Below are 271,718 nucleotides of genomic sequence, written 5' to 3' on the forward strand. Positions count from 1 at the left end.
CAGGACCTAACTACATAAACCACCACATCAGAGGCTCATACAACTGCACACCCACCAATGTGATCTATGCCATCACGTGCCAGCAATGCCCCTCTGCCATGGATATTGGCCAAACTGAATGGTCTCTACAACAAGAGACACAAATCAGATATTCAAAATGGTAACACACAGAAACCTGTTGGGTTTTAACTTGCCCAGATACTCACTAATGGATCTAAAAGTGGCCATCCTCTTACAAAATAATTTCAGGAACCAACTAGAGGGGGAAACCGCAGAACTGGCCTTCAGATGTAAATCCGACACATTTAGCCAGGGGCTGAACAATAGCATCTCTTGGATGGGCCACTATATTCAACACCCAAATGACATCAAAAGCTCAGTATCAGGCATTTACAGCCCACTCTATTAGCCTCATTTAGTACGGACACTTTAATTATCTCCTCCCCCTTTCCAATCGTTTTCTGCTTTATATTTGACCCTCTGTGCCTCTTGCTCCATATTTGTCATCTGAAGAAGTGAGTTGTGCCCACGATAGCTCATGATACTAGCTATATTTTGTATTGGTCTCTAAGGTGCTGCAGGACCATTCGGTGTCTCACTCTGTGAAGGCTGGCTGTTAAGTGATATACACTATTGTGAGCCACTGGGGAAAGGCTGTCACCAGTGCTGAACCCAGGTCAGCCCACTAGGAAAAACACAGTGATGTGCAGACTAATAGCCTAAACCCCCACGTCTGGAGGAAGAGAGACTGGAACCTGCCTGAGAAAGGTAATGGCTGGGAAGCCTACAGCCTTTAAGAGGGTGCCCTCAAGGAAGTCCTGAGGAAGGGAAATACAACGTTAACCATGAAACAGTTTCAAGATGCTCTGGTGCTTAAAGCTGTGGACTCAAGAGATCTGGGTTCAATTACCAGCTCTGCCAAAGAAAACCCGTGCAAACTGGAACAAATCAAAGGGCCCAGTTCTCTCTGCCTTGCACCTCATGTTATTTATAGCCACACAGAGTGGGTGTAAAATATTTCCAATCCAGAACGGTAGCATTATACACCCCCTTTACCTAAGCAGAAGTGACAAACTGCAGTCTAGTGTAAAATGAGGCCTTTCATGTCTCTCTCAAATAATATTTCCTTTCTCTCATCCTTTATTTACAGTGCAAATGCAAACTGTTTCCTATGTGCAGGGGCAGTGCCTTGTAAAACAGGGTCCCAATCTGGAATGAGGCGATAGTCAAAATACCAGTAACAAATTCCCTGTAGTCCCTTCCCGTAATAAACAATCTAGATGCATTTACATTTTTCCTTTTAATGCAAAAAAAATTAAAAAAATAACCACACACATCTTCCTTCCCCTCTGGGTCTATTTCTGTTGTTACTGTTTTGCTTAATATGTTTCAGCTGAGCAGACTTCCCCCAGCCCTCCCAATTCCCCACAATTTAACAGCTGAACTAAAAATAGATTCCCTCCTTCCCTTCCTCACCCCACAAAGAAACAAAAGAGCCCTGCACTAAAGAAGAGGTGGGGGGGAAGAGGGGACCAAGACAGTCACAATGCTAAAATAATGTGCCAGTTCTAATCCTGCAAATAGATTCAGGGGAAAAAAGGAAAAACTCACACATCAACATGTAGCAACTAGCAAGTACAGTTTCCAGCGTGCGGCGTAAACAGATGAGGCTCCTGCCCCACGGAGTCCAACTCTCCCAGGAAGCAACAGCACAACACACGCTTTATACATCCAGGAGGTCAGTGCTATGGTAAAGGGAAGGTTGTGTTTTTATCGGTGGGTTGATTCTTCTTTTTTATGCATGAGGCTTAAGCGATCAGTGTCTTGTAACAGTGTCTTATGGCAAAGAAACTTACAAGGCCTGAGAGGGAGAAGGCCAGGAAGAGAAGAAGCAGAGTTTGGGTGACAGAACTAAAAACTGGGAAAAGTAGTTTAAACACTTTAGCAGCCAGTAGCTTTGGAAAGGGGAAGGGAGAGCAAAGCAAAAAAACACAGGGGAAGGGAAAGAGACTATGAGCACTACATCAGGGTTGCTGCTTCTTTGCCAAAAGCAAAATACCAGCAGAGTTGATAAGGAGGAGTTGGACAGAAATCCCTTCCCCGGAGAAAAAAAATAAAAATGAGGTACCAGTTTTCCCTAAAGCAATAACCAACCCCTTCTAACAGTAAGATCAATGCTCCAGTTACTGGCCAGGTTGTCTCTCTACATAAAATAGTCCTGGCAATGACCAAGCCTGGGCAAAAACGAGAATATGGACTGTATCATTGTGCACTCTCAGGAAGGAGAGCTGTTCTCCCCCTTCTGGTCTGCAGAATCACTCCTTCTTTCTCCCTGCAGAAATGGTTGATTTTGTCCAGCACTCCATGGAGATGGAACTTTTTCCTGGGTCTCTCCAAGTTTCTCCATTTTTTTGATGGACTGTAAAAATGAAAAAGATCCATGGAAACTAACAGGATGGCTGTAAAAAATGAAAAATGTTAACCAAAAAAATCCAACCCATCCGACCAGTGCCATTTGCCTGCCTTGCTAATCCTCCAAGACCACAATCTCTACATTGTGCACTTGGTGCTGATGGTCCTCAACATCTGTCACTACTTTCTCCTCTGTCCTCAGCTCAGTTTCCAGAATCACAGCTTTGCCCTCCGATTCCTCAGTCTCCGCTTCAGGATCAGGTGCCGGGTCTATCTCTATGATGGTCTGTCCGTCTTCTGAGGTGCCCTCCACAGCTTGGATGGCAGAAGTCAGGCCAGACTCCATGGCCACCAGTTCCACAGGGTTCACCACTGTGGCCACATTAGCCAGGCCACTGCCATCCTGCATAGCAGCTGAGCTCAGCAGGGCCAAGCTTGAGGATGGATGAAGAGTCACCGTGTCAGAGGAGCTGGACTTGGAGGATGACACCACAGTGGCATATCGGAAGAGCTGTGAGGATGGCAAGGTGTGGAGAGTCACTGGGCTAGACCCCTGGCTGATGGTTGCCATTGGAATGTTGCCCATTGAGAACTGCTGTCCCACAGGTGCAATGGCAATAGGTGAGATGACTGTGTACTGAGGCTGCTGGACAGGAGTCGAGGGACTCAAGACGGTGGCTGAGGCTGGGCGCTGCAGACGAGGTCTCTTAGGGGGTTTTGGTGCATTGACTGGCATCAGCACCACGTTCTGGATTGTCTGAGACTTCATCTTCTGATCTCTGGCATACTTTTTCTGCTCCTCCAGCTGGCGTTCCAGGTCTGCAAGAAGAATGGCAATGGAGCACATTCAGATTAAGCTACAGTCACTGAAAACAGAGGGAGATACTCAAAGGGGCTCCACGGAATCAGCAACATCTAGTGCCATCAATTATTTATTTTGCAGCGTGGCATCTCATATGTCCAATCACATGTTTCCCCTTGATCCACTTCGGACAAAACTTGTTTCAAGACCGGGGGTCGGACTGACTATGGCCCTACAGCTTCTCCCACCAGTCACATCAGTGCAGAAGTGCATGCAGAATACTACCTCTGTGATCTGGTAGCTTTTTACCCCCATGCTGCATGTGTGTAAATGGCTGCACAAGGTGCACTGCAAGGGAGAGTTAAGGACCAAAGGATTCCCCTTGTCTCCCTATTTTGGAGTGGTTATCTACCTCCACTTATCTGCTCACAGCCTTGTTTTCGCTGACTAGGAGATGATGCCATTGTGTGGCGAGAGTGTGGCAAGTCTATCTCCTGAGCTTGATTGAGTGCCATCTCGGGATGGATGGCATTCATGAGCAGTCGCAGGGAATGGGAGTCCCAAGGCCACTCCCGAAGCTGCGTCTCCAGTACAAACGTAGCTCAGATAAGGCTCTTTGGGGGATTAAACTGAAAATAAGAAGAGGAAGCATCAGCCACAGTGGAGCAGGTGAGTAGTCCAGCAAGGTCAGTATCCTAGCCTCAGCAATGGGCATACTTAAAACTGCACACTCCCTGGTGCCTGGCCAACAGCCCATTGCTACACAAGGATTTTGAGGGATTCCTACCTCGTCCCTAGAATGCATGGAGATTCAAGTGCACGAGTATCATGATACAGGACGAAAAATAATGTGCAGTGACACAGAATAACACCAGTCGCATGCTGGTGCATGGGAAAAAAAGACACATTTAGGTTTTAAATAAAGAGAACAACATAATCAAAGAAGAAAGCACGAGTCACATCAGCTCTAGAGAACTGGGAGAGGTTGCCAGGTTTCTCTAACAAAAATTTTTCCAGGCACTGATCCTACCTGAGAGAGTATAAAGAAACTGCTCTTCTCCCTGCTCCGTTTGGCTTTTCCTGTTGTCCAAAACTTTTTTGACTGTGTCCATCAGGCCAAAAGTGTGGGCCACATTATTCAGGACTGCAGCATCTGCAAGGAAACCCCCCCACAGGTGAGTGCCTAAAATTCCTTCGATGGCCTGAGCTTCCAGTTAAGGAGCCAGGGAGATAATTTTAGGCAGAGTAAATCTTCTCTAGCGCTGTCTATGAAAAGTTCGTTTTTTCCGGGTGCCATTTCAGGAGTGCTAGCTGGGAAAGGCATTCCCAACCCCGTGGACACCAATGATGGAACAAATCTGTTCGTATCACAACTAAAATAAAGATATGTCACTCAAGCAGCTCCGATTAGTTGAAAATTAAAGCATCATTTGTGTATGTAAATATGTGCTTAGATCATTACCCACAATTGTTCTGTCCACAAACTGGCAGTTGTCATTAGCGCTCCAGAAACAGTGACGTTTGCACAAGTCTTCCCCTTACATATGACTTTCTGAAACTTTCATCTATTTGCCAAAAAACGAATTTTAAAAAAAATCATGAGTGTAACTAAAAAGAGACTTTGAACCCAGGAAAGGATTTTGTGAGTAGGACAAGGCCAATTTTACCTTCACCTCTCTGACCATAGCCACTTTTCCAGTAATCATTTAATACCAACACAGAGGCTGCTGGCTTCCCACCCACCTGTGATCTGGAAGGGAGACTGGCCAAGCCTCTGCTGCACACCTTTCAGCACCTCTTCTATCTCTTTCTGGATGTTACAGACGACCTCTTCCATCAGCCCCACATCGGCTATGCCTTTCCAAAACATCAGCGTGTCCTCTGGCACAGGAAGAGGAAGAGACAGGAGGGAGAAGAATTCGACACGTACAAGCATTTGGTATTTTCCCACAAGGCTACATTAAAACCGTTCCAAGAGCAGCGCGCTGTCATGCAGCAGTGACTTTGGAAGCCGGCTTCTAATCTGGCCATCAGGGCGGACATGACATGCAAAAAACAAAAACAAAAAAAAATGGATCTGGGAAGTAAACATCACTAGTGAGGACTTTCAAACAGCTTACAACTTTAAGAGCAGTACTTCACTACCTCTGCCTGTCTGCACAAGGTACAGAGCCTATGGTCTTCACCTGCTGGCCTGGGAAACTCTGCCTAAGCTTCTGGACTGGTATCAGGAGGGCCAGTGAAGCACCTGTAACAATAGGGCAGGGAGAAAGCGACTGGCTCAGAGAACTGATAATAAGCTATGGAGGGCTTTGCTTCTAGGTCCCTAGCTTGAATCCAGCCATGGCCATTAGGAACTGAATGTGGCGCTATCTCAAGTGGTACACTGGCCCACGGAAAATGAGTGGTGGGTCTCTACCCAGATCCTGTTAGGTCAACGTCTATTTCCTAAAGAGTCAGCAAATCATAACAGGCAAGAACTGACCCTGCCTGTTCATCTCAGCAGAGATGCCAAGGACTGAAGGGGTTTTACAGACTAAACTCCCCACTCACTTGCGGTGGTGAGCACCAAGTGTGTTTGCAGAGGAGAAGGAAAACTTGCACTACTGCTGCCTATGTCATACCTGCTCTGAGGACATTAGTCTTCAAGGCTGTAAATCTGGAACAAATTTGGACAGGCAGCAGAGAATCGCCAACAGACAGCATGCACTTACCCGAAATCTCCTCCGTGTCCTTCTTGATGCCTTCCTCTGTGGCCATGGTGACAGCAGCCGTCAGAGCAGAGTTCCATTCAATCCCCTCCTCCATGCTCTCCTCGGACAACGCGATCTGAGTGATGCTCCCTGCCAAAGGACCCAGAAGAGGCGGCTTCAGCTCTCCCGGCAGCATGAGGAGTTTCACGCTCTAATCTGCAACTTAGCTTTCCACTCCCCCAGTGTTTTTCACTCTCGGTCAGGCTATTTGTAGCTATAAACCAAGCTAGCTAAAAGCAGATGTTGTTTATTTATCTATGAGATGTACTAGGGTTTCTGGATGGAAAGCTGCCCATAGTCTAAATTGTTAATCAGAGACCCATCCTGGTGTACATGTAGCACAAGGGATCAGAATAAAGGGGGGGGAGACCCAAGGAGCAAATTGGTCTGTCAGTTCCGTGCCTTGTCACATTGGGAACATAGGACTCGCCATATCCGATCAGAGCATTGCTTTATTATGACAGGCATCATACCTCACACCCTGGCTGGTACATCAGATGTAGAGGAAAGTAACCTAGCCAACTGTATGACAATGCACAACAGGGAAAAGATTGGGCTTATGCCCTGAAGTATGAGATTGGATCAGCCTTATTTCAGCATTCATAATTAAACTGCTATTGGTCATACAAAGTCTCCACCCAGACTTTTTGATTCATTGACTTTCTAAGCAACATTAAACTTGGAAGGACTTTTCTTTTTCATTTTTATTGTAACTGAGCACCAGCCTCAAATGGTAACACCAGCGCAGAAGCCATGCATCATGTCTGTAACTAGTATCAAAAGCCAAGGTGTGGGGATTACCAACTAAGATGTGGAAAACAAGACAAACTGGTAAGGTGGCAGTTGAAAATATGCTTCCAGAAGGAGGAGGCAGAGCCAGAACCAGGATGGCTACCTTTTTAAATGCAGTTTATTTTTCAGAGTAAAAAACCCATCCAATACTTGTCTGAGCCACCAGAAATCCAATATGCTCCTTTTCATATGGCCCTACAATATGCCTGCAAATATGACATGTATCAGGAAAATCACTGCAAGTGGGTCTCTCAACTCCTTTTTCATGTGCTATTTTGTGTTCCAAATCCATGTACTTTAGAACAGATTATTATCAAAAGTTCAGTTATCAGCTGTTTCCACTGGGTTCCCAAGCTGTCTACATCCACCACCACCAGTGCACTGCTAGCTGCTCCTCACCCCAAATCTTACAGCATACAATTCATTGCTAGATCCCACTGATCCCCACTCCCAGGAATGTTTGAAGCATCTTGGGTGCAGATAAAAATAATCTGAGATGTGGGACTGCAACAGGAGTGTTGCAATGCACTAGGACATTGCACACAGAAAGCAAACAGACAACTGGACAGTCTCAGTGAGCAAGCAGCAGGAAAAAGGAGAGGAGTGCTCCAGGTAACACATGGCATTTCTAGCTGTCTTTCTGTCCCCTACCATCAGCCGATGTGGGAGTCTGCACCACACTCGTCTGTTGCCCTGGCACTGGTGCTCTGGCACTGCTGATCAGGAGATCAAATTTGGTGCTTCGGCAGGTGTTGGTGCAAACCTTGTCGTGCTGGTAAAAGTCAATTTGCCCAGAGTCCATCATCTTCCTGCGTACAGAATGGGGAGAGAACCATGCAATGAACTCAGCCTGAAGAGACTGAAAGCTTAGAAGTACAGCTACGACAGCATAGGAAAGAAGAACAAGAGACCCTTTCCTTGCTACATGAGTCCCCCTGAAAGATCTTAGCTGAAAAACAGTGATCCTCATGTCTCCATTCCCCAAATTAGTATCCGTGGTTCTGGCCCTGTGGCAATGCCTTTACACCCCATCAAGTACCATGCTACACTCCTCTGTATATATCACCACCTAATTTCTGGGACATAAGGTGAAATCCTAGTGACCGTGAAGTGAATGACAAAACTCCCATTGACTTCAGTGGGGCCAGGATTTGACCCTAAAGCTCCTGCAGGCTGCCGGCCATCCACATGAAAAGCGAGCTGCTGTTCCAGCCACTTTTTCTTGGTAAGAGATTTAACTGGCACATAGTGAAGACATGGAGACAGATGAAATGCCTGCACTGAAGAAATGCTGAAGTGGTTACAATGGTGAACAATCATACCGCAACATGATCCCTCCCAGGCGAATGGCTCTCTTCCAGTCCTTCAGGGTAGACTTGCCAGCCAGGTGAACAAAGTGCTTAGGGCTGATCAACTGGTCATTAAACTGAAACAACAACGACAAAAGAAGAATTCAGCCAGGCAAAGGGACAGAGCAACAATACCAGAGGGAACACTATTTTACACTAGATTTGCTCAGCTAGATTGCTCGGGTCCTTAACTCACTTAATTTTTGTTTTATGGAAAATAAAATGAGTGTGTCCACGCTTCCTTTAAATCATTGCTCTGGGATGAGGCTGGGGATGAGTGGTTCAGTGCGCAGGCTACCCTGGGGAGAGAGGACACCTCCTAGCCCTCCTTCACCGCAGGAGCATCTCACCTGGACCCAAGCGACTGTCTATGGCCACTGCAGCTCCAGCGGGCACAGCGAAGCAGGGTCCATGTCTCCTGGCTGAGGCAGATATGTTTTCATTTTATTTTCCAAAACAAAAATTGAGTTCAAGACACGAGCAGTGCTGGGTAAATCTTCTAGTAAATTTGGTACACAGCTTCCTCTTTTTAGAACTTAAAGCAAGGGTTTGGTTGTACCAGGAAAATGGGGTGTGCCTAGAATGGTATTGCTTCCCATAAAACCATACAGAAGAGAGAAAGAGTCACCAGACAGGAGAAAGGCGATGGCTGGGGGTGCGCCCCCTCCCCCTGGGATGCTCCAAGCCCCACACCTTCCCCCCAGGCACCCTTTAGGGAAGGTGGGGGGACGGGGGCTGAAACTACGCCCCTCCCCCCCAATTCTTACAAGAACATTGCTGGCTGTTCCCTTTCATCAGGAAACAAGAGGAAAGTGCATAGTTTGCTGCATTCCCCATTCTGGCTGGGGAGTGTAGGGGGCAAATGAATCTGGACCTGACCCAGACAGAGGACATGGATCCCTCCCCAGCTGTGCTTGCTGGAGCTGCAGTAGCCATGGAGAGGCACTTCTCACCTGACCCAAAGCTCCTGCAGTGAGAAAGAGCGGGGGCAGTCTGTACATTTAGGTTTGGATTTGTCTGTAATAAAGATCCAAGCCAACCTGAATCTGGATTCAAAGTTTGGAGTCAGGGACTGGCCTCTCTTTAAAATTAAGGTCTCTGTTCAACATGCAAATTAGAACACTAAAACAGACTGTAAATAAAACCTGATTTATTTATTTATTTACTTTTAGCCCATCTTCTCACCTGCTTCCATTAATTCCTTTGTCCTCCTAGTTATAAAGTGGTATGTGCTTCAAATAAACTTGTAAAAAATTACCCTCTTGACCACCCTTAAATCATATTTATAATTCTTTAACTCCCTCAAGGATGTGGCAGTTTAAAGTGATGTATACAACTTATTTACACAGAATTAGTTCTGTGAATCAAATGACATAACACCAGCCATTTGGCAGTGTATTTTTGCTAGGAAATACCCACAACTTCACCTTCCCATTCACAAATCTCCTAAAAGTCAAGCAGTGAAACAGTCAAGCCACAACATGCACATCAGCTGCAGAAATTAAGGAGCTCTGCATTCAGTGTTTCTGGCCTGCAAGGTTTGCTTGGACATACGGAAGTGCACACTAAGGATGTTACATTTTGATCAATCGGCTAATAAAGTTTCTTCCAATCCAGGAATTTTCATCAACTACTTGATTAGTCAATAAGGGGGCACTCCCTATCCCACTGTGCCTCTCCCTTTGAAACGTACAAAGAGCAGGCGGCTCTTGTATATTTCAAAGGGAGAGAGGCAGGGGTTCCCTTTGCCTCTCACCCTCTGAAATGTACAGGAGCCGCCCATAGCGCTTGTATATTTCAAAGGGAGAGCCTGGGCAGCTCCTGTACATTTCAAAGGGAGAGAGGCAGCAGGAACCCATGCTGGGGAGCAAAGCAGTCCCCACTGGCACTGGTTCCCCTCTGTGCCTCTTCCTTTGAAATGTATGAGACACAGGTGGCTCTTGTATACTCCAAAGGCAGAGCAGCAGCAGTGGGAACCATTTCAATCCCCGCTCGTAGCACTTCCCTGCTGCCTCCTGCTTCCCCTGTGCCCCACAGAGATGGTGCTGGGGGGGGGGGGGGGGAGAGGATGGAACTGGCTTTTAAGCCAGGTCTCCCCAACACCAGCTCGTGTTCCCCCCTTTGCTGCCTCTCTCTGATAGAGGCAGCAAGTGCGGGGGGAGCGACTAGATGAGTTCCTACTTGACTTCCCAATAAGAATTTGCTTATCAGGTAGTTGACTAGTCGCTTATACCCCTAGTGCACACTACGGATTTAAGCAACTAGTTGACCACCCCAATAAGTCTAGGTTTATCGACTAATCGCATCACTACTCAACTAGTTGCTTCCCCCCCTTGCTAGATTAGCTGATTAATCGAAATTTAACATCTTTAGTGGACACTGGGTATTTACCTCAGTGGCTCTATCACATTGCCAGCTGGGGGACATGACAGCAGGATTCCCTTTCACCAGTCAGCAAGAATGGAATGCTTTAGAGGGGCATGCACTTCTTCAGAAATATTCCCCAATGACAGGTGTGACCCTATTGCCCTCTCAATGCCAAGTGGCAAAGGGTCCACTGTTCTATAAAAGCAACTCCTATCGGACCTGACAGCCCTGCTCTACCTAACACACTGCTGTCATAGTATCTATCCAAAAAGGATCATGTGAGGTCTCTAATGAAAGCTTATGGCATACTGATCCTCATAAGCATTGTGAGATGTATGTACGGATCATATTTAAGAAGTTGCATTTATGCACCTAAAATATGTTTTAGAGTCTGTATTCCAGGCAGGATTGACACACAGGTTTTGCCAGACAAAGAGACATATATTTGCTTGTCTGCCTAGGTTCATAATGTAGATTAAGCATTGTAAGCCAAAACAATGGAGTTCTGGAGCCAGCACACCAGAAAAGGAAACACGAGGGACATGCTGATTTGGAGGCAAAAAAATTAATTGGGAGGGCAGGAGAAGAAGCAAAAAGACATTTTGTCATATAGTCATTCAGGAAAACCCTTGGCAAGGAGTGATGCTTCGTAAGTACTTGGTTCCTGGTTTGTCCTAAAGTAGCCAGCTCTGCAAAAGACTGAACCTTTGGGGGAAAAGCTAGGAAAGAAAATCATCACCAAGTGTAGACAAAGACTGCATTTTATGTTTATAAGTAATTCTGTTTCCATTATCCTTACTCACAATCTCTTAACTTCCAGCCTTTGATAATATATTGACTAATTTCTCTATAAATATGTGTCTATGCTGTGATATTATATTGGACCTGACACTCGGCTGAATCAAACTGGTGAGAGCCCTGGTCCATTGCAGACAGCATACCACAGGGGTGGAGAACCTAAGGCCCAGGGGCTGGATGCGGCCCCTGGCTTGTCTGGATCAGAGCTTCCCCATCCCAGCATTTGGGAGCCCACAATGGCACTCCAGATGCTCCCCACCTCCACCATGGGCCTGGAGCACACAAAATCTACTAGCCTGGTTCCCCTGCCCCAAGGCTCTGGGATGTGAGGAGAACGTGGGGAGTGTCTTTCTGCTTCTTCATCAGGAGCCTCATCAGTGAGGATTTGGTTTTAGAACTTTTGCTTCTCACTTGAGTGTGGCTCCTGACTGATTTTTCTGTGGATCAGCGGCCCCCAACCCAAAAAAGGTTCCCCATCCCTGGCCTGTCAGGTATTTCTTGAGAGTACCCAGAGACAGAGGCTGGATGCCACAGGCACGGTTTTGGAGAGACTCAGATACATCTATTATTAACCTGCAAGGCAATGTGAGAGCTGGCAGAGCACTAAAGAGATTTTTTTGGGCAACTAACTGGCTCCTGGTGTCAGTGAGCTGACTCCCAGGTAAGCACCAGCAAGTCTTTCTTTCTCTCACTCTCTTCTCTCTCTCTCCCTTTTCTCTCTCTCTCTCTCTCTCCTCTCTTATTTTCTCTCTCTCTCTCTCTTTTCTCTCCCCTCTCTCCTTTCTCTCCCCAGTCTCCTTTCTCTTTTTTCTCTCTCCCCTCTCTCTCTTTTTTCTCTCTCTCTCTTTTCTCTCTCTCTCTCCTCTCTCTTTTATTTTCTCTCTCTCGCCTCTCTCTCTCTTTTCTCTCCCTCCTCTCTTTTATTTTCTCTCTCTCTCCTCTCTCATTTTCTCTCTCTCTCCACACACACACACACACACACACACACACACACACACACACAGTCCTGGGCATCCCAAGAAACTATCACAAAAGGGCTCCAATGGAATGTGATGGAAGAAAAGAAAGACAAAGCAGGACTTTAAACAGAGGTCAGTAGCAGCTCAGAAAGACAAGGGGGCTGATAACCTGAATCTACTCTTAGCCTTGCCTCTCACAATGACAAAACCCTCTCCCATGTTTGTGGTCCCACAACGCTGGCAAAGCAAATTTAATAAATCCCAGTGTAAAGACTCAGATGACATTGAGAGAGAAAGATACACCGGAAGAAAAATGACCTGCCACAGTCCCATCTTAAGAGGGCAGAGAGAGAATGTGGCAAAGGAAAGTAGGTTACTCTATAAAGAACAAATTACCTTGACACACTTGACGTTAATTCCTGGACAGACAAACTTCTTCCAGAGCAGGATTGCTTTGCTCTCCCCACAGGTGATGGGGTAGGCAATCTCAATATCCTCATTAGTTTCAATGGTGTTGGGATCTGCAGGAGAAGCATGGATAACGTGAGATTTTCATTACTCGGAGCTCAAGCCCCAAAGGCAACGGTGTGAGCATCCAATTTCCTAAGACCTATTTGCAGCAAGCTGAAGTAGTACACTACCCCCTTCTCCTGCAGCAGGTGACTTACTCCTAAATGGCAACACCCAAAGAAAAATATAGATATTAGCAGAATCTGCCTGAAGTGATCACCAATGGTAGCAAAATCCATCCAATGTGAGCACTAAGACAGGTCACCAACGGGTCAGTACGTAGCATCACATCCTGCCATGTGGGAAATGCAGTTTACATTTAAGACACAGGACAATGTTTTGCTCTGGTATCTAGGCAGTGAGTCTCTGGGTCTCTGCTTCGAAAGCCTGTTCCCAGCAGATGCTGATCTTCTACTGACATCAACAGATCCACACACAATATCAGAGTCAAGTTCCACTGTGTGAGTCTGAGGAGAGAACCTTCCCCCTTGGGCTGGCAAGGAGCACTGAAGAGCCAGCATGCTCAGATCGTTTAATCCAAACTCTTAACCTGTATCAATCCATACAAAGCAAGGACCGAACAGTGCGATAGGGACTGGCACAGATGCTCCAAGCAATTCCTGTAGGGATTCCCTGCTAACACAAACCCCGTACAACTGTCTTTCTGGGACATGTACACCCAAGAAAGCCTTCAAGATGAATTCCTGAATCCACTGAAGTCAATGCGAGTTTTGCCATGGACTTCACTGGAGCCAGGATTTCACCCTGTATCTAGAATCCAAGTGGCAACCACAGCACTAACGATCCAAGTGGGAACACCCCGAGACAATGCACTCCATGTCTGAGGCAATCGCAGGGGAAACAACATCCCCATCAGTGAGAAAACCCCAATGTATTAAAGGTGCAAACCCAACAGTAAATAATTCTGCAGGAGACATGTTTATGCCCACACTGGAGACACTCACCTATCCCTTCTTCTAGTTTGTGTATGGTATGTGTTTCTACAGCCACTACAGCGGCACTGGTCTCAGAACTCTCTTCGTAAATCCTGTTGTAAAAGTGTCCATCGATAAACAAACTATATAAATCACGGAAAAATTAAGATTCATAGCACAGGGTTAAAAACCTCATTTCATTATTTGCTTACCTGTCCCTTAGGGACAAGAACTTTTGTTTTCAAACTTTTTTGGGGGGGGAGGGAGGGGAGGAATAGGGAAAACACAAACAATAGTCATCAGATAGAAAACACAAACAATAGTCATCAGGGACTGAAACATGCATAGTTGTGACCAAAGCTATATTCCCCACCCCCACAGTGCTCCACCAGTAAGTCTGTAAATTCTCTGCTTTACATTTACACTGCACTTTTGTCTACAGTATCAGAGACACACATGTAGGACACTGCATCACTGTATAGCTTCCTTGTGATCACATGCTGAAAGAATCAGTTGTCAAGAATAGAGGCAAAGGGGGAGAGTTACTTGTATAAATCCACACTCTGAATGCTATGATTTTATACATGTAAAATCTCCCAGTTCATGTTGTTCAAAAGGGTTTTTTTGCAATATATTTATTGAGTAAAAGGCACGTAACTGGAGTTAGGAAAAAGCTTCCCCTATGGGCAACTTATTTCATACTTAGTCATTATGAAGATTTGTCGTACCTTCTGCTGAAATACTTAGTCCAGGTTACTGGACTAGACCTGACCCAGTTTTGCAACTTTCTATGTTCCTAATCACTGAAAAGGGGATAGATTCTCAGCTTCCCTCTGAGACACCCAGGGCTTGCTTCTAACTCAAGGTGGTCCCAAGATGTTGAACCTTAAAGCCACTACCTTATTTTGTATGTGAACTACGTTATGTCATTGTTAGAAGTTAACATTTTAATCAGTTATAATTTCTCCCTTCATTGCAGAACAAAATCAATAAACACATAACCCTTCCAGCAGTCCAATTACACCTCATCCCCTTAAAGGGCATGCCAAAAATGGACATGCCTTTGGTCACATACATGAGATTAGCCACTCTGCAAACATACCCCCTTCCCACACCTGTGCACCCACATGCACGTAAATATTCTAGAATATGCAAAGCTACATGGATCCTCACCCTTGTTGCACTGGCTGTAGCTGTAATATCACTTGGGTTTTGGTATCTTCTGGGTTCTCCCCTTCATTTCCTTCAGTTGGTACAACCACCACATCCCCCACAGGGACGCTCACTTCAGCATTTGCCATCTCTCACATGCAGTCAAAGGGCTGGGTGGCAAGCGTGCTGTAGCGGACAAGCAGAGACAGCTATTTGCCCTGATCTCATGGGAAGACCAAGAATATTCTATGGTGTCAAAATGGAAGAGCAACTGTTGCCAGCAGTCCTGCCGCAATTAACAAAATTATATAGGACTAGTGGGAGCTGAGAAGCTTACAGAAGCCTGATCCTCAATCTTGGAGTGTGTGAACAGGAGCACTAGCTACTGGTAAAACTCCTCTATGCTGCAGAAGCAAACTGAAGTGCAAAGGCTGCCATGGAAGAGAAGGGACATTGGGCTTCTGATGATGGGAATGTATAAACCAGAGAGCATACCTCTGAGCTTGCAGAGCAAGCAGTTGAGAACGCTGGACCTGGCATCAGTGGACAATCACAGAACCCCACAGTACCATATTCATAGGCATGTTAACAGCAGACAGAATGCAGAGCAAACTTACCTGTTTAGGAACCAATCATTGCAAAATCAGCACCATCCAGGTCAGTATCAATGCAAACCCATATGCTTGGTCTTGGCAGCAGCCATGAGCATGCCGGGAAACAGGTTTCTAAGATGGGGTTAATTCCCTCATTTCCTTAGCTGCAAGATTTCTAGCAGGCATTCTGATGCCATAATCATTTATTACCAGAAAAATGCACAGGCCAGATTTTTTTCCCCACTGCCTCCAAGTATAACTGTAAGATTGTGATCTGAGCATTAAAGATGGGTTGAGGAGAGAGTAAAGAGTTTGGTGTCTTACTGACAGCATGTTGGGTATTTGTTGTGCTTTGCTAGAATGCTCTCTAGAGCTCACATAAAAAAATGTATGTGTCATTTTATTACTGGAGGAGTTAATGGCTTTTTTTTAACTACCTTGCCTGAAAAGCATGGAGAGGATGACACATTATGTAATTTGTTTAAAAGTAATCAAGGCTCCAGTTCAAGATTGTTCTCCTTCATTTTAAAACCCTACACAGATTTGCACATGTCTGTCTTAGAAACCAGGTATTTCTCTACCTTGTCTTGTCTAACTGGCAACCTGTCTGTTCTTCCCCACAGTCTCATCATCTCTTCTGCACCTCCTGGCATCTGAAATAGTCTCCATGTATGCATATACAACATTAAACGTCCCTCTCCACAGAGACCCAGATTTACATCATTGGCTTGCTGGAGACAGTGTTCTCTCCGTGGCAGACCTCCAGCTGTGGCATTCCTTGCCAGATGAGATCAGGCTGAGTCTAAGCCTGATGCTATTAGATCCAAATGCAAGGCACAACTTACCAGAAAGCATCTGCTTATACTCTAACATAAAAAAGCACACATCCCTGTTTCAGAAAGATAAGACTAGTTATCATGTTTCTACAATGTGTGTTGGGACCAACGAGAACATGGCTAGGCAGAAGCAACCTGAAAGGAAGCAAGGAATGGAAACGTGGCAGATGGGCAAGCGGTTCAGTAAGGTAGTAGCTGCATCACCCAGAACGGCTTGAGGAGAAAATGGCAGGATCCAGCTCCCAAATTAGTTCTCCTTTGTTTTAAAGATTTTCTTGGTTCTGTGTCTAGGGGGAACTGGATCTGGAGTCTCTGTAGGAGGGAACTCTGGGAGCTTCATAGTATATCAAAGCCTCTAGTATGTCAGATGCTACCAAGAAGATGAGTAACTTGGGCTCTTGCAGTGAGTCTCCTGAGAGGGCTAAGTTCAGTCACTGCTGAAGCTGGTATACATACAGTTGAATAGTATCAGCAGTCCCCATTCAGTACAGTAAATGCCCTAGGAATGGCAGAGTCCTATACCTGGCATTTGGTCTCCTACAATTTGTGTGCCTGACAGAGAGTGACATTTGGTGCCATGGGAACAATACAATTGTCTGTAGTTCACTTTCTTGTCTGTAGTTCACTTTCTTCTCATCAGAGGCTGTATATTCTTGAGACCAATGTTTAGGAGTATCTAGGGTTGCATTTATGAAACTCAGCATAACATTCTCAGAACCCCCCACAGCCAAGGTCACAGTATTAGTATATTGCATCCTTCACCCATCCACATGGAAGTGAACAAGCCCTAAGATATTCACTTTTCTGAAGACAGGCTTTGGAGGGAGTGAGACGCCACGCTCATTTCATTCTTTGGTTGTTAAGATAAAATGGTGCTTAGATCTTTCACCTCTCCTGGATAAGGAGGACATACTCACATTTTCTATCCCCAGTTGGGGTCCCTGAGCACAAGACCTTTTCAGAGTCAGGACAATACAGGACTCAACCCATCCAGCCAATCATCAATTTGTAGTCAGTCATAAGTAGAGCCCTGCAAGCCATGGATATCCGCTTTATATCGGTGATATTCACCTCTGTGGATGTGAATGCAGATATCTGCAGCTCATTTTTGCGGATACAGATGTGGATTCAAATACTGTATCCACAAAGGGCTCTAGTTGTAAGAGTAACACCCATCTCTGGGATGAGAAAAGCAGTAGATTAACTCACTACACCTCTAGAAAGCACCACTTTCACTCTCTGGTGAAAACTGGTGCAAAGACGAGAGATGCAAAAGGTCCAATCCCCTCCCCACCCTAATCTAACACATAAGGAGTCTGAAGATGCTCAGCCCTCTTCACACCTGAACAGGCAGTCAAGGAAAAACTACCTTTGCACTGAAGATCAGATGAGGCAGAGCTTCACCCCTAACAACCACTTACTCCTTGGCAGTCAGCCACCCAGAGAGCATGCGACTCTCCCTCCTCCCCAGCGTCCCTGTCATCCCACAGGGCCTGGAGAAAATGAGGTGCCACCTCCACAGCCAGCTGCCCTCAGCACTAGTCAGAGTGGGGGGGGGGGCGCAGAAGGTATTGGGGGGCAGCCCATAATCCCGCCCCCCTCCGATTTCCTCTGCCTCTTGTGCAGCAAACGGGAAGCGCATTCGCACACGCGCCCGGCTCGCGGGGCGGGCCTCAGGCACCGCCCCCCCCCCCCCCCCCGAGGGTCCATCTCTGGCCTGGATCCTGGGGGGGGAGCGCGAGGCCGCACGACCCTCTCCCCCCCCAAGGGTCAGAGGTCACCAGTCCCCTTCAGCGATGAGAGCCCGGGGCAGGGGTGGGAGGGGCCGCGTCCTCCCGCCCAGAGGCCGGTGGGGGCCCTTGCCCCCGTGGAGGGGCCGGGGCGGGGCTCCCCTAGGGAAGGGGTGTGGCCTCCCCTCCTCCCGCCCCCCGCTCCAGGCGGGCGGGCGCCGAGCGGACGCAGCCACTCAGCCCCCACTTCCCCCCCCCCCGCGGCGGCGCGACGTCCCTCTCCCGGCGGCGGCACGTACAGCGGCAGCGCGCTCTGGGGCTACCCCTCCCCCTCCGGCCGGACCCCCCCCCCCGCCGCCGCACTCCGCGTCCGGGCCTGGGCCCTCTCGGCTCCCGTAGCGCGGCGCCCTCCGTCCCTTACCGTCTGCGAACGGCCGAGTCAGGGGCTGGGGGAGGGGAGGAATGAGCATGCGCAGCAGCCGCGCCCGCGACAGCGCTCGGTCGCCAGCACTTCCGGCCGCCGCCTGCCTTAAAGGGGCCGCGGACCATTTTACTGCTGTCCACTGCTCCGTCTGGCTGGGAGCTGCGGGGCTTCCCCGCTCCTGGCCTGACCCGACCCGACCCGAGGCTTAGCCGTGCCCTGTGCACCGTGAAGGGGGGGGGTCTAACCCCTTCAGGGGCCTCCCCCTGCAGTGATCACGTGGGACCCTGCCTTGGGGGCACCCCCCGGACCTGCCTCATCTCTGGGGTGATCACGTGGGACCCTGCCTTGGGGGCACCCCCTGGACCTGCCTCATCTCTGGGGTGATCACGTGGGACCCTGCCTTGGGGGCACCCCCCGGACCTGCCTCATCGCTGGGGTGATCACGTGGGACCCTGCCTTGGGGGCACCCCCCGGACCTGCCTCATCGCTGGGGTGATCACGTGGGACCCTGCCTTGGGGGCACCCCCCGGACCTGCCTCACCTTTAGAAGATCACAGAGGGACTGTGCTTGCGGGGTCCCATCCCATCCCCCCCAGGGGTCACCCCCATCTCCCGTGGGGCCACCTCCATCCCAGACCTACTTTGCCCTTAGGGTGATGGTCCAGGACCTCTACCCTTGGGGGCATCAGTGAGGTTGTGAGCAAAGATACTGCACCCTCCACCTCCTCAGCCCAGCGTCCCTCCCTTCCCTGTCTTTGCAAGGGGACCCCACACTTGTGAGTTCAAGGACTCTCATTGGGAAAGGGGAAGGGGACAAGGAGGAAGGTATCAGCGTGACTCTGACCTGTGTCCAAGTGCTCAGCCAGCCTGTCATCGACAGCAGTGCACTTTTATGGAGTTCAGACACCAGGGCAGGTACTGGCCATGGGGACATCCTCACTATGACCACTTCCCTCAGGATTTGGCTTGAGATTCTGGCTTCCCTGGGGGATTTTTCAGGGCTGCCACCCAAACTCTCAGTGCTCTTCTTGCTGAAACCATGACTCGTGACATTAGGACCCCTGCAGAAGTGTAGGTCTGGCACTCTTAAGAGCCCTTTTCAGGAGGCTATGCAAACTGCCGTTTCATGCAATCCAGGCATAGTTCCTGTCAGCATTATATAGTTGTGGTCAGGAGCACCCTATATGGTTCACTGCCTTGAGCGGGTGAGAAAAAATAAATTGTAAAACAGGGTGACATCAAATAAACCAACTGGCTGGGCAGCTGTGCAATGTGGCTCCCTCCCTGAATGTTGACATATCATCCTAACCTTGTCCCTAAGGCCAGCTCTGGGTGCAGCCCATGAAGCTTAAAGGTCACAGCATGCAATGCTCCATATAAGTACCCCTGGGTTGGCTGCATATTCCAGCCCAAAACATTTCATATTGATCCAGGTGCAATCCATTCAAACAAAGATAAATCTAAAGTCTCTGTGAGCCTCTCCCCTGCTCCTTCAATCAAGAATGACCATTGCATGTTAGAACTTTACGATTTGTGACCTGGGCCTAGACCACTGAAATCATGTCTACACTAGGAAATCAGCCCTTTCCTGTTGAATCTCAGTTAAACATTCAGGCTACGTCTACACTGTGACAGTTTTTCGGAAGAGGAAATGCAAATGCAGCACTCATTTGCAAATCTCGTGCTCTCATTTGCATATTCTCTTCCGATCCTTTTTGCGGAAGAGGTTTTTGCCATAAAAAGCCCTGTGTAGATGGGGCCATTTGTTGGAAAAAACGTGTTTTGCACAAGATCCTGTAAACCTCATTTTTTGAGGAATAAGGGATCTTGCACAAAACGGGGGTTTTCCGACAAATGACCCCATCTACACAGGGCTTTTTATCACAAAAACCTCTTCCGCAAAAAGGATCGGAAGAGAATATGCAAATGAGAGCACGAGATTTGCATTTCCTCTTCCGAAAAACTGCCACAGAGTAGACATAGCCTCAGTGACAGCACTGAAAATGGTTTAGCCCAGCCTATACTAGCAGTTCAGCTATTATCTGTTTAAGGATCGCTGCTGACCACAGTTTCTAGCCCTGGCTCCATTTCCTAACATATGCAAAACTTTTGTATGAGCTGGAGGGTTGCACGCTAGGATCTGTGTTGTTTGGTATAAACCTCTTGAACGAAGATAGGGGGCATTGTGTGCTGGGCCTCGGCTGCGTGGGCTGCTCCATTTGATGTAAATGAGGCATAGGTGTTGGCATAATGGCTGGTTGCCACTACAGACTTCACTTAAGTAATGTTTGGGTACTTCTGCTGTACAGGAGGGGCCAGATACCACCTCCTTGTATATTACAGCATTAATGAACCCTCCCAGAAGAATATGCCTGTTGGGCATACAGTTGAGCATAAGCTTAATTAAAAACAGGAACCTAACATCACTTCCCATTTCTATGACACCCATTCTCCCAAATTACTTACTGAGCCACAGCATAATTGAAATGCAGCTACCTTTGGGGTGGAGGGTAGCTGCCACCTCTCATATAGCATCTTGCACATAGCAGTGAGACAGCCTCCTGCTCTTGTGAGAAGCTCCATCGATTCTTTATTGCCTGCACTGAGCTGGAAATACTTTGGGTTGTAAGGTCTCATCTGAAAGAGCCACAATCAGCAAATGGCACAGAGCCTGATGTGTGCGAGGATAAAGGGCTGAGTCAACCTGCCTTGCATTGCCAAGAAGCATAAAGGTTTCGAAACAGGAGTCTGAGTCTTCCGGTCTCTGAGGGAGATCTGTGTAGTACTGGGGTGATGTCCCAGAAGGTCTTCTGCTCCATCAATAATGATAAGAATGGCCATACTGGGTCAGACCAAATGTCCATCTAGCCTAGCATCCTATCTGCCAACAGTGATCAATGACAGATGCCCCAGAGGGAGGGAACACAACAGGTAATCATCACGTGATCCCTCTCCTGTCATCCATTTCCAGACAAACAGTGGCTAAGGACACCATACCTACTCATGCTGGCTAATAGCCATTGATGGACCTAACCTCCATGAATCTATCTAGCCTTTTTGAACCCCGTTAAAGCCCTAGCCTTCACCACATCTTCTAGCAAGGAGTTCCAGAGGTTGATTGTGTGCTGACTAAAGAAAAACTTCCTTTTGTTTGTTTTAAACCTGCTGCCTATTAATTTCATTTGGTGACCCCTAGTTCTTATATTGTGGGAATAAGTAAATAACTTTTCCTTATTCACCTTTTCCACACCAGTCATGATTTCATAGACCTTTATCACATCCCCCAGTAGTCTCCTCTTTTCTAAGCTGAAAAGTCCAAGTCTTTTCATATGGGACCCATTCCAAACCCCTAATCATTTTTGTTGCCCTTCTCTGAACCTTTTCCAATGCAATATATCTTTTTTGAGATGTGGCGAACATATCTGTATGCAGTATTTAAGATGTGGACATACCATGGTTTTATATAGAGGCAATAAGATATTCTCTGTCTTATTCGCTATCCCTTTTTTAATGGTTCCTAACATTCTGTTTGCTTTTTTGACTGCCCTGCACACTGAGTGGATGTTTTCAGAAAACTATCCACAAGATCTCTCTCAAGTAGTTGTAGCTAAATTAGTCCCCCTTGTATTGTATGTATAGTTGGGATTACTTTTTCTGATGTGCATTACTTTACATTTATCAACATTAAACTTCATTTGCCATTTTGTTGCCCAATCACTTAGTTGGGTGAGATCTTTTTGAAGCTTTTCAGTCTGCTTTGGTCTTAACTATCTTGAGCAGTTTATCAGCTACAAATTTTGCCATCTCACTGTTTACCCCTATCTCTAGATCATGGGTTCCCAAACTGGGAGGTGTGAAGAAATTCCAGGGGGGGCGTGAGGCGCCCCAGCTCCTCCTCCCCCATTAAGTTTTGCTGCCCCAACCAGTTCATTTCTTTCTTGCTTTCTTTTTTGCTCAACAAGTTTTGCTGCTATTGGGGGGGGGGGGAGAGTGTGAGGGCTTTTTAAAAATCAAAAAGGGGGGCATGATGCTGAAAAGTTTGGGAACCACTGCTCTAGATCATTTATAAATAAGTTGAACAGGACTTGGCCCAGGACTGACCCTTGGGGGACCCCACTAGTTACCTCTCTCCACTCTGAAAACTTACCATTTATTCCTACCCTTTGTTTCCTGTCTTTTAACCAGTTACCATGAAAGGACCTTCCCTCTTATCCCATGACAACTTACTTTACTTAAGAACCTTTGGTGAGGGACCTTGTTAAAGGCTTTCTCAAAATCTAAGTACACTATATCCACTGGATCTCCCTTGTCCACATGTTTGTTGACCTCCTCAGAGAACTCTAGTAGACTAGTAAGGCATGATTTCCCTTTACAGACACCATGTTGACTTTCCCCCAACAAATGATAACTAAAAGGCTGCTTGTGTGTGAACTCAATGATGTGTGTTGTGTTGACCTGTGCAATTAGCTGACACAGCAGACCCTGAGAGAGCCCCTAAAGACCACAAATCAGATAAGGATTGAAGGTGCCAGGTTCATAAGCGAAGTACAGTCATTCAGTTCATAAGCGAAGCCAGTAGATTCTATCGAAGCACTACGCATATGTTCTCCATAACATTGGACTCAGTTCAATCAGTGGAAGACCCCACTGTCCCCCAGCTGGACAAAGACTGTCCCCTCAATACACCACTTTGTCAAGTTACCACCCTCTGATACTACTTAGATACCACCCATCTCCCTGTACCTCATGGTTTGATTAGACCATGGGTTCCCAAACAGGGAGGAATGCCCCCCTGGGGGGGGCGTGAAGAAATTTTGGGGTTAGGATTAGGGTTGGGGTTAGGGTTACGGTTAGGGTTTGGGTTGCAAACAGCGAAGGAAAAGGGTTATTTGTTTTCACCCATTGTTTCAATTGGAGCATCCGTGTGACTGTTCACAAATATCATGGGAAACATTTGCTAAGTGGTTTATGGTTTGACAAACTCTATGACTTGAGTGCAATATTCTCTTTGATTTTGTGTTGTGTCACCTCTTTTTGGGGTAGGTGCCACGCATGGTAAATGCCAATGCCATACCCATAGGCCGGGGCAGGCTCCAAAAGCCAGTACTTTTGTACCAACTATATGTCAGAGTATGATGTATCATGACCACACGATGGCGCCAATGGGTATCTGTGCCAATGTATGGCGTGCCCAGGCCAAACTTCTGCGGGACACATAAAAAGGCCTTCAGTGCTACGATAGCTAGTTAACAAGAGCAGCTGTATTTCTATAGGCCCACAGGCACTAAACATTAAATGAGGAAGAGTTTCCCTGGTACCTGACTGTCCCACTCCTGATTATTAGCATTATTTTAGAGTGCTTTGGATATTGGCTATCTATGCTGATTTATATTTTACTGTCTGTGTCCTTTGTGCTATCATGGCCCCATGGGTGGATCAGCAAACAGAGGCAGAGGTAGGTTAAAATGAGACACAGAGGAAGAAATTCACCCCCGTACAGAGGACTGGCACTTCACTGCACCCTATATGAGGGAAGGGCTGTAGGTAGATCAGTTTTGCAGGGACAGAGATGTCTGTGCTGACCCCATGTAGGACAGAGGAGATCAAGGGAGGGGCCACCCAATCCATGGTTGCATAGATTCAGAGACACCCTTGTTCCTGGCCCAGGAGTGGACCACAGGACATGTGGTGGGTTTCAGTTTTCTGTAACAGGACACACACGCTCTTCACCTGCAACAATCACTTGGGTTTATGAAGGTGATGGGCCTTTTTGCCCAGAATGCATCAGGGCAAATCTGAAAACAGAAGCCAGGAGTCCCTGATGCAGCAAATAACTGGAATCTGCTAGTTAACTGCTGAGACAAGCACGGACTGAAAGGATGCAAATCAGCAGTGAACTCATTCTTTTATCTAAGTAATCCACAAGTAATAACCACAGCTGTAGGACAGACCGGGGGCCATATTGTACCACTGACTCCCCAGCTGGAGTTCCCATAACACAAAATTGGGCTCTGTACCCCTAGCTGTGCCACAGGTTATGTGTGTGACCTCAGGCAAGTCATTTGGCCATTGATTTTGGGTGCCCCATCTGGGATTCTTTAGGCCTGTTTTTCAGAGATGCTGAGCACCCACTGTTCCCAACTACTTTAAAGTAAGTGTGGGTGTTCAGCACCTCTGGAAAGCAGGTTCAAGGTGTCCCAAACTCAGCTCCCCAAACCAGAACTATCCAGAATGAGTGGAAACTTTTTCCAATAATGCCTTAACCAAGACCTGTGAAGGCGCAGGTAAAAATAGCAGCGGCCCACCAGGGACTAACTCTGGCAAGCTGTGGTTTTTTATTGCCCCCCGACATAGTGAGTGGTAGAGACAGGATCCAATTTCAGAGCTGCCTGGCTCCCAATCCTGATACAGTCTCATCTGATGGTGGCAGTAATACTATTTCCATGACACTAATATTCTCTCTAGAGCAGGGTTTCCCAACCTATCGGTCGGGAGCCAAATATGGGTCACCATTACATTTCAAAAGGGTTGCCAAGTGTTTCCCCAGGTGACTCTGCCCTCCCCGTTTTTTAATTGTCTTGGGTCACCAAGTCTTCCTGAATTGTCGGATTGGGTCCCCAGCTGGAAAAGGTTGGGAACGGCTGCTCTAGAGGGTTATCAAGCAAAAATTTCTAATGGTAGACATTTAACAATCAGCAGGTAAATGGTAACTGTAATCAGCAAATCATCATGAGTAGGGATGTGAAAGGTTTACTGGTTCCAGTTAACTGGTGAAGGCTAGAGGACCCACCACAGTCAAAAGCCACTCCAGCTTCCCTGCCTGCTCCCCTTTAATCAGTTAATTGGGTAAACACCATGTTTAACTGGGTAACCAATTACACAGCTTTTACATTCCTATCACTGAGTGGGCGCATTTCTAGCCATAGCCCACAAGATCAGTTCTTAGCCCCTATGCATGTCCAGTACATTTTTATCAATGACCTGGAAGAAAACATAAAATGTTCCCTGATAAAGTTTGCAGATAACATGCAGACTGGGGGAATGGTAAATAACAAAGAGGTCACTAATTCAGAGCAACCTGCATTGCTTGGTCAACTTGGCTCAGGTGAACAACAGGCGTTTTAATATGGCTAAATGTAAATATAAGCATCTAGGAACAAAGAATGCAAGGTCATACGAGCTGGGGGACTCTGTCCCGGGAAGCAGTGACTCTGGAAAAGATTTGGGGGTCATGGTGGATAATCAGCTGACCAAGAACTCACAGAGCAGCTATGAGCAGTGGGGGTTGTGAGTGGTCCTCCATCTCAGGGGGCTGCAAGGTGGTGGTAACCAAGACTGTTTCCGGGGGTAGGGTAGCTTTGCTAACTGCCCCTGCATCTCTAGAATTTGCAGGATGTGCTGACCGAACCACAGCAGGCTCCTGGGATTCTGCTCCTTCCTCCAGGCCCTGATGCCTCTGGAATACCCACCTGCCATATTGCTGGAGACGCTCCCTCCGCCCACCTGGGATTTCTGTTCCCTTCGTGTTTGGGGACTTCTCCTGGGGGCAGCGGAGGGGGTGTCCCGCGCCGAAATGAGCGGTTCCAGAGGTGACCGGCCCCTGGTTTGGATTCAGAGCCTCTCGCAAAGCTGGCAGAGGGATTTGGGGAAGGGGCGCGTCTCAGTTCCAACTCCGGCGCCCACGGTTCGCAGCCCTTCCCCACCGCTGAGCCCCGCACCTGCCCCGCGCAGCCCGGGGACTCCCCCGGTGCGGAACACAGACCGAGGTGAGCTGGGGCGGGGGTGGGGCCCCCGACTGAGAACCCCCCCCCGTCTGAGGTTCCTACGGCCAAGCCTTAGACCCCCCCAGCTCGGGATCCGCGCTCCCGCCGGCCCGGCCCCGCTTCCATAACAGGGCAGCCGCCGGGGGAGCTTTGGGCCCCCACTCTCCGCGCGATGATTGGCAGCTCCGGGAGGCCAGTGGCCAGGCAGGGCCGGCGGCTGCAGCCAATGGCTGGGGACGGTGGGCGGGAAGGGGCGTGGGACTCCCGCGCCCGGCTGCCACGGCCAGGGGCCCGAGCCACTCGGGGCCGGTCGGGCTGCTGCGGGCGCCGCTGCGATGCGCTCCGGGCTGCGGGCGCCGCTGCTGCTCCAGCTGTTCCAGCTGCTGCGCCTCTCGCCGGCCAGCGCCCAGAGCGGTGAGTCCCGGCCCGGCGCCCGAGGGAAAGTTTGCGTGTGGCGGGCGGGGAAGCGACTCCCGCCACTGGCCGCTGGGTCCGGGCCCCGCGCCCCGCGCCGTGCTCAGACCCCCGGCTGCAGGGAAGTCCGGGGGGGTCCCTCCATCCGTCCCCAGTGCACGGCCGGGGGGGGGTCCCTCCGTCCGTCCCCAGTGCACGGCCGGGGGGGGGGTCCCTCCATCCGTCCCCTGTGCACGGCCGGGGGGGGGTCCCTCCATCCGTCCCCAGTGCACGGCCGCTGCCACCGTGAGCGCCCCGCACGGGGCTGTGTGCAGGCTCGCACGCCTGCATGTGGTGGCCTCGTGTAGGGATCCGGGTGTGCCCAGGCTCCACCGGCCCATGCGGGCTGCCAGGCAGGTGCTGCCAGGTGAGCGCCCTGGCGGGGATCCCGAGCCCCCAGCCTGGTTCTCCCAGGGACCCGGCACCCGCGTTTCCCATCCGAGTCCTCCCCATGTTTGCGGGGCAGGTCTCGTTGTTAGGGCACCGTTTGGAACCCGAACGAAGTGCGCTGCCCCGGGAGACAGGCAATGCCAGTCCCAGACCTGTGCGCCGGTGCAGGGGCGCACGGAGGTCGAGATCGGCAGCTCTTGCGTGGTTGTTCCTCCGAAGCTCTCCTGTTGGCTTCCCCGGAGGGGTGGCAACTCAGGCAGAAGCCCACGGTGCGGGGCTTGCTGTCCATTTCCAGGCACATGTGGGTCGAACGCTGCTTTGTCAGTCCCCGTCATGGCTTTCTAAGCTGTGGATATTTCCTCCCTATGGTGAAAGCTACATAGGACACATCACAATGAAATGTGACCCTTATTCTTACCCATATGTATACCCCATAGGGCAGGGGTGGGGAAAGTGAGGCCCCAGGGCCACTCGCCTGGATCTGGCCCCCAAGGCTCAGGGCTCCCTCTTCCCCCCAGCATTGGGGAGCTCATGCTGGTGCTCCAGCTTCCCCCCCCCCCCCCACCTCCCCACAGGGCTGGAGCACACAAAAAAATCTACTTATCTGGGCCCCCTAGGCTCTAGGGGAATGTGCAAGGGGAATGTGGGGAGTGTATTTCCCCTTCTCACCTGGAGCCGGTGGTTGAGGGTTTGTTTGGTTTTTGTTTGGTTTTGCTTCTCACTTGTGTGGGGTCCCTGACTGATTCAGCCCCAAAAAAGTTCCCAACCCCCCCTCCTGCCTGCTCAGCCCAAAAAAAGTTCCCAACCCTGCCACAGGGATTGAATTTGGGTAGATTCATGCTTGAGCTACACTTGAAACATACCAGCATAGCTATATCAGTCAGAGGTGTGAAAAAACACACCCCTTACCCAACACAGTTATGCTCAAGTGCCCAGTGCAGACACAGCTATGTTGACTGGGCACAGCAAGTGTTGCTCAGGGAGGTGGTATTCCTGTACGGGCAGAAACATTCCTTTAGCTGGTGTTCGCTTTGGTCACTTTGAGAATTAGTGCCTATGGCCCCTTCAGATGAGATCAACCTCCAAAGCCCAGCTCTCCTTGTTCAGAACTCACTTCTTCGGTGGCTGCCCCAAAGACATCAACACGCCCAATTGGAGAAACCCGCAGAGTGGGTGTAACCCACACACCTCATGTGGTTCGCTGTCCCATGCAGTGGCACCTAGACTACAGCAACAAGAGACCTCTACAGCATGGGCTGGGAGCCAGCTCAAAGGGTAAAGGCTCCTATACTAAGCTCCAGAGGTCCCAGGTCCAAATCCGCCTGGTGGCGGTTACATGGGCACTCTCCCTGGATCTCTCCACGTGGCCTGGCTCCTTAGCTAGAACATCCCTTGGAGCAGGGACCAGCACAGGTTTGGAAGCTTAGTTTGGTACTAGATGTGGCTGTGAGGGCTGCGGGTAGCAGGAGTTGTGGAGCAGAGACGCCATTGTAGCCGTCTGGAGGGCGAACAAGCGTAGCCCACTGGTGAGTGTGAGGTGTAGAGCCCCCTCTCTGCCGAGCCACTGAAGAGAGGAGTGGAGGTATGTTACAGTCGTGCCTCGGGTGCGCCGCTCAAGCTGTAGCACTGTGGGCATTCAGGGCTTCTGGTTCAATCCCTAGTTAGTGGCTGTTGCAAAAGCACCTTTATGTTCCTCTTCCTACCCAAGAACTGAGCTTGTGAGCTAGCTGTTCCTTACTTGTGGGCCTGATCCTGTGATGTACTGAGTGCTTCCCAACTTGCTCTAAGTCTTTGGGGGTTTTGAGCATCAGGATTAATCCTCATGTGTATAAGGGCTGCTGTCATGGATGGGGCTTTGCACTGGCACTGGTAGGCATGGGTACCCATCTGCTCCAGTCAGTGACTGAGGGCCTGATCCAAAGCTCATGCAAGTCAGTGGGAGGTTTTTCATGGGCATGGAGCAGGCCCTACATTCCCTTTGACTTCAGTGGAATCAGAGACAGTCACAGAGCTGCGTGGCTTCTTTTTTCCCGCAGAAGGGGAACTGATTTAGCTTAGCTAAATAATAAGAAAGTTCATGATTCTTACCATTTATATGCCCAGAGAATTAGATCATAGAACTGTACACAAGACCATGAGAACAGCCATAGTGGGCCAGGCCAAAGGTCTATCTAGCCCAGTCCCCGGTCAATAGCTGCCTGTAAATTATACATTCCCCATCTGAAATCAGGAGCTATCATGATGTTACTAAAAAAAGCCAGAGTGGAAACTAGGAACAAGCTGGCTGGAATGGTGGAAGAACACAAGTGTAAAGGAAATGTGTAAGGGGGAAATGAATGAATTAGCTAGAACATGTGTTTTCCTGCAACAATCTCTTCCCTCCTACCTCAATTTCTTACCCATCCAGGTAAGAACCTCGTCAGGATCAAACTGTGACCTCACATGCACAGTGGCCTCGCAGTGGGTGATGTTATCTCTTCTTTTAGACTGGGCATCTCACACTACAGTGATCATGTTGCACTTTAATACTCTGTAGTAAGATTGTGTCATCTCTGACCCCAGGGATCTGGGGAAGCAAGATGTGGATCTTGCAGAATTTGCTATGGAGTCATGACTGTGGACCACTAGGTAGTCTTATGAAGCCAGATTCTGAATTCAGCGCTAAGAAGATGTATACAGCTTATAGTTAACAGCTGGGCAAATCTTAAAGGTTTCAGTTTGCAGTAATTCATATAAATCCTTTTTCCCCGTTTGCATCAGTTCACGCAGGCTTTGCTGAGTGTGGGTAATACTGGGCCTGGGAGTTGGATTAGCCCAATCATACTTTCAGTGAAAATCACCTGGCAACTGCGTGATGTGAATCTATTTTATGTGGAGATTTCATTTAGCCTGGCTGAAGTTTTATACGAAATACACGAGCCAAGCAGGAGAAATACATGAGCTAAGCAGGAGATTCCACCTGTCCATGGATAGCTCTGTGCTTGAATTAAGGATAGAGATAGATGAACAATGGTTTTTGTTTGGCTGGTTGGTTGGTTTGTTCACTGGCAATCTTAAAACACCAGGGAAAATAATTTTGGATTGAACAAAAAATGACATTTTTCAAAACTTTTCTTCAGCAGAGAAGTAAAAAACAAAAATTAACTTGGAGTCAAATGACATGTTCTGTTTAGATTCAGAGCATTTAAAACAGTTTTGAGTGTTTTAAAAATAAAATTAAAGGTCATTTTTAAACAAAAACTCATTTCAAACCAAAATATGGAAAAGTTCATAAAATCTGAAAATGAAGTTTCAGTTTTGGAAGTATTTCCTCCCTCCTCCTCAAAAATGAAAAATTTGGAGAGATTGTCATAAATTTGTGAAATATTTCAGGGTCCCCAACTCTTCTTTTTACATGTTTGGCTGAAAACAGTTTGCCAGGTCTAGTTAAGGAGACTCTATAGTCTTCTGAATAAAATTAGATCAAGGAACAGGGCATTTTCCCTTGTTGATTTCCGTGAAAATTGCAGTTGGTTTGCTTTTTTTAAAGCTGTAAGCTGATTTCAGGGTTAAATATTTGTGGCACTAAGTGGTTCCTAGAAAGGAAGCCTTTGAAAGTAAATAAATTAGATATTAACCTATTGATACACATAGACTCACAGAAGCAGCAGACATCTAGCACTGGCGTTACAGAATGCAAGTGCTGTCTGGTTTTGGTGCTGTAGCTGACAGCCAAAAGGGAGTGAGATGCAGTGTTGTGTTTTGTCTTTCCCGCATCCTGTAGTAAATACCCTGGCAGGAATCTGCTGAACATGATGACAGTGTTTTCCTGCCCAGGAAGATGCAAGTGGCATGTACTGGAAAAGCAAAGGCTTCAGTCAGAGGCCTTAACGTATCCAGAAAAAATTACCCCCCCACCCGTGGGACTCGGGAGTTTGCAGAAATTGGGAATTCCCCTGGCTTCCTCCATGGCATCTGAGCTTTTGCAGTTTGGGAAGGTATGAGATGGGTTCATGGTAGGTATTGTAGGCCGGTGCAGCAGGTTGGAGGTGTACATGTGCTTTAGGGTTTGCAGGAAGGTCTGAAAGGACCTGGGAGGGTTGGTTCCCTTATCTGAATGTTTGAGTGGAAGCCCCCATGGAAGGGGGAAAGGAGGATGTTGACTGGGGGCTTTGAAAGACAATTGCTCCTTTCCTTGGTTGGGTAGCTGCTGATGGACACTTTCACTGAGCCAAGAAAATTTGCATTCCAGAGGCAACAGGTAAATGGGTGGCTAGGGCAGGTGAGACGAGCAGATAATGATTAAGCTCTGGTCACCTGTGAGGTCTGCAAGTTCCTATGGTACAAAGAGCCTTTCCCACAAACAAACCCTCTCTTTGTGCAAGTGTCATTTCTAGTGACACAGTTATAGTAGGAAGCTACGAGCTGAAGCACAATAAGGACCCCGGGATCTATCCCCCTGTTGAGGCTGCAATTCCCTAACCTAAGCCACTGATATCCAGTTATCCCTCTTGTAAAAGGGGAGTTCATTCTTCTCCGGGGCCCGTCTGACCAAAGTCTCTCTGCTCCACAAGGTGGTCAGCCAGTGGCAGGGGGTTTGTGTGATGCAGAAACTCGATCTTGGAGAATTGGGTTGAGAGACCCAGCAAAGTCGTGTCCGAGACGAGCCCATGTGAAACTTTTCACTCCTGGCTAACAGTGGTTGCAGCTGACCTGGCGTCTTACAGGGGAGTAGCGATGGCTTGTGAGCTGGCTCCTGATGTGCAGCCCTGCCCCAGAGAGCTCACGTCTGGGCAGACAAGAGAGACAAAGAGCATGAAAGAAACGGAGGTAGAGGAAGATGCAGGGACTTGCCCAAGATCACAGAGCAGGTCAATAGTAGAGCCAGGAACAGAAAGCAAGTCTGCCAGCTCCCAGGTTCTCTCCACTAGACTTCGCTGCCTCTTATTGAAAGGGAAGGGGCATGAACGTCACAGAACTAGCCAGCTGTTTGGAAGGAGAAGGAATATTCATGGTCACTGTTCAGCAGTCCCGGTTACAACAGGCCCTGAGCCCCGAGGATGGGGGAGGATAATTAAACAGCTGGGCACCTCAGGCACCAAGTGTTAAATGCCGTATTAATTTTCACTTTTCAATTGTCAGACACCTGCTATCATCTTCCCAGGCAGCAGAGACTGAAATTAAATCCATGGCCGCAAGTGTGGAGCACGGCGTAGCTCTGGCATGTGCCTTAGGGAGGGTTTGGGTGCTTTTGCTGAGTGCTTCATTTCCCAGGCTAGTCTGCTCTGGGTCCTCTCTCCCCACCTTCCTCTAAGCTGCGGTTGGATCTTTGGGGGGAGGATGGCGATGCCTTTATAGGCTCTTCTAACCGGTGCTTCTATCTCCTGTCCCACCCCTGCTCTGCCCCAAGTCACCCTGTGCCTCTTCAGCCAAGCCCAGCAAAGGAGAAACCCCTCCTCTGCTGTCTGAACGTGGGCCACAAAGTGCATGCCGGTTCTCTCGGTTAAAGCACGGGTCCCAGCAGAGGCAGGATTCCTGGGTTCCGTTCCTACCTCTGCCACCGATGTGCTCCAGGACTTGCTGCAGAGTGTCCTTGGTACCGAGGAGGGGTTGGAAAAAGAGGCGTGAAGTTGCTTCCCCTGGGCCCTGCTCTGACTTCTCAAAGCCAGTGTCCGGGCAGGCCCCACCCGGGTGGCCACAGACTGGCCGTCTTTCTTTGTTGTCTTCCTCCCCCTATTCTGTTTACCGGATTAAACCCCCCTCCAGGCATTTTGCTCAGCAACAAAACTGCTTCCTGCCGTGGGAGCTGGAAGGCAGCAGATAACACAGGCAGAGCGGTGCGCGCCCGGGAGCTGCGGCGCGCTTTGGATGTACTTGGCATCACGCTGGCCAAGCAGATTACCCTCTCCCGCTCCCTGAGCTTTGATTAAACTCTAACCCTCTGACATTACTCCCATTCATCTGCATCTTCCATCTGTGCCGCAGCGCAGCGATGCTGGAAGCTCCACTCGCCCAAGCAGGAGAAAATGACATTGATTTTTTCCCCAGTTAACTCAAAAAGAAATTGACGGGGTGACCTAACAGCTGAGGCTGGGAACAGAACAGGGAGACTTTTCCCTCAAGGGAACCAGGCCCGATTCAGCCTAGTTACAGCAAGAACTGTAACTTCTGGGTAATGTTTCCTTCCCTGAAGCAAAGGGCTGATGGAGGGGTCAGTCCCCTTTCCCAGATGGAATTGTTACCTCCATTCCCTCCCCAAATCCCTGGCTTCTCTTAGGCCCCCCCTCGGGGAGAGGGATTTCCCAAACAAATATCAGATGGATGGTGAGAAAGTCAGCACACCGCCTGCTCCCCCCCTTATCCAGAAATCTCTCAACGAGCCCCACAACTTCACCTACTGCTGAAGAGCAAATTCTGTGCTGCCGAATTGGCCGAGCGTGACCAATGGCAGATCGGCAGAGCCTGACTGGCCGGCACTGTGCACCAGGTGCTAATCCTTGGGGTCAGCGTGGGGGTAGAATGCAGGCGTGGGGGTAGAATGCAGCCGTGGGAGTGACAGCACAGTTGTCGGTGGTACCTGGGTGCAATGAGAGGGGGATCAGGCCCAGGAGTTGAGATGTGCAAGGCCTGCAAGGGGGCTCAGCCATCCCACTTGCTGGCGATTGGGAGTCATGGGGGGAAATTCTGCTGTTGGCTTTGAAAAACTCAACCCATGTTTTCCCTCGGGAAGCGTCCAAGTTCCACGCAGCTACACCCAGTTCCCCCTCTGTGGACCAGCAAGGCAAGCACTCTAGGCTCCTGGCTCCCCAGTTTCACTTCTGGGGCAGAGACCCACATCTCTCCCTCCTGACTGGTATTTTTCCAGGCTGCACAGCTTCCTGCCTGCACCATGGTATCTGCAGCAAGCTAGTCTGCTTAAAGGACCGCATCTGTGTTCTGCCTTCTCTCCAAAGGCAATGACGGGCCATTGCCCACAGCCAGGCCCACAGATGGGGGGAAAGGGGCAACTGACCCGGGGCCCAGTGGTTCAAAGGTGCCTGTGGCTCCCAGCCCTTTAAATCACAGCTGGAGTCCCAGAGAGCACATTCTGGGCAGCACTAGGGACTGACTGGGCGGGGAGGGCCTGGTGCAGGCTGGTAGCCCTAGCCCTGCCCCTTCCATCCGAGGCCCTCCCCTTCTGGGAGCACAGAGGAGTCCCCTCCCACTTTGCCGAGGGGCCCTCGATTCTGTTGGCTCCCCCTGCCCCACAGCTCTAAGTCACCTCACAGCTCTTTTCTAAGCAAGCATGACAGAGAAATCGATTAAAACAACCAAGCAACCCACATGCTTGTTAATAAGCCTACCCAAGATCATGCCAATGCTGACCTCCAACTCTGGCAGGTGTGGGCCCAGGGTCGGGGCCCGTCTGGGACAAAGATCCGTCTATCTGCTGGATCCAGAAGGCGGCCTCGTGTCAGTTTAAACTCAGATATTTCACCCACAAGCCTCTTTTGTGTGTGTGTGTGTGTGTGTGTGCATTTCACTCACAAGCCTTTGTGTGTGTGTGTGTGTGTGTGTGTGTGTGTGCGCATTTCACTCACAAGCCTTTGTGTGTGTGTGTGTGTGTGTGTGCATTTCACCCACAAGCCTTTGTGTGTGTGTGTGTGTGTGTGTGTGTGTGTGTGTGCGTGCATTTCACCCACAAGCCTGTGTGTGTGTGTGCGTGTGCATTTCACTCACAAGCCTTTGTGTGTGTGTGTGCATTTCACTCACAAGCCTTTGTGTGTGTGTGTGTGTGCATTTCACTCACAAGCCTTTGTGTGTGTGTGTGTGTGCATTTCACTCACAAGCCTTTGTGTGTGTGTGTGCATTTCACTCACAAGCCTTTGTGTGTGTGTGTGTGTGTGCATTTCACTCACAAGCCTTTGTGTGTGTGTGTGTGTGTGCATTTCACTCACAAGCCTGTGTGTGTGTGTGTGTGTGCATTTCACCCACAAGCCTGTGTGTGTGTGTGTGTGTGTGCATTTCACTCACAAGCCTTTGTGTGTGTGTGTGTGTGTGCATTTCACTCACAAGCCTTTGTGTGTGTGTGTGTGTGTGCATTTCACTCAAGCCTTTGTGTGTGTGTGTGTGCATTTCACCCACAAGCCTGTGTGTGTGTGTGTGTGTGCATTTCACCCACAAGCCTGTGTGTGTGTGTGTGTGTGCATTTCACCCACAAGCCTGTGTGTGTGTGTGTGTGTCTGTGTGTGCATTTTACCTACAAGCCTCTGTGTGTGTGTGTGTGTGTGTGTGTGTGTGTCTGTGTGTGAATTTTACCTACAAGCCTCTGTGGTGTGTGTGTGTGTGTGCGTGCATTTCACCCACAAGCCTGTGTGTGTGTGTGTGTGTGTGTGTGTGTGTGTGTGTGGAGATGCCAGTGGGAACCAGTATCTGCCAGTGTCTCCAGGTGAAAGAGGGAGCCTCCCCAGCAGTGTTCGAACCTGAGCAAATTTGCCTAAATCACCCGACACTGGTGAGCTGTGGAGAAGCTGCCCCTCCCCCCCCCCCCACCCCCCCCCCCCCCACACACACACACGGACATGGAATTCCAGGCAATGATACATCCGGGAGATCTCCCAAAGGTGTGTAAGGAAATTGCCAGATCCGTGACAGGAAGATCCCCCCACAATCCCCTGTGGTGTCTTTTCCCTTCACTGCCCAGCTGACAGGACCAGCCGTGTGATTCGCTGCGGCCCCGCTGGAGCCAGTGGAGCCGGGCTGGCTGACACTGCCGAAGGACCTGGCCTGGCAGAATGTTTGCTTTTAGAGACGCTGCCAGCAAAGCACCAGTTCTCCCTTTGCCGGCTGATGCTGCCTTGGGAGAGGCGGGGGCATTTTTAACTGGATTCCCCAATCCCTCACCCCCTTTCTCTGCACTTTGCACTCCCCAGGGCTGGCGGGGGAGAGAGCCATTTTTAGGAGCCCCTGGTGAAAGCACTGGGCAGTACCCTGGGGACCGGATGTGGCCAGCAGTTCCCAGCGAGCAGCCGTTGGCAGGCTTCTGTGAAAGGAGAGGGTGGCTTGAGCTCCACTCCTCATGGGCAGGAGTCCATCTCGCACAAACCAGCGTCACTGGCCGCCCCCTCTCAGAGGGACTGAATGAATCATGGAGGAGACTGAACATTGCCTCGTGCTTGCCAGGCCAAGCATCCGGGGGCACAAGGGGGGAGGCTCATTGACAGTCCAGACTGTCCCTGTTTGGAGGGGAAGTCAGGGGCTTTATTCCTGCTCTTTGAACCAGCTTGAAATCCACTGCAGATCTCTGCTATCTATTTTTATAAGGGAAAACACCCCCCTGTACTCCTCCTCCAGGCATGCTCTGCTTCTGCCAGCTGTGAGAATCCACTCCAGCCAGCCAAGCATGGGGCTGCCTCATAGACTCCCGTAGAAGTGATACTGGACTCCGGGGCTGCTACACAGGGAAATGCTGCGTGGATGAGGATGGAAGAGCTCAGGCAGTGTCACAGAGCTGGTTGTGGGTTGAGGCTAGACAGGTGGCATCTGGGAATTCTCTAGGCTTTTATTAAGCTCATAGTCAACCTGTGGAACTCCTTGCCAGAGGATGTGGTGAAGGCTAGACCTTTAACAGGATTCAAAAAAGAGCTAGATAGAGTCATGGAGGTTAGGTCCATCAATGGCTATTAGCTAGGATAGGTAGGAATGGTGTCCCTAGCCTCTGATTGTCTGGAAATAGATGACAGGAGAGGGATCACATGATAATTACCTGTTGTGTTCCCTCCCTCTGGGGCATCTGGTATTGGCCACTGTCGGCAGACAAGACACTGGGCTAGATGGACCTTTAGTCTGACCCAATATGGCCGTTCTTATGTTCTTATTCAGGGCTAAATCTTGGTTCCACTGAAGTCAGAAGCCAGGCTCTGAGTGGGGTGTTGCAGGGAGGGGATTGACACACAGGGGAATGAAATACGACTCAGGTCAACCCTGCCTGCATCCACCCCAGATCCCCACTGGGGCCTGCCCGCAGGAATCAGGCTGGTCGGTGGTTTACAAGCACAGAGACACTCCTGACCTCACCAGCGGCCTCCAGGCCCTAGAGAGGGTCAGAGGTGGGATCACTGGGCTATCACTGAGAGCCAACGGTCCAAGGCTGAATCTGAAGTCGGGCCTGACCCTGCTCCAAAGCACTTGACAGCAAAAGATCAGTGGGTTTCAGTGGAAGCAGGACAGGGCCCATGGCTGGGGCCTGAAGGAGGGGAAACCTGATTAGAACTGGGCATTGAGGCCCCAGTGTTGGTCGGCCAGGTGAGCCCTGCGACACGGGGAGATGCGCATTGAAAGCTACTGCTACCCTTCCCCAACAATTAACAGGTTGGGAGCCTTCCTGCGCTGGGTTCTGAGCTTGCTGGTGCTGGGTTTATACTAGGGATGTAATCGTGTAGTCGATGAAGCAATTAACTGATACACAAAAGCTTATCGGTTACTGCTACAGATGACGCACATTCTTCCTCCTGACAGCACATTTTTAGCAGGCTGGCCAGAAGCCCGTCTCGTTCCTGGCTTGCGCCAGGTCTGGGACCTACCCCCGCTGCGACTCTGCATTTAAAGTGTCTTAGGAGCCAGACGGGCAGGCAGCCCAGCTCAATTCCAGCTCACGCCAGGTCCTGGAGCCCAGACCTGTTCCCCAGACAGGGGCTGCTGCCACTTCGTGCTGCTGCCTCTGATACAGAGGCAGCAGTGTGGGGCAACAGGTAGCCAGTCTGCAAGGGGAGCTGGGTTTTTAATTGGCTCCTCTCACAGACCAGCTCCTGTCTGGCACCCTGTGCTGCTGCCTCTGATAGGTGAGGTGGCGGGGGACTCCCCAGAGCGCTCTTGCTGCCGGCCCCACCCCCAAGGACTATCGAATAGTCGACTAACCGATAAGGGAATAGTCGATTAACCTCATGAATTCTTAACTGATATTTAACATTCCTAGTTTATACCAGTGTAACTTCTCTAACGTCAGCAGCATCACTCCTGATTTATACCGTAGTTCAATGAACTAAGGGACGGGGCGGGTGTGTCACCCGAACTCCATGACACTAGAATCCAGCCCTGCGTATGCTCATGGATTCAGCACCCGCCATGACCCTGCGGGATACACAGCTGTCGGCTCCTCTCCCTCTGGCCTGCCTCCTTTGCCGCAGGATGGTATTCCCAAGGCGCCAGAGGTCCCTCAGGGCCGCGGGCGCTTCCTGCTTTGACATTCAAGAGCCTAGTGTGTGCTCATGGTTTCGGCGGGCGGGGGGAGAAGAAAAGTTTAGCCTCCCACAAGAGGCTGTTGCTGGAAAGTTTTTCTCAAGCTGTGTGTGCTCCAGCGTCATCTCCCCAAGAGAGGCAGAGACAAGCAAACGGAGGAGCAAGCAAGCAACAGGGATGCCTCCAATGTCTCCGTTTTGTCCTGCTGCCAACAGATGGGGATGGCTGCTTTTGGACTCGGCCGCTTTCCTCTGAAAGGCAGGCTGCACAATGGCTGAAAAGCGAGAGAAGGGATCTAATTGATATTTGGCCTCACAGTGGCTCCTCTGTTCAAGGCTTTCCCCCAGCCAGTGTGTGCTAAAGCAGCTACGGACCACGTGCTGCCAAGGGGGCGGCCGGCAAAAAAGGGGGCTTTATGGGCTGAAAAGCAGGTGTACTGATGGGGACAGAAGCTTGGCTCATGAGTTCACAGCAGCCTCAGAATTATCGGAAATAAATGATGGACCCATTTGCACCAGGATAAGAGTCTTTTCTTTTCCTGATCAAAAGCACTTGATTTGTACCCTCCCAAGGGACTGGCTCCATAGACCATACTCAGCCTCCATTGGCGGGGACCAGTCTGCGCTTGATGAAAAGACCCTGATGGAACATCTTGGCAGAGCCCTGGTCACCGCCCTCCTCCTCCTTTAAATTTCACTTTTAAGGGGCACTTTTAGTTTAAGCCCCAAATGGTTTATTTTCCTATTTATTTGTAAAGGGACAAGGCCTGAGCCAAAGGCCCCTGATGTCGAGTTCCAGGGACTGCCATTGGGTTTGGATCAGGCTGTGAAAGCTAATGTGAAAAGGGATTTTTCCTTTTGTGGGCTTTTAGACCTGGTTATTATTGAAACCAAATCCCCTTTTTTTCACCCTATATAGAGGCTTTTCTCTATCTGGGTGGGAACTAAGGCACAACCCTTTGCTAGCACAAGAGAATTGGAAAGTGAAATTGACCCAGAATGGGAAGTGCAAGTGACCAGTCTTGTTTCCCTGAGCTGAACTCAGTTTGCAAAGGTCAAGAGGGAACCAGCTCAGCTTTCTCTGAGGGTATGTCTACGCTGCAGAGCTTTTTCGGAAAAACAGCTGTTTTTCCGAAAAAACTTCACTTATGTCCACACTGCAATTGCATTCTTTCGGAAAAAAATCAAAAGAACAGAGGGGTTTTTCTGACATTGGTAAACCTCTTTCTATGGGGAAGAAGCCTTTTTCTGAAAGAGCTCTTTCGCAAAACAGTGTGGCTATGTCTAGACTGCAGGCTTCTTTCGAAAGAGGCTCTTTCGAAAGCATCTTTCGAAAGAGCATCTTTCGAAAGATCGCGTCTAGACTGCAGGTGGATCTTTCGAAAGAGAAATCCGCTTTTTCGAAAGAGAGCACCCAGCGAGTCTGGATGCTCTCTTTCGAAGACGGCCTCTTTACATTGAAGAACGCCTTCCTTCGAAAGAGGAACTTTCGAAAGAAGGCGTTCTTCCTCGTGAAACGAGGTTTACCGCCATCGAAAGAAAAGCCGCGTTCTTTCGAAATAATTTCGAAAGAACGCGGCTTGAGTCTGGACGCAGGGGAAGTTTTTTCGGGAAAAGGCTACTTTTCCCGAAAAAACCCCTGAGTCTGGACACGGCCTGTGTGTGGATAGGGCAGAGGGAGTTCTTTTGAAAGAAGAGGAAAGAGGAAAAAGCACAGGTGCCCTGGTGGCCACTCCATCCATAGTAATCGCACCTTAAATGTCTATTCAGTGTGGCTGCTATCTTTCGGAAAAGCAGATCGCTTCTTCAATGCGCTTTTGCTGTGTAGACTCTGTCTTTCGGAAGAAGTTTTTTCTGAAGATCTCTTCTGGAAAAGCTTCTTCCAAAAGAAGCCTGCAGTCGAGACGTAGCCTGAGTGTTAACATCCTCCTCCGCCAGCAGACGCTCCACCTACCCTGAGCACAGAAAAGCTCTTTTCTAATCCGTGGCTGCTGGCAGAGCTGTCATTTATGAAGGGTTAACAGCATGTCCATGCTGCCAGAGAGAAAACTGGAAGGGGGAGGGGAAGTTTAGGTTTAAGTTTTTCAGGCTGTTGCGAAAGCAAACAGCTGCCAGGCCAGTTTCCAGAACTCCTGAAATCAGCTTTAATGTTGTATCACGGTAGCAGCGAGAGTACTGTGCTCGGTGCTGTATGTACACATAGCGAGAGCCAGACCCTGCCCTGGAGAATGCACAGGAAATAGCAACGTGGCCTGAATTCCACTCATGTGCCTCGTGCACTAGACCACGTTTCAGGCCCAAGTAACTTCTTTTCACTATGTGTTATTTGCAGTCCAATAGGACCTTAGAGGCCCCCAATGATACTGGGGTCCCATTGCGCTGGACACTGTACAGACAGGGAACGAGAGAGCCCCTTAAGAGCTCACACTCTCCATAGACAAGAGAGACACAGGGGGCCTGGGGAAACAGGCAGGCAGCAGTGAAGAGCCCTAACAATCTGGTACTAAGTGACTTGCCCAAAGTCACACACGGAGTCTGGGTTCAAGTTTAGGGCCCTCGAGGCCCAACCCAGGCCCGCCCCAGGCCCTTAGCTGTGCAGAGCTGGCCACAATAGGGAATTGCGACATCTGGGATTTTCAGCCTGGTTGCTCCCTACACTCCAGTTCCCAAGACTTCTCTTGGCTCTATGGCCTAAAAAATTACCCAGAAAAGATGTTTAATGAGAAAAATATTTTAAGTGACCCCAGAGAATGGTGGGAGTTGAGAGTTCAGGGAGCGTTCTCTTTCTAGCTGGTCTAAACCAGACCCCGGTCTCTAGTCATCCTCTGTTATGCTCTGCGGGCTTGGTGCTTCCTCTGTTATTTGTCTTTATTGCCCATGTAACTCCATTCAATTCAAAGGCTGACAGAGTTAACGTGTGTGTGTGTGTGTGTGTGTGCGTGCACATGCGTGTGTGCGCGCGTGCATGCATGTGGTGGGGGAGGGGTGGGTGTCCACAACAGTTACAGGGCGGTTAGGCTGGTGTAGTGCGCGGGTAAATCGGTCCAAATGATACCCGTGCAGCTGCAGTACAAAGAGCTGAATTTTACCCACAAAATTCCAAGGGTCTCGCTCTCCTCTCGTTAAAACCGGTGTAAACCAGCAATAGCTCTGTTGAAATCAGTTTGGGTGACCAGTGTAAACGTAAACAAGAGGGGACTCAGATGCTGAGGCTCCAGCCAAATGCCTGAGGTTAGGCACCCCACCCCAAAGAAGGCTATTTCCATATCGACTCAAGTTTGTAGCATACTGTGGGGTGAAAGGAATGGGAGAAAGGGCAATGCAGCTTAGCAGACTGGGAGTCGGGAGATTCTGATTCTATTTTTGTCTCTGCCAGTGAAGTGCTGAGTGTCCTAGGGCAAATCACTTTGCTTCTCTGTGCCTCGGTTTCCCTTCCGTCCTTTGTCTATCATGTAAATGCCTGGGGCAGAGAGTGGCTCACTGTGTGTGTAGTGCATCAGGGCTAAGTGTGAGTTGGTGCTCCTACACACGTCTGCAATGCAAATGATCACAACAATGCAGGTGCCGCGGAAAGGAAAGGTTCTAATCCCATTGCAGATCGTGCTTTGCTTTCACTAAATGAAAAGCTGTCAGGAAAGCAGAAGATGAAATGGTCTCCTGTATGTTTTTTGGAAAAAGAAATCACATTTACAGACCAATCTGATTAGAGACACGCATCTCAATCGGTTGGCAGGAGTGAGGATCCTGGACTATTCTCTCGTCCATATGGATTCTTTTCCAACAAACTTAAAAAAAAAAGTTGATATTGAAAGCCCTGAAGTCTGTGGCTGAACACCTCTGACGAGGACAAAGGTAGACGATGCTTTCAAGAGTGAAAGTACCTTACAGTTCTTACAGGTACTGTCATATTTCAACCCCCCGGGGGACCCTCAGGGCAGGAGGTTGGGGGGAGGGGTCGTGATACAGTAGTACCAGGAAAAAATGAGGGGTGGGATGGATTGCGGAGGGCTCAAGGCAGGGGGCTGGGAAGTGTCTGGGTATGCAGGGCTGGGCGTGGGGATGTAGGGGGGATCAGGAGTCAGGGCTGGGGGTGTGAGGAAGGGCTCTGGGCAGGGGTGGGGATGTGTGTGTGGGGGGGTGCAGGAGTCGGGGTTGGGAGTGTGAGGAAGGGCTCAGGACAGGGGCAGGGGTTATGTGGGGGTGCAGGAGTCAGGGTTTGGGGTAGGGAGGGGCTCAAAGCAGGGTGTGTGTGCAGGGGGGTGCAGGAATCAGGGCTGCCCCCTGCCTTGCCCCCCCAGAGGGGGAGAGATGCAGCAAACTGCATATTCCTCTTGTTCCCGACAGTGATGGGAAGGGGAACAGCAAGCAGTGCCCTCGTGCAAACTCCAGGGAGCGGGCGTCAGCCTCCCCCCAAATGGTGCTGGGGCAGCGCTGGATGGGGGGTGCGCCCCCAGCCACCCCTTTACCTACTTGGCTGCCTGCTACTTAGCACAGCAGCCTGCGGCAGAGCCCCGGGAGCTGGGCTGGGAGTGCCTTGCCGCCTCCTGCAGCCGAGCTCCCCAGCCTCCAGAGCAGCCCACCGGGGCGCACCAACGTACTGTCACTGCTGCCTGTCTCTGCCGTGCCCAGGCTACACGGGGAAACTGTTGCAGAATAAACGAGGGTGCGAACTTCAAGCGCCGATTCCCCTCCAGGCGTTCTGGGGCCACTCAGCGAGTCACTTCGCCTTGGTCCCTTACAGTAGGTGCAAGTCACATTGTATTTGGCAGGGCCGGGGAACCTCCTGCTGACCCACAAAAACATGAGTCGGGGGCCGCACACAAGTGAGAAGCCCCTAGGGTTACCAGGTGGCTTAAAAAAAATACCGGACACACTTGATCTCAGGTGGGGGGGGGGGCACCAGAAGGGGTGTGTGTGGGGGGGAAGGGGGGGAACGGGCTGGCGGGAAGCAGGGCTGGTGGGGGGTGGGGGTCGGGGACAGCGGGGCTAGCTGAGGGAGGTCAGGGGCAGCGGGCCTGGCTGGGGCAGATTGGGGGGCGACCAGCCGGCAGGAAACAGGTCTGGCCGGGAGGAGTCGGGAGGAGCGGAGCTGGCCAGGGGAGATTGGGAGGAGGAGGGGGGGATAACCAGCCGGCGGGAAGCAGGGCTGGTCGGCTGGCCGGAGGAGATCAGGTGGGGGGGAGGGACCAGCTGATGGGAAGCGGGGCTGGCCGGGGAAGACTGAGGGGGGGTACGGGATCAGCCACTGGGAAGCAGGGCTGGCCGGGTCGGGGGAAGCGGGGCTGGTGGGGCGGGGAGCAGGGGGAAAAGAATTGGCCAGCAGGGAGCTGGACTGACCCAGGCACACGCAGATCCCGGGGTGCTTCCACGAGCGAGTCCAGCCCCAGGGATTCTCTCCCCCCTCCCTCCCTCGCATAGTCGCGTTGCCTGGCGGGTACACACACTCACGCAGCACGAGCGTGTCTACCAGCCAGGCAGTGCGCAACTACACACTGATAGTCCTACTAATAATACAACTGACCTAATTAGAAAATACTGGGCAGTTTATGTGTCCGGTGTTTTCTTAAGCTTTCCCCCAGATAGAACCCTCAAATACTGGACTGTCCGGTTCCAAACCGGACACCTGGCAACCCTAGAAGCCCCTATCCGAGAAGGAGAAAGACCCTCCCCCCATTGCCCTCGCACCCCAGAGCCTTGGGGGCCTAGGCTAGTAGATTTTGTGTGCTCCATCCCTGCGGGTGGGCGGCTGGAGCGCCAATGCTGAGCCTCAGGGGCCGGATCCAGGCAAGCCGGGGGCTGCATCCCCCTGGGACTGAGGTTCCCCACCCCGGCTCTAAGGCCATGCCTACATTAGCCCTTCTGCCTGCAAAACGTGTGTCACTCTGGGCGGTGAAATAAGCAACATACGTGTTGCCAGTGTGAGCGGTAGTGGGCAGAGCGCCAAGGCAGCGGGCGAGCCCACTCCGGGTGGCACAGAACGGCTACCGGAGCGACCGATCTCACAGCGACATGGCTGCACGTACCACTGTGCCATGCACGCTCTCTTGGAGAGATGCAGCCTCAGAACCTTCGGGTATGTCTACACTATCCCGCTAGTTCGAACTAGGAGGGTAATGTAGGCATACCGCACTTGCAAATGAAGCCCGGGATTTGAATTTCCCGGGCTTCCTTTGCATAAGTGGGGCGCCGCCATTTTTAAATCCCCGCGTGTTCGAACCCCGTGCCGCGTGGCTACATGGGGCACAAACTAGGTAGTTCGAACTAGGCTTCCTAGTTCGAATTACCGTTACTCCTCGTGGAATGAGGAGTAACGGTAGTTCGAACTAGAAAGCCTAGTTCGAACTACCTAGTTCGTGCTGCGTGTAGCCGCGCTGCACGGGGTTCGAACCAGCCGGGATTTAAAAATGGCGGCGCCCCACTTATGCAAAGGAAGCCTGGGAAATTCAAATCCCGGGCTTCATTTGCAATTGCGGTATGCCTACATTACCCTCCTAGTTCGAAATAGGAGGGTAGTGTAGACATACCCTTCCTCAGGCCCGAAGATCTGTGTGTAGTGTGAACGCTGCTCTCTCCCTCCAGCAGACGTTGGGTCATGAAATGATTCTGTCTCCTTTCCCCCCCCCCCCCCCCTTCCCTCTCTAGTATCCTGAGGCCAACACAGCTGCAACAACTCTGCATAGGAGCTACTCTAGGTTCTTTCCCCACACAGGCCAATCCTTAGAGGTTACTTGCTATTCATAGTTCTCACGCATCATACAGATTTTGACCCTCTATAGTACCTTCCATCCAGGGTACCGGAGCGCATTACAGACACTGCTGAATCGATGCTGCCAACTGTCCTGCAAGGTCGGGGATGTTCCGTAGCCCCATTTTGCAGTTGGAGAAACTGAGGCAGGGGAGAAATTAAGACCAGCACTTGTCTCTGCTTTTGGGGGCCTGACTTGAGACAGCTGGGACCTGGATTTCCCATGGCCGTTTTCAGCTTCTCTTAAAGTCATGGGGTACCCCCAGCTGGTGGTGGGGTGGTCCCAGACTTGAGTGGGCAGCACAATCCAGGATTCAGCCTAAGAATCAGCCCCCCGCTCTGGGCGCGCCGCCGTTCTGAGGGATTGGTGAGTGTCTGGCCCCTGGGGGCTGTATGTGGTTGCGCTGCATCATGGCAGAAGCGTGGGCTGCGAGAGGCAAGGGCCCCGCTGGGCTCTGGAACGAGTGCGGCCACCCATCACGCTGCCTGCTTGTGTTGCAGGGGACGGATGTGGCCACGCTGTGCTGACGCCTCACAGTGGGACGCTGACCTCCAAGAACTACCCTGGCACCTATCCCAATCACACAGCCTGCGAGTGGAGGATCCAGGCCGCGGAAGGGAGCTCTCTCGTCCTGGCCTTCGGGGACATGGACATCGAATCTTCCCGGCACTGCGCTTCGAGCTTCCTGCTGCTCTCATCCCCTTCCGACAGCACCAGCCTTGGTAAGAACTACCGGGCCCCGGGCCCAGGCAGCCCCGATGCGCGACATTGCAGGCCACGCATGGGCTGGCGGGGGGCAGGGTTTTTCCCTGCCTCCTTCAGCAGGTGGTGAAGTGGAGCCAATGCAGTGCAGGAGGGCAGGGCTTGGGTAGGCCGGGCACCCCCTTGCACAGGCGCCTGGTGCCTACTGCAGGGGTGGGGGGAGCAGGGAGGGCCACCTGGAGGAAGAGGGAGGGGGCGTGAGGGAGGGGGCGTGAGGAAGCACCCTGTTTAGCAATGAAAATGTTGGCAGCGCCTGGGGGGCAGGGCTTCCCTGAGTCGCCCATGCCCCCTTTCATGCCCAGAGCACAGCGAAGCGAGGATCCTGGCGCACAGCTGTGCAGGGCAAGTCTGGCGGGGAGCATGGCTGCAGGCTGGGCCTATGCAGTGTGGCTGCAGGCGCCCTGGGAGCCTGTGGCCCCACGGTGGAGACTCCCAGGGCTGCGTCAGGTGCTGCGCTTGCGAGTTGCTCAGCAAACGTGGCGGGAGACCCAGTCCCTGCCCCGCCAGCTCCCCACGTTCATTTCCAGGGGCTTTCTGCCTGAGCAGGCATTTGGCAAGATGCCAGATTCGAGGGGTATCCGCACACAATGCTCCGATGGGGGGTGGCAAGTCCTGGTCCCCACGGCCCAGCCCCGAGAAGCCCTTTGCTGCCGTCACCACTGACCAGCTTTGGCCAAAGGAGTCAGCCGGGATTGGACGGAGCCCATGGACTGGAATAGCGTCGCCCTCTCCTTTGACAGAGCTGTCTGGTCACCCAGTGGCTCTTCCCAGAACTCCCAGCGAGTGATGGTCTGGCCCAGGTACCCCCGGGGCCATGCTCAGTGACATTCGGGGGCATGGACCCCTCCCGGGACTGGCTGTGGCTTGACCCTGAGCCCTGCTGGCCAATGCAGTTCTGCCAGTTCTGCTGCTTTTTGGAGTTTTGGTGCCCACTGTGGAACTGAGGCCTCCAGCTTCCAAGCTAACAGGTGTGGCCCTGCAGTCTCCGGCCACGATCCAGCAAGTTCGAGGCTTGAGCTGCTAGATCGGACACCTGAAATTGGGGACAGCCCTCTCTGCCACCCAGTGGAGCTCAGATCCAATGGCAAGATTACAGAATATGAAGAAAATCTGGCGCTTTTTTGGTTGGTTGGTGTTGTTTACAGGGCAGCGCTATGGGACGGGGGATCATGACCCAAAGGAAAGGGGGCAGGGACAGATGTGTCCGCAAATTAATGAACTGAGAAGCTGTCCAAACTATTTCTAGGATTTTCAGGGGGAGATTTACTGGACTCAGAGGGATTTGACAGAGCAGGGGCAGCCTGCAGAGAAATCCTGGGCAGGGAAAGGGTGTGTGTGTGTGTGTGTGTATGTGTGTGTGGGAAGGAACAACCTTTGGAAATCTCTGCTGGGGGATGTCTTTGTGGAATCCGATCACTCACGCAACAGGCTGCCCGGCAATCGGAGGGGGAGGAGAGCAGCCCTGCGCCAAGAGGAAACAGGGCTGAACACCGAGTGGCACAGCCCGAGCAGGCCGGGAATCGCCTGACAAAGAGGCACTGAGTGACAAGCGGCAGGAAGCTCAGCCCACAGCAGAGAGGGCCCCATTGTGCTCAGCAAAGGGACACACGAGAGGGTCGCTGTGGGGAAATCAAATGTGTCACTGAATAACCATAGAAATTGGAGACGGAAAAGGCCCATTAAATCATCGAGTCCATGATGCCCCAGGCCAGGACTGATCTACGGTCTGTTCTCTAGGCCCCCCCACCCCCCCGCAGTGTCTTTCTTAGCCCTGCGGGGGAGAGTTCAGAGGAAGGGCAAATTGCCGGGAACGTATTTTATTTGGTTGCCAGTAGTTCAGGCTCCCGTGTCGGGGCTTGGGGCCCCGTCCTCCACTGGGGCAAGTCGGGGCAGCTCCATTGGCATCCTCGGAACTGCTCCAGTTTACGCCAGCAGATAATGTGACTCCACGGCTTGCTGCTCCGGATCCAACCCTCCAAGCTAGCCCCCAGCGGAGCCGTGCCATGGGGGGGGGGGGAGGCATCCCAAGGACAGAGCCGATCAGCGCAGGCTGCTGCAGCCTCCATGGGATTCACCTGTCATTTTGCAGGGGGTGGCCAGCAGGAGCCCTGCAGCAGGAGATATTCTGGCCTTGCTCTGCCTCTCCCCTCCCCTGGCCCGTGCAACACCATCTTCCACAGTGCAGTGCAGGGATGCACCCCACGGGCCTGATCCTCTGCTGCCTTGTGCGGGGCCACCGCCTGCTCTTCTGCCGGACAGAGCCGGGAGAGGCCCCAGAGCCTGTGCGTACGGGCAGCTTCCCGATTTCGCAGGGGTGATTCATGCTGAGCACCACGGTGAGCAACTCAGACGCTCGCTGAGCTGGCGCTTCTAGCTGGGACGTGCCATGACCACAGCCGCTCCTGCCCGGGGATGCAGCCAGCTGGGCAGGGGTCCCGGGGCCTGCCTGTGGAACCCCTCCAAGCCAGTGGTCCCCAACCTTTTTTACATGGGGGACCGACAAACCCATTTGCAAATGTTCAGCGGACTGGCAACATTGTATTTGCATATTCATGAAGCAAATAAGGAATATGCAAATAGAATGTGATCTGTCTTCCTGGCTCCAACCCAGCCCCTTACTCCCCAGTGCCTAACACCCTTTGATGCCCACCCCTGAGCCCTTTGACCTCACCCAACACCCCTTTGCCCCAAAGCAAGGCTGCCCCTCTAGGGAGTGTGGTTGTCATTGCCGCGTGGGCAGGGGGAGCGGCCATTGGCGGCGTGTCCCCACCCTCCCCAAGCGCGCCCCCATGGGCAGAGGCAGAGAGCACGAAGCCCCAGCTGGGCTGCCTTACCTGGGTGGGACAGAGGGAGGTGCCTCCTTCTCCGCCTCCCCCAGCCACCACTGCCAGCAAGGCCATACAAGCAGAGAAGCGGTTGCTGGAGGCCTGTGCACTCTCCTCCTGCCCCCTGCTGCTCTTCTGGCCCCAGACCTTGCGGCCTGGCAGCAGGCTGCGGCTGGGCGGTCGGGAACCGCTGCTCTAACCCGGTAGCATTTCCAAGGTAACAAGCAAACTGGTCCCCTTTTAGCCCTTTCTCCAGCTCGGAGGAACAGGGCAGGCCACAAACACAATTTCTCTCCCTTTGCAGGTCACCTCTGCCTCTCCGTGTATCTTGGCCTGGAGCATTTTGCTCCTGGGAGCTGCAGAGTAAATATTTAGGAGTTAGCACCACGTGCTGTTGCTAAGGGCCCTGCTGCTGCCGAAAAAGCCCGTTCCGCCCGGGTTCTTTCGCACTGTTAAATACCATGGACTGTGCTCAGCTGCCCTTGGTGTCCCAGGGAGCTGCAGCGCTCCCAGAATTAATGGGTATGACCCACGCAGGAGTTAAAGCTTCACATCTCCTGGCTCCGCTCCTTTGTGGTCCTTCTCCCCCACCCGCCACGCTCCCCTCCCGCACCCCAAGTAATTCTGTGATCTCCCATTACCTCCTATCTGAGCATCTTTCAGTCCTGAATGGATTTCTCTTCACTTCTGCCCTAGGGCAATGCTGTCATCCCCTTTGCGGAGATGAGGCACTGAAGCACAGAGGGGCTAAGTAACCAACCCAAGGCCACACGGAATCTGTAGCAGACTAAACCCAGACTTGAGACCCGACCATTGGGACTGTCTTGCTCTCCTAGTTGAAAGGGCAATAGTAACAGGGTGCCAGGATAGGAAGGATGGACCAGGGGTTATGGCACTGGACTATGACTTAGGGCATGTCTACACTGCAGGGCTAAAGCTGAAATAAGCTACGCAACTCGAGCTACGTCAATTGCTTAGCTTAAGTCAGAATAACTTATTTCACTTTTGGTGCTGTCTGCACAGCAGGAAGTCTGAGGATGATCCCCACCTCCCAAAATCCAATACGGACCAGATCCTCTGACCTCCCTTACTCCTTGTGAAATGAGGGTTACAGGAGCTGGAGTAAAAAGTCCTCCAGCTCAACATTATTTTGATGTTCTATTGAAATAACTGCTTGTAGTGTAGCCACGGACTATGTCATTTTGGAATAATGTCAGTTATTCCGAAATAACACTGCCGTGTAGATGTACCCTTAGAGACCTGGCTTCAAATCCTCGCTCTGCCATGGGCTTCTTGTGTGACCTGGGCAAGTCTCTCTGGGCCGGAGTTTGCCGTCTGTGCAGCGGGGCGAGTGACACTGCTCTCCCACTCAGAGGTGTTGGGAGGGCAAATCCCCTGAAAAGTGCAGGGTGCGCAGCTGCTATGGCGGCAGGCCCACGTAAGTTCCACGGACGTTGTTAGAGCACGGTGCTCCCACAGGCACTGAAATGAGGACCAGAGTTTCAGTGGAGCTCAGTGTGATGGCGCGTCCCCGTCCTCAGCCAGATGTGACTCTCGGCCAGCCAGTGGAGTAAAAACGGGTTTATTGCTTCTCCAAGATACAGCACAGCGTGGGCTTGGTGTAGGCATAGGATAGGCCAACAGCCCTAGTTCCCTTTCGGGGGACGGGGTTCACAGGCCCCTCAACCCCCTATACTGGTTTTCAGTCTGCTTCCTCCATGCTTTCCCACACTCCCAAACCCTGCCCCCCAGCCAGGTGGCTGTCTCCGCCTCCCTTCCTTTGTCTCTCCCTCTGGGAAGAGCCTTGCTAGCTGCTCAGGCTGGGACTAGGTGTCGGAGCCAATGCACATGTGGGGTGAGACAGTGGGAATCTCACAGCACAGCACAGCCAGGTGGGGTTACAAAGCAGACAGCCCCCCACTACGCACCCATCCTGCCGGAAACCTGGCCCGTAATGGATCTTGGGAGGTGGGATCATCACTTCCCAGGCCCCACATTTTTATGGAGCAGGTGGTAATAATGAAAATACACCCACCTTGCAAACAAATACTCGTCTCATGTGATGTAAGATCGGCCACAAGATCTCTCAGAGGCTAAGAATGGCGAGCACAACTGTGAAACTCCACAGCTGCATTGGAAAGATAAACCAGGTGTACAGGAATGTACCATGCTGCTTCCAGGCATAATCCACTCATCAGAGGCCTAAGAGAGCAGCAAGGGAGGTTTAGGTTGGACATCAGGAAAAACTTCCTACCTGTCAGGGTGGTTTAACACTGGAATAAATTGCCTAGGGGGGTTGTGGAATCTCCATCACTGGAGATATTTAAGAGCAGGTTAGAAAGACACCTGTCAGGGATGATCTAGAATGTGCTTGGTTCTGCCGTGAGGGCAGGGGACTGGATTTGATGACCTCTCAAGATCCCTTCCCATTCTAGTGTTCTATGATTCTAAGGCTGGGAAGTGTTTTCTGCTCTAGGTAGGCTATTTCCATTCTGGGGAAGGGGGGATTCCACCAATCCTAAGTGTGTATAAAACTGACCGGAGCAGTTGCGCTCCCATTGCCCATGTGTAATGACAACACCCAATACAACACAAGGGGCAAGTCAGACCCACAGGGGCCTGGTCTCCCTTCATAGAGCACCAAATTCCAGCCTGGGAGGGAGGCACAACTAAGCTTCTCTTCAAAGTCAATGGCTACATCTAGACTACATCCCTTTTTCGGAAAAGGGATGTAAATTAGACGTATCGCAATTGCTAAGGAAGCGGGGATTTAAATCATTAGCATAAAAATGGCTGCCGCTTTTTTTCAGCACGGAGCTTTGTTGGAGAAAAGTGCCAGTCTAGACGCTGATCTTTCGAAAAACAAAGCCTTTTTCGAAAGATGCCTTATCCCTTATTTCATGAGGGATAAGGGATCTTTCGAAAAAGGCTTTATTTTTCGAAAGATCAGCGTCTAGACTGGCGCTTTTCTCCGACAAAGATCTGTGCTTGAAAAAAAGCAGCAGCCATTTTTATGCTAATGAAGCGCGGGAGATTTAAATCCCCGCTTCCTTAGCAATTGCGATACGTCTAATTTACATCCCTTTTCTGAAAAAGGGATGTAGTCTAGACGTAGCCATAGGGTTAGATTCTTGGCCCTGGGCCTGGCTGCTTTGAGCCACAAACCGTGGGCATTCCTCTGATGAAGGGGGAATCCCCTGGTGACACGGAGCCAGCATAGCCAGCTGTAAACCACGTACCCCACTGCCACCAGCCCAGGGACATGGCAGAAGGAGAGCAGGGCTGTAGCCTGCTGTGCTCCAGCAACTCCCAGCCATTGCAAGAGCCTTGGGGGCTGTTCCAGGTGACCATGAGTCAAAGCAGCCATGAACACACACACCCTGACGTGGGGAGCAAAAAGGTGACAGTCACACTGCTGTGCCTCTGCCACCGCCATTCCTGCAGCACGCGTGGATCAGCCAGAGCTGAGGATCGGGGCTCAGTGACAACTGACTGCATGTGGCCAAGTGGGCTCTGGCTGTGAGTTCACAGCCTCAGGAGGAAGACCGAGAGATTGGGTTGTTTAAACCCCTGGAATGATCTTGCCATTTTCCTGACATTTTGTAGGCTGTTTGCAACACCCCTGCGAGCCTCCTGGGCTGCGGTGCCATCACCCCTCTGCTGCCTATCTATGGTAGCAAGTCCGGGAACCGGTCGCTGCACGTGGGTTGTGGCCAGCATATCTTGAATGCATCTGGCTACCCCACAAAGGGATTGGGCCCCAAGCGGGGCTCTCTCCAAGTGCACCTGGGGGGTCTCCCATCACTTGACATGGGTTGTTTCCTTAGCTCTGGAAATGGAATTTGGCCTCCTTTCTGCTACTATTCACAATTCCCTTTCTTTCATGCACATGCATGTTGGTTTGTTGTCGTAGGGTTGCTCGAGGATGCTTTGTTAGTCCCTAGTTTCCTTTTACTGGAGTGGAGCTAACTGACACAAACAAAGAATCTGGCTGGAATTTGGTGCCACTTTCCGGTGGCAAGAGGCTACGTTTTGCTTGGTTTCTGTGGCCGGGTAGCTCACCTTCCCGGCACTTGTTCCTGATTGGCTCAACCACTCCGAGCAGAGCTTTACTCTCTGGCGGAGGCTTTTGTGCCAAGTTTAGCCTGGAGCAAAGCTTTCCTGGCTGCCAGTGTCCAGATCTCTGGAGATGAGGGTTTCTCACTGCGGAAGCTCTGCCTGCCGGATGCCTGCTGCTGGCTCCAGTCTCCTCGGCATGGTTTGGTTGTGTTTGCTGTGGGAAACGACACCGCTGGCAAACTCCTCACAGCTGAGGCAAGCAGCGTGGAATGAGAGATTTCACACCCCCGTGCTCCGGGATTGGGGAGCAGCTTGTCTTTTCAAGTGCTGTGACCAACACAGGGCAAGCTAGGATCCAAGTTGGTCCTTCCAGGGGCTGCAGAAGATCTAGCTGGCCCATCCTTTCCCACCGCCGGTGCTGCACTGTCCTCCATTGTCATCATGATGGCAAACCCCAAAGGGAGGCAGCCTCTGATCTGAGCAGCCCTCGATGTCCAGTCTCTGGCTGGGCCCTTAAGGTGGTCAGGTTGGATGTTCAGTTTGTGGCCATCTTGTCCCACTCCCAAAGCTCTTGGCTATCAACTTCTAGAGGGAACTTCGGTGGTGAATCCGCTTTGCAATTCATTGGGCTTAATAAAACCCACTGTCCTCCATGCAGCGTGCCCCAGTGACATGATAGCCATGGAGCGTCAGCGCGTCACCTTTCAAGGCAGGGCCTCCAGCTGGAGAGGGGGGTGCTGGGAGGGGAGGCAAGCCAGGCGCAGGTGAGAGAGGGTGGGAGGGAAGCTTTACGATCCACCGGTCGATCTAGCCCACCAGCTGCAGGTAGCCACTCTCCTGAGGGCCAGATCGCTCCTTACAGCTCAGTGCCAATAATTGTGGACGGGGGCAACTCCAAGAATTTGGTCAGTGGTCGAGGGCCACTCTCTTCCAGGATATTAATGGAGGAGGTGTGGGGTCTGGCATGGAGAGTGGGTGCAGAATGGAACTCGAGGTCGGGGATTGGGGTGCAAGAGGGCATGTGGGGTCTCAGAGGGCATTTGGGTGCAGGAGGAGGATGTCGTGACCTGGGGCAGGGTATTGAGGTCTGGGAGGGGGTGCAGTCTGGGTATGGGTGCCGGAGAGGATGCTGACCTGGAGAAGGAGTGTAGGAAAGGGTGCACAGCCTGGAAGGGAGTTGTAACCTGGGGCGGGGTGCAGGAATTTGGGTTGTGACCTGGGGCAGGGGATGGGGGTGCAGGGTCTGGGAGGGGGTGTGGGTGCAGGAGTGGGATGCAGAGGGTTTGGGTTATGTGGGGCAGGAGGGTGGCAGAAGGAGCTGGAGTACCAGGTGCAGGCTCTGGCCAGGAGGTGCTTACCTAGGCGGCTCCTGGCCAGCGCCCAGACAGTCCATCAGGCAGGCTCCCTGCCTGCCCGGACCCCTGCACGCTGCTCAAAGCAGTGACCTGTGGGGTCCTAGGCTGGGGGAGGGGTTTCATGCTCTACCCCCACCCCCAGCACAATCTCCTGCCCAAGGCTCCTGCTGGGCGGCAGGCCGGATCCAGTGGCTTGGTGAGCCGGATCTGGCCCACAAGTCGTATTTTGCCTGCCCCTAGCCTAGCAGCTCTGAAGAGCTCAACCCTCAGGAGCAATGGGAGTTGTGCTGTCCAGGCTTCCTCTGAACACCTGGCTCCATGCGATGAAAACCAGACCAGAGAGCCCCTCGAATAACCCTGCCTCCGGCCCGCCAGTCTTTCGTAGCCTGCTACCCAGCATGCTCCGGATCTTAAAGTTGTCATGGCCACAGCTGCTGCCACTCCTAAAAGCTGCCTCCTTTTTCTGTTCTCAGCCCAGCCCTGGCTCTGGGGCTCTGAGCCACCGTGATCCGAGGGGCTCCGGAACGTTACACAAGAAGCAACAGGTGACGCTAGAGTCCTTGTGGGGGGGCCTGTAGGTTCCAGTCAGAGCGTTGCTGCCATGTTCCTTTCCCTTCCTAAGAACAACAGTCAAGCCCATTTCCCCTTGGCGGGAAGGGACTGGGATGAGGAAGCCGGGGGGGAGGCAACAGCCCTTGCTTGACTCCTAAGCGAAGTTTCTGGGCTGAGGGAGGATTAGCAGGAACAGCAGCTTGTCTGCCAGGCAACTGTAAGCACAGGAAACGGTTTATTTAGAATTGGTCCACGCTTGCTGCTCCGGACATTCATCCTGGAGTGTGCAAGAGACATGTGACCCCCACCCATGCACGTGCGTGCACGCACACACTCTCTTGCTCTCTCTCCCTCTCCCTCCTACCTAGCCACACACGTAGACTCCCCCAGAAGGGTCAGAGTTAGTTACAAAGAATGCAAACATGCTGTCCTGATGGGGAAATCCAGAGCAAGGGCCAAAGCCTGCAGTTCTGCCACTCGGCCTCAGGGAAGCGAGTGAACGGCACAACTGAACCCTGAGTTATTTGGCTCCCGGGGCTGGCGCTTCCATTGCAAGGCGATAGGCGCTTTGGCAAACTAGACAGAGGGGGAGGGCTCAGAAGGACCTGAGAGTATTTCTTAAACTTTTTAAGACCGAGGAACACCAAACAATAATTTTTTTTGTATGAAGATTTTTTTTGTTAAGCAAAAAAAAAAAAAAAGGTTGGGGGAAGGGTTGGGAGAAAGTTATTGAGCAAAAAAAAAAAGTTTGCCTGCCCCTTTAAGTGTGGCCATTTTGAATTTTATTGTTCTCCATGGCACACCTCTGACAGCTTCGTGCTGCGGAACACCGTTTAAGAAACACTGTCCTAAAGCGTTAGCTGTAACTCCTGGCCCCACTGCATGGAAGGAAGCTATACCACAGACATGCACAGGGCTGGTTTTTAAAGGGGCTAAGCCAGGGACTCATCACCCAAAGCTTGAACAGCCATTACTTGAACTGAGGGATTAGCTTCTGCCTAACTACCAGCAGTAGCAGGCTCTTCTCCTACATGTGTACCAGCCACTAGAGGGGGACACCATGCAGGTAGCCAGAATGCCATGTTAATACCAGTGAACTCCCATTGAGTTGTGCAGGAGCTGGCACAATTTTGGGTCCTAGTTCATGCATTTTGAGATTCTCCATCCCAGCACAGAATCCTAGAACTGGAAGGGACCTTGAACAGTCATCAAGTCCAGGACACTCATGGCAGGACTAAGTATTATCTAGACCATCCCTGACAGGCGTTTGTCTGAGCTGCTCTTAAAAAACTGCAATGATGGAGATTCTATAACCTCCCTAGGCAATTTATTCCTGTGCTTAACCACCCCGACAGGCAGGAAGTTTTTCTTAATGCCCAAACCTCCCTGACTGCCGTTTGAGTCCATTGCTTCTTGCCCAATCATCAGAAGTCCAGAAAACAATTTTTCTTCCTCTTCTTTATAGGAACCTTTTCTGTACTTGGAAGCTGCTATCGTGTCCCCTCTCCGTCTTCTCTTCTCCAGACCGAACGGACCCAGTTAGTTCAATTGTCCCTCACATCTCTCATTTTCCAGCCCTTGAATCATGTTTGTTGCTCTTCTCTGGAGCAGCCCAGGCACTCGCTGTGAAGGGTGGAGGGTTAAACTCAGCAGTCTGCTCCCTTCCTCTGCCTGCGCAGCTGGGAAGGCCCCTTGCGGCTCAGCAGGTTGGGAAGCCCGGTTCATTGGAAGTGGGAGAGGGGCCAAGCACAGGACGAGCTCAGTGTTGGGGTTGGAAGAGGGGCTTCCTTCCAGCCCCACGCTAGCTTGGGGAAATGGTTGAGCAGGATGAGGATGTGGGATTCACTGGCCCTGACTCAGCCGTCACTTCTGGCCAGCGAGCGGCACTGCTTGGGGGTGAATCAGAGCAATCTGACTCCAGAGAGCCTGACTCCCAGCCCAACTGCGACTGCTGCACCATTGCAGCTGGGAGCAGGGGTCAAGGCAGGGGGGTACCTGTGGCTGGCAGTCCTCAGGGTCTGGGAGAGACTCAGAGGCCAGGAGCAGCCTTCAGGCCACTCTGATTTATGCTGCAGTTTGCCTTCCGGAGCTGAGGGGTGCAAGGAAGGCTGAAAGCTCTGCTGTCCCCTGTCCATTGCTGGGCTTGTGTTCAGTGCAGCTTGGCTGGACTGGATGTTGCAGCCTCTTGCTTTGAGGCCTTGCAGCCTTGTGACTAGTCTGAGCCATGATCTTTGGAGTCAGATTCAAACTCCCCCAAATCTTGAAGGGCATTTGAAGAGGGGGGGGATTGGGCAAAGGCGGATGTACATTGAGTATAATTTGAGCTGGACTGTGCCCTTTGACATTCAGAGATTACAGGAGACGTTCCTGGGATCTGTTCCCAGCTCTGCCACTGACTTATTTGGGGCAAGTCCCTGTGCTGCTCCCTGCCTCAGTTTCCCCAGATGCATAACTGGGAAGATATTAACTTTTCTCCCAGGAGAGTTGTAACTACAGTGATGGGCCCCAATAGAGAGACACTTTAAGCGACACAACTCGCTGATAGATTAGTGTTGGCAGCGTGTTTGTGATCCTGCCGGATGCGTAGAACTGCAGTGCTAAGTGTTTCTGTTCTTCCATGTCACAAACCCCAATCTAGTCACTGGAGGCCTCCGTGCCCCCACTCAGCACACACAGGGCTTGGTGCTGGCTTTGTGCAGGGTTAAACTTCCTGGGTCTGATTTACTGGCCCATGGGCATGACCTTGCTGGTTGCTTGTTGCAGAAGAACGGAATGTAACGTCGGCGAGAGCAGGGTGTTTAACTTACTCTGCGGCTCTGATTGCCTGGAGCGAGCAGCCCTGCGCATTGGGGCAGCTTGGATTTTTTAGCCTGGAACGGCACATACCAGACACGTCAGTAACGCCAGAACATCTGGTACAGAATGTGCCATATGCTGCCATCTGGCTGCAATGTGGGGCAAGCCAAACGGAAGAGAGCGCAATCCTCTGGGGCCAAGACCCCACCGCCCCTCCATGCACAGGGAGCCAGACCCAGGGTTTTCCAAACACAGCTAGAGCCTCCTCTCCTCTCTCGCCTTGGGACACAAGGTTTTAATGATGCACAGTCTAAATGTGGGGTGACTCATCTGAAGCGTGGGAGAACAAGACAGGCGGGGGGAGGTTCGGGTTCATTTCTGTCCCACCCACGGGATTTTAATTCGAATGCCTTGCAAGTGTCCATGGGGAGCTAGGCATTGATCTCCTCTACCCAGGAAACTTAGCCCTGCTGAGGTTTATGCAGCCCAAAACAGGAGGGGCCAACTCCATCCCAGGTGCAAATTCATTGGGTCTGATTGACTTGTATCTAGGCTCTCCCTGATATCAATTTTTTCCCCCCTTTTCAGTCCAAGCCTGGTTTTCAGAGATGCTGAGGGCCTGCAGCCACCCTCCCCCCCCCCCCCCCCCCGTTGATTTCACAGCTGATTCTGGGGGCTTACCACTTCTGCAGGTCAGGTTTATGCTCTGGCACCATCCGCCGCACCTAAAGGGCAAGAGCATGTCTATGAAGAGCAGAGCTCTGCTGACTTCAGTGGGGAGAAGCCCAGAACAGGCCCGAGGGTGCTTACACTGGCTCATTACATCTCCACCTCGGGCATCCCTAAGGTTTGCACCCCACCCCCAGGCATCATGTCCAGTCCCCCCTCCTAGACAGGGCTGTTCCCTGCAGCTCGTTGGCTGAGGCGCGGTCCTGAGGTGGAAGTGACTCAAGCAATGACGGAGCTTGATCCTGCCTTGAGGGCGGGGGGCTGGACTCGATGACCTCTCGAGGTCCCTTCCAGTCCTATTATTCTATGATTCTATGATTCTATGACCTGCTACCCCATAAGAGCCTGTTCCACACTCTAGCAGCTCACACCCTTAGGACAGTATTCTCGCCAGCAAGTTAAGGAAGTATGGGTTGGATAAATGGACTGGAGGGTGGACAGAAAGCTGCGTAGATTGTCGGGCCCAATGGGCAGTGATCAATGGCTCAATGTCAGGTTGGCGATTGGTTTCTAGCGGAGCGCCCCCAAGGATCGGTTCTAGGGCTGGTTTTGTTCAACATCTATTAATGATCTTGATGAGGGGATGGGGATTGTACCCTCAGCAAGTTCACAGGGGGCACTAAGCTAGGGGAGAGGTAGATACGTTGTAGGGCAGGGATAGGGTCCAGCGTGACCCAGACATATTGGAGGTTTGGGCTAAAAGAAATCTGATGAGATTCAACAAGCATTTGGGACGGAAGACTCCCAAGCATTGTTACAGGCTGGGGACTGACTGGCTAAGCGGCAGTTCTGTAGAAAAAGACCTGGGGATTACAGTAGATGAGAAGCTAGATATGAGTCAACAGTGTGCCCTTGTAGCCAAGAAGGCTAATGGCATATTGGGGTGCAGTAGGAGGAGCATCTAGATAAGTGATTATTCCCCTTTATTTGGCACTGGTGAGGCCACATCTGGGCTATGTCTACAGTGCAGGCTTCTTGCACTGGAACAGTTGTTCTTCGCAAAAACTTGCAGAGCGTCCACACTACAAGCCTGGTTTTGTGCAGGAAAGTTTCAGTAGATCGTCAGAAGAGAGGGATTTTTGTGCAAGAGTTATTCCACTCCCCATGAGGAATAAGCCCTCTTGTGCAAGAGCTCTTGCACAAAAAGGCATGTGTGGAGGGGAGCCATCAGAGCTTTCTTGCACAAGAGAGCGTCCACACTGCCATGGACACACTTACGCAAGAACTTTTGCTCAAAAACTCTTGTACACAAAGTTCTTGCGCAAGAAGCCTGCAGTGTAGACATAGCCCTGAAGTGTTGCATCCAGTTCTGGGGCCCCCACTACAGAAAGGATGTGGACGCATTGGAGAAAGTCCAGTGGAGGGCAACCAAAATGATTAGGGGCTGGAGCACTTGATTTACGAGGAGAGGCTGAGGGATTTGGGCTTATTTAGTCTGCAGAAGAGAAGAGTGGGGGGGGATTTGATAGCTACCTGAAGGGGGGTTCCAAAAAGGATGGAGAGAGGCTGCTATCAAATCCCCCCTCACTTTTCTCTTCTGCAGACTAAATAAGCCCAAATCCCTCAGCCTCTCCTCGTAAATCAAGTGCTCCAGCCCCTAATCATTTTGGTGGCAGATGGCAGAACGAGCAGCTCAAGTTACAGTGGGGGAGGTCTAGATTGGATATTAGCAAAAGCTATTTCCCTAGGATGGGGGTGAGGCACTGAAATGGGGTCCCTAGAGAGAAGGTGGAATCTCCATCCCTAGAGGTTTTCAAGTCCTTGCTTGACAAAGCCCTGGCTGGAATGATTAAGTTGGGATTGGTCCTGCTTTGGGCAGGGAGTTGGACTCAACGACCTTCTGAGATCTCTTCCAGCCTTAGGAATCTATGTCTATGACACTTTTCTCCATAGGCAGCCCTAGGTTTTCCCTCCTTCCCCAGCTGCATCCCTGTCGTATCCTGCATTCTGCAGCAGGGCTACTATCCACAGTGTGTGGTTCATTCCCTTGCTCGCGCTCTTCCTTGGGGGTGAATCATGCCTGCTGTGGAGGCCTTTGTTTGGGCAGGGACCGGTGAGATGGTTCTATCTCCATGCTGCTCTGTGTGTTAGTGGAGGCAGGCTGCAGAAGCCCATGTGGACTTGGAGCGAGAGGTGTATGAATGCCCTTAGTCTCAGACTGGTCTCCTGCCTGGATGAGCTTGAGGGTGGAAAGTCCCATTGTTCCTGGGCAGCTGAGCTGTTGACCCACAATTCCCATCCCCTCTGCTGGACATGCTGGGCCTGGGCCCCAGGAAGACAGGGACTGAGACCTTCGCTTTGGTATTCAACAGGGGCCAGTGCAGAGAGCGGAGTGCTCACAGCAGCCCGTGCTGCACAGGAGAGGTACTGCAGAGTCTGCTTGGTGGAATTTCCCCAGGGTGGATGGCCACATGCCCGACTGCATTGCATTGAAGGCCTGTCTCATCCAGCAAGGTGGGCTGGAGTCTGCTAGCCAGCCAGAGGCGCCGGAAAGCATTGCTCATGGATGCTGTTAGGCGAGGACGTAGCATTGGCAAGGAATCCAGCAGCTCTTCTGGACTACGGCTTGAACCAACCAACACTGGGACTGTCCCTTGCTCACTAAAATCCCCGTGGCCTGCTCTAAATGCTTATAACCAGCTACCATAGCTAAAGACAACTGGAACTGTGCTAGTACAGTGAATCCACACACACCACACAGGGTGGCAGCAGGGACGGAGCCTGCCAGGCGATACAGGAGTGACAGGGCCAGGAGCTGCGAGCCCTTTAAATAGAAGCAATTTAAAGGGCGCATGGCTCTCAGCCCCACTGCATTACCTGGCTGTGGCAGCCACCTGGAGTTTCTGTGGCTATTTAAAAGACTCGTGGCTCCGGCCCCTGGTGGGGTAGCACCACAACCAGGAGCCATTGAAATAGGATCCTGCTGCCTGAGTCGCCACCTGGAAATTTGGTGATACAGGCAGCAGGATATAAATAGAAAGTGTCCAGATGCAGTCCACAGGCTGGATCAAAGTGTTAAGTGGGCCAGATCTGGCCCACGGGCCGCATCTTGCCCTGTCCTGGATTAACAGGTAGCAGTAATAGGCTCTTATCTTCCTGTGTGTCCGTCAGCCACTAGCTGAGTAAGAGGAACCAATGGGTTCCACGTGGTTCTCTCTGCTCGTGAGAGTGCAGACACAGGTTCTTTCTAGCGTGGCTGGTTCTGCTCGCAACACTTAGGAGCTGCACTTTCATCTCTTGTGACACCTCTGCCCCGGAATACAGTGATGGAAGCAATAACTCAACAGGACTTGCTTGCTTTCCACCCAGCGATGGTTCCAACATCTGAGTGCTGTTGCCATTGAAACACGGTGCACCTGGCAGCTTTCTGCAGGAAACTGGAGCCTGTGGGAGAGAGTCAGGCAGGAAGAGGGGGCGTTGAAATCCATTGATAAGGGAACGGTTGGCTGGCGGGGGCGGGTCTGGGCTCAGGAACTGGAGCTCTCCGGACTGCTGGAGAAGAGAAGCTGTTGGCAATATTAGTGCTTGGACCATTTGTCTCTGTGGGTGAGGGGGTCTCTGCAGGGTGACCCTCACAGAAATCGGCCTGGGAAGTGGGTCCCTTTTTTTTGCTTCTCTGCGACACATAAACCAGGCCTGGAAGATTTTCAGGGGTTGATTTCCTCCCCTGGGACACTGGCCAACAGGTGGCTCCCTCTGCTGTGTCAGCAACGCTTATCAGTGCTATTGTGACCTCTGGCTTTCGTTTAATGGTTCACGCTGGCGCTTTACAGCGCTGGAACTTGCTGTGCTCGGGGAGGGGGGTGTTTTCACACCCCTGCGCCAGACAGAGCGCCATTCCATGCCACTGTAGACTCAGCCTAACATAGCGCTGGGATAGAAATAAGCACGTTTGCCAATCCCCATTAGTAGCTGAACTGCAGTCTCTTGAAAGGGGCAGTAATACCCTCTGGGAGTGTTGCAGGAAGGAGCTGGGGGCCGTGGAGAGGCGTCTCTGGGGAATTTGAGCACACTGGAAGGCAGGGCATAGACTGGCAGTCTCAAGACGTTTGCTGGAGAGGAAGACAGGCTGGCAGGGCAGGGAGGCAACACAGACCAGTCTCCAGCAAAGCTCGCTCTTGCTGAGGCAGAGATGGGAGACGGTGGCTTAAAGTTCTGGGTGTCATGAACAGCCCGTTACCTCCACCCCCGTCTCTCCTCCCCTTGGCTTGTTGTATTCTGGTCTCGTCTGCCCTTTGAGATGCTGTAAGAATTCGTAAGGTGACAACATCACAGGAGCCAAGAGAGAGGAGGAGTTATTTGGGGGGATGATTTTTAGCCAGATTGTTTAACATTTTGGGCCCGATTCTCACCTGATGTAAAAATAATAGAACTCTGATTTCAGTGGGGCCACCTTCATTTGCACCGTCATTTGTTTGCTTTGGTTACTACTCATTTAACTCAACTACCTAATGAACACTCTGGAGCAAGGAACCCTTTGTTAAAGACCACGGCCATTGGATGTAAGATTCACAGTCTCACCATAAGCAGACCAAAAGGTCCTTCAGCGCAATCAGATCTGACACAAGCTCATCTTTTAAAAAAAAAATAAAATCCTTCCAAAGTTACCTTGGAATGAGCAGCTCCTTTGAGGTCAGGGCTGAGGCTTATAGGGAAGTGCCTGGAATAGAACCCAGGAGTCCTGACTCAATCCCCTGCTGCCCGCTTGGGCTCAGTGCTCCAAAGGTCAAGGCCTGGAACTAGCACCCTGGTATCTGAGAGGTGTGAGTCCCCTGCTGAAGGGCCCTCTGTTCATTTGAGTGCTGCCAAGGTTTGTTTAAGTGCCTGGGCGGCATGTCGCAGGGAATTCCTCCAATAGTTCCTGGAACAGTTCACAAGTGGCTCTTGAGCAGCGCATGCTGGGTTGTTCCCAGGATATTGGAGAGAAAAGGCGGGTGAGCTTTCATCGGACCAGGCGCTGTTGGTGAGAGAGCCCAGCTTTTGCGCTTACACAGAGCTCTTCTTAAACAGAGCGAGCAAGGGAGAGGGGACAGATACAACAGGAAGTGACCAACCAAACTACAGAGAGTGAGTCAAGTGCCTTGGTCTAAGCTTGTCCTGCTCCCCTGGGCTTCAGCCTTTCATCAGCAGCGGAGATATGTGAATGTGGTTAAAAATGATCTCGCCCCAGAAAACTTATCGCCAGTTATGCACGCTGTGAAGATAACCACCCTTTGCATTCCACTAGAGTCTCCAAGCACTTTCTAAACAGGAACTAAGCCATGTCCACCACTGAAGAGGGTCAACATTAATCTCCTTCTTTTATGGATGGAGAAACTGAGGCATGGAGCAGTACCGTGACTTATACAAGGTCACTGTCCACTGTAATGCATTTGACCCAGAACAGATCCTGATCTGAACAGCTTGGGTGCACCTCTCTGTGTAAGCCGGGATCACCTTTCCTGGATCTTTATTCAGCATCAGGTAGTTCTGCCTGGCTACGTCTAGACTGGCATGATTTTCCGGAAATGCTTTTAACGGAAAAGTTTTCCGTTAAAAGCATTTGTGGAAAAGAGCGTCTAGATTGGCACGGACGCTTTTCTGCAAAAGCACTTTTTGTGGAAAAGCGTCCGTGCCAATCTAGACGCACTTTTCTGCAAAAAAGCCCCAATCGCCATTTTCGCCATCGGGGCTTTTTTGCGGAAAACAAATCTGAGCTGTCTACACTGGCCCTTTTGCGCAAAAGAACTTTTGCCTGAACGGGAGCAGCATAGTATTTCCGCAAGAAGCACTGATTTCTTACAGTAGGAAGTCAGTGCTTTTGCGGAAATTCAAGCGGCCAGTGTAGACAGCTGGCAAGTTTTTCCGGAAAAGCGACTGATTTTCTGGAAAAACTGGCCAGTGAAGACACAGCCCCTGAGTCTCACCAATCTCCTGTTTAGAGCCAAACATCTCATTTTTGGGCCCTTCCCCCGCATGAGAAGCGACTGCCAGCGTTATCGTCCTCTTTCACCATGCACATATCCTCTCAGGTCACCTCAGCTTCGTCAAGGACCAGACCGGCCGGAGGACCAGGTCCCCAACTAGTATCTGCTCTGCTGAAGGCAGTGGAGCTGGGCCAACTCACGCCAGCTGTGGCTCTGACCCTTGCTATTTAAGCAGGCTCCATGGTTAGTCTTTGGAAGGTGTTTTTAGCAATACAAGAGAATTCAGGGATTTAAAATGCAAGGGACGGGTTTTGGGCCCCTTCTTTGCATCAGTCCAGCAGCATAAAGGGGATTTAAAGCAACACCCGATCGCCATAGGAACCTGCAGCTGGTGCAGAGATTGCTTTGGTGTCTTGGTGTTGTCTGTGTCACAGGTTGTTGGGACCAGGCAGGGGATATTCGAGGGGTGGGGCCAGAGTCTGATGTGCTCTGAGTCCTGGCCAGTGACTCGTTTCTCTACCAGTGAGACTGCTGCTTGGCCCCCACCAGCCTCCAGGATCAGGGAGGAAGCTGGAAACGTGGCAGAAAGCTGCCCATGTTCTCCTCCCCGCTCACTGCAAAACACCTGGCTGCTTTAGCCAGTCTCAGCAGCTGGCCCTGAGACTTTTATCAAGGCATTGTCACTTTAAATTCCGGGTGCGTGTCGGCATGCTGAAGGCTTTTGCAAGGACGCAAGTCCAGCAGGCAGAATGGGAGTGCAGCATGAGATACGGCCACAGAGGGCTTCCATCCTGTGTGCGTGTGGGCAGGACGGCGGCAGAAAGGCAGCGTTTACGCAAACCGGCCCTAGAATGCAACTGATTTTGCTCTCTTCTTGCGTGGCAGCCCGTCAGGAGCCAGCCACGGAAATAAACAGAGGGAGTAAAGGCTGCGTGAGGGCAGAGTCAGGCCCAGGGACCTCCCCAGAGCTACTCCCACCTGGGGTCTGGGAGAGGAGACCCAGGCCCTGCCACTGTGGTGGGCGCTCCACAAATACAGGGCTGGGGCAGTCAGGGGCGTGACATTCTCCACCCGTGGCCCATGCCCCAGAACGTCCTCTATCCTGCCCTGCCCACCTTCAAGAGACCACCCCTGGAGGCCAGAGGGAGTCCGTGGACCACGGCACGCTGCTAGTCCTGGGGCTCCATGCAGTTCTCGACAGCGCCCAGATATCACAGTGCCGGGTGGTACATGATCCTGGACAGAGTAGAGCAGAAGGGCCCATCCAGCCCTGAGACCAAAAGGGGTCCAGGGGAGAACAGAGACAATGGTTTGAGGATGTAGGAACCCACCCAGCTAGGGATCCAAGGGGCACAACGGGTTCTTCCCGGAGTCTGCCTGAGCAGTGCAATCGGCTGGTTATGCCGCCGTTTTAATCAGGGAGACGGCCTTGGCAAATTCACGGGGAGGAAATGGTTCGAGGCCTGGAGGTTTTATTTGCTGAATCTGGTTTGTGCAAAGAGGAAGGTGGGGGAGAGGGAGCTAAGCAGCCACCCCTTTAGTCTGGTCCCCATGCTCCAGGGCCAGCGGACGAATGAATAGCCACCAGCTGCGTTTGCATTTGTGCGGTGGACTTTCCTTCCAGGGAAGGGGAGCAGCTTCCACCGGGGCAGCCCAGCCGGTACGGGTGTCCATCCAGTGTGTGCAGCGAGCGATTCCGGCTGCATGATAAAAGCTGAGCGTGAGGGTCGCCTGTCTCCTGATCCCCAGACATGATGTAATTAAGAGGCTCTCATTAGAAGTTATTCTGGGAACCCTGTGGGAGTTTCATTGTCTTGCCGCTGCCTTGCATACCAGACGCCGAAGAAGCGCAGCTATTTTCCTGGCTCTGGGGGCGAGCAGGCACCAAGCTGCTTTGGCGAGATATCTTGCAATCTGGTTAGCTGGGCTGGGGGCTGGCCTGATTCAGCATGCACAATGAAGAGATCCCCCACGGATGCAGAATTCAGTGGCACCCACCTCACAGCTCAGGATGGGGAGGCTCCAGAGAGGTCAGAAGCAAAATGAGTTTGGTGTTTCAGCTCAGGACAGACCAGGCAGACTCCAGTTCTGCTGAAACAGCCACTTGCAGCGTCGATCCACTCTTGCCCCCCAGATTCAAATCATGCCCAGTGTACGGCTTCAGCCTTAAAAAAGAGATAAGGCCGGATCTTCAGCAGACGTCAGTCGGTCTCGTTTCTCTGATGTCAAAACAACTACACTGATTTACATGAGGTCAGGGTTGGGCTCTAACTTCCCACCCCATGGTGGCGAAGGAAGCTTTCCAGGGAAAGCCTTAGCCAAGCATTGTCTACACCAGTGGTTCTCAAACTTGTATGCGGAGCCCCAGTGGTCCACTGATTGTTTGTGTTGTACCTATTGATGTTTCCAGTCTGGGTACGTCTAGACTACATGCCTCTGTCACCACAGGCATGTAGATTAGGCTACCAGGCATAGGAAAATGAAGCGGCGATTTAAATAATCGCCGCTTCATTTAAATTTACAAGGCTGCCATGCTGAGCCGTTTGTCAGCTCAGCGCGGTAGTCTGGACGCGCAGGTGTCGACATCAAAGGCATTTGTCGACCATCCAGGTAAACCTCATCCCAGGAGGCATACCTGGGTGGTCGACAAATGCCTTTGATGTCGACACCTGGCGACAGAGGCATGTAGTCTAGACGTACCCTTAGTTAACCTCGCAGAGCCCCTGGAGATGTCTTGCAGAGCACAGTTTGAGAAACACTGGTCTATACTAATGGCTGCCGTTGATCCACTTTAGCTATGCAAATAGCGTAGCTAAAGTCAACATACTTGCCACGGTGTCTTGTGTGTGGTAAGGTCGGTGGGGGCTGCTCTTTTGTTGATGCCGGCGCAACTTGATGGAGTACCAGCATCGGGAGCATACTCGGAGATTGGTTTGTCGCATTTAAGAAGATGCAATAAATTGACCACCAACGGATCGATTGCTTGTCTCATAGTGTAGACAAGGCCTAAGGCAGCGGTTCTCAACCAGAGGTATGTGTACCCCGACACTGCGCAGAGGTCTCCCTGAGGTACATCAGCTCATCTAGCCATTTGCCTGGTTTTACAATAGGCTACATAAAAAGCATTAGAAGAGTCAGTACGAAGTAAAATTTCAAACAGACCACGGTTTGTTGTTATGTGCGCTAGCTAAATTAAAGCAACATGGCTACACCTAACCCCCGCTACAAATGCACCTTCATTTGGGGGGTAGGTGGTATATACTATATATAGTGTAGTACACTCTGACTCGCAAGGGAAGTATTTCTATTCCCGTTAATTTATGGTACAAAGGCGAGAGTCAGCCATTTCTCAGTCCCACTGCGCCGTGACGCTTTTGTATTTTTATGTCTGAATTTGTAAGTAAGTCAATTGTAAACAAGATGAAACTGAGGGTCTGCAAGACAAATCCAACTCCTGACAGGGGTACAGAAGTCTGGAAAGGCTGAGAGACACTGGCCTAAAGGACCACCTACCCCCACGTGAAGGTGCATTTGTAGCAGGGGTTAGGCGTAGCTAGCACACACAACAGCAAAGAAGATGCAATGGCACGGACCAAGCCTGGGCCAGCACCCAGTTCCCATGCGGGCTTATCATAGAGCACTAGAACTGGAAGGGACCTTGAGAGGCCATAAAGTCCAGTCCCCTGCCCTCATGGCAGGACCAAGCACCATCTAGATCCACAGTTTTATAGCAAACTAGCCACACTCAATCGGCCAAATAGCCACATTGTTCAAGCCCACAACTGGCCAAATAGCCACCTGTGGCTAGTGTGTTGGATGCCATGGAGCTAGATCATCCCTGACAGCTGGCTTGGTTGTCGTAGGGCAGCTAGTCCCCATTGCTGCCACATCTTCTCAGCTCTTGTTATCTGCTGTAGCTAGACTGAAGCTCACGCAGGGGTGCCTGCCAGCAGCGCCCCTCCGTATGTGACCTTGGACCCTGGGCCTGAAACAAGAGTTTGGCAAGAGGTGTAAGCTCCCTTGTCATCTCAGTGGGGCATGAGGTCATTTCTGCACTTAATTTTCAAACAACACAGGCCACAGCTTGGACTCTCCAGAGCCTGGACTGTCCTTCTCCATAGGACGTGTGCTCCCATCCTGGCCAGGCCCTGTCCCGGCACCCCATTTATGCGGAGCTGCATGAGCAATGGGCAGCATTGGGCTACTTAGATCTTTCTTACTGTGCACCTCCCCTGACCCTCTGCAGTTCATTTCCTCTGCCAGGGGCAGCCCAAACCCCAGCTTATCAGTTCCCATCCTAAACAGCTGTTAACCAGCGGCCATCTCCCACCTCAGAGGTGGCTGCATTTCAATGGTGTGCCACGTGATTCCTGGACCTACGCACGGTATAAAGCCTGCTGGGCAGTTACAGGAGGAGGGGTCCTGTGGCTATCGATGCTGTTATTGCTGTGGACTGGCAGGAAGGAACCTTCAGTTCTGACACATGCTGACAGCTGCCGCAGGGTCCCCCGGGTGGGGCAGGGAGAAGCCACACGGCGTGTGACTCACAGCACCCACCGCGGTCTAGGAAGTGATGCAGAAGGGCTCTAAAATGAGACATTGGGTCCGATCAAATCTGGCAGTTCCATTTTGTCTGGCATCCGGGGTCTGACAGTCGCCAGCACCAGCTGCTGCACAGAAAGGGGTCAGAGCTGTTCAGTCGCCCAGTGAAAGCGGCCTGAGGATGAAGTGGAGGCCGGGGAGGGAGGAGGAGCAGGGGGGGCCCATTAGGGGTGCATAGGGCACCCTGCAATGATCCGTCGCAGAGATGGTTCTGCCTGGTCCTTGCTCATTTCCCTGCTGCGTCAGCAGCCAACCCTTTGGAAGCAGACAGCGCTGCAGCGAGCGTCTGGCCATCTGGGCCAGCCCGTATTGCTCAGCAGTGACGCTGCAGCCTCCCACCCACGCGGAGTGTGAGCCAGCAGGTCCCCGCTGAGCTTGGGCCGAGGCCTGCAGGGGAGACGAGCTTCTGGACTGTGTCTTGGCTGAAATCAGCTTGTCTGCCTCTGTTCGGGGCTCAAACCTGCTAGTACAGAGAACAGGGCCCAGTTCGGCAGGGCCTTTGGGGAGATGCCCCGGGGTTTGGGAGCCCTTTGCAGGAACGCAGCCTCCGCTCTCTCATGCCGGTGACACCAGGTGGGAGCTGCAATGCCAGGATTCCTGCTGCTTCCGAACGTCTCTGAATCCCTCCCTCTCCTACGCTTCATCACCCCCTGGTGGTAGCACAGACACACTTTTCTCCCCACCCCCCAGCTGTCAAAAGTATCTCCTGTTCCTGCCACCTGGACCAGGACATTCCATTGTCTGATCCCTCCTGTGCCTTCCGCATCACCTGTCCAGCTCCCTTTCCTTCTGCATCCCTGTCCCCACCTCCTGTGGCCTGCCTTGCCCAAGGGCTGTTCTCTATGGGTACGTCTAGACTACAGGGTTTTGTCGACAGAAGTTTTGTCGACAGATACTGTTGACAAAGCTTCTGTCAACAAAGAGCGTCTAGACTACATCCAGTTCTGTCGACAAAGCAAGCCGCTTTGTCGACATAACAGTGTGGACGCAAAGGACAGTGTAGATGCAATAATACCTTCTATCGACAGAGCTCTGTCAACATAAGGCGTTATTCCTCATAGAATGAGGTTTACATACGTGGACAAAACTGCTGAGTTTTGTCGACATTACGTCGACATAACTCAAAGGCAGTGTGGACGCAGGTATAGTTTGTCAACAAAAGTCCACTTTTGTCGACAAAACCCCTGTAGTCTAGACACACCCTATGCCTTCCACTCCTCTGCATGGAGCAGCTTCCTCTCTGCTTGCACAGCTGTGGCTAGGTCTGATCGGGGCCCCGTTCTATCCCCCTGCCCCAAAGGCCAGACCACTGAGTGCAGGCTGGTGACACGGGTTTGGCTTGTGGATGGTGGGGAAGAGGAGGGGAGGCCAACACGCAAAGGATCATGGTCAGGATCAGAAGCTGCTAAGGAGCCCAGGGACTGTGGCTTGAAACGGGAGGCCCAGGGAGGTGCCCCCTCTCCACCTATCCGTTCCCATTGTCGGTAGATGCCATCGCCCCATGTTTTTGTGTCGGTCACTCAGGCCGCTTCTCCCCTGGCAGGTCCGTACTGCGGGAATTCAAACCCCACCTCCAAGGTTCTGGCGATGAACTCCAGTGCGGTGACCATCCAGTTCAACAGCACCACTCACCGCTCAGGGCGCGGCTTCCTGCTCTCCTATGCCACCAGCCAGCACCCAGGTACGGGACACCCTGCAGCCACACAGCGGGTGACAAGCCGGGGTGGGGAGAGACAAATGGCATAACCCAGATCCAGCCCCCTCGCCATGGGGGCAGAAGGCCCCCAGACAGCTGGCTCCCCCCCAGCACACTGCCAAGCCCAGCTCTGTGTAGCTGCTCCAGGCACAGCTGGGGTGGGTAGGCCAAGAGGATCCCTCCCTACAGCTAAGCTCTAGTCCTGAGCTGGATGGTCCGGGAGCAGGGCCTCAGAGCACTGCAGATGGTGCCGGCTCCCTATCCCCAGGGCATCTGTGCTGCTGGTACAGCCCTAGGTGGGCTGACAGCATGGACTGGCTCAGAAGCACCCACCCCCCCATTGTTTGGAATTGCCAGCGAACCTTCCTGTTATTTGCACAGCTCTCTCCAGACCGTCCATGCGGAGCCTGTGGCTGAGCTGTGCAAGCTGCTCCAGGCCTGCGCCCATTGGCCTTTCTGCCGTCATGAGTTCTGCATCCGCCACCCACGCTACAGATCAGTATTCCAAGGGGGTCGTTTAAAGAGCTTTGCAGAATTATTCTGGACTCCAGGTCACCTTCCACTCGCCCTGGCCGCTGTCTTAGATCCCATCCACTAGCCAGTGCAGGGTGCAGAGGGAGAGACTGTCTAGAAGAGACTTCTAAAACCAGCGTGCATTCACTCCTCCGGGCACAATAACGTGACACAAATTTAGGAACGTGATGCTTCGGGGCCTCCCAGGGCTAGACCGGAGCTCCAGACACCCAGCAGTCTCCCCTTCGGAATCCTTTCCAATAGTACAAAACTCCCAGTCCTGGCCAAAAACCTGGCTCAGGACGGCATCTCGCCCAGCCTGGGCCTTGGCAGGTCTAATTTGGAAGGGGAGGGGTGGAGAAAGGGGCAGGATTCCACATTTGGGAGAGGAGGAAACACGGCGGCCGTGGATGGATTTAAACTCCAGTTGAGATCTGTTCACTGCTCCGTGGTTTGGCAGGGGCTGGCTCAGAGGGCAGGCCAAGGAGCAGAAGTGCTAAATGCATGGATGCCACCGGACAAAGTGCCCCTGGGGAAGAGGGACTCACCCTGGCATGGCTGCTCCTACTGTAGCTGGCTGTCCCCTCCTGGCGCCCCAGCGGACAGTCACTCCAGCCCTGCAGCGATCGGCTTCGTATAGCTCGGTCCTCTGGCCAGGTCCCTTTTTGTGCCCTTCCCCTGCTTCCAGCGGGACAGACGGTCCCATAAGTGAAGTGGGTTTTGTCCAGGAAAGCTCATGATACTAAATGTACTTTTGTATTATTCTCTAAGGTGCCACAGAACTATAGGTTGGACCTCCTCGGTCTGGCCCCCTCGGAACCTGACTGGTCCTGGATGAGGGATTTCTCCAGACCAGGGGAGGTCATTTTAGGCCCTCTGCTGCTGCCCCCCACAGGCTTTCTGAGTCCCCCCCACAGCCCATCTGAGCCCTGCACCGGCTCCCTGCCCCGTCCCCTCACAGCCCACCTGAGTCGCACACACTGAGCTCCTTGCCCCCTTCCCTCACAGCCCAGCTCAGTCACACACCGGCTCCCTGCCCCCTCCCCTCACAGCCCAGCTCAGTCACACACCGGCTCCCTGCTCCCTCCCCGCACAGCCCAGCTGAGTCACACACCGGCTCCCTGCTCCCTCCCCTCACAGCCCACTTGAGTTGCATACCGCCTCCCTGCCCCCTCCCCTTTCAACCCTCTCAGTCCACATCATCAGATGTGCCAGCTGCTTCCAGGCAAATCCTGAACTCTATGTCTCCCAATGACATTTAGCCCCTGGAAGTGAAGATGCCAGTGCCATGCAACCAGGGAATGCCCACAGTCCACCAGCAGCCTATGGAATGCCCCTCTCTCCCACTAGAACCTTTGCTGCAACCTAGGAGCAAAGTTTTCACTAATCTTTTTCCATCTATGTGTGGAATAATTTTATGTGCACTGAGGTATGTGCACCACCAATAGAAACAAAACCTACCCATGGCCACTTTGCAGATCCCTTGGGAAGCATTTGAATGTCTCCTGAGCAGCTGCACAAGCAGCCTGTTTACAGGGAACTCTGCCTACGAGGCATGTGCAGAGCACAGCAGGCGGGATATGGTGACAAGGTTTGATCAGCTGTCATTTGGGGTGCTGGCATGAATCATGCCTCCTTTGTCACTTGTGAATAACGCAGCCATCCCAAAGTCAGGCTGGTGAATAATTTCTACCCTGACACACGTGGCTGTGTAGGTGCGTATGTGGTACATACCCCCCGCGTCCCTCCAGTGCTTGATTCTTATGTACACAAAAGCCCATACGCTCAATGGTGTCAGAATAAAGGGGCATCAACTGGGCACCGAGTGATGCAAAGGGGCCTTTGTACAAAGGCGATTCAGGGCTCTAAATTCTTACCCTTCACTTCAGGACAGCAGCATCAGCAGCTGGCATCTGACCCTGAGTGCTTGCACATCAGCGCTGGGTGTACGCCACAAACATCCATGAGTCACCTTCTCTTTCCCTCCAACCTCTGTGGCTTCTGGAGCAATCGTGAGAGTGGGTGGGTTGGGCTGGGCTGGGCTACCGGGAACCCACAAACATTGGATTGTGGTGTGTAATTTCCGTTAGAAGAGCCAAAGAATAACAGCTTTGGTCTCCCCGTGGCTTCTCTAGGGAATACGCCACCATTCCTTGCACTATTAGGCATGGTCACATTAGTGAGCTAGCAGTTTGGCTTCTAAACATTGCCCATGTCCCTGAGGAAGGCAGCGTCTGTTGCCAGTTAGACCAGGACCTGTGAGTAAGGACATCTCCCTTCTATCTCTAGCTCTGCCACAGATTAGCTGTGTAACTTTTGGTCAGTCACCAGTTTGGGCCTCAGTTGGACTAACAATACTAACCTGACTCACTAGAGAGACTATGAGGCTCGATCCATTTTCCATTTGAGGAAACTATATTGATGGGAGTTAAGGGCATAAGGACTTTGGAGGACTGGGGTCTGAGTGATCACAGACTGGCACGTGCAGAGCCCTTGTTGTGGGCCCTGCCCCCATGCGCTAGGTGCTGTACAAATATAGAACTAAATTGCTGCCTCAGAGAGCTGACAATCTGAGGAGCCTAGAGGGACCCAAGCTGAGACCAGTTTGAAGTCAATAGGGAATTAGAAGATGGCACTGATAAAGATGGGGGCTGTGTCTAGACTGGAAAGTTTTTCCGCAAAATCAGCTGCTTTTGCGGAAAAACTTGCCAGCTGTCTACACTGGCAGCTTGAATTTCCACAAGAACACTGACGATCTCATGTAAGATTGTCAGTGTTCTTGTGGAAATACTATGCTGCTCCCATTCGGGCAAAAGCCCTCTTGCGCAAATCATTTTCACAAGAGGGCCAGTGTAGACAGCATAGTACTGTTTTGCGCAAAAAAGCCCTGATGGCTAAAATGGCGATCGGGGCTTTTTTGCAGGAAAAGCGCATCTAGACTGGCACGGACGCTTTTCCGCAAAAAGTGCTTTTGCAGAAAAACGTCCGTGCCAATCTAGATGCTCTTTTCCTAAAATGCTTTTAACGGAAAACTTTTCCATTAAAAGCATTTCCGGAAAATCATGCCAGTCTAGACGTAGCCGGGGTAAAATGGCACTACCATGTGGGTATAACATGGCAGGATGCGGCACAGGTCACTGGGAGACCATGCTGAGCCGGAGGGATATATGGTGCCAGCCAGGGTTTTATTGATGTCACTCATCAGGCGGGTGTAAATCGGGAGTGACTCACTGCGCTCACTGGAATTGCATCAGTGTCAAGCCAGGGTCTCAGAAACAAACTGCAAAGCCATCTGCCTCTGGGTACAGAGATCAGTGAGGCCACTAGATTCTCTGTCTTTTAGATCTGATTTCCTGTTTGGATAAAGGGACCCATTATCACCAGGAACAAATCAGGTGAGTGATTTCTGTCGGGGGAGTCTATTATCTGAGAATGAGCCAAACCCATATGACGTAACTCCATAGACATTTGGAGAGCGTGTGACCATTTGCACTGATGTAATTGCATTGATGTGCCTACACAGATGCAAATTTCTGTACTCTAGATAGGCATTACAAAGGCAGATTCTTGGGGTCCTCTGCCCCCGATTCACTGACTAGCCTTGGGCAAGTCGCTTCCCTGGTTTGAGTTTGGGTAATATCTGCTCCCAGGGGGATTGTCCGGCTTTGTAATCACTAGTCACAAAGCACTGGGAGATTATCCCAGGAAAGGTGCCATTTGTGTCAGTTATTCATGGTTATTAGCCACCCACCTGTGGATTCACTGCACAGGCGAAGAATTTGTGGTCATTTAGCAGACAAATGTCACAAACTATTTCCTCCAGTTACTGGTTAGTGGAGATGCTCTGTCAAGTAACAGCTGCAAACAATCCTCCATCTGCTACTCTTCTGTGAGTGGTTCAGTGTGATTAGATATTCAGAGCCTAAACTTTTGATTGGATACCTGGGTCCCCTGCTGTTTCTGAGCCCAGCTGGAGGAGCGTAACTCGCAGAGTTAGGGTTCTGGTAGAAATACTCCTGGCCCATTCATGCTGGGGAACTCCATCATTAGAGTATTTGCAGGGACTGAACACAAAATCCCAGGACCAGATTAAGGGCCCATTGGCCTCGAATGGAATTTGATGGGAGATGGTTTGCAGGTTTGGCCCAGCTCTTTCCTGGACCATGGGATGCCACTTATGGGTTGGATCTGATGGCCTGATTTGAATTCCCATGTGCATCACACAATCCACCACCCATGCTATTCCGTGGGGAGGGCAAGAATGCTGGGCTGAGGAAACCGAGTGTCTCGGAGACTGGGTTGGACAAGCTTGCACTGCTCTGTTCTGAGGCTGGAGAGGGCTCCGGTTCCCTGGACTGTCGGTCCAACACCTTCTATCAAATCCGACTTTGCTAAATGCAGATAACCTGGGGGTGGGGGAAAGTAAATCCCCAAGCTCCAGGATCATCAGTGAACCCAGTTGTGCTGGAGATGAGCTGAGAGAGCAGAACCTCATTCAGGGCTCTTTGTCCGGTGTTTCAGCGTTTTCTGCCCAGCAGGCTGCAAGGGAGTCGTGGGTGACATCTGGGGAAACCTGAAGCAGGGCTACCGAGACGTGAGTACAGCATGAGTGCGCCTTGCAGAGACCAGCCCAGAGCAGCGGCTGGAGGGGCAGCAGGTCTGCGAGTCCCTTTCCCAACAGAGAGGGGCCATGTCACAGGGGCACCCAAGGGCCCAGTTGCCCCGATCTGTATCTTTCTGGCACTCTCAGCAGGGAGGTCAAGAATTGAACAGGCCTCTGGAGGGTGAATTCTCCAATCCTCAGGCCCATTGGCAGGGCAATGTGGGATGCCATGTACCTGCTGGGTCCCCCTCAGCAGAGTCCGGGGCTGCTGTTCCACTACACTTGGCACCAGAGGGAAATTCACTTGAAAAAACCAGGGCCTGGTCCTGGTCTCACTCCAGTGTGGTTCCTCCCCATTGCACAGGCGTGAAGTCCGAATAGAAAGCAGAGAGCCTAGTCTGTGTGACGAGGTCAGACTCTGGTCTTGGTTACACTGGTGTAAATCTGGACTGGCTCCACTGAAATCCATCGGGTCTCTTTGGGTTCACACCGCTGAGTGAGGCCAGAATCTCTCTGTGCCGTGGAAGCTCAGGCTGGGCCCTCTTCCTGGGATTTTCTCTCCACCTCCCCTTCATTCACTGCTTCCATGCCCTCTCCAGACCTCAGTTCTCTGCAAGGCAGCCATCCACGCGGGAGTGATCTCGGATGAGATGGGAGGGCAGGTGACTCTGTCTCGGGAGAAGGGGATCACTCTGTATGAATCAGCCTTCGCCAATGGACTCCTCTCAAAAAGGTGAGCAACCAGCACCCTTGTTTACTGAGCTAGTAGATCCATTTGGGCTGGCCTTCTATGTCCCCTCCTTGGGACAACTGGCCCAGATCCTCAGACCACAGTGGAATGAGGTTGATTGTTACCATCCCGAGACCTGGCCTGCTGGTTTTAGAGGGACAATGTGTCGCTCAAAACCAGAGAGGACCAAATCTTGCGAGATTCACTCAAGCAAAAGTCCACGGAAGTTTTACTTGAGTGATGGCTGCAGAATTTGGCCTGTATTTTCTTTTAAAGAGCCGATGAAAGGAGCATTAGAGAGGCTTGGGGCGACCTGGGTCCTGTTTCCAGCTCTGACTCTGACTTGCAAGTCGTTTAGGGCCAGATTTGCAATGGTCGATCGGAGTAACTGCGTTCAGTGTGGCAACATCTAACAGATTTAGGAACTCACCTCACAATGGGATCGAGGCAACCAACTCAAATCAGGCACAGGTTGTGTTTTGCGGCAATGTATAAAACCCTTTAGCACCCAGGGCCCTAATCTCTCCGGGCTGCTGTTCCCCAAAGCTGTAATGAGACTTGTCCAATTCGTGGGGTGGGTGAGGCTCAATTTGTTCGTGAATGTGTGTGAAGCCCTTTGAGCTCCTTAGATGAAAAGGGCCATAGAAATGCAGATCATTAGTAACCAGGGAATCGGAGCCAATTCTGATTTAATTCCAGCAGTACAATCTAGCTGCTTCTTTACAGAGAGAGCGACTTGCGTCAGCAGCGTTGTAGCAATCTGATCTTGCCAGCAGCCCTGCCTGACCAGTCTGGCAACTGGTGTGTACGGGGCCATTTGCTGATGCAGAGCATATGGTTGGCCCTGGCGGACCAAGGAGCCAGTTGTACTTTCTGTGGAGTTACAGCTGGTGCTGTCCAAACTGGGACCAACAGTGGCTGAGGTTGAGGGGATGGGAGAGAAGCATGGGGGTCATAGTCAGGGAGCAGGCAACCTCATTGAACTGGGGAGCTGCTCCCATTTACGCTTGCTCAGATGTGAGCCAAGGGTCTCAAATGTGATTTAGATTCCACCAGATTAAGTGGGTCCCCCAGAGGTGTCACAGCAGGGAACACGTGGTGCTCTGTGATGGTTGTTGCGTCCTGCATGTGGCCAGGTTCTCCTCTCGCTCACCCTGGTGTGAATCAGGAGTGACTCCATGGAAATCAGCGCACTTACAGCCGGGAAGGAGAGTGAAGCCTGACAATTGAATTTTGCTCTGAGTTACACTGGGGCAAACTTAGAGCAACTGTGCTGACTTTGGGGCAGTTATTCCCCCAACTCACGCTGGTGGGACGTACCTCGCTGTGACTTCGGTGGAGCCACCTCTGTGCTCCACCAGCATGAGCTAGGGTCGCCAGGTGTTCGGTATTGACCTGGACAGTCCAGTATTTTCGCCTCCTGTCCGGTAAAAAAATTCAGAAAATACCGGACACCTACAATGTCTGGTATTTTCTGATTTTTTTCCCAGCCAGGAAGCGAAAATCTTGGGTGCTTACCTGGGATTGGTCCTGCCTAGAGCAGGGGGCTGGACTTGATGACTCCTGAGGTCTCTTCCAGTTCTATGATTCTAGGATTCTGTGGTTCTGCAGGGGAGCTGTCGGGTCCGGAGCAGAAAGACAAGAAGCCTCAAAAGCACAAAAGCATTTCTTAAAGAGGCAATACTGGGGGGCTTTCTGGGAGTTTTTTGTTGTTGTTTTTTGCTTGACAAATCTCAGGGTCTTTTTTTTTTTTTTTTTTGGTTCAACAACTTTGGTCTCCCCCTTTTTTCTCTCAACAGAATTTTTTCCCCAGTGTTTTTTTTTGGGGGGTGGTGTTCAGTATTTTTGGTTAAACCATCTGGCAACCCTAGCATGAGCTCAGAATCAGGCCGTTCCTGTCTCCCAGTGTATAATGCTCTCCACCCATTTTCTTTCCAACAGTGGGTCCCTGTCTGAAAAGCGCCTCGTTTTTCACAAAGGTACGTCACTTTCCATTTGTCCTTGAACAAGTCGTGCAGGCAAAATCGATAGCAAAGCTTCCGGCAGCTTCACTGGGAGTAGGGGGAGGTTCCCCGGGGCAGCGTAGATCAGGAATGACACCAGTGAAGTCAGTGAGCCAGCTCCTCGGAGGGCACATGGCCGCTCCATTGCACCTGTACCAATTTACTCCCGCTGGGCCCCTGGCTGGGCACCCGCGGAGGTTAGAGAGGGGGGCGAGCGCAGAGGCAGGCTGTCCGGCAGGTGTGAGGTCCGCATGTCTTGCCATGACCCTGCCCTGCGAGGACCTTTGGCTGCAGGCGATGAGCCAGCAGCTTGACAGAGAATCCCAGCGGGGAAGATCAAGGGGCTGGGCTCTGCTGGGTTCCAGGCCTGCCACGTAGAAATGAAGCCCCCTGCCCCCTCTATTTACCAGGGTCAGCTAGTCACAGGGGGGGAGCATCAGTGGAGAAGGTGCCAAAAGAAAGGGGCTAAGGCTGAGTCAGATGGTGCCGCCGGCGGCTTGCTGGGGCTGCACTGTGCATGGGGCCGGGCCAGAGAGGAATTTTTCATTAAGACCCATCCGACTCCCCCAGCACACTCCCTGTGTGGCTAAAGGCCTCCCCTCCACTGTGCCCACCCCCTACCACCCAGCCGCCAGTTCTCCCACTTGCCTTCAGTTGTGCACCTCCTTTTCCAGCCTGTGACGATCCCCTGGACGCAGCCGGCTTCAACGCCTCCTCCTCCTGGCACGAGGTCAATGCCATGGGGCAGTATAAGCCCTGGACAGCTGAGCGGGCGGCGTTCAGCATCCACGGACACTCATGGGCAGCTGATTCCAGCTCGGAGACTGAATGGCTGGAGCTAGACCTGGGTGGAAGGAAGAACATCACAGGTCAGTAAGTATCCGGCGCTGTTCTCTTCCTCCGGGACTGGACCACGGCACGGGAGAGCAGCTCCTCCGGGTGTAAAACAGCACCACCCCAATCACACCTGGATAGCTACGCCTGGTTAAGGGCCAGATCCACAGCTGTATGTAAACTGGCATAGCTCCATTGTGCCAATGGAGGGGTTACAGCCTCAGCTGGGGTAAATCACCAGAGCCTCATTGCTTCCCTTTCCTGGGACAGTTTACAGACTAGTTGACTCGGTCTTTGTCCCAGTGAAGTCACTCCAGAATCTCTCCCACAGTCGTTCCATGGGCCTCATCCTGAGCTCACTAACCTTGGAGTAAATCAGGAGTAACTCCATGCTGCAGGGGCTGCTGGAAGAGAGGAATAATGTGAGAGGAGAATCAACTTCCACCTGCCTTTGTTGGAATATACAGAGCTAGAGCCTCAGATGTGTAAATGGGTGTCCACTTCGGTGGAGCTAAGCCAGTTGACAACAGTGGAGGACTTGGCCCATTGTGCTTCTGGCCTTCGGCCTCATCAAATAGTCCCTTAGCCTCAGACCCCTCTTGCGTCCTGCGTTGCCCCCTGGAGCAGCGGTGACAGTCACTCATCGGGTGTAGGACGCATCGTGGCCCACAGAAGCAGCAGGGGGTCTGCATGGAGGTCAGGGCATTGGCGCACGCAGGTGTGAGTGGTGTTCCGTGGGCCTGTGCACAATGAGCCATCTGGATGGGGGTGGAGGTGACCCAGGCAGGTCCGGGGAGGAGCAGATCTGCTGTGATCTAACCCCTCTTGGCGGGGAGCCCGCCGCTCGCCTCGCACCGGCTTTGTGCCACTGACGTCAGTGGGGTTACATGGGCTCAGCGAGAGCAGGATCAGAGTCAGACCCAGCTCCTGGGCTGCTCCCGTGGCATGTAAGTTACACTCGTGTTGCCCACCCGCTGGATGCCAGATCTCACACTCCGCATGCGTGCCGGGCCCTGCTGCGTAACCTCCCCACAGCTGGGGCAGGGAAACTGTTCTGGGTTGGGGGCTGCTGAACCATAGAAAAATCAGTTGGAGGCCTCAAAAATGAGAAGCAAAAACACCTCACTGAGGTGACCTCCGACTCTGCCCACGTTCCCCTTGCATGCCAGAGCCCAGGTGAGGCCAAAAGGGATTCAGTGTGTGGGAGGGGACTGCTAGGAACCCAGCTGGGTGAGTCTGGGACCCTGGGAGGGTGCAGGAGCAGGCGGGGGGTGGGAGGGCTGGACAGGAGGTAGGGTGCAGCAGCGGAGAGGGGCATCAGTGGGCTGGGGGAGAGGGATGCTGAAGCACCAGAGCCAGCTCCTCGATGTTGGGGGGAGAGCCCTGAGTTGGGGGCTGGAGCCAGGTAAGCAGGCAGCTGGATCCGGCCCCTAGGCCATAGGTTCCCCACCCCTGCTCTAGAGCATCGCTACCTGGGAAACATTGGCTCCTCCTCCTCATGTTGCCCCTTCCGTCAGGAGGAGATACCACTGAAGATAGATCTGGGGTGCCTCTGGCAAGTGGCAGCCCCAAGCCTGGGCATACCCACATTTCCAGGATGCAGGCACTTTCCACCTAAGCACCCCCCAGTTTAAAGGAAAAGAGAGGGGCAGCGTTACAACTAATGAAGTTGGGGGGTGAGCTGGCACTGGATTCTGATCTCATGCTGGTATCAGTCAGGTGAAGCAACGGAAACATCACTGAAGTCCCTCCAGATTTGCTCCAGCGTAACTGGGAACAGAATTCAGATCCAATTGTCCGTTTTTAAAGGGGCAGTCCCGTATTTAAGCCCATGTGTGGGTGTCCTGACTTTTTCTTAAAAATGGGCAAGTTGTCCCATATTTTTTGTCTCCCTCCCCATATGTCCTGGGGAGTCCTGCTGCTGGCCAGGTCCCTGCCCGCCAGGGGTGAGCGGGGGTGGGGCTGTCCGGTGTCTGTGATGGGGCTGGGTGTGCAAGAGCGGTGGTGGGGCAAAGATGCAGCGAGCAGGGCGGGCTGCTCCCCCGCTGGTCTCTCAGCCCCCATCCCCTTTCTAGCCGGCACTGGCTGCAGTGGTTGGGGAGTGTGGGCAGGTGCCAGGCTGTTGCTGGTTGTGTCACCGGTGCTACCCACCCATCAGCCCCCCCCCTCACACGGACCTCTCCCTGCTTTGTCCCATCAACCCCCCCCGCCCGCCTCACTGCTCCTCCGTGCCCCCCCGGCAGGGCACTTCCCACTCCCAGCACTGCCTGGAGAACCAGCCCCTGACCCGAGCACTCAGCCCCAACAGCCTGGCTGGGCCAGCTCCTGGGAAAGCCCCAGACCCTCTGGCCAAGGGCGCTGGTCAGGAAGAGCTGAGCCCTGCGTGTGCCAAAGCCCTGCCCAGCGCTGGCACGGGGGAGCCTCCCTGCCCCTCGACTGATCTCTGGCAGTGGGGGGAGAGCGATTTCCAGCCCGTTCACACCCCGAACCTGCAGGCTGCACAGCAGCCCCCGGGGCAGGGACTTAGCATCCTCTTCCCCCACACCCTGCCCTGGGCCCTGCTCCCAGGGACCATGGGGCTGCTCCATCCCCCAGGCAGCCGCCTCTGCTGAGCCGCCTCTCTGGCTGGGCTTGCTGAAGCTCCTGCAGCCAGGTTCCCTGGGCCCTGGTGCACAATGCACCCTCAGGGCTTAACCCCTTCCTGCCCACGCTGTAGCCAGGGGACAGGAGGCAACTAGGTTATGTTGGTGGCCAGCAGCCTGGAAGTGTCGGCTGCCTTTTGGCAGTGTGGACAGGAAGGGAACAAGCTGCTTCCTGCCACATGGGATCAGTGGAGGGGAGAGAGAGACTCTGCCAGATCATCCCTCCCCCACCATCCTCATCTGCAGCTGGAAGCAGCCCCCTTCCCTTCCCCCCTGCACAGCGCCGAAAGGCTGCTACTGGCCACATTCGGGTGTGAACCCTGGCAGAAATCTGGGGAGGGGGCATGTGACCCTGCATTCTCCCCACATGTTGCCCCAGGAAGATGCTGTGCCGGGTACCCGGAGAGGTGGTGTGTGTATGTCACCCTTCCCTGTTTGAACCTCAAACCTTACTTGACATTAATTTGATGTTTGTAGGATTGATTGCTATTGGACTTGCTTGACTATGAGCAATATGTTTTCAGCATAGGGAATTATGGTCACTCTACTTCCAGACCTCCCCCGCCCCCCGATGTTTTCCATTCACTGGAGCGCTTAGCCTAGCACGTCCAATTCCTCTCTTTAGTCTCATTCACTCTTGTCTTTTCTCCTTTTTCACTGTCTCCCTTTTCTCTCTCTTGAGTTTGGCCTCCTTTCTCTCTCTCGTCTCTCCATCGCTCCCTCTGTAGCTCAGGGATGAGGCTGGCCTCACGGGGCTGAACAAGTTAATGTTCTGCTCGTGGGCCAGCGGCCAGCAAATGCCCTTTGTTTTGAGAGTCCTGACCAAAATTGGGGCTTTTGTGTGGCAGGCCCAGAATGCGCTTGTTAATTGGACGGAGGAAAATGGAGGCATTGTGTGGCGGGCGGCTGGAGGCTGAGTGGAATGCAGGCCGCAGTGCAGTTTGGGGGTTATCTGTTCATCTCAGGCAGGGTGAGGGAAGCTGGCTTCCACAGAGGTTCGACATTCAAACCTGGCAGCCTGAAAGCTTTCCAAGGACGGTGGAGGGCAGGTGGGGAGAATGGAAAGGAGGGATTCAGGCAAGAAACGAAAAGGAGCTGAGATGGGAAGGTGGGGGGTGGCAGGCTCTTATGTCAGTCGGTGGGGATGACTGAAGAGCGAGAACCTAATAATCGCTAGGCCCACTCGGAGCCCTCTCTTTGGGGGCTTGGCAGGGATCCATTAATCCTCCCCACACCCTTCAGGCAGAATCATCGCCCCCAGTTAGCATTTGGGGAAACTGAGGCTCAGATGGGAACGTCACACAGAGAGTCACTAGCTAGAGCTCCTGAAGTATATACCCTTGCTCTTCTCTGGAGGAAGGAACCCAGGAGTCTCAGTTCTTGCCTGTTCCAACCGCTACATAGCAACTGCCGCAGTACCAAAGACCAAGGGGTATTATGCCATTAAAACAAGAGAGCTCTTTATTGCCTGGTTTCAAGGGCCAAAGGCCAACAGTTGTTTAGGGTAGTGGGAATTTGTCCATTGATGTCAATGGGAGTTGGATCAGATCCACCCTCTGGCGGGATCTCTGCCCTCATAAGTCTGTGTCTCGATTAGACAATAGCTTCAAGACCATTTCACAACCGATTCCTACCTGCTGTTCGGGGTTATCATTTTCTGATATCATTGTGCCATTCTAGGAATTACAACCAAGGGATCCTCCGACAAATATAACTACTACGTGAAATCCTACCAGGTTTTCTCCAGCAAAGATGGGAAGAATTGGAAAGCCTACAGAGCCAGTAGCGGGCACGAGGATACGGTGAGAGGGTGTGACCTGACAAAAGGCGTTCGGGCGGTGATGAGACCAGAGAGCATGGTGGGAATTCTACAAAGGGAGTCTTTCAAAATCTGGCCCCTTGGCTGTGTCTGGTTGCAGACCCTGCAATGGGAGTTGGGATATTTCTCTCAAAGGAGTCTGGATACAGAAGCTTAGAGACAAATTCTGGTCTCTGTGACCCCACTGTAAAACTGGAGCTCCCCCACAGAAGTAAATCAGTGGCGTTTTTTGGGTGTAACATAGGTCAGATGCTTTCCATTGCTATAGTTCCCAAACATTACTTAAGCCTCTCTACACCTCCTGGTAGCAAGCTCAGGCTTGTAAGCAATTGCAGCCATTAGGCCTTTCGGGCGGTCCTTATACTGTGGAATTTAACAATGACAGCAAGGACAGAACTAGAGTTTCCTGCTGCAAAAAGCACATCCCCCTACCACGTGAGCGGAAGGAGAATCCATTTTGGTTGTTGGCAGTGTGGGAACTATGACATAGGGTTTCAATTCAGCAGCGGAAGGCAGTGGAGCACATACACACTAGCCCATTCATTACCGTATTAGCCCCATTTTACAGATACAGCGGTACAAAGAGATGAATTGTTTTGTCCAGCGTCCCTCGAGAGATCAGTAGCAAAGCTGAGCCTAGAATCCAGGCATCCTGCCCAACACTGCCGGGTTCATTCAGACCCACTGCGATGTTACATTTGCATGAAATGAAAATGGAACCAAAATAGAGAAGAAACATGGACGGTACAAACATACAAAGTGCTGAGAGTGCTAAAAAGAGAACATGGCTTTGAAATAAAGTGGGAAGAGTTTTCTGTTCTCCCCAGCTTCTCCCTGGAATCTCTGTATCCGCTGTGTTCCTTTCTCGAGCTGACTAGGAAATGAATGTTTCCCCCCTCTGAAAAATGTAGACAACACCAAGGCTGTGTCCAGACTCAGGGTTTTTTTCGAAAAAAGTAGCCTTTTTTCAAAAAAACTTCCCCTGCGTCCAGACTCAAGCCGCGTTCTTTCAAAATTAAATCGAAAGAACGCGGCTTTTCTTTCGATGGCGGTAAACCTCATTTCACGAGGAAGAACGCCTTCTTTCGAAAGTTCCTCTTTCGAAAGAAGGCGTTCTTCAATGTAAATAGGGCTTCTTCGAAAGAGAGCATCCAGACTCACTGGATGCTTTCTTTCGAAAAAGCAAGCCGCTTTTTCAAAAGTTCAACGTGCAGTCTAGACGCTCTCTTTCGAAAGAGGCTTGCAGTCTAGACATAGCCCAAAGGTTTTTCTCTATTCCTCAACATTTTTCTTGGAAAATGTTTTCCCCCTTAAAAATAAAAAGAAATCCAGAAGTAAAATATTCCTAGGAAAACTTGAAGAGAAGCCAAAAAACATTTAAAAGGGGAATTTGCCACCAGCTCCATTCCCTTCCTGTCACTTGCCTGCCTGCCGATTTCTATCTATGTAGGCCCCCCCAAGCCCTCACACATCTAGGTCTAAATCCCTAGCAAAGTCCATGCCCCACCAGCATATAAGGGGACATACCCAGAGTCTCTTTGGGGGAGGGCACTCCCCTCCCCCATTCTGTGAGCATATGTAGAAGTAAATGGGTCCTTTCCCCTCCTCCCTCTGCCCTGTATGTGTCCAAATAGATACTAGATACCAGTGGGGATGAAGTGAGAGGGGAAGGCAAGAGAGAAAAGGGGCCTTGCCAGCTGAGAGCTGGGATGGTATGGGGGGTGGTTGCATAGGCAAGCTGCTCCTGGTGGCCAGAGCTGCACAGGAGAAGGCTCCTGCACCAAGGATGGTGAGAGGGAGAAGCGGGAGGCCGGTCGCGGACGTGATGAGGAAGTGGCAGGAGAACAGGCCAGAACCTGGGTTGAATTCTGCTCTCGCCACCCCAGTGTAACTCTGTTGTGACGCCACTAACTTCAGTGTAGCCAATGTAGATTGACACCAATGTGACAGCCCAGACAGGTGCTTTTAAGCTGGTTTCTGTTGCCCGGGGAGAGCCAGCAGCATTGCTTGGGACTGGGATGACAGGCTCAGAGGGCGGAGCTGTGACACTCTGGTGCCCCCGCCCTGCTTGGCTGACCCCCCCCTTCTCTTCCTCTCGGTGCCCAGGTCTTGGAGGGAAATGCCGACAGTCTCCAGGAGGTCTCCAACACGTTCCTCCCCCCCATCCTGGCCCGCTACCTGCGCATCGTGCCGCAGAGCTGGAACCAACGGATCGCCTTGAAGGTGGCACTGCGGGGCTGCCAGGTGGCTCGTCTCAGGGCGCCCCGGCCCTATGGTGAGAGGCTCTGCAGGGGCTGGCACAGGAGCCCCCTGTCACACAGAAGTGAGGTTTTCACTAGCCAGCTGCAATACGCTCCAGCATGGAGCTGCATTGGCCTCATCGCTGCATGGCTCTAGCGTGCAGGGGGCCACCCTCCTCTCCAGTGGCTCCCTGGGGCCAGAGGGTGAATCCCAAGACATCGCTGCACCAGCTAGCTAAGGATTACAGCTTTGCAGCAGGGACTGGGACAGAGGGAGATGAATTCCATCCAAGGGCCGGAGCCAGGCGGCAGCTGCCTCTGCTGGGCTGGGCTTAGGTCTTGTAAGCCAAGCAGGGTTGGGCTGTGTCATGCCTCCATTGGGAGGCTCACCCTGGGTACGCAGGTAGGTTGGAAGGGAGCCAATCCCCAGGGAAGGGCTGGGGTCCTTTCCCTTAAAGATCCTAGGGCAGGTTAGCCTGGCCTAGATCCTCAGCTAGTGCATCCTGCTCCTCTACATTCCCCCTGCAGTTGGGTTTTCTCTCTTCCTGTCCTCACCTGGGGCTGTGTCTAGACTGGCAAGTTTTTCCGCAAAATCATCTGCTTTTCCGGAAAAACTTGCCAGCTGTCTACACTGGCCGCTTGAATTTCTGCAAGAACACTGACGATCTCATGTAAGAAATCAGTGCTTCTTGTGGAAATACTATGCTGCTCCTGTTCGGGCAAAAGTCCCTTTTGCGCAAAATTTTTGCGCACTAGGGCCAGTGTAGACAGCTCAGATTTGTTTTGCGCAAAAAAGCCGCAATCGCGAAAATGGCGATCGGGGCTTTTTTGCGCAAAAGCGTATCTAGATTGGCCACGGACGCTTTTCCGCAAAAAGTGCTTTTGTGGAAAAGCGTCCGTGCCAATCTAGACGCTCTTTTCCGAAAATTCTTTTAACTTAAAACTTTTCCGTTAAAAGCATTTCTGGAAAATCATGCCAGTCTAGATGTAGCCCTGTTGTGTAGCATTACAGCACAGTGTCAGACTAGCTGCCTTCCACCCCAGAAGTGGCTGCATTGCAGCAGGAGGATGAAAAGCACTCGATACAAGAGTGCTGCCTGGTGTTAGCATCACCATAAGCTTGGACCCACCAGGCTTCCACTGGAAAACAGCTGCTTCTGGCCCCTCTGTCATGCCCCCTGCTGCTATATAGGGAGCAGGGAAGGCTCAGATTGGCACAGGTTGGATTCTTTACTGGAGAGGAGTAGCTGACTGTTCTTTACTTTCAGCATGTTAATTGTGTTTATTAAACTGTATGGTTTGCAGTACCCAGTGGCCCAAAGGAGGTTCCCGTCCTGACCAGCATCCCCACCAATCACACCCTGATCCCTGGAGTCGCCATAAATCCGGAGAGAGCAGGTAGGTGCAGCTCAGAGCAGAGGGGTAGCATGGCCTAGCGGTCTAAGCTGGGGTGGGGAATACTTCTGTCTTCAGCTCTGCCACAGACTCACTGTGCAACTCTGAGGAATTCAGTAATTTGGGGCCCAATTTTTAAACAGTGCTCCATGCTCTAGTAAATGGGCAAACATGGGATGAATCTGGGCATGCAAATCCTGGATATGCGTACCTAAGTAGCCAGTTTAATGTGTAGTTGGCTACTGGCTTGTCCAGACACTTGATCTGTGCACACTACAGGGAAAGTTGTACATGCAAATTAGGTTCCAATTGTACATACAGCTTAGTTTATGCGATTGAACACTTATTAAAAAAGAAACCAGGATATTAGCCTTTGTGCCTCAGTTTCCACAGAACATGGGGATAATAATGCTCTCTTGACACTGCGGCTGCAGTTTCAAAGGGCAGCTCAACATCCAATTCTCGGTGTGGAAGTCAGGCAGAACTGGTACCTAGTTCCCCTTTGTGCCTTTTAAAAAAACCCTCGCTAAGTAGTGTGTATAGAGCACGTTGAGCATACAGGGTCATCCCCCAACTTCTGTGGAATTGCTCCTGCTGTACGCCAGTGAAGGTGCCTCTACACAGCAAAGTTAGTTTGGAGTAACGGCCGTTATTCTGAAATAACAATGCGAGCGTCTACACAGCAATTCCGTTATTTCGAAATAATTTTGAAATAACGGATGGCTTATTCTGACTTCTGTAAACCTCATTCTACGAAGAATAACGCCTATCCATGTGTAGACGCTCCACTTCTGCTATTTCAGAATAGCCCCCCACCAGGGCCATTCTAAGTTATTCCTCCTGGGGGTGTAAATTGAGATAACGCATCTGCATTAGGGAAGCTGCCTCGGACTCATTTTGAGGCTTCCCTGCAGTGTAGACGTGCTATTTTGAAATAAGCTATTTCGGAATAACTGCAGTGTAGACGTAGCCCGAGAGAGCAGGATCCGTCCCCTTTGGCGCTAACAGCATCCAGTATTGGATCTTAGTTCAGACTGACGTGTCTTCTCCCCTCTACCCTGAGCTCCTGCAGAGTTGGTCAGGGCAGTGGTCAGGAGCCTGTTGCAGGTGCTTGGCTCACACAGGTAGGGGCTGAAATGAGTTTGTAGCCAATGCCTGAGCCCTGCGTCCTTGTGCTGGACCACTCCAGCTTCATCCCACACAAGCCATCCTCCTCCTGGTGCCGACACCAGAGCAAACAGACAGTGACACCGCAGGGAATCAGGCTCTTTAAGTAAAGGCAGATCTGCCCAAACTCCGCTTGCACTAATAGTGGTGTCAGTCTGGAGTTTACATTTACACAGGTGCAGATGAGGTCCTTGTTTAAAGCAAGATGGGGAGGGATGAAAGCTCAGCTCCTCTTCCTCTGCTAAAAGCAGCAAAGTTTTCTCCTCCCCCTCCTCCTCTGCGGATGCAGGAGGAACTACACCTCCCCTTTCAATCTCCTTTAACCAGCATTTGGCCCTTGGAATTTAGTTTTCAGGCTTCCACCTGCCCATTGATTGCAACACGGAGGGGAACAAGTCATGAAGCCTGTTTCATGCGGTCTGTATTGTCATCAAAAGGAGCAGGATTAAATAACAGGTTTTTAACAGCCCTGCCCTTAGGAAAAGTTTTCTGGAATTTTTCCCTATGGTTTTGGGTCAAGCTGCATTTCTAGAAACACTGTCCTGACTATGATCCTAGAGTGGCCTAATCAAGAGTCAACCTCTGAAGCCAGTAGAGTCACAGTGGGGTAAATCAGGAGTCACTCCCCTGCACCCAGTGGAGTGACAAGGGCATAGAACAGGTGTCAAAGCAAAAACAGATTCTTTAGCCCAGGGATCCATTTCACAAAGTTTCCACCCTTCACCTTAAGCCATGGCTGCAGATGGCTCCTGTTGGGGTCAGGGCTGCTTCCTCTATGGCAAGGACTGAGCTTGGACCCTCTGCAACAGGGGCTGGGAGCAGTGCATCCCCACGAGGGGGGGGGCAGAAGGAGTGACTGGTGCCCCCTCACAGCAGCAGAGACAGAGGAGCCCTTTGCTGAGTCCTGGCTTCTTTCCCCAGGCTCCATGGTACTTGTGATGCTGCTGATCGGGGGCTTTGTGCTGCTCTCATCTGGCCTCCTGCTGCTGGCTTTCTTCTGCCGTAAGAAGAGGTGGGTGAGCCTCCCCCTCCCTCCTGCATGCCCGGTTCCCTCCATCATCTCCTCACATGCCTTGCAAGGAGTCCCAAAGCAGGACGTTCTCCCCCAGGAGCTCACTTGTCCCTCACCCAGGACAGCAGGGGCAGAGTTTCTCCTGAAACAGAAGCTGCTGCTGATAGAAGTCAGAGCTGGGCTCTTAGGACCATGGGGTCAGCACTCCCCTCCCCAGCCTGGGCTGGCCACAGGCAGTCCCTGCTGAACATGCCTCTGCAGGGTCCGTCCCTACCTGGATGTGGCCCACCCTGTGCGAAGCTCAGTGCCAAACTTCTGGAGTTCTGAGGGCGGCACCTAAGATGAAGGCCCTCCCCCAGAACAGTTGCTGGGTCTCATGCTCCTGAGCCTTGGTAGCCAGTGCCCGAGATGCACAAGCCATTCACCAGCACCCCCTGCAGGCCTCAGTGACTTACACCCCCAGCCTCTCAATGGGGGACCCTCGTGGCTCCACCGCTCTGGGCCTGCTGTGCGGCCCCTCTTTCGTGGATGGAGAAACTGATGCTACGTGAGGCAAAGCGAGCTACCTGCACCATACAAGAATAGAACCCAGGAGTCCTGGCTCCCACTGCCCCATGCTAACCACTGAGCCCTGCTGTTGCATTCATGCCCCTGCCTTTGGATTTTCCCATTTCTCCCCCCTTCATGCTGGCAGCCACAGTAGGTATGTGGTTGTCCAAAGCCCGGTTGCCTATGCAGCCTGACCTGCTCATGGCACCACAAGGCACAGGCAATCGGACCCACAGCTGGAGAATTCCCTGGGGTTTGAGTGGCGAGTTCAGAGGAACCCTGACTCCTTGGGCTCCGGCGCTTCTTTCCCAGGAGCCTGCAGGAGCTGAAGCTCTGCAGGAACCGATCCGGAGCTTGGTGCTCTGCTGAGCCTAGGAGCTCTGGACCCCTGAAGCTCCCTGTAAACCGAATCAGGGATCTTGCGCAAAAGGGTTTTTTCCGACAAATGGCCCCGTCTACACTGCGGTTTTTTTCGCAAAAACCTCTTCCGCAAAAAGGATCAGAAGAGAATATGCAAATGAGAGCACGAGATTTGCTAATGAGCGCTTCATTTGTATTTCCTCTTCCGCAAAAAACAAACAGTGTAGACGGAGCCTGACTCAGTTCAGCTCTGAGAGGGCTCAGCTATATGGGCTCAGCACCCAGGAAACCAGCCCTCAAAAGGGACCAAACCCCAGATGAATCCATCTTACCTTGTGTAAAAGTATGGCCCAGAGAAAGCTCACGGGTCTACCCACCTATCAGTGGAAGGGAGGTACGCAGCCTGGTTGCTCCCCACAGGTAACAGTTATTTACACTGGGCTTGATAATAAACACTAGAGCTGTGTCTAGACTGGCCACTTTTTCCGGAAAAGCAGCCGCTTTTCTGGAAAAACTTGCCAGCTGTCTACACTGGCCACTTGAATTTCCGCAAAAGCACTGACGATCTCATGTAAGATTGTCAGTGTTTTTGCGGAAATACTATGCTGCTCCCGTTCAGGCAAAAGTCTTTTCCCAAAAAACTTTTGCGCAAAAGGGCCAGTGTAGACAGCTCAGATTTGTTTTCCACAAAAAAGCCCCGATCGCGAAAATGGCAATCGGGGCTTTTTTGCGGAAAAGCGTGTCTAGATTGGTCACAGACGCTTTTCCGCAAAAAGTGCTTTTGCGGAAAAGCGTCCTGCCAATCTAGATGCGCTTTTCCGAAAATGCTTTTAACGGAAAACTTTTTCGTTAAAAATATTTCCGGAAAATCATGCCAGTATAGACGTAGCCTAGTGGTTTTATTAAATATAAATAGCAGGATTTAAGTGGTTGTGAGTGAAAACAGTCAAATCAAAGTTACTAGATTAAAATGAACAAAAATCCTCTAGCTAGTTCTAATCCACCAAGGGTACGCCTACACAGCAGTGTTAGTTCAGAATAACTGACGTTACTTCAAAATAACAGAATCCGCATGCGTCTACACTACAAGCAGTTATTTCAGCATAATTCGAAATACTATCGAGCTGGAAGACTCCTTACTCTGACTCTCGTATCCCACATTGTACAAGGAGTAAGGGAGGTCGGAGGAAGAGTGCTCTCCCTCGGACTTCCTGCTGTATAGACAGCACCAAAAGGCAAATTAAGCTATGTCGAGGGAAGCTATGCAATTGATGTAGCTGAAGTTGTGTTGCTTATCTCGGCTTTCGCCCTGATTTGTAGACGGGCCCAAGAAACTTGTCACATACGAATTCTTACCCTAAACAGCTGGTCTTATCTCAGGTAAAAAGCCTCAAATCAGAGTTGGTCTTTACTCTGGTCTGGGTCTACAGCTTCTTCAAAGTCCTATGTATCCTCTTAGGGTGGGCCAGGCAGTTTCAGAGGCCAGCTGAAGACAAAGGACTGATGGCTTCCCACTACTTAAACAGACTTTCCCCCTTTGTTCCACACCCCCCATCTCCATGGAAAAACACCGGGTTCAAGACAGATTCCAACCCAAAGTGGCCCAGTCACATGTCTTTCTAGAGCCAACCGCAGTTTGGGTTTATAGGACAAACATAACCATCTATAGTCCTTGGTTTGAGTAGCAGTCATTGTTTCCGGAGCATCAGTAATAGCCCTTATTAGCACATTTACTATTATAAACAGATCCCTTGACATAGCAAGACTGGTCCATGCACAAAACTAGGACATGCGGACTCAGCAGATTGTAACTGTAAAACTGATATGTTACATGACCTGTTCTGCATAAAGCATCTTTGAGTTATGCAGATTCATGTCCATAAGCCAATACAGGCAGTCCCCAGGTTACACGGATCCGACTTACATCGGATCCCTACTTACAAACGGGGTGAGGCAACCCCGCACTAGCTGCTTCCCCCCAGCAGATCAGGGAGACGCGAAGCTAGTGCCCCCCCAGCAGACCAGGGAGACGTGGAGCGGCTTTTCTCAGCAGACACCTCAGCTTGAGAATAAAGGACTGAGGGAAGTGAGGTGTGGGAGAATAAAACTGAGCTCTGGAGAAATGTTTGGCTAGAGTTTCCCCTACAATATGTACCAGTTCCGACTTACATACAAATTCAACTTAAGAACAAACCTTGTACATAACCCGGGGACTGCCTGTATTCATAAATGCTGGAGGGGGGGCTGACACAGATTTTACCCTGTGCTAGTTTGGAGCAAATGGGCTATGCGCTATCCCCTGGCCATGTGCTGGCTTCTTGGGTGCTTGGACAGTGCGGCGCTGCTGTGGACTTGCCTTATTTTCCCCCTTTCTTTTGGCAGGAAGACAGCGGCTGATCTGAACTGCAGCCTCATGAAAGGTAAGTGCCCCCTGACGCCCAGGATTGGAGCAGCTGGGTGGGCTGGAAGCCAGCTGGCAAACAGTCAGCCCATGGCTTTCCTGGACTCCGGGAGTGGGTGATTTCCACCTTAGCAGTGAAACGAGTTGCTCTGGGTTAGCATTTCCTAGTGAGCCTGCTCACACGCTCCTCAGCTACAGCAAAGCAGCACTTCCCAAGCCCCTCGGAGCTCAGCCGGGCTGTTCCTTGCTTAGGAGGCATTTTACTCCCCCACAAATACATGAAGGCCACAATGTTCAACTGCAGCCTCTCATTCTGGAAGCCGCTTTTGCATCCCCAGTAGTATTTAAGTACCTACCTCCCCTTGAAATCAATGGGAGAGAGGCACCTACATACCTTGAGCCTGATTTTCAGCACCATTGAGCAGCCACATCTCCTGAGTTCAGCTGGAGTCATGAGTTCGATCTCTCCATCTTACAATGGCCCCAGCTCAGCATCTCCCACTCCTTAGTTATCCTTGGAGACCTCTGGAGGGCAGGGCAGTCCTAGTATCCCCGTGAGGCAGATGAGGAACTGAGGCACAGAGCACAGCTAAGGGACTTGCCCAAGGTCATGTAGGCAGTCTGTGGCAGAGCAAGTATGCAAACTCAGGTCTTGCACAGTCTAGACAGGCCTGCTCATCACTTGGCCAGCCTCTTCCTTAATTCTGCAGCAAATCAGGCCCAAGGTGTCTCACATTGGGCACCCTGAAGCAGCAACCACAATGACAAATGTTGGCCTAAATCTTTAATTACAGCCTTGCAATGGAACTCCCATCAATCCCTCCTCCCACCCAGGTGTCACACAAACCCACTTCTCTGCCAGCACTGATATTTCAGGGGATTATCTGGGCAGGTGCCTTTCCTGGCCCATGGCTCTTTGTGACACACAATGAGCTCTACACAAATTCAGTGGCCTCCACGGGGCCCAATTCTTCACTGCCCCTGACCTCAAGGTGCAGGGCAGGGGAGAAGCAGCCCAAAGCCTGAAGTGTCTGCACTTAGCTGCTCTTCCCATCACCAGTCTCTTACTAGCCCCACCTGGGAGTTGTCTCTATTAGAAAAGCGGCTCTGATATAAGCAGCTCTGTTTTAAAATCCACTTGGTAACACTGCAGCTAGGGCTCCTGTGCACAGCCAGCTAGTGTGGGGCCAGCTGGACTGAAACTCTGCAGGTGCTAGAGCAACCCTGGCACCAGCTGGCGGAGGGTGTAAAGGGTGCATGGGGCATTGTGTGCTTTGACAGGCTGCTATTTGCAAACAGCAGGCCAGAGCCCTGAACACCCCTCGGTTGTTGCACACCAAGGCTGCGTCTAGACTGGCAAATGCAAAATCTTACCGCCTGTCTACACTGGCCGCGAGTATTTGCACAAGAACACTGACCTTATACTGTACAAAATCAGTGCTTCTTGTGCAAATACTCTGACGCTCCCACTCAGGGATAAGCCCTCTTGTGTAAGTATCCTTGCACAAGAGGCCAGTGTAGACAGCAAGTTAATTTCTTGCGCAAGGAAGCCCGATGGCTAAAATGGCCATCGGAGCTTTCTTGCGCAAGAGAGCGTCTACGCTGGCACGGATGCTTTTGCGCAAAAGATGTGCTTTGCACAAAAGCATCCATGCCAGTGTAGACGCTCTCTTGCGCAAATACTTTTAACGGAAAAACGTTTCCGTTAAAAGTATTTGCGCAAAATCATGCCAGTCTAGACGCAGCCCACGTCCCCCTGTAGACAAGCCCAGAGACGCTGCCTGAGCGTGAGGTAGCATTTCTTAGTGGATAGTGCCAACAGGCCTGGTGGGTGACCTTGGGGAACCCTTTCCCCTCTCTCTGCCTCGGTTTTTCCATCTGTGAAATGGCATTAGTGACACAGGGCCTGGCCCTTTGATTGCTGCTGCTGCTGGAAAAGGGCTTGGTATTGTTATTAAACCAAGTTAACGTTATTGGTAGTTATAGAACCCAAGAATCCAGATGCCCAGGCCTGCCTGTTAGCCACAGGGCTGTTTTTCCCAGCACTTTGCTGACCCACTGTTGCTCTTCTCTGGCCTGGTTTGAGAAATGGCCTGTAATTTTGCACCCACTATTTTTCTGTGCCACCCGTCTCTCCTCTGCTTGGCAGCCCTAATGCTGCAGCTGCGCCATGGGCCTCCTGCTCAGCCTTGGGGAGGAGAAGAAAAGCCTCGTGACTCATGGAGGTTGGGGGTTCTGCCTCTCTCCTTAGGGTACCCGAAGCTGGACTCCGGCCAGGTGTGCTCCAGTGGAAGTCTGCAACAGTCCAGCTCTGAACTGACCTCGTTCCCACTGGCTGGGACCCCAGGAGAACTCAGTGGGGCTCATTCACCAGGTAATGGGGAGTTGGGTGTTTAATTAGAGCAGGGATGGGCAGCCACAAATGGTGGGTGGGCCACGAGTGGCCCTCCTTCACCTAGGTGGGCCTCAGCAGCACCCCCATGGTGCTCAGCCCCCGTCTGCCTCCCTCCCTCACGGACCTCGTGCACGGGGCGCTGGAGCCCCACACTTATGGAGCTCCTTCCCCTTTCTCCTGGCGCTTCTGAAGTGTGCAAATGGCCTGATTAAATCTCCGGTCCTGCTCTTCCCCCTCCCCCACAGAGTAAACAGCTGATTCGTGGGATTCCAGCTCTGGGAGGGAGAGGGAGAAGCAGGTACAGAGTGTGAATTACGGGATTCACGGTTCCTCCAAAAGTGCTAGGAGGGAGAGGGAGACGTAGGAAGTGCGGGGCTCCAGTGCCCCATGGAACTTGTGATCTAGTGACTTCGCAGCCGAGTGCCCCTGCCAGCAGACGGTACTGGTACCACTACACCAGCCAGCCCAGCTCAGCCATAGGGCTCAGAAAAGACCCACAGAGCAAGCAGAGACAGCAATGCGCTGGCTAACTGAGAGGCTACGTCTACACTGGCATGATTTTCCGGAAATGCTTTTAACGGAAAAGTTTTCCGTTAAAAGCATTTTCGGAAAAGCGCGTCTAGATTGGCAGGATGCTTTTCCGCAAAAGCACTTTTTGTGGAAAAGCGTCTGTGGCCAATCTAGACGCGCTTTTCCGCAAAAAAACCCTGATCGCCATTTTCGCAATCGGGGCTTTTTGGTGGAAAACAAATCTCTGCTGTCTACACTGGCCCTTTTGCGCAAAAGTTTTTTGGAAAAAGACTTTTGCCCAAACGGGAGCAGCATAGTATTTCCGGAAAAGCGCTGACAACCTTACATGAGATCGTCGGTGCTTTTGCAGAAATTCAAGCGGCCAGTGTAGACAGCTGGCAAGTTTGCGGAAAAACTTGCCAGTCTAGACACAGCCAGAGGGTATAAGGGGGGAGGTGAGCCTCCCATGCCAGTGAAGAGCTGCCTTAGTAGTGCATCTCCCAGAGGATTCCAGCCCCCAAACCACTGCCTGGGATGGAGATCCTTCTCCTGGTGTGGGCTGAGGATGGACAGCCAGAGGGACCGAGAACTGAAACAGATGACTCTGCCATGCAGGGCTTCTGGGGCTGTACATACTCCCTGGTGGGGAAAGAGTGTGGCTTGACAGCCCTGGAGATCAGAGATCTTGTTTATCCCACATCAAGCATCCCCCATGATCTTCCTGCTAGAAGAGCTAGCTGTGCAGGAAAGGATGGAGTTCAGTCTCCCGAGCCAGTTGGCCCTGCCCTCCCCAGCCACCAAGAGCAAGGGGGGCACTGTGGGTGGTGGATTATCTGACGTGAACTGCTGCTCACTGCATGAAACCCACTCACCTGCCATGGTCACTGGTGCTCCAGGCAGATTCCATCCAGCCTAGCGATAAAAAGACTCAGCTCCCATTGTCATTGCCAGCGCAGCTGCAAAGAACAGCTCCTGTGTCTCCCCCATGGAAACCGTGGCCTGGCTTCCTCTCAGTCCTTGGCACAAACAGATCCAGGAGGACACGTTTGCTGCCCAGCGCCTGGTCAGGACACTCTGCCCTTATGCCCACCTGCCTGAGTGTTCGCAGAGAGATCTGCCTGGCTCTCTCTGCATCCGTTTTTGCATATGCCAGGCCTTGTCTGCCCTGTGGTTTTGCCCCACCTTCTGCTGGCAGTGGAGTCACTGCACAGGCATGTGCCCCTCCTGCAGACAGACCCTGCCGGCAAGAAGAGCCCGATCCAACCAGAGGGTTTTCTTCTCTACACAAGGGGATCACACCAGTGCTGCTACCCTGGTGCCTGTACCAAACCCCAGTCACAGGCAATGCTGGGCCCAGCTCCTCCAAGGCATATAGGCACCTAGCTCCCATTCATTTCTGCAGGATTTTGGCACTAATTACAACTGGGCCTCACACTGCAGTGATGGGATGGAGTAAGGTCTCTGATCTCTCTCTGAGATAGGTTCCTCCCTGCCCCTGAGCTCAGCTTGGTGTATGGCTGGGGAGAGAGGCAGCTTTATACCACCATGCTGGGTCAGCTCAGCCTGCAGTGCAGGGCCCAGGAGCCCTAATTCATGCCAGCTGCCGGGATGCCAGCAGCTGGGTGTAGACAGGATCATCTCTGCAACAGCTCCCTCCCTCGTGTGCCACGGGCTGCCCTGCCAGAGGTGTGCCACTCTGCATCTGCTGGGGGCCTTCTCGTCAGGGTATCCTGGGGTATCCATTGATGGCTGCCTGACATACATCACCATACGTGCTATAAAGGCTCTGCAGGTCAACCTGGAATCCAGGGAGGTAGGTGGCAGTGGGATGGTGTCCAAGCAAACTCACCAGCCTGTCAACCCCCTCACAACAATCACCCACTTCCAGCAACTCTGCCTCAGTCCCCCCTTCCGCCCCCCCCCCCCCCCCCCGTACACATTCAGGCTACGTCTAGATTGGCATGATTTTCCAGAAATGCTTTTTGGAACAGAGCGTCTAGATTGGCACGGACACTTTTCCGCAAAAGCATTTTTTGCGGAAAAGCGTCCGTGGCCAATCTAGACGCGCTTTTCTGCAAAAAAGCCCCTATCGCCATTTTCGCGATCAGGGCTTTTTTGTGGAAAACAAATCTGGGCTGTCTACAAAAGGACTTTTGCCCGAACGGGAGCAGCACAGTATTTCCGCAAGAACACTGACAATCTTACATGAGATCGTCAGTGCTTTTGTGGAAATTCAAGTGGCCAGTGTAGACAGCTGGCAAGTTTTTCCGCAAAAGCGGCTACGGAAAAGCCATACAGACACACTCAGCTGTTTGGCACAGCAACAGTGGGTCTCATCTCACAACTCTGGGCAAGTCCCTCGCAATCTCTCCCCTTCTGGGGCAGTAAAGAATCTTGCAGGCTGGAAGGCCCTTATCCAGGATCGGATTAACGGCCCCAGCCCCAGCCTGGGCTCAGTGGTCCTTGCCCCTTTATCTGTGCTAGGGAGGACTGGGGGCCTCAGGCCCATCCTCCCTTCTGGGATCCAGGTCCAAGCCCCAGAGGAAGTAGCTGGAATCTCCCGGCCCATTACTGCTTCCCTGCCCAGCTTCCTGCCGCCGGCCATTGCTGAGACTCAGCTGCGAGGATCTGGCTTCTCAGGCATCTTCTGCCCAGACTGCTGCTGAAGGATTTGCCATGCACCCTGCTGTCTTCAAGGCCAGTCCCAAGCTATACGGCAGTTCTCCTCTCTCATCCTACTGCCTCCCATTGGCCCTGCCGTCCTTCCTGGGCACAACACAGCCACCCTGGTTCTCCCCCGCTGGATCTAACCCTTAACGACCTGCCGGTCTCCCCTCCGGGTGTCACGATGGGCACTTTGGCCTCTCCAGCGCCCTTTACCACTCTCACTGCTGGCGAGGGGTTTGGACACCCAGTCATGGGGTCTCTACCAGGCTGTGTCTTTCTCTCCTCTGAAGGTTTGGGCGGGGGTTATCCCTGGTTTATCCCAGCTTACCTCCGCCCCGAATGGTTCATTTGGTCTCCCAGTCGGGACCCTCGGAGGCTGAGTCCCAGTGGTTGGGTTTGTTTAACCATAGATTGTTCAGGGCAGGGCTACCCATTGTCCAGACACAAAGTTAAACCATGAGGGAAGGGGCCTTTTACTGACCATCCTGGGTAAGGGAGCTGCTGCTCTCCGCACAGGTGGACTGAGACAACTGGCCCACTGACTTCTAGGGATGTGAACAGGTAACCGGTTACCCCATCAGCATCACCCTTATCAGTTAACTGGTGCCCAGAAGCAACAGGCTGCAGGCGGAGGGTTGCCCCAGCATGGGCCCGGAACCGCCGGCAGCCTCAGTCCCAGTGTGCAGTGGGGGCAGGGAGTGGGAGTCCCATGGGCTCGGGCTGGTCCAGCCAGGCTGGACCACGTAGTCAGTTAACCGGTTAAACATTAGGTTAACCTGATGTTTAACTGGTTAACTGATTGATTGGGATTTTACCTCCCTACTGACTTCCCATCCCCAAAGGTGACAGGGGAACAAGTGTTGCTGGCCTGGAGGGGGGTGGGAAATGGGCTTCAGTCCAGCAGCAAACATCTGGATGCTTGAGCAGGTAGCAGTGCCATCTGTACAAAGGGACTTGTCAGCTGGAAACGACAGGGATGCGGGTTGGTGATCTCTGGGCATCATCTGCCCCAGCTAAGCCCACTCATGTCCTGGGGAATGCCTGGCAGAGAGAGAAGTCATCTGCTTTGCTGCATGTGGGTCTGCTACAGGGAGCTGCAATGATCCATAATCTGAGTAGGAGCTTGGCCAGGGCTGGCAGAAAGGTCCCTAGTCCTTTGGGTGGGGGGGGTGGGAAGAGGGAGGCCAGAAGGAACAGGTCCCGCCCTTCTCCTCCCCCAGCTCTGGCAGCTGGATTCCCCAGCAGCAGATGATGGGATCCTTTACAGGCTCAGGCTGGCAAATCTGTGCCCGTTGAATAGGGCCCGCTGGCTCAGGGGCTCAGTTGTCTTTCTAAGGGCTGTGCTGCTTTTTTCTTTGCAGAATATGCTGAGCCTGACGTGGTTCAGGTGAGTCCCAACAGCCAGACAGCCCCATCCACCTTCAAACCCTCCCCGGACGAAGGCTATACGCTCCCGCTGGTACTGAACCACTATGACGTGCCGGGCAAGTACCATGAGTACGCAGAACCCCTGCCACCCGAGCCTGAATACGCCACCCCCTTCACGGAGCAGGCCCTGGAAAGCGTGGGCACCGCTGCCAAGAAGAACGTCTGTATCATCAAAGTAGTCCCCACTCCCCAAGGCTGGGCAGGGTTGCTGGCGTCCCCAACGTCCCCAGGGATGCAGCCGCAATATGACTTCCCAGCTCAGCGGCCTGGCGAGACACTGAATGGCACAAGAGGGGAGGGGTCCCACCAACCCAGCGTCATGTACACTGAGACCCAGGCTGAGCGGACTCCCAGCCTATGGGTTGACATCCCAGTGGGGCCCACCACCTCCCCTCTCAGCCACATCTACCATGAACCTTTGTGAGGCTATGGAAAGGGAACTCACATCACACGCTGGGCAGCTGGAGAAGGGGTCTGGCTACACTGGGGGATTCCGCTCTGGGCCTGCAGAGCAAGAAGAAGCTGCCCTGTCTATCACCAGCAATGGGAAACGAAATAGCCATCGGGTTTATAGCACTAAACTGTGTGGAAGAGGCTGATCCGTCCAACTATGTGATTGTTTTGTTTGGGTTGGTTTTGTCCCTTGAACTGAATAGATACTCCAGATCTTTACCTCCCTTTAGGAGTCAAAAGAACAGTGTCAGGATCTAAGATCATATATATCCTTTACCTGCATCACCTGCTATTTTCTTAATATCCATGATTTATACCATGGGCTTTATATAAAGTGAAAGAGCGCCCTCTGCTGCCCTATGAGCTCTCTAATGCCTCCCTCTGGTATTAAAACTTGAATGGAATTTTAAAAACCTCATCAGCACAAGGGCAGTTGGTTTGTTTGCTCTTCTGCCTTTCATGGTGAAAGCAGGCAAGTCAGTTTCATGTTTTGTTTTGAGTTGGTTTATGTTCCTGTGTTTGTTCCTGTCACTGGCAGGGAGATACCTTTCCAGCACAAGCAGGTGTGGGGTGTTTAAATCCTAAAACAAAGGCTGCTCTTCCTTGAAGTATGAAATAAAAAGGGCAGGAAAATATTTTCAGATAAATTAGGGCTTGTAAAATGCTTTTTTTTAACCCACAAATTATGTGTTCTGCATCTGCATGTCACTGACCAGCGGCTCAGTTCAGAAAACAGTGATGTGATGCAGACAAGTCCTGTCAGTTTTAAGGACTGAAATTACTTACGTGTGTCTGCAGAAAGCTATTTAAACTTTGCACCTAGTACCTGTGAAGATCCTGGCTGACCCCTTTTTGAAATCAGCTGTGCAGCAACCGATATATTCAGTACGTACTGGTAAGAGAGATCCAGGGAAACTATAATCAAGAGGAGAGGAATTGCAGTTTTATGCTCTCTCTCTATGAGCTTCTTCGTTGATCAAGTAGGCAATATTTGTAATGTGACAGGCGGACAATGGTTGTAATGCTGAGCGCAATGTTAATTCATTAATTCACCTGGTCCCTGCAATCTTCCAGCCTCTGCTGCTATCCCTGCAATAAGACCCTTGGAAAGGACAAAGCTGCATAGCAACACTGGATGTTAACTGCAGAACTGGGACAGCTCTGAGGACAGGGACCTTGTTGCTCTTCTTAAAGGAATACCAGCACTGGCCAAGCTCAGTGGTGCTGCTTGGGGATAATAGTGTTTGCCAAGGAAAATGTGATCTATAACTGTGTTTCTCTGCTCACTCCTGGCTGACCCCATCTTTCCAACAGCACTGGCTGCCAATTCTTCCAGCTGATGGGGAAGGGAGCCTCAAATCAGTGTTGTGCTTGACACTCTGCTGACAGGGAGAAAAGAATGAACAATAATAATCACACCTAGCTCTTCTAGTATTGCTTTTCATTAGGAGAGCTCAAAGCCCTTTACAACTGAGGGCAATATCCTTATCCCCATTTTATAAATGGGGAGACTGAGGTACAGAGCAGGCATTGACTTGCCCAGGGTCACCCAGCAAAGCCATGGCAGAGCCAGGTATAACATTCAGGTCCCCTGAGTCCCAGTTCAGTGTTCTATCCACTAGGCCATATTGCCATACCCATTGTCTGCCTTCACCCGGTACAGAACCACACGTGTACGTTCCTCCAGAAATGCACACACCCTGATATACAGTTTGCTGTGCAGCTTTCCTCCATGCAAACCCCTTTCATTCTGAAACACTCCCATAGGCGCACACAGCTCTGGCAGCACTCCACAGCATGGAAAAGCCCTGTCGCTTTGGCAGCAGCCTTAGGACTGGTAGGGGGGGTTTGTTAATATTCAGCAGAAGGATTCCAAGTATCTCAGGGCACATGCGTCTCATTGGCTTTGATGCAGATCTAGCCGGCACAGTAACTCCTCACGCACATGCACAGAATGATGCAGCAAAGTCGAGGGCAGGATCTGCAAGGCTATGTCTACACTGGCAGGTTCTTGCTCAAGAATGGTCGTTCTTGCGCAAGAACCTGCAGAGCGTCCACACTGCCCGTCCGCTCTTGTGCAAGAAGGTTTACAGTACGGTGTCGGAAGACAGGGCTTCTTGCGCAAGAGCTATGCTCTTTTCTAACAAGTGTAAGCCCTCTTGCGCAAGAGGGCAGTGTGGACGCGCAGCAGGAGCGTCTTGCACAAGAAAGCCCTATGGCTAAAACGGCCCTCAGAGCTTTTTCACGCAAGAGAGCATCCACACTGCCATGGATGCTCTTGCGCAAAAGCACATGGCAGTGTGGACATGTTCTTGCACAAGAATCCTTGTGCAAGATGTTCTTGCGCAAGAACCTGCCAGTGTAGACATAGCCCAAGTGACTTCGTGTGTGAGCAACTCTTTTCAAGTTCAGTACCAAGGCCCCTTTGTGGTGTTTGAAAACCCATCCCAATCCCAAGTCTACCTACCTTGTTTGTTTTCACTGAAACAGTCACCTTCCCTGCAGCATTGTGATCGTGTTAAACCTTTCACCCTCTTGGGCTGTGTCTACACTGGCCGCGAGTATTTGCACAAGAACACTGACTTTGTAATGTACAAAATCAGTGCTTCTTGTGCAAATAGTCCAACGCTCCCGCTCAGGGATAAGCCCACTTGCACAAGTATTCTTGCGCAAGAGGGCCAGTGTAGACAGCCACGTTAATTTCTTGCGCAAGAAAGCCCGATGGCTAAAATGGCCATCGGAGCTTTCTTGCACAAGAGAGCGTCTACACTGGCACAGATGCTTTTGCGCAAAAGCAAATCTTTTGTGCAATGGCACATGCCAGTACAGACGCTCTCTTGCGCAAATACTTTTAACAGAAAAACTTTTCCGTTAAAAGTATTTGTGCAAAATCATGCCAGTCTAGATGCGGCCTTGGCGTCAGAAAGCAGACCACTGGGGATGTGCAGTAAGGCCCTGATTTATCTTCCATTGAAATCAACAAAAGACACCCACTGACTACAGTGCTTCAGTTTTGCAGCTCCCCAGGTTTTGGGGATGCTGTTCCAGAGGCCTCATGGTGCATCAGCTTCACTGGGGGGTCACAGTACCTGAGGAACTGGGGGTCACTGGGGTCACAGTAGCTGGATCTCCCCAGATAGCAATTGACTGATTCCAAATAAAAACCCCACTCATCTAACTGCCCAGCTCCAGTCCTTCTGGAAGACGAATGGGCCATATCCTTGGCTGATGGAAATCAGCATTGCTCAGTGGAGCTTCACACCAGTGGAGTATCTGCTGTGAATGGCCTACGAGGAGAGGCTGAGGGATTTGGGCTTATTTAGTAGCAGAAGAGAAGAGTGAGGGGGGATTTGATAGCAGCCTTCAACTCCCTGAAGGGAGTTTCTAAAGAGGCTGGAGAGTGTTCTCAGTGGTGACAGAACAAGGAGCAATGGTCTCAAGTTACAGTGAGGGAGGTCTAGGTTAGATATTAGGAGAAACCTAGGAGCATGGTGAAGTACCGGAATGGGTTCCCTAGGGAGGGGGTGGAATCTCCATCCCTAGAGGTTTTTAAGTCCCGGCTTGACAAAGCCCTGGCTGGGATGATTTAGTTGGGGTTGGTCCTGCTTTGGGCAGGGAGCTTTGGGCAGAGGGCTGGTCTCTTCCAGTCCTAGGATTCTATGATTAATTAAGCGTTAGGTTTTTTTCTATCTTCTCCTCCCCTGTGACGGGTTGCATCCAGTTCTGTTTTCCAGTGAGTTTTTGCCTTTTACCCTACTATGCTATTTGTCACAGACACAAATGGCTTCCTGTGGGCAAGCCATGAAGTTCTGATGGGATTAATCTATGGGCTTTTCATTGTATGGTACATGGCTGTTCATTCATTAATCTTTTCAATACTCCTGGGAGGAAGCTAGGAATCATTATTCCCATTTTACGTGTGGGGAAAACGAGTCACGAGGAGGCAAAGTGAATTTCCCACAGTCACTCACAGGTAGCAATGGGTTTAGAACTCAGCTGCTCCTCTCTTCTGTCTTCATTCCTCTGGCCTAACATTGCCTCTCAAAGAAATCACAAACCTCCCAATGCCTAGACCTTTACTTGGCCTCTTAACCAGCTGAGCCTCCGTTACTTCCCCCAAGGAAGACAGAAAGGCGAGAGGCAGCAGCCAGCTTACAGCTCCTCCCTCTTGGCTACAAAATGTGCTGGGCTTCAGGATCCATGCGCTTGGTTACAATGACTTTCTTCCTAGCGCTCCTGCTCAAAGCCTGTGGACGTGGGTTACTGTAGGCAGTGTAATCATTTTCCCCTAACATCTGTGCAATAAAAATTATTTGCACCAGCAGGGAAAATACTGTCTATGGCTACGTCTAGACTGGCATGATTTTCCACAAATGCTTTTAACAGAAAAGTTTTCCATTAAAAGCATTTGCGGAAAAGAGCATCTAGATTGGCACGAACACTTTTCAGCAAAAGCACTTTTCGCGATCGGGGCTTTTTTGTGCAAAACAAATCTCAACTGTCTACACTGGCCCTTTTGCACAAAGCTTTTGCGCAAAAGGACTTTTGCCCGAATGGGAGCAACATAGTATTTCCGCAAGAAACACTGATTTCTTACATGATTGTCAGTATTCTTGCGGAAATTCAAGCGGCCAGTGTAGACAGCTGGCAAGTTTGCAGAAAAGCTTGCCAATCTAGACACAGCCTATGAGTATTTTAAAAGGAAAAAAAAAACAGTTTTTGTCCAAAATTAAAGTTTTTGTTTCAGCCACATTTTTTCAGGTTTTTATCAAAAACCTGAACATTTTTTGTATTTTTCAGTTTCGGGGAGTTCTTCCTTTCTTTTTTTCTTAGTGAAAAAGGGGAGAATTAAGGGAAAGACAGAGAGGAAATAACAAAAAACAGAACAATGAACGTTTTTGAAGACTGAAAAACTATTCAGTTTTTTCAGTCCTCTCTCCCTCCCTTCACTCCCCCCAAAAAATAAACAAATTGAAAATTGCAAGGATATAATGCTGTCTCCACTGAAGTCAATGGCAAAAATCCCATTGACAATCATGGCAAAAATTTGTAAACAATGTCAAAGAACCAAGTACCCAGAGAATTTCACAATGTGAATGTTTTGCAAGCAGAGCAAATCTAGTATTTCCTGGGAAATGTTTATGCATTTCTAACACAAACTTCCCTTTTCCAAACAATGCATTGACAGGAGCCTTCAGCATCATTATCCGGAGTGCACAGTTGCTCATAGCAGGATGTTTCTACTGGGTTACTTTTCTGAGTGCAGTCCCTCAGCACACAAGATTAGCGCTTGTCCTGTCATTTGAAAGTTCTGCCGTTTAAACTATGTAGACTTTAACATTTTTAAGATTCATATTTAAAAGATAAAAATCTTCATAGAATCTATCCATCCATCCCTGTACACCCCCTTAGCTATCTGTCCCCATAACAATCTTTATCTATCTAATCCTCATATTTATATACCTTTTATTTATCAAATAATGACACAAACAGTGCATGTGGCTACATAGTGGCTGTGTCTACACTGGCCACTTATTCCGGAAAAGTGGCTGCTTTTCCGGAATAACTTGCCAGCTGTCTACACTGGCCCCTTGCTTTTCCGGAAAAGCACTGATGATCTACTGTAAAATCATCAGTGCTTTTCCGGAAAAACTATGCTGCTCCCGTTCGGGCAAAAGTCCTTTTCCGGAAAACTGTTCTGCGAAAATGACGATCGGGGCTTTTTTGTGGAAAAGCGCATCTACATTGGCACGGACGCTTTTCCGGAAAAAGTGCTTTTCCGGAAAAGCATCCTGCCAATGTAGACGCGCTTTTTCCGGAAATACTTATAACGGAAAACTTCCGTTTTAAGCATTTCCGGAAAAGGATGCCGGTGTAGACGTAGCCACACAGTATGGAAACAGTGAACAAATGCATTAAACATAGTACTGTGCCCAGCAAGAGATCTGCATTTAATCTGCACTGGGAGGCAAGCTGAACCCCTGATCAGCCCTAATCAAGGAAGACAAGAATAATCCAAGCCCCCAGAGGAATTATTTCAGCAGCATCTTTGGATAACCCATTAGACCCCCTCTCTTTGATTCAGATGCTGTGCCAGTCAAAAGATCATTTCCTGGGAGTGTTTTGCAGATGGCAGCAAAATTATGGGAGTGGGACAGCTGTTTTTTACCCTTGATAGGGGAAAATCTGAAAGGGACTAAACTCAGACAGGGAAACCAACTTTAATTTCACTCTGCTAAATGGCCCTCTGTTAAAATAACTGCATGTATCTAATAACAAATCCTCCTCCCCCCTCCCCAAGTAATGCTTCAATAAAATTGAATTGCAGGAATGGATAAATAATGCCTCCGTCAGCATTTAGCAAACAGCAATGCCACGCACAAAAAAAACAGAGCAGGGAAGGAAACATACAGACATTCTGATCTAGGTAGTTAATTATCTAAAGCAAAGAAATGCCATAGGATGAATGTACTTCCTGTCTGGAAAATCACAACAGGTTTTAAAGCAAAGGGGACAACTATATTTTTATTTGAAGTAAAAATAGTTTCTGAACTAGGAACGTAGTCACTACCTTTTACTAAGTATTTCAAATATGTGTCTCCCACGCACGCGCGAAAGTTCGTGGAAAGGGCAAAAATGAAAAGCGGGTATAGCCGAGCGAGAATTTAAAGAGGCTTTTGTGAAATACAGGGTTCCCGACAATACCTTCCCTTACAAACTACTCACATATATTAGCGAGCAGACCCCAAAGAAATAGCAAAAGCAGAAAAGATCGCTCCCGCAGTACGCACAACAGACAAACTAACTCTAATTTTAACAGACAACTTCGGGGCGCCGGAACCAACGATTACCAGCAGCCCCAGGAACAAAAATTGTGCTTCCGAAATCTCTTGATGTCGATTCCGCACGAAGTAAGGAAAGCCGCAGCCACCCCACTCCATGTGTCATACATGACAGAAGCCCTTTTTAACGAGTCGCTGGCGGCTCCGCCTCCCCAGTCTGTGTGTCAGACTTGAAAGTTACAGGGAGATGCTGGTTCGGCTCCCCTGAGGGACCGTGACATTATATCGCACAAGCACCCCGTTTAGGCCCGCCACGTCTCTTGCATGTATGTTACTGTGCGTCACTCATTAATCCTTAAAATACGCGCACCACAGCAGGCATGAGATGCAAATAAGCCGCATGGCATGTTGGGATTTCACCATAGATGACGCAGAGAGGAGCCGGAGGAGGGGCGGGGCCGGAGTGAGGGGGAGGAGGAGTCTTGCTGCAGCTCAAGACAAGGTAAAAAGCTTCCGCCAAACCCCAGGTGAGGGGCATGAAGGAGAAACTGGAGGGCTGGAAAAGGGAACACTTTAAAGGGGGCACCTGGATTTGAACCAGGGACCACTTGATCTGCAGTCAAATGCTCTCCCACTGAGCTATACTCCCCCACCCTGAGAAAGCCTGCTCACCCAGATGTAAGGGTGTGGAGCTGGGGAACAGCCTGCTGCGTGGCTCTATCTGTAGCACTTTTCTTTGGCTGCCCTCAGCCTCTCCCTTGCTCTGGGTCTTTTCCCCATTGCTCTATTCACTGGCTCTATTCACTGGCTCGCTCCTTTTTCCTTCCCTCCACTCCCTCTCTGGCGCCCTTCTTCACAGTCAGTGCCCTAGTTGGGGAGGGGGGGGGGACCACACGGCCCTGCACGGCTCTCCCCGCCCCCCCCCCCACCTTTCTGCCAACCGTCTCCCAGCGCCGACCCCCTCCCCATCCGAACTGAAACCGAATTGAGACCAGGTCTGACCGTACCTCGGGCCCCTCCCTTCACACCTCAGGCGGGGCAGCCGCAGACTAGGACCCCCGGGGCCAGGCGCTCCACATGGATCATGTCCCGGCTCCCTGCGGGGCCCACTGGCTGCTACCGGCCCCGCCCGGCCGTGGGGACCGCGCTGAATCGCGGTGGGGGAGCCTCGCTGTTTGGGGGAGGGGGCTGCCCGAGGTCACATGGGGAGGCTGAAGGGTTGCCATAGGAACACGCCAGCGGCTGTGGGGCATGCGCAGTCTATGACGGGAAACTGGCGCCGGTGCCCTCTCGGGATGTCGGAGGTCACGCACGCGCCTTCTGGGCTGGATTTGCTCGGAGTGCGCATGTGTCGTTTCCTGTCCCGCTGTGCCGGGGAGGCGCTGGTTGGCCGCGGCGGTGAGTGTTTCCGGGCGGCACCGGAAGGACGCTCCCGCAGGCGGCGAGTGGCGCAGAGCCGGCAGCAGCGCTGTAGCAGCGGCGGTTGAGGCGGGGGGGGTCCGCCCGCGGAACATGGGGCGATAGCAGGGGGGCACCGGTGAGTGCGGGCCCGTCCCTCGGCGGGGGACGAGGCTGCTCGCGGGGTTAAGGGCTCCCCCCCGCCCCGCGCCGGGGCAGGAGGCTCAGGGCTGCCCGCGCTCCCGGAGGCAGGGGTAGCGGTTGGGCCGTCACCAGATAGGCCTCTGTAGAAGAGGCAGCGGCGGGGGTGGGCAGGTGGGAGCCGTGGTGCCCCGCGTGTAACTGCGGAAATGTTTTCAGCCGCTACAGTTACTTACACGCATTTTAACATCCCTAGAGTCAGCCAATCCTGCCACCACACTTCATGTACACGAACCTGCAAGGTACCTCTCCTGGGAGATCCACCACTTCCAAAGAGGTCCTCTGACAAAACAAGGGATGTTCAAACGTCTGAGATTTTTCTAAATTAAAAAGCTGTAAAGAAAACTTTCAGTCTGTCTTTTTACGTGATTAAAGAAGCCAAAACAAATACTTTAAAAGATCCTTTGCAGATTACTTTTAAATTCTGTGTAGAGATTTCTTTGCTAAATATCTTTTCTTCCTGGAATTAGAAGCTGCAAGCACTCTGATGAACGATTCCTCAAGTTGTCTTGTTGCTGTAGATAAGTAATGTTGCATTTAGCATATTGGTGTGATAATGCTATTTAGTCAGTTGCAGTACCTATTAGTCAGGGACCAGTGGCATTAGTACATGCCATGGGGCCTAGTCCTGATGTGAAGGAAGGCTACTGTTTCAAAAATCTGTACTCAGCTGCTCTCTACTCCAATACCCACTAGCCCTGTATCTAAAAATGAAGATTTGACATAAGTATAAGCTTCTCCCTTGAGGATCCTGAGAATAACTTGCCATTTGAGAAGACAAGAAATATTAGGTTCACGATTGCTGTTTAAAGTAAAGCTTTGTATTCAATGCCCAGAAAATTGCATTTGATCATTTTAATAAGGACAAAAGATGCTTGTGTTGTGGTGAGTACTGTTTGCTGAAATTTGTTTCATTTTGATTTGCATTTGATAAGGTAGGTGACATGCAAAATAGCTGGTGTCATGAGAATGAGAAGTATGTAGAACAGGAGGAGGGAAGTCAAGGTTAACACTGGCTATTTGCTTACAGGGAGCTTTTGGAAAATGGCCTCTCCATTCGCTGGGCCCACAGCAGTTGCTGATGTAATTAAAGAACTAGATACTCAGATAGCTGTAAGTAAATTGCTTGAGCTTGCCATGAATTGGCATGTAGAACTTGAGGTTAAAACCTGTGCATCCACATTTGCTTTGTTTTCTGATGCCTTGATTATACCCAAAGGTTAAAATTAGAAGTGAGAGTAAACATTACTCTGCATTAATATAGTGCTTTTTGCCCAAGGATTTCAAAGCATTTCACGCATCATCTTCTGATGCCTCCATGGTAGGTAAGATTTCCTACTTTGTGGTTTTGTAAACTGAAGTGCACAGGGTTAAGTGACTGGCCCAAGATCATCAGCAAGCTAGTGGCAAAAGTAAGAATAGTACACTGGAGTCCTCTCTTCTGCTTCTTGAGCTATGCTCCAGAAAACAGGACCTCGCTCCAGAGTTGCCAACTAAGAGCTTACAGGGCTCTGTATGACTGAAGAACATCCCAAGGCATGAATGTAGAGACTTTTCATCATTTTCAGATCTGTTCACATTGGGCTAAAATTGCTATCAGAGCTACGTGAAGTTACTTGCATTTATATTTCTTTTTAAAAAGAAAAATGTATGTAATATGTTTGCAGCAGTGCATGACTTTGAGCATTGGAATGAAACACTAAATATCCACTGTCTTAAGCATTCTTGTGTGATTATTTTTCAAGAGTGACTTTTCTGTGTGAATTATTACAAACTAACAAAAAATCAAATGCTGTTATAGGGGAAAATCACGTTTTCTACAAAAAAGTAGAAAATATTATTTCCCTTGGTTTTTATGTAAATGTTCTGTGTGTTTTTTTTTTTCCTGGTACCTGTAGCTAGTTTTCAGCTTGCATCATTTGTGTCACTGTGAACAAAGAAATTTCCAAAGAGTGCTGTTTTGTAGAAAAGTTTAAGGAAAACTGCAGTAAAGAGTATTTGAGACCCCAAAATCTAATTATGGAAAATAAATTGCTTAAAACAAAAGTCAGAAATACAAAAATTGTCATAACATCCATTTTATGTTCCAAAACAGAAAATGCAGTTGTCTCAATTATGTAGGCAATAAGATTTTTCAGAGTTAATACAGACTGTTATTAAAGTTTCCACTTAAATCATTTCACAGCTTAATGTATGTGATTTAAAATAGTGAGATGCATTTTCTATGTAACAACCTACTTTTTGGTTTGAAGTAGTAGCAAAATTTCAGCTACCATTGACAACTCCATTCATTGAACTGAGATAGAATGATGAAAGACTTGTAAAAGCATGTGAAACCTCTTAATTCAAGCAATTTAATAAATATTTGTATATTCTAATCACTGCAGTTTTCCTTGACCATTTTGGGTGATAATTGAAGAACACAGGTTTGAAGAGAGCAGTGCTAAAGGTTGAACCTCTGTAGGCTGGCACTCTGGTACAACAACATCCATGGTCTAACATGATTTTAGTTAGCCGAATGTCCACTTATGGGTGTGGACAAGTTTCCCACAATTCATACTTTTTTTTTTTTTTTACAGCCACCAGTCCTGGCTGTCAGTGTTCTATGCTGTTGTTTAGCTCTAATTTACCCCCAAATATCTTCTAAGAGCCCAGTAACCAGTGGAAGTGTTGGTAATGCTGCTAGACAATATTGATCTCCCATGGTTTGGCAAATTCTCTGGTTTGGCACTGGTCAGGTCCAGAGGGTGCTGGACTAGAGAGGTTCAACATGTATTATGGAGTTGTGGGCCACAGATTTGACTACAAGAAAGTCCAAAGTGGTGGGTTAAGGGTAAGTAGTATGCTAGTAGTCTGAGCCTAATTACTAATCTAGGTTGCCAGTTCTAATTCAGTCCAAAAGTAATCAAAGTGTCTAGTGGCCTATGACATGAGTTAGTCCAAGAACCTTATTGCTAATCTGGAAAGAGCAGGCTGTTAGGTATATGAAATTAGTAAATCCAGGCCTTTGCTTGACAGTCTACCAAATTCCATATTGTGCAGCTGAAAACCTGAATTGAAATGAGGAATCAGATATATAAATCAAAGGAATTTGAGGCAGAGGTGGATTTTCTACTGTCCTGTCACTTTTGGAGGCCTGACTTAATGCTGACAAGGTCTATAGGTGAAATTGAATTTCAGGGCTTAGGCCAATCTTCAATATATTCTCATTACAAACTGTCATACTACTGGAAATATCTTGGTTTGGGAATAATTACTGGTGAGACTTGAAATGCCTTGTTGGTGTTGTGTGGCAAATGCTAGAACAGTGCCTTCCTGTTCTGTACCTGGCTGTAGACAGTGCAGCTACATGAGGAATTGTACTCCGCTTTTCCCTCTTCCCAAGATGTCTGAAATGTAAAAATGCAGTCTTTGTATTATTAGGACCTACATACTCCAGTTCTAGACCAGGTCCCTTTGTGCTAGGCACTGTACAAACACAGAACAAAAAGACCGTTCCTAAGCTAGACCTCAGGAGGTGATGTCATTGATCTGCCAGTTAGAAGTAAGTGTGGAGGCCTAACGCTGCCACCAAAGAGGCACAAGTAAGAGAAGAGGGAAAAAACCTTTTTCTTGTCTGTAGGATTCAGTCACTGATGGAATTTTGGTGTCGGACTGGAAAAAGGAATGCAATGTTCTTAGGATGTTATCCGGCTGGCTCAGACTTTATATTCCTCATCAGTTCTCTATTCAGTGAACTCTGTGCAACCGTAATGCCTTCCATTAAAGTTTTGTTTTTAATATGTTTTTTAAATCTTTTCTTTTTTTCACCCTTGTCCTTCCTCCCCTCTATGGTGAGAAATATCAGATTAAGTTGCAAACCTCTCTTGATGCTGCCTTTTAGGGAGTGGGATCCAATTGCTAAATATACATCTTTACCCCACTTTTAACTTTGACATTCCTTTCCTTCTTCAGCTGATTGGTCTTGGTCCTCACAACCCCAAAAAGAAGCAGGACCTTGATAAACTGTATGATTTGAAGACAAAAGCCCAGCAGATTATGAACCAGTTTGGCCCATCTACCTTGATCAACCTATCCAGTTTCTCCTCAATAAAGCCAGAACCAGCCAGCACGCCACCACAAAGCTCCATGGCAAACAGCACCACCGTGGTAAAAATGCCAGGGACTCCTAGTGGAGGGGGACGCCTCAGTCCTGAAAGCAACCAGGTAATATCACTTGCAATCTTGGACTAGCAAGGAGTTGTTCTGACCCTCTCATCGTTTGATGTCTCTCCTTTAAATGGCCTAGAAACATTTTACATTAATTAATCTGATCAGCAGAGTACCCAAAGTTCACTCAACACTACACGGTTATCCAGTTCCTGCCCCTTTTGAGCTTACAATGTGAATTAGTCACAGATGCTACAGATCAGCTGCAGATTGCTTCCAGTCTCCTAGTGATATATATTAGGGAGAGATCAGAAAATCCTATTCAATCTGTGGCTTGTATGAAAAACAAAATATTAATTACAATGAAAATCTGCCTTCTGATGCTATAGGTCATCACAACAAGTGTAGGGTAATGTGCTGGATTCCCTTCCCTGAAATAGGTGTGAACAGGTTTAAACTGACCTTTCGACTAGTCTGATTGCTGGTTCCATCCTTAACCAATTAACCATTTAATCGATAAGCTGGTGCTTATTGGTTAATGGTATCAGTTAAACTTGGCTGGTAGCGAAGCCTCCTCCCCAGTAGCTTGGAGGACAAGCGCTGCAGGTTCTGCTACTGAGCAGGCAGGAGCTGGCAGCCTGGCTCCTGGGGAGGCTTCGCGTCCACAGCGCGTGTAACCACTAAGATTTTTAGCAGATACGTGGTTACCATATTAAATGACTTGTAACCTCCCTACTGTGTATGTAGGTAACTTATACCCCCTAGGACAATGAGGAAGCTGCACCACAAAAAGCTGCTATTTTATGCATATATTGCAACATTTGTTTTCAGTTTTTAACACATGTAAAATGAATGTAATATTTTGATGCCAGTAGGCATCCGTGTTCTGAATAAAGGAAGATCTCTTATTTCAGTCTTCTCCAGCACCTTGCCTTCTCCTGCAGAAATACCCCCACCCCATGCAGTTCCACTCTTGTAGCAATGCTGGGGTGTCTTTTGCTCAGCTTCTGAAGAACCAGAAAGAGAAGTGGAGATGGAGAGAAGGCCATGCTCCCCTGGAAGGGAGGTGGGATTGGGAAAAGAGGGCTTACCAGCACAATCATGTCTGAACTCTATAGCTTTCCTGGAATCACGGGTTCAGATCCCAGTTGCTTTGAGTTAGCCTGTCATTGTACCCTGGGAAACCAACCGAATGCTCCATAGTTGTGTGTAGATTTTCTGATACTTTTTACACTGAGGCTTTGTGCACATTCAGCTTCTTGGCACTTCTAAAAAGAGAAAGGGTTTGCCTCAATGTCACTGAACTTAATGTGTCGAAACAACGAGAAGTCCTGTGGCACCTTATAGACTAACAGATTTATTGGAGCATAAGCTTTCATGGGCAAAGACCCACTTCGTCAGATGCGTCAAGTTTCTCTTGTAAGATTTTGGGAATGGGTAATACCTTGCCTATATATCCTTCAACTGTCAACCTGCTGCTGGTGCTCAGTAACTAATAAAATCTCCACTCCATCCCTAACATGTTCTATGCTAATTGACTGCTGTCCTTTGCCCAGAAGTGTTTGCAATTCAGTGATATTCTGTGTATCTTATTTGAAGCACTTCTGAATGACAGCCATAGAAATGTAAAATACTGTTTTGCCCATAATATAACCCTGCAGTTACTGAACTTTTTGCACATGCAATACACCTTTAAAAGTTCTCATTATGCAGTTGGTTTCTCTTGCCAGCACACTGTTGCTTTATTAAACATTATTTTGGTATGAAAGAGTTAGTAGCAAATGTTGACTCATGAAAAGACAGCCTGTTTTATTATTTTCTCCCATTGGTCATTGCTTTGTTTGCAGCTGCCAAATAGGTTTGAGTTTCTACATATTGCCCACTGCTTATCTGTGCAGTTATTGGGATTATGCTTTGTTAATACAGTGTATAGCCTGGACCTTTGATTACAGTTGTGGGGGGAAGGTTGCTGCTGGCTGTGTATTGCCAGATTGCCAATGCAGTGTGGAAAAGCCTTCCCTTTTTCCCTCAGGTTTTAACCAAGAAGAAGTTGCAGGATCTGGTGAGAGAGGTGGATCCCAATGAGCAGTTGGATGAGGATGTGGAGGAGGTAGGCCATGATTGACAACCTGTGCTAGTAAAATGACAGACATGGAGACCTAATCCAGAGCTGTCATATGCACCTGTAGCCCTTCACTCGATACAGGAGGGTTGGTTCATATTATTGTGCTGTTGCATAAGCTCGGATCCGCATCAGACATGGTACTGATGCTCTGTGATCTCTTGCTGGTGACTCTCACAGACGCCTGTGGGGATTTTCTGTGCAGTATGGTCACACTGAGTTCAGCAAGCAGTGGCTTCTGTGGGCTGAATATCATAGTGGTCGCTGCGTTGTTTGTAACAGTCATGGAAAAAGGATATTCATGGGTTTGAGATGCTCATATCTTCATCCCCTCCCCCAGATGCTGTTGCAGATTGCCGATGATTTCATTGAGAGCGTGGTGACAGCAGCATGCCAGCTAGCCCGGCATCGCAAGTCAAACACTCTGGAAGTGAAGGATGTCCAGCTGCATCTCGGTAAAAGATTCATAGGTTGTCAGCATGAGATCTGTATCTCCTCAGTGAGGAGACAGACTGAGGGGTAGAAGTACCTGAAAACGGATAATCCCCATTAGACCCTGGGGTAGTGGATTGAGTACATGTTACACAAGCCAGGACATTGAGGGAAATAGTCTAACCAAAATGTGTGGAAGCAGAGACATAGAGCCTGTGAATGAACTTGAGCCTACCCTGGCTGTCTAAGCACCATTTCTTAATAGATCTGCTGGGCATCCAGTTAAATGTTGTTAGATTTTTCTTCCTCCAAATTCTCCTATTCCTGAGCATTGGCATGTCATTTTGTACCCATTCTGTAACTTGGATCGTGAGGTCTCTAGTGTGGGGCAGTTTATAATAGGTGTATATTTGGTGTTAGCACAGTACAAATAATAAATAACCTTTAAGAGCCCTAGTCACAGGAGTCCAGATTTCCGAGCACCCCTACTTCTCTCTATATATCCACTGCTTTGACCCGGGAGGGATCCTGTGAACAGTTCTTATTGTCCTGGCACATCAAGGGCTTCCCTGGGTAGAGCATTCTGCAGTGATTCGTGCTTTCTGTTCCAGAGCGCCAGTGGAACATGTGGATCCCAGGGTTTGGTTCTGAAGAAATCCGGCCATACAAAAAAGCCTGCACTACAGAAGCTCACAAACAGGTGAGGAGCCCTTCGTGAATTCAGTAATAGCCAAATGCAGAGGAGTCAATACTAGCAGAGTGCTTGTCCGACTCCCAGCACACACACTGGTGCTGCTCTTGTTCATCTCCACTCTTGCATTCTTTTCCAAGGAAGAATGGAACCCTGATGAGACTGTGGCACTTGTATGTTCCCAGTGCTGCAGCAATCTAAGCCAGGAACGTTCCTGACTTCCAGCAGAGTCTCGCTTCAAATGCCGTTATTGGGAATCACAGTATGAGAGACTGCTAGTTTGTAATGCTGGCTCCATGCACAGCGGAACTTGTGCAGAGCAATTCTTACCTCACCTCTGATGCTCCAAGGGGGAGCCCAAAACAACCCTTTGCCCACAGGCAATTAAGTGGTCACCCGATTCAGGAGCCAAAACACAACACTGGTCATGGTTGTGTTTTTACAGTCAGTTATGCATGGAGCCAGCAAATGTCGATAGCTGGAAAGCTCTCACTCCAGAATAGTTTAAAAATCCATGTTAAGTGAAGGGAATCCCTGTCTGCAGAACCGCAGGAGTACAGGGATGCTGTTTGATATTGCGATTAGGGCTGTAAGTCTTGCTTTTTGTTAAACGCTGCATTAAAATGTGTGATGGCTGGCTCTGTCGGCTATTGGCAGCAGCCCTGCATGTGTACATCAGTGACACAAGTCTTACTGAGCTACTGCAGGCAGCTGCAGGGTCCCTCCCACTGGAAATACAATTACTGCACAACATGACCGCAAATGACTTGGCATTGTATATGGGACAGCTGAACATTGTTCCCTCATCTACCTTAAATTTCTCATTAGGGTTCCTCTTGAAGAGCACTTGTGCTTGTCCTGGAATTTCAGCTGCTGGTTACTGTACTGTAGTGGTTTCTGTCTTGCTCCTAGTTTGGCAGTTGCTGAGGTTTTTAAGTCAAAGTTCAAAGTTGGGAATAAAAATCTCCTCCCATGAAACACTCCAGCATGGTAATATGACAGCTCCATTCCTGAGGATAAAATGGTGTGTGGGTGCAGACACAGGGCCTTAAAATAGATTTTGATTCAGTGCACAGTGCAAGTAAAATATTAAACTGTGCTAGTTGACTGAGTGAAATTCGTATTAAGGTAGAATCACCAAACCAAAATGGCTACTCAAGACAGAATTCCTCCCAAGGAGAGAAGCACAAACTCCGACATTTTCTTTCTTTCTGGCTATGGATCTAATCATGCTAATGTTAAAATAGAAATCATGTTTAAACACAGATCTAGCTAAGTCATGGTAGAACACTGACTACAGACATGTGAAAACCTTAGTAGGCTCTAGACTAAAACACATCTCAGCATGGCTTATGGTGTGGCCCTTCCCACAAGTTAGATAAACCAAGTTACAAATGGATTTAGCTAGAACCCAGCCTAACTGTTGAAATATGGTTCCCAAACTGCTTAAAGGCCAATGTGTGTGTCTGTAGTTCTTGATATATCACCGCTGTTCAGCATATGGTACTGCACAAGCAACCTTTTGTGGGCCCTATTTCTTTAGTCTCATTGGCCTCATATGGCCACATTCCAGGCTTGATTTGCAAATAATTATTTCACAGATTCAGTTCTCTGTATTTTCATTTTTGTTTCAGAGGATGGCACTGATCCGCAAAACAACCAAGAAATAACCCCTAGGAATAGCAAGGAGAGAATGGTGCATTTTGGGATATCTGCCTCTAAGCTGAAGCTTCCATGATACCATCGATGGGATATTTTTTTTAATGCTTTACAGAGAAGCATATATTTTTTATTAACAGTGCAGCAATATCTATGACTTTGAGGAGATCGGCCAAAAACCATTATATGCTCACCTTCCCCAGCCCCCCAACAGAGTGCATTGTATCTTGAAACAAAGATTTTGTGACCTTTAAAGTGGTTTATTGTATAAGTGATTGTCCAAGGAACAGAGCATTTTGGTCTTGTTTGGGACAGTATTAGAAGCATCTGTAGAGGTTTTTCGTTTTCCTCCTTCCCACCTGCCAGTTCCAGTTCTTTGTAATGTCAATGTTTATATAAATACTTGCATTTTGTTTTACATTAATAAAGAAATTATTAATCTAAAATCAGGGCACAGTCTTGTGCTTCTGCTCTGAATGTGTGTGCAGCATCTCATTTAAAAGTACAGGCATCAGGAGAGAGCTGCTGCTTGTTGTAGAGATGTTTAAAGGACATACCAGGTTTTGGCTCAAAACAAAGGGGAAAATTAAGATTGCTCTTATGCTGGTAATGGGATAGTACAGAGTAGCCAGTTGAAATCTGGCCTAGGTGGGTAGTGATAACAAGTCCTACTGTCTCTTAGCTGTTTGGCCTATGTGAAATAAGCTAATGGTATCTGTCCGGTTCCTAGTGCACAAAGTTTCACATTAAGACCAACTGGAGCCCAAGCTGACAACTGCAGATGAGATGTCAAGGACTTGGTGGGTCATGGAGACCAGACTTCCCTCTCTGTCTCCCTGCAGTTCAGGGATGGTGGGATGGAAGCATGTGCCAAATGAAAATCTGGTCTCCAGGACTGTCAGCTAACATGCTTCACAAGCACATAACTCATTTTCAAACTGTTCAGAAAATAAATTGAAGCGGAAGCCCCAAATTTGCCCCTAGTAACTACAGCTAATCAGGTGGGAAAGATTCTTCAAATTGCAAACATGAAAAGGGTGGGGAGCATTCCTAAGTCTGTACCTACTGGCTACGTCTATACTAGCAGGATTTTCCGCAAATGCTTTTAATGGAAAAGTTTTTCCGTTAAAAACATTTGCGGAAAAGAACGTCTAGATTGGAACGGACGCTTTTCTGCAAAAAGTGTTTTTGCGGAAAAGCGTCCGTGCCAATCTAGACGCGGTTTTGCGCAAGAAAGCCCCGATCGCCATTTTCGCCATCGGGGCTTTTTTGCACAAAACAGTTTTCAGCTGTCAACGCTGGCCCTTTTGTGCAAAAGCATTTCTGGAAAAGGGCTTTTGCCCGAACAGGAATGTCAAAGTATTTGCGCAAGAAGCACTGATTTCGGACAGTAGAACGTCAGTGCTTTTGCGCAAAATCAAGCAGCTAGTGTAGACAGCTGGCAAGTTTTTCCGCAAAAGCAGCTTCTTTTGCGGAAATACTAGCCAGTCTAGACACAGCCACTGTGTTTTGAGTCATCAGGACTGAAATCGAAAGCTGCCTCCAAAGGCTTTGTAATAAATGCATAGCCCTAAAATAGGTCATCAGCTTTCCAAACTAAAGGCTGCACCACAGATACAGTCCAGACTCTCATCTGGTGTGTCCATTGGCCAAAAACAATATTCAAATGTAAACTTGAACAAGACACGTTTATTGCAGTGAGAGAGAGGGTTTTAAAGGAGTCCTACAGAGATTGGTTAACCTGGGCGGGAAAGGGCAGGTTTGACTGTGCTAGTGACTGAACTCTTACTGACCACGTAGGTAGTGTCTAGATGTTCCAAATTGCCATGCTGAGACCTGACATGGTCCTTCCAAAATGGGGATTCACACCTGTAAGTTTGAAGGTTGTCCGTTCTCTGTGCCTAGCTAATAACTGCTCTTTTAGGGGCCAGTTGTAGTGATTGTTTATGATGTGGTTTAGATCAGTGGCTCCCAAACTTTACTGGTGCATGGACCACTCTCTTTAAAAAAAATTAAGTGAATAGATGGTATATCAAGTTTGGATACCACTGGTAGTACCCATACCACAGTCTAGTCTGGAACTAGATGGAGACCTGCTCAATTCATTTCTTCTAGTCACCTACAAAGCCAACAGATCCTAGTTTTTTTTAAAAAGCTACCGGCATGGTCTTTATTTTAATCAGTAATGGGCTTTTCAGCATCCTACCTAGTCACAAGAATCCAGCCCAGGGGGAATAGCTGGTCCTGTGGCCGTGGAACCAGATTACTAAATCTGAGGACTGAGGGTCGAGTTGCTTTACCCAGATAGTGACTGTTTTCATATTCAAAACTTGCAACCTTGTCCTTTTCTGCAAAGTCCAGTCACTTAAGTCCAGTGACGGGAGGGAAGTGGTGGCTGGATGATTTGGGTAGGACAGGCCTGCAGCAGAAAGCCACATAATGTTAATTTGAAGGTTTTAAAATGAGATGCTGCATTGAGAATGGGAGAAGCTGGGGGTGCTTCAGGTGCTGTTGCTGGCTCTGTAGACTCCACGCTGAGCATCAATGCTGGGAAGTGCTTCACAACCAGGATGGCGAGAGGAATGGAGATTTATACCCTCTGAATCTGCAGGTTTCTCCTGAGTCTAGGGTTGCACTTTATTGCCACTCAGGGGACATTTGCCATTTTCATTGGCATATTTTGCATTAAATTGTTAGAATAATAAAGACAACCAGAAATATTAATAAAATATATTTAACTTTGCACCTAAGTATCAATTTGTCTTTCCCAGTGTGTAGACCACTGGATTTCTATTTGGGATTGCCTTCAAGCACCGAGAGAGCAGTGTAACGCTGTAGCTTTTGAACTTGAGCGGATAGAAATATCCGTTCCAGTTCTGCTTGTTGCTTTCCCTGAGAGAGATTAATGAGCACAACGAACTTGTTAGAACTGGCTCTTGAGACAGTCATTCCATAGAGTACTGCCTGGCAGCCAAGTCTCCTGTGGCAAGGTAGATGGTGATAGCTCATTCTGGCTGCTTAGTTTGCAATATCTGGCTAGCATGAGCACTTCTTCTGCTTCTCTTGTTTTTCCGGGTTCTGTACTTTGGGCTGCTCTGTGGGCGGCAGTTTGCTTTTCACTCCATCCCAATCCTTGCTTGGACTCAGCACCCCAGCCTTCATAGCTTCATAGATTTCCAAGGTCAGCAGCCGGAAGGCATCTTCCACATTGCTGTTGCTCTTAGCAGATGTTTCTATGTATTTTGCCCCCAGAGAGGAAGCCAGCTTCTCAGCCTCCTTTCGCTCAACTTGGCGCTGTGCTGCCAGGTCGCTCTTATGCCCAACCAGCACAAAGACCATATGGAAAGGTTTCACTGTATCTGTCACCTCCTGATGCCACTCCCTGATGCTCTCAAAGGATGCTCGGTTGCTCAGGTCAAACATCAGCACTGCCCCAGCGGAGTTGCGGTAATAGGAGCGTGTCACTGACCTAGGACATGAGAACAGCACAACATGAGACTGCATTCTCTATTGCTATATATTCCCAAGGAGATCTTTATAGTACAGAAGCAAAATACAGGACTATGTAGCACTTTAAAGACTAACAAGATGGTTTTAAACCATCTTGTTAGTCTTTAAAGTGCTACATAGTCCTGTATTTTGCTTCAGCTACACCAGACTAACACGGCTACATTTCTATCACTTTATAGTACAGAGGCAGTGCAGGGTGCCTGGTGGAACTGTTTTGGGGGGTGGTTTGGCTGCAGAAAATGTCTGCTTTTTGGTGGAATATTGAAAACCAAAGCTTTAATGCAGAATGGCAGTATACTGTCTCATGGGAGTTGTACTTCAGGTGCTCTGCTTCCTACTGTCCTGGATGACTACATTTCCCATGCTGCACCATTTTCTCCTTTGTTGGTGGTCAGTGATTTATCCCATAGGAATCCCTTGTCATGGTGCATCATGGGAGATGTAGTCTGTCTAGAAATGAGCCAGGACATACAAAGCCCCTGAGCTACGCTGCCTGTGAGATGGTTTGGTGCCATTTTGAATGCAAATATTTTGGGTTTGAGACTTTTTTTTTTTTTTTTTTTTTTTACTATAGTGAGGAAAGCAGCTCTTTCTCGTGTCCAAACAAAACAAACCCCACAAAACAAAATGCTGCATCCTATGGAGAACTCAAATTGTTTCATCAAAATGGTTTTGATGGAGATGTTTTGTAGCTAGCCCGAATGCCGCACTAGAACAGCTGTCTGTTGTACAAGTTGTATTGGATTCGTGACACAGCTAGGACTCATCTGTGCCAGTTGCTTGACTTGTGGCCACAGTGCGTCTTTTCTTTCCCCTCATTTAGCCTGGTTTATGCTCCTGCCATGCTGCCTACATATCAGTACACATTAGGAAAATCCAGGCAGCTATGCCATAGGACCCTGGCAGAGGGTAGAGCACCAGGAGGATATACCCACAAGTATCAAATAGAGAAGTGGATGCTGGAATACTCTGCTGCCTTGAGAGAGCTGGCTGAGCTGGTTATGCATATGTGATTAGTGTCGGGTCTCTATTCCAAACCACTCTCCCGCACTCGCTGTGCTAGCTCACGCTGCTGGTGGCAGAGAATTAGCCATGCTGGGTGTGAACAGAGCATGTTTACAGCCAGTCTGGGTTCTGACGAGAGCAGCTCTTTTAGAAACTCTGCTGCTGCTACCTCACTACCGGTGCGGCCCCACCTGCAGTGGCAACAGCACAGGCATTACTCTTGTGTTGTCTCTGTGTGCTCCAGCACAGTGGTATTAAACAGCTGAGCCCCATTTGTGCTAATGATCACACCCGTGGGAAAGTCCTGGAAACCTGTCTGTGTCACTAACTGGTTACAAACTGGCCAAATCTCCAGTATAAATGAGGCTTCAGAAGCCTCTTTTCTCCCACGACCCCTGCTTTAGTGGTGCACAGCCTGCTCCTTTCAATGGGGTAGATGGATGGTTAATAATTATCCTCTTTGCTCAGGAAGCAGAACACTCTGCACCTAGTATCCTGGGCTGTGTCTACACTGGCGCGATCTTGCGCAAAAGCGGCCGCTCTTGCGCAAAACCTTGCTGCCTGTCTACGCTGGCCGCGTGTTCTTGCGCAAGTAAACTGACGTTCTAATGTATGAAATCAGGGCTTCTTGCACCAGAACTCTGATGCTCCCGCTCAGGAATAAGCCCTTTTGCGCAACTGTTCTTGTGCAAGAGGCCAGTGTAGACAGGCAACATGAATTTCTTGTGCAAGAAAGTCCTATGGTTAAAATGGCCATCAGAGCTTTCTTGTGCAAGAGAGCGTCTACACTGGCATGGATGCTCTTGCGCAAAAGCACATACCAGTATAGACACTCTCTTGTGCAACTACTTTAACGCAAGATCTCTGATGTAGATGGAGCCCTGGGGTGCTGGACTTAAGAGTCATGAGTGTGGACTGGACAGCTAGAGGCTGGGGGCTAGACTTGATGAGATCTCTTCCAGTTCTATGATTCTATGATTCTAGCTGGCCTCAGTCCAGTCCCCAGGAATTTCACCTGCACTGCCGTGGATCTGTGGCGCTATACTTAGAATGCTGCACGGACACAAAATTTGTTATCTGCATCCAAAAATGAGCCGCAGATATCCATATCTGGGGATATAAAGCAGATATCCATATCTGGGGATATAAAGCAGATATCCATATCTGGGGATATAAAGAGCATATCCACAAATTTGCTGGGTTCTAGATACAAAATTTGTATCTGCATCCACAAAGGTGAGCTCCAATTGAGATTATTCCCTGGGCCTCCAGAAATCTACCCATGACGTTGTGTGTAGAGACTTACTCCAGACTAAGAGTGTCCACACACCAAAATGAGCTGTGGATATCTGCATCCATATCCACGGAAGTGGGTCCCCACAGATATAAAGCAGAAATCTGCACATTTGCAGGGCTCTAGTTATACCGGTATGAAGTAGGGATGTTAAAATGAGTGTACTGCCAGTCAGCAGCTGCCCAAGATAAGCGCCATCCAGCCAAACCCTGCATCCCTCTCCTCCTCCCACAGCCCAGCCACCCCCCACCCCAGGCCTGAGCCTCCTCCAGCACCAAACTCCCTCACACAGCTTGCACGCCACAACCCTTTCTGCACCCCCAGTTCAGCCCAGCGCCACCTCCAGCACCCCAGCCCCAACTTGTGAAAGAGAGTGAGTGTGGGGGAGGGGGAGGGAGGGAAGGAATGAGTGGGGGGGGAGGACCGCAGGGACAGGGCAAGGCAAGGGTGTTTGGCTTGGTGTGAGCAGACAGTTGGTGGCCCTAGTATGTATCACACGTGGCCCCTGGCCTGGCAGGCTCAGCCACGGGGCCGCAATGCCCCTCTCAGGCCCAACAATCCCTCCCCGCCTCCCTGAGGAGCAGGGTGAAGCCGGCTCCCGCTAAAGCCACTGGCGGGGCACAGGAGGGCTCAGATAGTGATATTCAGAGGGGAAGAGTCGCACCCCAGCACGGAGCCCTCAAGTCCTGCTCTGGGGCAGGTGGGCTGAGTAGGGGCCCACAGCATGGCTGGCTGGAGCGACTCCGCCTGACAGGGCCCCAGCCTGGCAGAGAAGACTCGTTGTGTATCGACGGTTCTCAGAACTAGTCTTGTGATACACAGGACATGCTGGAGCCCTGCGCCCTCCCACGCCGCACCTCTGCTCTGGGCAACGGAGCCGTGTTGGCTGGGCAACGTGGCGAGTCTCCCCGACTGTGCCCTAGCAGGGCAGGACACATGCACTGAGACCCTGGGAGGAGGAGAGCCCCTGAAGAGAGGCCTTTAAACCCCCCAGCATGCACTAAAGAGCCCTGTGATCCCTGAGTACAGCCCCGGTTAAATGAGCTGGGAGCTGGGGCCCTGTCTGGTTCCCTGCTGATGAAACCACCCTCCTGCCTGGCACCAGCTGTGTCCTTTGCGGGCTGAGTGGCCATGGGGTGCCAGGCATCTGGTTTTCTACCGGGCAGTCCGGTATTTGCACCGTCTGTCCGGTAGAAACATTCAGACAATAGCGGACACGTGCAATGTCCGGTATTTTGTGAATTTCTGGCTGGGCGCCGGAGAGAAGCCTGGCGGGGGTGGAGGGGTGACTGGGAGCCGGAGCGTGATTGGCTTTGGGAGCCCTGCGGTCGCGTGGAAAAGCCGGGTGAGGTGGGACAGGGCGGGCGCCGGGACTCCCCCGCCAGGTCTGCTTCCCGCCCCTCTTCCTCTGTTTCCCCACCACCCCCTGGCCCGGATTTTGCATGGGACCGGAGGCTCCGCTGGTCCCATGTTGCTCCCCCGCCCCCGCCAGGCTTCCCTCCGGCGCCCAGCCGGAAATTCACAAAATACCGGACATTGCACGTGTCCGGTATTGTCTGAATGTTTCTACCGGACAGATGGCGCCAATCGCGGCCCCGCCTCCCAGCTGGGAGCCTCTGGTTGGGAGCAGAAGCCGGGCGGGGGGAGCGGCTCCCAGCCCCGCCCCCGCCCGTGCCCCCGCCCGGCTTCTGCTGGCAAGTAAAGGGAGCGCCTGCTGGGGGTGTGGCCAGAAGGACTCCGGCTGTGGCCAGTGGCTGCACCCCTCCGTCCCCCCACCAGCTCTGCTTCCTGCCCCTCTTCTTCTGTCCTCCCCATCCTCCCCTCCAGCCCCACGGCCCCCAATCCCCCCCCACCTCTGCTTCCGGCCCCCTCTTCCTGCCAGCCAGCCCCGTGGCCCTCAGCTCCCCACCCCCCCCGCCCTGCCAGCTCTGTTTCCCGCCCCCCTCCTGGCCAGCCCCGCCCCCCTCCTGGCCGTCTCCCGACCGTTTTTTAAATGGGGTCTACCTGGCAACCCTAGCTGAGTCTGAGAGATTCTCTAGGGTCCCTCCATGTTGGGCTAGGATGCAAGAGGCGCATCGGCAGAGGGCAGCAGGGGCGAAGTTAACCGAGCCGTGGCCCGTGCTTTTTCTACTCTGAGGCCTTTGGTCTTCGGGCCTGTTCCCCAGCATGATTCACTCAAGAAAATATCAGCCTGTGCGGTAGCTCGGCATTTCCTGCATCTGTATTAATCCCCATTGCAGCTTTAACGCTCCCTTTGCTGGCTCTGGCTCTGTCCTGCCCACGCCTCTCTAACCCTCCCCGGCAGGGGTGAAAGGAACTTCAACTTCTTCCAGGCCCTGCCCTATTGCACACTGGGCCCCTGCCCGCTCTTCAAAAAGCCCCCTGCTGCCCCCCCCCCCCCAATCCCTTCACCTCTGCTCCCGGCAAACCCACCTGAATCGCTCCTGCCCAGCCGTGTCCCAGAATTGCAGCTTGATCCGGAGCCCGGGCTCAAGCTCCACAAACTGGACGTAGAAATCCACCCCCACGGTCTGGTTGATGGAGTCGAGGAAGGCGCCCTCGGTGTAGCGCTTCAGCAGGGACGACTTCCCCACCGTGGAGTCCCCCAGCATGATGATGCGGAACTGGTAGTGCCAGAGCGAATCCATGGGGAGTAGCACAGCGGGTCAGCGCTGCCTGGAAGCCGCACGGAGCCTGGAGAGAGGGGAGCGAAATCCTGCGGCGCGGCTGGTTGGGACTTGCTGGAAGTGGAGCGAGATTGCTTGAGCTGGTGCCGGAAGGCTGGGAGCTGCACTAGCTCATGTCCAGGCAGGCAGCTGCCACCCCTCCCGCTGAGCAGAGGGTGTTTATAGACAGGGAAGGCAGAGAGCACATGCTGCTCCGACACTCGCCGTCAGGCCTGTCTCTCCCCCGCCTGGTTCAGAGACACTGGGCCCAGTGTCAGAGGAGAGGAAGGAGCAAAACAGATGCAAAGCGCGGGGAAGAGGAAGCCGGTTGGAGTGAGATTAGATTACCTGGGGGGCCTTGCTGCGAGGGAGGCCTGGGCGCCAGGTGACTCTGGGTTCTGCTCTAGGACCTGCCACTCTCTGTCTCTGGGTCGCGGGTTCCCCACCCATGTACAACAAGAGTACTGGCCTCACTGGGGAGCTCTCCCAGAACACTCCCCCCCCGAATGACAAATGCCATGTGTGGACAAGAGGGGGCAAACGGGGCAGCTTGTCCCGGATTTCTCATCCGGGAGAGCAGATTTGTAACATGGTGCCCGGGGCCTCAGCCACGGCCCAGCAGCAGGTGTTCAGTTTCACTGTGCTCCTGTGCCCCACGGCCCACCCCACTCCCTCCAATTGGGCCCAGCCATGGCCCCAACCTCCGGCATGATCAAGTGGTGGCCAGGCCAAACGGGCCAAGCTGTATCATGACACTCAGCATAGGGAGCTGGGCCTGGCCCTATGGGAGAGGTGCTGTTGGACTCCCCATCTAACCATCACCCTGGCACTCAGGAGAAGAGGGGGAACCTCCAATTCAGATTATGTCCTGGACCTCCAGAAATCTACACACATCCTTGTGTGTAGACACTCTTATTCCAGAAGGAGCATTCACGCTCACAGGTTTAATCAGGAATAGTTAAATCTATTTTAAATCCACACCCTACTTTATTACAGATTGTGAACAAGCCCTCAGTCAGTCCAGAGTTGAGCTCTTTGGCTGCAAAGCACTAGAGACAGGCTACATTTTAGCATGCTGGTATAGAGAATATTTAAAAGAGTTTCTCATTCCCTTGATAACTGTCCTGCTGCAGCCACTGTGGGCATGAGCCAAGCACCTGGGGGTAAGCAGAGACCTGTTGTCAGTACCACTGGTTTCCCTTGGGAGAATGTTTATGCAACAAGACACCAACTTAAAAAACAGCAAATAGTCCTGCAGCACCTTAGAGACTAACGAAAAATGTAGATGGTATGATGAGCTTTCGTGGGCACAGCCCACTTCTTCAGAGGGATGGAGCAAGGGGTCCGAGGTACAAATAAATAGCAGAAAAAAAACGGAGAAAAAAATCTTGTCAATTAGAGTGCCTGTGCTATATCAGGCTAATAGGGTGGGCTGTAAGTGCCCGAAACTTAGTGTTGATGTCATTTGGGTGTTGAATAGAATGGCCCATCCAGTTCAAGACACCCAAATGTCATCAACACTAAGTATTGGGCACTCACAGCCCACTCTATTAGCCTTATTTAGCACAGACACTCTCACTGACAAGATTTTTCCCCTCTTTTCCTCCCCCTCTTCCCTCTTTTTCTGCTACTTATTTGTAACTCTGGACTCCTTGCGCCATTCCGATGAAGAAGTGGGTTGTGCCCATGCAAGCTCATGATACCATCTAGCTGTTTTGTTAGCCTCTAAGGCCTGCAGGACTCTCCATTGCTTTTTTCAGTTTTTTCAGTGACATATTAACACAGCCCGCGCCCCCCGAGACTTGTAAGACACACCATGGTATGTGTTGTGTTGTGTTCACGCCTATGCACCCGAATGCCACAGGTCGTATGCATTAACACACGCCGTGCCTCGTGCCCGGGCGGCTGATTGGGCCTGCAAAATACTTGTAGTTGAATCAGCTCGAGCTTCTCTCCAATCTGAGCCCAAGTTCACCCCACAGATTTGAAAGCAGCGGCTCAGGCACCGTCCTTACTGCCTCAGAGGTGCCAAGCAGACATAACCCCACGGGGCTGTTGCTTAAACTCCCCCATTACAACGCTTCCTGCTGCAACACTTTCCCCTTGTGGCTCCATAGAAATTCCATGCCGGAGGGGTTGGGAACAGAGTGACCAAATACACCAGTCCCAAGATTTGGGGCTTTATCTTACACGGGGGCCTGATACTTGCTCTCTGCTCGCCCTTGGTGGGAAAGGGACCCTGCGAGGCAAGTGATGAGAGCAGTGTAAGAACCGGAAGAAAATAGATTAGGGAGATCCTGTCCAGTTTTTGTCCAGCTTTTCACAGTTTAAGGTTATCAGAGGCCACTATGATTATCTGTGATCCCCTGCATAACACAGACCTCAGAGGCAAGTTTCAGAGGAGTAACCCAGTTAGTCTGTTTCAGCAAAAGCAACAAGGAGTCCAGTGGCATCTCGAAGACTAACCCCTTTATTTGGGCATAAGCTTTCCTGACCAAGTAGGCTCCAGCCCACAAAGACTTAAACTCAAATACATTGGACAGCCATAGAACTTCCCTGCATTAACAGAGTCTCACATAATTATCTCCCTGTCTCCAGTGCCGCATTAACCCAAGCAAAAAGAAACGTGATTATTGCAGAAATTAATCACCAACGGGACCAGATACTGCAGCAGGGGCTTTCTAAGAAATGTGACGGCTAGACTAAAGCCAACATATTAGCTCATCCCCTAACATGATAATTGAAATGCAAAGTTTAAAATTATTTCAAAGGAGAGAAAGGGCAAAATATTGAGTAGGGAAGAGGGCCTAGACATCAGGACTTCTGGCCTTGCCATTCTTCTGATCAAGTCACTTGCCTTTATTGTGCCTCAGTTTACCCATCCATAAAATGAACATAATATTTCCACTCTTCCCAGGAGGGAAATTAAAAACTGTATAGACTGCTTTGTACGCTGATAAAATGGAACCACAGAAGTGCAGAGGCCTTTTGCTGTATAACCTGGCACCGTTTCTCCCTCCCTATCCCCCAGTCTTGAAGGAAGCACCACATTATACAAAGAAACCATGACTTGTTTTTAATGACAAATCCATACAAGCTGGAGATGTAAGTAGCAGCGATTGCACTAGTCCACATGTAGCACAGCTTCGTACCCACGAACAAGAGTAACAGGCACCAGTAAAATACACTGAGGTTAACTCTTGGCTTTACCTGGTCAGCAGGAGGGGTTTTCCCATGGGTCAGGTTTCACTAGAGAGGTTAATGCTAGCTTGAGTCAAGAGATGCAGTATGCTGGGGTACGGTGGAACAGAGCTGAGATTTTTCTAACTAGATGCAGTACGGTACCATAATGTCTCTCGTTAGATCCAGTCTGTGCCACTGAAATCTATAACGTTGTACGGGGGAAGGGAGAGGCAATCTATCTCTGGGAGTTTACTGCAGCAGTTTTAAAGTATTCAAATGCAATCTAACCAGAAGGCTAGTTAGGCACATGATGGCCCAGCATGTGTGGCTGCCAGATGGGACAGTCAGGAGACATAGGTTCTGTTCCTAGGTCTGCCTCATGAGCTTGGGCCAGTCATTTCCCTGCTCTGTGCCTCGTTTCCCTTCCCCACCCCTTTATGTATTTTAATTGCAAGCCCCTTTGGGCAGGGACTGTCTCTTGCTCTATGTTGAATAGCACCTAGTACAATGGGGCCCCCATCTTGGCGGAATACTAATAACGTACTTTTAACGCCTCCTCAGTCCAGAGCAAATAGTTTTGTTGGGTTACACTAGAGAATGAGCAATTCATTTCACAATTAAAGTAGTGCATAAGCACAATGCTGGCCCTTTGCAAAGGGATGAATTTCACCCCTCTGCACTGATCTCTACATCTGAGTTCCACCCTCTGTGAACATCTAATCTGCTTCATCGTGTCCTGAGAATTCTTCCAGTCACCACGCTCCTGAGGCCCAAAATCTGGCCATGATGGTTTCCTTGGGAAGCTGGGCTCTCTGAGATGTTTCAGTAAAACAGGGAGTTTTGGACTGAATCCCATGTAATGCTGGACCACTCTGGGGACGCTGGTCAGGATCAAGGCCCCACTGAATCACTCAGCTGTTTGGTGTATTTGATGCAGGCACATGCCTGCCTACCGGGGGAGGGCTGCAAAGGGGGAAAAAGCTCCAGGACTTGGCACTTCAAAAAGGTGCCTGGGGAGCACAGAGTCCTGGGTCCCCCGGGGTCAGGTCGGCTCTGGTCGGGCGGCGCTGGGGCAGGCGGGATAAAGGGCCTACCCGCAGTAAGGTAGAGGGGTGGGTTCCTGTGTGGCCTAGTGGCTAGGGGCTCCCACCTGGGGAAAACAGGGTTGCTGGTTCAAGACCCAGGTTGCCTAGGGTCAGGACAGGCAGCACTGGGGCAGGTGGGATAAAGGGCCTACCAGCAGTAAGGTAGAGGGGCAGGTTCCCCTTTAAATCAGCCCTGGAGCCCTATGTGGTATGCTCTGGAGGAGGCCAGTGTGGTCCAGGCAGCAAGGGCCAGTTGCCCCCTTTCTGCCCAAGGCTCCATCTCTTCTGGGAGCATGGAGCCTCCACCCATCATGCCCAGGGGCCCAGCAAGGCTGGCAGCTCACCTGTGCAAGTACACGGATGTTTGAAAAGCTGCACATTCCTAACAATCTTCTTAGTCCTAAAATTCATTTTTAAAAAAGTTAATTAAAAAGCATCAGAGCCAATCCTGTAGTGTATTAAAGGGGCCTCCCCCGCTCCAAACCAAGGGAAAGCCTCTGGCAACTAGTCCGTGCTGCCTCACTCGATTCCTGTTCTCCACCTATAGGGGGCATGTAAAGAAGGGTCGGGGGGGGGGGGGAGTTATTCTTCCTAGAGACCCCTTCTCTAGTTTATTTCTCAATCAGCCCCTCCCCCACCACTTTCATCCCCCCACCCTCTCCTGCCAGGTCCTCGCGCCTAGATGCTGGGTTAACATTGGCATTTTTCTTGTGGTTTTCGCCTCTTCTTCTGGGGGTTGCAGGTTCTCTTGTGAATCACCTTCACCCCCTCCCAGCCTTCCTGCAAGTCGATCTCCTTGTTCTTCAGCGCCTCGTAGATGGTGTTGGTCAAGGTCTCGAAGGCCAAGTCCACATTGCTATTGCTTTTGGCAGATGTTTCAATGAAGCCTATGCCCAGGGAGGCTGCCAGCCCTTCCGCTTCCTCGGCGGAGACTTTGCAGTCTGACTTCAAGTCACTTTTGTGGCCAATCAGGAGGAAGACGACCTTCTCCATAATTTGGATGCTGGCCACTTCGTGGTACCACTCAATGATGTGCTCGAAGGACTTCCGATTGGTCATGTCAAACACCAGCAGCACGCCCACCGCGTTCCGATAGAAAGACCTGGTAATGCACCTGGGAACACAAACGTAACAGCTCAGTGCCCCTTCACCCGGGGATCTCATAGATACTAGGGCTGGAAGGGACCTCAAGAGGTCATCGAGTCCAGTCCCCTGCCCTCACGGCAGGACAAGGTACTGTCTAGACCATGCCTGATAGACATTTATCTAATCTGCTCTTAAATATCTCCAGGGACTCCACAACCTCCCTAGGCAATTTATTCCAGTGTTTAACCACCCTGACAGTTAGGAACTTTTTCCTAATGTCCAACCTAAACCTCCCTTGCTGCAGTTTAAGCCCATTGCTTCTTGTTCGATCCTCAGAGGCCAGGAAGAACAAGTTTTCTCCCTCCTCCTTGTGACACCCTTTTAGATACCTGAAAACAGCTATCATGTCCCCCCTCAATCTTCTCTTTTCCAAACTAAACAAGACCGATTCTTTCAGTCTTTCTTCATAGGTCATGTTCTCTAGACCTTTAATTATTCTTGTTGCTCTTCTCTGAACCTTCTCCAATTTCTCCACATCTTTCTTGAAATGCGATGCCCAGAACTGGACACAATACTCCAACTGAAGCCGAATCAGCACAGAGTAGAGCGGAAGAATGACTTCTCGTGTCTTGCTCACAGCACTCTTGTTAATGTTTCCTAGAGTCATGTTTGCTTTTTTTGCAACAGTGACACACTGTTGACTCATATTTAGCTTGTGGTCCACTATAACCCCTAGATCCCTTTCTGCCGTACTCCTTCCTAGACAGTCGCTTCCCATTCTCTATGTGTGAAACTGATTGTTCCTTCTTAAGTGGAGCACTTTGCATTTGTCCTTATTTAACTTTTCATCCTGTTTACCTCAGACCATTTCTCCAATTTATTCAGATCATTTTGAATTATGGTCCTATCCTCCAAAGCAGTTGCAACCCCTCCAAGCTTGGTATCATCAGCAAACTTAATAAGCGTATTCTCTCTATGCCAATATCTAAATCATTGATGAAGATATTGAACAGAACCGGTCCCAAAACAGACCCCTCAGAAGCTTTGTGTTGCTGAAGCTGCCATCCAGGGACTAGAGCTAGTCTTTCAAGACCCTGGGGCTTCTGGGTCACACATCACTTTCAACCCTCACAAAATAGGGGCCCGGCCCTGCCTTGCTGCTTAATGACATAGCTCTGGGAGTCTCCCCTTCCTCCATTTACCTTTTACTTTAGAAATTCAGATCTCACCTCTTTTTGCTTTTCCTGCAAGATTCTATGGACAACTGGAGACCAAACTGTGGCTCCAAACCCATATCGCAGAAGAATTAGGATTCTAATCTCCACTGATTTCAGTAGGAGTTAGGCTCCAAAATACCTTTACCAGAGATGGCAAAGAAATAAAAGTGGATGAATTAAACAGGCAAATTTGTAGTCAAATGTCCTGAAACGCTTTTTGGGCAACATTTCTCTGACTCAAACGCTTTGCACACACGGTGGAGAAAAGCATTTTGTGTTAAAGATTAACTACCATCGCCCATTGAGTTAAGGGCTGAGAAACCTCCCGCTCCACGTCTCTGGTGCTTCAAGTTGCCCTTTGGCAGAACAAGGGAAGACAAGACATGATGGTCCTGACACGGTCTAATGTAAAACACTAACAGAAAAGAACAAGTCCAGACTTTCTGCAGACATCACGCAGAGACAAACAGGGGCACTATTTTATCCATCTCAAAGGACCTATGGTAAGAGGGATTTTTTTCCCCTGGGAGCTGATCTATGAAAGACTTGCTTTATGGGTCAGATGCTCTCCTACAACACAGCAAAGTGGCCAAGAAGCCAACTCCACTGGCTGGCTGGGGAGTCTCCTTGCATAAGAGAAATCCTTGAGTTATACAAGATGGATGTCACAATTCTATATTGCTGCCCTACTCTGTCCTCAACATGGCCAGGAAAAGGAGGCCATGGCTGATATTCCTGTGGCTGCCAGAATGACCTCTGGGTGTAATTTAGAGCAACCCCCAGACATCTCTAAATTGGGCCACAAGCTGGCTCCTGGATCAGGGAGCTGAAGAGCTGGCATAAAACCACCCATGTGCCTCACATACTCAGTCCACGCGCAGCTCAGATGGGCCTGAGGGTCTGGCCTAGGGAGGTAGGCTCTAGCCCTGTGGTTTTCAAACTTTCGTTCTCATGATGCAGTTGAAGAAAATCATTGGTGCCCATGACCCACCATCATTTGACTAGAGGTGGGCTCCTGAGTGGAGCTGAGGAGGGGAGCTTTGGGGCACAGGAGGGGGCTCTGGCTTTGGGGGCTGTCAGGGCAGGCGCAGGAGGGGCTTGCCTTGAGCAGTCCCCAGTCAGCGGTGCAGCAGGGGGTCTAAGGCAGGTTCCCGCCTGTCCTGGCACCGCAGACCAGGCTGCACCCCACAAGCAGCCGGCAGCAGGTTCCCAGCCAACGGGAGTGTGGAGCTAGAGCCCGGGGCAGTGCACACAGCCCTGTGCATTTTTCTGCCTCTCATTCACCTAGAAGGGGGGCCAAGGCTGCCAGCCGCTTCTGGGGAGCAGTGCAAATCTGCCCCCCACCCACCCACTGGTCACCTGATCCCCCTGCAGCAAGGAGCCCCAGTGCCCCACATTCCAGCACCCCGTGCTGAGTCGCGAGCCGTCCTCTGAAACCCGCTGGGCGAGGCCAGCCGTTCTCAGACTGTGGTGCAGGACCCAGCGGGGGTCACAGCCCCATTTCATGGGGGTGCCAAAGCTGGTGTGAGACTTGCTGGAGCCTGGGGCGGAAGCAAAAGTCGGATCCCCACCCCCTCGGCCCTCAGACTGTAGCCCACCCCCACTCCCTGCCAGTGCTGAAGCCCACGCGCTGGTTTGGCCCCCCAGCCTGGGATCATGCCGTCAATTTTGTTGGGGGGGGGTCATGGTGCAGAGAAGTTTTAGAAACTCTGTAAAACTGCCCCCCTCGCTGTGTTACGGCAGCACTTGAATGGGGGGTTTCCAGGCCTCTGGCCCGGAGGAGTCAGGCGCCGAAATCCCTGAGGCACCAGGCACCTATCCTAGGCCCTCGTCCAGCTCCATTGGTGCGCGCCATGTAGCGTGCGGGCCACGGGGCGAGGGGAGCAGGCCTGGAGTTCAGTGCTAGTTTCTCATTCACCCCTTAGGGCTCACACGGGCTTGGGGCTTCCCATCCCCCGCTTAGGACTGTGCCCACAGCTGCACCCCAGAAGCCCAGCTCACGTGCTGTCCTCTTGTGGCAGAAACCCAGCACATCCCAAAGTGCTGTCGGGTGCAAACCTCGGCTGCAGCTATTTCAGTGGGGCTGTTTGCAGAGCTAAGGGCCTGCCTAAAGCTCTGCAGCAGCCCAGGCCCATACATAGGGGCTGTGTCTACACTGCACCCCTTTCACACTCCCTGAATTATTTCTCCAGCCTACAGGAATCGGGGAAGAAAACCATCCACCTCCCCACATGGGCAACAACAGGAAACCCTGCCTTCTAGGCACCAAGGTTCCCTGTGCTGACTTCACTCTCCTTCCTGCTGCTTTCTCCAGAAGAAACCCTGTTTCCCAACACAAACCGGGGGGTGGGGGAGAGGAGGGAGGGACAGTTACTGGCAGTTGAAACTGACCCGAAGTATAAGAAAAAATCAAGCTTCCCAATTGCAACGCAACCCCTCCCCCGGACCCGTCTGTACAATCACACAAGCGTGACTGAGTGACTTCATCATGCGCATGATAATGCTACAGCATGAGACTGCCCCAGCTGTAAAGAAAAGAAAACTGGAAACAAAAACCTTCAAAGAGTTTGCTCAGAAAAGGGAAAGCACCAGATCAGGGATTATCTGAGAGTTGGGGTGAAGGAAACTGGTCTGAAGCTGGTGAGCTGGGTCCCCAGCTATGGGGAGGGGGTGTCGTCTGGGGGAAAGGCAGGAGACCTGTGTTTCTGGGGAGGCGGAGGGTTCTCTCTGTGCATGTTTCTGTCTCTGAAGGGATTTGGTCTCTGAGGACTGGAGCAGTATGGGAAGGGGTCGTCTCAGAGATTTCTAAAGGATCCTATCTCACAGCAGTGCCTACACCAGAAAAATTAGCAGTGTGTGTGTGTACGTGTGTGTGTGTGTTTGTGTGTGTGTACGTGTGTGTGTGTGTGTATATGTGTGTGTGTACGTGTGTGTGTGTATGTGTGTGTGTACGTGTGTGTGTGTGTATATGCGTGTGTGTACGTGTGTGTGTGAGTATATGTGTGTGTGTACGTGTGTGTGTGTGTGTGTGTGCTTGGTGGGAATGTGGGCGCAGGCGTCTAAACCTGCAGCCGAAGGTGGCTCCGCTGCTCTGGCCCAGGGCGTGTGGTGTGAAATGGGGTGATCTGGTTTCTGGTCCCCAGGTTCCTCCTCACCTGAATCTCTCCTGGCCAGCTGTGTCCCAAAGCTGCAGCTTCACCTTGATGCCGGGAGGCAGCTCCATCATCTTGCTGTAGAATTCCACGCCCACGGTGGGGCAGGGAGCCGGGATGAAGCAGCCCTCAGTGTAGCGCCTCAGCAGCGAGGACTTGCCCACGGTGGAATCCCCCAGCAGGATGATCCGGAACTGGTAGTGCCAGTTGCCATTCAGGTTAGAGACCGGAGGGGATGGGACTGGCTCCATGCCAGGAGGGGCAGAGGGGCTGGGTTTGGGGGGACTGGAGCAGCCTTTGGTTTAGGGCACCGATTCCCCACAGGAAGCCTGGGGCGAGTTGGCCTGGAGGAGGTCACAGGCCCAGACCCTGGCATGGAATGACTGAGAGAGACAAAGGAGAGGGAATTTAACCAGAGGTCTCCACCCTCATCTCATTAACCTCCTCCCACCCCACCCTAGTGGAGTCCTCTCTGGGAGCAAAGTTCTTCTATGGGGAGAGAGTCACGCCCCCAGCCTCAGTCCCTATCACCTACCCCCACCCCCAGCCAACAAACAGACAACTCCTCTGGATCAGATTACTGTCAAGCTGGGGGGGGGGAGGATGCAATTCTAGGAATGTAGCCGTTGTCAGACCAGATTGGAGCTGGGGTCCATCTGATCCGGTGCCCTGTCTCTGCGCAGGAAACCCCGCAGTGGGCAGCTCTGCCCGTAAGAGAAGCTTCATCCTGCCCATAGGCTGCTGTTTTAGGCCCTGAAACATGGAGGGATTTAGATCCTCTTCGGTCTTTTTGTCTGGTCCCATGTCACCGTGAACTGTTCTTATTTGGGTCTTTCTTCGCATTTGTGCCAGTCAGCCCCCGACCTCAGTTATCCAAGGGAACTGAAAGAACATTCAGTGATTGGCATTCAAATAGAGACCATCTCCCCTCCCATTCACTAGCCCCGGCGGCCACGCGGCAGCTGCAGCAGTTACGGATCCAGAAGCTTAGGCAAGAGCCCGGCGGTTTGCAAACTTTTCTTCTCATGACCCAGTTGAAGAAAACTGTTGATGCTCCGACCCAACAGTGTAGGCTCCAGGTGGGGCTGAGGATGGGAGCTTTAGGGTGTAGGAGGCAGCTCTGGCTTTGGGGGAACAGGGCTGGGGCAGGGGCTCAATTGGCTCCCTGGCAGCAGTGCAGTGGGGGCAGGAGGTTAAGGAAGCTTCCTGCCTTTCCTGGCACCACAGGCCACGCTGCACCCCAGAAGCAGCCGGCAGCAGGTTCCCAGCCAATGAGAGCGCAGAGCTAGTGCTCGGGGCAGCGCGAGGACCTCTGTGCGCTCTCCACACACCCCACCTAGGAGCTGGGCCTGCTGCTAGGGGTGCAGTGTGGTCTGCAGAGCCAGGCCAGGCAGGGAGCTGCCTTAGCCCCCCCTCCCCCCACTGCTCACCTGACCCCCCTGGTGCAGCGAGACCCAGTGCCCGACATTCCACCCCCCACTCCTGGGTCACGACCCGTCATTTGGAAACCCCTGGCCTAGCCAGCTCTCCACAGATCCCCAGCAAGTGCTCTGTGGAGCCCAGTTGGAGAGCACAAAGCCCAGCCGTGGATTGGGAGTGAGGGCCGCACGGCTCCATCCTGTTGTTTGTCTGTGCTGGCTCCCGGCTGGGTTTTCACTAGGTTTTCCTCTGCCCCTTAACATTTCCCCTGTTGCAGTCCCCACTGATAGCAGCACTGGGGGAGACCTTGGACAGATGAGCTTGTCTACCTGGGATGGTAACTAAAATGCAGAGATTCCACGGCCAGAAGGGACCGTTGGGATCATTCTGCTCAGAACAGGCCAGTCTCCCCAGACTAATTCCTGAGCAAGAGCAGCACTTTTCAAATCCCAGCGCACTGCCTACACTAGAGCTCCCACCACATGTATGAGGACGGGGCTGCAGCAGTGGGACACTGTAGGGGAGGGGGCGATGGGAAGTCTAGTCTTGGCAAGACCCCAATGACCAGCACTCGCCTTGGGAAGTCTCATGTTGGCAACCAGATGGACTCAAACAACTGTGTTGGGGCAACACGCCTTTGTCCCAACCATCCCATATCAGGGTTTAGTGTAGCTTGTGTAGACAGACCCAAACTGGGCTCAAACCAATTAAGGGACAGGACTCCTGCTGAGCATTCAGCCCAGTCCTGCTGGGGAGACCACGGCACCACATGGACTGCAGGCCAAGGAGGACATGTACCGAGGTGCCAGAGGGCTCGGAGACAGGCCTTGCTAGAAGAGCCGTGCAGGAGGGTAGAGAGGAGCCTGGCTAGGAGCTGCCTGTAGCAGGGCTTTCTGCCTCGGCTCTAATGCCTTGGGTAGGCAGGGCCAAAGGGGGAGACACGAACCACAACTTAAGAACTTAAGAGCTGCCACACTGGGTCAGACTACATAGTCCATCTTGCCCAGTGTCCTGTCTCCAGTGGTGGCCCTGGCCAGAGCTTCAGAGGGAGTGTGGAGAACAAGGCCATTAGGGAGTGATCTACTCCTGGCTTCTGGTAGCAGGTTAGGGTTGCCCCCAGCATACAGTTGCATCCCTGCCCATCATAGCTGATAAGCATCGGGACCTATTCTCAGTGAACTGAGGCAGTTCTCATTTGAACCCAGTTCCACTTATGGACCACACAACATCCCATGGCCATAAGTCCCAGAGCTGCCTGAGCCGTGCAGCGTGTGAAAAAGCACGTCCTCTTGATTGGAGTAAAATGCTGCCTATCAATTTCATCAAATGACCCCTGGGTTTCACCCGGTGGGGCACAGTGATTGCTATTTCTCTAGTCACATTTTCTGCACCACTCGGGTTTTAATAGATCTGCATCGCACCCTGCTCAGTCGTCTCTTTTCCTAAGCTGAACAATTCTCATCTTTTTGATGCTCCCTGTATGGAAGCTGTTCCACACCCAGGACCAGCTTTGTTGTCCTTTTCTGAACTTTTTCATCCCACTGTAGCCTGAGATGGAGCAACCAGAACTGGCCATAGTATTCCAGGTGGGGGTGCACGATGGATTTCTGTAGTGGCATTGTGATCTCTCCCACGTTAAGGCCTGACGGGGTGTGTGTTTACATTTGAGCTGGGATTCCCATGTGCATAGACAGACCCGTGCTAGCTCTGCTCCAGAAAGCATGTACAAATAGCAGCAAGGCCACAGGTACTGGTTCAGGCTAGGTGCCCTACGAGCAATCCCACCTGAGCACCTGGGTCTGTCTTCAAGCCACCGCCCATGCAGGGACACGCTGCTAGCTGGAGCAGGGCGAGGATCAAAACTCTCTTCCTGGAAGCTTGCCATGTATCACTGCTGCATAGAATCCAGAAATCTAACTCATGGCAGCTGAATAGAGGGAGAGGCCCGGAGGGCAGAGGGGCACAACTCACCCCACCTTGTGCCAGATCCCATGCTACCTGCAGAGCCCCCGGCCTACACGCAGGAGCAGGAAGTCCTGCGAATGTAAAGAGAGAGCTTGTAATTTCAGCACCATTCTCAATACTCCGCACACAACAAGCGCGACAGCCAGGCTCTGCTCAAGTCAAACGGACTCCAAGCACCCACAGCTCTAGCTGCTGGCTTCAGTCTCCAACCATAGGGCAGGGCTGGATCAGAGGCCACTGACCCACAGAAAAATCAGTCGGGGCGCACACAAGTGAGAAGCAAAAAAACCCCAAAGACCCAAACCCTCACTGACCTGGCCCCCGACTGAGGACACTCCCCAGGTTCCACTGCACATCAGAGCCTGGGGGGGGGGGGGAGGGCAGCCTAGATTTTGTGTGCTCCAGCCCTGCACCGGGGGGGTCTGCAGCACCAGTGTGGGCTCCCCAATTCTGGGCGGGGAGCCCCACGCCTCCAGGCTGATCTAGGCAAGCTGGGAGTCGCAGCCAGGCCCCGGGTTCTCCACCCCCGCTATAGGGCTTGAGAACAGTTTTGCCTCTAGCCTGGCCAAGCAGGGTCCCTGGAAGGGCTGGGTTCTGTGAGTTTGGCCCGGTCTATGTGACCGGGAGGAGAGGGGCAGAACCCCTGGGAGGGAATTTCAGTGCACACGGGTCCTTGAGTTAATTAGCAAAGAGATTATCTAGGAAGATACGTGCAGCAAAGCCAAGAATGAATCAAGTAAAGGGATTCAACTGGCTCCAGCTAAAGGAGCTCTGAAGGCTTTGCAAACAATAGAAGTTTGCAGTGTCAGGCGGGGCAGAGGCGGCCTTATCATCAGCAACCAATCTGCCCCTCCTCCTGGTGCTTCTCTTTATTGGGGTAAGAAGACATCTCTCTGGACATCTCTCCACTAAGGGTGTGTCTAGACTACATGCCTCCTTCGACGGAGGCATGTAGATTAGCCAGATCGGAAGAGGGAAATGAAGCCGCGATTAAAATAATCGCGGCTTCATTTAAATTTAAATGGCTGCCCCGATCTGCCGATCAGCTGTTTGTCGGCAGATCGGGGCAGTCTGGACGCGACGCGCCGACAAAGAAGCCTTTCTTCATCGGCACAGGTAAGCCTCGTGAAACCAGGTTTACCTATGCCGATGAAGAAAGGCTTCTTTGTCGGCGCGTCGCGTCCAGACTGCCCCGATCTGCCGACAAACAGCTGATCGGCAGATCGGGGCAGCCATTTAAATTTAAATGAAGCCGCGATTATTTTAATCGCGGCTTCATTTCCCTCTTCCGATCTGGCTAATCTACATGCCTCCGTCGAAGGAGGCATGTAGTCTAGACACACCCTTAGAGACCTGCCAGCAAAGGGGAAAGGGAGCTGGGGGAGCAGGGATGGGAGCCAGCTGCAGTGCAGGCATGTTGGCTGGGCTGCCCACACTGGCCAGGTTTCAAAAGTGCTCAGCCCACGGGGCAGAGGAATTCACTGAACTCAACAGGGGTTTGATGCCCAAATCTGTAGAGCTGAGCCTGATCTTGGAAAGACTGGCCCCTGAGCAGGGTTCCCTGTAAGCTGGGGGCTCATGGGGCACTCAGGAGAGATTCCAGTGGCAACATGTGCATCCATGGTGGTGCACATCTACACATGCCTTGGTGCACATCACAAAAATTATTCCACACATCTTGCCCAGGGCCCCAGCAGTTCCCTGAGCCACTCTGTATCTAAACTAATTGAGAGTTTTATCCATCTGACCATCCCCCTAGTACAGGGGTGGCCAACCCGTTAGAGATGAAGAGCCAAAATAGCAGTGGATAGAGTGTGAAGAGCCACGTACCGGGGGGGTGGGCGATTGGGAGTTATTGAACAAACAAAAAAAAAACCAAACCAAAAAACAGGCCGGGGGAAAATAGGTGCCGGTACACCTTCCCGGAGCATACCATCACAAACAAAGCACTGGGAAGGGTGAGAGGTGCAGGAGGAAGTAGAGAAGAGGATGCTGGCTCAGGGAGGGGGCTCCAGGCTGGGGAGTGTTGGGGTCAGGTGCAGGGTTGGGGTGCTGAGCAAGCTGTAGACTTGTGGCTGTGAGGGTGCAGGAGTTTGGGCTGGGGTGCATGAGGGGCTCAGGGCGGGGAGGTTGGGAGTCTGATGGGCTCAGGACACAGATTTGCAGTGTGTGGAGGCTGCTGGAGTGTGGTGGCAGGAGACTGGGGCTGCAGGAGTTTGGGGATGTGAGGGACTCAGGTTTGGGGTCGGGGGGTGGTGGAGCAGGAGTGTTACGATGCTTTGGCCAGATGGGGCTTGTTGGCCAGGCTTCATTTTTAAATAAATTGTCAAACAAAATGTTTCACCGTTGTCTGTATTTATGAGGGGTGGGGAACCTGTTTTGAGTCGGGGCCACACAAGTGAGCTCCAAAAACACCCAAGCCTCACTAATGTGGCCCCTATTGTGCTGGTTGGGGTAGGAGGCAGGGTGCTGGGGCAGGTACTCATGGGGTGGGGGGGGGGACAGACAGAGCTGGGGCCAGTACCTGGAGATCCTGGTTCTCAGGAAGCATGCTGGCTGCTCTGCCCCATCCCTCTCCCAGGCACCCCCCCACTCTAACCCAATCCCTCCCCTCCCCCCCCATTAACCTTATGCCCAGGTCCCAGAGCTGTTGCTGGTGCCACGCCAGACCCAGAGTCCTCGCCACTGCCTGCACTTAGCAGCCGGCTGTTAGCACATGCAGGATATGACAGCGTGCTGGGGATCAGGAGCTGCAATTTTTTTTCAACTCATGAGCCAGAGGTTGGCCCCCGCTGCACTCGATGCTTCAAATCCAGCTCAGACCCCAGCAAGGTCACATCTACACTTAACTCTGCCACTGTCACAACGTTGGTTGGGATGATTTTCTTTTAATGACATTTTTATGCAGACTAGACGGCTGAAATGGAGACGTCCACCAGCATGGCAGCCAGCTTACGTCAGGGCTACTGTGGCTTTGAGTGGTGGGCTCTCCAGCCTGCTCCTCAAACAGGGTCCCAAGCTGAGCTCAGTGATGCCCTTTGGATTCTTGATTTGATCCTGACCTGCATCCCCATCCCAGGCCAAGTGGACAGGTCTTCTGCAGCCACCACCGAAATAGATTGGGTAGCAATAAACTCCCTCTTAAGTGCTCCCCCCACCTATGTTTAAATCATGGAGGCGGCCAGGGAACAAAAGGGGGAGGGGGAAATAGGATTAAGTTGCTGTGTAAGCTTGCAGCTCTCCTCCTCTGTGCACCTTGGAAGTGAGGGCAGGAGGCAGAGCATGCAGCGTCTGTAATAGCTGTTCAGTCCATGCCTGCTTTCCTGTCACCTGATAGCATCAGGAGCTGCTCTTCTCAGCTTGGGAAGGCCGAGCAAAGAGCTGACACTGCTCAGAAGTGGCCAAGCTAAGTGTGGTGCAGGGGGCAAGTGCTGGAACAATTGTTGACATGTCAGTCAGAGGTCATCCCATGAGACAGCAAAAATGGGGAGGGGATACAAGACTCCCATTGAGACTTGATCCCCATCAGGCACAATAAAATGCATCCCCCTTCTATAGTTATAGGCCAAATCCTTTGTTTAGCAGAGGAAATAGGTGCCTCATCTAGGATCCTAAATCCACCTCTGGGCACCTACATTCATTACTACACTTAAGGTGCACAGTACACGTTAGACCCAGGAAGCAAACCTGGCCTCCCATGTTGCTTTCAGGGAAGAGTGGCAGCACCCAGGGTTATAGTGCTGGGGGGAATATTGGTTCCCCTGCTTCCCCCTCCCTCCCCTCCCCAACTTGCTGGGTAGGAAACTTCAATATTTTCAGGGAAGAAACAGCTACAGGCCCAGACTTCCTGCAAGGCCCCATCTCCAGCATTAGAAGGGAAACCTATCTCCAAACTCCTGTGTGTGAAAGGGATGCGTTGAGGCCTACCCAGAATGTCAAATGAGCACCAGTTTAATTGTAAGTGTAAAGGAAAGGCAGCATTGTCAGATACAAGAGATAAAAATAACAAAATTTGAATGAATGACCAACAGTAACCCCGCTTATAGGGAAGTAAGTAACTTAGACAGCAGTATGCAACAGAAGTGCTGATTACCCCAAAGGGAGCAGATGTAAGTTTTTGTAAGGGCAGAATGCGACAACAAAAATCTAACATCAGCAATTGTCGGGCGAGTGGAGAAGTACCAAAATACAGCATATAAGGTTGGTTGAAACAGACCAAGAATGGACAGGCTGCGAATCCAAAAAGCTAGGTCTGATCAACCAGGGCTCCCTCCCTGGCACTGAATCTCGCTGCCGCACATAAGCTCCGAAAGGGGAACGAACACCGGTCATAAGTTGCAACGAAAAACCCAAAGAAAGGAAAAACAAAGAATATCTCCTGAACCTAAGCAATGCCTCTATCTTTCTTAACACGAGTATTATATATTTGTTAACCCCATAAATTGTTTAAATGTAAATCAGGAGGGTATATCTGTAGAAGTTATTCCTTCCTTTTTTTTTTTAAGCTGTACTGTTTTTCCACTTTTTCTTGGTATATTGTATTGTCTTAAAAAAAAATCTTTATTTACTTTATAATTAACTTTCCATTTAAATCAATTCAGTATTTTTGATTCTTTTGTTTGACCCTAAAAAGAAGTATTCCTGTCTGTGGTTTCAAATCCTTTAAAGAACCAAATCCAGTGCTTTGGGGAGTACATGAAAATCTCCCTCCCCCCCCACTCTGGGGAGAGAAAACACCACCCTTACCGCACTGGATTGACTTGGGTAAAAGTGGTAAATGCCTCCCCAGGCTTTCAGACAATCCACAGCAGTGGTGGATTGTAACATGAACAGCAGTGGGCAATCCTGGTGGCCATTTACCAGGGGTTTTACCCCATGTTCATCACCATCGCTGAGCTTGTAAAATCCACAGCAAGGCTAGTCTCGTCCCCACTACTGCACAGCGCCATGAAATGAGAATACCCCATTCTCATTTCAGCTTTACCGGTTCATTGATCAGTAACACCCCTTAGGCCTTTTCTATAGAACCACTACCACAACGGCAGCCCCTGGCCTGCAGCTGTACCAAGGCTATACGCCTTCCTAGCAAATGATTTGTTTCCTTCCCCCGCTGCCGTGGATTTTGCTCCTGTAACGTTCAGCTAGAAACCTGCTTGCCCATCACCACGTGCAATGCCAGAAAAAAAAAAAAAAAAACCAGCAAGTCATCCCTTGGGTCAAGAGATAAGGGACCACTTGGCTCTTACCCGCGGCCCGGCTGACATCACTTGGCATCGTTCATGCTTTGGAGACACGTTTTAGTTTGGGACACAGGCAGTGGCTTTATTTCAAACAGTTGTGGCAGCTCAGTCCCACAGGGCTGCCTGGCTCACCGTGCTCCAGGCACAAAGTCACGCAGTTTAGCCCAGCCACCGTGACACTAGCGCAGCCAGGCAAGGGTTGAGCAAGCAGCACTGTACCAGACCAGTCCCAACAACTCACCACTTCAGTCCAGCCAGGGGAGAGGGCCAAACCAGAGTGTGCTGCAACCCTGGAGCAGAGAGCCATGCCCTGCCAGCCCCACAACACTGTGGGGCAAGTGCCAGGCCAGCTCCAACCAAAGCCACCCCATTGCTGCCAGCCCCAGACTACTGCCCGTCACCACTGGCCAGATGCATTTACAAACAGGCCCCTGCTCAGAAGGTTGAGAACCACTGGTCTAGCTCACTTAGCAACAGAGCTGGGAGCAGACGCAGACCACAGGCCAGTCAGATATCTGATTAGCAGCTGAAAGTATGGACAGAAGAGTCAGGCAGTGCTGCACTTGTCATTTCCTGATACTGCCTAGACCAGACAAGGTCTGGGGGAGGGGGAACAGGGATTTTCTACGCAGGCCGACGTTTGCTTTAGGACGCACTGATGGAGCTTGTAGGAGGGACTGAAAGTTGGAGGCAACAGTCCAGTGTCAGCTGTTTCTTGGGTCCACTTTGATCTGAAACGATAAAGTCGCTATTGAGTGACGTGTACGCCTTGGCTCCCAACTACACCATCAGATAATTTTAAACCGAACCCAACTGCTTTTTTAGTGATGGTGCCTGGCCTCAGCCCCATATCCGCAGGATTCATCCAACAGTCACCATCTATCAGGAGTCATCATGGACCAGGCAGTTACACAGGGCTTGTGTGTGGCTCTGCATTGCACTAGCACTAAGTTCCTGTTACTCTGTTTCTGCAGCAGCCAAACTAGTTCCTCATGACATTTCTGCCTCTTGTGTCAGGGAATAAAGCCTCCCCATCCTGCCCCACTACCAAGGCAGTCACACTTCAGCAGTGTGACGCGGGCACCACTTGCTTTGAGTAGAACATTCCCACTCCGAGATACAGGGTGTGATCCTCAGCTGGTGGAAATTTGAGCGTTATATGAAAATCAATAGTGCTAAGCGGACTTTCAACAGCTCCCAAGGCTGCTGCCTGGAATCGGCCTACAGATGCAGTTAACTTCAGAAACCCTTCAGATGATGGAAGGCCAGCCACTAAGATGCCATGGGCCCTAGGGACATCGGCCCCAGAAAGCAGTCAGTTAATGAACAAGCGTTTTGAAGCTCTTGCCATTTTCTACGATTGGGGGGAGGTTTATGTTTTAATACCAGTCAGTCAGAGTGAGTAACTCAATGGAGTTTGTCAGCTCTGCGTGGTAAGTCCCTAACCCATAAAAAGTGAGTACTTGGAAGCTTACTTTTCCCATCCACAGGTCTGTCTCACGTTCTAGCCTCTTGGGAGACCCAGCACGTTCCACCACGTGGCAAAACCATAGTTCTGCTTAGCAGCAGCAGCAGCTTCTTCCACTTAGCAAGAAATCCCTGCAAACGGCAAGAATGTAACTGGAATTTGAGCTGAAGTGCTCCAGCCCGTATGTACAGAAACATGCACTAGCTCAGCAGGAATACAGCCAGAACATCAGCACCGTGGAAATTCTACGAGGGGAGAGGAAGCCATCAGCAGAAACTGCTCTGGTTGGGATCATTCTGGCCTGAGCAGTCTAAGCACCCTCCCTCACCAAACTTTGCAGATCTGCCTTTCACCCAGGGCTTTGCAGATGAGTTGCTGTGTTGCAAGCCAGCCTCTCTCTGCAGGACTGTTCTAGCAGAGGATGAAACCAACTTGACATTTTACTTTCCCTCCTTTTTGACCATGAGATCGGTGTTCAGATCTGATGGGAAAGGGATCTGGAGGTGAAGGCAGCTGCACTACTCTGATGCAAGTTGTCAATCTCACCTTGCACGATAGCTGCTCTGTGTCCACATTCCAGCCAACAGGCCGACATGCTCAGCAACCGCTCTGGATTGACCCGTGTCTCCAGATGAGCCCTGGGAAAACAGATTTGCACCAACATTCTCACACTTGGTGAAGAACAGGGCTACAGATGCCACAGAACTAGGAACGTGCACAAGGAAGGGCCAAGAAAAGCACCACCCCTATGAGGCCAATGTCCTATAAATGGGAACATCCCAGCCAACCTGATGAAAGCTTATAGGAGAGACAAGTGACAGCCACAACCACACAGGGCTCAGCTGACAAAGTCCCTCCTCCTTGCTCTTGCATGTAGTTGGAGATCCTGTGGCCACTTCATTGAACCACAGCTCTTGGTTTTACATGCAGTCCAAATGTTTTAGCAGCAGGGGGATTGGGAGATAAGAGGACAGTGTGGTGTAGTGCATGGGACTGAAATTTAGGAGACCTGGTTCTAGTCTCAGATCTGTCACTAGGCAAGTCCTTTCCACTCTGCCTCTTTAAAATGGGAATACCACCACCATCACCAAATGCATTAAGCACTATTGATAAAAGCACTGTATGGCAGCTGGGTGCTATGCCATACAGGTTGTGGGGAGAGAACTGAAACAGTACTGGTAGGGGATCTGTGCCTGCAGAGACAACAAGGGGCTACCCCATGGATTGTGAACCTGAACATGTGTGGGCCAAAAAGTGTCTTTAGAACACCAACTAATTGCAAATCTTGGCTAGTGGTTTCTTTGCCATTTAGCATTTTACCTACAATCCCCCACAGGCCTCGCTGTTTCTGCTCAGACAATCACCAGCATCACAAAGAGAACATCTTGCACTCACCGGCTGGGCTCTGGAGTGGGCAGAGAGGCAGTTGTCAGCCCATTATCCCACTGCAATATCCATCTGCTGGACACCAAGTCCTACTAGAACAGGAATCAGCCTCTTAGAAAAAATAAAGCAAATAACTGTCATTGCACGTCCCTCTCCATTCCCCTTTCAGAAAGCACACACCATGACCTCTGCATGGTCCCACATGGCATTCGACAGCAGCTTCTCTGCCAGAAGATGGGACCAACCATTCAGGCTGAATCAATGAGCAAGCTTTATGAATGCCAAGTAGCTCCAGAACCTCCCCTTCCAAAGGGCAGAGAAGCTTGAAAATCAAGTTCAAGATAGCCCTGCTAGTCTATTTACAGACTTTAAGGTCAGAAGGGACCAGTATGATCATCTAGTCTGACCCCCTGCACAGTGCAGGCCACAGAATCTCACCCACCCCTCCTAGAATAATCCTCTCACATATGTCTCAGATATTGAAGCCTTCAAATACTTTGAGGGCCCCAAGATGCAGAGAATCCTCCAGCTGTGATCTGTACCCCATGCTACAGAGGAAGGCGAAAAACCTCCAGGGCCTCTGCCAATCTATCCTGGAGGAAAATTCCTTCCCAACCCCAAATATGGCGATCAGCTAAACCCTGAGCATGTGGGCAAGACTCACCAGCCAGACACCAAGAAAGTTCTCTATAGTAACTCCTATCATCCCTCCATTGACCTATTTCCCACTGATAATGAATGGTCAATTAGTTACCAAGATCATGTTATCTCATCAAACCATCCCCTTCATAAACCCATCTAGTTTAATCTTGAAACCAGATAGATCTTTTGCCCCCACTACTTCCCTTGGAAGGCCGTTCCAGAACCTCACTCCTCTAATTGTTAGAAACCTTCGCCTAATCTCAAGTCTAAACTTCCTACTAGCCAGCTTATATCCATTTGTTCTTGTGTCCACATTGGTATTAAGCTTAAATAATTCCTCCCCCTCCCTGGTATTTATCCCTCTAATATATTTAAAGAGTGCAATCATGTCCCCCCCTTTAGACAGAGGCCCCACTGCCACACCTAGACACAGTGGAGAGGCAAAGCTTGTGCATCTGTCACCTAGCACATGTACTTTCCTGCAATGTTGCTGAACAGTTACAATGGTTCAAACTGAACAGCGACCGTCAAGGAAAATAGGTCACTTTTGGCTCCTTTTTGACCACATCAGCCACATGAGACAGACGCAGCTTCGATAGGGCCGTGGGAACATCAGAGGGGGTCATTAACAAGACATGGCCAATCATTGTTAGACCCCATGTCTTCCTGGAGACAAGGTCAGCAGATGGAGCTTTTGAAAGCTCCATAGTAGACTAAGGGGAAGCAGGGAGTCACTTACAGCACAAGGAAAGCCAGTGAAAGCTCTGCTAGTCCCATGCTTGAGGGGTTCTGGCATCTCTAGGCTCGTCTCAGTCCAAAGAGACACCACGCAAGATCTGGAAGAGAGGAATGGCAGGATTAGGCCAGGTCTACATGAGGGGGAAAGCAGAACTAAGGAGGACAACCCCCGCTACGTGAGTTAGTCCATCTTACCATGGGATCCCTCCCCCCGAAGGCCAGGGTTCCCTGTAAGGCGAGTACTCGGGCAGCTCACCAGGAGATCCAGGTAAACATGCTGGTAGCATGTTTCTATTGGTGGGTGGAGTTCCTAAAATTTATTCTGCACATGAATACGAAAAATTGGAGGGAACACTGCTGGGGGGGGGGGGGGGGGCAAGACAGGAGAATGATCAACCCCCAGGAGACCCATCTTCAGTGTCCATCTCTCAGTAAGTGAAGACCTTAGGGAGGATAAAATTGATTTTTTATTTTAAATTGGATTTTAACTGTTACTTATGTTTTCTACACATTTCCCCACATACTGTATTAAAGGCTCGTTTTGTTGAATACATTTCCTATGCGGTTGTGTTCAATTAAATATCGGTAGCCATCCTAACACAGCCCGATGCAAACCACGTGCAAAGTTAATCATTCAGCACTTTCTATTGAGTTGTAAGGGGTTAAGCAATAAGGACGCGTGTGTCTTTAGGAAAAGACAGAAGTACAAAAATCACCCCACCCTGGGCAAGACCTCACTGCACCAAGCCCAGGAAGCACAAGCATGGGCCTACTAACAGCACATTGGTAAGGGACCTGTCCTGTTAAATGCTCAGCGACCTTGCTACAGCTGAACGTAAGCGTGAATTTTGCTTTGATCGGGGCAACCGCCCTTTGTTCTGCCTCTAGTCACTTTACCACTTATGAGTCTTGTATATAATCCCTCCCCCCGCCCCCCCCCCCCGAGCACCAGTCTTCCCTGAAACACTAAAATTCAGGCCTGCCTCCATATAAGCCCATCTAACCCAAACGCCAATTTTCACACATTCCTGCACCACGCCTCCTTCCCTCCCCCCCAACCAAACTGCAGGGGCCAGAGTCCCACACTGCACCCCCATGCTGCATGAACGCCCGGGTTAATTGCCAGCATGTAGCCGAAGCCCATGGGGGCCATGGCACACAAGGCTGCTGAATCACACTCGTGCAAAGCCGCTGAGTGTGCAGAACCGTATCACGGGTGCAACACCCCCCCCCCAATCTGAGTCACCACCCCAGCGCTGCGGAGAACAGAGACACCCGGCCCGGCGACTCCTCGTGTTTCAGCGCCCACAAAGTAGCTCCGCAGCAATATCGCAGCTCGACCCCGCCCCGCGGAATCCGAAGGCGCCCAGGGTAAAGTCTCGGGGGGCAGAGCACCCAGGCAGCCCCCAGGGAGAGAGGATGGCAGCGGATTGCAAGCAGCCCCGGGCCTTACCTGCTCCCCGGTGCCCCCAGCAGCGCCAACAAAGCCTGCAACGGAAAAGAGCGAACAACTTCCGAGCCTTGCCTTTTAAGGGGCAGCTCTGCCCTCAGCGGAACCGCTGATTGGCTCCTGCGTGAGGGCCTCCCCCAAAGCCTCCTGGGAGTTGTAGTTCAGCTCTCTCGTCCTCTGCATTCCAAACAAAGTTTGGAATGGAAATCCATCAACCATACGAAGAAACTTGCACAGATACAGAGTTTGGAATGGAAATCCATCAACCATACGAAGAATCGTCCTCTGCAATCACCCAGCCTGGCCGGCCACGGAGTTATCGGCGGGGTTATCGCCTCCCCCTGCTGACCCCCCACTACCTGCCGGGAACCACCCCCGTGCCATCGTCCTTCTCTAGCTGGCCAGCCCGACAAGGAACAAGACGCTGAATTAGGAAGCTCCCCAGTGCAAACGGCCTGTGCAATCTGAATCCACCCCTCCCCTATGCAGCCGGAGACCGTCTTGCTCTTTCCTCCCTAGGTCTCCTGCCTCCTTCGGTTACCGTGATCATCTTCACCGATTTAGGGAGTTGTCCTGCTCGCCAACCCCTAATGCCAACCCTGCACTTACAACCCCCCAGAACCTGTCCCATGGCCCACTTCAGAGTCACAAACCCTAGGTTAAGTATCAGAGGGGTAGCCGTGTTAGTCTGAATCTGCAAAAGCGACGAGGAGTCCTGTGGCACTTTATAGACTAACTGAAGAGTAGCATAAGCTTTCGTGGGCAAAGACCCACTTCGTCAGATGCATGTCAAACCCTAGGTTGAGACACACAGTATAAACAGCTGAGAGTGCAATTTTAGACTGACTTACCTAGTGCTTTGTACGTACCCTGTTGTAAAACTAAGCAAATAGCTAGATAAGTTGACATACTTCCTGGAAGACCTCGGCATACCGCTGAGAACCACTGCCCAGGGACACCCGAACACCCACCCAAATGATGCAGTGAGGCATTGCCTCTTTCCTCTCCACTGGGGTGTGTTCAACCTACATGGGAGGAGGGAAGGGAAGAGAGGGACTGCTAGCTTTTCAGAGTTCCCTATCAGTCAATAACCATGTCATCAAGTGCCAGCAATGCCCTTCTGCCATGTAAACTGGTCAAACTGGACAGTCTCTATGACAAATGGACACAAGTCAAACATTTGAAATGGTAACACTCATAGAATCATAGGACTGGAAGGGACCTCGAGAGGTCATCGAGTCCAGCCCCCCGCCCTCAAGGCAGGACCAAGCTCCGTCTACACCATCCCTGACAGATGTCTATCTAACCTGTTCTTAAATATCTCCAGAGAGGGAGATTCCACCACCTCCCTTGGCAATTTATTCCAATATTTGACCACCCTGACAGTTAGGAATTTTTTCCTAATGTCCAATCTAAACCTCCCTTGCTGCACTTTAAGCCCATTACTCCTTGTCCTGTCCTCAGAAAACAAGAGGAACAAATTTTCTCCTTCCTCCGTGTGACACCCTTTTAGATATTTGAAAACCGCTATCATGTCCCCCCTTAATCTTCTTTTTTCCAAACTAAACAAGCCCAGTTCATGAAGCCTGGCTTCATATGTCATAAACCTGTAGGGGAACATTTTAACCAGAAGAAAACACACACTCAACTCCCACTTTCCTGACCAATTGTACTAACCACCAAAGGTATCCTCACAGAACATACATGCTACAGCTACACTGCCCAGTCTTGCGTAAGAACATATGCACATGAGGCATGGTGATATTCAGCACCATGCCTCATTTGCATACTTAATGAGACACCTTTTTTGCAATGGGCTTTTGTGCAAGAAGGAGCAGTCTACACAGCTCCTTCTTGCGCAAAAAACCCCTCTTGCCAAGAGCCACTTATCAGGCACTCATCAGGCAGAAAGGCTCTCATGCAAAAGGGAGTTTTTGCACCAGAAGGAGCAGTATAGACTGCTCCTCCTTGCACAAAATGGCAGCTTAAGTATACAAATGAGGTGTGGCCTCATTTGCATATGTTCTTGCACAAGACTGGGCAATGTAGACATAGCCACAGATTCTTAAATCCAGCACAGCAATCATAGCTGAGGACAACATCATTTAACTGGGCAAGTAAAGATTATGGAGGGGAGATACATGTACATGCAGAGTATATAAAGGTCCTCTATTTCAGTGTTTCTCAACCTTTTTTTTTAATAAAGTAAAGTACCCCCAGTACCTACAGTTTTCAGACACAAAATTTTTTCTACCATTGCAACACATTTGTTTAAACAACTTAATCGTAGCCGGGTAGGCGATGACATTTTTGGGTGTAAAAAGTACAAAAATAATAAAGCACTATACAAAACAAAAATTTTTTAAAACAAAAATTCAGTTTTTTCCAAATTTCAGTTGCGTTGATGTACACTACCCCTCCGCCCCCGACATCTCTCGAGTAACCCTAAGGGTATTCGTTTCACTGGTTGAGAAACACTGCTCTATTTCTCACTGTCACTCATTTTAAACTACACTGAATACAGTTGTCCCATGAAACAGCATGTCATATCTACTATTTCCATTGCACTTGGTAAAATACACAGATCTGTATTCGAATGATGGAAACAGTCTTGTCATAATGGCAGGTGGCCTGAAGTACCTAATTTTTGCTGAACATTTCTGCACCAACATGACTGAGGAGTAATTAAATGCTTTTTAGTAGCAATTTTAGTTACTAAGTGCTTTCTTGGTAGATGTTTGTTGCCGGAGTTTGTCTGCTCCTATTTCTTGAAGACTTTATGGTGCCAAAATCTAAAAAGTGTTTATAATATACTAGTATGAACAAAAATGCCTTTTCTCCCATCACAGCACTAGCTTACATACACTGCTACCTCATCCAGCATACACAACTGTCAATAGAAAACTGTCTTTCATGTGTTACCTTGAAAGTTTTACAATATATTTAATACATTGCTCTGGCTCATTTCTCATTCGCTATTTTAAATTTTACTTTTACAACATTCACTCAGGACAGAAGTAAAGTCTAGACCAGAGATCTGAAACTCCTGGCCTGCGAGCCCATCCTAGCTGGAGTGATTGTGTAATCTGGCCGGGAATTCACAGCGGGCTGGGCATGACCTGTCTGTTACAGGCCCCTCCCTATTCCACCATCTTTCCCCCATGGAACCCTTTCCCCTGAGCATGTGGCTTTGGGAATTACCGGGGGTGGGAGGGAGGCCTGGTGCGGCATGGTGGCAGTGGTTGCACCCCACACACACACACACATACTCCCCTTGGTGGCAGGAGCTGCAGGGGAAGTGAAGCGAGTGCATTCCGCTTCTCATGCTGCTGCAGGGAGGTGCAACCGCTGCTGCCGTGTGGTGCCAGGCCTTCTCCCCTGTGATCCCAAAGCTGCGTGCTCAGGGGATAGGTGTCATGGGGGGAAAGGGCAGAGTGATGAGGGGTAGGAGCGGGGTTTGGCAGCTGATAATGTACAGGCCCCCCCTGGCCTGCTGGGAGTGCCAGGCCGGATTGCACAATCGCTCCTGCCAGGACTGGCCCATGGGCTGGGAGTTTGAGACACCTGGTCTAGACTCTTAATGGACCATTAAGGCTGGCCCACAACAATGGGATTGTAGGAGATGGAACCATATCTAAATGTGATTGCTGTTAGCAATGTTGTAAGTTGTTTCTTTAACTAGTCCGGGAGAAATTCTTCACACATGTCAAGACCTAGGCAAGCAAAATTATGCTAGTGGTTAGCTAGTGTGCATTAGCCTTTTATAATAAATGATCCTCATATTCATTCTCTCCACTTCCCAAAAAACCTTCCCTATCCATATTGGCCAAAATCCCCATGCTAGATGCCTGGTAGCTCTATATTGGTGTATAGATAAGGCATAACAAAAGCCTTCAGCTGTATGTTTTTCCCTGCGATGTACAGCCACTTTGCCCATTCAGTGCAGAGGTGCTGAAACATTTGAATGGTGATTATGTTATTTAAAAAAATCACCTTTACTGTAAGCAGTTGTGTGACTAGAAGATAGTAAAATGGGTAGCAAAACAGAGATGGGCGGGAACCAAAATGCAAAGAATAATTTTACTTAAAAGACCAATGTTTTTATTGTACATTGGGGAAGTGCCTTTCCCCTGTGACATCTTGTTTAAAGTTTATAAATTACAATTCCCCAAGAAGTATTAAGAGTTCATTTCAAGACAAAAGGAATAAAACTGTTGCAGTTCTAATTTTCACCATGAATAAAAGCTACCATGATGCTCCTCCAAGACTCATTGTGTACAGGAAATGCCACAGTCTTCCTTTACTTTGAGTCAGACCCGAGTGAAAGGGGGGCCAACCCTTCACTACCGCAGGTTCCAGGTGCAGCACAGGAGTCTGGTGCCTGCTGGTTTGACGCGTGGAGACAGAGCCTCAGCAATGAGGCTACAACATGGCTGGAATCTCTGAAGAGACAGTGTCCAAAGGCTGCCAGTGACAGTCCATCAAGGCATCATAGAGCTCTTCACTCTGTTCCATAAACTGTTTGTTTGCTTCACTTACGTCCATCTGAGGCATTGGATCTAAAGGAGGAAAGAAATAAGGCACAAATGGTTCACATACAAAGTATGTTTACAAATAACTAATACAAATTTTATTGGAACAAAATGCAAAGAGTTTTTGACCTGAGCATCTCAAAGTGCTTTACAGTCACAGACAGAAGGAACCACCATGATAATTTAGTCTGATCTCCTGCACATCAGAGACCACCGACCACTCTTGTAAAAGGCCCATATCCTCTGGCTGAGTTAGTGAAGTCCTCATATCTTGATTTAAAGACATAATTACAGAGAATCCACCATTTACTATAGTTCAAACCAGAAAGTTACCCATTCCCCATGCTGCTGAGGAAGGCAAAAAACCCGTAAGGTTTCTGCCAGTCTGACCTCAGGAATATTTCTTCCAGATCCCAGATCTGATGATCAGATCCTGAGCATATGGGCGAGACCCACCAGACAGAAACATGGGAAAGAATTCTCTGTGGTAACTGAAAGCCCTCCCCATCTAGTGTCCTGTCTGAAGGTATTTGCCAACAGCTGTCATGGAGGAGCCATACACCATGCCACTGCAGGCAACTTCATTATATCGTCCCCACAAGCTTACCAAACTTAGTCTTGAAACAAGTTAGTGTTTTGCATCCTATTAATGTCCTCTGAAGGTTGTTGCAGAATTTCACTCTTCTCCTGGTTAGAAATTCAGTCTAATTTTAAGCCTAAACTTGATGACCAGTTCATATCCATTTGTTCTTATACCAACATTGGCCCTTAACTTAAATAACTCTTCTCCCTCCCTGCTGTATTTAGAGAGATCAACCACATCTCCCCATAACCTTTATTTTGTTTAGTTGAAGAAGCCAACTCCTCAAGTATCCTTTTGGAAAGTATGTTCTCCATCCCTTTGATCAGCCAAGTAGCCCTTCTCTGCATGTGTTCCAGTCTGACTTTATTTATGCACACAGCATTCCAGAAGAGGTCTCACAGGGGCCTTGTATAATGGTACAAGGCCCCTGCTCTCTCCCTCACTTGATGCACCCTGGGATTGCATTAGCCTTTTTCACAGCTTCATCATATTGGAGGCTCAGTCACCCTGTGATCAACTAATACATGTATGTCTTTCTCTAGCTCTGAGAGAATGCACTGTAACCTCCCTCCAGTTTGACAGATCACCTTTCAACATGATGCACCATAATCTTGCCTTTAACCAGTTCCTTACCCACCTTTTGAGTCTTGGAGTAATCTCCATCTTCTCCAATTTAATAATTTCCCATATGGAACTGTATCAAATTCTTTACTGAAATCTAGAAAGAACAGATCTACTGCATTTTGTTTGTCTAGAAAATCACTTATTTTCTCAAAGAAATTAAGATGGTCTGGCAACCAGGTGGTATTTTATCCCAATTATCATTTACCCCTATGTCCTTAACTACTCTCTCTTGCACAGTGTGTTCTAAAGCCTTGCATAAATCTGCAGTCAAGCTAATGAACCTGTAGTTTTTGGCGCTCTCCCCCCGCCTCCATAGGTACTATATTTGCAATTCTCCAGTCACAGGGCACAACCCCTTGAGTTTAGAGTAATTAAAAATCCTTCCTATTGGGCTTGCAATTTCATGTGCCAGGTCTTTTAATATTCTTGGATGAAGATTGGTTCTATTAAGCTGTTGAGTTTGGCTTCCAGCTCAGATGTAGTAATTTCTACTTCCACATCCTCATTCCCATTAGCCACCCTACTACCATCCACAGGTTTCTCACTAATCTAATGAAAAACTGAGCCATAGTATTCCTTTTAGGTGTTAGGCCATACCTAGATTACCTTTAACCTCCCCCGCAATGTTCCCTCTAATTTTTTCCATCCATGTGCAAAATATATTTTGCTATGTGCATTGAGGCACATGTGGCTGTGCATCACCACTAGAAACGCACGCTGCCTGCTGTGAGTGCTCTGCTAATCTGAATCTCTCCTGGGTGGCCAACCAAGTGCTCAGCTTATAACAGGTTCGTTGATGGCCCGGGGGGGGGGGGGGGGGAGGGGAGGAAGGAGCTATTGCCCCAGGACCCAGCAATTCAAAGGGGCCCAGGGCTCCAGCCGTCACTGCTGCAGTAGCAGCAGTGGGAGCTGGAGCCCCAAGCCCTTTAAAATGCTGCTCAAGTGCCATGTGCTCTGGGCGGTGCTAAGGGCTGTGGGAAGGGGGAAGCCCACTGCACTCCAGGCAGCACGGAGGGCTGATTGCATTGACCCCACCCCTCCCACCTCTGGACCTGCCCCTTGGAGGAACACAGAGCCACCACCCTCCCTTACCTTCCCCAGGGGCCTGCAGTTTGTCACTCCACTGGCTTACAGGGAACACTGACTCCAGTGCTTTTTTTGTGACAATACTGCCAGGTACGCAGTACTGGCACCTCCAGATGCAGTACTAGCACCTCCAGTCAGAGCTCAACAACTTTTCCCTTGGAGTACAAGCATTTTTTTTTTAAATACAAAAAAAAGCACTGACTGACTCAATTCCCAATGCTTAGCAGTCCCACTTCTCTCCTTGTTTTCTTTGTATTTATATTAAAGAACCTTTTACTATTCTTGTAATTTCCTTTACAAGGTCCAGCTCTGACTGGTTTTTGGCAGTTCTCACTTTTTCCTCTATATTTTCCTTTCCTCTATACTTTCCGACCCCAAGAGGTAGCTTTCCTTGCTGATCCATCCCTTCTTCCATTCTTTGGAGGCTTCCTGCTTTCTCTTAATAACCTAAACTTAAAAAAACAACAAATGGTCTGCTAACACTTTATAGACTAACAAAACATGTAGATGGTATCATGAGCTTTTCTGGGCATCTACATGTTTTGTTAGTCTATAAAGTGCTACCAGACCATTTTTTTTTAAAGTTTATCCTGTACAGACTAACCTGGCTACCCACTGAAGCTTCTTAATAACCTGTTTGAGATGCCTGTTAAATCAGCAACCCCTCTCTAAAATTTCCCCCCTTGCTTGAGGTGCAGGCTCAAAATAGTTTCTGCAACTTTGACAAAGTAATTTCAAGCTTTTTCCACTTTCAGATTCTTGGAGTTCTTCAGTTCAGTCCACTTCCCTAATTAACAATTTTTTTAAAACGTTCACCCTTTTGAAATCAAGACTCCTACTTGCAGATTTACTTTTTTTTAACCTTCTATTTAGATTACACTGAATTGTTTCATGATCACTCAAGCCAATGCTTTCCTCTACAACCTGTTCTTCTAGGAAGTCCTCACAGTTTACTAAAATTAAAGCTAAAAATACTTCTTATTGGTTCATGGATATTTGGTAAAAACATCTGTCTGCTATCACATCCTGGAGTATCTGGGCCTATGATGATCATAGCACTTGTCCCCCAATCTATATCTGGGACATTAAAGTCTCCAAAAATCACAATGATTCTTGGTACTATTTATTTTGTTCAATTCATCATGAATTGAGCAAGTATCACAACAGCCCTGTGAAGTACATATGAATAGGAGAAAATTGCATTTGCAGAAAACATTTATAAAGCACTTGGACCTATGAAGTTGAGTTAAGTTTATACTTGGATTGTTAAAACAATAATGAAAAAAACAAACAAGAAAACCCCAAAAACATTCCACTCTAAAAGAAACCCCAAATCCCCTTTTGTTTGGATTTAATATTACCGGTCACATTTGCAACCCAAAGATTACACTATCAGGCTAGCACAAGCATCACATTAGTGCATGAGTCAGAGTATGAAGTGAAGCTGACTGATCCACTGAAAAGCAAAAAAGAAAACAGACCATAAAAATGTAAAAATTAGATTGGAATAATGCTGAATTTTAATCAGAGCAGATAATATTTGAAAAATTAATCACATGAACTGTTATTAGGATAATAGATAATATATTTTTGAGTTTTGTATAAAATTCAACATCTAAATAAAGTAAGTTTAGTCAGCAAGAACCCCCCCACAACACTGATACTCTAACTGGCACTTCAATGAATTACTTCCACCATATCAGAAAAGAGAAATTATTTTATGAAATATTTTTAAAAACAAAGAGCTTTCCAGTTAAGTGATGTCATAGTCAGGGATCTGGCTGTCTGACTTTTGTAAGTATACATTTAAGAGAGAGAGCGAGACATCTTATACAGTTGCATACTCAGCTCATGACTATCAGAGTAAACAGCGCACAATTGTTGCTGCTTCCCAATTAAATTCAAAGGGATAGTAAAAACTTGAACAAACAGAATACACATCTGTGATGGTTTTACAACAAGGAAGATTTATTAAAGGAAGGACAACATCTTTTGATCTCCACATGATTTTAGTTCGTATTTCCAAGAATCAACGGGTATAAGCACTACTCCATACAATCCTCTCAATGTTAGCCAAGACAATTAGTCTGCGCCCCAGCAAGGCTCAAGACTGGAATAGCAAGATGGAAATAAGGGAGCAGTGTAAGGGACTTCGTAGGAAGTCTGTACCATACATGCTCACACCACCTGCGTGCAACTTTAATGAACCCAAATTTATTTTAAAATTACAGGTTATTAAATGCAGGTGTTAAATGTCAATCCATGAAAACCCTGTATCAATATAATGAAAACAGCCAGCTGCCATGCAGATTGAATATAAAGACACATACCTTCCAATGCATCTTCACCAACTTCTTCATATGTCTGCAAGGGCAACAAAAATATCTTCAGGGCAACAAATATATTACTGCACCCGAAAACATCTCTGCTGCCACACACTGGCACTTTCATACAAGGACAGACTAAGGTAGAATCCTTAGGACCCAAGCTCCAGTCCTATTAGGTTCTGACTTACTGCAAGATCAATGCTCTAGAAGTCAATCTTCTAGTGTTCGATTTAGTGGGTCTATTATACACCTGTAAATCGAATGCTGAGGGAAGCCCCCGCCAGCGTCTGGTACACCTCCTTTTGCCAGGAGTAGAAGAATCTGACAAGAGCATTTGCTCCCGTCGGCCTCTCGCTGTGTGGACACTGCCAAGGCTTGGCTTAAGGTAAGCCAACTCCAGCTATGGATTTTGCGTAGCTGGAGTTACGAATCTTAAGCCGACCTTCCTGGTATAGTGTAGACCAAGCCGGAGATTCCATGTAGGTCTAAAAGATGCGGCACATCCTGGAATCCTTGCAGTATTGCATGTTCATACACAGTGTTTGTGGTGGGCTCCTCAGAAGACAGACTTAAGAGTGTTATCCGTTGTGCCTATACTCAAGGTATCTTTCCCCCAGCCATAACACAGGTCCCTTTATAAAGCTCTGACCCCTTTCCCCACCATAAAGAGAAAGCAGAAGGCTGCAGTATCAGCCAACTGTTTGCTAGCTGGCTTTACTTCCCTATGCAGCAGGAAGATCAAGGAATCAGGAAAACAGGTTTCCTTTTTGTTTGTAAAATGCTTTGGAATCTTTTGTCCTGAGAGGTTACTGAAATATAAAAAAATAGTGCCATGTCCCTACCTGCATGGTGCTCTGTGTGTATCCATACTGGGGATAGCTGTAGCTATAACTGCCTGTGTTCTGGTCGTATCCCCACTGGGCATAGTAGTTCTGATATTGTTGGTAATACTGGTTATAATTATAGCTGTACATCTGATTGTATTCCACTGTCTTCATACGGTTACTTTAAAAAATGAAAAGAAAGAAGTTACAAACAATGAAGACTTAAAAAAAAAAAAAACCCAGATGAGTAACGTGATTTGATCCACAACTCCTTCCAACACCGTGGACCTCAGGATCCTTCAAATGTATCATGCGACTTTTGTTGGGGGTGGGTTTTTCCCCCATTTTCACACATTTGTGGGAGGGACTGGGTTGGTTTTCCATTCTCACTATTATTTTAGTTATTAGAACACTTTGCTTTCTTACTACTGGATTCGTGTAATACAATTTTAAAGAGTCGGAGAAGGACCAGCTGAGAACTGTGAGCATCAGGTGTGGAACACCTAGACTCACTGGAATCCAGGGTTCAAATCCCTACCAGGAGGATCTGATAAAGCAGAGATACACGGAGTACTGTGTGGCGTACTCAAGGGGGTGGTTTGGGGTTTTAAAAACAGAGGTTTCTTTTTCAGTATGTGGGTGCTGAAGACCTCTGAAAGCATTGCACAATAGGAGTATATCCTGCTCTGTAGCAAAACTTCCCCTCACAAGCAGTGTGCAGCAGACTGTGTAATGAATGGTTGCCCTCTTCCTTTCAGAGGGGGAGGTGCAGTTCTGTGCTGTATCATATGTGATATGCAGACCACTTATGATATGCATTCAAATGGTCTGTGAATATGCCAAATTCTCTTTGCTTTCCATACAACAATGTTTTACAAATTCCCGATTAATGTGGTTTAAAATAAGAGGGGATAGGAAGAGTGCAAAAATTTCCTTGAAAATGAAAACATTACTTCACATATGAAAATACCCTTAATTAAGAAATTAAAGAGTGCGAGAGTAAAGAGCAAACAAAATTTTATCACTACAGCATGACCCCTTTCCCTCATTAACTCCTAAGAGTTTTGGGAACACTGAAAAGTTGACTGGAGAGCATGTATTTATTAGTTGTATTACCATAATGCCTAGGAGCCTTAATCACAGATCAGGATCCCACTGTGTTAAGCACTGTACAGATACAGATCAAAGATGGCCCCCATTCCAAATAGTTTACTAGCTACTGAATATTGCTATGGAAAGTGACCCAAACTTTGGTTACCTAAGACTCAAACAATGTTAGATCATTTTCTACTTTAATGTAGAGGGACATTGTTAGGTCAAAAAAAATCTTATTTAAAAAAGAAACAAACCAGAAATTCTTACTGAAGTGTAAGATTAAAACAAAGGTGTCAAAACATGTTTAGTCTTGGTTTAATTTTTGCACTTCACTTAGGCTGAACAAAGAAATTAGACTGTTCATTTTAAATCAGATTAACCTTTATTTTTCATGTTTCTAGTAAATGTCATTGGTGGTAGTGGAGGAATTCTTGTACACGAGTATAGTGTGGCTATCTGAGACTCTTATGGGCTTTCCCTTGTTTGTTTTGTGATTTTACTGTGTGGGATAGGCACTGAAAGCACTGGATGGATGACTACATAAAATAATAAAATTTGGCTTGCTAGATCTTTAGGGAAATGTTTAAATCCAAACCACACACTTTTCAAAGAGTAAAAATATCAGATCTCTCTATTCATATTGTGTAAGACTCAATCTTCTGAAGTGCAGAATATAAACTTCAGTCCTCAACTTCCTAACAGTGACCTCCTATATGTAGATAAGCAGCAAAAATCAAACAGGTATGAAAAGCTCAGTTTTCTTTATTGTATATGATTTTCACCACTACAAGACAGAGTAATAAAAAAGTCAAACAGTCCAAATCAATGTTTAATGAACTTCAGTACAGTAACTCCAATTTTAACATTCACATAATTCAGTTTAACTTAAATTGATCTTTACATTTTATTTTAAAAACAGATTTAAAACTATTTACAAATCAGACAGGCTTATGCAAATGCATCTACAGAGATTATGTTCAGACATCAGTTGCTAAATATAAAGTATGAGCAGAAAAGAGAATTATTACAAAACACTCATCTGCTCTCATACTTACGCTTTTGGTATGGCCACACTCAAGCGTACAGGTTTAGAGCCCAATCCCACAGCTCCTTGGCACTCTGTCAGGGCTCTTTTCTGTTCCAGCTCATCCGTGAATTTCACAAACCCATAACCTCTGCAGAAAGACATGGAATGATACGTATCACACTAAAGCAAAAGGCATGGCATTTTCAGATGTTTGAGACAAAAAACACCCGGATTTAGGAATCCTCTATAGCTAATAAAATATGGAGTTGGGAGAATATTTTACCAGGCAAATGGAAACACAAAAATGAAATCCTGTCCATGTGTTTTTAGCAGGGATTTAGCAGTTGTTGGATTCCCTAGTCCAGCAACTTTCTGTTATTTGCAGTGTTTGAGGTACTGCAGTATTTTCAAAGGCATCAGAACAATAATACCCATCTTGTATTAGCAGATTTTTGGGGCTCTTAATGGAACTGGCATGAGATACACTGGAGCTAAAAACCTGGACGGGGGTGTTGTGCAAGGGAGAAGATAGTTCTTAGGCACCTGTATAGACACTGTGAAAAAGGATCAGGCATTTGATCTGTGTTATCTCAAGCCATAGAGATGAAGGGAAGAGGAGACAAAGAATCAGACCAGGTTTCCTCCTCATCTGGCAGGACTGGAAGGGGGAAATCAAAGCCATCCAGGACAGCTTCTTAGTCAGCGCCAAGTTAATAAGCAACCATAGATTTCACTTGTGTCTAAAGTCGGCCCCGCTGTGATGCACAGAATTTGCCTTTTCTGCAGGATGGATTAACACAGGATTCCTAGTCAAAGCCATCTACACTGGGAACTTTTCTACAAAATTTCTTGTTGGGGCGAATACCTGCACTGCTCTGCCAGCATTAGAAACACTGGGCATATTAATTATATCTGTGCTGGACAGCCTCACTTGAACAAGAGTGGCATGCAGCCAGCTGCCCTTCAACACAAGTAACACAATGTTACTAACGCCAGTAGAGCAGAACCAGAATTGGCAACAGCAGAAAACATTTAGAACATTTTCCTAGCGTAGAAAAGGCTTTAAGAGTGGGCTCTAGATGCTGTAGTGAGTCAGAGATAATTCAGCAGCACACAACTGAATAGTGCCAGCTTGCAGGAGGTGGACTGGGCTGCCTCTCTGGACATGACAAAAAGATCACAGACTTAGGAGTGAGAGAAAGAGTCTATCCAGATAGAGAGGATGTTGGTAGGGAAAGAAAGTCTGGGCTTATCTACAAATTGATTAATTAAGGCCACGTCTATACCAACTGCACTAGAGAGCAATCTCCTAATCTTTATTAAACCCGCTAAATAAAATGCCAGGAATGTAAAATCCCAGTTAATCAGTTAACTGGTTAATCATTCGGTTGACCTAATTGGTTAACCTACTAAGCCTGGCTGGAGCAATCCATAGTCCATAGCACTGAGACTGGCTCTGCCAGCCCCTGCCTGTGGGGCACCCGAGCTCCCCACGGACAGAGGCTGTTCTGGACGCTGGAGCAGCCCCTGCCTGCTGAGCACCTGGGCTTTCTGTGGACAAGGGCTTCTCTAGACGGCAAGCCCCCTGCCAAAACTGGTAAGCATTACCCATTTAGGGTAATGCTTATCGGTTAACCAGTTAACCTTTCATATCCCTAATACGGACCTGCCAAATAAAAGCTGAGCGTGCCCCCAGTTGATGCCAGTACTCCCGGATTGCCATCAACATCCTGCCGTGGAGATGGCGCTAATCTCAACTTAAGGTACCTCAACTCCAGCTATGTTATTTACTAGTATTGGTTTAGTTTGTCTACTCTCTGACATCCCTAGTACAGAGGCAAGCTAAACCAATGTAAGTCATGTTTAAAATAGATTTAAGTGTACATACAAAGTTGCACTGATCAACTAAAACCATTTTTTTTAAACTACACCTGTAATATAAAACCACTGCAATGTGTGGTGTTCAGGCCCTAGTTGGAGATGGTGGAAAGGTTTTACAGCTGAAGAGAATCTGACAAGAGCAGTCTTCCCCAGACATAAAGCCAAGACATTCACGTGTCTCAACAACATGTTTTGATTTTAAATGTGAGCGCTGAGCAGAGAGAGCTTTTATTGAAAAAACATAACAGAAAGGAAAATGGTACATTTATGGTGCCTATTTAATCATATAAAAAGGACAGACTTCAGATTTTGGATAGCTCATTTCCAGAATCTGAAAATAAGGGTTAAGCTACAACATACTTGGATAGTGAATACATTTTGTTTGGTATCTGGCTTCTATAACACCTAAAACATTCCAACCCATTAAAGAGTCAGGGGAAGATTTTTAAAAGTATTTACAGAATTTGGGAGCCCAATTCTCATTGAAAGTCAAAAGGTACTAGTGTTCCTAAATCACGTAAGTGCTTTTGAAAATCTCCTACAGAGAGAGACATTTTTAATAAAAACACACACAGATCTAATACAGAGTTGCAAAAGTATGGTATTATGAATAGCAGAAAACAGACATACTGAATATTTAATACAGAAAACTCATTGTTGTGATCTGGCGTGTTAAGTCCAGAGCAAAACTGACACAATTATTTCTTTTTCTTTTCCCTCACTGTCTTTGGAAAGAGGCAAAGTTTAAGAGTTGGAGAAAATAGGCTCTCTCTCAAAAAGTTCTCACAAGTCACGAAGCAGCAGAGAGAAAGACATAGGGAAAACTTACTTGGAAACTCCCGTCTGGTCCAAAACAACTTTGCCACCTCTACATGATGGATAAACTTTAACAAAAAACTCATATAACATGCCGTCATCCACATCTGGGGTCAGATCTCCCACAAAGAGTGAGTATTCTGGACTAAAAAGGAGTCAATACAGAATACATTTTATTAATAGCAATAAACCAAACAGTACGATACGAACAAGAGCAGAAAACTATCCAAAAGCTCTGATTATTAAGTGGCATGAGTTAATGGGACTATGGGGATATAAATATTATTTTTAAAAGCCTTACCTATGTAACTGGCTAGAGATGTTACCACGTACCTGTGTACATGGTTAACTGATGAGCCTGGGCTCATCGGTTAACCCTCACAGTTACATGCACACACCCACCGCACTGCTGCCTCTGATATAGAGGCAGCAGCACGGGAGGGGGAAGGGAGTAGGCAGGAGCCAGTACATGCAGGAAACTGGCTTTCAAGCCAGCTCCCCATGTATATTGGCTCCTGATGAGCTGCTTGCCCCCCCACGCACTCACTGGTGCCTCTGGGGATGGAGGAGGGCAGGCGGGAGCTGGCGCTCATGCGGAGCCAGCTTAAAAACTGGCTCCCTGCAAGCACCAGCTCCCGCCTGCTCCCCTCGTGTAAACATGTTTACAAAAATAAGGACATTTTAACATCCCTATTACTGGAAATTTAGATAATAAACTTAAATTTTTTTTTACTGCTTATATTTTCCTTCTCAGAGCAGCAAAACCAGACTGCTCCATTTCACTTTTTACTTACATACAATTTCTCTCTCTCTTGATTAGTTTATAGCATTGGGCTTGTGTTTTCAACACTGCAACATTTATATACCAGAGAAATAAAAAGAAAATTCAGTGAAAGAGAGATTTAATTTCACTTCATATTAAGGTTTACAATACCATTTTTTAAATTAAATTTGTGGATTAATTCTTTCAGAATAACTCTCAACACTTGTGTTGCTTTAGCTTTTCAAACCATTACTATCCATTTGTGGGTAATAGCTCATTTATAAGTTTGCTAGTTCCCTATTTACTGACCTTTATTTGCAATCAGTCTGATGCTGCAAATATTTAAGCACATATGTAGTGCAACTGAAGTCCGTGAGGCTACTCATGCTTAAAGAGCTTGCAGGACTAGGGCAATGTTCTGACTCTTGAAATTCTTAAACACAATATACCTTTCTGGAGATAAAAGACACCTTGCCTTTCTTTCCCGTCCTCCCACAGGAATGAATGTTAGGTTTGGAATAGGTACAATTTAAAATGTATTTATAAGATAGAAAGCCCTCAAGTGTTTAGGATGGAGTGAAGAGAGCAAGTTTTCCTTCTGACTGCCACAGACTTTTAGCATGCCCCTGAGCAAGTTATTTAACTCTCAGTAATGCAGGCTACCCATGTGTAACATAAGGCTAATACCTACCACATAGGGTGACTGCAAGAATTAATCACACTGTTGTTACATGGCTGGAACCCCTTTTCTGACCCCATGAGCCATGCTTTGACCCTCACCTCTGAGTCCCTCCTCAAAATGCATTTCTTCAAAGAGGCTTATGGATCAGAGTCTAAAAATAAAAATGTAACCCCTAAGATGCAAATATCACTCACCTAAGCAACCACAGAATCTTATTGTTGTCAACCCTGTATATATTCCTCAGTCCCTCCATTAGCTTCAGTTGTGTGAATTCTTCTGAGCAGGCACACTCTCTTTATTTTAAAGAGCCAGGCACATTTATGACATTAGATACACAATGCATACATATTTTTATTTTGTGAAGCACTTTTGAGATGCATGGGAGGTGCTAAGGCAATGCACTGTATCGTAAACTCACCACTGTATTTAATTACACTTTAAAGCAGTATAGTTCCGTAGTTATTGTTTTGTTGCCTGGCATTGCCCACCCAGAACGGCACTTACGATTTAAACTGTATGCATCTACTTAAAACTCTGCTACTCTGTATTGCTAAGAGCTGAGCTGGTCCAGCAATAGTGAATATATTGATTTGCACTCTGAATACTCTTTTGCAAGGGAACTCACAAACAAACAAGAACAATGTTTGAATACTGAACACTTACCTGTTATCAGGCTGTTTTCCATACGTTGCGTAGTTCAGTTTAAATCGCTTTGCCTGAAACAAGGATAAATAGAAACTGACAATACATAAAACCATGTGGGTTCACATTAGAATATTTTTATAATGACAATTAGTAAAAGTGAGTTATAATAGGCTAATTTTAAACCCTTTTCTTAATAATGGTAAATGTTAAATACTTAACAATGTCAGGTCTGAAGTAGGGATACGAAGGTTTGCCAGCTGGGACTGAAGCAGCTTGCTCCGCTGTGGGTAGGGGTGCTCCAGACCGGTTGGAGCGGTCCCTCTCCAAGGTGGAGGGGTTGCTCCAGCTGGGTCGTAATGGGGCCGCTCCATCCCAGCCAGCTATTACCTCCTTTAAACATCATTAAACAGGATTTTACATACCTAGTCTGCAGGCTAAAGCATTATAGGGCAAGTCCTTAGAGGATGTAAATTGACTTCAATGGAGATAAGACAATTTACATCAGCTGAGGATCTGAGCCCGGGTCAGCAGGTCCCACCTGGCCACCCCCAAGATATTTGGGCTGCCTTTACTACAAAAATATTCTAATGGGCTATCAGAAGACTGGGAAACACACCAGGGTCTTTCATTTGCATATCTCCAGAGAGACGAGAAAACTAAAGTACCAAAAAATCACCATTAAATAAGACCTTCTGTGGAAATTTGGTGTTTTTAAATAGAACACAGAACACAAATTTAGAGAACTGTAACTTACAGGAATGTTAACCAAGCAGAGTCTGACACATTGGAAACTAAATCCTCAAACATAACATTTCTAGACACTTTAATGAAGTGCCATACTCTGTATGTTAGATTGCTTATGTAGTTCAGATATGCATTTCTGTGTAGTTGGACTTGAGTAACTTTTGTTGATAAGGGTCAAGAATGATGTGAGGCTTGAACTTCATGCTTCTTTTGGCAAACCAAAGTTACTCAAAATTCAGTGAAAGCTCAGCTCCATTTCAATGCACATAGATGTCCTATTCTATGCAAAGCAATCAGCTAGTATTGTGCTGGTAAAAGATTGCATAGCGGTTAGGAATGCGTAGCCTGCTTTTTCCTTCTCATTGCCTGGTTTTTCATTTGTCATGATTGGAAAACATTACAAAGAATCAGAAATTCACAAATGCAAATATTTGCTGCTACATACATTTTACCCATCCATTCACCCTGAAATAGGCATATGTCTTAAAAATTAATGAAACTCTTCCAGAGACATTGCTATGAAGAATGTTAGAATACTATGAAGAATATTTCATATCCATCAGCTCCTAAAGAAAACAAGAACTTCCATTTTGCTGATTATTCTGCTTATCTTAATTGCTAATTGTTGTGAGTTCCCTTTTCTCTATCCCTCCCTCTTTCTGCTCCTCTACTAGTCAATTTGGTTTACTTACTGGTGTGGCACCAGGAAGCGGTTTTCCATTGATTTTGTGTAAACACTTCTCTGCAGTAGCCAGATCTGCAAATTCTACAAAGCAATAGCCTGCTGGAATTCTGAATACAGGAGGACCGGAGAGAGAGAGAGAGAGAGAGAGAGAGAAAGAGTTTTAAGATTACACAACTTAGAATTCATTTTGGGAAAAGTGCAATTCTTATGATTCTCTGAAGGACACAGAGAGGGTGAGGAATTTCCTATAATCATTTGGAAATTAGAACTACATTTTTTTTTCAAAGTGTCAACTTCAGCTTTCACAGAGGAAGCTACTAAGCAGCAAATTATCTCCAATAAGTGAATGCCCACAAGGCCATGTCAGCTGCATTCTCCAGTTACAGAGCCAGCAGAGCTAAGCAAGACTGTGGCTAAACTGTAATTTTTTATTTTTTTTATATTTCCCACCTTTGTTAATAATGGTGCAGCTTCACCAGTATAGACTGGTCACGAGGGGCATGTCAACACTACAGAGAAGATCGACCCTTTGGAGGTCAATCTTCTAATGTTCAATTTAGCGGGTCTAGTGTAGACCACCAAATCGAATGCTGAGGGTAGGTCCTGCTGACATCTGGTACGCCTCGATTTGCGAGGAGTCAGGGAAGGCAACAGGAGCGTGTGCTCCTGTTGACCTCCCGCAGCGTAGATGCCACGGTGGCTCAGCTTAAGGTAAACTGAATCTAGCTACATATTTTGCCTTCCTGGTCTAGCACAGACATCGCAGCATTTCGACTTAAGGTAAGCTGAATCCAGCGACATATTAAGAGGATGGCATACCTTAAGACAACCTGCATTTTAACTATTATAGAACATTAGGTCTTCCATCTTTTACTGTGTAGTATGGGGCATGGGGTAGATTACTTCATCTACATGGCACTCACTATCTTCAGAAGTGAGCACAGAAGTCCATGCAAATGCAATATAGACTCACAGACTTTAAGGTCAGAAGGGACCACCACGATCGTCTAGTCTGATCACATAGCAGGAGTTCTCAAACTCTGAGATACCGCAACCCCCCTCTAAGTTGCTCATGACCCCCCACAGGGTCGGGACCCACAGTTTGAGAAACACAGCAATAAAGGATTCAAATAAACCTGTTCAAATACTGGTCGCAGCTTTCTCCACCATTATTTCCAGTGTGGCTGCTCTGTTGGTAGCAATGGTGGGAAATGTAAGGGAATACAATTTACCGAAGACAAGGCTACCAGGAGGTCTGTGGTTTGTAAATGGACAATCTAAAAGCAAGCATATATAATTAAAATGAGTTGACAGTAAAGATAAATGATTACCCTGTCAATCTATTTCGGATGATTTTTACACTCAGAACAAGTTCTCCCATGGTGGCAAAGGCTCTTGAGACAAAGTTCTCATCCATATATGGCTCCAGCTACAAAGAGAAGGCTGAAATTAGATAGGGGAGTTGGAGGGATAACACATACATCAGTATTACTATTCCTATGCACTTAAAATAAAAAAGCAGTAAGAAGGGCCAGTGTCACCCAGCCTGGACCAACCCCCACAACCATAAACCAGCAAGGGCGCACAGAGCCAGTCCCAACAAGATGGTCTTCAAAGTGGAACTTCTGGGGGAAGTGAGGGATAACGATTTAGAGAGGCAGAGGCCTTTCTGTGACGGAACAGCCACAGGTGAGAGGCATTTAGGAACAAACCTTGTGTGGGATGGGGGGGGAAGAATGGAAGGAGAGTAGGAAGTGACACTATCAGAGTGCAATGGGGTAGAGGGTGGCACACCGAAGGGAGAGCAGGGTGGGGGACCTGAAGGCTGCACTCTGGGGTGGGGGGTAGAGGAGTTGTAGCATGAGGATGGGTGTGGCACTGGGTCTGTGGGCGGTTTGGGGTAGAAGGTTGCAGTGTGTGTCCGGGGAATACAGGGCTGGCACTGCACTTGTGGAGAAGGAACGGTGGCAGTGTCTGTGTGTGCCATGGGGCAGGAGGTGCCATGGGGCGGGAGGAGCCGCACATGGGCAGGGCGGGCTGCGGGCGCTGTGGGGCGGGGCGGGGAATGCCGTGGGGCAGGAGGAGCCACACGGGTGGGCTGCAGGGACGGTGGGGGGCGCTGTGGGGCGGAGGGGCAGAGGGGGACACAGCACGGGGCGGGGGGTGCCGTGGGGCAGGAGGAGCCACACGGGTGGGCTGTAGGGACTGTGGGGGGCGCTGTGGGGCAGAGGGGGACACAGCATGGGGCGGGGGATGCCGTGGGGCAGGAGGAGCTGCACGGGTGGGCTGCGGGGACGGTGGGGGGCGCTGTGGGGCAGAGGGGGGGCGGGGCGGGGGATGTCGTAGGGCAGGAGGAGCTGCACGGGTGGGCTGCGGGGACGGTGGGGGGCGCTGTGGGGCGGCGGGGCACTGGGCGGGGCAGGCGGGCTGGGGGCGCTGTGGGGCAGGGGGGGGCGGGGGGCCGGAGCGGGGCCCGGGCCGCGCGTGGCTCCGCCGCGCGCCGCACTCACGTCCCCCATCCAGAGGCTGGCGGCCATGCTGCTCCCGCAGGCCCGGGCGGGCTCGGGCTCCCGCTCGGCCCCGCCGCCGGCGCCGCCTCACGGGGTCTCGGAGCCCGCCCCGGCCGCCGCGCGCCCCGCCGCCTGCTCCTGCGGCCCGGCCGGGCACAGAGAGCGGAGCCGCCGCCAGGCAGGGCCCGATCCGCCCACAGCGCGCCCTGGCGGCGGGAGGAGCGACCGCAGCGCGGGGGTAAGGGGGGGCAGGTAGGCTGGAGAGGGGGCAGAAGGGGGTGGGGTGGGGGGGCAGAAGAGGCGGGCGGGGGTGGGCTGGAGAGGGGGGTGGGAGGGGGCAGAAGGGGCGGGCGGGGGTGGGCTGGAGAGGGGGGTGGGAGGGGGCAGAAGGGGCGGGCGGGGGTGGGCTGGAGAGGGGGGTGGGAGGGGGCAGAAGGGGCGGGCGGGGGTGGGCTGGAGAGGGGGGTGGGAGGGGGCAGAAGGGGCGGGCGGGCGTGGGCTGGAGAGGGGGGCAGAAGGGGGTGGGGTGGGAGGGGGCAGAAGGGGCGGGCGGGGGTGGGCTGGAGAGGGGGGCAGAAGGGGCTGGGTGGGGATGGACCGGGGGTTGTAGGAGCCGGGATGAAACGGGCAGGAGCAGGGTGCAGGAGGGGTGGAAGCAGGCGGGTTCTATCCTCCTCTATGATTCTGGTAGGGAGGTTGTGGAATCTCCCCCCCCCTGGAGATGAGGAGCAGGCTGCATACGCAGCTGTCAGGGAGAGACCGGGCTTGCTCCTGACCTGACGGCAGGGGACGGGACTCGATCCATCTTGAGACATAAGAACAGTCAGCAGGAGTCAGACCAACCGTCCATCTAGCCCAGTATCCTGCCTGCCCACAGCGGGCAATGCCCGGTGCCCCAGAGGGAATGAAAATGATTTGATGACCCCTTGAGATCCCTTCCAGTTCTAGTCTTCTGTGATTCTAGGTCAGCGGAAGTGTGAAGGGGTTGGGGCAGAGGAACTGGGTAGCATGAAGAGGCAGATGGAGATGGAGCTTGGGGTGGGATAGAGCGACCTGGGGCAGTGTGGAATAGCGGAGCTCGGAGTTAGCACTAGAAGTCAGGATAGGCCAGCCAGGACCATGAGGCAGGAATATGGATCAGAGCAGAGAGCTGTGTGGGCCTAAGACAATGAGAGCTGGAATAAAATAAGGGTGAAGACAGTAGGGGCACTAGGACTTGGCTGGGGAAGGGCAGAATTAGCTGAGGCAGGGAGAATAAAAGGTGGAGCAAGGAATGGCAGGGAGTGTGGCAGGAGGGCTTATGACCCACTGATTTCTCAAAGATTAAGGATTATTTTTGTTTGTTAATTAAAGTAGCAGCAGGCCTGCCTGGAGTGGGGAAGGAATATGCAACCTGATGCTTCTAGGTCAGTAGTGGGCAACCTGTGGGATGCATGCAGCCCACGGACTCCCTGGCGGCCGCCTCCTCCATGTGCCACTTGTTCAATGGGGGCACCGGAGCCCCGCCCTTCCTCCCAGCACTTTTGGATTCGGTCTCTGTCCTGCTCCTCCCACTCCCTCCCAGCACTGGAACGGTGTGAGTCAGTGCTCCAAAAGTGCTGGGCGAGGGGGGGAGAAGCAGGTAAGTGCAGGGCTTCAGTGCCCCAGTGTGGGAGCGGCATGTGGGAGACGGGAGTAGAGAGGGGATCTATGGGGCCTTAAGTGGAACTCCAGTGGACCAGGGGCTGCTGTGGCCCTCTGAAGTGAAGGGGGTTCACTTATGTGGCCCACCCACTATTTGTGGTTGCCCATCCCAGTCGCTACTTTGATTCCAGCTGTGTGGTGACACTGCAGGTGTTTTTCTTAAAGCTCCAGCTCCTGGATTCATTGGATTACTGAGAAACTCCACTTTCACTTAAAAAAGAAAGTTTCTAGCCCTCAGTATGACTGTGCAGAAATTTGTTTTGAAAACATGACCAAGTGCAGCATAAAGGCTCTAGGTACCTAGGCCCAGATACTGGCTGTTGGTGTTTGGGGGGCAGATAGCATGGCCCTGGCATATATACTGGTAGCATATGGTATGGGGGGCAGATTGCAAGGCTGGGCACAACTACAGGGTGTCAAAGTCAGACAGGACTCACAGATTTGTCAGACAGCTCTGTTTATTAGCAAAGCTGCTCTGCTAAATGCATCCAGAAAATGTGAGTGCCATACAAGGTTCAAACCCCTTGATTTATACAGTCAAAAGAAAGCCAAAATTAACAGGATTAAAAGAGGGGCAAAACTTCACATAATTAGAGTGAGGCTAGTCAAGTATCTTCATTTCCACATCAAGCACACAGCAATCTCCTGTCCATATCTCCTTGGTTATCTTAATTGCTTTCTCCCTAACACCTAATGTTCCCTTTCCTATTAACTCTGGCTAGCACTCTGGTATCTGCATACCTACAAACAACATTAACATACTTTTCTTCTTCCTGTTCAGAGACAAACAGTATTCCTTCAACTTATTCAATTATTACAGCATAATTCATCTTTCTCTTACAGTATAATTCTTTCTACTTTCACAAGGGTGTGTGTGGGTAGGCAGTTAGCCAGGCCTATCCAGGTACCAGCTGGCTCTGTGTGGTCCTGGCTGTATGTGGTCCTGATGGGGGCACAGTGCATGTTAGGGGCAGGGACCAGCAAGCTGGGTGGTTTTCAGGGTGGCTGGATGCAGGTCCTGCACCTTGTTAATGGTCCATTTTTAGTATTTTTTTTCTTGCATAAGATATATATAAAATGAGATTCAGGGAGGAAGGGGGATGGAGTGAGCAGGGTGAGGCTTCAGAGGTGGAGCAGGGGTAGGGCCTCAAAGAAGGGGGGGAGGGAAGTGGGGCAAGAGTATTTGGGTTTGAGGTAGATCTTACATTTCACTTAAATTAAAAAAGTGATCTTGTGGTTAAAAAGGTCTTCCAATATGGCTACAGAAAAAGGTTAAAAAGGTTGAAGACCACTAGCCTAAGACCAGAGCTGTCAGGACTCCACTGCACGATGTGACGTGCAGCAGCGAAGATCCAGAGAGACTGACCTTGCTTGGCCAACAGGGAGAGTCTGCCTGTAGTAGGATTGGTGAGTATGACACTGTGCTTAGCATATGTATTCTGTTTGTTCGGGAATTGTCAATAAATAGAGTATAAGGATATTACGGTGTGAGGCTCTTTCAGTGGCTAAAGATCCTGCCAACCCGCAGGAAGATGCACCCTGAGCACTAGGAATTGGGTAAGGCTGGGTGTGTAAATTAACAGGGTTGCACCTTGAGCCCTAGGAATTGGGTAAAGGTGTGTGTCCCTACAGTGTGGAAGGGAGAAAGAACTGTTATTTGTGCGGGGTAACATTAGTAACAGGTGGGTGCCACAGTGGCACACGTCCAAACAAGCGCACATGACGTCAATATTGGTGCACAAGACAAAATTCAGTCCACTCATGGATGGAAAATCTTAGAGGGAACCCTGGTGGAGACTTGTGTTTTTGAGGCTGAAGGTTCTGGGTTTGGTCTCTTGCTGACTGTACTATCTGTATGTGACCAAGGTGTGTTAGGATTTTGTAAAGGGTTTTCCTTCTGCATGTGCAGTTATGTATGTCTGTACACAAGAAACGCAGATGTATTTTAAAATGTCAGTGCACAGCTGTGCACCTGCGGGAATCGTGAACTGCTGGTGAAGGAGCCAGATTGGCAGTCCCATCTTTCCGCATCAAACAGACACAATATGGCAACATGAATGCCGGCTTTGTCCACCCTGTCCCCAAAGGCTTTGCTATGGAGAGGTCCTCTCCAGGAGTGAGGGGGGATTCACTCCTTCGGCTCATCGCTGAGACTGCTAAAGAAACGGGCCACTTGGGGCCAAGGTTGTTTTGTGATGTGGGACCCAATTCATCCCAGATGAAACCAGATGCATTGGAGTCAGTGAGGGTGAAGCCTGCTCACACCAGAGCCAACTGAGGTCCCTCATTTGTCTGCCTGCTTGTAAACTCCTCAGCTACAATGGACGGGCAGGTGTGCAGCATTAGCTGCAATAGCCCAAACCTCTGAACCTTCCTTCTGTGTAATAGGAACCACACACTGAGAGCAGCAGAGAGGAAGAAGTGCCAGTTGTTTACTCTCTCCATGCCAGAAAGTGGTTGCCAGATCCCTTTCCCATCTAATATATAAAGGAGAATGTTGGTAAGTTTGTGCTCTAATAACTTGGACACTACAAGAGCTACCGCAACCAAACGTAGCATGGGATAACCTTTCATCCAGGAGAAGGTTGTAAGGTACTTTTGGACATGATCGGGCCCGAGCTTAAGCTGTAAAAATTAAAAAGTAACTCGCTGCACTGCAGGGGCCACCCCGCCCACCCTAGATCCCGTGCTTGCCGCCTGCAGCCTCCAGCGCTGTCCGGGACTCCCGCCCGTGAGGTTACATAAGTGACCTTCTTTTCTCACCTGCGCTGACCCCCACGTGCACAACGGCTCAGGCACCTGCCCTGCCCCCCGCAGCACCTGCAGCCCCGGGCGTGAGCTGGAGCACCCCTCCCGCGTGTAACCTCCCCTCCACCTGGGGTCACACCCCCGCCCTCCGGGGATGATGTGGACCTATATTTTAATCCCTATAGACAGGGCTCGCTGAACCATGGCCAGCCCCGCTCGCCAGCCGCGTTGTCCGGCGATCGGCGCATGCGCAGATTGCCCGAACCCGGCTCTTCCGGGTTGCAATCTACTCACCACGGGTGAGTAGACTGTATTATTTATTGAGCCCTGCCTATAGAAATCAGTGCAACTTTTCTACCATTCAAAAAAAGATAATGGACTACTGTTTTTCTACATTTTGTTCCTCCGGTTTCCTGAGCAAAGCCGGGTAACTCCAGCTAGTTCTGAATAAAGCAGAACCACATGGACATCCATACGCCTAGCTGCAGATTTGTGGCCAGCTCTGCTCCTGTCAGAACAAGAGAGGGCAGCACAAGCCTGTGTAACGCAGAAAGTTTCCCTCCGGAAACGTTTTTATGAGCGAATGATTTAAAAGGGGTGTTTAAACCAGGGGAACCTTTTTTGGGTTCAGGCCCTCTGATCCACAGAAAAATCAGTTGGGGGTTGCTCACAAGTGAGAAGCAAAAAGATTCCCAACCCCTAAACCCTCATTGACGTGGCCCCCAGCTGAGGAGAAAGACACTCCCCACGTTTCCCTCGCACACGAGAGCCTAGGGGGCCGCCTAGTAGATTTTGTGTGCTACAGCCCTGCAATGGGGCAGTGGGAGGGGCTGGAGAACCAGCACAGGCTCCTTACTGCTGCGGGTAGCCATGCGTCTTGGGCACCAGATCCAGACAAGCTGGGGGCCGCATCCAGCCCTGGGGCCTGAGGTTCCCCACCCTTGGTTTTAACCTTTGTTTAATTCCTTCCCTAGAGCACTGGCCATTTGGAGCCCACAGCATGGAGGTAGTGCATGAAACTTGCTAGGGACAGAAAGCAAAACTCACCCATCAGGTTCCCCCTGCAAGAATTTCCAGCCCCCAGGGTATTTCCCAGGATTTTGCAGTGGGCTAAGGAAATTCCAAAAGTTTTGAGTTAGGCAGGGCCTGGTCCTATCACATCAGACTGCAGTATCGCCATCCCCAAGTGTCAGCACCCATGTCGGCTCTTTAAACATTGTAAGATGATCTAAAAGAGAAATGAAATGATACACACTGTGTTCTTTTCATTTGCCTTCTGCTTTTAGAGTTTGTATGGTGCATGTGGATCACACTTTCCAGCTGTCCTCTTCAACCATGAGGGCCAGAAACTTTTGTTGCTGTTGTTGAAATGAAAGCTGGAATTCTCATATAATCACAGTACTCCAGGAGCTGTGGCTTTAATAAAGGCTGCATATCAGGCCTGTATGCGAGAGGGGTATGTGAAGGGTGTGAAAGCACCTTCCGCCCATGGTCCCCCAAGTAAGCATGCTCCAGCTGGCCGGGGAAAGGCAGGAGTGGCGAGCTGCCCGACCCTCCCTCCCTCAGGCTCTGCCCAGCAGGGGGAAGGCTGGGGCTGATTCCCCCACTTAAGGAAGACCATGGGGGTGAGTGGGGGGAGGGGGGTACATTCACACCCTTGGTGTCCACATTTACAAAAAAAGCACTCCCGCAGCAATTCCTGCATGTGGGCCTGCATATATAGTGCAAGATGATGACAGCATGACTGTTTGCAAGACTGATACTGTCAAGCATACGGCCTCTTGGTTTTTTTGTTTGGGTTTTCTTTTCATTTAATGGTATGAATATAGTGCTTAAGAATGGCGCTGTCTTGATGACAGTGGGGTCTGACGCTGTGGGATCTGAAGAGCTCTCTCTTGGGACTGGTGGTATGATCACACCGCGCTTTTAACTTGGAAGTGTAGGCAAAGCCTCAGCTGGAGGGAAGAAGGAGGTTAGCCATAATATTTAGTTATAATCTTGTGCTTTTCATCCATAGCTCTCCGAGGCTTTTACTTTGCTTCATTTACAGATGGAGAACCAGAGCACAGAGAGGTAAAGTAATTTGCTCACTCAGCATCATCAATCAATGAGTCAGGGGCAGACTGGGGAACAGATGTTCCAGCTCCTGGTGTTCTGATCTGCTGAACCACACTGCCTCTTCCGATTGAAGTCTCTGCTGAGACTGCTAGTTAGTGGGTCAGTTTGATGTCAGTTTTTGTAAGCTGGACACTTTCCCACTGAGAACTGCACTGAAACCCATCAGTCAATGTAGAGAGCCCACTGATCAGTAGACAGCCCACCGATCAGCAGTCAGTTGCTCGCTGATTGTTACTACATAATGACATTCTGCAAACACATTCAAACTGTTAGTGATTTACTCTGTTGTAAGTGGTTCCAGTATCTTTAAGATTTCTTTGTATTTCCCCCTCTCAATTGGATAAATCAGAGCATGCTTTCTCCTGGGATAAGCCACCAATACTGGAAGCAGTGAAAGCACAAACAGCCCAGATCCTGTGACGATTACATTTGATCAGGTAGGAGATAAGTGTTTTACTGGCTGTTCTTCTTCTGATGTGACTGCTATTCATAGAACAAAACTTGGCAGTGGAATTCCCACTTGCTGAAGATCAGTGGCTTGACAAGGAAGCAGCAGCTCATAATAGAAGCAAGAGGGCGTCTATTACTAATGTGTGGGGGGGTGTATGGAGGCAGAGCTAGTCAACAACTGGAACATCTGGATAGTTAGTATTGATGTGACACCAGGGACCTCTTGCTAAACTTGGCCTGATCCTAGAAACTGCTGAGATCTTTCAGGGGATTTTGAAAGAGCCCATTGTAAGCACATGGCAGGATTCAGGGGTACCTAGTAGCCATCCAATCATTTCCAGTTCTCCTTGTTAAACACACCGACATTCAAGATGCTTGACTGGATGAAAGATTAGGGCCTGATCCTGTCAGCTCCTTGACTCCTGTTGACTTCAGAAGGAATGGAAGGGTACTCAGTCTCTCCCATGAGTGAGCTCTGCTTTTAAAATGAATGGGTTTGTGTGCGAGAATCCAGCCTGTGAGAGGTTAATTTTAATTTTCTAGCTTTAGCTCTGCACTTGAAATTGACCCAAATAGTTTTCTCATCGGTGATACTAGTAGTTCTTGAATAAGAAAGAGACTTTCCTCCTACTGATCTCTCAAGGTTATTTTGACTGACGTTATTTTGAAAAAACAATGCACAGCAGTTATTTTGAAATAGTGTAGACGTACCCTCAGGGAGGCTTCCTGAAGCCAGTGAAGTTAGATTAGGGATGGATTTAGCCTGGGATGCTTATTTTTTTATTTTTTTTGAAGATGCATGGAGCAAACGCCAGAGGCTTCAAAAAGCTTAAGTGACCTGCCCACTACATACTGAAAGTAATTTATACATTCAATGAGGAAAACTATGTGATGAAAATCTGTTCTCTATTATAACATAAAATAACGTCTTAAATTTGGATAGAAAACACTCTCTATGATGATGATGTAGTCTGATGCAAGAAATAAATCCAAGAATTCTTTGTGATATTTTCAAATTAGTATAGATGTTTGGCGCTTGCTTTTTTTTTTTTTTTTTTTTGTAACAACTTTGATTCCTTATCTCAGTAAGTGAAACATTGTCCTGCCTGACTTCGAGCCCCCAGCTCCTAATGGCATATTTGAGAGAAGCGGTGGCAAAACTGCATTACAAATACAAACGTGTCTGCTGGTTTTATTATTGGGATTCAGTATTTTGCAATGATGGAGACGTGATGATTTCTCAGACAGACGTCTGCCACTTTGGTAAACAGTGTGTATTGCTGCACACTGCATCTAAGGGTGCGTCTACACAGCAATACCATTCTGAAATAACTTAGTCCGCGTCTACACAGCAGGCAGTTGTTTTGAAATAATGTCGAAATACTGTCGAGCTGGAGCATTTCTTACTCTGACTCCTGTAACCTTCACTGTCTGAGGAATAAGGGAAGTTGGAGGAAGAGTGCACTGTTTCAAAATAAGTGCTGTATAGACGCTCTCTATTTTGATTTCAAACTAAGATACACAATTGACATAGCTCCATTTGCGTAGCTTATTTAGAGTTAAGCCCTTCAGTGTAGATGCATCCTAAGTGTGTGTGTGGGACGGGGAAAATCATTGGATATTTACAAGGTACCTTGTGGCAAGTATTTAAGGAGCAGATAGCAGTGGTTTGTGCTGCCGTCTAATGTGTTCACATTTCACCAACCCTGTACGTTTGTAATGTTCTTTTAAAAGATCAAGGTTTGAATAGGCTAGGAGACAGCACTCCTTCCTTACTCCTCAGGGGGTCCTTCCAGATGTGGAGTGAGGTCCATCTGCAGGGTACCTAGGGGGTTGTCATGCACTTCCACTACTCTTGCTGTACGTATTTGTAGATAAAAGGATTTCAATTCCCAGGGCTGTCAAGCTGTAACAGTCCCTTAGCATGTGCCTTTCCTGTTTTTGCATTCGTTGTGCTATTTACCTTCCTTATGTTTTTGTTTGGCAGGCGTGTGGGGGTAGGTTACAGTCTGTTCTTTTGGGATCTCCACCCATCCCTACAGGGATAAATAGGCCATCTCCTTCCATCAGCACTAAATTCACAACATCCAAGCTTATGTTTACTACCAAGAAAATAAAAAGGGTTACATCTTGTTTCCACCCCCCTAGTTGAAATGTTACTCACCCTCAAGTAACTAATAAAAATAAAAGAAGAGAGAATGTCAGGAGTTGTTCCTAATTCCCCAGCTGGTGTTACATCCCATGGAACAGACTCAAACCCAGTTCCTGATGTGTAAGTGGATATCTTCCTTAGGGTTCAACAAAACAAAACAAGAAAGCTCCAAATGGCACCACCCATCTACTCTATCTTGATGTGTAATTTGAAAGGGGGTTAAGTTAATTTTTTGGGCTTCCAAGTGCTCAGATTTGGTTTGCTGTCAATCACTCCTGAATTGGATGATTCTGTTTGGAAAGGAAGCAAAAGCTATTTCCCCTTTTACATTGTGTTGTGTTTAGTGGGCGTCGCACAGGTGAAAGAGGGTGCCTTGACAGCACTGCCTCTTGTTAACCTCTAGAATAGGGGTAACACAAGCCATAGGGTACAGTGCGCAGCAGCATCTGAGTAGAGCCAGGGATCTGATGCTCCTGTGTAGCTATTTATACCCATGCTGCCAAACCAGACTTCTCCAGGCTCCTAATCTAATAGTAATGTTTTCGCCCACGTTGCACAGGGGTAAATGGCTGCGCAGGGTGCAAAGCAGTGGATAAACAAGTTCTCTGGGCTTGATCCTACAATCTTGACTTTGAGTGCCACATGCTCAGACAGGTACACTCATTAATGGGACTGCTTGCATAGTGCTTCTTAGCATGAGTACAAGTTGCAAAACCAGCCCCAGGAGCATATCTGACCACATTACAATGCTTGGTCTCAGCTATGGACACAGACACCTATTTAGCTGAAAGAAGAAATATTAACGAGGCGTTTGGCGGATGTCCTGGGCTCTTTAAATTCCACCGGTGGCAGCCCCTAGAAATGGCCAGAAAGGCCTTTACTATAACAGCTCAATCTTAGGACAGCATCTGGAAGGGCTGGTCTGTATCATTGTGGTGGGGTGACTACCCCACACTGGCTAGAAGGGGTTAATGCAGGTTGGAGGGAGCCTGTGCAGAGCCTTGGCCTCTCAGGGGGAAGCTTTTAAAGAACCAATCAGAATATAGCTTGCTGGAGCAGCCCTATATATAGGGAGCTGCCCAGCTGAAGGAGTCAGTTAGGCCCTGGCCAGGGAAGGCCCTGGCCAGGCCCAGGCCCAGGCCCAGGCCCAGGCCCAGGCCCAGGCCCAGGCGCAGGCCCTGGCCCTGGCCCTGGCCCTGGCCCTGGCCCTGGCCCTGGCCCTCTGAGAAGCATCTTTGATAGAGCAGTGCTGGGCAAACTCAAGGGGTCTAGAAGAGGGAGGATGCAAAGGATCACAGGGCAAGTGGCCCAGGGAACTAGAGGCAGTGGAGGAGGGCAGGACAAGGCTGCTGCCAGAGGGTCCCTAGGTTGGGACCTAGAGTAGTGGGTGGGCCTGGATTCCCCCCTTGCACCATATCTAGTCCCATTTTTTGTGTGTGGCTTGCCCCTGAAGTGAGGGGCTACGCTCGGAGGACATTGGGGCTGCAGAGATGCCGGACTGCTGATTTAACATACACCCCCAGAAGGGGGAAGAGAGACCCCTGGAATGGGTGCTGCTGGAGGGCGGTGTCCTGAAGAGGACGCTGTGCTCCAGGAGTGATGTGGGTCTGGAATTGGAGAATGGAGCGACGGGGGAGACACCAGCCAGAGGGAGGCGCCTTGCTGACAAGAGCTAATTCCCAGTGCTCCCAGCAGGAGGCGGCGTGGCGGTGAGTTCGCCCCATGACAACAGTGAAATGTTACCGGGTTTGAAAAGGGCTGTGAATAGTCGAGTCAGCTGGCAGGAGGCTGACATAAGAACGGCCCTACTGAGTCAGGCCAAAGGTCCACCTAGCCCAGTAGCCTGTCTGCTGACAGTGGCCAGCACCAGGTGCCCCAGAGAGGATGGACCAAAGACAGTGATCAAGCGATTTGTCTCCTGCCGTCCTTCTCCAGCCTCTGACAAACAGAGGCAAGGGACACCATTTCTAACCCCTGGCTAATAGCCTTTTATGGACCTAACCTCCATGAAATTATCTAGCTTCTCTTTAAACTCTGTTATAGTCCTAGCCTTCACCGCCTCCTCTGGCAAGGAGTTCCACAGGTTGACTACACGCTATGTAAAGAAGAACTTTCTTTTATTAGTTTTAAACCGGCTACCCATTAACTTCATTTGGTGTCCTCTAGTTCTTTTATTGTTTTCTTTATGCGCCCTCTCCACACCATTCATGATTTTATATCCCTATCATATCCCCCCTCAGTCTCCTCTTTTCTAAACTGAAAAGTCCTGGTCATTTTAACCTTTCTTCATATGGGACCCGTTCCAAACCCCTAATCATTTTAGTTGCCCTTTTCTGAACCCTTTCCAAGGCCAAAATATCTTTTTTGAGGTGAGGAGACCACATCTGTACACAGTATTCAAGATGTGGGCGTACCATAGTTTTATACAGGGGCAGTAAGATATTCTGTGTCTTATTTTCTATCCCTTTCTTAATAATTCCTACCATCCTATTTGCCTTTTGGACTGCCGCTGCACACTGTGTGGAAGTTTTCAGGGAACTATCCACGATAACTCCAAGATCTCTTTCCTGATTTGTCGTAGCCAAATTAGCCCCCATCATACTGTACGTATAGTTGGGGTTATTTTTCCCGATGTGCATTACTTCACACTTATCCACATGAAATTTCATTTGCCGTTTTCTTGCCCAATCACTCAGTTTGGTGAAATCTTTTTGGAGTCCCTCACAGTCTGCTTCTGTCTTGACTATCCTAAACAGTTTGGTATAATCCGCAAACTTTACCTCCTCACTGCTTACCCCTTTCTCCAGATCATTTATGAATAAGTTGAACAGGATCGGTCCCAGGACAGACCCTTGGGGGACACCACTAGTTACCCCTCTCCATTCTGAAAATTTACCATTTATTCCTACCCTTTGTTTCCTGCCTTTTAACCAGTTTTCAATCCATGGCTTTGTGGTTAGTGTACATTGAACAAACCACGTTCAGTGGCTGATGTAATTCTTCACAACACTGTTAAAGAAGTTAATGTAGCTCCAGACTGACAGTGTAGTGCTGTCCCGGATACATGACATATTGTCTGTACTGTCCTGGGGGCAACCTAGGCTTGAGTGTGGGTCTGTTGCAACGTATGCAAGTCCCATCACAGGTCCACATGACTGACCCTCCTCATCTCAGTGGGCCACAACAATGTCCTAGCCAAGACGGTCTCCCGGGACAAGGTAGATTTACTTACTGCGCTTGCAGACCTAGAATTTGCGGGCTGTGCCGATTGCCCCATACCAGCGCTTTGACTGTCTGCAGAGGGCGCGTGTGGCTCTGTGTTGTGTGCAATCCACACACCCCTCGCTTCACATGCTCCCGCTTCAATCGTGTCACTTTTGTAATGCTGGTAGGAAACAAACCGTGTGGACAAAACCCAGCGGAATCTGGCAATGCTGTGCATGGGCAACAGCAACAAAATGTCTCGCGGGCCGCACATTGAGCCCCGATGGGCCACAGGTTGCCCACCACTGGGCTGGAGTCCTGTTTAGAGTAATGCTTGGAGCGGAAGAATGGTTTAGGGCTTCAGGCATTAGCTCAATACTTTGAAGACTGACATTTTGGGCCCTGCTGCATCAGACACCTGTGTGACCCTCGATGAGTTGCTTAGGTTCTCTGTGTCTCAGCTCCCAATCTGTAAAATGGGACTTTTAGGGTGTGTCTAGACTACTGAGTTTTGTCGACAAAACTATACCTGCGTCTACACTACCGCTGAGTTCTGTCGATGCTGGTAAACCTCATTTTGCGAGGTTTTGTCGATGCTACAGTTTTGTCGATGCTGGTAAACCTCATTTTGCGAGGCATAACACCTTCTGTCGACAGAGTTCTGTCGACAGAAGGTGTTATTGCCTGTAGGTTGCGTCTAGACTACAGGGTTCTGTCGACAAAGCAGCTTGCTTTGTCGACAGAACTGAATGTGTCTAGACGCTCTATGTCGACAGAAGTTTTGTCGACAGTACCTGTCGACAAAACGTCCGTCGACAAAACCCTGTAGTCTAGACGTACCCTTAGTGTTTTCCTACCGCCAAGGGCTGTTGTGAGGATAAATATTTCAAAGGCAGCATCCGAGCATCTCACAGAGTAATATTGGGGGGGAGGTCGTACGTGCCATCAGTAGGTGCATATGCAGCCTGTGTGGCAGATGGCTTCGCTGCCTGAGCGTCAGGCTTGGTGTAGACAGAATTCCGTCGATCCAGTCCAGTGCCAGCAGGGTCAGCTCAGCCTTCGATCCTGCCCTGACAGATGACATGAGATCCATGTGGTCTATTGGCTGATCATCCTGCATGAGCCTTAGCTACAGCACTACAACCAAAGGAGCCTGAAACAGGACTGGGACTGATATGATTATTGCAGACTTGAAGACGGTGTTTTTGTCCCCCTAGTTCTTAGAAATATATCAAAGGGGGTTAACTAGAAACAGCTCTTGCAACATTGGATCTGAGTAGGCCCCAGTGAAGTGGATTTGGGGGTCTCGATTTAATCCCCAGTGGGCATTTATCCTGAACACAGACCCACTCTGTATGTGTTGCGCCCTGGGGCGTGAGGAGCCCGGGATGGGAGTCCTAGAAAGGAGTGGTAGGAGTGCAGTGCTGAGACGCACTGGCAGAGCAGTGGGTTTGTGGGCAGGTGAGTGGTAGTGGCAAAGCTCCATGTCAGAAATGTGCACCATGGTGCCTGCACCGCGCCTGGCTCCTGCTGCCATCTCCCGCCTTCTGAGGGACCAAAACATTGGAGGCAAATGAGATTGCAATTGCCTGGCGTGTGTAACCGTGTTAAACAAACAACAGGGCTCGACATTCCTGTAAGGTACAAATGGAGCAGAGAACTGTCCCTTGGGGGAAGGGGACCCCTCTTAGGCCTTCTTTGTCCATTATAAAGATGCAAAAAAGGTACAATCCCCTGTTAAAAGAAATTATTTTGCAGGCCATCTTAGTGCTCTGGCCAAGCTCTGGGTTGAGTAATAACCTTCTGCCTCCTGAACTCTGCCCTCGGAGATACCGTTATAAGCAGGATTCTTTCTCTTCCTGCCTGTGGGGGATATTGTGCTCTGCTAATGGGGCCAGCAATGGTTTTTCTTTAAAAATGGGCTAGAACTTGTTTTGTTCCTTTATGATACATTAATGGGACTTGAAAGGCTTTATTAATGTTTTTCCCCCTCCCCTTGTTTATCCTTTTAATTATCAGGAATGTCAAATCTGCTCTTTCCTGACTTTTTGGAGAACCTTTGGTAGCTCAGGGATGTCAACTGTGCCACTAGTTAGTTGGCAAGGATGTCTGTGTGTGATTATATTCAACAAAGGCTTCCTTTCTCCAAATTGTTTCTTACCCCTTGCCACATTATTGGATTTTATAATGAGCAGACAGGTCACTGCTGCGCCCACTAGTTTGTGTTTGGTCCAAATTCTGTACAAAGTGTGCCAGGTGAGGTGTCAATTGAAAGCTCAGGCTACACTGAGTCTATGTCTAAAACAAAAGGAAAAATTATGTAGCACTTTAACGACTAACAAGATGGTTTAATAGGTGATGAGCTTTCATGGGCCAGACGGTTTTTCCTTTTGTTTTCGCAAGATCAGACTAACGCAGCCACCTCTCTATTATGATTCTATGTCTGCTACTCATATACTCATACTCGTTTTTGTATGTGGAGTTATGACTGTGGGCTCTGTTCTTGTATTTTAATTTTCTCTGTCTGGGAGGGAGCAATGGGCCTTAACCACCTATTGTGAGGGCTGGAAATGAAAAAAATTTATACTCTAGCAGCACCTTATAGGCTAACAAAAATGTAGATGGTTTCATGAGCTTTCATGGGCACAATCCACTTCTTCAGATGAATGGGATGTAAGGGGTCCAAGTCCCAAATAAATAGCAGAGAGAGAGGATGGGGAAGGGAAGGGAAGGAGAGGAGAGGAGAAAAAATGGGAAAAGAATACAGCAGGCCCCTGAGATGCAACCGCCCGAGTTACGACCCCACGCACTTACAACCATTTGTGTATGTGCGGAAGGGGCCGGAAACCCCCAACTTACGTCCTCATCCTGCATTTACAACAGCGCATGGCAACTACCGTAAATGTGGGTTCGGGTTACAACGCCCCCAACTTGCGACACTTCCTCTGGAACGCATCCCCTTGCAAGTCGGAGGCCTCCTGTCGTTTCCATGATAAATGAAGCTGACAGAGAGGGTTCTAAGTGTTTTTAAGTACCTAGCATTTGGCCTTTTATGTCATTAGAATGTGGAATGTAGCGGGTAATCCCTTTAAGGTCTTTGTTTAAACCTCTATTGTAGGTATCAAGCTTGTAAATGAAATTAAGTTCTGCAGCTTCCCTTTCAAGTTGTTTTTTTAAATTGGCTTGTAATAATACGCTGACTTTGAGATCCATTAATGAGTGCTCAGGCAAGTTAAAATGTTCCCGAACAGGTTTCTGTGTGTTACCTTTTTGAATATTTGTCCATTAATTCTTTCTTGTAGAGGCCATCCAGTTTGGCCAATATCCATGGCAGAGGAGCACTACTGGCACTGGATGACGTAGATCGCATTGGTGGATGTGCAGTTATATTGTTGTACTTAAAGTACTGCACAGGATCTCTTTCAGGGGGGATAAGGCAAAAAGCCACATGTATTGGTAATATATATAGCAGTCAACACTATATCATATGCATATGATATATTGCATTCACACACACACACTCAGTCTTATTGTTACCAATAGTTGCTCCCCCAACTGCATTAGCCAGGTGAGCTAGATGGGGGTGGGGTGGAGCCAGGCTTTTGTCGATCCGGATCAGTGCTCCAATGGTGACAACAAAAACCCAGGGTCCTCCTGCAAGATACCTTGGATTTATAGTAGCTCCCCTGTCATGCAAATCTGACATCATATGCATATGCAAAATCTGTGTCATTATATGCAGTTAGTCATCTGTGGCACCTTCTTCTGGGTGTTATCTCAGTGCTGCCACATTCATCTTCAAAGAGGGGGCTTCCAAAAGCAGGCATTTGCTGCTGACTCCCAAGGCATCCATATGTCCAAACTTATTTCACTTGACAGGTCTTCTAGTCCTTGGATCTGGCTTCCATCCCCTTGGAGGGTGCTTGCCTTTCATGCCTTATCCATTCACACCTCATTCACTCAACAGTTAAGTAAAAGGGGAGAGATCTATTCTGGTACAAAGACCTACTTTTTAACCTGACCTATTTTTAGGAACTGTTCTACCAAGACTTAATACAAAAGACTTAATACAAAGTTTCTATGCTCTGTATGAAAAAAATACAACGTTTCTAAGTAAAAGGACTTAATCATTTTCATATGTATCAAGACAGAGATGTATCTACAATTTGAGCCTCTGATGTGGTGGTTTATGTGGTTAGGTCCTGTGATGATGTCGCTTATACAGATGTGTGGACAGAGTTGGTATCAGGGCTGATTGCAGGGGAGGGTTCCTGGAATGAGTATGATGGAGGTGTGCTGCATGGTTGCTGGAAAGAATTTGTCTGAGGTTAGGGAGATGTCTGTAGGTGAGGACTGGCCTGTCCCCCAAGGCCTGTGAGAGTGAGGGGTCATTTTCCAAGATAGGTTGTAGATTGTTAATGATGCACTGGAGAGGTTTAAGTTGGGGGCTGTAGGTGATGACTAGTGGTGTTCTGTTTTCTTTGTTGGGCCTGTCTTGAAGTAGCTGGTGTCTGGGTACTTGTCTGGCTCTGTCAGTCTGTTCTTTCACTTCTCCGGGTGAGTATTTTAGTTTTAAGAATGCTCTTATAGATCCTTTAGGTCAGGGCTACTGAACACGCAGCCCGTGGGTGGGATCCTTTGAACGTGCCCTCCACTGAGAACACGCTCCACAACAGTGATTCAATATAAAGGTGTTCTTTTGAGATGTGTTTTAGTAGTTAAATTCCTGAACTGTCATTGCTCGTTAAAAGTGCTGTCATATGGGTGGAAATCGGGTAAATATTGCTTTTTAATATCAGCAGAACTGACTTAAATGGGGCCTGCCTGTTGTGTAGTCTTGCATTCATCTTTGTATTCATGCCCATCAGTGTCAAAGAAGCTATTTGCATATATTTGCCTATATATTTGCATGTATATGCAACTTAAGTTGCAGCCCTCGCCATGTGCTATGAGTATCATTGTGGCCCTCGAAGCTTCCAAAGTTTAGTAGCCCTGCTGTAGGTCTTGTCTCTGGCTATGGGATTGCAGCAAATCCGATTGTATTTTAGGGCCTGGCTATAAACAATTGACTGTGAAATGTGTCTTGGATGGGAGCTAGAGGCATGTAGGTAAGTGTAAAGGTTGGAAGGCTTCCGGTGTAAGGTGGTGGGAATATGTCCATCATGTAACTGTACTCTAGTGCCAAGGAAGTGGATCTCTTGTGAGTTATTCAGTGAATGGCTGGGCTAATTAGCGATGCTACATGGATAATAGCTCTCAGAGTTGCCGATACACACCTGAGGGATGCATCTGGAAACCTGCAAACCAGCCAGTGCATCATGGCTACTTGCATGAAAGACACAGACAGGTCACTTGATCATGTGACCAGCTCCAGTTTGGGAGGCACCAGGAATATAAAAGTACCATGAGGCTGCCTCCATCTGGTCTTCAGTCCTGCTCTTGATTCCAAAATCATCCTTGCTATGGACAGAGCTGGGAAGGATCTGATGACCCGTCTGACATAGGATGTACACCAGAGACTTTTAAGCTAGCAGTTTGTAACATCTGTGCTAAGAGCCTGCACCAAGAACTTGGTGACAGATTTACGTCATGTATTCTACTTAACAATCTCACTCGCAACCCTTTTCTTTGTTTATATTAATAAAACTTTAGACTGTGTCTAGACTGCATCCCTTTTCCGTAAAAGGGATGCAAATTAGACACATCACAATTGCAATCCTTTTTTTAAGAGGAATAAGGGATCTTTCGGAAAAGGCTTTATTTTCCAAAAGATCCCCGTCTAGACTGGCGCTTTTTTCCAGCAAAGCTCCGAGCCAGAAAAAAGCGGCAGCCATGTTTATGCAAATGAAGCGGGCGGGATTTAAATCCCCGCTTCATTTGCAATTGCGATGTGTCTAATTTGCATCCCTTTTACAGAAAAGGGATGCAGTCCAGACACAGCCTTAGATTTTAGATTCTAGAGGATTGGCACAGCGTGCTCTTTTGGGTAAGATCCAAGATATAACTTGACCTGGGACTGGGGCTGGTCCTTTGGGACTGGAATAACTTGCTGGTAGTTGGAGAGATTGGTTTTATAACCTCTCACCTGTGTAAGGTGTAGGTCTGGTTGTGGCACAGGGAATACTGGGGTATTTAAAGTGTTTTGCTCGTGGGGCTTGTAGCCAGACACAAACCCCATCTTGTTTCCCCCCCCCCCAGAGAGCAAGAGAAAGGCAGTCAGCCTTTGATGCCCTGGGAACACAGGTTTGCTGCCTGTCCCTGACTCTACCATAAACAGAAACCAGACAGTAAATGGGCTAGCTGACGACCCGGGGCCTCCCGTCGCCCTGATGGCTAGTACCAGTAATTGACATGCCTGCACTGTCCCAGGAGAGGAATCTTCGCCCATCACATACTAGAGGTGCCCATTGTCTGCATTTTCCCAGGTGTAAATTATGCTTTGCACCCTTCGTGGGAAACTTGGCATTCAAAGCCATTTTTCCTAATTGGCCACTTGAAACCAGGAAGAAGCCTACATGACCCAAGGGGTATAAAAAGAGGTTCAGCCGCCCACCCCATTTGAGCTCCAATCATCTATACCTGCTGGCAGGTATTGATTGTCTCCCGAGGTCTGTGGGACGCCCAACCTCGCCCTACTTCTTCCTGAGGGATTGAGAGAAAGACGCGGGCCACGCCAAGTCTGGAACGCAGGGGTGAGAATATATACCTGCTATGTGTCTATTTTGCATGCATTTAATAAGAGCTCAGAGAACCAAAGGGTTTCATGGTACCTGTAAGTGACTTATTAGTGTAATTTCTGTCCTGTCCTTTGTAGTGTCTGTGTTATCTGTAACACAGCAGTAGCATTTAACAGCTAAGTTTACCCTGTAACAATAAAATAGTAACTGTTTAAGCTTTAACCTGACTCCTTCAGTTGCTGTAACAGAACCAAGCACAATTTAAAAGAACTTCAGCCGGTCATAAGGGACTCACTGCCCTGACCGTCGGCTGACAGGGCTTCCTGCTGGCCAGAGGGGCAGTTGAAGTGCTCTGTGTGACTGGTCTGGTGCCTTTATAGGGAAGGACCCGAGTCCCCCTTGCAGAAATGCGGATTGCTGTGACTTAGAGAAATGTGTGTCCTGGGCCGTTTCTTTCATTTGTCATTTATCACTTTGAAAGTCCAGGAAATGTATTTGGTTAATTTTCCATAGCAATTTGCCTAGATTCTGATCTCAGTTATGCTGCTGTGCATCTGGAGTTACTCCACTGGTGTAAATGGAGTAACTCAGGATTTATACCAGTGTAACGAGAGTAGAGTGTGTCCTTTAAAATGCATTCATACCTGTCCTATACCACCCTGAATCTGGGTTTGGGGCAAGTTCAGAGCTGGATTCAGGATTGGAATTTGGCTGCTGGCCCTGATCTCTTTACTGAGTCCAAGCAAAAGCTGGATCCAAACACCCCCACATACGGGGAGAAATTAGAAACCCAAGCTGAACAGGCCATGGAGACAGAGCTGAGCCAGTTCACCCAAGGCAAGGTGCTGAGGCAGTATTGAGAGAGCTTTGTTGTGGATAACCAGAGTCCCCAGGGCACTCAGTCTGACACCTGTCCAAATCCTAATGTACCCTGGGCTTACCGCCATGATTCTGGAGCAGGCAGCTCTGGTACAAATCGGGAGTAACTTCCCTGAAGTCAACAGTTGACCAAGGTAAAATCAGCATAAGGGAGACCAGAATGAAGCCCATTTTTCCTCTTCAGATTTATAGGATCACCATGGTGCGAATTTCTTAATCTGGGACGGACGACAGGAAAATACCTTTAGCTTTCCCCACCCTTGGCTGAGTGACCTAAGGATCATGCAAACTAGGGATGTTTAATTTAGCTTAATAAACTAATAGACGATAAGTGGGGGAGCCACAGCGGGTTTAGAAAGCTGAAGTGCAGCCAGGGGGACCCTGCATGAGCGCGGAATAAATAAATGGATATTGTGCTTGCGTACCAACCTGTGTATGCCTGTGATGCCAAAATGTCATTACGCTTCCCGGGATAGTGATTTAAAGAGAGGAAATTAAAATTATTGATTTAAACCACTTGATTTTCAAAAATTATTGATTTAAATCAGGTCAAGTCTTTGTAAAACTAACTTGAAAAATCGTGTTAATGTAGTTTTAAATTATAATTTATATTTAAATTGTGAATGTTTGTGGGGTATTTTTAAATGCCACTACTGGTAGGGTATCCAATTTAAATATTACGAAACTGCCATGGGTAGAAAGGAAACATTGCATACCAAGGCCCTGACCCTATAGACACTTAACAGTAAATTTGAGATTTATTCTCAGATAGTCCATTGACTTTGATGGGAGTCCTCGTGATTAAAGTCAAGCGTCTGTAGATATGTATGTAGCAATAGGGGCCAATGTGTTTTTTATTAAAAGCTTTTTTTCTCAGTGGCATAAAGTCTTTGTCACATCAAAGCAAATTTGCTTCAGTGTTAACAGTGAGACATTATTTAGACTTCTGATAGATTAACAAAAGTGAACTTTTTGTTTTAGATCAGGCAAAAATCTCAATAATATTCTGAAGTTAGGCTTCTAAGCTCATATTTAGGGACACGTAGGTGGATGTGAAGTCCACTCCTGTTGACTTCAAAGCCTGATGGAGTATAGCTTGATTGAAACATTTCAACATTCTTGACTTGTGGAAGTTCGGTACATTGGAAGATGGTATTGGCTGCAAACTGGCTTATCAGTTTTGTGTTTTGAGTTTGTGTTTCGAGTAAGGATATGCATGAGACCCTGAACTTGTCTTTTTCAGCCTAGATGAGTATTCTAAGTAGGAAACTTCCTAGCAGATAAAAAATTGACATACAAAATCTGAAATTCTAATAATTAGAAAACCAGTTAAAAGAAGCTAGTATTCACTTCAGATATTTAAGACTATAAAATAGAAAAAGTAAAGCACAAGCAATATATACATTTAAAAAGCTGATTTAAGTTTTAAATCAATTTAAACTTCAATCATGATTTTTTTAAATTGAATTTTTAAGAGTTTTTAAATTAATGGTTTTATTAGGCGTGTAATAGTATAGTCAGTTTAACTGATAAGCAAAAGGTTATATGCTATAAACTACAGGCAGTCCCCGGGTTACACGGATCTGACTTACATCGGATCCCTACTTACAAACAGGGTGAGGCAACCCCGCACTAGCTGCTTCCCTCCAGCAGACTAGGGAGACGCGAAGCTAGCACCCCCCCCCAGCAGACCAGGGAGACGCGGAGCGGCTTTTCTCAGCAGACACCTCAGCTTGAGAATAAAGGACTGAGGGAAGTGAGGTGTGGGAGAATAAAACTGAGCTCTGGAGAAATGTTTGGCTAGAGTTTCCCCTACAATATGTACCAGTTCCGACTTACATACAAATTCTCTTCTCTCTGTCCTCCCCGTGTGAGAAGATGTAGTGGTTCCTTTCAGCCTGGGCTCTATTGGCTAATCGGACTGATTGCAGAATGACCTGTGTCTGCACGGGAGCAACAGTTCCATAAATGTGAGAGCCCCCGCACCTCCTTCCGCGGTAGTGTGAGGGATACAGCCCTAAATACCCAGGTCCGGCCTTACGACAAGGAGAGCAAGGTATTTGCCTTGGGCCCTGCGCTGCCTGGTGCCTGCCCGCCCGGCTGCTTGCTTGCTGGTTTGGCTGGGACCCGCCTGGCCGCACGGTGCACCCAACCCCAATATGCTGCCTTGGGACCTATAAACTCTTTGGCCAGGCCTGTAAATACCAGTGCATGCACTCCCAGCCCTTTGGGCCAGCTTTCCCCTTTGCTTCTAGCATTAGCTGCTATGATTTGGGATTCAGTATTTCAAGCTACCCAGTGGGGAAGGCAAGGCAAAATGTTTGGGATGACAAAGCAAACTGCATAGGCAGGGCCAGTGTGATTATTTGCGAGGCTTTGTTTGACTATATGGAGGGAGCGGGGCCTACTTCTGTATGTAGATAGATAGTGGGGCACAAAAAATGCCGTTTTTTAAAAACAATGTAAAACATCAATAGTGATAGAGATGTAGCCGTGTTAGTCTGGTGTAGCTGAAACAAGTGTCAAAACGGCCACTAGTTCACTGTGCATGACACACGAGCGTCTCTCTGTGATATTGCAGTGTGCGCGTTACGGACTTGGTGACAACGCTTGGTTTAAAATGGGTGTGAGCATTTCGACCATATTTGTATATGGCATAAGGAACATTTTGCATCCACAAAACAAATCTCTGGACAGAGGTGTTTTACATATAATGCAAACTCTTCACCATATGTAATCAAATTGTCTACAGCTGCGGTACATGAGACTAGAGCCTGGGACGGGGCCAGTAATAAAGTGCGGGGCCTCGTGCAAGGGAACCTGCACATGCCTCCTGTCCACCCTGCACATTGGCAGCACCAGTCTACGGGGCACAGGGCAGGGAGTCTGGAGTTCTCTGTTGCTCCCCCAGCTGCTGCTGTCATTGTTATGCAAGAGCAAGCGAACATGATTCATGTGTCACTAATTGTTTCTGGAGCTCATCAAAGCCACGGTGCAAAGCGTTTGAGCTGGTGCCCTTGTCCACACTTGCCCACCTGTCCCTTACGTGTCTGCCCAGGTTTGCTCTGTTTTAGGCAGAAGTGGGACTTGCATTCCTCCTTGCACTTTCCTTAAAGCCACAGATTACACACACAGTGAGGCGTCTCCAGAGAGCACCTCAGGGTGAATGTTACGGGCACAGACACAGCATCACAGCCAAATGCAGCTCTCACAGGCCGCAGCAGGAACCTCTTTCTTCACGTGCAGCTTCTGAGAACGTGGCCTTGTGCTGTGGCGTTGCAAGCACCAGCCTCTTCCGCGCGAGCTTCAATTTCCATGGGAAGCGGGTGGGTACCAGCCCCGTGGCAAACCTGAGTCTAGTGCAGCCATCACGTGGGCCTAGACTCCGTTCTTGCCTAAGACGCCGCTGCAGCCTGGCCGAGCTCCCTGCACCTGCTTTGCATCTGGTGTGCCCCGAAGGCTGATGCTGCCAGCAGAGGCGGTGCCCGGGCTGCAGGAATATTCAGCTCCACCAATGGTTGGAGCCTGGTCTCTCTCTCTACCAGCCCAGCCTGCCACCCCCACACACCTCCCCTGGAGCATCCCCCGGCCAGCACATCACTGCAGGCCCTGGACGGGCGGGTCTCTGCATGCTACCCCCACCCCATGCACAGACTGGTGTGTGGGTGGCTTTCAGGAGCCAGCCCCAATCCCCTGCGCCCCAACCCTCTGCCCATCCCAGTGACCACAGTGGCAGGGCAGGGCAATCACTGAGGCTCCTGATGGGCATTCAGTGGGTGGAGCAGGCACTTGTACAGTAGGTCGAGCTCTCCAGCGGGCTCAGCATCCCTGTGGTAATTTCACTGCCAGGGAAGCCCTCCCTGCTGGGCCAGCGCCAGCTAGCGAGGCAGCGAAGTGGGGCCAAGCAGGGCTCTAGCTCGTTCTGCGCTGGAGATGCCTTAGGGTCTCTCTTGAATGTATAAGGCTGTAAATAGACACTCGCCCATCCCGAGCTCTGATGGAGAATTAAATCTCAATGGTCTGCTCCTCCCAGCACCGCTGCAAATACATCCCACGCTACCGACCCCTCCGCCAGGAACACACTCACCACCCTCAGCTTGCCCCAAGGTGGCCGCTGCTGTGGGCCCCGACGCCCCCAGCCCCTGGCCCTTTGGAGATCGATTGGAGGGGAGACAGGGTTCCATCCCTGGGTGTGGGGAGGGGTGGCCTTTCTGTCCTTAAAGCCACGCAGCTTTTCCCACCCGCCTGTGACTCAGAGCAGCATTCTCCGCCTCCTGCCTCCCACTGAAAGCGCCGACCCGAGAGAGCAGTGAATTCAGAAGCTGGGTTTCCATCTACCTGGGATGAATGTTTGGCTCTCATGAGAGAGCTTCACAGCCCCAGGTAGACTGGGTAGGTTGCTCAGGTGCTCAGCATTAGTAACCCCAGAAGCATTGCATCTTTCTTGAGAGTTTTCTCTCTCCCTGTCTCCTCTGACCTTATGACGAAATGGGCTTCTTTCCTCCTTGGTGGGTAACTCTCCTGAGCAGAGACTGTGCAGGAAGAACATGCAGAAGGTCCGACCAGGTGACTGCAGGGATCCTGTCTGGATTTATAACCTATGACCAGCTCAGGGGAGACTAGACTGGAGACACCAAACTGGCTGTAACTGACACTGAATTTGGACTGGATCCTAAATCTGGGCGAGAGGAAGGCAAAGGATTGGAATCTACATGCTTCCTGGATTCTCATGTGGATGAAATTCAGCATGTTCCATATACAGGACCAAATTCATCCGTGGTGTAACTGCACTGATGTCAGTGAAAGTCCCACAGGGATGATCTGGGCTGATTGCCAGCCCAGAGGGTTTACTCCAATAAGGGTTCTTTCTAATCATTCCTTCAGGCTGCAGCAGCTTTCTTTTCTTTTCGTTTGGTTGGTTTTGCCTGTCAAAAGCCACGTGCTGTATCGCCAGGCACCAACTTTCAAAACAACATTAAGTGACTGTAGGGCTGGTAAAAGTTGACTGCTTTGAAGATGGCTTCCCTGACAGTGACATTACCACAGGGATGCTGAGCCTGCTGGAGGTCACAACGAGGGTCAGGGAAGGTGGGTCCTTGTGCCACAGCAAAGCCTCAGAAGCACGGGACCCCTCCACCTCCCCGGCTTTGCTCCAGGTGTCCCTGGTCTGCTGGAGACGGTCCCCAGCAGACCAGGGCACCCGGAGCAGCTTTTCTCGCCCCGGAGGTCGAGGTGGCGGGACCGCTGCGCTCTGGGCGGTTCCCCTGCCTGCGAGCTCCGGGGCGAGAAAGCCCCGTTCGTAAGTGCGGATCCGACATAAGTCGGATCCGCGTAACTCGGGGACTGCCTGTATTCCACTTTATTCAGCACTGGTAAGGCCACATCAGGAGTACTGCATATAATTCTGTCCCCTCCCCCCTAATTTCAGAAAAGACGTGTATATATTGGAGAGTCCAGTGGAGGGCAACCAAAATGATGAGGGGGCTGGAGCACATGACTTACAAGGAGAGGCTGAGGGATTCGGACATCTTTAGTCTGCAGAAGAGAAGAGTGAGGGGGGATTTGATAGCAGCCTTCAACCATGGGTGTCAGGTGAAAGGCCAGCTGAGGAAGGCAAGCCCCAGCCACACCCCCTTTCTCCTGAGACCCCACCCCTTCTGCCCAAGGCCACACCCACTCCTAGCCTTATCTTTCTGGACCATGTGGAGAGCCACGGCTGCCATGCTGTGACCCCGGCCCAGCTCTCCTTGGCAGCCGGGGGAATCCTCCTTCCTCCCCAGTGGCTGGGGGAAGCCAGGCTGCCTTCCCTAGTGCTGGAGCCAGGCTGCTGTGCCGCAGCCCCAGCCTTCCCCAACGGGGGCCCCAGCCTTACGTGGTCAGTCGTGTAGGCAATTTTTGGAAGGCTGTGCCTCCCCTTGCCTTCAACTACCTGCAGGGGGATTCCAAAGAGGATGGAGAGAGGCTGTTCTCCGGGGTGACGGATGGCAGAACAAGGAGCAATGGTCTCAAGTTGCAGAGGGGGAGGTCTAAGTTGGATATTAGGAAAAACTATTTCCCTAGGAGGGTGGTGAAGTGCTGGGATGGGTTCCCTAGGGAGGGGGTGGAATCTCCATCCCTAGAGGTTTTGAAGTCCTGGCTTGACCAAGCCCTGGCTGGGATGATTTAGTGGGGTTGGCCCTGCTTTGTGGAGGGGGCTGGACTCAGCCTCCTGAGGTCTCTATGACAGGGGACAATATTTTTGAAGCGCAGGCTGAAGGGAACAGCAGTCCCAGATGTCCCATTTTTAAAGGGACAGTTCTGTATTTAAGCTTTCCTACTTAAGCCCATCCGGTTTCTAGCCGGCACAGGTTGCAGTGGTTGGTGAATGTGGGCAGGTGCCAGGCTGTGGCTGGTTGTGTCACCGGTGCTACCCACCCATGAGCCCCCCCTCACACAGACCTCTCCCTGCTTTGTCCCATCAACTCCCCCACCCCACCCACCCGCCTCACTGCTCCTCCGTGCCCCCCCGGCAGGGCACTTCCCACTCCCAGCACTGCCTGGAGAACCAGCCCCTGACCCGAGCACTCAGCCCCAACAGCCTGGCTGGGCCAGCTCCTGGGAAAGCCCCAGGCCCTCTGGCCAAGGGCGCTGGTCAGGAAGAGCTGAGCCCTGTGTGTGCCAAAGCCCTGCCCAGCGCTGGCACGGGGGAGCCTCCCTGCCCCTCGGCTGATCTCTGGCAGTGGGGGGAGAGCGATTTCCAGCCCGTTCACACCCCGAACCTGCAGGCTCCACAGCAGCCTCCGGGGCAGGGACTTAGCATCCTCTTCCCCCACACCCAGCCCTGGGCCCTGCTCCCAGTGACCATGGGGCTGCTCCATCCCCCAGGCAGCCGCCTCTGCTGAGCTGCCTCTCTGGCTGGGCTTGCTGAAGCTCCTGCAGCCAGGTTCCCTGGGCCCTGGTGCACAATGCACCCTCAGGGCTTAACCCCTTCCTGCCCACGCTGTAGCCAGGGGACAGGAGGCAACTAGGTTATGTTGGTGGCCAGCAGCCTGGAGGTGTCGGCTGCCTTTTGGCAGTGTGGACAGGAAGGGAACAAGCTGCTTCCTGCCACATGGGATCAGTGGAGGGGAGAGAGAGACTCTGCCAGATCATCCCTCCCCCACCATCCTCATCTGCAGCTGGAAGCAGCCCCCTTCCCTTCCCTCCTGCACAGCGCCGAAGGGCTGCTACTGGCCACATTCGGGTGTGAACCCTGGCAGAAATCTGGGGAGGGGCATGTGACCCTGCATTCTCCCCACATGTTGCCCCAGGAAGATGCTGTGCCAGGTACCCGGAGAGGTAGGTCCTTCCTGGGGCCTCTCCAGGGGTGGAAGGCAAAGAGCACCAGTCAGGAAGGGTTGAGTGGTCATAGAATCCTAGAGCTGGAAGAGACCTCCGGAGTCATCAAGTCCAGCCCCCTGCCCAAGGCAGGACCAATCCCAACTAAATCAACCCGGCCAGGGCTTTGTCAAGCCGAGACTTCAAAACCTCTAGGGATGGAGATTCCACCACCTCCCTAGGGAACCCATCCCAGAGCTTCACCACCCTCCTAGGGAAATAGTTTTTCCTAATATCCAACCTAGACCTCTCCCATTGTAACTTGAGTCCATTACTCCTTGTTCTGCCATCCATCACTCTGTGAACAGCCTCTCTCCATCCCCTTTGGAACCTCCCTTCAGGAAGTTGAAGGCTGCTATCAAATCCCCCCTCATTCTTCTCTTCTGCAGACTAAGCAAACCCAACTCCCTCAGTCTCTCCTCATAAGTCATGTGCTCCATCCCCCTAATCATTTTGGTCACCCTCCACTGGACCCTCTCCAATGCATCCATATCCTTTCTATAGTGGGGGGGCCCAGAACTGCACATAATACTCCCAAGTGTGGCCTCACCAGACTGAAAAAAGGGCACTTCTCTAGATCTGCTGGCAATGCTCCTCCTAATGCAACCTAATATGTCATTAGCCTTCTTGGCTACAAGGACACACTGTTGACTCATATCCAGCTTCTCATCCACTGTAACCCCCAGGTCCTTTTCTGCAGAACTGCTACTTAGCCAGTCAGTCCCCAGCCTGTAACAATACTTGGGGTTCTTCCATCCCAAGTGCAGGACTCTACACTTGTCCTTGTTGAACATCATCAGATTTCTTTTGTCCCAATCCTCTAATCCGTCTAGGTCACTCTGGACCCTGTCCCTGCCCTCCAGCGTATCTACCTCTCCCCCTAGCTTAATGTCAGTCACCCTCCCACACAAGAGAGGGGTGTGTGTGTGTGTGTGTGTCACTCTTCCCGGTCTGAACCCTAATGCCTTAAAAATAAGAAGGCCAATAAGAAGAATCTAACAGGGCCTCAGTCCTGTTGATAAGGTTTGTAGGATTGATTGCCATTGAACTTGCTTGAATATGAGTAATTTTACCAGGTGTCTTATATTCAGCAGAGGGAAATATGGTCACCCTGCCCAAGGAATTGTATGAGGATGCTCTTGTTCTGGTTTCTGATTGTTTTTGTCTCAGATTCACTCAGCAGCATTACATAAGTTTTTAGCCATTATCCAAACTCCTTTTAAAAAATGTAATAAAAACAAATTTGAGAGGAGCCATTGGCAGGACATGGACGGTGAATCAGAGAAGAACATGACAATTAAATGAAATAAACAGTGAGCATTCTTCGCTCTAGGGGGATATTAAACAGTGTTGACGTCTTTATCCCTTCACTGGAAACGATTCAGGCAGAAAGAAGAGACACAAATTACTCCTAGCTTGGGTGTTTCCTCCCTTTGAATGTTCTGAGTCACTCTGCCTTAATGCTCTTCTTTTGGCTCAGTTGACAGAACCAGGCGTGGTTTTAATTTTTCCAATGCCCTGAGGAAGAACTCAGTGCTTGAGCTACTGATAGTACATGCAAGGGATCTACAAGAGTCAGTAGTCCTTGTGTGTAGGGCCTTCTCCTCCAATCCTGCTACCAGAAGAAGGTAAATGTTTGGCAGGCCTTCTCCTCCTGGAAGGGAAGCTATTCACGAGCAGCCGTGTGCAAAGGCTCAAAGCTGCCATTTGTTTTGCTTGGACTTTGAGTGGTTCTGCTGTGAAAAGTGACTCAGCAAGAGTAACACTGGAGTAACTCTAGGGTTCCATGTGCTGCCCCTCATCTACAGGCCCCGACCCCACAGCTTCCACTGGCCGTAGTTCTCCATTATTGATCAATGGAAGCTGCAGGAGCGGTGTCCACAGGCAAGGACAGAGTGAAGTTCTCCATGATTCTGGTTCCCAGATTCCTCAGCTAATTTTTCTCAACTGCTCTTCACCTACTGCTTTTGGTGCAGGCTCACCCTGGTGTCTGATGCTTTGGGTTGCCAGATGGTTGAAACAAAAATACTGAACACCAGCCCCCACCAAAAAAAAAAAAAAAAAAAAACCACTGGGAAAAAATTCTGTTGAAGGAAAAAAAAGGGGAGGGGACCTAAGTTGTTGAGCCAAAAAAAAAAAAAAAAAAAGGACTCCAAGACTTATTAAGCAAAAATAAAAAAAAATTAAAATAAAACAGCATGTCCCTTTTAAGAGTGAATACAGGGATAGGAAAAGGGGAATGGTTGAGCACTAAGACCCAGGGGAGTCATTGCTTCCCCTTGGTCTTTTTGCCGGCAGCCATTTTGTGCCAGCAGCCTTGCGGAACCAGGTAAACATGGGGTCTGGAGTCAGGGGTCTGGGAGTGTTGAGGGCCAGGGGGAGGAGGCCGGGTGCTGAGTGTTTGTAGGGTTGCCAGGTGCCCAGCATTTTCGCCTCCTGGCCAGGGAAAAAAATCAGAAAATACCGGACATCTTAGGTATCCGATATTTTCTGAATTTTTTTTACCAGAGGTGAATACCAGACACCTGGCTACCCTACTGACGCTCATGCTGGGTTCTCTCATCCCAGGGACTGCCTGGGACTGCCTCTCTCAACTCTGCGGCTGAGATGAACGAGCAGTCCCATGGCACCTTAGAAACTAATAGATATATCTGATCATTGGCTTTTGTGATAAACCCCTCTTCATCAGATGCGTTGGAGTGGAAATTACATCAATCCATAAGAACATAAGAACGACCAGACTGGGTCAGACCAACAGTCCATCCAGCCCAGTATCCTGTCTGCCGACAGTGGCCAATACCAGATGCCCCAGAGGGAGGGAACACAACAGGTACTCATCACGTGATCTCTCTACTGTCACTCATTTCCAGACAGAGGCTAGGGACACCATTCCTACACATCCTGGCTAATCCAGATGTGTGGCTGTTGGCAAGTATTTGCTTAAAGAAATACCAAGGTTGCTGATGTATTTGCTTAAGGAAATTGTTGGAATCCCTATGGAATTCTTTTACCCCACTATCAGCCTGGGCCAGTCCACACTTCCTTGACACTACAGTACAAATAAATGATGGTCACATAAACACTACCCTATGCCAGAAACTTACTGGCTGCTATTCTTACCTACATGCCTCTAGCTTCCATTCAGGACACATCACAGGCCATGGGAGATAGGCCAGTCCTCGCCTACAGACATCCCCCTAATGTGAAGCAAATACCAGCAGCCATGCACCACGCCACAGATACACTCACCCAGGACAAATCCAGGGGCCAACTCTGTCCCACATATCTACACAAACAACACCAGCACATGACCTAACCACATCAGCCATCACATCAGAGGCTCAGACAACTACATATCCACTAATGTGATATATGTCATCAAGTGCCAGCAATGCCCCTCTGCCACATGTATTGTCCAAACCGGACAGTCTCTGTGACGAAGGATAAATGGACATAAATCAGGAACCTGTAGGGGAACATTTTAACCTCCCCGAGCATTCAATAATGGATTTAAATGTAGCCATTCTTCTAAAAAGGAATTTTATCACCCAGGCTATGTCTAGACTGCCGGGTTTTTTTCTTTCTAAAAAACTCTGTTTCGGAAAAAAGCGGTGGCCATGTTTATGCTAATGAGGCACAGGATATTTAAATCCCTGCTTCATTAGCCATTTTGATGTGCTTGATTTGCATCTCTCTGTGGACAGAGAGGTGTAGTCTAGACACACCCCCAGTTACAGAGGGAGACAGTTGAACTGGAATTCATTTAAAAGTTCGACACTCTCAACTTGGGCTTGAATAATTATATTAACCGGTTAACACACTACAAAGGCAATTTTCCCCACCTTTGATATTCACATTTACACGTCAAAAGCTATGAATGGGACACATCCAGTCTGACTCAATTAACTTCATTAATGCTGGTCCTACAACTGACACAACTTCTTTTGCTGTTATTTATATTCTGGATTCTATAATTTCCACTCCAACTCATCTGACTAACATTGCTACCCCCCGAGACCTTTTACTAACTGAGAAGGAAACTTCTGAATCCTTTGAAGTAAAGATTCTGAAACTGGGTTAGCTGTTCTGTTATTGAGAGAGGAGCCAGCATAGAATCCAGTTCATGCTGTTTTAGCCACTGTGACGGGGCGCGCCGCCCCCGCACCCCATCCGGCGGCTCGCCCCACACTCAGCCCGCGGTCGCGCTGTCCCTCCTGGGCGCCACCCAGGAGGCGCGGCGGTACTGCGGGGCCTGCTCCCTTGCCGCGGCCCGGATAGCAGGAGGCGCGGCGGAGACGGGGCTTCGCCCGGGCAGTGACGTAGGGCGGGGGCGGGGCCTCGGCGGCGTGACGGCTGACGTCACCGGGCACCGACGCACGGCGAGGGCGGAGCCTGATGACGTGGCGCGTTGCGTCGCCCCGGCTGGACGCCGGCGGGAAATTCAAAAGGAGGAGGGAGCAGAGAGAAAGGGGGAGGACGGAGGAGCAAGGAGGAGGAAGGAAGGAGACATAGAGCTAACGGAGGAGGAAGGAACAGAGAAGGAGGAAGGAGCGGAGAGGGAGGAGGAGGAAAGATTAGAGGAGGAGGAGAGAACAACGGAGGAAGGAGGCACGGAACACAGGAAGGAGGGAAGTGGGGTAGCACCAGGGGTAAGGGGGACTACGTAGAAGGTGGGGGAAAACAGAGACAGCGGGGAGCCGGACGGGCGCAACCCGTTACAGCCACGTAGGGAAGACAGGCGGCCCCCCCCCTCTGTACAAAGGTGGGATTAAGATAGTTCATATGAGAAGTGCTACTTTACGGGTATCTACACTGCCACTTGATCAACAAAACTTTTGTTGTTCACGGCTGCTTAACCCCTTCCCCCCTTGAACCACAACGTTTCAGTGTGGCAAGTGAAAGTGCGAATGCTGCTTTGTCAGAGCAAAGCAAAGCAAAACCTGCTCAGTACGGAGGGAGTGGAAGTATTTTTATCGGCAAAAGCGCCGACAGACAACATTCATGCAAGCTGACTTTTAGCAACAATTCTGTCGACAACCTTGCCTCTAAAAGTGGCCTAGTTTAGGCATGCCTGATTCAGCATTGCCTGTTTTTAACATTGTGAACATTTTATTAGCAACATTCTCGCAAGATAAAAGGCGTATGGACCACTGACAGGCCTTCACCTTGACAATGTTTTTTCCCGAAGAGGGATTATTTTTGTTGTGTGCTGAAAGCATGCTCTGTTCTCCTAGCAGTAATTATGCTGGTAACACTTATATAATGGTGCCAATCCCCCGATCTCTGACAGGTAGGTAAGTATTATTATCTCTGAGTCATGGCGTGGCTGTAGCATGGTCAGCATCACATGGCAAGTTTGTTTCAGAGCAGAGGTTAGAACTCAGCACCTGGCGCCATATACCACTGAGTAGACGGAGCTGCCTTTTTATACTGTTCTCAATTATTGAGCAGTAACAAAAGTAGCTATGATTTGTAGTAGAGATGGCACAGATACAATGTGGCCAGAATGATTTGCAATCTAGCTGTGGATTCTTTCTTTATTGCAGGAGGAAAAGGAGAAGAGAGATGCATCGTGCCCTACCGCAGCCTCTCTTATTTCCACCACCTGCGTGTCCCGCAGAGTGCGATTTTGAGCAGTGGGTGTCAGACAGCAAAACTAAAGCACACCTGAAAGGTGCGATGGTCTCCGTGTCCAGCTAGACAGCTGTCGTTTTGTAACCACTCCTGGGCGCAGTGTGTCGATGCCACTTTCAGTTCATGAAATCCTTTGTGTAAAGACATAATCCTCTGTGACGTCAGAACCAGCTTCTTTGGAAACGACCAAGAAATCACCAAGCTACAGGTGGGAGAAAAGTGGGAGGAGCAGATGATGTGGTTAGCACTTCACTGGTGCCTTCCGTGCCAGGATCCCGAGGGGTTTTATAAGTAGTCACAAGAGGCTGAGAAAACAGAGGTTGAGAGGGGAAGTGGCTTGTTTATCTCACTCACTTTGTGACTGAACAAGGAATATGGAACCTAGCATCCGAATTTGAACTGGAAAAGGGGAGAGAGGAGTGCTGAAGTTGTTTGAGGCCACTTTTGAACTCCCTATATTCAGGATCTGTTAAGGGCCCAGTACAGGACCAGGAGTAAGCTGGAGCAGCCTCAGGGCTGCTCCTACGTAGGCCAGGTCTACAATGGGGAGAAAGTTGACTCTAGATACGCAAATCCAGCCATGCAAATAGGGTAGCTAGAGCTGACGTATCTTAAATCAAATTTCTGCAGCATCCCCATTGTGGGAGGTCGATGGAAGAAACTCTCCCTTCAACTTCCCTTACTCCTCATAGAATACCAGGATCGATGGGGGTCGCTGTCAATGGTTGATTTAGTGAGTCTTTTCTAGACCCACTGAATCAAACCCCGGAAGATTGATCTCTGGAGCGTCAGTATTGCGGTAAGGGTAGACCTGACCTTATTCTGCTTCCCTTGCCCCTCTGTGGGTGCCGGGAGGCAGAGAATGATGACGCCCTGTGCACCGAGGATAATGACACCCCTTATACTTGGGGATGAAAGCAGGCTGGAGTAGGTCCAACACTGGCCTGGGAGGCCCACTGCACTGGGCTTATCATAGGGCTCTTCCCACCCCCTTTACACTGTTAGAGCAACATAAAAGGGTCTTAGTGTAAAGGAGAATCATGCCCCGGGTCTCCGGACTCCCAGACTTTCATCGCTAGTGCCCACTTCCTCTCTGTGCGCTGTGCAAAAACACAAAGTCCTGCTTTTACACGGCACCTAGGAATAACAAGAAAAGAATGGATAAGGAGCATGGAACATACGATAATGTGCAAGATAAACCATTTCTAATCTAAATACCACATTTTGCATAAGGCAATAGTGTAGGCAGCTGCCCAAAATATTAAATCAGTCGAGATAATGTTGAGAATTTACCCTAATGAGCTATGGCTGCTGTAGCTTCATGGAACAGTACAGAGAGAGGTTTTGATGGCTGATTATTATTGTCCATAGCAGTTTTATTTCAGGTTTGCTATGCTAGTTATAAATGACATGGTTGGGTTAATTGACTTTGCAGCCCACTGAGATGCAAAGAAAGACCGAGTATTTATACCGCAATGTGACTTTTGTTGGGACAAATACCCAGTTTTGGAAAAAAAAAAAAAAAAAAAAAAACACCCTTCCAACCCCATGAGAGACTTTTGTCTTTTCCCCTCCCTTTATTGTCGACAAAGATCCACTGTGGACTCTGCTGTTTGTTTTGTTGTGCGTACCAGCTTTCACCAGTATCCCACAATGCCAGTCCTGATGGCTGTGCTCAGTGTTTTATGATTTCTGCTGCCCTGTAGGCATGTGCCCCTCCCCTCACAACTCTGGGAAGTATCTGACAGCTGAGTGAGCTGCTCCATTTGGGGAACAAAGCAAATCATTGGAGTGCTCCTGTTCTGCCCTGCTAGGAACACAGGGGCAGGCAGATGGCTGCTGCTGCAGGGGGAGGGTGGGAGAGACGGTTGTGCTGCTTTGACATTCGTCAGCACAGAGAGCTCACGGAGCTAGAAGGGAATCCCAAGAAGTGCAGGGATCAGCTCAGCCTTCCCACAACACTGTGCTGTGGGATGCTTATCCACATTGCCTTGCTCGATCTGGCAACAGGGTTCTAGAAACATGGCCATGAAATGTCGACAGCTGGAGGCAGAAATAGGGATGTTAAATTGCGTTTAATCAGCTAATTGAGTAGTCGATGGAATTTCCATTGATTCGTTGATACTGGGGGGAAACTGCAGAGACGCAGCTGGGGGACCAAGCACGAGCCAGGAATCAGGTGTCTGTAATGGAAATGCGGAAGACGGTTTGAGGTCGAGGAAATTAGGTGGTGTACTACAATTGTTCCTTTTGTGCCTGCATTTTCTTACAGGCCTGAATGCTCTAGGCAGCCATTTGTGCTTTTTGCTTCTTTTGTTATTCTCAAAGAGTTAGCTGTTTGCTCAAGATGTTACAGTGTAGGAATGCACTGTTGACTTTCAACAAGTTCTAGGACTGGTCCCAAGGCCAGCCACCTGACATGGGAGTGTAGGAGTGCTTGGGAAGATCACATAGCTATCTTTGCTGAATGTTTTCCACCTGATAATGCTAATTATTTGGCCTGGGAAAATATGCAAAATATCAACAAACTAATTATTGGATCTAGGAAAATATGCAATGTATCAATGATCTTGTTAGGTTCTCAAAACAACTGGTGTGATTACTGTAGATCCAACAGCATATAAAGTCCGGGAATACTCCTGACATTGGAACCTCGGCGTAGACCGAAGCCACAAGAGGTTCTACGTACTGGCCACTGGGGTCTGTCCGCTGTCCTTCAGGGGGTTTCCGACAGCAGAAGGGACGTATGCATTGCATTTTATTCGGAGGCTTGCTTAGGCTTAATAAGCAATGTACTTTCTTAGTAAGCATTGCATTTTACTTTAAGATAGGCTTAGGCTTAATAAGCATTGTATCCTATCCTAAGATTTTCTTCTGAGATTTGTTTAGGCTTAATAAGTATTGTTTTTTATTCTAGAGTTGCTTAACAAGCATTGTACTTTATTCTAATATTAAGCATTGTATTTTACCTTAATATTTGCCTAGTAAAGTTTTTAAGCCTTCACCCAATTTGTGTGCTTATTGCCTCTGAATCCATTAAGGGAAGAACCACTGCCTCTTTGCAATACACTGTCCCAGCTTGTGCACAGTCCCAGGCTTGCATTCAGTCCCTCCCCACCTCGCCTCTGCTTTTTAAATGTATTAAGAGCTTGATGGCTCTTAATACATTTAAAAAGCAGAGGCTCAGCATCTGGGACCAGGCACAAGCTGGGAATCAGCTGATTCCCAGCTCGCACAGTCCCTCCGCTACGCCTCTGCCTCCCCTGCCCCTCCGTGGAGATGGTGCTGGGGGGAACTGGCTTTTAAGCCGGCTCCCCCCAGAACCGGCTCCTGCCCCCCCTTGCTGCCTCTCTCTGATATTTGAGTGACTACTCGATGCTTATCAGGTAGTCAGTTAGTCAGTCGCTTACATCCATAGTTTGGTGGGTTTTCACTTTTGGCAATTTTTTGCATGTCGATAGCACTTTTGTCACCAAACCTTCTGTGGAAGCAGGACTAAGGGAAAGGGGATTTGGGTGGCCATTTCAGGGTTTGTCAGTAGCAGAGCAGGAGTCTGGGTCACTCTGACTCCTGCTAACGCGAGAGCCAAAAGAGACGCTGTGTTCGCCTTTGTCTCTCCCATATTGATAAGAGTGGAATGCTTACCTCAGTGAGAGCCTTGAGATAAGACAGTGTCCGATGGGAACTGAGTGGGCAGGGAAGTAATTGTTTAATGTTATATGTAATAGAAAGGTATATATATTGGCTTTTAATTGTTTTGTATTTGAAGATCCGCTTATGGATGTCTTCCCTTGCAATATTGCTCGGTTAAACTGCCTCTGGCTACTTGTTGCCTAAACACAACGCAGAGTGAAGGCTCATTTTCTTCCACAATTTGGTGCCGTGACTCGGATGGCAACGCCCGGGTAAGGGCAGCGGCAGCTGCTGCGGGCCGTCTCCCCTGCTAACCCCAAAGGCGCCTTGCGAGAGGTAAGAGACCTTTTGAAATCTCTGAGGGGGTCAGAGGGAGGACTGCCCGTGGAGCTGTCTGCCTCATTGGGCTCACGCCATCCGAACTTCTTGAATCTGCAACAAGGTCAGACGCAAATCGGTTAAACTGCCTCTGGCTACTTGTTGCTTAAACACAACGCAGAGTGAAGGCTCGTTTTCTTCCACACTTCCCAGTGTAGACACAGCCCAAGCTGATGGAAGCATTTTTCTATTGACCTAGCCATGTCTACACCAGGGCTTAGGTTGACATAGTTAAAGCACTTGGAGTGGGGGGGAGGGGGAAGGGAGCATTTTTCAGACCTAAGAGTGCTGTAGCTATATCGACCTCAGTTTTCAGTGCAGACCAGGTCTGAGACTGCTCTCCTTTGTCATGTACATATGCTGAGTTCAGGTTCCAGCCTTGCTTTCCTATCCCCCTCATCTCCTGGTGGGTGGCAGGGCCCTGCTTTGCCATACAGGACTAAGGAAACCAACTGGGGATATGGTAGAGGTCTATAAAATCTTGACTGGTGTGGAAAAAGTGAATAAGGAAATGTTATTTAGTTATTACTACAAAATAAGAACTAGCGGTCACCAAATGAAATTAATAAGTGGCTGGTTTAAAACAAAGAAAAGGAAGTTTTCCTTCACTCAGCGTACAGTCAACCTGTGGAACTCCTTGCCAGAGGAGGTTGTGAAGACTAGGACTTTAACAGGATTCAAAAAAGAGCTAGACTGATTCATGGAGGTTAGGTCCATCAATGGTTATTAGCCAGGATGGGTTGGAATGGTGTCCCTGGCCTCTGTTTGTCTGGAAATGGATGACAGGGGAGGGATCATATGAGAATTCCCTGTGGTGTTCCCTCCCTCTGGGGTGTCTGGAATTGGCCATGTCAGCAGACAGGATACTGGGCTAGATGGACCTTTGGTCTGACCCAGTCTGGCTGTTCTTATGTTCTTAACTGTTCCGGATTGTCAAGGCTGTCCTTTTATATGACCCCTCCCCTGTTGGCATAGGGACCCCAGGGCTAGTATTTCATCAGGAATCACATGAAAGATCAGACACTGTGATACAGGTGAGTGCTCTTCCCCCATCTGGTGACTCAAAGAAAACCTGTGTGGGAAGCTGCTCCCTTTCATTTCCCTGAAGGGCAAGTAGCCACCCTATCAGAGCACTTGGCTTCAGGGCCTGCTGTCTTGTAGCTTTTACTCTGAGGCAACCAGAGGTCCTGTTTTTAAAGGGACAGTCCCCTATTTAAGCCCTCCTTCAGGTGTCCCTACTTAAAAAAAGAAAAAAGGGCAAATGGTCCTTGTATTTTCTTTCCTTCCCCTCCCATCAGTAGTGGTGGGTCCTGCTGCTATCTGGATCCTTGCTCACCAACCCCCACCCACCAACGATGAGTGTGGGGGAGGAGTCCAGGGGCTGCTGCTGGGAGTGAGCATGCAAGGCTGGAGGTCAGGCAAAGCTGTAGTGTGTGGGGCTGGCTGGTCCCTCTGCTGTGTGCCAGCTCTTGGCCATAGGGTTGCCAGATGGTTTAACCAAAAATACTGAAACCCCTCCCCCCCCCAAAAAAAAATTCTGTTGAGGGGGGGAAAAAAAGGGAGGAGAGGAGACCAAAGTTGTTGAACCAAAAAAAAAAAAAAAAAAAGACTCAGAGTTATTAAGCAAATAAAATAAAATAAACCTGCCTGGCCCCTTTCAGTGCATGCAGAGTCAGACTAGGAATAGGATCAGGGGAGTGGTTGAGCACTAAGACCCAGGGAAGGCATTGCTTCCCCTTGGTCTTTAGGCTTTTTGCTGGTGGCCGTTTGTTTTCTTGATCAAGCCAGAATACAGCTTCCCTGTGGAACTAGGTAAGCAGGGGATCCGGGGGCAGGGGTTTGGGGGCTGGGCCTGGTTGCCAAGTGTGTCGTAGGGTTGCCAGGTGTCCGGTATTTTCGCCTCCTGGCAGGGAAAAAAACCAGAAAAATACCAGACATTTTAGATGTCCAGTATTTTCTGATTTTTTTTTTTACCAGACAGGAGGCGAAAATACCGGACTGTCCAGGTCAATACTGGACACCTGGCAACCCTACTCGACCAGCTATCTCTTCCCCTTCTCGCCCCGTTTCCAGCCAGCACTGGCTGCTTCCTGCCGTGGCCGGTTACTGTGTCACCTTTACATGCTCCCCCTCTCACTGTCCTTCCCCTGCCCCACTGCTCCTTCACTTCCCACCCCCGCCGCTCGCGCACCCTGCTCCCTCCACTGGCCGTAGAACCAGCCCTTGATCAGATCAGGCAGCTCACAACGGCCTGGCTGGCAGGCTTCTTTCATCCCCCACGGCCTCGGGCTGGGCTGGCCCCCAGGGGAAGCTCAAAACCCTCTGGACCAGGGGTGAGCCAAGTGCAGCCCAGCCCTGTATGTGCCAAAGCCAAAGCCCCATACCGTGTTGTTCCAGGGAAGCGTTTTCGACTCTCAGCAAATCTCTGGAGTGTGTGTGTGTGTGTGGGGGGGGGGGGGGGGGCTATTTCCAGCCTGTTTACACCCCAACCCTATAGTCCCTAGGCAGGGGCACTTGGCACCCTCTTCGCATGCTGCCCTTCCCTAGGTCTTGCCCCCAGGGCTGCTCTGTCCCCTGGGCACCTTTCTCTGCTGAGCCACCTGAAGCCCTGGCAGTCAGATTCCCTGGGGCCTGGTGCTCAAGGCATCCTTAGGGCTTAACCCCTTCCTGCCCACAAGGTAGCCAAGGGACAGGAGGTGGCTGGGTTATGCTGGTGGCCAGCAGCAGATCAGAGGTTTCAGCTGCCTTTTGACACTGTGCAGGCAGGAAGAAGCGGGGGGGGGGGGGGAGGGGGGAGGGCGGGGAAGGGGGAAGGGGTGTTGGTGGGAAGAGATGAGCTCTGGAAACACACATCCACACCCTCCGTCTGGAAGCAGCTCCCGTCTCTTCCCTCCTGCAGTGTCAAAAGGCATCTGCTGGCCACGCTCAGGTGTGAACCCCTGCAGAAATCTGTGGAAGGGGGGTTGTGATCCCACATGCCCCCCATGTGTCACCTCGAGAAGACGCAGTGCCAGGTGCCAGGAGAGGTGCCAGCCAGGCATGGAGGGTGGAGAGCACGACGTCGAGAGGGCTGGCCCAGGTCACTCTGTCACCCTCATCGCTGTGTGAAAAAGGTGCCCAGGAATGTGTGTGTCACCTCTCTCTGGGCAAGCTTAAAGATAAGGAGGCAAATGGAAAGACCTCAGCTGTGCAGCCTTTCCTTGTCCTAGGGGCTCAGCCCACCGGCTGTGAATCTGGATGCCTGTACTGCGCAGTGCTGATGGTTTGCTGCTGAGCTCGCTTGAAGACAAGCCATTTCACTAGGTTTCCCACATGCAGCACAGGGAAATTCCTCCCTTCCCACCCGTTTTACCCGTCTGGGTAAGGTGGGTCTGCAGGCCCTGCTGATGCACTGTCACTGCTGGTACCAAAGGGCTTCTAACAAAGCGAAACCTTCCCTCCCTGCCCCCTCCAAGGGCAGTAGTTACTCCAACAATGCTTCACTTCGAGGGTACCGCTCCTGGTCCTAAGGAAGGTGGAGAGGAGCCAAGGAGGAAGCTGTCTCAGGCTTCCCACGAGGGAGTAACAATCATACAATCCTAGTAAGGATTATTTTGCCAGCACTTGATTTCTGCCCGTGGAATGCAGGCGAGTCCCAGACTCCACCAGCAGCCCGGGGACCACCCAAGGCGCAGGACGCTGCTACCTTCTCTGGAATTCAGCAACTTTTTGGTTCACTCAGTTCGGGCCACTCTCCAGCTTGTCACTCGAGGGCAGGGCACGCCCCATCGGGAGGCTATTTGAAGAGGCTCCCGTGTGCACCATTCTCCAAACGGAGCGGAGAGGGAGCGAGAGGGCGAGCTGTCAGTCGGAAACCTGCCCTGCCCCGCTCGCTCAGGATGTGCGACAGCTTTGGAGCAATAACCGGGGCTCTGCTCCTCCTCCTCCTCACGCCTGCTGCCGAGGTATGTATTGGACTGCGGTCGTTTTGTTTACTTGGAGGAGCTTTGCAGCTGCTTGTTTTGATGGGGGCAGGATGCTTTTTGCAAGCCGAAGGGGGGCAGCTGCCACCTGCCTCTGGCAGCTCCCAGGAGTTAGCAGATAACTTTGCATCTAGCCTCACTGCGAAGCAAAGTGACACTCGGGTGGGCACGCTGCTGCCAGCGACCCCACAGTGCCCTGCATCCTGGGATCTCCAAGCACTGTGCAAACATACACGGAGGAAGCGCCCCCATGCTCTCCTGAGGTAGGTATTATCCCCGAGTTCCAGGAGGGGAACCCAAGGCACAGAGGTCAAACAACTTACTCCCGGCATTACCCGCCAAGTGTGCACTGCCAGGGGTAAACCCTTGATAGCTCAGCCTTGTGCTGGCCTCCCTGTGGAGGGAAACAGCTGCTACTAAACCCCAGCTCTGTGCTCCTTGAAAGGAGTCTGACATCCGAAGGAGAAATTCATTGGAAGCTCTGCAGGGGCAGGTCCGAGTCTCCATGCGCTTTGTGGAGCTCTGATTCTGATGGGGCCTTTGCATGTGACCACAATACAAGTGACAGCCGCGGGGACATTATTAATCATCATGATGATTTGTTATTATTGAGCCTAAATTGTACTAATCACCTTGCAGACCAGGAAGGAGCCAAGGTTCCTGGTGCCGGTAGCTCAAGAGTTAACTGGAATTTGGTGGCTGATGTAAGCAAAATGCTTTAGGTACCTGAACTCTGCCTATTGATTGTTGCTGGTAGCACCAAAAACGTGCTCCATTATCATCCAAGAAAGCGACTGTTGATCTCTGCACTGAGAAGCTTATAACGGTACCAGGGTCAGGGCAGTTTCTGCGCTTAGGGAAACGACTGAACTTTTTGGGGTAGGGAGAGCCTGTCTTTTTCTTCTGTGGTTGTGCAGTTCCTTGAGCAATGGGCTCCTGGTCTGTGACCGAGGATCCTGAGTTACAGTAACGGACGTAATAAATAATAATCCTCCCCCCCCACACACACACAGTTTCTGAAACACTTTATGGTCAAACTTTGGCCACACATTTGATTTACCCAAATGAGATCATGTTCTCAAGCATCCGCTGAGTGCTTTGAAAATGGGACTTTGGACTCCAGTTCTCTTCCTAGCTCTGGGAGGGGAGCAAGGGTCTGGTGGCTGGAACAGAGGAGCAAGAGCTTCTGAGCTCTGCTCCTAGGTCTTGAGGAGTGTCAGCTACTGGTCAGAACGGAGCACGTGGATTCAGGACCCCTTGTCTCTTGCTATGTCTACACTACACTTCTTTTTCCTATTCTTTTTTTGGAAGAGGCTTCCTTCCGAAATTTGGCCCGTCTACACTGGGCCAAATTTTGGAAAAACCTCCTCTTTCAGAAGAGCCCTTCTTCCATGTGGAAGGAGGAAGACAGGGCTTCTGAAAGAGTGCGTCTGCTCTTCCGAAAATAATTTCTGAATAGTAGTTGCGTTCCCTGGACGTGGCTGAGTTTTTCCAGGATACCTCCAGTATCCTGGGAAAGCTCTGTAGTGTAGACTTAGTCTTGGTGTCGCTACTGTCAACTCTGCCACTGACTTGTGTGACCTTGGGCACCTCTCTTTGCATCCATTTTCCCTATATATGTGAAAGGGAATAGAGACTCTTTCTTATCACACCAGGGGGTTGTAAGGCCTAGTTTATCAGTGCCTGTCAGGGTGGGTAAAGTGGTGTTATCCAAATTAGTTCAGTGTTAGGAGCATTGGAATGATCATGATTTGCATCCTTTCTTAGCTTTCTTAGCTGTGGTCAGTGTCATCCCATACAAAAAGCATCAACCGTACCTGCCTTTTGTCTTGCACCTGTCATCCCAGGCACGGTGAGTGCTTTGTAAACATTTCACCGAGCCTTACAACACCCTTCCATGCTTTTTTGATTGGGATCATGGTCCAAAAAGCAGCAACAACAAAGAAAGGTTTTATTTTTAGTGAGCCTGCTTAGCTCACTAACTGGCCCTGAGATTTCCCTACTGGAGAGCCAGCAGCTGCAGAGAAGTGAGCCGGTTTTCTCCACCCTGCCCCAGATTCTGCACCAGGGCGAAGAGTTATGTGAAGCAAAAAGAACATTGCTCATCTCTCTTCTTCCAGGGACCTCGGCACAGCCCACAGTGCCGGCAGTTAGCAATCTTGTTTTGACTTGTCTACTCAGCCGCTGGGACCTGGGAGCCAGTGATGGAGAATATATACGCAGCTTGGAGATGTGATTCTGCTAGTCAGCTTTTTGCCCACAACGGCAGCTCAGTCTGCGCTCAAGGCTCCTAGGAGTGGCAGCTTCGCAAATGAAGTTTGTGATGCATTCCAGATCTGTCAGCCTAACCAGAGGCTGGGGAACCATGGGTTTTGGCTTCTTTTTCTTTTTCAATTCCAGTAGCTCTCATCGGGTATGTCTACACTACCCCGCTAGTTCGAACTAGCGGGGTAATGTAGGCATACCGCACTTGCAAATGAAGCCCGGGATTTGAATTTCCCGGGCTTCATTTGCATAAGCCGGGCGCCGCCATTTTTAAATGCCGGCTAGTTCGAACCCCGTGCAGCGTGGCTACACGCAGCACGGAGTAGCTAGTTCGGATTAGGCTTCTAATCCGAACTAGCTGTACTCCTCGTGGAATGATCTCTGGGGTGGAACATAGCCCTCTCTGGGGTGGAACATAGCAGCCTAGCAGTGCACAGGGGCATCACACAGCAGTTAAACACTGGAGGTGAAGAATCACCCCTTATTCTGGTAAAACTATGCAGTGGGCATGTTGGTGTGCAGGCTGTAGCTCCCCACATGGGAAAGCCAGGACGCTAGGGCTAACACCATTTTTTAAATGGAACGGGAGCTCTTTAATGACCTTAGTTTTATATCCCCTGCCATGTACAGCAGCTGGGCGTTGGTCCAGCAGAGGCAGTAGGAGAAGGCTGCCACCTACTGAATCACCAACAGAACTTCCAGCATCCTGGCTTTTCAGAGAATCATAGAACACTAGAACTGGAAGGGACCTCGAAAGGTCATCAAGTCCAGTCCCCTACCCTCACGGCAGGACCCAGGACTGTCTAGACCATCCCTGATAGATGTCTATGTAACCTGCTCTTAAATCTCTCCAGAGATGGAGATTCCACAACCTCCGCAGGCAACTTATTCCAGTGTTAAACTACCCTGACAGTTAGGAAGTTTTTCCCAATGTCCAGCCTAAACCTCCCTTGCTGCAGTTTAAGCCCATTGCTTCTTGCCTTTTCCTCAGAAGCCAAGGAGAACAATTTTTCTCCCTTCTCCTTGTGACACCCTTTTAGATACCTGAAAACCGCTATCATGTCCTCATCATGTCTCAGTCTTATCCTTTCTAAACTAAACAAGCCCAATTTTTTCAGTCTTCCTTCTTAGATCATGTTCTCTAGACCTTTAATCTTTCTTGTTGCTCTCCTCTGGACCTTTCCCAATTTGTCCACATCTTTCTTGAAAAGTGGTGCTGAGAACTGGACACAATACTCCAACTGAGGCCTAATCAGCGCAGAGTAGAGCGGAAGAATGACTTCTCGTGTCTTGCTCACAACACTCCTGTTAATGCATCTCAGAATCATGCAAAAGCGGCGAGGAGTCCTGTGGCACCTTATAGACTAACCGAAGTGTTGGAGCATAAGCTTTCATGGGCAAAGACCTACTTCGTCAGATGCATCTGACGAAGCAGGTCTTTGCCCATGAAAGCTTATGCTCCAACACTTCAATTAGTCTACAAGGTGCCACAGGACTCCTCGCCACTTTTGCAGATTCAGACTAACACGGCTACCCCTCTGATACTTCTCAGAATCATGTTTGCTTTTTTTTTTGCAACAGTGTCACACTGTTGACTCATATTTAGCTTGTGGTCCACAATGACCCCTAGATCACTTTCTGCAGTACTCCTTCCTAGACAGTCACTTCCCATTCTTTATGTGTGAAGCTGATTGTTCCTTCCTAAGTGGAGCACTTTGCATTTGTCTTTATTAAACCTGTTTACCTCAGACCATTTCTCCAGTTTGTCCAGATCATTTTGAATTATGACCCTGTCCTCCACAGCACTTGCATCCCCTCCCAGCTTGGTATAATCTGCAAATTTAATAAGCATACTCTCTATGCCAATATCTAAATTGTTGATGAAGATATTGAACAGAAACAGTCCCAAAACAGACCCCTGTGAAACCCTACTTGTTATGCCCTTCCAACAGGATTGTGAATCGTTAATAACTACTCTCTGAGAACAGTTATCTAGCCAGTTATGCACCCACCTTATAGTTGCCCCATCTAAGTTATATTTGCTTAGTTTATTGATAAGAAGATCATGTGAGACCATATCAAATGCCTTACTAAAGTCTAGGTATACCACATCCACTGCTTCACTCTTATCCACAAGACTTGTTATCCTATCAAAGAAAGCTATCAGATTGGTTTGACATGATTTGTTCTTTACAAATCAATGCTGGCTGTTATCTATCACCTTATTATATTCAGGTATTTGCAGATGACTTCCTTAATTACTTGCTCCATTATCTTTCCAGGCACAAAAGTTAAACTATTGGTCTGTAGTTTCCTGGGTTGTTCTTATTTTCCTTTTTATAGATGGACACTACATTTGCCCTTTTCCAGTCTTCTGGAATCTCTCCTGTCTTCCATGATTTTTCAAAGATGATAGCTAACGGCTCAGATACCTCCTCTATCAGCTCCTTGAGTATTCTAGGATGCATTTTATCAGGCCCTGGTGACCTGCAGACATCTAACTTTTCTAAGTGTTTTTTAACTTGTTCTTTTTTTATTTTATCTTCTAAACCTATCTCATTCCCACTAGTATTCACTATGTTAGGAATTCCTTAATCATCAGACTTCTTGGTGAAGACTGAAACAAAGAAGTTATTAAGCATCTCTGCCATTTCCAAGTTTCCTGTTACTGTTTCTCCCTCCTCACTGAGCAATGAGCCTACCCTGTCCTTGGTCTTCCTCTTACTTCTAATAAATTTATGTTTCCCTTTTTGTATGTAGCTAGTTTGAGCTCGTTTTGCACCTTTGCCTTTCTAATCTTGCTATACACTTTTAATCTATAAGGCAACACCTCCTCCTGAGTAAGTTGTACCCTTCTATACCAATATTCCCATCGTGTGCATTATCCCACCAAGTCTCTGTGATACCAACGATGTCATAGTTGTGTTTGTTTATTAGCACTTCAAGTTCTTCCTGCTTATCACCCAATACTTCTTGCATTTGTATATAGGCATCTAAGATATTGATTTGATCTTCCCCAGAGCTTTCTCATCCTTCCAGCTGGCTCAGCTCTGCTTTCCTCAGCAGAAATCCTGGTGGTGGCTTTCTGAAAGAAGAGAAGGACAGCTCTGAGTGCTTTGAGCCAGGAGGGCATTCCTTCCAAAAGGTCCCAAGGAAGGCGGACCATCCCAAGGTTCCTGAAAGGCAGGGTAAACCTCTCAAGTCTCCCTTGAAGTTGTGTGGCCTAGTGAACCTAGCAGCATGCTGGGACTTAGAAAACTGAGGTGGAGAAACTGAGGCACAGAGTGGTGAATGCATTGGCTCTGCTGCTGGGTGACTTTGGGCCAACCCATTCACCACTCCGTGCCTCAGTTTCTCCATCTGTAAAATGGGAATAATGATGGTGCCCTTTTTTGCAAAGTGCTTTTTGCTCTACTGATGAATGAGCCAGTCAGGTGGTTGTTGTTGCTGCCAGATGGAAGGAGTCTGATCCCACAGAGTGGCTAACTCCAAGCATTCACTGGCTCTGTTTGGGTGCGTCTAAACAGCACCCGGAATAAGCTACATAATTTGTACTTCGCAAATTGCGTAGCTTATTCTGAGTCTAGGTTGAAAGAGCTTATTTTGAAATTTGGCGCTGTGTAGACAATGCCCAATTTCAAATCAAGGCACTATTCTAACAAATCCCTTAACTCTCGTGGAATGAGAGTTACAGGGACACTGGACTAGCACGCCCGCGATTTTGGGAAATAGCAGGCACATTTAAAGATACAGCGTTGCTATTTCAGGATACTTCCGGTATCCTGAAATAGCGCTGCAGTCTAGACGTGCCCTTAGCGTTCAGAGTTGACTCTGCCCGCAAGGGGATTCCTCTTTCTTGAATGCCACTTGATCTTAGAGTATGAAGGGGTTTGCGCGTTGGGAGCTGCATGGGAGCAGCTGGGGAGGTGGGAAGTGGGAGGTGGGTTTATCCTGCAGGGCTGAGGGTGGGGCAGCAGATTCATGTGCTTTGATCTCTACCCGACTGGTTGTGAGAGGAAGAGTCTTATTTTCCCGGCTTGTCCTGCAGGCCGAGTCACCGGCGTGTTCATACCCGTGCCAGTGCCCCTCCCAGCCGCTGCAGTGCCCTGTTGGCACCAGCCACGTGTGGGATGCCTGTGGATGCTGTAAGGTGTGTGCCCGGCAGCTGGGTGAGCTGTGCTCCCTTCAGAAACCCTGCGATCACCACAAGGGACTCTACTGTGACTTCTCCAAAATCCACCGAGCCAGCGGGATCTGCTTAGGTGAGCAGCTGCGTCTCTCCCCCCGGCGGAGCTGCCCTGCTCCCAGTCCCACCTCCCATGGCAGAGCCGGGGGCACCTCCGAGCTTCCCTTTGGGAACACACTGCAGCAGACCAGACAAGGGTGTAAATGGGTCTCCTTATGCAGCTGTGTGGTGGAGCAGAAAGCATGGAACTGGCTAGAGGGCACAAGTCATAACTCAGATACAACCTCCTCACCTCAGTGCAGAGGGCAGAGGGTTTGGATTAAATCATAAAATCATAGAACACTAGAACTGGAAGGGACCTCGAGAGGTCATCAAGTCCAGTCCCCTGCCCTCACAGCAGGACCCAGCACCATTTAGCCCAGCCCTGACAGGTTTCTGTCTAACATGCTCCTCAATATCCCCAGAGATGGAGATTCCACAACTCCCCTACATAATTTATTCCAGTATTTAACCACCCTGACAGGTAGGAAGTTTTTCCTAATGTCCAACCTAAACCTCCCTTGCTGCAGTTTAAGCCCATTGCTTCTTGTTCTATCCTCAGAGACCAAGGAGGATAATTTTTCTCCCTCCTCCTCATGACACCCTTTTAGATACCTAAAAACCGCTAACATGTCCCCTCTCAGTCAAGCCCAATTCTTTCAGTCTTCCTTCATAGCTCATGTTCTCTAGATCTTTCATCATTCTTGTTGCTCTTCTCCGGACCCTCTCCAATTTCTTGAAAAGTGGTGCTGAGAACTGGACACAATGCTCCATTTGAGGCCTCATCAATGCAGAGCAGAGCGGAAGAATGACTTCTCGTGTCTTGCTCACAACACTCCTGTTAATGCAACCCAGAATTGTGTTGGGTATTTTTGCAACAGCATCACACTGCTGACTCATATTTAGCTTGTGGTCCACTGTGACCCCTAGATTCCTCTCTGCAGAATGAATGGATCCAATCGGCATTACCGTCGTGCAGTGCTGGGTTTAAACACAATGCATTGTCTGCTGATGGCAGACTGTCCTCTGGCCTCTCCCAATAGGGATTTCTGGGTCAGACCCCAAACCCAAGGCTCCCTGGCCTGTAGTCCTGGTGCACTGTGGTACCAGCCTTCCCGAGATGAGAGACTGATTTCACTACTTCATGTTAATGGGGGAGATTTGCAAGGGCCCTAAGTCCCATTTGTGCCTAACTCTAATTGTGCTCAGTCTTATCAATGGGACTCACAACATGGCCCTAAGTGGTGGTGAAGAACCATTGCCCTGGGCCCAGGCTGTCCAGAACTATGGGGGGCTTGGGGTCCTGCCTTAAGCCTGTCCTTACTCAAAAACAGCTCTAGATACGAGGGGACCCACAGAGAGCTCCCAGCAGTCGCTCTTCCTCCAGGGATGTGTCAGGCCCAGGCTAGATCCGCACACGGGGGTGTTGCTGAACGGTCGGCCAGCTTCTCCATCGTGCCTGCTCCTCGTGATTCCGGCAGCCTCCAGCTTCCTGCCCGGGCGCTCATGCGGTCGCGTAGGTCTCTGTGCCAGGGTCAGTCCTGCAGGGTGCTAGTGCCCTCTGCTGTAACGTAACAGGCCAACGCCAGCATCTCATGCCTCTGCTGCTGTGTCCAGCCAAAGCACTTAGCTGGAGTTGTAGCAACCAAGGCTTGGACCAGACCTCCTGGTCACCTAGTCCCTCCCCGGCACGGAGACAGGGTTTTACCAGCTCCTTTCGGGCACGGGGCTCGGCCATGCAGCTTTGAGCAGAGCTGTCCCGGACATGACCCCGGCGCGTTACTGGCTTGGTCGATGGGCTTGTGAACAGGGTGGTCACAGCCAGCCCCCTCATGTTTGGATGGGGGCTCAGTTTGCTGCTGGTGAAACTGCCCTTGTCCAGCCATGCAAATTGAGCCAAAAGGGCTTGCTTCCCTGGGGGGAGGGGTGCAGCCGGGTCCTCGGTGGAGTCAGGGCGGCTCAGGCTCCCTCACATGGGCACGTGAAACTGGCTGCTTGGGGCCCCAGACGCAGGCTCACCCCCCAGAAGTTGTAGGCGTCAAGCGGGGGGAGTTTTCTGTCCAGCTCGCTGGCTGACGCTCACACGCTTTGATTCCGGGTTTGTGCGTAATCCCGAGAGCACGAGGCCTGGCCTTTTTCTACTGAATCTCCCCCTCCCCCGTCTCTCCCCACAGCCCATGACGGGGCGACCTGCGACCTGCTGGGGAAGATCTATCACAACGGCGAGAGCTTCCAGCCCACCTGCCAGCTGCAGTGCATCTGCATGGACGGCGCCATCGGCTGCATCCCCTTGTGCGCCCAGGACCTGCGGCTCCCCTCCCCAGACTGCCCGAGCCCCCGCCGGGTGACACTCCAGGCCCAGTGCTGCGAGGAGTGGATTTGCCAAGGGGGCAGCCAGGAAAATCGCTTTGAAACAACCAGGGCCGGTGAGCAGGCTGGTGGGGGAGGGAATGTCTTTTATTGGGCCAGCTTCTGGTGGTGAGACCAGCTTTCCTGGGGTCTGGGAAAGTGTCCCAGCCCTATGCAGGGTGGGACCGATTGTTTCGTGTCCGGGGTTAGCTCAATTTTCCTACTATTCAAGGTACAGCGGCCTGTTAACACCCCGGTTAGTAATGGGGCACCTCCTGCTGGTAGCCCTGGGAATTAGTGCTTGTCAGCTGCTTGCTGGATGCCTCCCTCTGGCCGGTGCCTCCCCCTGTCCTCACTTCACTCTCCAGTCCAGACCTGCGTCACTCTGGACCGCAGTGTCCTCCAGCAGTGCCCACTGCAGTGTCTCGGCCCCGTTCCGGGGGGTGTTTATCAGGATCCTCCCCTCCCAGTTCTGACCCTCCTTGTCTCAGTGACCCACTGCCAGGCTTCATCTAGCCCCTGCCTCGGGGCCCACTGCACTCTGGAATGGCCACTCAGCATTGGCAAGGGGGACGTGGGGTGGACCTCTGCCTTTTTCTAGCTCAGCTATCTCCCGGCAGCCCTGGTACTCTCAGGCCTTGCCTCAGACCCTGCAGCCTGGGATGAGGGCAGGCCAGAGCTTCCCAGCTCTGCCTGCCTTTCCCCAGCCCTGCCCTGTCTCAGGGAGCCTCTGGATTCCCTGGCAGCCAGGCCCATCCTACTCCTCACCTAGAGCCAGAGTGAGTCCCCCGCCAGGAGCCCTTCTTTATATAGCCCCCAGCTGGGCCCTAATCATCAATAACTGCCTCAGCTGGGGCTTCGCTGTCAGCCCTCACTCAGGGCTGGGTTTTGCCCTTTAAGGGCCAGTGCAGGGCAGACACCCTGGCTACGTCTACACTGGCATGATTTTCCGGAAATGCTTTTAACGGAAAACTTTTCCGTTAAAAGCATTTTCGGAAAAGCGTGTCTAGATTGGCAGAACGCTTTTCCGGAAAAGCACTTTTTGTGGAAAAGCGTCCGTGGCCAATCTAGACGCAATTTTCCGCAAAAAAGCCCCGATCGCCATTTTCGCAATCGGGGCTTTTTTGCGGAAAACAGAACTATGCTGTCTACACTGGCCCTTTCGGGCAAAAGTCTTTTGGAAAAAGACTTTTGCCCGAATGGGAGCAGCATAGTATTTCCGGAAAAGCACTGATGATTTTACATGAGATCGTCAGTGCTTTTCCGGAAATTCAAGCGGCCAGTGTAGACAGCTGGCAAGTTTTTCCTGGAAAATCAGATGATTTTCCGGGAAAAACTTGCCAGTGTAGACACAGCCCCTGGCTGCATCTAGACTGGTCTGATTTTCCACAAATGCTTTTAACAGAAAAGTTTTTCCGTTAAAAGCATTTGCAGAACAGAGCGTCTAGATTGGCACGGATGCTTTTGCGCAAAAGCACTTTTTGCGGAAAAGAGTCCGTAGCCAATCGAGACACGGTTTTGCGCAAGAAAGTCCCACTTGCCATTTTCGCCATTGGGGCTTTTTTGCGCAAAACAGTTTTTAGCTGTCTACACTGGCCCTCTTGTGCAAATACATCTGCGCAAGAGGGCTTTTTCCCAAACGGGAGCAGCATAGTATTTGCGCAAGAACACTGACAATCTTACATGAGATCATCAGTGTTCTTGTGCAAATTCAAGCGGCCAGTGTAGACAGCTGGCAAGTTTTTCCGCAAAAGCAGTTGCTTTTGCGGAAAAACTTGCCAGTCTAGACGCAGCACCTGTCAGAGGTAGAAAGGAGGGCTAGTGGGTTACAGTTTGTAAAATAAACCCTAAATGCAGCGCTGCTCAGTCCATGATCGCTAATCTCTGCCGTGTTATCAAAACCCGTAAGTCCTGTGGCACTGTAAAGACTAACACAAATCTTTGGGCACAAGCTTTCGTAGGCTGGAGCCTACTTCCTCAGCTGCATGAATCGGAAACTTCAGTCTGGCAGGGATACAAGTGCATAGAGGTAGGCTTGCCAGATGCTTTCACCAAAAATCCCAAACATGGCAGGAAAAAAACGGGAGGCCAAACTTCTTGTTAAGCAAAAAACAAACCCGGAGACGGAAGTTGTTGAGCAAAAAAAAAAAAAAAAGTCCCCACCAGCCTTCCAGCCAAGAAAACCAGAAAGCACCGGACATTTTCCACCTGGCATCCCTACATCGGTTGGAGTGTTACATTGCTATGCACCGGGCCAGTTCAGTCAGGGTAGATGAGGCCTGCTCCCAACAGCTGATGAGAAGGCGAGGATACCAAAAGGGGGAATTCCTTTTTGCAGTGAGTTAGCCACTCCCTGGCCGTGAACCTTGTGCCAGGTCCCTGAAGGCTCTCTTGTGTCTCCCTTGACCTGGGGCAGTTCACAGGCAGAACCCAGCGCCGAGGCCTGAGCTGAATGGCCTCCAGAACTGCCTCGTCCAGACCACGGCGTGGAGTGCCTGCTCCAAGAGCTGCGGGATGGGCATCTCCACCCGCGTCACTAACGACAACCCCCAGTGCCGCCCGGAGAAGGAGAGCCGGCTCTGCCTGGTCCGGCCCTGTGACTTCCTCCTGGAGCAGATCATCAAGGTACGGGGCCCCCAGTGTCTGTGAGACCAGACTGGGGGGGGGCAGGGCTGGGGTGGGTCAGACAAGGGAGGATGGGGCTGAATACCCGGTAGTGGGTAGCTGACGGCCTTTCCCTTGGACTCTGAGCACAAGCTGCCACTAGCTCGCTGGCTGGCAAAGGCATGAGGAGCCTGCCTGCCCAGCTGCAATGCCAGTGTCGTCTGTTTGACACAGCTCAGGGATCATACTCGGGAGCGCTTCAAGGCATCAAACAGGACATGAGATGGGTGAGCCAGTGCTCCGAGTTGGTGCAGCCAATCCTTTCCCTTAGGTGCCAGCTGGTGGGTCTTGTTCCCATGCCCAGAGTTGAACTGGTCTCCAGGTTTAAGGAGTTTTTCCCAAGTCGGGAGGAGAGGGGAGCTTCACCTTTTCTGCGGTGTGGGGCACGGCTCAGTCCCTCAGTCATCCGGCCATGTCTCACCCAACCAATTCCCTACCATTGCGGAGGCCTTGGGCATGGGTGACCCCGCAGTGCTGTGCCCGGGACACAGTCCAGGAGGTCAGACTAGACGGTCCCTTGTGGCCTTTCAGTCTGTAAGTGTGTGCTCAGGAGGCCACCCGCTCGCTCCTCAAGACACCGGTCATTGCACACCCCTCCCGGCTCACATTCAAAGCCCCCTTCAGCCCTGGCATAGGCAGGGGCCAGCTTCTCCTAGTGATCCAGAGCCTGAACTGAGCGTGCTCTGCAGGTCCATCAAGGACACTACCAGACATAGCCTCATCCCTCCAGGCCTCAAAGACAAGGGGGTGTTTGGAACATGAGTTCTCCCTAATCGTGCATCACATGCAGCAGGGCTACTCAACTTTGGAAGCCCCGGGGGCCACAGTGATACTCTCAGCACATGCCGAGGGCCACCACTTAAGTGTTGGTGCAGACACATGCAAATATATGCAAATAGCTTCTGTCACACTGATGGGCGTGAATACAAAGATTAAGCCCTAAGCAGTAGCACTGGACCCAAACGTGGCCCGTGGGAGCCAGTCAGCATCTCTCAGGCTCTGCCCACAAGCCTAAGCAGCCAGCACGTCCCACAATGCCCCAGTGGTCCCGGCACCTCCTTCCTGGGGGCCAGAGACGCCGATACCCTGCACCCGCCTGTTCCAGCCAGCCCGTCCACTTGCGTCTCTCCATGCTCACCCCACCTGGGAGATGCCTCGCTGTTGTGGGGCGTGTTCCCAGTGGAGGCCACGTTCAAAGGATCTTGCCCACGGACACGTGGTGAGCCCTGTGTAAACCCAAACTGCACCACGGGCCACAAACAAATGGACTGCGGGCCACATGGGCCCACGGGCCACCTGCCCTATGCAACCACACTTAAGTTGCGGCCCTCGGCATGTGCTGTGAGTATCATTAGAAGCCCCGGGGCCACAAAATCGAGCAGCCCAGCTATACATATAGGCTGTGTCCACACTGGCATGATTTTGCACAAATACTTTTAACCGAAGAGTTTTTCCATTAAAAGTATTTGCGCAAGAGAGCGTCTACACTGGCATGTGCCTTTGCGCAAGAGATGTGCTTTTGCGCAAGAGCATCCGTGCCAGTGTAGACGCTCTCTTGCGCAAGAAAGCTCCGATGGCTATTTTAGCCATCGGGCTTTCTTGCGCAAGAAATTAACGTTGCTGTCTACACTGGCCTCTTGTGCAAGAATACTTGCGCAAGAGGGCTTATCCCTGAGCGGGCGCGTCGGACTATTTGCACAAGAAGCACTGATTTTGTACATTACAATGTCAGTGTTTTTGCGCAAATACTCGCGGCCAGTGTAGACAGGCGGCAAGATTTTGCGCAAAAGCGGCCACTTTTGTGCAAAATCTTGCCAGTGTAGATGCAGCCATACATTGTACCTATTGGGTCCAATCCTGAGAGGTGCTGAGCCCCTTCCACTCCTATTGACATCAGTGAGAAATGAGCCACTGGCTCCTGGCAGGATCAGGTCCCATAGCCAGGGCTGGTCAAAAACGTTATGTCTTTATAGAGAGAGTGAAAAATGGTGTTTGGGCTCAGTCGAAGAGTCACCCAGAGTTCTTTGGAAATCCCTGTTTTTCCTCCAATCTTTTAAAACATTGTAAAAATGTTAACAAAAGGCTGTTTCATTTTGGTGGGGGAATTCCTGCTTCTTGCTTTTTAATCTGTTTCCTGACAGCTTTATTTCGCTACTTTGCCTCGACAGAGACCATGACACTGAAAAAAAAAAATGTTTCCAAAAACTGGAATAAATAACACTCATTTTGAATTTTTTCCCTAGAAAACCAATGCATTACAACCCACACAAACCCACTTGTGTTTCCTTTGGCAGTTTTTCTACCCCACACAGGTACCTTTTCCCATTCCGTGATCCCAGATTGCTGGGTTAACCCTTCCCTCCCTGCTGCTCTCTCCCCAGAAAGGAAAGAAGTGTGTGCGGACCCCAAAGCCTCGCCAGGGAATCCGCTTGGAGTTCTCAGGCTGCACCAGCAGCCGCTTTTACCGGCCCAAGTTCTGCGGCAGCTGCACAGACGGACGCTGCTGCACGCCGCACAGCACCAGCACCGTGGAGGTGGAGTTCAAGTGCCCAGAGGGAGACGTCTTCCAGCATAAGATAATGTTCATCAAGACGTGCTCCTGCCACCGGGACTGTCCCAGAGACAACGACGTCTTCCTGGCCACCTACCGCAGATGGATGATTGGAGACCATGTCAAGCTAGAGAGGCAGTAGCCACTCCTCTCCCTGATCTCTGGGCCAGTGCATTGAGTGCTCTCGAATGCCTGCTCCCTGAATCCCAGGACATGGCCGTCTCTCCCCTACCCCAGGGACTCTTTGGCACTGGGGCACCTGGCCAACGAGCCAAGCAGCGTGGAGGAGCAGCTCCTGGGCCCCCTGTGAGTGGGGATCTTGGACGATGCCAATCCTGCTGAGCTGGTTCCTTTTGTGGACGTGGAGGCAGAATGGAGCTAGGCTGGAAAGAGAAGTGGGCCTGGCCTGAAATCCCGATCCACATTGCCCACGCGCCCAGGCCGTCTGGATCTGGATCTAAGTCTTGTGGCCTGGGCCCATTCCTAGCTGAAAGTGCAGTGGGGGAACAATTCCCTTAAAGCTGCTGGCAGCAAAGCCAGGGCAGGAGGCAAAGGAGAGGCCCAGGAAGTGAGAGGCCCTGCATCGGTGTGCCAGCACAGTTCCCCATTATCTGTCCGCAGTGCGGCCCTGTGCATGGCCCAGGGTGGGTGAGTGGGGTGGTTGTCAGTGACTCTGAACTGACTGACACCTGCCACAGCTCGGTGCTGTGGGACCAATGCTCCTCCCTGGCATCAGCCGCTTTTCAAAAGCCAGGGAGAAGAGGAGAGAGGGAAACAATGGGAGCCAGCCCATCCTATTGCAGGCACCTCTTGGGCCTGGGAGGCTTTCTTTGGAAAATCCAAACCCCGGCCAAGACGTCCCCATAGATGATGGGACTGCGCCAGGCTGTCCCTCTGCCCACTGTCAGTGCTGAAAGGGCGCCTCCAGGGCAGGCCTCGGCACTTTTTCAAACCAGAGAGCCAAACGACATGCAAATTCAGAGCAAGTGGTCAGCAAAGGGCCCATTTGCATGATTAAAAAATACAATGTACTATTATTGATAGTTGACATGACTGATAATAGCATTACATGAAACATTGTACTCGCACTTTCAGAGAATCCTAGAACACTGGGACTGGAAGGGACCTCGAGAGGTCATCGAGTCCAGTCCCCTGCCCTCACGGCAGGATCAACCACCATCTAGACCATCCCTGACAGGTGTCTGTCCAACCTGCTCTTCAATATCTCCAGAGATGGAGATTCCACAACCCCCCTGGACAATTCATTCCAGTGTTTAACCACCCCGACAATTAGAAAGTTTTTCCTAATATCCAAACTAAACCTCCCTTGCTGCAGTTCAAGCCCATTGCTGCTTGTCCTATCCTCAGAGGTCAAGAAGAACGATTTTTCTCCCTCCTCCTTGTGACATCCTTTTAGATACTTGAAAACCACTAACATGTCCCCTCTCAGTCTTCTCCTTTCCAAACTAAACAAACCCAATTGCTTCAGCCTCGCCTCATAGCTCTTTATTTCAGGGGACTTCTGCTCCTGCATCATTTTGGACATTTCTTTGAAGGTTTACGTCATAACTGGTAACATTCAGCTTCATGCACCATTCAGGCTGTCTTCTGTCAATCTTGAGCACAAAGTACCCTTGATGTGACCTGCTCCCCTTGCTCTCTTCCTCCCTGGTACTCACACCCTCACCACCCTCTGCCCCAGTTCTCCTCATGCTCCTCTGCGCCCTCACACATGACTTGCTCCACCCCCCACCTTCCTCATGCCCACCCCTCCTTTCAACACCTCTTTTCCCAGGACCCACTCTTCCCCTCCCCTCTTGTTTCCTCTTGCCCACATTACCCCTCCCCTCTCCTCTCCCAGCATCACCCTGTCCCCTCTCCTCTCCCACTCCCACTGACACCTTTGCTTTGTGTCTTCACTCACTTTTTGCCTTCCTGACACCTGCACCCCTCAACCCTCTCTAGCTTCTTGGTTCTCAGGCCAGGCCATGTGGTGTGCGGCTGCCCTGTGTGCCTGGGCTGGAGCCAGGGCTGCAGTGCTATTTTTAGTACCCTGGCCCTGGCCCAGGAGCAGCTGCCCTGTAGCTTGGCTGCAGTCCCAGCACACAGGGCAGCTGAGGGGGTGGACGGGTGCACAAACTTTGGGCTAGGGCAACAAAAGGCTGCGCTGGAAAGCCCAAAAAGCAGCCTCTGCTCCCCTCTGGGCAGATGGATTCAGGGGCCCTGGGGATCCATTCCCTCCTCAGAACTGGCTCCGGGCACCAAGCTGTGTGGGGTGCTGGAGTCGGGGCTGAAAGACTGAGGCTGCTGCCACTGAGCTGACAACTCAGGGGATGGGGCGGAGTGGCCAGAAGGGGAGGACGGGAGGCAGGGCGGAGACCAGGAGGATGGGAAGGAAGGCGGGGCAGCAGGGAGGAGTGAAGAGATGGGCAGGGGCTGGGAGACAAGGGAAGGCAGGAGGAGGGTGGCCCCAGCGGGCATGGAGAGGTGGCTCCAGGGTGCAGTGCAGGACTGGCCCTGCTTCCTCTAGGGCAGAAAGAAACGCAGCTCGGCTGCCAGCTGAAGGCCAAACACAGCTCCCAGCACTGCTGCCTCCCACTTCCCGCGGGGCTGAGGGCTGAAGTGGTGGTCACCCATCTCTGCTCCTTGGGGCAGCACACCCCTTGGGCCAGGACCCGCAACGGCTGTTTTTAAAGACGCCAGCATCCGCCCGCCATGTGGCAGCTGAAGATAGCCACTGTGTGGTGCAGGGGGCCAGATGCACCCCAATCCTGGCCCCCAGCCAGCCTGGTCCTGGTCCTGGTCTCCTCCCCCCCCCCCCAAGTCCAGCAGCAGCTTACCTTCAAGGTGCAAGGAAGGTGATGGCTGCTGTTGAGGAAGTGGACAGAAGTACAATTCTTTGTGCCCCACCCCCAGGCACACAACCAATCAAAGAGCCATATTTAGGTCACTCGTGAGCCATACGTTGCTGACCCCTGCTCTAGGGCCTGATTCTGATCTCAGAGAGCCTGGTGTCAACCAGGAGTAACTCCACAGCACACTGCCAGTGTAAAAGTGGGATGAGCTAGATTAGAATCAGGCTCCCAGTCTGAAAAATCTCAGCCAACAGATCTGCCCCTGTACCATCTGAGTCCCAGCTATAAACTTTACTGCGGGAAAATGAGTATTTCCAACTTTTCACCTCTCTTACCACTTCAGAGCCAGCGGGAGAGGGGACTGGCTTCTCTTCTGACTCATTCATCAGCAACAGAATTGCAAACTAACTTTCAGTGGTAGAATCTATTTCTAGTGCTGATCGAGCAGGAAGAACCCAGCTCAGCTCAGATCCAGGGGGAATTTTTTTCTTTTCTTTTCAGCACCTTCATCTTTAACTGTAAACTGAGCAGATTTAATCTGGAGTTACTGAGACAACAACATGGAAAGCTCTGATTGGGGCCCAGTGTGACAGCCATAGGATGCATTCCTTGCTGCAGAACTATGCTTCATACTCCCAGCTTGTTGCTAGCCCTCATGACTGCAAACAAAAATCTTAAAATTGAAGCCCAAGTGTAACCAATAGCGAGGTGTCTACCTAAGTTCAACCAGCCTGAAGCAATAATTTGGAGAGGTGTGAACGGCCCCAGTCCCTCAGTTGATGTTAACTCTGAAGATTAATGATGGTTACTTCACTATGTAGCACCTGCTCATTACAGCAGACACTCTCTGCCAGTGGGCTGATCCCACAGTGTCTAGTGCAGCTGTCTCTACTCTTTAATTGGTCTGAAGCCGAGGCAGAATTCAGAACGAAGGGCCCTTGCTGCAGAGCCGAGATCCAGCTGGTGGCAAAGGCGGGAACCTTGCCTCTGCTGCCATTGGTTGCTGGATTTCAGAGCACAGCTTCCTTTCAAATAACATCCCCAGGCAGTTAGTGAAGGCCGCCCTTCGCTTATAGGCTTTGAAGCATCGTCCCAGGGTATAAAACATCACCCCTTCCCCCCACAACTGCAGCAGCATCACCCCCGGCACAGCCGCTCCTGCAGCTTCGGCCTCCTGTTGTTGGATTCAGACCGTTAGCGCCGTGTGTGCTGTTTCTGTGTCGCTCGGTCAGATATCCACGTCAAGGGCCTTTCCAGGCTGCCAACTCTGCTCCCGCCGTCTCTTTGGTGCAGCTCACCAGGGTCGGGGCCTGTTCTGCCTCCTGGCGGCCTGGCTTCGGCGTGTAAAACTAAAATGACAGTTGCACTTTACCTGAGAACAATAAAGGTCTTTTTATTTTGTATACAACCCCCTCACCTGGACTCTGGTGTACTGAATGGTCCCCAGAGGGCCACTGGCAGCATTGAGTGGGGGACGGGTCAAAGCAAGGAGTGGAGCTCCCAGCTGACCAGGGGCAAGTCTCGCTGTAGGACCAATCACCAACTACTTTCAAACCCAAGGGTCTCTGCCATTGGTCCATGCTGGAATCCTCAAAGCCCCAGGATCTCTGCCATTGGTCCATGTTGGAGTCCTCAAAGCCCCAAGATCTCTGCCATTGGTCCATGTTGGAGTCCTCAAAGCCCCAGGATCTCTGCCATTGGTCCATGTTGGAGTCCTCAAAGCCCCAAGATCTCTGCCATTGGTCAATGCTGGAGTCCTCTAAACAGATTCATTGTTCCCCCCAAAGGAATGCTGTCAATAAATAGTGTCCCTCCAACATCTCATTTACTCTAAATGAGAGGGAAGGAGACCATAGGAGTTCAGTGGTGCTCTGGCAGGAAGGAGAGGTGCAGGGAGAGAGAGGGCACTGGCCCAGCCCATCCCCACTGAAATCTGGCCAGGATGCTGGGCCAACACGCTTCTTGACCGTGAGTGGCTGCATCCTGTGTCACCCCCGAGCTGGAGTCGAGGAGCAACACGCTGGGTGGCTCCGGCTCCTGGCTACCAAGCCACTCGCAGGGGGTGAGGAGCTAGTCTCTGCGCTCAGTGCGCGTCAGGCGAGCACGCAGAGACCAGCAGGTGGGCACCACAGCATGAAACGAGAGAAATCGGCACCATCTGCTTCTTCTGAGTTGGGTCTCCTGGGAAACAAGCTCCTCCCCTGGCAGGGGAAGGCAGCTGAGGAGGATGGAGGAGGAAGACGGATGAACGGAGAGGGGCTGGCTCATTGGAAACCGCTGGGGTCACCCCCCATAATGTCTCTTAGTTCCCATTCTCTAGTGTGTGCAGCCTTCGGCCTCTAGATGGCAGCAGACACCTCACTCCCTGGGACTTGGGCTCTCCTGTTAGGTGTGCAGGGGGCCGAGACGGGGGCACGGTCCCTTTATGTCGCTGCCTTCCCTGTTCTGAAGCAGCGTCGGCTTTCAGGTGAGAGGCCTCTTGGGATGCAGGCACCAGGGTAGGGCCTGGACAAGTCAGGTTCCCCAGTCACTGCGGCAGAGCCCTGGGTGCGGTGGGGCCCCTGGGTGGGATGCAAGCTCTGCAAGGGTATGTCTACACTACCCCGCTAGTTCGAACTAGCTCTACTCCTCGTGGAATGAGGAGTAACGGTAGTTCGAACTAGGAAGCCTAGTCCGAACTACCTAGTTCGAGCCCCATGTAGCCGCGCTGCACGGGGTTCGAACGAGCGGGGATTTAAAAATGGCGGTGCCCCGCTTATGCAAATGAAGCCCGGGAAATTCAAATCCCGGGCTTCATTTGCAATTGCTGTATGCCTACATTACCCCGCTAGTTCGAACTAGGAGGGTAGTGTAGACATACCCCAAAGGATCAGCCCGACATGACCCTTTCAAGGCCAGGCACCTGCTTTTTCCACAGCTTTGCCAGTCGAGTGGTCACCAAGCATCCTCCATGTGCCTGACAGCCAGGCCCATCCCCTCGGGCAGCACCTGAGCAAGAACTGCCCTCCCCACAAGGTGCTGCTGATGTTTCAAAAGGCATCCATTTGGAAACACTCCGGCTGTGTCTAGACTGGCAAGTTTTTCTGCAAAATCATCTGCTTTTGTGGAAAAACTTGCCAGCTCTCTACACTGGCCGCTTGAATTTCCACAAAAGCACCGACGATCTCATGTAAGATCTTATGTAAAATTGTCAGTGCTTTTGCGGAAATACTATGCTGCTCCCGTTCAGGCAAAAGTCTTTTTCTGAAAAACTTTTGCGCAAAAGGGCCAGTGTAGACAGCAGAGATTTCTTTTCCGCAAAAAAGCCCCGATGGCGAAAATGGTGATCGGGGCTTTTTTGCGGAAAAGCGCATCTAGATTGGCCACAGATGCTTTTCCGCACAAAGTGCTTTTGGGGAAAAGCGTCCTGCCAATCTAGATGCTCTTTTCCGAAAACGCTTTTAATGGAAAACTTTTCCGTTAAAAGCATTTCTGGAAAATCATGCCAGTCTAGACGTAGCCTCGGAGGAGAGGAACACTCACTAAGCTGGGTGGCATTTGAATTTTTTCTGAGCGGCCGCACAAGCCCCCAGCTTACAGGGAACTCTGGTCCTGGGGCCAGTTTTGTTCAACATCTTCATTAATGGGCTAGATTGTGGGTCGGTTTGCACCCTCTGCAGAATTGAGGATGACACTAAGGTGGGGGGAGAGGTAGATGACCTGGAGGGAATCGATGGAGGTGGATGGTATAAAATGAGCTGGACTGAGAAGGGAATCAAGCCTGGTTATACACAGTCAATTGGGGGTGGGTGAAAAGGGATTTGTCCCCACTGCTGTCTTACTTGTTGTGTTCCCACAGAGGCCATAGTCTGAGCCTTCCACCAAAAGAGATGGGGGAGTGTGATGGACCCGGTGGGGTCCGCACTAGCCATGGGGAAGGGCCCCTCCTCCCGACTGGGGAAACGGCCGCCGCGGGCGGCAGCGGGGCTGGCTCGGCACTGCTGGAGCCCGAACACAGAGCAGTGCGGGCGAACGCGCGCTGAGGGAAGCGGGGGCAGGCTCGAGCTGCTGAGCGGCATCCTACCGGTGCGCCACGACCCGCCCAAGGGGCAGAGCCCCGGGCACGCCTCAGGGGAGGCACAGAGGGGGAGGCATCGGGGGGGTGGGGCTAACCACCCTGACGTCATTCCCCGGGGACTTCAAATGTGGCGGCCGTACACCAAGGCGGGGGGGAGCGAGGAAGCAGCCACCCTGGCGTCGAGGTGCCAAGACTCCTGCCCCCCACGCAACCAGGAAGGACAGCGTCAGTAGCTGGCGGATCGTGCTGGGACGAACCAGGCATCTCTGACGGGGTGAGTGACTTGAACCGCGGCCTGCCGAGGGAGCTGACGGGCGGGGAGTGGAAGGAGCCCGGGGCGGGGCCTTTCTGGCGCCCGTGGGCAGACGAGTTTAGGGCACCGGTCCCGTCTGCCATGGAGAGGGGCCTATAGGTGCCACACTCCACTTAGGGCTCCGGGCTGGGACCCAGAGGAGAGGGCGGGCCCGGGTCCCCCACGCCCCATGCACCCCAACTCCGAAGTGATCCCCAGGAACCCAAAACCCAAGCGACGAGGGCACTGCGAGGACGGTGTCGCAACCCAGCCCTAAGGATGCCCACCCGCTCCTTGAGGGGCAAGAAAGGGGGCCAGAACCCCAAGGCCTGCAGGAGTGCAGGGCCCCTCCCAGCCCATTGGGGGAGGAGGGACATCGCAGTGGAGGGTCTGCTGACCCCTCCCTGCCGACTAGGGCAGAGGGGTGAGCGCACCCATCCTTTGAGACGCGAACAGACCTGCTAGGGACTGACCGGAGAGAGCTAAGGCGGAGGGTTCGCGGAGCCCCTCCCTGCTCCCCGGGGAAAGGAGTTAGGGGAGCGGGGCTCGCACCCCCAAAACCCGCCACAGGGAGGGTCAAAGCTTAGAGGACAGGAAGGGACCTCTCCTCTGCCCGAGCCAGCATCATGTGAGATGCAGAGAAGGAAGAGTCCAGAGTGACCTAGACAAATTGGAGGATTGGGCCAAAACAAATCAGATGAGGTTCCACAAGGACAAATTCGAAGTCCTGCACTTGGGACGGAAGAATCCCAAGTACTGGTACAGGCTAGGAACCGACTGGCTAAGTGGCACTTCTGCAGAAAAGGACCTGGGGATTCCAGTGAATGAGAAGCCGGATATGAGTCAACAGTGTGCCCTTGCAGCCAAGAAGGCTAATGACATATTAGGGGGCATTAGGAGGAGCATTGCCAGTAGATCTAGAGAAGTGATTGTTCCCATTTATTCTGCCCTGGTGAGGCCACATCAGATGTAGTATGGCTGGTTTTGGGCCCCCAACCAAAGGATGTGGACAAAGTGGGGACAGTCCAGTGAAGGGCAACAAAAAATGATTAGGAGGCTGGAGCACATGACAGCCAGGGAGGCAACAGCGCCACCCAGAGGGAACAGCCAGCATTTCAGCATTACAGAGTCACAGACATTGGGCTACTATATATATATATATGATTCTATGAGCCCCAGGCCTGGACCATAGGCACAATGGCTAGAGGCTGGCAATCCCTGGACTAGAGACAGTCACAGTGTTTCTGGCTACCTGTATTTGTATTACTCTAGTGCCCGAGTGCCACTGAAGCCAGAAAGTTTTGCAGAGCTGCACTGGTTTTGCCTGTTTGTGATGGGAAGGTTTCTGCACTCCAGTGTGGGCTGTCCCGGCACTTCTAACCAAGGGGAGAGGAATGAAAAACCTTGGACCCCAAAATGGCCGACTCGACATAATTCTGCTGCACAGTCATTTTTGGCTTGTTCCAACCTCAAACCCTCAGGTCTGCTCCAGCAGTCCCGCTTGTGCCCAGTGAGACTGTGGCATCTCTGCTGAGGCAGTCAGGGGTCCCAGTGCCCTGAACCCTGGCAGAGTTCAGAAGGCCGGGTGAGAGGTTCAAGAGTCCAGTCCAAATAGCCCTGCCGGCAACGTCTTTAGCAGCATGGACAGCCGCAAAAACGGAGCAAAGCGGGTGCAGCGTCTCAGTGCACGCTCACAGTGCGAGATGCCGTCTGCTGGGCAGTCCAGCCCATGCCCTTGTCCACACAGGGGAGTTACTCTGGGACAAGGTAGGGTGCGAACTGTTCTGTAATACCAATGCCCAGCTGGAGGATCGCTCTGCAAAAGCTGCACACAAGCTCCCAGTTCCTCCCTCCCGCCCTTTGGAATACAGGGAAATATTACCAGCAGGATAATGGGCAGTTTGGCTCTGAGCGGAACATGCGCATGGGATGTGTTTCTGGGGCTCGCTTTGGACTGAGTGCTGCCGCCCTCCCCCGCCTTGCTGACCTTATCGCGCTAACCCAAACCACGTTCCCGCAGTGTGTGTGGGGTGATAGCCTGGGTGTGTTGCCAAGGCCCTGGCTAGGGATAAGGAAGCTGGCAGAGTGGCCAGGTGTTCTCCCCTGTGCTCTTCGCCCCGCACAGCCGGTCCCTTATCAGCCTGCCACACTCTTCCCCGGAGCGGTATCACTCTCCCTTGCAGCCTGACGCTCAGTGGAGCTGCAAACAGGCGCTGGGCTCTTGCCTTTGCCCTCCCACCGGGGTTTTCAGGAGGGAGCTGTGCAAACACTCATAAAAACGCCTGCCCCTTCAAGACAAGCTGCTCTCCCGTCAGCCTGGCCAGAGGTGGGGGGGACTGTTTGTATCCCCTGGAGAGGAGGGAGATAGTCTGCCTGACTCTACTGGCTCCAGGAATAATAACAGTCCATGCTGGGTATCACACACCTAGGCTACGTCAACACTGCAGTGCTATTTGCTCTCCCACGTCTTCACGGCAAACCCGTTATTGCAAAATATACCAGGCTCGCAGGCCTGATGTCCCTGCAGACCTCATCCACGAGGAGTAAGGGACGTTTCGGAATAGCGCTCTGTTTCAAAATGAACTTGAAATAAGCTGCGCAAATTGCGTAGCTCAAATTGTGTCGCTTATTTCGAGCTACAGGTGCAGTGTAGATGCATAGAGCTCTACATGCACACGGTACCAACTAGCATCCCTCCCGCCCCTTGGAATACAGGGAAATATTACAGTCAGGTCACCTGTAATGTGGTACCCTCTGAGCTCTGCTGGACAGAATCTAAGCAGCTCAGTGGTGCACCATAAATCCTACACTGCTGGCAGCTTGTGGAGGATCTCTGTTAGCTCCAACCTGAGCCTGCTGAGTTCTATCCATGCGGCTGTTGCGGCACCCCAAGTAGCTGCGATGTGCAGCACGTTGACAGCTGTGGCGTCCTCGCTGATGATGATTAGTCTTTTGAAGAGAGAACAACGCCTCGCTCAGCAGGAATATGTGGTGAAGCGAGGACAGGCCTGCACATAGTCATTGCTCTTGCTATTTCTGAGCCTGCAGCTGGCAAAGGATGCGCAGCTGGCTAGAACGTCGTGTCATCGGTGACCCTGACATCTTGGGAGCCCAGCAGCAGAGACTAATATTAGTCATTATAGCTGAAGACGGTCTGACAGTTCTATAGCACCTTTCAGTCCATATGGCTCTGGGGTCGGATTCACTGCACCCAGCCCCTGAAATGCAGCCACCTCGGGAGTGAAGCACAGATGTTTAGGCCAGGAAATGGGGAATACTGAATTCAGTTAAAACTGTCAGGGGGATTTCAGAGAGACAGTGCAATTACCCAGTAGAACAGTGGTCACCAACCAGTAGATCAGGATTTACTGGTAGATCTTGGAGCCTCTGACGGGGGATCCTGACTGGTTTGGCCTGGAAGCTCTCAAGTTCTAGCACTTCAGTTGCCCCTCCACCCACTGTCATGCACTGCCCACTGCCTTAGAGCTGCCCCCCTGGGAGCCTCCTGCTTGCTGTGCAGGGTGTGGGAGGGAGAAGAGGGGGGTTCTGATGTCAGCGTGTACCTCCTCCCCCCACTCCTGTACCCTGTCTCCACACAGAGAAGGGATGGAGGGAGGTTGACAATGCAAATCTGTTACTCTCACACAACGTGTGCGTCTCTGCCATTCTCGCAAACACACTGTCCCACGCTCAGCTGTCCAGCACGTATCTGGGGATCGTTGTTACCACTTTTACTGCTTGCTAAGTGTTTTATTTGGGGCTTTGACTGGTCTGTGCATTTCATAACTTTCATTTCATTCTTATGCTTAAATTGAATTGAGTTCTAAAATGACTAACCTGTTGTGGCTGGAGCAATTACCCCGTGGGAATTGTTGCTCCTGGAGGTGGCTGGCACGTCCCTGCAGCCCTGAGCAAGGCAGAGCAGGGGTCTGCACACACTGTCGTTGCCTGCAGGCACCGCTCCTGCAGCTCCCAGTGATCAGTAACGGGGAACCGTGATCAGTAGAAGCTGTGGGCTCAGTGCTGGTAGATGAGGGGCAACATATGGTACCATGGAGCCATTGCTGTACATGCCAGCTGCTTTCAGGAGCAGTGCAGGGCCAGGGCAGAAGTAAGCCTGCCTTAACCCCACTGCTCCACCACCCAGAAGCCATCTTAAACAGTCCCTAGCCAGAGCCTGCTTCCTGAAGCCCTGTCCCAGCCCTGAACCGCCTCCTGCACCCAACCTCCTGCCCCAGACGTGAGTCCCCCTGCACCCAAACTCCTTCCCAGAGCTTGCACCCCAATCCTCCACCGTGGGCTAAGCCCGGAGCCCCTCCCACACTCTAAACTCCTTGGCTACGTCTACGCTGGCATGATTTTCCGGAAATGCTTTTAACGGAAAACTTTTCCATTAAAAGCATTTTCGGAAAAGTGCGTCTAGATTGGTAGGACGCTTTTCCGGAAAAGCCCCGATCGTCATTTTCGCGATCGGGGCTTTTTTGTGGAAAACACTACTGTGCTGTCTACACTGGCCCTTTTCCGGAACAGTTTTCCAGAAAAAGACTTTTGCCCGAATGGGAGCAGCATAGTTTTTCCAGAAAAACACTGATGATTTTACATTAGATCGTCAGTGCTTTTCCGGAAATTCAAGTGGCCAGTGTAGACAGCTGGCAAGTTTTTCCGGAAAAGCGGCTGATTTTCCGGAATAACTTGCCAGTATAGACACAGCCCTTGGCTGAAGACCAGAGTCTGCACCCTAACCCCCTATCCCAGCCTGGTGAAAGCGAATGAGATTTGGGGAGGAAGAGGGATGGAGTGAGCAGGGTGAGGCCTCTGAGAAGACATGGAGCAGTGGTAGGGCCTCAAAGCCGGGCCAGGGTATTTGGGTTTGAGGCAGATCTTACATTGCACTTACATTGAAAAAGTGATCTTGTGGTTAAAAAGGTTGGAGACCCCTGCATTAGAATTTGGCCTGGATACCACAGCTAGTGTTCCAGCAGTTGTGAAAAATACCATGGACTCTTTCGTGACGACAAGTGGTCAGGACCTCTTGTTATCCAGCAGCATTCCAGCAGCACCGCACCACACCGCACCCCTTCCTGGGAGCACCAGCTCTGCCCTGATTCAGAGGGAAACACACTTTGATGGGTTCAGTCACAGAGATGCCCTTGAGACTGGCACTTGGTGTATTGAAACTACCTCTGAGCCTGTCTACCTGCCCTCTGGGCCACCCCACCATCCCGTCCTGCCGAGCCAGAAGCTCTGGTTTCCTGCAGCAAAGGCACAGAGTTGTGGTTGCAACCCACCGCAGAGCAACACAGACACTGACAGCAACTCAACTCTAAGAAGGCAAAGCTTCCAGAAGCACGACCCTAATGAGATCAACACTCCAGATAAATCTGTCTGACTCTGCATGAAAGTTTGACACAGAGAAAGCTCATCAAAGAGCAATGCAGAGCTGTTGTCCCCACATCCAGGTAACAATTATTTACACTGGGTTTGATAATAAACAACAGTGATTTTACTATATATAAAAAGTGGGATTTAAGAGATTGCAAATGATGACAGACGGAGCAAAGTAAGTTACTAAGCAAAATAAAACAAGACACGCCAACCAAGCTTAATGCTCTAAGACACTTGTTACATGCAATTTCTTATCTTAACAGTTGCTCAAATCACCTTCTCGTATAAACTAGGCAGCCTCCTAGCTCTAGCCTCATCCTTCCCCCTGTTCAGTCTTAGAAGTTTATAGAAGCCTTTTTAGGTGGTATCTGGCAGCAGCCCCGATTGTTTGTTTTCATGCTTTTCTATAGATTGCCCAAGGCAGGAATCCTTTGGCTACGTCTACATTGGCAAGATTTTGTGCAAATACTTTTAATGCAAGAGTTTTTGTGTTAAAGTATTTGTGCAAGAGAGCATCTACACTGGCATGTGCTTTTGCACAAAAGCATCCATGCCAGTGTAGACGCTCTCTTGCACAAGAAAGCTCTGATGGCCATTTTAACCATAGGGCTTTCTTGTGCAAGAAATTCATGTTGCCTGTCTACACTGGCCTCTTGCGCAAGAACAGTTGCACAAGAGGGCTTTTTCCTGAGCAGGAGCATCATAGTTCTTGCACAAGAAGCACTGATTTCACACATTAGAATGTCAGTGTTCTTGGGCAAGAACTCCCCGCCAGTGTAGACAGGCAGCATGTTTTTGTGCAAAAGCAGCTGCTTTTGCGCAAAATCATGCCAATGTAGACGTAGCCTTTGTGTTCAGCTCAAACTTGTGGAAAAGTACAGTGTCCAAAATGGTTTCCAGCATGATGAGGTCTGGTCATGTGTTTTTGTAGGACTAACCATAGTCCAGGCTTATAGGAGAAGCAAGATTGTTCACTGATCATAGTCAGTGTTCCCTCTATTTTTTTCATTCGTGTGTGGAATAAATTTTGTAATGTGCACCAAGGCAGGTGTGGACGTGTACTACCAGTAGGCAGACGCTGCCAACTGTGAGTAGCTGTGGGCACTCTGCTAATCAGCTGGGCGGCATCTGAATCTCTCATTGGCAGTCACCCAAGTGCTCAGCTAATAGGGAACACTGAATTTGCATATCTCCTTCCGATCGCTTTTTCTAAAGCATTTTTTTCAAAAGTGAAAGCAGTTTAGAGGGGGTTTTTCCAATAGAACCCCCCTTTTTTAAAGAACCCTGTACACCTCATTTTTTAAGGCAGAAGGGCTCTTTGGAGAAAGGGGGGTTCTATTGGAAAACCCCCCTCTAAACTGCTTTCACTTTCGAAAAAAACACTTTTGAAAAAGCGATTGGAAGATACGCAAATAAAATTAGCACCGAATTTGCATAACTCCTTTCGGAACCCCCCCCCCCCCCCCCCCATAATCTAGATGAACCCGAGGTGGCCAGAGCTGTTGTTGCTGCTGTTATTTCTCTGATCCTGTTTCATCTCAGGAGGTGGCTGGGATTCAGCTGGAGCCAGTGGAGGTGGGGAGGACATCTGGGTACCTCTCACTGGCCCACCCTGATCTGGAAATTGATTTGTTTAAAGAAGAGCCAGGATTCCAGGAGCAAGGGCGCCATTTTGGGGGCGGTGGAGGGGGGGTAGCAGCCGTGCGGATGTAGCTGGCTTTTCATCCTGTTCCCTGGCTGCTAAGGGAGTGAGGGGAAAGGGCTTGCATTCCTCTCACACATGAGCTCCCTTCACCAGCCAGGTGTGAGAGACATGCACGGAATGCAAGCCCTTTCCCCTCACTCCTTTAGCGGCTGAGGAACGGGGTGAAAAGCCAGCCACGTCCTGGAGCACATGGCTGCTGCCTGCACTATGTGCCTGAAATGGCGTCCTTGCCCAGGAAATGTGGGGGCACCAGCCATGATGGTGCAGTGTGCTCCAGAACCCATAGTGACTGATCCTGTGAGGGGAGGGGGTTCAGGAAGGGCCGCCCAGAGGAACTGGGAGGGGTCATGAAGAGGGATCCCCTCATTTAGCAACCATAATTTTGGCAGGGGCACGGGGGGCAGTTCACCTCCTGGGTGCTGCCCTGAATTGCCTCTATGCCTGTACCCACTTTCCCCTCTCTTTCTTGAAGGACCCCAAAAGGAAGCGATGGATGGACTAGCCCATGCCTTCATCATTTTGTTCACAACTTAGGCCTAGTTTCTGATTCACCAATTTTGGTTCACTGATTTCTGGTTCCACACTGTTCTCATTTACCACACGTGATCTCAACACAGTCCTTGAGTTATATCAGGAAGCCGTTCTGTTTGGACTAACTCTGCCTTTCTGTCTCCCTTTCATACCCTTTCCCATCAACATTGGCTGCTGTGGGTTATTGGGACATCTCATGAACTTTCACTTCCTCCCTCCAGCTAAATTCACAATCAGGGTAAATTTGTAGGCTCAGTTATCACAGCGAGACAGCCAGTCCTGTAGTGACTTGCCCTGCCCCTATTGGGTGCTAATCTTGTCCCTTCTCCCCCGCTGAGGGGCTGTGTCTGCAAACTGCACCGTGCCACTGTCCGTGTCCTTTATTCCAGGGGTGCAAGGGAACACTGACCCAGTCTAGTTATTCAGGTTCCAAAGCAACTGGGATAATGAGCTAATAACCTATGGCTCATGGAGAGCTCAGGGCCAACATCTGTGATCTTAGGAGCCAGATTTTAGCCCAATAAGCAAATGTTATTGCTGTGTGGGGCAGTAGAGGCTGTTCTAGAAAGAAAGAAAGAAAGAAAGAAAGAAAGAAAGAAAGAAAGAAAGAAAGAAAGAAAGAAAGAAAGAAAGAAAGAAAGAAAGAAAGAAAAAGAAAGAAAGAAAGAAAGAAAGAAAGAAAGAAGTGAGGCTACACTAAGTGTGGTTTGTAAAATGATTAAAGACCCTTGAATGAAAAGGTCTCTAGACAAGACGTTATTAGTGTGTCCAACCATCTGGAGCAATAACAGCACATCCAGCTGCATTCGCTTATGGCAGTGATGTCTGAGTCTGTCACCCATTTATCTCCCTTGGTTCCTGCTCCACCCGGGGGTGACTGCATTCCACATGCGGTGCGGGAGAGCTGCTCTCTGTCAGCACTGCATTGCATCTGGCCGGGGAGCTGAGCCAGCCTCTTTGTGGCTCGTATATGAAACAGCTGCCCCGCTTTCAAATGCTGCAGTCCACAGAGGGTTAATGGCTCTGCCAGGCCGGCCACACGCCCCTGCTTGCACCTGCACCCGAATTTGTTTGATTTCCCGAGTGACTGCTTTGTGACTGAGCCACAGCAACGGGAGCCCTTTGTGGTCCTCCAGCCAGACGGTCCCAGATGGTCCCATCAACATTCAGGCAGCGTTGCAGAGGCCAAAGGGCCTGTTCCCTTCCAGACGGGCTATTTGTGGAGATACCCCGGGTGACTGGGGGTCACTTGCTGTGAGAGCTGGGAGCTGTCCACAGCCACCGCGTAGCATCTGGGTCTGAGCTCCGGGACTCCCAGCAAAGAGACCTCCCCCTAGGCTTTTCCACTCCATGTGCTGTTCCCTGTCAGGAGCTCCCCTTATTTGCTGCATGGCCGGCTTTGGAGGACACCTCTGGGAGGGATAATTCATGGCTGGAAATGTGATGAGCTGGGAATTGATTTCTTTCAAACACTGCAGGTGAGTGAAGCGCCTGTCGAAGCCAGACAGCAATGGTGCAAGCCGGTGCTGTATGAGCATCCTGGTCCTGTGCTGCAGCCCCAAACTCCCTACATGGCTCTGCCACTGCCCCTCAATCCTGACCCACAGCCTTCCCTTGCTATTCCAGCCCTGGGCCCCCTGGCACAGCTTGGCCACTGCTGCTCACTCCTGGCTGGCAGGCCCCAGGCTCTTCCACTTCTGGAAACTCTCCTGCTAGCCCCATTATGGCTCTCACCGGCAAACACAATGCCAACTCATCTCTGGGACTCACGCCAAGTTTCTCTTGCCCCATCTTATTCTCCAGGCCGCACGCCAAGTCATGATGCAGCTTTTCTCTCAGCTAGACAGACTAACCCAGCCTGTCAGATGCAAAGGGAGTAGTCTGATGCAGGCCCTTGCACCCTCCTTTCTAAATCCTCTGTTCTTGCCAGACCGGGTAAGCGGGTCTGAAACAGAAGCGGCAGCAGCAGGGCACCATGTCACACACACATGGCAAAGCAAATAAGAAAGAGGGGAGGTGGTTTCTATAGCTAAGATCACCTCCAGTGGGAGAAACAGCCCCCAATGGGATCGTCCTTCAGGGATGATCTAGACGGTGCTTGATCCTGCCAAGAAGGCAGGGGATTGGACTCGTTGACCTCTCGAAGTCCCTTCCAGTTCTGTGATTCCCACCTGTCACCTGCTCCCATGGACAGGAGCAAAAGGGGACTAAGGAACAGGCTGTTATGGTGTCAGAGTGTGTGTTGGGCGCAGTAGACCTGCCGGACTCCCAAGGACTGATTCTTGTTTCCATTACGCTGGTGCAAATCCAGAGTAACTCCATTATTTGGTGGAGTTGCTCTGCATTAACACTCGTACACACATAGGTCAGGATTTTGTCCTGGTGCCAAGCAGATACAGCTCCATTGATCTGCACAGGCGTTGCACCTGATTACGCTTAAGTAAAGCTTGGGCCCCCAGTGTTTCAGTGGATTTCCTTGTGGATGCTGGACAAAAGTTAGCTGGAGATTTGCTCCCTGTGTTTTCTCTCTGCATTGCTCCTCTTTCACTCATGTCTTCGCCCACATGAGCTCCAGCTAGCACTGCAGGCAGGCAAACAGCTGCTTCTGCAGAGCAGACACATACCCCTGGCCAATTAATCATCTGCTGGTGCTGAGGGCCCCCTGCTGCTGCTATGGTGGGTAGGGGGGACCCTCTTCTGTGTGGGCAGCCCACATGCACCTAGCAAGCTTCCCGTACCTTGGGCTGTGCAAGGGAGGCCAGAGGGATTACTCTGTCTGCCCTGCAGGGCTAAGTGCTTCTGAAAATTTGCTATAATTAACAGAGGCTCCTAAAGCTGGTACAGGGGCCGGTGCCAAGAATCCCACCAGGGCCCTGCTGTCACACTGACAACATCTGCTGTATTGATTACACAGCCCTATGCCAACAACTCTCCTCCCCCGGGACCTTCACCTCCTCCCCCTCCACTAGCAGCCAAATGGGGCTCAGCAGTTCTCAGGAACTCGAGCATTGGCCCTGCCCGCAGCCCAGCTGCTGTTCTGCTCACACCAGGATCAGCTCAAAATCCAGCTTCTGGGATCCAGCTGAGAGGCCCCGCCCACTGGGTAGCATACATATCGCCGCCCTCCTGGTGGCTTTATAAATCACATGACCTCCTTGCTAGCCAATAGAAGTTCAGGATTGCCAATTGTGCTTTAGAACTCTGTTTTGCTCAGCCACACCATGTGAATGTCATGCAGTGATGGGAAACCCTGCTTGGCTACTGAGGGGTGCCGTGCCCTCCCGGCGGATTATCAAAAGAGAGAATATTCTCTCATCACAATGAGAATATTGACTCTTACAATGAGGCTGTGTCTACACTGGCACGATCTTGCACAAAAGCGGCCACTTTTGCGCAAAAACTTGCTGCCTGTCTACACTGGCGGGGAGTTCTTGTGCAAGTACACTGACGTTCTAATGTGTGAAATCAGTGCTTCTTGTGCAAGAACTCTGATGCTCCCGCTCAGAAATAAGCCCTCGTGCACAACTGTTCTTGCGCAAGAGGCCAGTGTAGACAGGCAACATGAATTTCTTGCGCAAGAAAGCCCTATGGTTAAAATGGCCATCAGAGCTTTCTTGTGCAAGAGAGCATCTACACTTTCATGGATGCTCTTGCGCAAAAGCACATCTCTTGCACAAACGCACATGCCAGTGCAGACGCTCTCTTCTGGAAGAGTTTTTGCACAAGAACTCTTCGGCAAAAGAGTTCTTGCGCAAGATCATGCCAGTGTAGACGTAGCCTGAGAGTGAAAGACGGAGCACAAAGCTACTGACTAGCGTGAGTGCTTCTCTTTGTTCTATGGGTCTCTGGCCCACGTGGCTCACAAGGGGACCTGGATTCCTTCAGCGGTACTGCCAGTGAGAGACAGTCATTTGTCCAAACAGGGGTGCTGTCTTCTGGTGCAATGCAACATCTGTGTTATCTTCACATCAGTGCCAAGGACTCATTTTTTACTCCTCTATAAAGTTTTTCATGACACTTCTGCAGTGAAAGATGCCACCCAGAAAAACATACTTTCTCCTCTTCTCGTGCCCTCAGCTAGGGAACTCAGAGTCCTTTTATCAGTACAGAGGACTGGCACCTCTCTCCAAGTGCTTCCTTCTTGTCTGGCAACTCAGCTTTCTTTTCTTTTCTTTTCTTTTCTTTTCTTTTCTTTTCTTTTCTTTTCTTTTCTTTTCTTTTCTTTTCTTTTCTTTTCTTTTGCAAATAAAAAGTCAAACATGTGACCTGGATGTGAGGGAGGCAGAGAGATTTGCTTGAGTTTGCAGAGCTGTATAAACTCTTGCATTCATCTCAGTGAGGGGTTAACTGATCATGTGCAGTGGTGATCACAGAGATGCTACCATTGTTAACTATTTCATTCCTCATGTTGCAAAGAAGAGGACGGGTTACAGATCTGTATTGCTTATGGGGAGTGATGGCTCATTCTGGTGCCACAAGCTGGATAGTGTTTGGGAGATGCCCCTACTTTTTTTTTTAACCTCCCGTCAAGAAGGCCCCTGACCTGAGAAGCCCAACAGAGCCCAGTGGGTTACTGAGGCCCCTTTGAAGGGAAGCCAGGCTCACAGCACCAGAGAGTTGCGGGATCACATACTTTAGACAACCCTACAATCTACATTGAGCATCATCTCTTTCTGGCAACTCACGTGAGCTGATCTCACTTTGTGGGAGGAGTGTGGACAAGTACCTCCCCCCCGGTTTAACACCTGCTTAACAAACGTTAATTAATCTCACAGCCACCATAAAGAAGGAAATATTTTAAGGCCTGGCCAGTATTTGTGCATCTCTGCATTCTAATGGTCCAAAGTGGAACTGCTCAGCCACATCTCATGGTCCCTATTTGTCTAACCGCTAATGAAGACTGTCCCTTAATAGGCCTAGGCTACTGAAGCAAGAAAGTCTGAGTTCTGACCCTCTGTCACTGTCATGGCCCAGCTGAATGACAACTGTGACATCCTCAGTGACTGTGGATATGTCATTGTATCACCCCTATTTTACACATGGAGAGGTCACAGAGTGGAGAGGAAAAGGGACAGGCTGAGGTGACCCGGGGAATCAGTAGCAGAGCCTGGAACAGGGGCCAGGGTTTAATCATGACTTTAATCACTAGGCAACACTGCAGCATGATGAAAGCTTTTTTGCTCGGAGCCCTGCTCTCAAAACTACTGAGTAGCCGAGGAAGGATACTAAGAGCATTGTGCTGGGTCAACTGAATTGGGCCAAACCCTGTTGACCTGCCGCTCACAAGCTCACCCCGTTTGTGTTTGTTTTGTTCTCAGCGTAAGCCCTTTCCCCGCTCTGTCAGCAGAGCCGTTCGCTGAGCAGCCAGGACTCAGCTGGCTGGAAAATTCATGCACAAAGCTGATAAGTCCAGAGGCCGCTGCAGCAAGCACCATGCCAGCTTCACTCTCATAAAGCGGGCCTTGCGGGTAAGCGGCTGCACAGGCCCCGCTCCACACACGGTATGCAGGGCTACCAGCCACACACAGAACATTTTGCCATCATCACCCTCAAGGCAGAAGGTGGACAAGTTCTAATATGGCGTCTGCTGGGCAGGCCAGGAGAGTTGCTTCTAACGCAGTTATTAGAACCCCGTAGTTCTACTGGGCCAAGCGAGAGCAGGAGCGGTGCCATTATGCCATTTCCCATTGCAATCCTCTCGCAGTCGGGCGTGTTCCAGTGGCCAGGGCGGCGTGGAAGTTGTCGCCAGGAGCAGAAGAGCTGCTCTACTTGCTTACTCGGCGTGTGACTGTCCTTTCATCTTGGCTGGTTTTGTAACGTCCCGGCTTCACCGGGCGCTGCCAGGCATATGGCACATTCAAACAGCAGGCCACTTCTCGGTATATTCTTAGAGCCTAACGGACACCCCCATTTCTTAACATCTTGGCTTCTGGAATCAAATCTTTTCTTCCCCAGGAAACTGGCTTTCATTTTCCAGCATTTCACTTCCCCAAGCCGCCTGTGTTTTCCTCAGAGAAACTTTCCTGGGGAGCGAGGTCCCCTGAGTTCTTCCCCTCACCCAGCCACTCACTCCCTCCTGGTGTTGCCACTGACAAGTCATTTCACATCTCGGGCCCCATTTCCCTGCCTGCCAGAGGGAGATAAATATCGTTATTTACGTCACAGGGAGGCTGGGAAGTATAATTCTGTCCGATTTGGAAGGCCCTTTGAGATCTTACATAGAACATGCTGTAGAAGGGAAAATGATTATTGGAAATCCAGGGAGAGCCTCAGATGAGGAAGCAGCAGCGAGGTCCATTAAACTGGGTCATTGAGGGAACGAGACAGCAGGTGCAGCAAGAACCCTTGACCTGAGGGGCGAGGTAAGGGGAGTGTGTGTGTGTATAGTGGGACAACTAATTTATTTGCCTTTTGACTGCCCTCCTGTTAGATGCTACCATGGTTGTTGTGTCAGTGTCATGCCCGCTCTGTCTATGGTTTTGGGACAGATGCTGACCAGTCTTTCCCTAGGACAGGGGCTGTGTGTCCACATAGCTCCAGCCATCCTGCAAGATAACTTAGCAAATGACTGTGGCAGGCCGTATCTGGCTCTTGCTATGCCAGACCTCCTTTGGTCAGGACATTTACCGCTGGCTGATATTAACAAGGGGCACATCTAAGGTCCTGTCCGCACACAAAAGGAAGCACATAAGGGCTTGTCTATACATGGGACTGATTTCAAGCCCTGTGCCACAGTTCACAAGTGGCATGTTCTGTGCAGGTGTCCCTTGTGGCTGGTTGGCGTGGAGAGGGCTGCCCAGGATAGAACTGGAGCTGGGAGAAATTTGGAATGTCCATCCTGCAAGAAATGCCATTTGTTTTCTTCCCCAAGCCAGGATGAAACAATGAAATGACAAAGACTTTTCCAAACATTTCTACTCAGCGATGCCCAAGTGTTTCATTTCAATGCTGTTGATCACAAGGGCTGTGTCTAGACTGGCAAGTTTTTCCGCAAAAGTATCTGCTTTTGCGGAAAAACTTGTCAGCTGTCTACACTGGCCACTTGAATTTGCGCAAGAACACTGACGATCTCATGTAAGATTGTCAGTGTTCTTACGGAAATACTATGCTGCTCCCGTTGGGCAAAAGCCCTCTTGCGCAAATGCTTTTGTGCAAGAGGGCCAGTGTAGACAACATGGTATTGTTTTGCACAAAAAAACCCCGATTGCAAAAATGGCAATCAGGGCTTTCTTGCACAAAACCGCGTCTAGATTGGCACAGACGCTTTTCCGCAAAAAGTGCTTTTGCAGAAAAGTATCCGTGCCAATCTAGACGCTCTTTTCCGCAAATGCTTTTAACGGAAAAACTTTTCCGTTAAAAGCATTTGCGGAAAATCATGCCAGTCTAGACGTAGCCAAGATGTCTCATGTGCATGGTGAAGTTACTAATGTTGTAACATGGTTGCCTAGGATAGTTGTTCCTACACTGCACATGAAGTTTAATGCAACAACAGGGATAGAATCAGGGGGCAAAAACTAAACATGGGGTTTTATCTTGGACTCCAGCCACAATTCAGGTCCTTCCCTTTGTGACCTCAAAATCATAGAATTATGGAACCCTAGAGTTGGAAGGGACTGCAGGGGTCAGCTAGACTGAGATGCAGGGTTGTTGTTCTAAACCAGGGGTGGAGAACCTAAGGCCTGGGGGCCAGATGTGGCTCCCGGCTTGCCTGGATCCGGCCCCCCGAAGTTTGGGCTCTCCCCCAGCATTGGGGAGTCTGCACCGGTGCTCCATCATCCTGCTGTCCTCCCATGGGGCAGGAGCACACAAAATCTACTAGCCTGGGCCCTCAAAGGTTCTGGTGCGGGTGGGGAATATGGGGAGTGTTTTTCTCCTGCTTAGTTGGGGGTGATCTCAGCGATGATTTTGTTTTGTTTTGTTTCTCACTTGTGTGCAAACCCCGACTGATTTTTCTGTGGGTCATTGTCCCTGACCCAAAAAGGTTCCTCCCCCCTGTTCTAAACCACGCGGATGGTTATCCAACTTCCTTCTGAACCTCCAGCGAAAAAGCTTTTCACAGGACCACTATGAGATGCTCATTGTGCTACTCACCATCAGTTGTGTGAAGCTTCACAATGTGACTGTCTCTCTCCTTTCTTGCATGCTTTGGCCAACCATCCCATTTTTAACAATATTGGCATTTACATGGCCACCAAAGGACTTCAGAGTCCGCTGCCTCTTCTCTTACAGCTACTGTGCTCAGCTGTCAGCAGACTCAGGCAGCTCTTACTCTTTGGTTTACACTTGTTTAGTTTCACAGGGCTGGAGATGTAAGGCCTGATCCATCACTTGGTTGCACCAGCAAAGCCATCATCACAGAGTAGTGAATCTGGCTATACAGACCCAAATGAAAGTTTCGCTTCTGAAGCACAAGAGGCAGCCAGGAGAAGAAAGGGCAGTTCAGCCCCAGGGCAGGACTCAGATATTTCCACTCCAAAACACATGCCCAACATTCCACTTGAGCTAGCAAAAAATCTGTTATCTGTTAACAGTTCAGGGTCATAGTTTGGATGAGATCAGCTGCTATTTAAGCACAAAAACAAGTGGGCAAATTTTCCCAGAAAGGTCAGCATGTGGGGTGCCCACTGGAAGCAGAGGTTTTTGGAAAATCTGGGCCCAGTTATTCATACTGAGAATGTAACACTCTAGCCATGAGGTCTTCTGAAAAAAAATCCAACACTTACAAGATCCGTGGGACATTTCTGATTCCATCTTACTGAAAACCATGCTGAACACACAGTAGTAAGAACTTCAGAGTATCTTATAGTTCTACCTTGCCTTTTCTTCTGGAGATTCCAGAGCACTTTATAAATAACATTAACTACACAAATGTAAGTCAGTTATTCTGTAGTTTCATAAATGGGACCATAACTCTAAACCTAGTACAGAACATGTGCTAAACACAATTCTCTGTTACTTATTGACAGATTTTTTTTTCAATATGAAAAGATACAACTTAATTTATTATGTGTTTATGATTTTTTAAAAAGTTATTACAGCAGAAAAATACATTTTGTGTCCTTAAGTAACTCAAAGGCAAGTGAATGGTTTTTGCTCTGTTTTATAGATATAATAATCTCTGATTTGAAAATAGACATGGAAACTTCCAGGCCCAAATGTGAAACTTTTCAGAAAGTTAGAAGTAACTGGAGCTCAACTACAGCATCTACCACAAAGTAATAAAACAAGACGACAGGAATCCAGCCACCTCTGAGAAAGGTGGCAACAAACAGCACAACGGCCAGTGAGGGTGGCAGGAGCAGGATATATCTGTGAAGAGGACAGTGGCACGATGTCCTTGGGAAGAGCTCATGAACTCTTCAATATTTGCACAGAACAAATAGAAGCTTGGTGGAAGGTCTCATATGAATGACTTGCATGGAAGTGGAAGGTGGAGAGTTTCTTGCTGGTAAAGGAATTGCTGATTCCAAGAAGTGGCAGTGTTTTAAAGCTGCATTTTAGCCTACTAGGCCATCCCCTCTAACAAGTCTCTGATAGCACAATGCTCGGGCAGGGGGTACCATTTAAACAATTAGCCCCCATCTGGGACATCTCTTTATGCAGTGACACTGGAACACTTCTAATAGTGAGGGTGCTGAAAGCCTACCCCCTTGCCGCTGTCCACCCTGCTCCCACTCCGAGCTGGGGCCACAGCTGGGGGTGGGCGCCTGGCCAGCAGCTGGGACCCTGGGCGCACGACCCTGTGTGTGGGGTAGCAGCCAGGACTCTAGGCATGGGACCAGCCACGGAGCCCCAGGGCGTGTAGCCAGGAGCAGTGCCCCGGCATTGGGCTGCAGCACCTCCACATCCCTAATTCCCACACCCATGCTCTTATGGACAATTCACCACAGTGTCATGCAATAAAGGTTGACACGCGATAGCATAAATCAGTGCTAGCGCAGCAACACTGCTGCAGAGAACTGCGGTGTCCTTCTATTAAAGGGTGGCCACCGAAACAGACTTCCAGAGTACTCAAAGGACGGTCCTGCCAGGCCTTTTCATTCTGGCTACGTCTAGACTGGCATGATTTTCCGCAAATGCTTTCAACGGAAAAGTTTTCCGTTAAAAGCATTTGCAGAAAAGAGCGTCTAGATTGGCACGGACGCTTTTCCGCAAAAGCACTTTTTGCGGAAAAGCGTCCGTGCCAATCTAGACGCGCTTTTGCACAAAAAAGCCCCGATCACCATTTTCGCGATTGGGGCTTTTTTGCACAAAACAAATCTAAGCTGTCTACACTGGCCCTTTTGCGCAAAAGCTTTTGCACAAAAGAACTTTTGCCCGAACGGGAGCAGCATAGTATTTCTGCAAGAAGCACTGATTTCTTACATTAGATCGTCAGTGCTTTTGCAGAAATTCAAGCGGCCAGTGTAGACAGCTGGCAAGTTTTTCCGCAAAAGCAGCTGCATTTGAGGAAAAACTTGCCAGTCTAGACACAGCCTCTGTGTTCCAGGGAGATACTGGGTGATGGCGCGGCATCCAGATGTTACAATGTGAGAAACTTCATCCTCCTGGGGGGAGGGGAGGTTGACAGGTAGGAAAAGAGATTCCAGACACGTGCCATTTCCTCTCAGTGCAATTCCTGCCTCCTGCTAGCCTCGAGGGGTGGCCAGGATACAGTCTCCTCTGGCACGGTCTGGACCCACAGTTGTCAGCTGAGTCCCTAGGTTAGAGATGCTCCCGGATTCCTCACTGACACTAAGCTCTCACTAGGCCCGTCAACAGCAATTCCAGACCCCAGGACAGGACAGTTAATGGGCCCCCATGTACACACAAGCCACACCCGTGTGGACGTAGTCTGCCTGACATGTGCCAGTGCTGTGCCTGTGGCCTGTGCTGGCTGGTGCCCAGAGAGCTGCCAGCTGCACTGCTTGGAGTGCTCTTCTGGCATGGCCAGGGCTTCTATATGACCTGTCCTGTAGGGCTGCCAGCTGTCTAATGGTGCCCCTTGCCCTGCCCCTTCCCTGAGGCCACGCCCCCATCCTTCTCCTTCTCTGAGGCCCTGCCCCATCTCACTCCATTCCCCCCTCCCTCTGTTGCTTGTTCTCCCCCACCCTCACTACCTTTTACTAGGCTGGTCGGAGTGTAGGAGGGGATGTGGATGGGGGTGCAGGCTCTAGGCTGGGCAGGGGGTTACGTTATGGGAGAGGGGGTGGGGTGCAGGCCGCGGGAAGGCGTTTGGGTATGGAAGGGAGTGTGGGATCAGGCTCTGGAATGGACTTTGAGCGTGGGAGGGGATGGGGGTCAAGCCCTGGGAGAACGTTTAGGCATTGCCTCTGGGCTGGGGCAGGCAGTTAGGGTGCCGGAGGGGGTGCAGGTCGGGGTGTGGACTCTAGGCTGGGGCAGGAGGCTGGAGTGTGGGGTGCAGGCACTGGGAGGGAGTTTGGGTGGGGGCTCTAGGCTGGGGAAGGAGGTTGGTGTGCAAGAAGGGTCAGAGAGGTGGTGTTTAGGTCAGGCCGCTCCCCTCTTGCAGTGGCTTTTTACAGGGGATCTGTACAAGGGTCACAAACGCCGTGCCCGTTCTCCGGAATGTGGCTTTATTGTGATTCACCTGTTCCCCCCCCCCCCCCGCATTACATCGATTTTCACGTCTATTGCATCCCCGTGAGTCCTGTTTATATCCACGAATCGTGCCCGAGGCACTAAGAGGGCGGAGTAGGGGGACTCGGGCTCACCCTCATTCCTGAGTCCCGACCCAGGGCCCTAAGACAGGGAGAGAGCTCCCCGCCCAGCAGGTAGGGTAGTTACCCCTAAACTCACCCGCTCTCGGGTTATATGGCCCTGCCCTGGGCCGCTTCCTACTCTGCCAGTCCCATAACCCGAGTTACCTCACTTGGCGCTGGCCTTTTTGTCCCTGGTCCGTGTCCTTTCTGGAACGTGGTCCTCCTTGCCCTCTTCCCCTCTCGGGACCTCCCCTTTTGAAGCCCGGATCACTCTGCGTGGGACGTCATCCCCAGCGTCCCTCTCCATCGCGTCTGTCCTGGCATCATCCCCCGGTGCCACCGGGGCACATCGCGCAGCCGTGACATCACTGCCCGGCACCGGCTGGGTGATGCCGCCGGCGTCCTCTGCGTCCGAGCCTGGCTGCTTGCGGGTGTTTTTCGCCCATGGCCCCTGCGCGGCGGCTCTGGCCGCCTCCCCGCGGATCCCTTTCCCCTGGCCTCTCCCGCCAACTCCTGTGTGCAGGGTTGCGCCACCCCGCTACAGGATCCACAGGCACCGCCCCTGCAGCGCTCATTGACTGCAGTTCCCGGTCAATGGGAGCTGCAGTCGATGCTCAAAGCAGCGGCAGTGCACGGAGACCCCTCAGGGCTGCAGTGACATGCCTGCCAGCCACTTCCAGGACCAGCGCAGGGCAAGGAGCAGCAGGAAGCCTGCCTGAGTCCTGCTGCACTGCCGACTGTGGTAGGGGGGGCTCTCTGTCCTTTTAAATTGCTCGGCCCCTGGGCAATAGCCTCCTTTGCCCTTTACCAGTAGGCTTGGCACTTACATCTTATGAGTAATGCTTTCTAGCATTTCTGGCCCACTTCGAGACACCATCCCATCCTGCCAGATGATGACCTGGCCTTGGTCACCTCCCTTCTAGATGACAGCAATGCAATACGGAGGGATGTGCAGCTATTGGTCCTTGGGGAGTACAGAAGGTTGCATAACATATCCTCACCAAAATAGGCACCATGAATCCATCAGACCTGTTGTCCACTCTGTGCTGGCTTCCCATAGTCAAATATAGGATTTTGGGGCTTGTTATCAAGGAGCTCAATTGCACGGTCTCGGAAAATCCAAAAGAACCTAAAGCTTTGGGATGATGAGCATCATGGCTGGTGGCTCCACTCCTCAGGCACAATGCAACAGCCTATCACAAATCACAACAACCGTACAGGAAACTCACGATTGGAAGGGCCTGGTCCATGACAGTCCAGTGAAATCCCACAGGTACCAACTATCACAAACCTCCATGCCTCCAAATGTCAGGAGCAAACCAGCACAGATCTGCATTAAATCACCCCATCAAAACAAAACACTCCCTGCACACATATTTTTCCTCTGGGGAGAGAATGAGCAAGATTGACCCGGGAAAGGAGTTAGCCAGGGTGCTAACTCAGGACTGCGGGAAGGTGCTGAGATCTGAAGGCGAGGGGAAGTAAGACTCTAGGGCTGTGTCCAGACTCAGGGGTTTTTTCGGGAAAAGTAGCCTTTTTCCGAAAAAACTTCCCCTGCGTCCAGACTCAAGCCGCGTTCTTTCGAAATTAAATCGAAAGAACGCGGCTTTTCTTTCGATGGCGGTAAACCTCATTTCACGAGGAAGAACACCTTCTTTCGAAAGTTCCTCTTTCGAAAGAAGGCGTTCTTCAATGTAAATAGGGCTTCTTCGAAAGAGAGCATCCAGACTCACTGGATGCTTTCTTTCGAAAAAGCAAGCCGCTTTTTCGAAAGTTCAACGTGCAGTCTAGACGCTCTCTTTCGAAAGAGGCTTGCAGTCTAGACACAGCCTAGCAGAACAGAAGTGACAGGTGCAGGAACAGCTTGTGGGTAGCCCGCCCACCGCACCCCCATGATAAAGGTGGGTCAAGGTGTCCCTGCCGGGCACAGCGATGCCATCCTTGAGCCTTGGCCACAGGGCACTAGACTGTTGCTAGCCAAGCCGATGGTGCTGTTGCTCCTGCCGGACACTGACTGAGGGGCTGGAGGAATATCCAGAGGAGGCAGGAGAAATCTGGAGCCCCAGACTATCCTGTGCTCTGGGGCCCTGCCTGCTTCCACTTCACCCAGGGACCCAGGCTCTGTCCCCGCACAGCTGCCCCTCCCCCAGCACGGGCAAAACCAGCCCCTCGCTGGGGTGGAAACTCTGCTCCTGCCTGGCTGGGCACCTGGCCGAAGTGGCCTGTCTTTGGCCCCGCCCACGCCCGACGTCGCATCTCCACCTGCCTGCCCCGCCCACTGCAGCGGCCTCTCCTAGACCCCGCCCACTCGGCTGATAGGCGGCGCCGGTCGCCAATGGCGACTCCCGGGGTGGGGCCAGGGCGATGCCGAGACGTCAGAAGCGGGGGGGGCGAGTTCCAGCCGGGCAGGTGGAGGGGCTCTCGGAGCGGCTGCTAGGAGAGGCGCCTCCGGCAGGGTGAGGCCAAGGGGGCTGGCTGCGGGGTGCGCGGCCCCGCCCCGCGGCAGGTAAGCAGCTGGGGGGAGGGACCCGAGGGGCAGCGGGAGGGGCAGAGGGGCTGGGAAAAGTGCAGGGGGGCTGGCACGGGACCCCCGGGGTAGGGAGAAGTGCAAGGGGGCGGTGGGATGGAAGGGGGGGGGTAGGGAGAAGTGCAAGGGGGGCAGTGGGATGGAAAGGGGGGGCAGGGAAAAGTGCAAGGGGGGCGGTGGGATGGAAGGGGGGGCAGGGAAAAGTGCAAGGGGGGCAGTGGGATGCAAGGGGGGCAGTGGGATGAAAGGGGGGCAGGGAAAAGTGCAAGGGGGGCAGGGAAAAGTGCAAGGGGGGCAGGGAAAAGTGCAAGGGGGGCAGGGAAAAGTGCAAGGGGGGCAGTGGGATAAAGGGGGGCAGGGAAAAGTGCAAGGGGGGCAGGGAAAAGTGCAAGGGGGGCGGTGGGATGAAAGGGGGGCAGGGAAAAGTGCAAGGGGGGCAGGGAATAGTGCAAGGGGGCAGTGACCCTGGGGGGCAGTGGGATGAAAAGGGGGGTAGGGAGATGTGCAAGAGGGAGCTGGGACCTCTGCGGGGAGACAGAGACTCCTGGGGGTAGGGAAAAGTGCAAGGGGGGGCAGGGATCCCCAGGGGGTCAGTGGGATGGAAAGGGGGCCTGGTTTTTCAGAGGAGAAGGGAATTCTACAGATCAGCTCCCTAATTTCTGGGAGACCAACAGGGTGATGTGGGGGTGACCCCGGGGGTTGGGGAGGAGAGTTAGAGGGGTGCAGGAGAGAGATGGGGGGTGCTCAAAAGAGTGAGGCAAGAGGGTACCTGAGGCAGTCTAAGGCACACTTATGGGGTTGCCAAGGGGAGAATACCTAGGGGAGGTGGGCAGGGGAAGGAACCTAGAGCGCTTGCCAGGCCTGCAAAGGAATAATTTGCCCTCTGGCCTTCCTACTCTCCTTATTTTCCTAGCAGTGTGGGGGTGATCGGACGGAGGGGGGGGGATGTGCCACCAGCGCCACTTGTTGCCTCATCTGGGGTATCCCAAACACGCTGATGGTTCTGGGAAGGCTTTAGGACTCGAATGACTTTGCATCTCTGGTATTTTGGCTATGTGACATTTGCCATTACTCAGCAGTCACAGGGAATTGCTGTGCCCTGTAAGCAAGGCACTTAGTTTTTAACTTGCAGACAGGACCTTATCTTTATATGTTCAGCTTAGTCAGGATATTTACTAGTTTCCCCAACTTTATGCACAGGGGTCTGCAAAGTTCCTGCTTCAGTTTATGGTCAGCCTAGCAGATCTCTAGTTTTCTTTTTCTCCTCTTTCTGCACCCTCCCTCTCCCCACATGCCATAATTCTCTTTGCCTATGTCCTAATGTTAAAATGCACTATGAGTTTGCAGCCTTAGCAGGACAGGGAAGGAGTCAGCTGCTGAGCAGGGGTGTGCAGGAGACCAGATTGCTGTGTAGGGAGGCACGCCAGGGCAGCACTGCGGAATTTCTCCCTGTCTGTCTCTTGGAGAACAAACACCCCTCCTTCTGGCTGCTTGCAGACTTAAACCAACCCAACTTCAAGTACTGAAATCTAACAGCCTCTGGAGAGGATCGCATAATCCTGGCACAGGTTGCAAAGCAAATTCTGCTAAGAATGCAATATTTTATATTTAGCTCTGAGTCAATTCAGAAAGGCTGACAAATAAGATGTGGCTGAGCTATTGATAAACAGGTCTGTAAAAAACTTCATTTTTGGTGAAAATTCTGGCAGAAAATTCTGGGAGCAATGTATTCAGCTTTGGATCAAGGAGGTTTTTATAAAAGGTAAATAACCACTTACTGGAGCCATTGGATAATACCTTCCCTCTCTTGCTGTACCTGTGACAAGGACAGCAATTGCTTGGATGGGAAAGGAATATTTAAAATACCTTCCTACGTATTTTCAGCCTCACTAATGTGATTGGCCTGCTGGAGATGTGGCGGAGGCGAAGCCAGCACCATATGATTAACCGTGGGTCTCTAGGGCCACCAGCAATTGCTCCTTGCCTTGCGGCTTGGGAAGCTGTGCTAGGCAGTGTAGGTATCTGTACCTTGATGGGACAGCGACTGGATGTGTTGCAAATACCTATGGCTAGTTTAAATGGCATATCGGTCTATTTTTAGGTTGAGGGGATATTTGGAAAGTGCAGAGAGATTCTATGTACCCTCCACTGAAAGATGCACACTGCCTATTAATGGTATATTAACACTTTACTCCAGGGATTCTCAAACTTGTGATACCATGACCCCCTTCTCAGTTGATCGCGACCCCCCCCCCCCTCCATTGCTGCAACCAGCCTCTCAGTTGCTCACGACCCCCCTCTAATTTGTTTGCGCTACCCCTCTAAGTTGCTCGTGACCCCCCGGGGGGTCAGGACCCACAGTTTGAGAAATGCTGCTTTACACATTGGAAGCTGGTTAGCTGAAGTCTCCTAACAAGGGGCCCTGCTTTTCCCCCCAGAGGTGTTGAGAGCTTGCTCCTTTTTCATGAGTTGTGGCTGTGAACTTATGAAATTGGGCTCAAAGTGGGGTTTTTTCCCAGCTACGGCATTATTTCCCCTTTTGCCCAGTCCTAGTGGGAAAGGCTCTGGGTAGTTTCCTTACTCAGCTATTAAGACAGGAGAGACACGCATGGCAAATGTGATTTAAAGAGGCTGTTGAATTGCACAATTTTGTCCTCATGTAAGTTGCTGCTCAGAGAGGTCTGGAAAGATGAATCCCATTGCCAGGAAACAGAAGAAAAGGAAACCTCTGGCCTTCCCCAGACCTCACCTATGCATGGAACATCCACCCCAGTCCTGCAGTACTAACATCAGTCTTGCAATAGTGGAAGCAGCAATGAGCACTTGCCTAAAGACAATGGCTCTTCTGCACGGATACCAGGCTGCAGTGGAGCAGGGTAGTGCACTGCTGTGGGAAAACTTCACTTGGAATGTATGGTGGAGGAGTGCGTGTGTGTGTCTTGAAACTGCACTGCTGCCTTTGTAACCCAGGCCTTGACCTTATAAACCCTTTAATGGAATGCAGCAGGGTGTGCGAGGTTGCTCGGCTCCAGCAGGGGGGTGAGTGGATGCTGCATATAGGAGAAAACTAGGTTTAGTGCTAACAGTAATCCTTCAAATTGGAGTTCTGATCCCCCTTCTTGGCAGCTGCTGCTGAGCTGGTGAGGGGTTTTTTAAGGGCAGGGTCAGGTCTGGAGAGGCACAGGGTCAGAGACACGCCTCTTTGTGCCAGTGAGATGTTTGTTGCACCGCTGTTAAGAGCCTGTGGCTGGTCCATGCCAGCTGACTCAGGTGGGCTAAAGGGCTGTTTAACTGGGGTGTAGATGTTTGGGCTCAGGCTGGGGACCTGGGAGGGGGGGGGCAGCCTTCAAGACCCTGTGAGGTGGGAGGGTCCCGGAGATGGCGCTCGAGTGTCTAAACCAATCAAACAGCCCAGCAGCCTGAGCACTGGGAGCCCATGGCACGGGCCAACTGTGGGTGTCCAATTGCAGTGTAGACCAGCCCTCTGTTACTTGATCCCCCTCCTAGTCCTCATTTCTGCTCCTGGGGAGGAGTAACTTGGCAAGCAGACAGCAATGTCTGTAATGCAGGACTGAGGTTCCCTGCTCTGCTCAGTGCTATTTATCCAGCCTTTCCTTTATAGGCTGCTCTGGGCAGGATTGTGCCCATTAGGGGAGAATACTGGAGACCTGTGGGCAGGTTGAGAATCTCCTTCTGCTTATTTCCGTGTTTGCTCGTCTCAAACGCCACGTTTAGTATCGGTAGCAAAAATGCAGGGCTACTCCATGGACAGTCATTGAACTCCATTATAGTTCTTCCTCACCCAGTTTCTTTCAAGCTTGGCAACTCCCTGACAGTCTTCACAAAGGGCCAGGCACATGCCGCTACTAGACTGTAACGCTGAGTTACCCAAGGAGTCTCGATTTCTCAAAGCATGAAATGACTCTCTTGTGTGTTGATTATTTGGCCATGTTTTGAATTGTTACTTTCTCCTGCTCTCCTCTGCCTCTTGGTTAAATGAAACTTCAGCTCCGTGGCCAGTCTTTCTAGCAAGGGCTTGAAAGTATTGGCTTAGAATGAAAGTACTTTCTGCTCTGTGGCTTTAGCTGCTTGCCTGATGCCTCTTGGAGCTGGGCCAGACAGACATGGCGGTGTCTAGAAGCAGTCGCTGGTCACGTTACGTTAGCCAAAGCTCAAGGTGTGCCTGGGTCAGTCAGCGTCTTCGTTTGATGGCTGATGATAGAGCTGGGGTCTCAAACTCATGGGCCATCTGCTGCCCAAGCAGTTCCACATTCTGGCCCGCATGTGAGTCCCTGCAGCCCTGAGGGGGGTGTCTGTATCCTTCCCCCAAGTCCAGCCCCTGCTCTGCCCCTTTTCCGCCATTACGCCCCTTCCCTCAGGTTTCCTTCTCCCCTGAGGAAAGTGGCCTCAGGGGTTACCGGTGGGATAGCAATAGGGGTCTGGCCCCCTGCACTCACCGTGGCAGCAGGAGCTCCAGGAAAGCGATGCAGCAGCCTTTGCTCAGCCACCACCTCCCAGGCCAGCCCAGTTGCTCTGCTCCACCACGGTGGCAAGAAGTGGAGCCCCCCAAGCCCAGTGCACCCAGGGCTCCCCCAGGCTAACCTGAGTATGGGAGGCCATCCCATCCATAGGGGTGGCCACCATGGAGCCCCTCAAAGCGCTGGGGCAGCCACGCTGAACCGATCTATGGATGGGACGCCTCTGCACACACCTCCCCCAAGCCTCAGGGATGGGCCAGCAGCGATGGGCGCAGAGTTAGCAGTTAGAAATTGCTCTAGCCCCTCTGTGCTATGGGGAGTGGCACTGCGGGGGTGGCAGGTGGTTCTGGGGACATACGGGGGGAGACTTCCCCTCCCCTGGAGCTCTGCTGGAGAGGTGTGCCTTGCTGGTCCACTAGGAGGACTTGAAGACTGGCTCTGGCTCTAAAGTAAATTGTGTTTGAGAGCCTGGATAGAGATAGTGGTGATCGTCTTCTACTACAGGGGTCGGCAACCTTTCCAAAGTGACGTGCCAAGATTTAACCTGCCTGCCCAGGCCTGTAGCACTCTCCCAGGAGAGGGGGAGGGGCTCTCTCCACCATGCACCCCACTTGGTTTCCTGTCCTGGACTCTGCTCCAGCTTTTCCTGTGGGGAGGAGAGGAGCAGTGTATGCATGTTTCCCTGCGAGCTGGATCTGGCGCAGAGCCTCGGGGCTTCCTCACCTGCACGAAGCAGACGCTGGCTCCAATCTTGCAGGGGCGCGATGCTGGATTGCCAGCACGGGCTCCCTGTTGCGGGTGGGAGAGGAAGGAGGAGCCCGTTCATTGCGCTTGCCACTTAAGGCATGTGTGCCGTACATAGCTGACCCCTGTTCTGCTACATGGCACTTTTGAAGCTGATGTGTAACTAACCAGTTGTTCTTTGGCACTTGTGATGCCTGACTTGCACTTACTGCCCGACTGGCTATTCACCAGAGGAGGAAGGTGCTGGTGCGTGAAACTAGCCTTCCTTCTTCTGGTATCAAACCAGCCATGTTCTGCAGATCTGCAGCTAGCTTCACATTTCAGACAGCACTTTCACTCTGCCGTGCACCACCAGTTGTGGGAGAAAAAAGGGGAAAGCTTTGGTCACAAAGTTCAGGAACTGAAGAGGTTACTGAACCGTCCATGGAAGGCGCTGAAAAGTGACTCTAAAAAGGCACCGTGGGGTTTCATGTCTGGTTCTCAGTGATCTGCCTCTAAAATATGGGAGTTTGTTAGTTTTAGGGTAATATTCTCTTCCGTGAGAGCTCACCCAGAACTGTGTGCTGCAGGCTGGGTTAGGTAGACAGACGGCTATCAATGGTGACTTGTACTGGCATAACTGGTTTTAAGCAGGAATCAGCTGGGCCTTGGTAGATGGCAGTTAATCCTTTTCACACTAGGAGTTAGTGTTGGTGGATCTGTGCTTGGGGCTGGGCTCAAGGCAAGTTTTCAGTAAATCGTTCTGTTGATGTGTTGGCTCTGCAGGGGCTGGACTGCAGATTCAGTCAGATGATCTGCGGTGCGTTGTCAGGCCTGCTGAGTGAAAAGGTGCCATTCTCACAGTCACTCCTGGGAGAAGCAGCACTTCTAACAGTAACGGTAAACCAGCGGACGGTGTCCAAGGCCGATTCTGCATGGAAAAACTGCCAAAGATGCATGGGGCCCTGGGAGCCCTTTCTGCTGTGCACACATACCTGAAATTGAATTCCTGGTCACAAGTCCCCAGTGTGGTGCCCTGACCAGTATCTTGCTTTGGTAGACAGCACAGCTGGTGCCGAGAACCTCTGAAGACTACAAAATCAGATACTGAGTCTAGCCGGGTGCCTTGGTCCCTTATCAATGCAGCATGGTCCTAGTAGCTAGCAGACCCTGCCATATCACTAACACACGTGTGCCCTGGCAAGGAACTCAGCTCAGTCAGTGGTGGGAGTTTCCACTGCCCCCTCAGCTAGATAAACACAACCCCTCAGACCCCTCTCTATACACAAACAAGATCCACATCACTCCTGCGGTATCGGGGTGCTTCCTAGTACCTTGTACCTGCTGGTTTGATCAAGGCATCCTCCTTCATCATACTGGCCTCCTGACTCTATCCTCCGCATGGGTCACTATTGTTGTCTATAGGGAGTGTTCTGGTATTGGGGTGCTCTGGTATTCACTTGGGTTTATCCATGTGTTATCCCATCCGTATCCTGGGTCACTCTGTCACTATCTGTGAGTGCAGGGGTGGGGTGTGTGTGTCTGGTATCATTCCTCTGGAATGTGTGTATGGCCTGTGCCTAGTAATACTTCGGTGTCAGTGTTTCTGACATATTGGCCCTGTTCTTGCCAAATTCTGCAAGCGAAGCCTGCCTCTTACTCACAGCTTCACGTTACTGTGTACATAGGGCCCTACCAATTTTGTGGCTGTGAAAAATGCATCATGACAGTGAAATCTGACGTCTCCTTGTTCCTAGGAGAGCCCCATCAAAGGGAGCCTCCTACCTCCAACTGGACAGGGGAAGGACAGGATCTGTTCCCTCCTCTGCAAACGGTTCTGGCAGTGGAGAGAGGGACCGGACCCATCTCTACTTCTTGGAACCACCTGTGGCTGCAGGAAGCTCTGTAGTTGTTGCCTTCAGAGTCCAGCTCTGAAAGCACAGAAGTGGGGGTGGCAATCCCATGACCTTACCCCCACCCCAACAGGCTTGACCCCTCATCTCCTTTTGGCTCTGGACCCCATGATTACAAACCTGTGACTTTTCAGGTTTGAACAGCTGAAAACATGACATTTTCCAATTTTCAAATCCTGTGGCTGTGAAATTGGCCATAATGGACCATTAAGGTTAAACCTCTCTAATCTGGAATTCCCCAGTCCCGCATCTTCAGGGACCTCATGGAGCTCTCAGGGGAAGAACTGGCAGTCTGAGGCCAGGAGTGTTGCTGGATTAGGGAAGCCCCTGGCAGGCTGGAGCTCCCGAGTCCCAGTACCAAAACCAGCAGAGCCCGGGGGGGGGGGGGGGGGGGGGAGGGGGGGAGGGGAGGGGGCAAGAATTGACTTCTCTCTGGTCTGGCAAATTCCCTGGTTGGGTGCTGGACCAAGGAGGTTCAACCTCTATTAGCAAAGTCTTGGCCATTGTTGCCTCGGTCTCAGGCCCACTCAAGGCCTATTATATGTCAGCTTATGTTTTAGACTCTCTTCTAAACTGCACCTGTTCTCGTCCTGAGCTGCTGCTTTTTGTGCCAATGAGGCGCTAGTTACAGTGCAGTTAGAATCTGGCTGTTTTAACCTTGTGCCTGGTTTCCCCAGTTCAGGTTTCCTGCTGATCTGTGCCCTGGGTTTCTCTCCCAGGGAGCTAGAAAAGAGGACATGGGGCTCTCTCTCTCTTCTTTGCCCACTAGAGGTTGCTGATGGAACAGGCTGATGGAGCGACGTGCCTCTAGTTTGACTTGTGAAGTCAGGGTCTCTTTCCTCTGCGCTCTGAACAGGAGCTGCTTCCACAGAACGTCTGGGTGCTTACAGCTGCTCTCCAAGTTAAAATGAGTTATGGACCAACACTTGGTCCGTAACTCGGATCCCATAGAGTTACATGGTGACTGCGCTGTTGGTAAGCGCGGATCGCCGTTCGTAACTCGGATCCGCATTTACGACTGCTTTGGTCATAAGTGTGGATTGGCCGTAAGTCGGGGTGCGGCTGTATTCCCCAGGAGTTCTTCACTCTTATAACCAGGGAGCCAGCAGGGGAGTGCCCAACAGCAGAATGAGGAATCATGGGCACATCTGGTCTCTTTCCAGACTGATGAGAACCCTCCACCTCATTACAGTTCAGTTGGAAAAATGCAGGGGACTTGACCTTCAGCAAAAGCATATTGCTAAGGGGAATTGGTTTAGAGGCTTGGTAATGGAATATTGGGGGGGGGGGGTCTCAAACTGGATGCCTGCTCAAATCCAGCCCAGGGTAGCAGTGACTGAAAGATGTGAAATGAGTTTGTTGGCATCTCCTTTAATTTCCTAGCAGACAGATGTGCAGATCACAACAACTGGCTGACGCTAATTGGGCACTCATGGTAGAAAAGCCAAGGGCTTTAGGATGGGCTCTGGGGACAAAAAAGAATAAATGTTTTATGCCCCAAGTGGTCTCCCTATAGGCTAGGGGGTGGAACATACAGAGATGGCAGTGTGGAGGAAGCAGTTGTACCCTGTGTTCTACTTGTCTGTGCATACATAAGGGACTGTCATCTGGGTGCCTATTCCAGTGTACAAGTCATACCACTTTTTAAAATTTATTTTAATAGTAACTTTTTACTATAATCTGGGAAGACAATTTAAATAGCAATAACGTAAATAGCTATTCCACTGCTGCTTCGTGGTAAGTGCAGTTTTAGAGTCACTGGCAGCGAGTTCACACAGCAGCTCTTGGTACAAAACAGCAGGTTGACTTTGTTTAAAAAGAGCTGCACTGCATGTATCCCAGCCCTGGGGTAACAGTAGCATGACCTCTGCCAGCTGGCATTGGGGTTTGCAAAACAAGCTCTCAGGCTTGGCAAATCCTGTTTTTTGTTGTTGTCACTGCTTAAAGTTTACTGTGCTTCCTGGGTTCACTCCCAGCTCTAATTTCAAGATGCAAAGAGCTCAGTCAGTCCATTGTACGTGGCGTCGAGTCCATCGCCCTTCTCCGGAGGAAACCATTTGAATGTTTCATAAGAGATTTTGAGCAGCTTGACAGGGTTTGGCCTCCGTTCTCAAGACTCTTCCTTGATCCAATTAGTGGTGTTTGTCTTTAGCCGCTCTGATACCCCATAGAAAATCCTGAAACATCATTTATGTGTGTGTTCGGGAGGATGAGGGGTGAGTTTCATCATATGGACTCCGGTCCTGAATGCATGATCGAATTCAGAAAGTGCCAAATAAAAACTGGCCCTGATTCTCAGCCCCTTTCAATCTGTGAAGATGGCATTTATATAAACTTAAGTTCCCTGTAGTGTGGGCCTTGTAAGGGGCAGTCTGGCCCCAGGTGTAAGTTACAGCAGTCCTAGATGGTGGTGATTCTAAAAGGTTGCATTGATTGTCTGCTCCTACCTACTCTGGGGGATGGTGGGGAATCCTAGATCAGTCTGATCTGGTAGGTGTAGGCTGGCTGGGAATCCCTTTTAACACCTGGCTGTTCCCTGGGGGGCCAGTGTAGCATAAAGAGGCTGAGGTGTGAGAGAACTGGGCTTCCGAATTTAAAAATTATCTGAGTGGAGCAACTTTCTGGAGTGCATGCCACTGTCAAACACCTTTTGATTCTTAGCTGGTTATTTCAAATTCTGATAACTACTATTTACACATGTAGCTCTCACCTCAGATGAAAGGAAACCTCAGATGTTTTATAAACACTAAACAAGCCACCCAACATCCTATTAAATCAGTTAAATAGATGAACCTTATTAAAATGTTCTTTCCTTCTGCTTGTACTTTTAAAATAGTAATTAGGAAATAATTTCTCCCTTTCTGTTCTCAAACAAGCCCAATTCTGGGTACCAGCAAACGTTTTTTCCTGCTCTACTCCTGTTCATCCCTGGTATGTAGCAAGGTAAAACTGGGAACCCAGGCATCCTGAAAACATGCTTAGGTGACATGAATAAGTGATTCTTATAGGTGACTTAACTCCTTTCATACAGTCTACTTAGATAGTATTTACTTTTTGCCACAACTGATTTGAGCCAGATTTGAACAAGAGGCATATGCTTTTACAACCCTCTGAGCCATCTCATACCTCCAACTGCCTTGGTTCCTCAATGGGGTTGGGCTAGTTGAGGATGTTCTGTTAAGTTTTTTCAGATGTAGAAGAATCTCGTAGGTTTAAGAGACCATTGCAGCCAGTGATGAATCTGATACCTGTGCTGGCTTCTGCAGAATACCAGATCTGCCTGGTATAGGATATGGCCATGTGGATCGATGGCCTGAAACACTGCGACAGGCATTAGTTGCATTGTTAATGCACTAATGTATTTCCCTACTTCTAATGACTCCTGACCAAAAAGTCAGAGATAATGGCTCTCTACATTGAGGCAGATGGCAGCTGATAAAACGAGAGGGAAAACGATTACTTAAGGCAGGCAGCATTGCCTAACGTAGCCTGACTCCTGGGTTCTGTTCCTATCTTGCTTGTGACCTCACTTTACTGCCTTGTGCCTTTTGTTTCTTCCTCTGCAAATGCTGCTCTTTTGCCTTCGAGCTCCCTGGGAGGATCAGTGAATGGGTGTTTAAGGGCTTTGCATTTCTATAGCCTCCTTTATCTTAGAATCTTAGTGGCGTTGCATTTTAAGTTAGCATTTAAAATGTCAGCAAAAGAACCCTTCTGAAATTAGGCTCCTTCGATAATAATAAGTCTCAGATAGGGCCAGGTCCTACCCTAAATGGCTCCTATACAACCTCCAAACTTCAGCACTCGGTGCAGGGATAAATGAGGGCAGAAGCTGACCCACTCTTCAGCCACGTTGCTCAGTAACGTGACTTTCCCTAGCACTGTTGATGTTGTGGTAAATGCACATGTCGGTGACGTGGAGGTAAACCTCTCTCGGATGGTACAGATTGTCCTCGCCCAATCTGCAGGCTTGTGAGTAGCCTAATTCCAGGCTGGTAGATGGGGTCAGTGCTGCTTGGGGATTTCCTCAGATGTAGGAGGAGGCTTGAAATAAGACACAATTGTTTGTAGTGAGCTGCATAATGTGAAATCGCCTTCTTGCAAACGCTGGTTCTAGGCGAGTGAGACACTTTCTATCCAAAAGAAGCTTATGAAAAATCACAAGTGATACAAAACAGGGCTTGAAAAATCAAGCTGTAGTGGTGCTTCTGTGAGTTGGTACGTGATGATTTTGGGAAGGATTCTTCCCCAAGTAACCACCAATGATTTTTGGGTACTATCATGAGACCCCTTGAAGAGGCCTGATTTTTCCAAAGTGAGAGATTCTGCATTCTGACAATCTGATCCTAATCTAAGGGGTCTCCTCTTGGGCAGGACACCCAGTATCATTAAAGACTCTTGAATATCTTGGCTCCTGTGTGATGGCCTAATTTAGTCTTCAAGTAAAGCAGGCATGACCGCACCAGTTAGTGCTAGCTCCTTGCAGCCCCCACCTCCCTTTTCCTCAGCTCTGCCACTCCACTTAAGTCCTTAGCTGTATGGTTGAATCCTAGCAGAATCTGCATAGTTGTGATCTGGGCAGAAAATTGGTGGTAGGTGCCTATTTTGGAGTAGCTGACTGTTCACTTGTGATGAGTGTCTGTTGTGTCATGTACTTCTAAAGAGCACCAGAATGTACATGTGGGAATTGATAGAAATCCTACTAAGCATGCAGTTTACAAGGGAGAAAAAAAATCTTACAGCCAAGAATCAAGCCACAATTTGCCAGGCATCTTCTCTAGCATCACTCCCCCCCCCCCCCCCAAAAAAAAACAACAACAACAACCTGCTAGTATCTTGCTTCTATAGGGAAAACCGTAATGAGAACTATTGTAACTGACACTGGGAAAGCTGACTCACCAGGAATCTATCAACCACGACTCTAACACAGAGGAGAAGACTATTTTAGGAGTGAACTTTTTTTATTGTTAAGTGAGCAAAACATGGGCAGCTTGACCAACACGGGAGATGAAAATCCAGTCTCTTCCCTTGCTCAGTCAGTACTAGTCAGGCTTCGTTTCTTTCTTACTGTAGCTACTGCATGTTTCTGCCACCTAAATGCCTGTAAGTGATTACTGAAAATGCTAAAGAAATGAGAACAAATGCTGTGTGTATAGTAGCGAACTCTCCCTTATAGCGTCCACCCTGCCTTCCTTTTCTAAGCACGTCCCCATGCTCTAGTTCAAGTTAGTTACAGCCTTGAGCACAACAAATAATGATCCTGTGCAGGTGCGATTGGCAATGCCGGGATTGGAAGACACAGCTCATTTGCACAGGGCAGTTAATTCCCTGCATGTTTTAATCTCTGAGACCATCTGCGTCCTTGCCTAGGCTGGGGAGATGATAGAACTCTCGGGATTTATTCCAGGAGGGGAACGTGAAGCGTACTGCCTGCAGATAACTTCCCTGGGTCAGGGGAGGACAGCCTCATTAGCTTTGGAAATAGCCGCTCGCATTGTAGGCAGGCAGGGAGCTTTGTAGCTCAGAAGTGCCTCTAGGATATAGGCTTTCAAAAAGCCACTATGCTGAAAATAAGTGGGAGAAACACACACACATCTAGGCCCTTGTTAGCACCTTCCACCCAAGAATCTCACAGGGCTTTGCTGGCCAATGAACGAAGCCTCATGACAGGGCAAATTGCGTAGCTTATTTTGAAATAAAGCGCTGTTCTGAAATGTCCCATAACCCCCGTGGAACGAGGGTTACAGGGATGCCGGAATAGCACGTCTGTTATTTCAAAAACATGGGCATGCTCAAAAGATGCAGAATAGCTATTTTGGGAGACTTCAGGTCTAGATCAGTGGTCACCAACCAGTAGATTGGGATCTACCAGTAGATATTGGAGCCTCTGACAGGGGATCCTGACTGATTTGGTTGGGAAGCTATCAAGTGCTGGCACTTCAGTTGCCCCTGCACCTACTGTCATGCTGCTCCTGCCCTCCCCTTGGAGCTGCCCGTTGGGAGCCTCTTGCTTGCTGTGCAGGGTGTGGGAGGGAGAAGAGGGGAGGTGCTGATGTCAGGGTGTCCCTCCTCCCTCCACTCCTGTACCCTGTCTCCACACAGAGAGAGAAGGGGATGGAGGGAGCTTGACAATGCAAATCTATGTCACTTTCACACAGTGGCTGCGTCTAGACTGGCAAGTTTTTCTGCAAAAGCAGCCGCTTTTCTGGAAAAACTTGCCAGCTGTCTACACTGGTCGCTTGAATTTGCACAAGAACACTGACGATCTAATGTAAGATTGTCAGTGTTCTTGCGCAAATACTATGCTGCTCCCGTTCGGGGGGGGAAAAAGCCCTCTTGCGCAAATACATTTGCATACATAAATATATTTGCGCAAGAGGGCCAGTGTAGACAGCTAAAAACTGTTTTGCTCAAATAAGCCCCGATGGCAAAAATGGCGATCGGGGCTTTCTTGCGCAAAACCACGTCTAGATTGGCACGGATGCTTTTCCGCAAAAAATGTTTTTGCTCAAAAGCGTCCGTGCCAATCTAGACGCTCTTTTCCGCAAATGCTTTTAACGGAAAAACTTTTCCATTAAAAGCATTTGCGGAAAATCATGCCAGTCTAGACGCAGCCAGTGTGTATGTCTTTCATTCTCACAAACACTGTCCCTTCCCTTTTCTCTCCTGACCCAATAGGTACATGGGGCATTGTTACTACTTTTACTGCTTGCAAAGTGGGTTAGTTTAGTTTTAGTTTTTGACTGGTCAGTGCATTTCATAACTTTCATTTCTCTCTCTCACTTAATTTAATTCTTTGAGTAGTGAGTTCTAACATGCCTAACCTGTCATGTCTGGATTAATTATCCCTGTGGCAATTGTGCTCCTGGAAGTGGCTGGCATGTCCCCTGAGAAAATCTGAGCAGGGGATGCAGTCCTTGCCTGCAGACACTGCTCCTGCAGCTCCCATTAAACAACAGTGGAGAGAGAACTGCGCCCAGTAGAAGCTGTGGGGTCGGAACCTGTAGAGGAGGAGCATCTCATGGAGCCATTGCTGTACGTGCTAGCTGCTGCTTCTGGGAGTGGTGCAGTGCAGGCCATCACCAGGGCATGAGTAAGCCTGCCTTGATTCGGCTCTTCCATCCCTGGGGCAGGCAGCTGTCTGGCTGCTCTGCTCTGCTCATGGGGTGGGTGGGACTTGAGCCCACAGTCCTGCCCTCCTCCAGGCCACTCCACCTCCCTATCTTCTGAGGGTCCCTTATCCTGCTTTCCTAATGTGGGAGCTAGCTCCATGCCTGGGGCAGCCTGTGTTGGCTCTCCAGATGCTCCCAGGGTGGGTGGGACGGATTTGAACATTTGCCATTTTTAAATATCCTTAGTTTGAACTGCCTGCTCGCGGTTACACGCGGCAGTCTGAAGTTAATCCAAACTAAGTCCTTAGTTCGAATTAACTGTTACACCTCCTACAATGAGGTGTAACAGTTAATCCGTGTAGCTGCGAGCAGGCAGTCAGTTCGAACTAAGGGGATTTAAAAATGGCGCCCGCCTGGGAACATGCAAATGAAGCCCGGGATATTTAAGTCCCGGGCTTCATTTGCAAGTTCGAACACCTACATTAGCCACCCTAGTTTGAACTAGGGGGCTCGTGTAGACATACCCTAATGCAGGAGTCAGCCCCATCTGTGGGGCAACTAATGTTGAGTGCCAGACCGCTGCCTGAATGAGGGCTGTGTGGTATTCCACCCCTACCCCAGCCTGGTAAAAATGAATGATATTTGGGGAGGAAAGGGAATGGACTAAGCAGGGTGAGGTCTCTGAGAAGGCTTGGAGCAGGGCGGGGCCTCAGAGAAGGGGCGGGAAGGGCCAGTGCAGACAGCTCAGATTTGTTTTCCGCAAAAAAGCCCCGATTGTGAAAATGGCGCTCGGGGTTTTTTTGCGGAAAAGCGCGTCTAGATTGGCACGGACGCTTTTCCGCAAAAAGTGCTTTTGCGGAAAAGCATTTGTGCCAATCTAGACGCTCTGTTCCGAAAATGTTTTTAACAGAAAACTTTTCCGTTAAAAGCATTTCTGGAAAATCATACCAATCTAGACGCAGCCATGGAGTAAAGGTCCCAGGGGCAGAAATTATGACACATCAGCTGACTCCCTCCCCAGTGCCTTGTAGTAACATGGAGTGGGGCTGATTGTAGGATAGGGAATGGTGATTTGGATGGGAGCAATGGGGAAGTGCTAAGGTCTGTGTGTTTGAGGGAGGAAGGGGAGCATTGGAGGAAGAAGCAGCTAATCCCAGGTAAAACTTGGCAGTGCCCCTCATGCCTGGTCTCTGATTTATGGACAGGTATCTGTTGGGGGAGCGGGAGGATGTTTATGTTATAGATACAAAACCGGCCCCTGCATTGCCTGCACCCTGGATTTTATAATGAGACTGTGATATCCCCACTGGGGAGGGACACTAAGGCTACGTCTACACTGGCATGATTTTCCGAAAATGCTTTTAACGGAAAAGTTTTCCGTTAAAAGCATTTTCGGAAAAGCACATCTAGATTGGCAGGATGCTTTTCCGCAAAGCACTTTTTGCGGAAAAGCGTCCGTGGCCAACCTAGTTGCGGTTTTCCTCCAAAAAAGCCCCGATCGCCATTTTTGCGATCGGGGCTTTTTTGCGGAAAACAGTACTGTGCTGTCTACACTGGCCCTTTTGGGCAAAAGTCTTTCGGAAAAAGACTTTTGCCCGAACGGGAGCAGCATAGTATTTCCGGAAAAGCACTGACAATCTTACATAAGATCGTCAGTGCTTTTGCAGAAATTCAAGTGGCCAGTGTAGACAGCTGGCAAGTTTTTCCGGAAAAGCGGCTGATTTTTCCGGGAAAAACTTGCCAGTCTAGACACAGCCTAAGTGGATAGAGACAGCGCGTATCGAAGTGCCTCTTAGCTTGAGGATGTCTGAGTCTCTCTTCCCCCATGGGTTGAGCTTGCTGCTTCTGGCCTGCTTCGCTTGGAGGATGGTAGCCCTGGAACTAGTCACAATCTTCGGATCTGTAAGTAAGGCCAGGACTGTACTAGACCTGGAAGGTCGGCTTAGGGTGCACAGCTGAGCTTGGTGCCATTTCCACAGCAGGAGGTCAGCGGGAGCATTTGCTTCCCTCGTCTTTTCGTACACCTCATGAGGAGTAGGAGTACCAGCGCCGTCAGGGAGCACCTTCAGCATTTGATTTAGCAGGTCCTTGTTCGCTAAATTGAACACCAGAAGATTGATCTCCAGTGCGGCAAGTGGAGATGTGACTACAGGGCTGGCTTTAAGCCAATGCGCCCGATTCGGGCCCCGCGCCTAAAAGGGCCCCATGCCCTAAACCTGGAAGCATGCCGGGCGCGCTGTGGGAAGGGAAGTCGGCCCCGGAGGAGGAGCATGACGGCTTTTGTGTGCTGCGGGAGGGGGAGTTGGCCTGTGGGTTTGGCTGGAAGGCGGGACTCTGCCCTGTAGCTGGGAATTTAAAGGGGCTGTGAGTTGTTCGTGTGCTGGGGTTTTTTTCTGTGTGTGTGTGTGTGTGTGTGTGTGTGTGCGTCTCTCTCTCTCTCACTCTCTCACTCTCAACCCTAACCCTTTTGGTTTGAATAGGGCCCTGCACTTCCTAAAGCTGGCCCTCTCTCTCTCTCTCTCTCTCTCTCTCTCTCTCTCAACCCTAACCCTTTTGGTTTGAATAGGGCCCTGCACTTCCTAAAGCTGGCCCTGTGTGGCCTACAAGCTTGTCTACGCAGTTAAGTTTCACGACCTCTCTTGCTGTGCGCTATCAACCGCACACCATCTTGCCACATGGCAGTCCCCCATATGGATACTGCTATGCGGTATAAATCATGGAGTTTGCTTGGCTTGCTTTGATGTAGTGGTACATCTGGTGGACTGCAGATGAGCCCTTCAGAACATCGGA

At 50.4% G+C, this 271,718-nt stretch overlaps 7 protein-coding genes, 3 long non-coding RNA genes, 5 other non-coding genes and 1 pseudogene across 27 annotated transcripts; 4 read left to right on the top strand and 12 right to left on the bottom strand.

Annotated features, from left to right (window-relative positions):
• Window positions 1-1,082: 1,082 nt before the first annotated feature.
• On the bottom strand, window positions 1,083-2,442 carry LOC142819932 (uncharacterized; annotated as a pseudogene).
• GMEB1 (glucocorticoid modulatory element binding protein 1) lies at window positions 2,384-18,563 on the bottom strand. Of its 6 annotated transcripts, XM_075908854.1 has the most exons (11): window positions 18,410-18,428; window positions 17,176-17,288; window positions 14,851-15,015; window positions 13,708-13,820; window positions 12,629-12,753; window positions 8,082-8,185; window positions 7,411-7,568; window positions 5,929-6,057; window positions 4,958-5,095; window positions 4,245-4,367; window positions 2,384-3,231 (listed from the first exon to the last, which is right to left on the bottom strand). In XM_075908854.1, the coding sequence occupies exons 3-11, from the start codon at window positions 14,976-14,978 to the stop codon at window positions 2,528-2,530; spliced, it is 1,722 nt and encodes a 573-aa protein (XP_075764969.1). In that variant the 5' UTR covers window positions 14,979-15,015; window positions 17,176-17,288; window positions 18,410-18,428; the 3' UTR covers window positions 2,384-2,527. The 6 variants fall into 6 exon arrangements, with proteins under 6 accessions (XP_075764969.1, XP_075764970.1, XP_075764971.1 ...); XM_075908855.1 differs by lacking the exon at window positions 17,176-17,288 and having other exon boundaries at window positions 18,410-18,563; XM_075908856.1 differs by lacking the exons at window positions 17,176-17,288; window positions 18,410-18,428 and adding an exon at window positions 17,628-18,311.
• Window positions 18,564-26,436: 7,873 nt separating this feature from the next.
• On the top strand, window positions 26,437-100,380 carry LOC102444094 (discoidin, CUB and LCCL domain-containing protein 1-like). Of its 2 annotated transcripts, XM_075908959.1 has the most exons (15): window positions 26,437-26,589; window positions 45,460-45,681; window positions 70,089-70,226; window positions 74,098-74,149; window positions 75,276-75,348; window positions 75,957-76,090; window positions 78,029-78,066; window positions 78,765-78,959; window positions 83,247-83,368; window positions 85,492-85,660; window positions 86,931-87,023; window positions 89,109-89,199; window positions 92,491-92,528; window positions 94,761-94,883; window positions 99,443-100,380. In XM_075908959.1, exons 1-15 carry the CDS (start codon window positions 26,511-26,513, stop codon window positions 99,931-99,933), a joined length of 2,058 nt encoding a protein of 685 aa, XP_075765074.1. In that variant the 5' UTR covers window positions 26,437-26,510; the 3' UTR covers window positions 99,934-100,380. The 2 variants fall into 2 exon arrangements, with proteins under 2 accessions (XP_075765074.1, XP_075765075.1); XM_075908960.1 differs by lacking the exons at window positions 26,437-26,589; window positions 45,460-45,681 and adding an exon at window positions 54,447-54,505.
• Window positions 100,381-100,978: 598 nt separating this feature from the next.
• On the bottom strand, window positions 100,979-108,140 carry LOC142819949 (uncharacterized). Its single transcript, XR_012897634.1, has 2 exons — window positions 107,752-108,140; window positions 100,979-101,341 (listed from the first exon to the last, which is right to left on the bottom strand). It is a non-coding gene; the product is annotated as an uncharacterized LOC142819949 (long non-coding RNA).
• On the bottom strand, window positions 106,790-106,930 carry LOC112546864 (U11 spliceosomal RNA). Its single transcript, XR_003090578.2, has one exon. It is a non-coding gene; the product is annotated as a U11 spliceosomal RNA (small nuclear RNA).
• On the top strand, window positions 107,223-117,845 carry TAF12 (TATA-box binding protein associated factor 12). 3 transcript variants are annotated; one of them, XM_075908961.1, is made up of 7 exons: window positions 108,167-108,281; window positions 109,374-109,456; window positions 112,298-112,549; window positions 114,525-114,602; window positions 114,955-115,069; window positions 115,658-115,746; window positions 117,372-117,845. In XM_075908961.1, the coding sequence occupies exons 2-7, from the start codon at window positions 109,388-109,390 to the stop codon at window positions 117,405-117,407; spliced, it is 639 nt and encodes a 212-aa protein (XP_075765076.1). In that variant the 5' UTR covers window positions 108,167-108,281; window positions 109,374-109,387; the 3' UTR covers window positions 117,408-117,845. The 3 variants fall into 3 exon arrangements, with proteins under 3 accessions (XP_014431985.1, XP_075765078.1, XP_075765076.1); XM_014576499.3 differs by lacking the exons at window positions 108,167-108,281; window positions 109,374-109,456 and adding an exon at window positions 107,223-107,246; XM_075908963.1 differs by lacking the exon at window positions 109,374-109,456 and having other exon boundaries at window positions 108,142-108,281.
• Window positions 107,322-107,393, bottom strand: TRNAC-GCA (transfer RNA cysteine (anticodon GCA)). Its single transcript has one exon. It is a non-coding gene; the product is annotated as a tRNA-Cys (tRNA).
• Window positions 117,846-120,417: 2,572 nt separating the features above from the next.
• Window positions 120,418-126,136, bottom strand: LOC102456424 (ras-related protein Rab-39B-like). Its single transcript, XM_006111977.4, has 2 exons — window positions 125,639-126,136; window positions 120,418-120,865 (listed from the first exon to the last, which is right to left on the bottom strand). The coding sequence occupies exons 1-2, from the start codon at window positions 125,851-125,853 to the stop codon at window positions 120,433-120,435; spliced, it is 648 nt and encodes a 215-aa protein (XP_006112039.1). The 5' UTR covers window positions 125,854-126,136; the 3' UTR covers window positions 120,418-120,432.
• A 2,524-nt stretch (window positions 126,137-128,660) lies between these two features.
• On the bottom strand, window positions 128,661-136,917 carry RAB42 (RAB42, member RAS oncogene family). Its single transcript, XM_006111975.4, has 2 exons — window positions 135,598-136,917; window positions 128,661-131,253 (listed from the first exon to the last, which is right to left on the bottom strand). Exons 1-2 carry the CDS (start codon window positions 135,843-135,845, stop codon window positions 130,830-130,832), a joined length of 672 nt encoding a protein of 223 aa, XP_006112037.1. The 5' UTR covers window positions 135,846-136,917; the 3' UTR covers window positions 128,661-130,829.
• Window positions 136,918-143,537: 6,620 nt separating this feature from the next.
• On the bottom strand, window positions 143,538-150,017 carry LOC102456672 (uncharacterized). Its single transcript, XR_331262.3, has 6 exons — window positions 149,906-150,017; window positions 148,454-148,550; window positions 147,082-147,183; window positions 146,233-146,324; window positions 145,694-145,817; window positions 143,538-144,949 (listed from the first exon to the last, which is right to left on the bottom strand). It is a non-coding gene; the product is annotated as an uncharacterized LOC102456672 (long non-coding RNA).
• On the bottom strand, window positions 145,051-145,122 carry LOC112546865 (small nucleolar RNA SNORD99). Its single transcript, XR_003090579.1, has one exon. It is a non-coding gene; the product is annotated as a small nucleolar RNA SNORD99 (small nucleolar RNA).
• Window positions 146,484-146,616, bottom strand: LOC112546862 (small nucleolar RNA SNORA44). Its single transcript, XR_003090577.2, has one exon. It is a non-coding gene; the product is annotated as a small nucleolar RNA SNORA44 (small nucleolar RNA).
• Window positions 148,182-148,321, bottom strand: LOC112546861 (small nucleolar RNA SNORA16B/SNORA16A family). The gene has a single exon (XR_003090575.1). It is a non-coding gene; the product is annotated as a small nucleolar RNA SNORA16B/SNORA16A family (small nucleolar RNA).
• Window positions 150,018-153,968: 3,951 nt separating the features above from the next.
• Window positions 153,969-170,866, bottom strand: TRNAU1AP (tRNA selenocysteine 1 associated protein 1). Of its 5 annotated transcripts, XM_075909042.1 has the most exons (11): window positions 170,727-170,866; window positions 169,548-169,645; window positions 168,224-168,323; window positions 166,806-166,858; window positions 164,711-164,842; window positions 162,029-162,148; window positions 159,897-160,059; window positions 159,058-159,091; window positions 155,655-155,735; window positions 154,564-154,704; window positions 154,324-154,461 (listed from the first exon to the last, which is right to left on the bottom strand). In XM_075909042.1, exons 1-10 carry the CDS (start codon window positions 170,751-170,753, stop codon window positions 154,589-154,591), a joined length of 924 nt encoding a protein of 307 aa, XP_075765157.1. In that variant the 5' UTR covers window positions 170,754-170,866; the 3' UTR covers window positions 154,324-154,461; window positions 154,564-154,588. The 5 variants fall into 5 exon arrangements, with proteins under 5 accessions (XP_075765156.1, XP_075765159.1, XP_075765157.1 ...); XM_075909041.1 differs by lacking the exon at window positions 154,564-154,704 and having other exon boundaries at window positions 153,969-154,461; XM_075909045.1 differs by lacking the exon at window positions 155,655-155,735.
• Window positions 170,854-207,359, top strand: LOC106732426 (uncharacterized). Its single transcript, XR_012897650.1, has 4 exons — window positions 170,854-170,978; window positions 173,655-173,816; window positions 174,798-177,712; window positions 203,540-207,359. It is a non-coding gene; the product is annotated as an uncharacterized LOC106732426 (long non-coding RNA).
• A 3,118-nt stretch (window positions 207,360-210,477) lies between these two features.
• LOC102444334 (CCN family member 2-like) lies at window positions 210,478-226,511 on the top strand. The gene is made up of 5 exons (XM_075909040.1): window positions 210,478-211,582; window positions 217,914-218,127; window positions 220,265-220,516; window positions 222,856-223,064; window positions 225,485-226,511. The coding sequence occupies exons 1-5, from the start codon at window positions 211,517-211,519 to the stop codon at window positions 225,794-225,796; spliced, it is 1,053 nt and encodes a 350-aa protein (XP_075765155.1). The 5' UTR covers window positions 210,478-211,516; the 3' UTR covers window positions 225,797-226,511.
• The last annotated feature ends 45,207 nt before the right edge of the window (window positions 226,512-271,718 follow it).

This window comes from Pelodiscus sinensis, chromosome 25, assembly GCF_049634645.1.
Source record: "Pelodiscus sinensis isolate JC-2024 chromosome 25, ASM4963464v1, whole genome shotgun sequence".
NCBI lineage: Eukaryota > Metazoa > Chordata > Testudines > Trionychidae > Pelodiscus > Pelodiscus sinensis.

Coding starts and splice junctions, on each gene's coding strand:
- GMEB1 (XM_075908855.1), bottom strand. CDS start 14,978: ATGGCAAATGCTGAAGTGAGCGTCCCTGTGGGGGATGTGGTGGTTGTA. Junction 8,186..12,628: donor TTAACGTCAAGTGTGTCAAG/GTAATTTGTTCT, acceptor TTGTTGTTTCAG/TTTAATGACCAGTTGATCAG. Junction 3,232..4,244: donor GTTTCTTTATACTCTCTCAG/GTAGGATCAGTG, acceptor TTCTTCTTGCAG/ACCTGGAACGCCAGCTGGAG.
- LOC102444094 (XM_075908959.1), top strand. CDS start 26,511: ATGCGCTCCGGGCTGCGGGCGCCGCTGCTGCTCCAGCTGTTCCAGCTG. Junction 78,960..83,246: donor TGGAAGGAAGAACATCACAG/GTCAGTAAGTAT, acceptor GTGCCATTCTAG/GAATTACAACCAAGGGATCC. Junction 83,369..85,491: donor GTAGCGGGCACGAGGATACG/GTGAGAGGGTGT, acceptor CTCGGTGCCCAG/GTCTTGGAGGGAAATGCCGA.
- TAF12 (XM_075908961.1), top strand. CDS start 109,388: ATGGCCTCTCCATTCGCTGGGCCCACAGCAGTTGCTGATGTAATTAAA. Junction 109,457..112,297: donor AACTAGATACTCAGATAGCT/GTAAGTAAATTG, acceptor TTCCTTCTTCAG/CTGATTGGTCTTGGTCCTCA. Junction 114,603..114,954: donor TGGATGAGGATGTGGAGGAG/GTAGGCCATGAT, acceptor CCCCTCCCCCAG/ATGCTGTTGCAGATTGCCGA.
- LOC102456424 (XM_006111977.4), bottom strand. CDS start 125,853: ATGGATTCGCTCTGGCACTACCAGTTCCGCATCATCATGCTGGGGGAC. Junction 120,866..125,638: donor GCTGGGCAGGAGCGATTCAG/GTGGGTTTGCCG, acceptor CTCATGTCCTAG/GTCAGTGACACGCTCCTATT.
- RAB42 (XM_006111975.4), bottom strand. CDS start 135,845: ATGGAGCCAGTCCCATCCCCTCCGGTCTCTAACCTGAATGGCAACTGG. Junction 131,254..135,597: donor GCTGGCCAGGAGAGATTCAG/GTGAGGAGGAAC, acceptor TTGTGTTCCCAG/GTGCATTACCAGGTCTTTCT.
- TRNAU1AP (XM_075909041.1), bottom strand. CDS start 170,753: ATGGCCGCCAGCCTCTGGATGGGGGAC. Junction 166,859..168,223: donor CGCTTCCTGGTGCCACACCA/GTAAGTAAACCA, acceptor TCCTTGTTTCAG/GCAAAGCGATTTAAACTGAA. Junction 159,092..159,896: donor ACACACAGAGCACCATGCAG/GTAGGGACATGG, acceptor TTGCCCTTGCAG/ACATATGAAGAAGTTGGTGA.
- LOC102444334 (XM_075909040.1), top strand. CDS start 211,517: ATGTGCGACAGCTTTGGAGCAATAACCGGGGCTCTGCTCCTCCTCCTC. Junction 218,128..220,264: donor AGCCAGCGGGATCTGCTTAG/GTGAGCAGCTGC, acceptor CTCTCCCCACAG/CCCATGACGGGGCGACCTGC. Junction 223,065..225,484: donor TCCTGGAGCAGATCATCAAG/GTACGGGGCCCC, acceptor CTCTCTCCCCAG/AAAGGAAAGAAGTGTGTGCG.